This window comes from Melospiza melodia, chromosome 6 (genome assembly GCF_035770615.1).
Source record: "Melospiza melodia melodia isolate bMelMel2 chromosome 6, bMelMel2.pri, whole genome shotgun sequence".
NCBI lineage: Eukaryota > Metazoa > Chordata > Aves > Passeriformes > Passerellidae > Melospiza > Melospiza melodia.
Genome location: NC_086199.1, coordinates 51276180 through 51564537, shown reverse-complemented (window position 1 = coordinate 51564537; position 288358 = coordinate 51276180). Strand labels below are relative to the sequence as shown.

General features: G+C 43.5%; 2 protein-coding genes across 2 annotated transcripts; both read right to left on the bottom strand.

The window, feature by feature from the left end:
- Positions 1-78999: 78999 nt before the first annotated feature.
- RASSF10 (Ras association domain family member 10) lies at positions 79000-82013 on the bottom strand. The gene has a single exon (XM_063159399.1). It carries the CDS (start codon positions 81991-81993, stop codon positions 80659-80661), a length of 1335 nt encoding a protein of 444 aa, XP_063015469.1. The 5' UTR covers positions 81994-82013; the 3' UTR covers positions 79000-80658.
- Positions 82014-122465: 40452 nt separating this feature from the next.
- TEAD1 (TEA domain transcription factor 1) lies at positions 122466-272943 on the bottom strand. Its single transcript, XM_063158126.1, has 12 exons — positions 272761-272943; positions 222808-223061; positions 167075-167139; positions 164226-164288; positions 154003-154137; positions 153776-153822; positions 153273-153334; positions 151145-151269; positions 141924-142097; positions 130580-130720; positions 129308-129460; positions 122466-128259 (listed from the first exon to the last, which is right to left on the bottom strand). Exons 2-12 carry the CDS (start codon positions 222953-222955, stop codon positions 128146-128148), a joined length of 1227 nt encoding a protein of 408 aa, XP_063014196.1. The 5' UTR covers positions 222956-223061; positions 272761-272943; the 3' UTR covers positions 122466-128145.
- Positions 272944-288358: the final 15415 nt, after the last annotated feature.

Genomic DNA, 288358 nt, shown 5'->3' with positions numbered 1-288358 from the left:
TTGGTATTTCTCATGAGTATTGAGCTCCCAAACATGACTAAAAAAAGAAATCACACTTATTGGAAATATGATGGGTAGCCAAGCTTCTCTTGGCACACTCAAAATGCTTTCTGCGTATCTCATGTAACCCTGTGGGATCCATTTGGATTTTGTGATAATCTGTGGGTTTGTGTAATGAATGTACCCTAACTCAGCATATCTGCAAAGGTAGCTCCAAAAATGAAAGTACAAATAAAATGACCAAAAAATTGCAAGAAAATGTTGTCCAGATGGTATCTTCATTTTTCATGGCATTGACCTGATCCTGAAATTTAAATTTAGTTTTAAAAATTGAATTTAAAATTTAGTGAAGACCTGAAAAACAATTGTGGCAAATGGGGAAAACAGATGGTGGCATGATGAACAAATCATAGCTGTGAGAGACAGTAAGTGTGTAATTCATTCAGCTAAATGGACCCAGAATGTCTCACTTTTGACCTACAATTAGTGCTGGAAGGCAGTTCTGATTCTTTAGATATCAGAGTCATGATAAAGAGAAGAAGTGAGCTAAAGAAAAGAAAGATAATGTTTCACATTACTTTTTGTTTATGATTTTAGTTACTAGCTTGAGTTCAGAGGGTAAAAGGCCAAAACACCACAAATAACAATGTAAGTTAATCAGTAATTAAAGGAAAGGAAAAGGAAAGGAAAATGAAAAGGAAAAGGAAAAGGAAAAGGAAAAGGAAAAGGAAAAGGAAAAGGAAAAGGAAAAGAAAGGAAAAGTAGTCACACAGTGAGGTCTGAGCAGCTTGTCTGATGGTGCCAAAGCTACAGGAGTGAGACAGTGTCTGTCTGATTGTGCTGGCAAATTTTGACTCTTTGAGTACATCTGGGTAATGCACACAGTGTGCACACAGGTTGTAGAGTTTTTTCCTATTACATTCATTATTTAAGTGATTTTTTTTCCTGTTGTTGGTCCTGTTTGCTGATTGCCTCAAGGAAAGCCTGTGTTTTCCTTTTTTACCCAAGGGTGTCTCGCTCTGTGTTTGGGGACTGCCCCTGTGCTTGGTTAAGCAGTGTTTTGTGGCTTGTCCCAGGCAAGGCAGTTAAATATGCACATGCCTGATTATTATAGGGCAGATGGGTCAGTAAAGCACCAGGTGTTGGCTTGTGTGAGGTGTTTGAGTGTGTGTTACACTGGGGCTGCCAGCAGAGGATGAGCAAACACCTGTGATGGTGCTGGTCCAGACTAACTCAGGTGTCACTGGCCATGGCTTGCATAATCTCCACAACTGCAATCCATGAAAACCCTGCTTCTCCAAAGGGGCCTTTTCCAGTCTTTTCACGAATACTGTTGCTCTTGCTATTCGCATAGTAACCATTTTTACCTCTTGTCTCTGCTTTTAAACTGGTTCAGAGCGCTCGGTTCTTGAGAAACAAACCTTTAAAGGTCTTTCCCTTCATTTGCTGTGAGAAGCCATGGTAAATGCCATGTGCTTTTAAGCAATTAAAAGGCTTTCTGACTTTGTTTTTTGTGTTGTTAATGCAGGTGGTACAGATTCAATGGGCTTTCATGTGTAGCAAATTCTTCATATATCTATTTTCTGTCTCCCAGCACCTCTGAGTTTGATATTGGGCTCTGAGTAGCTCTTCATATTTCCATGGTTACAAGTAGTCACAGGGGTTCTGTTAACCCCCAAAGGCAGAGTGATTATGTCTCTTTTTTTTTTTGTCATAAGCATAAAATGAACAAATTAGACTGTAGCTATGAAAAGATTGTTTAAGACACTTCAATAAAAACTTTTAATTTTCACTCGCTCCAGAAGTGTTGGAGCCTTTTGCCACAATTAAGGCTACGTCACACTTTTTGTAAAGATGAGTTTTTACGTGAAAACCTGAAGGCTCTTTTTTCTTTCCCTTTTAATTCTGGTTGGGTTTACAGCCCATTTTGAAGGCAGTGGGTTTAGAGCAAACAATGCAGGTTCAGAGCTATGCTGTGATTAAATAATCAGCAGTGACCACTAGCCATCACTGTGTGTGCTATTGCTTATTGTTAAAAGCAGAACAAGTAGAGGGAAGCAGCACTTCAGCTTGCTGAAGAGCACAGATGCAGCCACATCCACATCAGAATTTCAGATCTCAGATTGCTGCATTTCTTTCTAACAAAAGACTGGCAGAAAATCCCTTCTGACTTTCAGACCTCACCTCTTGTTAAAGCCCACGTCCTTCCCAGAAAATCAAGTGCAGAGAGCTGCACCTTCTGTGAGGGGAAAAGAGCTGTGTCCATCCACAAACAACTTCAGAAACTGAGATCTGACAAATCAAATTAAAACAAATGATGGATCATGGTTAGATGGCTTGTTTGAAGGATGGAGCTTTGCAAAGTAGGTTTATATGCATTGATAGTTATCGTGGCATTGTTAGTGATAGTGCCTCGTGTGCTTCTCTGTGCACAGGGAATGATGAATAAAGCCATCAAAGAAGGTTTTTCAGTTCAAGAGAGAGGGGGAAATGTGGGAAAAGGATTTGTAGAGAATTCTCAAAGCCTGACAAAAGGCTCACACAGTATGCATCCATGTGCAAATTTTGAGACAAGAAATTCTGACTTAGAAATGCCATGGAATAGAACAGATATTGTTGAGAGAGAAATGGAGATAGAAACAAGTTTCAGAAGATGGCCTTGCAAACAAGACTGGATACTTTGGAGAGATAGAACTGTGAAATATGCATTGTAGTGGGACCCACGAGGGGTAATTTTAGATGATTGGCTTTAAGGCATTTACAGCATGGTGTGACAAGAAGCTGACAGGCCCAGAAACACTTCTAGTGCATTGTTATTAGGAAATAATTGGCTTCTGATTGTGATGGCATGAATTATAACATCTGTATTGTCTCACCCTTCTCATGAGAGTGAAAATGGAATAAAAGTTTTTAAAATGCCTCTCAGTTGCCCCAGCTCTGGGTCAGGAAAAGAGCATTATCCAAGAGATGCAGCCACATCCACATCAGCATTTCGGATCTCAAATTGCTGCATTTCTTTCTAACAAAAGACTGGCAGAAAGTCCCTTCTGACTTTCAGATCTCACCTCTTGTTAAAGCCTAGATCCTTCCCAGAAAATGAAGTGCAGAGAGCTGCACCTTCTGTGAGTGGAAAAGAGCTGTTAGAAACCCTTAACAGGAGCAGGCAGCTGCCAGGAGCAGTGTTTTCCTGAGAGGCTTTCCCAGACTGAAGCTGTAGCAGGTTTTTCTCTGTGGAATAGACTCAGGGAGCTGTGATTTGTTATGGTATCCTGTGCTGAAGGGCTTCAGATCAAAGGGAGATTTCTGCACCTTCCCCAGACAGAACGGGCAGTGAGGGCAGGGAAGTGAGAGGGAGTGATAAAGGAAAGCTGGAGAAAAGTCTCTAATGGGCAGAGAATATCTTGTCTACTGAAAAGGTTTTGTACAGTGATAGAAGCACTGGCTGGAACTGGAGAAAGGGTGAAAGAAAGCTCTGAGACTCTCTTACCATCTTTACAGAGGTACTGCTTCAATGCACGCAGCAAAAGAATCTTCCTAATTGAAGAGGAGAAAATGCCTCCTTTTCCTTTCTTTTTGGCAGGTTTCTTTTCAGCTGGAGTTGCTACATTTGCCAAGTGTCCAAGCCAGTAGAGGCATAAGCTGTTCTGTGGTAAAGGAGCAGGTAACAGAGTAAAATTATATTTTAATAGTACAGCACATTTCAGACCCACCTGTGACTTTTCCAGGGGGATCAGGTGCCAGGACATGGCAGCTCTTGGACCTCAGGATTTTCTTTCTGGCAGGTTTAAAATTCTTAGGAGCTTGCTTGCTCCCAAGGTATGTTTGGGCCTTTTTCAAGTAATAATTCAATTTAAATTTCCAATTTAAAGTTGGTGGCTGCTGCTCCCTTCATCACAGAGTTTCCTCCTAGCAGTGCAGTCACAAAGCAATGAGAATGTCCTCTCACGTTTTCTGTGCCTGTGTTTCTATTGAAACAGAGTGGTTTGCTCCAAACTCTTGGGGAGTTTGTAAGAGCAGCAGAGCAGGATACTCAGAGTGTTCCAGGCAGTCATTGCCAAGGTGGCAAAGGTAGAAAAGGAAAATATTAGGTAGATGCATAATTAGTGTGGAATTGTTCTGGGTTCCTGTAAAATGGCATGATAAATGCAAATTACATGTCAAACCAATTCTTCTGTCTCCAGAATAAGAAAACCACCCTTTTGGAATTTCAATGGGAAATGAAATCGTTATAAACTTAGTATCAGGAAACCAGAATATCCTCATGTTTGGTTACAGCATTCTGGTACTTTATTTTATTTTATATATAATATAATATAATATAATATAATATAATATAATATAATATAATATAATATAATATAATATAATATAATATAATATAATATAATATAATATAATATAATATAATATAATATAATATAATATAATATAATATAATATAATATAATATAATATAATATAATATTTTTATATTTATATATATTTATATACAAATATATATAAATATAAAAATAAATAAATATATATTTGTATATAGATTATATATTTTTGTTTATTTTATTTTATTTTATTTCATTTCATTTTATTTCATTTTATTTTATTTCATTTTATTTTATTCTGGTATTTCCACATTGTTACAACTGTGCTTCCAAAACTTACTGACTGCAGTAGAACTTGTGTGCAGCTTGTGGATGTGTATGTATAAATACACATTTTCCTCTCAGAGCAGTAGTTTTGCTATTTGCCTGGGAAGCATCCTTGACCCTTCTGTATGGCAAAAATTGGTTTTAAGAAAATACTCCTTTCTAGACTATGCTAGCATAGTGCTGGCAAGGATAAGACAAAAAGAATTTTATAGAAACACAAAGATAGTCCTATTAGGGATGGGAGATTAGAGCTGATCCTTCCCTGGGCTCTACAGACTTGCAGTTTTTGATTCTACCAACACTTGGGGCCAAGTCCCTCCGTGAGGAGCTGTTTAGTTGTTTATAAGCCTTTTTCTGGAGTACCTGCATTACAAATTGGAAGAAATTTGTTCTTTGGTGCCCACAAGAACATTTGTCTGTTCTAATCTCTCTTCACTTTTCCAGCTATTATTGTTTGGGAAGCAAACTTTTTAGGGGGGGTCAGATGTGTATTTTGTTGTAAAATCTTGTTAAGGTTCTAAATTCAGCTGCAGCCTTTGGAGCACTGTGAGAGGCCAAGGCCCAGAAATGATCCCTGTGCAGGGTTACTTTCGGGGAAGCAGGAACAGAAAATAAGGAATTATTTTCTTACAAAAAAAAAAAATTAAAAAGATAAGCTTTCTTGTTATTCTGCAATGTTTTGGCAAGTTTCCCTTATCATTGTTCACTCTGCACAAATGTCCTAAAAATGCCTGAAGTGCTTACCAAGAGTTCCATTTCTGGTGCTGAAGGTGGAAAAGCCATCACAGAAGCCACAAGGGAGGTTTCTGGCAAATTTTTAAGATTTTTAACTCATGAGGAATGTTTTTATGTTTGAATGTTTGCACTTTTGGGTAGCAAGGCTAGAGTTTGTCAAGGGTGTACCAGAAGTGTGTTAAAAGAAAGAACACGACAAGGCAGTATCATAGTGCTGGGATAAAAGAAAATATCAAATTAAATGGAACTTCAGATTTTTAACTCACCCAATCAGGAGACACCACTCAGACCTGAGCATGTCTCTCAAAACTATCTCATTATCTAAATATTTATAGCTGTTAACACAGAGAAACTTAGTTTGGTTCAAGAGCAAAAATACTTAGCAATTCTAAAGTAAAGCATTCATTGAGATCTTTCTGCAGATGAAGTGAGAGCAAAGCCAAATTTGCATTATATTGTATTGTGTAAATAAGTTATTTAGTTTCTCCTGTGTTGGAAAAGATCCTTTTCTATCCATAAACACTTAAGGAGTGATGGATGAGAGCCCAGGCGGGGATTGTAGGACAGTTCAGTGCAGGTGACCCCTCCTGGGCTCATTCTGACTGCCTCGGTGCTGCTGCCCAATAATTTATCTTTTCTGTGTGTTTGCAGTGTTTGCTGCATGGGCTGGGTGCACCAGGAGAGGGCAGAACTGCACAGGGGTTTGGGTAAAGGAGAAATGGAAATCGGTCTGTGAACAGCTTTGCAGGCAGTTGTTATTTAATGTTCACCTAAAATCAATTACTGGGATATTCAGAAATTGTGTGTTTTCTGCACAAGTGCTTCATTGCTGCTCTGATGCCAAGGAATGTTTCTGAAGGAAAACATTTCTGGGATGAACAGCACTGTGAGGGGAGCTGCAGCATTTGACTGGGTTATTCAGAGTCCACTTGAAACAGAGTTATCATTTTCCCTATTGTTACTGTAAATACAGTTTATTTTGCTTTTTCCCCCCCTTTCCCCCCCCCCCCTAACTATAGTCTGGTTTATCATTTGATTATATTTTTTCCTTTCTTCAAGTTTAGAATAAAATGTTCTAACCCAAAGTGCCTATTTTTAATATCTACTGTAAAATATTAGCCACATTAGGTGTAAAACAGATTAAAACCAATGTTTCTCTTGAAAACCTGAATGGAATGAGAGAATTAATTCTGTTTTCTGTAGAGAACCTGATTTAAAGTCCACTCAGTCGGAGCGATTTAAATCAATCAATGAACTTTGGATAAGCTGGGCTGTGGATAAAGTGCTTTTTTCAGAACAAAAGCCAACTTTCTTCCCCAGTATTTTGCAGGTGAGTAAAGAGAAGGGACAGAACCAGAGCAGGACTTGGGGAAGAGGACAATGAGGGGGCAAAGGACAACTGAGGTGACAGGGACTCTCACTGTTTGTTTGGATACAGTTTTTGCTTTATTATTGTAGGGACTTTTGCTAGCTTTTCTGTGGTTTTTTTTTCTCCCCATGATATAATTAAAGAGTCAAAGATATAATAAAAGATAATAATATTATATTTTAATAATAATATTATCTATTAATATCCACAATACTAATATATAAATATCATTATTATTAAATTTTATATACTTAAGAATTAATATTTTAACGATTTAATAAAAATATATTTACTATATTAAATAATTATTAATATTTGTAATATTAGTATATAAATATTATATATTTAAATACTATTACTATGTAATATTAATAATATTATATGTTAATATTATTTAAGGTAATAATATTAATATTTGTGCTGCAATAAAAATTATTCATGCTAATGGTAAGTAGCTGTAATAAACCTTATTTTATAATTAATCTGGGTAATAATTAAAAATTATTTAATTTAATAATTAATTTGGGTTTGAGTCTTCTTTTGTTTATTTAAAAGGTGACAGGAGTGTGCTTAAGCAGGTTCTTGAGATTTATAACGTGTAATTGGCTCAGTATGTCATCAAAATGAAATGGCTAAAATGGTGTCATCATAGTCTGGGGGTAAGCAGGCAGAAGGATTTGGGGGATGTTAAATCATTCACAGTAAAAGCAAAACTATTTTTTTGCAGGCAAAAAATACCAATATTATTGCAGAAGGGCTGTTTTAGGAACTATAATCAATATTGGCCTCTGTCTGCACTAAGAGAGGGTTGAGGTTTGTTTAAAGCTGTGGCTCACAATGCAATATTTGACATGAAGCACACTTTGCAGATCACAGGGGGCTGTCTCCGCCCATGAGCTGTCTCCTCAACCAGGTGCAAGGAAGTTTGGTCTCCCAGAATCTCTCAAAGTGTTCTCAGTTCAGACCCCGTCATCTGGGCTCTTGGACCAGTGCTGTGCCATCTGTATGAGCAATATGAGCAATTCTGACTGCCTTGCTCTTTTATAAGATGCCATCTGATAATTTGGAGTTAGAGGAGTGCCGTAATTCCCACGTATAAAATGATTGCTAGCATTGTGACTTACATCCTCCTGATATAAATTGATTTTTTATGAGTGATGTGACCTCTGTTGTTGGAATTCAGGTGATAAACTCGCATAGTTGTGCAGTGTTTTTGTACCAGCCCCATTACAGAACATGTGTGGCTATGAAGCACAAACCCAGCACTTGTGTGATGTGGAACAATTCAGATATTTCATGTATTGCAGGCACAGAATGCCCATTTTCCTGTGCCTCAGGATCCAGCTGCTCAGTCCAACAGTGTTCCTATGTGGGAGACAAATCTTGAAAACCTGAGTGTGAGCTGATGCAATTTGTGTTTCTGCATCTGCAAGCCAAACATTTTGAAAGGACATCCTCCCCTGGTTCTCAGCAGGAGAACTTGGCATCCCAAACCTCACTATTCCTGTGCCCACACTCATTTTCACTTAACTCACTTGGACAGAAACAGCGAGCTGAAGTCTAAAAGTGCTTCTAATATTAACTCTGTTCCTTGGCAAATTCATCTGACACAACTTCCAACTTCCTGTGTAACATTTTCAGCAGGGAGTTGTGCTCTGAAGGCCAAAATAGCCCTGTACTAAAATCTGCATGTAAGGATCCAGATAAATAGAGCATCTTGAGCTAATTTTTAGCTGTTTGAAATGCAAATAAATACAAGCTTTACTTGTCAGGATGAACTTCCTGGATGATTCGGATCAACAGATGAAGCCAAGGCTGTAATTGCCTAAAAATATTTGTTTGAGAATTGAATCTGATTAATTTTTTAGAGTCTTATCTTCTACATTCTGCTACACTTTATTTAGAGAAAAAACACAAGATAGAAGTTTCTCTTGGCTTTTTAGTCTCCTTCAGTCTGACTATAATTTTAGTAGCATACAAGTAAAGATATCCCTATGTAAATCTTTTCATTCATGACTCTCATTCAAAATGCTCTTCTACTATTAACAGTTAGTGAATGAACAATGTTTGAAGTCATTAAGAATTGTGGTAGATTATTCCATTTACGTTCACCTGTAATCTGGGACATTTTACATTACCTGCTTGGAATTTTGCTATTTTATGAACTGCCTCAAGCATTTCTTCTCATACTGTCCATTGTCAGGTAAATTGCCATGTAAACTAATAAAGTTTAGAGAAATTAACTTGCTGAGAACATGTTTCTTTCAAAGTTCTCAAGATTTGTACTACAATGAATTATAAAACTCATTGGTCTCTCCACTAGGGTAAAAACTTCATTACTAGTGACTATGAATTCCCAATTTTCAGTCACTTCTTCCAAAACAGCCCGGAAATGCTTCTTGACTGAGTGGAAATTGCAGGGTTTGTTCTCAAATACAGCAATCACATTGAATACTGCTTCAAACCTAATGCAGATTATATTTAGAGTGGATTTTTCTTTCTGAATCAGTAGCTCAAGAGCTGGTTCAAATAAGTAGTTAATAGACAGTAGCTGGTGTTGTCTGTTGTCACATGAAAATATAAATTGTTTTCTTATTAAGAGTTTTTTTTGTTGTTCTGAAAATCCCCATGAGCCAGTATTTGAAGAATTGATAGTTTCATAAAGTGCCTTCAAGTTGTTCTTGTCTGAATTTTGGGGTAACTTTCTTCAGCCAGTTCTTCCTCTTTGAAAGTGCAGGCATTCAAACTAGGGTAAAATAGTAGAACCAAATTGTGTTTTCATCTGATTGGGGATGGCCAAACCTTAGAAATAGTTATGCAATATTTTTAAATTATTTCAATAACTCCCTATGAATCATACAGTTTGTATTTACTGTAATGTTGAAGCATTTTTTAAAGGCTATGAATAAAATAAAAACTGAAACTCAGTTATATAGTATGTACACTATTTAATATCCAAACCACTTTTCTGAGCTTGATGTTTCTTTAAAGATAAATAATTCCATTACTTTTTTATAATTAAATTTTCATCTGGATTCTCAAGCATTTTTACACCAAGTGTTATCTACTTTAAAAAAGCCAAATGTAATCATTGCTGTAAGGTTGGATTATGTATTTTATGGATGCTGGATGCCAAACTGCTGAAGTTGTTCCCTTGTCTCTGCTTTTCATTCTTATTCAAATATGATTTTAAAATTAATGACCTTAATTTTGCTTTTTGATGATCTTTATTTTAAAAGTTGAATGAGTATTATTTACATTGTAATTTTTAAAGATTGTATCTGTGATAATCAGAATAATGTGAAATCTTTTAACTCCTTGGGAATCTTTTCTGGTCTAGTAACTGGAGGGAAGTATTGAATTGCTTCTAATGTAAGCATTTTATATGAAACTTTGTTATGCTGAAGGCTCTATGTTTGCATTTTTTAAATATCTGATTTTATCTTGAGATATGTGGACAGCAGCATTCCTCATTGGATTTGTGAAATCAGAAGTTTCGTAGTCAGGCTCTACATCTGATTTTACTGCCAGATGCAAATCTTGAATATTGGCACGCATATTCCTGATTAGTAATATTTACTGAAAAACAGTTCTGTGGCAATATTTTAAAACATTTAAAAGGGTATTATTCCAGCTCTTTTTTTTTTTTACATAAAGTTAAAAATATTAATCATAATAAAATTATTTAGGTTTTGCCATAATAATTATCTATATGTCTCATGCTTGAAGTCTGTTCATATCTTATGTTCCTTGGTTGACTATTTTCAGTATTTCCAATTTGAAATCTGAATATTTTTTATTCAGATTGCCTTCTTGTCAGGACCCAGGACATTCCTGTGGGTACCCTGGGAGATTCCAGACCCTGGCAGGGGCTCAGAGACCTTGGCACAGAGTCACAAACACCTGTGCCTTTGGTTTTAGCCCATGGAAACAATTACCAACCTCGTGTGAGGAGTTACAAGCCGCAAGGGTTTGAGTAGAATGACAGTGAATTTGTTTCAGGGTGAAAAAGTAGAATTTTGGGGTTTTAGAATGGGGGTTCAAAAGCCAAGACAGAGGAATCTGGGCATGTCCTGTTCTTCTTCTTCTCCTTCTTGTCCTCCATCTTCTGCTGTGATGGTGACACTTCTGGGTTGGTTTAGGGTACAGACAGACTGTCTGACATAGGCGATGGGTATTGGAAAATTATTGTAAATAAAGCACATGTAGTTCTTAGTATAAAAAGCCAACACCACCCCAAGGGCAGGGACTGTGCCACTGACTGACCTGCTGGACAGATCTCAGCAGGTCAGAGAAGGAACGGGATAGATAAGAGAAAATAAACAGCCTTGAAAAGCAGAACTGAGGAATCCTGACTTCTTCTTTGGTTGCAGGGCTGGGAAAAATGAGACTTTTTAATACCTTGGGAGCCATTTCAGGGACAGAAACCTGAGACTTTCTCATCTGAACATATTTATCAGGGACTAACATGGTTACTGCCAATGGGCAGAGCTGGCATCACGAGTGTGTGTCAGGAACTGTGCTGACAGAACCAGGGGAAATGGCTTCAAACAGAAAGAAATGGGTTTAGATGAGGCATTAGGAAGGAATTCTCCCCTGGGAGGGAGGGCAGGCCCTGGCACAGGTGCCCAGGGATGCTGTGGCTGCCCCTGGATCCCTGGAATTGCCCAAGGCCGGGCTGGATGGGGCTCGGAGCAGCCTGGGACAGTGAAAAGTGTCTCTCTTCCTTTTCCTGTGTCTGCAAGCCCAGGAAAGTCACCAAGGCTTTCCAGGTACCAGGCATGGCTCAGTGCCACCCATCACTATGCAAATCTGGGGCTTAGAGCAGCCTTGATAAATGGGGTGCTAGGTACAAAGAAAGAATTAACATTTCTGTTTCCTCTTTCTGGTTTTATAGAACTCCTTACAAGTGCCCCAGAAATGGCACCAATACCTTCAAGCAACATTTTGTCTCCACTAAATTATATCCCTAATTTAATGGCTCCTCACAATAAGGTATTTTTGACCCCTTTTGGACCCCTTTTGGACTCCTTTTCCTAATGGGTAGATATCAGTGCTGGTTTTAAAAGTGTTCGGCTGTGGGCTGTGCCAAGAAATTCCCTGGCAAACAGCTAATTATGTCCACAGACAAAAGTCTGACAAAGAAATCGCTTCAAGCCACAAGCCAGAGGCTTAACCATTGTTCATGAGAGGTTCCTTTGCATCTGGGGATTGGGGTGTGTTGGGAGGGAGCGTGGCTGGCACTTGGAGCCCTTTGTGGGGACACAGACCCCAGGGATGGAGCTGAGAGTGCAGAGCCCTCTCTGCTGTCCCTGGGCAGGATGGAAATCACCTTTCTGCTCTGCTGAGCACCATTGTGGGGACACAGACCCGGGGATGGAGCCTGGGCAGGATGGAGCTCACCTTTCTGCTCTGCTCTGCTCCATTGTGGGGACACAGACCCCAGGGATGGAGCTGAGGGTGCAGAGCCCTCTCTGCTTGCCCTGGGCAGGATGGAAATCACCTTTCTGCTCTGCTGAGCACCAGCTCATGACTGCACAGCCCAGGAATGAAACCCCGCTGCACAAAGGCAGCTTTAGCAGCAATTGTCAGCAGATTAGATGGAATGCCTGCCCTGTGCAGGGTATCTGAATTGTACCAGACACGCTCCTGGCTTTGCAGGCTCGTTCCTGCCAAATGTGGCAGTCCTTGGGAGCCTGTCCCCCCAAATGCTGGGGATTTTGTGTGTTCAACGTGATGTCAGTTCTATTGTGTTCCATAATGAAAAAAAAGAGCTCAGTCTGCTAGCAAAGCACCAGAGTGTCTTAGTGCTGCTGCCAGCAGCTCAATTTGATGCTTTGACTTCTGAATTCCCTTTGTCGTAGTGTTTGGCAGGTTGAAAATTTGATTTTATTTTTGTTCAAAATTTTGAGCCATCAACAAATGTAGCCACATTTCTCTTCACAGAGAAAAAGCAAGGCACAACTCTACCCAAGAATATTTCTGAGATTCACATTCTCTGAACCTCATAGAAAGGGGAAAAACAATTCTTATCTCACTGGCTGTGCCTGTGTTTGTGCCACAGCAGAATGCAACGTGGAGATTGTTCACCCACAGTGAGGGTGTTCTGTTCCCTTGGCCTGTCAGGGCCAGGTGTGTGACAGCCACAAGATTCTGGGCACTGTGAGCACAGTGAGTGCTTGGCAGATTCACTTTAGATGAAATGTAATGTAACATAGTATAGAATAATATAGTATAATAAAGTAATTAATCAGCCTTCTGATAAGATGGAGTCAGATGCATCATTTTCTCCCCTTGTCGGGGGTTGCCTGCAAATACTATAAACAAAACTCAGATTTTTTTTTTATTAGATACATTTGTGTAAAATAATCCTGGCTAGTTTAAATTATGCCTTTTCCCTTTCACTTTTGTATATTATATTTTTACAAGTGGGGACTATAAAGCTATAAATTTCAGGAAGAAAACTTTTTAACACAACAAAATTAAAGAGCCAGTCAGTTTCTGCTGAAGTGGATTTACAAATTTCTTTCTTCTATTTTTATTTTCTCTTGACTGTTTACTGTATAACAAAATTGTGCAACTGCTCCATAAATTCTTGACTCAGAATGTGCTGCAACCTGCTTTTTGCTTAAAAAAAAAAAATTATCTCACCACTGCCTGTCCAGCTGGTGTGGCTGATGAATAACAGTTTGGAGCTCACCATCCCTTTTAAAATTTCACAGCCTCTAATTCCTCATTAACAAAAAAGCTTCGTGGTTGCCAAGCTTATCCCACCAATCTTTCAAAGACCAGGACACTGTCACATAAGCCAATATAATCCTTGCACAGTTTCTGTAGGAATGTTATATGTGAAACTCATCTCAAAACACGAGTTTAGAGTCACCAGCAGTGAAGAGGCAAAGAAAACAGGGATGCAGAGAAACAAAGAAATGTACCTTCCCATTCCTCAATGCAGGAGAATCTGGGGAAAAGCTGATCCTAATGCACTCAGCCTCAGTCAGATTTTACAAATGACCCTGAACTGATTTTATGTTTGGGGTTTTTTTAAATGAGAAATGGCAAAGATCTCTCCCTTCAGAAGAATGGTGTTGCCTTCAATGACAAATTGCCTTTGGAGTGACTGTTTTTTACCATGAAGGTTTTCATTCTTCCAAGTTTTAACATGTTCTTATGAATCCAAGGGACAACACTGAGTCATTTAAGAGTGGGTCAAGAATTAAAGTGCTGTTTTGAACTGCACACAGTTTTCTAGTCAGAAAAGAAGAAAGAATAGATTTCTGAAAATTAAATGCAGGTTAATTGTCTTCTAGAAATAATTTCTTTTTTAAAATAAAAGTATTAAGCTTTGTTTAGTTCTATAAAATTATTTGCTAAAGGAAAAAGAAAATGGCCTCAATTTTTTTTTTAACTGGTTGAAAAGATTTAATGCACATCATAGCAGGAATGGTCTAGAGAAAAATTGCAGTAAAGCACTGGAAGTGCTTTATTTCCATCCCATGGTGGTGGATGTACTTTAGTCAGGAATGTGGGAAGGACAGAAAGGAAAGGGGAGTGTGGAGAGTGCCTTTCTAGCAGGACTGTGGCATCAAGGGCTTCCCTGGGGAACGCTGCAGGAGCTGTCTCGTGCCTGCAGCCAGCTCACCTTGATTCTCACCTGCCTTTGCCACAGGGCTCTGCTCGGGAGGCTGAAGGTACCAGTGCAGTGAGGGCTGGATCTGGAATGTTCTTACCTGGAACGCCACGGTCCCAGGGCAGCGTGTGCACGACCAGACACGTTATCCCACACCAGGCCTCACTGCCTGCTCGTTTTTCTTTCTTTTCGTCCTTTCTGCTCGGTCTCAGTCTGATTCAGCCTTTGTTTTCCATTCACATGACCAGAGCTCTCTCTCGGGCCCTTATCATTTCATGTCCTGACAGCTCCACTCACCTCCCTTCCAGTCTCAACAAATACTGCCTTGCAACATGTGTATCTCTGAAAATATTTTTCATCTTGTTATGCTGATGTTCCATTGTTCCCTCTCTTGTGCTGTGGGATTATTTTCTTCAACTTCCCAGACCACACCTTATTTGCTTATTTGCTTGCACTGCTGACTATCTGGCATCTGCAGTGCCAATCTTTGTTGCCCTTTCAAGTGTCTCCAGCGAGCAGCTTTACATTTCCCCCTGTGCTATGTAATGTGTGGTATCAACTGAAAATCCCCAGTGCTGCTTCATTGTCCTCTCACTGCTCCTTAACTGAGACCTCTGAATTAATTCTGCTGCAGTTTGGATATGTGTAATAATAATAATAATAATAATAATAATAATAGTAATAACAAGAAGAAGAAGGAGGAGGACAAGGAGGAGAAGGAGAAGAAGAAGAAGAAGAAGAAGAAGAAGAAGAAGAAGAAGAAGAAGAAGAAGAAGAAGAAGAAGAAGAAAAAGAAGAAGAAGAAGGAGGAGGAGGAGGAGGAGGAGGAGGAGGAGGAGGAGAAGAAGAAGAAGGAGAAGAAGAAGAAGGAGGAGGAAGAGGAGGAGAAGAAGAAGAAGGAGAAGAAGAAGAAGGAGGAGGAGGAGGAGGAGAAGAAGGAGAAGGAGAAGGAGAAGAAGAAGAAGAAGAAGAAGAAGAATGATTAAGATAGGCAACCAATAGTATTTCCAAAGAAGTTTGGGCAGCCTATATAATTTTTAATATAATATGCAGATTTCACTCATTTCCAGGTCTGTCTCCTCATTTTCTGCTTGCCTGTGAAATCCCTCAATTTTGTAAGAGGCAAAATATTTGGGTGATGAGCAAGTGGAAGGGAAACTGATCTAATTATCTGCTTATGTATCACAGGGGCTTTGGGCTACTTCATTAGGTGTCCATTAGTTCATGTTACAGTTGATACCCAGTCAATCCTATTAGAATTTAGCATGTTACACAGCTCTGGAAGTGATCATGTGGGAGGCTTCTGGAAGGAATAGTTTGTAGCCCCTGATTGCTGTGAAAGATTTAATTATTATCTTCATTGCAAGCTGGGAGAAGGAAACCATGTTGTGCTAGGGATCATAAGGAAATGACATTATGACAGAAAATAGCAGTATTTTTGTTAGAAGCACAGATACTACCACAAAATAGCAATGTATTGGGGTAAATTTTCCAAACAGGGTAAAGGCAATGTCCTAGATTCTCTTTGGGTTAGTTTTTGCCCTGCTTGAGCAGGGAAATTGGACCAGATGCCCCACAGTGGTTCCTTCCAATCTCACCCATCCTGTGATTCTGTGATTCCTATGTACATATTTATTTTTCCAACCAATGACCACATAATCCAAGAAATTAATTCCCATAAGCAGTAAACCTAACCTTCCCCTTCTGATTTAATTTTGAAGAGGGAATTGCATTGAACTTCTCTTTAGCAATTTAGTTGAGATTCCTCTGTAATCTGGACAAAATGATCATAGAAACTGATTTTGTTTAATCACTAATAAGGCAAAGCAAATTTTGATGTATTTAATTTGCATCTGTATAACTACTACATGTCAGTGATTTGTGATAACTTGTAATTGTGAAAAGGCCTAGAAAAAATTAATTTAAAATTTAAATTTGCAGGTAAGTACTGGGTGAAGAGTTAGTATGAAAAGTAGAAATTAAAGAAACCTTTGCGATAAAAATGGTGGGATAAAGACTGTGTATAAACATTCCCAGGTGTTTGATCACTAAATCAAATCACAAATGCAGTCTGTTTATAGTCTGCAAAGATTTAATTGCATTCTGAGAGTATGCAAGACTGCATTGGAAAGCGTTTGGATATAAATTTAGCATGTTGAAAGAAACATTCCAGGAAGAATATTCAGGATTGAAAACAAAATTTGTAGACAAAGTGATAACAGTAAGAAGGATGTCTTGTGAAATGGACCTTTATTAAGCTTGATCACCACAAAGTAAAGATCCAATTAAGGCATTGAAAAGATAAAGAAGGACCATCTGTGAGGGAATTTGCCACAGATCTAATGATAAGCTAATTTTTCAGATAAAGTGAGCACTGTGCTTTGCAGGGGGTGGAGCAGAGAAGTTAGAAATCATTTTAGATTGCCTTTTTGCCAGGAACATGAGCAAACTGGACAAAAGCAGCAGAAGCAGTGCTTGTGGGTCAGTTAAACACCAAGTTATAAACTCATTCTTTCTCTCTGGACAGTGGCATTGCGCTGCTCCTTGTTTCTGGCACTGCCTGAAGGCATGCTGTGGGAAATGGCTCTGGTGTTTTACCTGATTTAACAGCCAGAACTGCCCTAAACCACATGCCCTAAACCATTTTGTGCCAGAGGTTATTTTAGTGTGCATGGCGCAGAGTTTGGTGTGCTGGAGCACAGGAGGCTATTTTAGTGTGCATAGCACAGAGTTTGGTGTGCTGGAGCACAGCAGGTTATTTTAGTGTGTGTGGCACAGAGTTTGGTGTGCTGGAGCACAGGAGGTTATTTTAGTGTGTGTGGCACAGAGTTTGGTGTGCTGGAGCACAGCAGGTTATTTTAGTGTGTGTGGCACAGAGTTTGGTGTGCTGGAGCACAGGGAGGTTATTTCAGTGTGCATGGCACAGAGTTTGGTGTGCTGGAGCACAGGGAGGTTATTTCAGTGTGCATGGCACAGAGTTTGGTGTGCTGGAGCACAGGGAGGTTATTTCAGTGTGCATGGCACAGAGCTTGGTGTGCTGGAGCACAGGGAGGTTATTTTAGTGTGTGTGGCACAGAGTTTGGTGTGCTGGAGCACAGGAGGTTATTTTAGTGTGCATAGCACAGAGTTTGGTGTGCTGGAGCACAGGAGGTTATTTTAGTGTGCGTGGCACAGAGCTTGGTGTGCTGGAGCACAGCAGGTTATTTTAGTGTGCATGGCACAGAGTTTGGTGTGCTGGAGCACAGGGAGGTTATTTCAGTGTGCATGGCACAGAGTTTGGTGTGCTGGAGCACAGGAGGTTATTTTAGTGTGTGTGGCACAGAGTTTGGTGTGCTGGAGCACAGCAGGTTATTTTAGTGTGCGTGGCACAGAGCTTGGTGTGCTGGAGCACAGGAGGTTATTTTAGTGTGCGTGGCACAGAGTTTGGTGTGCTGGAGCACAGCAGGTTATTTTAGTGTGCATGGCACAGAGCTTGGTGTGCTGGAGCACAGGAGGTTATTTTAGTGTGCATGGCACAGAGCTTGGTGTGCTGGAGCACAGGTACCTCTGGCAGTGCTTAGCTGGACTCTGCTTCCCACTAAAACCCTCTGGGTTAATTCTGCACTAGCACAGGAAGAAGATTTACTCACAGTTTGTTTCATCGTTTTGTTTTGCAGGGAGGTTCTCAGATTCCTGTTCACAATTCCTTGCCCAGGAAAAGCAGGCTGTGTGTGCATGCCTTCAGAGAGAAGTGATGGGGAGCAGGGCTGGGTGGTGGTTGGGGGTTTCAGGTGCCTGGTCAAGGTCAGCACCACAGGATTTCCTCGTGGCCCACCCTGTTTCTGTTTCTAACAAATGAGGCTGCTGACAGAACCAGACATTTGTTCAGAGCTCAGCCCAGCTGAGGTGAAGATGACAATTTGTTGCTTTCTTAGCTGCTGAGCTTGGCCTGTGCAGGTTGGTGAATCATGTGAGGAACTCTCGGATTTTTAGATGAAAAGGTTCCAAAACTGCCCCATTAGTAAAGTGTGAGATTTTCTCATGACACAAATCTTTGATCCCGTGTCTTTTGCATGGGCAGCTGTGTCCAGCATGAGCAGGAACAATGACTCTCCTGAATGTTATTTAGATCTTGTCAGTCTGAAGCTGATCAGGAAAATTAAAGGTATTAGGACTATGTGTGTCATTGAAGAATTTTAAATCCCACCTTTTGCCTTGTATCTCCTTCTCTTCAGTGAGCTTTACTAAAGAATTTTGACTTCTTTAACACATTAAAATTTGTGTATTTCTGGAGCAAAGTGCTTGCTTTGTGGTTCTATATTCTGTAATCAAGATAAAAGGACTTCAAAAGCATAAGTAGAAAAACCCTGCTATGGGATAGAGGATGATAAAATATATTCTAAAAAGAACTTACCTTTAATAATAAACATTGAGATATTTAATCTCTGTATATAAAATCAACATTGAGATATTTCATCTCTGTATATAAAATCAATACCTTTCTGATCAAATCATTCTAATTTTTAATAATCTTAAGCCTACGTGCATCCCATTTTTTAAAAAATCCTGTAGTTAAAAGTGGCTCTAAATATGTTCCAGCCTTTGTAATTGACTTTTTTATTTTATCTGAGCTTTACAGGTATAGTTAAATATATTTTCACTGCTGTAGGTTCCACCTGCCATGGCAAGACTCATAACTAATCCAGTATTTGCTCATCAAGTGAAAAAATTTAGTATTACTGTAAAGTAAGCTGCTTAAACACTTTGTTTTGTCCATCTGCTCCTTTTCTTTTCTTTTCTTTTCTTTTCTTTTCTTTTCTTTTCTTTTCTTTTCTTTTCTTTTCTTTTCTTTTCTTTTCTTTTCTTTTCTTTTCTTTTCTTTTCTTTTCTTTTCTTTTTTCTTTTCTTTTCTTTTCTTTTCTTTTCTTTTCTTTTCTTTTCTTTTCTTTTCTTTTCTTTTCTTTTCTTTTCTTTTCTTTTCTTCCTCTTCTCTTCTCTTCTCTTCTCTTCTCTTCTCTTCTCTTCTCTTCTCTTCTCTTCTCTTCTCTTCTCTTCTCTTCTCTTCTCTTCTCTTCTCTTCTCTTCTCTTCTCTCTTCTCTTTTTTCTTTTCTTTGGCACATTCAGATCACAGACACTTTTGAGCCTGTCAGTTACGGAACCACATTTAGCAGAGAGAGAGGTATGTTCATGAATAATCCCTGACCCTTGATTTCTTTGCCCAAAGTGTATCTATCTCTTTGTTTTTGTATGTTTTCCTTGCTTTCCTGTTACCTTCCTGATATCATGGGAGTATCTTTAGGACAACCCATATCTGAGTGTCTCTGCTCCAGCTGGAGAAGTGCAGGACCAATTCATTCAGGTAAAGCTTGTAAAACCTGTCTCTGAAACTTCCCACCCCCAAAATTGTTTTGCTTGCAGCTGTTTTTGGGTATAAAGCCTCAGTTCTGACCTTTGGGCGGAAATAATGAATGGTGGACAGTTAGAGGCCAAATGCCAACCATATTTGTCAGCTTTTGCAATAGTGCTTAAGTAAATTAGGGTTGTGAGAGCCCTAAAACAGTGCTTAATGCAGAGGTGGCTGCAGACAGAAATTGCACCATCTCTCAGAGCAATTTTGGTTTGTGGCTCGCCAGCTTGTGAGCCACAGTGCTCAAACTGAGCCCAAAAGTTGCTGTGGATTGGGTTAATGTCACTGAGGGCCTCAAGTGTGCCTGTGCCAGTATCTGGTGTTGATCTTTTACATGTTTTCTGTATAAAAATCCCTCCTCATGTGTTCCCCTATTTTCTGCTTTTCCAGTCCTCGTGATGGTCACAGCCATGCAGCCCTGAGCCACACTGGGCAATGCACACAATATTTGTTCTGTTCTGACCAAACCTGCTTGATTTGCACCAACCCACTGACCTCTAGCTACCAGAGCACTTGCACCAGTCTGTAATACAGAACAGTGGACACCTTGCTGGTTTTTAATTAGTGTCAGTGTTGGACTTATGGAAAATCAAACCAGCAAAAAACCCCCTCATATTTTGTGCTCTGCCCACATAGTTTTGATAGTCAAATAAATGCTTCTTTTTCTATGGAAAAATTGCCTCAGGCACAACAAATGAGATCTATTTTCCAGTTTGGACACGAGTCCTTAGTCATTGAAGAGAAAATGGAAGAGGTTTTTTGCTGATAAATGATCCTATCAAAAGACAACCCAAAATACAGGAATTATATTTCTGCTCCTGTGGAAGCTGCCATGAGGTCTGGTTTGGTTTATTATGGAAGCCACTGAAGCTTTTTGTGCTGCTCTCCAAGATGCCTAACTCAAAATTTGTCCTCAGTAAAGCAACTGGCATTTTACAAGCAAAGATGATCCCTACCAATTTCAGATAATGCGCTTAAACCTATAGACCCAAGGAAAGACTTGGTTTTTTAATAGTGGTAATCCTTTAATTGACTGGGTGTGGAAACACCACAGGGCCTCTTCTGGGCTTCCTGGGGAGAGGCTTTCTGTATAATCTGCTTTATTTTTTTTTTCAAGAAAAGCCCTGTTATAAAGCTCAGTAAGTTTTTTAATCTATTCTTTGAATATTTGTACAGCTACGCTGCTCAAGCCATGTAATGATACAAATGCACTTTATGCAGTGGATATTAAGAGCAGGTATTGGACAAAATAAGAGTCAAACAGAAGCCAGCAGAAAAGTTTGTCCATTAGGAGAGAAAAGTGTTTTAGAATGCTTTTATACATGTTCATAACACTTTTCTATTTTATATAAAGAAAATATAATTGTTTTGGAAAGGGGAATAGAAGATTAGGGTATAGATGTCTTAATTTCTGTCAACATTTGTCAGCTGAGAAGAAGTTTAAGGAAGTGTAAAGCTCCAAAGATTTGGTGTCTTTTAGTCTATTAATCCCTTTTAGTCCCTTTATTGGGCTCCAAGGTAATTCCAAGTGTCTTGCAGACAAGTGTCATGTATTTGCAATATTAAAATATTTCCTAATGATGCTCTTTGCTCTCCTGCCTTTCTGAGCACCTGAGGGCTGAATTAGACCAGGGATGACCAGCAGCATTTTGTGACACACAACAGCTTGAAGCAAAAGAGTAATGAAATTATCCTGGCTATCAGGAGCTGGAAATGTTACATGAATTTAGGAAATCTTATGCTATATCTGCCAAACATGTGAGCATATTACAACACGTAAATTGAATGTGCATTGAATTGTGCCTTATTTAGGATAAAGTACATTAATACCTTCCTTGAAACTTTTTTTTTGCAATGTGAAGAATTTACAGATAATGAAAGAGTCCTTTCTTCATATTCCTGCCATATTACAGCTAATTTCATTTAATAATTGTTTATTTCAACTGGAACTTTTATAACAAGTTTGTAGTAGGAGGGGCTGGATCTAATTTTAAAACCGAAAATAAATACTTTAAACACAGAAATGATTCTTGGTAAAATAGGGCAAACATTTAAGAAAAGCTGCCATCAAAATTTTAATTGTGACTACTTTTTCTAACTAAATTTCTGCATTTTTAGCTAATTACTGCACTGTAGAGAAGTTAAGGAAAATTGTTGGTATTTCTCCGTCGATCTTTTGAAATATATTTTAAATGAATAAAATATAGTAATTTCTCACAATGTAAATCAGGATAGAGTGTATATATTCAAAAGCATCAAACTTTTAATGCACTTTACCTCTTCTCTCTTTATTGATATTCTCTCAGGCATGTTTTTTTCTTTGCCTCATAATTCTGGATATGAATTTATTTTTTATTCTTAGTTTTTTCATTTGCCCCATTAGGAAGGTTTTTGATTAAATCCCTAAAATACCTTTTAACAATTGTAATCTTTAACAGCAAGAAAAATTTTAAACTTATTTTCCTTTTTTACTGTTATTTAATGTTCTTTTTGTCAATTGCATATGTAATTTTGCTCTAGCACTTTTTCTGGAATTAGAGATTAATCCACTGTTTACCATTCCATATCTGTTCAAGTTATTTCTGTCAAGAAGAGAAATGAGAATATTATTTGATCCTCTTCTAATCATACAGGAAGAGACATCCTGGTCTTCTGCATTGTTGTAAACAAAATGACAAATACGCAAATAGTAAATGAGCCTGGATTATTTGGTAATTTAGGTAAACGCCCATGAGAAATGCACACAGGCATAGGAAAGAAAAGCATTAAGTCCAAGGTATGTTCTGGCACAAGTTATGGGGAAAAAATGAAGTTTGATGTAGTCAGTAGCCATTCCCCTTCTGTGTAATGATATCAGAAGTGTAAGTGAGCAGAAACTACTACTTTGGATGTTTTTCATTCCTATTGACTAATTTGGGGGAAATCCCTTGTGAAGCAGCATTTTAATTACATTTTTAAGCTAAATCTTTCCATTAGAAGCATAGCTGATTTAATGTAGATGTATATCTTGTGCATGTATTCTCAGATTAATCATAAATTTGTTTTCTGAAAGTTGGAATTCTACATGTTGGAACACAAACTTTTTGCATGCCAGAAAGGTGAATTTCTGAACAGTGCTGTTGTTTGTAGCTGTAGAGAAAGACAGAAACTGTGTAGACACGTGCCTGTTTATGAATGCACACATTGCTTGAAGGAAATGCCTCAATTTGTATTAATTTGAAATTGTTTGTGAAACATGCCTGCAATTGGTGCTGTTGTCCTACCCTTAAGTACTAAATTGTGGTTGTCTTTTATGATTCAATGCTGGAACCTGCAATAATTAGCAATGTTTCATCTGTCTCTGTGTCCATCTCTCTTCCCATTATCAGGAACATATTCCTGCTGCTGGCTCCTCATCCATTGCCCAAATCTCCCTCATTTCTTCCCCAAATAAATCATTTCTGGTCAATATGCCGTGTCCAACTGCCTCCTTTCTTTCCTTATTTCACTGACCACACTGATTTATGCTTCACCTTACATTTTTGAGTTGAAAGCTGAGAAATTTGAAGCCAATATGAAACATGGTATTTGGTGACAATAAGTCGTCTGCTGTTGTGCACAGGGGCAGCTGTGTGTTGTGTTTTACTCCAAAAACACTTCTCAGCTCTGTGTTAGACTCAGGAAGGCAAGAGAGACCTCATTTGCAGTCCCACACCTTTGAGAAGGACACATCTGCTCTGGTGTTTAATAGCTTCCAACTGGCATGTAGTTTACACTCTGTAAATGTTTGCCAAGACATGAATCAATTATCTCTTCAAGGAGATATGAATGGGTTACAGGATAGGTGTTGCTGGGCATTCTTGACATTCTGGAAAAGCGTGTGCAATCAGTAAAACTGCTGTGTGCCCTTCAAAATCTTCAGGCAAAATTTATAATTCTGGTCATAAGTTTACATTGTGTTTGAAATACTCCAGAGGAAGTAGCAAATAAAGTAGTTCCATGAACACCTGCAAAAGGAACCCTGTCAATTTGTGCCCTTGGGTGTAATTATTTTTATGTTGCCCATGCAGTGGGAACAGCAGACAGCTGATATGTTGTGGCTTACTTGTATGCATAACCTTTTTTCAGTACTTGTGTGACCCATGGTCTTGTTCCTGGAGAAGTTCCCACTGAGCCATTCCTTTCCACTTTGAATATGTGTGATTCCATTTTAGAAAAGTGACTTTTTTTTTTTTTTTTTTTAAGCCCTCTGTCAATGCAGGGTGTTGCTTCCAGATTACAAATTTCACATAAAAGCTCTTTATCCACCAGCTCTGCAAACTTGTTCTGGTTACTTGGAGTCAAGGCTGGGCAGCCTTCAGTGGTAAGGAGACTTCAGGCAGGATGTAGGGACTAGTCACAAAAACTGCTTCATGCTGCTTGTAGACCTGGGACATAATTAACAGCTCTGTTAATGATCCATGAGACACAGCAGCCAGGGCACTGGATGAGGCTCAATGCACAGAGAGCAGAAGTTTGTGGCAGGAATGCTCTAATTCCACAGGAGCTCTGCTCTGACTGCACTCCCATTTTAGCCTCGCTAGTTTAATTAGGAATGACCATTTTTCCATTTTAAAATCCACCTGACAGAAAGCAAGTAGGGGTGGGAAGGAGCTCCCAGGAGAGGGCAGGGTAAAGGCAGAGCAAGGGCCTGGAAGGGTTTTTGTACACACAGCATCAGTCAGAGCCATCAGGGACCCAAAATCTCCCGAATCCCCTCACTCCTGCTAATCCCACTCCTTAAGGTGTGGGCAGCAGCCAGCAAGGGCACAATTTGCTGTTGTAAGGAGAGGGAAAATCTGCTGGGCTTTACTCAGTGCCACATGAACAGGAGGAGAGCCAGCCCCTTCATGATGTTGCTTGTCACTGTCCAAGCATGTTATCCTCTGTGTGTACTAAACCATTTGTTTTCCACAGGGCTCTGTGTCAGGGCTCTGCAGCATGGGAAACAGCATCAAAACTGGCATTGCAGCATTAATGGATGAGGAAGCTCAGCTTTTTCTGGCAGAGAGAATCAGTCCAGGGTCTCAAAGCAGTTAGGGAAAAACAGGATCACAGTTTCTTTTTCTGACAGGTTTGTAATAGGTGCTGGAGCCTACCTGCTGGTGGTACATTAGATCAGGGTGTTTTGGCAGCAGCTTTTGTGCCTTACAAGGGCTATGCCATATGGGATCCCAGCTACACTGGCTTTGCAAAATGCCCCCAAGACTGACACAGCAACAGACTATTGACACACTGCATTTTATACCTGCCAGTGTGCTCAGGAACCCGGTCTGGTTTCCGAAACATTTATGAGCTGTTGAAGCAGGATAATGCCTGTGTGAAGCAGCATTGAAGGTGTTTCAAATAGACCCACTGTTTGCATTACAGCTGCTAAGGAAAGGGTCCCTCTGCATCTGCCATCTGCCAAAGAGGATAATGTGTTTTGTAACTGGCATTTCTTATTAATATTGAAGGCAGCAAAGCTTGCAGAGAGGGCAGGAAGCAGAAATGGGACTCATGGTCTGGTCCTGGCTGCTGGGGTTCTGTGCAGCCCTGGGAAATTGGCTTGAGCTGTCTGGCCTACTGACTCTTTACATTGTGTAATCAGAATAATTTTGAACTGTTTTGTCATCTTCTGGTGGGGAAAAAAATAAAGAAAAAGCTGTATGTCTGTGTAAAATATGCTGTGATGAAAAGCTGCCTATGAACTTATTAATGTAAATAATTATTGCCCTTGTAGGAAAATTCAATTGCATCTTCGAAACTTGAAACTCAAGTGAGCCTCATTTATAAGGGAAAAGGGTTCTTGAGGATATTCCTGCTTGTGCTTAGCTCCAACCATCATTATCAGCAAAGCTGACTGTGATCCTCTGCCTGCTTTTGTGGTCAGAATATATATATATACATACATACATATACATATACATATACATATACATATATACATACATATATATATAATATATATATAGATGTATGTATATATATATTCTGAATATATATATAGATGTATATATATTATATTATCATATATAATATATAATATATAATATATAATATATAATACATAATATATAATATATAATATATAATATATATATTATAGATATATAATATAATATAATATAATATAATATAATATAATATAATATAATATAATATAATATAATATAATATAATATAATATAATATAATATAATATAATATAATATAATATAATATAATATAATATAATATGTGTTATAGATTTTAAATATAATATATATAATATATTATATACATTATATATAATATACAATGTATATTATATATTATATATATATAATATATATATTTGTGCTCTTGCCCTTTGCCGTAGTTAGTCCATCAAGAAGAGAACTAGAAATAATTAAAGCAGTAGGATTTTCCTTTTCCTGGGTGTGAGTTGCTAGTTAATGATACTTGTTAATATAACAAGTTGCTTGTTAAAGATACTTTTGGTATCCTTATGTGCTTGCCCTAGAGAAGAGCTGGAGGTTTTTGGGATCTCTGGGAGTGCTGAGGTGTTCCAGAACCAGCCCTGAGTAACTGTGTAGGAGATTTCCCTTTGCTCCATGGAAATGGCCTCCCCAGAGCTGCTCAGGTGCAAGCACAGACCTGCTCCTGTGTGAAGTGTTAATGCATGGATAGATACTCTTTGGAATAATTGCCTGCACTATATTAAACAAGGAATGGGCCACAAAGTTAAACAGCTGGTGAGAAACCAGTAGTTGATCTGTAGTAGAGCTGTGATTGTTCAGGTACACTTTAGAATAACTTCTGGGCCACAAAGAGTTCAAAACAAACTCCAAAATCTGCTGTGCAGGAAATGGCAGTGCTAAAAAGTTTGTGTGGGGTAACAAGCCCTGACTTTGTTTTGGAGAATTCTCGAGTGTTTGTCCATGAGTCACCGCAGAATAAATTTCTGAGTGCTTTACCTGCCCAGATTGTTGTACCCTCCTCATCTTTCCATGTGTGTGATAACTCAGCATTGGCATTTTTGATGTTTCTCTTTGCAGCAGCCTGGGGACATCTGTGTGCTGGAGCCACAGCCTTGCTGTGTAACCTGTGCCCTTCCTGCCTGGCTTTGTGCCCTCCTGGCTCCTGCAGGGCTCCCTCCCTTGAACCCCAAACAGATAAAGCTCTCTGCTGGATTTATTTTGCATCCTTTGGATCCAGAGACCTGGGAAGGCCTGCCTTGCTGGTTTGCTGATCTTACCCTGATGGGCAGGGACGTGCCTGGGGATCAAGGGCAGGCTCTGGGATCCATAATTGGCATCCAGAGGAAAGGTTCAGGCTCCGAGGCCTGTCTGGGTTTGTCTCCATCTGATTGAAACAATGAATGTATTTTGCTTTGTTATTACTCCTCGAGAAATCCCGTGTCCCCAAACTTATTTCAAGTTTCACAGAAAGATTCTCCAGTATGACCAAGCTCTGGAAATTTCTTTTGTGGGAGTGTTTGGTACCAGAGGTGGATTCATGGGTTACCAGTCCTCTACTAACATGATAATTATCACTTCTAATGTCACATAAATGTTGAGTTGTGCTCACAAAAGTTTGTCACCTCTCCCTCATCCTGCTTTGAGCTGGGGAGAAGCAAAGCAAATTCCACTACTGTGGAGGAGGAGGAAGAAGGTGGAATTCTGCTTTTGCAGCAGCTGCTGGCAGGAAGGAGTGAAACAAAAAGCAGCTGATGGCTCTGGGGTTGGGCTGGCTCTGCTGCTCAGGGCAGCAAAGCTTTGAGTGTCTGTGGGGACACACAAATACCACTTTATCCACTCCTCCTGGAAAAGCCTACAGAGCACCTCAAATCCATTAAAAAAACAAAAGAGGCTGCTAAGCCCATTTTCCTTGAAACTCCATCCACAGTGGCGTCACGCTTTGCTGTGTGTGGCTTTGTCAGTGGGTTTTTTTAAAGGGGCAGTAAGGCTATAAAATTTTTCTCATTTTTGTTGCGATAGGATTTAACATGAAATTCCGGTTTGTTTCACCCTTTGATAGCCCATGCGAGTGATTTACAGAAACTTTTACAGAGGCACCACCATCTCTGGTGCTTTGTTAGGGAGCCAAATCCCTCCAGGAGGCTCAGGCAGATGCTCACACCTCGGCGACGCCCTAGTTTGTATACTGCTCTAATAGTTACTAATTACCCATTCAATGTCATTACCACGCTGCTGCTCTTGGCACAGAATTACAGAGCAAGTTACAACAGTCCCACAGCAGCAGCAGCGCTGGGGATTCTGCCAGCGCCAGAAAATGAGGATTGTTAGGGTGCTTGCAAGGTATGTTGAGTGTGTGTGCTCAGAATTTGTGTTTGTTTTGGGCTTTCTGCATTCCTTGTGATTCGTTTCTTGGCTGGAATTGGAGAGTGCTTGCTTCTTTCTGAGGGCTGGAGAGCAGATCTGCTTTGGGGAAACTGCACATTTTTTATGCAGTTTGAGATTGCTCAGTGAGCAAAATGAAATCACCCTGGTGTCCTGGGGCATTCTTCAGAAATCTGTGGATTTTCAGAAGGTGTATGCTGAATATTATTCCAAGCCAAAGTTACTAGGAAATAAAACAAAAACACGCACCCCAAAACACATATAACTCCATCACTTATATTGTTAGAAAATATTTATTGTGAAAGGAAGTAGTAGCTATAAAGATATAAAGGAGAGTAAGATACTTCTCATTTATTGCCCTGATCCTGCCATGTGTGAGACCCATTTCAAATCAGGGTTTTGAACCCCTCGTTCCTGCTCCTTTCTGCAAAGGGGTTTGTGGTGAATGCCCCATGGAGGGAGGAGATTCCAACAGGACCAAATACCTGGGACAGAGCTGATTCTCCTGGGTTTGGTGCTGAACAGCCCCAAGCTGCTGTGCACAGGGTAACCACACATAAAATACTTCATCTCACAGGCTGGGCAGAGCTCCTGCTCTGATTAATTGAACCTCTGTGGCAGGAAGTTTTCCTGGCATGGGATGATTAGTGGTGCAATTTGTCTTGGGAGCATTGCTATGCTGATAACAAGACTGGTTTATTTTTTATAAAAAGCAGCAGTGTTGAACACTTAAGAGAGTTTGGCTGGCTTGGTTAAACAGAAGAAAGATTAGAGCAAGAAGTCAACCAGTCCCCCTCTAGTAAGATCTTATCTAGAGTGAAATACTTAATTTTTACATTTAAATTGCTGTTTAGTTTTCAGAGTTCACTTCCACATGAAAGATGCAATTAATAATTACCAAAGCTATTGTCTGGACTGTCTTTGGGGCCAAAAATCCTTGTGTTTGAGTTTAACTACTTGTAGAAAACTCACATTTTGAAATGCCTTTTGTGTCTGTGCCATCTAGTGACTCTGATTCCTTTGTCCTTCTTGGTTTACAAATAATCCCTGGAAGAATAAGAGTAGTGCTCAGTGTGAATGAGAGTAAAGGAATCGAGCCCATCATCTGTGAAAGAAAGAACAAATTCCAGATCACAGGGCTTGAACCCAGCCCTTGGCTGCTGCCAGCAGGGAGCCACGTGTGTCAGCCAGGACAGCCCAATGCCGTGTCTCAATCATCACATTACAGAGATTTATTTGACTTTTGGCATCTCCAGTGGTGATCCCGTGTGTGCCATCAGTGCTTCTGCAAATGTAACTCTTTTCTTTTGCACAGGAAAAATAAAAACAATCAAAGCTTCCTTATGCTGTTTGGCACACTGAGCTGTGGGGAAAGTCTGTTTCCTTGTGAGCTCATTGGGGAAATTTTGTCAGAGGTCAAGTAACAACAATGCTCAGAGTTAGGTTTTTAGTCCTTTTAAATGTGAAAGGAAGAATTTTATTTTTTTTGTTTTTGTGAGTGAGAAAGTGCAGCAGCCAAATTGGTAACTGCAGTGAGTGTCCTCAGGGTCAGCACTGCCAGGAACACTGGACACTCTTCTCTGTTGTTCTTCTTTTTGGACAGAGTCCTCTGATTTATGGACTAATATTCACTCAAGGGCTAAGTCAGAATAGAAAATTTAATTATTCTGAAGTGGGAATACATGAAATTCACCTTTCAGGCTAAAAAGCAACGCGTATTTTGTTAAAAAAAAAAACTAGAAAAAATTTTTGCTCCCTTTTAGAACAAAGCTGTTGGCCTAAAATTTCATTTTAAAGTGTTACAATTTTATAATTCCTGCCTGTTTTCTTGGCTGGGTTAGGAGCACACAGATGCAGAATGCCCCATGGCTTCAATGGGAGCAGGAACTTGCAGCACTTGGAGCCAGTCGTGTTTGTAGTTACCCAGCCGAGGAAGCTGGCAGAGGATGTTACAAATTTGGGGAGAATTGTGGTTTTGCAGACAATGGAGGCAGCAGTTGGAGTGGAGATAGCACTGCTGAGAACATAATTGCCACCAGCTCTCCTCTGCTCAGCTGATAAGTGATATCAAAACCTCAAATAAATCAGAGTTGTAGGGCCATAAAACAAACTGCCCTGAAGTCTGACATTTGCAAGATCAAAAAGGCCATCTGAGATCTTGCATATTTTTTTTATTTAAAGCAGCAGTTGCACCACACAGGAGCTGTAGGCACTGAACCATCCAGGCAAGCAAACCTTACAAAGACACTCCGGTTTTGAAGTAACACTTTGCCATACATGCTCTGAAAATCCAACAGAATTTGCTTAAAATGTTGGCATTTGCAAATTGCTTATTTCTATGGTAATATTATTGATTTTTATTTTTAACATGTACTCTATTTTTATTTTCTTTTTAAAGTTATATTTACATCACCCAGAAGACTTTCAGCTATTCTGAGTGCTGGCTGGGATGTTTTTAATGGACATGGTATGTTTTAGTGTTTTTAAAATTAAAATTTTAATGTTTTTAAAATTTAATGTTGTATAAAATTATATGCAGCAACATGGTTTCAGCTTAAAATGCTCCTTTCTAGTATAATTATTCATATAGGACTAGTTGCAATTTTTCTTGGTTTTGGCTTAAAATGTTCCTTCCTAGTATAATTATTCATATAGGGCTAGTTGCAATTTTTCTTGGTTTTGGCTTAAAATGTTCCTTTCTAGTATAATTATTCATATAGGGCTAGTTGCAATTTTTCTTGTGCAGGATTTTACTTTTGTACTTGGAAGCTGGAAGTCTTCTAAGAATTAAAGATTCTCACTGGAGAATTAGATGCCCTCAGTACTTTTGTGTGGCTCTGGCTGTTGTAGAAAAGAGTGAAAGATGGGAAAGGGGTGACAAGAGCTCTTGTGTGTCCTCACCCCAGGCAGCTTGAGAGCTGCACGTGTTCTCTTGTGCTTGGCACCTGGCATAAAAGGATTGCTTGAGAGCAGAGGGATGCCCACAGTGCCTCCAGAAAATTCAGATTATAGCAAGGATATCTGGTTTTCTGAACACTTACTGCTTTGGTGGGGAAAAGTGATTTGTTCTTACTGCCTTCTCTGTGATTAGAATGGAATTTAGTGTAGTATTCTTTAATTTAATATAGTACCATAAAGTAATAAATTAGCCTTCTGAGAACACAGAGTCAGATCCATCATTCCTGCCTTCGTTGAGACATTCCCAGCAAATACAATACAAGGATGTTCAGGAAGACTTGCAAGCTCCCACAGCAATTAATCCAGGTCAGGAGAGGATAAATTTGGAGTTTAAAACATCCTCTGGGCCCGAGGAGGGACCAGTGAAGTGTTCATGAGTGGAGTAAAAAGCTGTTTTGTAAGAGTGGGGGTTAAGTTATGGATGTGAAATCTGATTTTTTGAATTTGCAGGCTGGACTTTTACATCTCCGTCTTCTGTAGTATATCAGTAGCCTGAGTGAATATGGAGTGAAAAATATCATAGATCATCTTAGGTTAGTATAGACCATAAGAAATGTAAATTACTTGACTTTCTATATTTATTGCCAGCTCCAGAAGTTTGAGTTCTTCTGCCTTTGGTAACCAAGATTTCTTAGGTAGACCAACAGCTTGAAGAATTTTGACTCTTTTGGTATTCTTTTACAATTTCACTCTATTTTAGGTCAGAAAATAGGTTAATTTGTTTTGAAAGGAACTCTTGGGCGTTGGGGAAATTTATAATGAGCAGAATATGTTGTTCACTCTAGAGTAAATATTGGAAATTTACCTGCAAGTGTATTGGTAAATTTGCTGTAAATTTCTGAAGATTAATTTTTTTCAGGGAGTAAAACTGCAATAAGATTATTAAAACCAAAAAAGTTAATTGAGATAATAATGCACATTATAATGTCAGCCACAGTAAATGACCAGATATATGGGAGAGATTATTCTTTTTATTTGACTGATCCAAACCCAAAAATTATAGTGAGATTTTCACATTTGAGTAGGAAACTTCCTCCAGCCCTCCTGTTGTGGCTTTGCATTTTGATGGGAATATTCTGTTCTGAATTTTTGCCACTCTTTGCCTTTCCTACCATGATTTTTTGTCTTACAACAATGAAATGCCCTCTGCCTTCTTCATCCATTTCACATCTTCCCTCAACCCTTTCAAAGCCCAAAGTGAAGCTCCTAAGCAGAGGGAACTGAACCCTCTGACAGCTTCCCCCTTCAGAACAAAAGCAGCTCAATTTTTGCCCTCCACATGAAATTCTGGTGTCTTTTCCCACCTGGGTGTATCCTCTTGTGAAAGTCTTGAGCACCTTGATGAAATATTGCCTCCTTCTCTGTTAATAAAAATATGAATTTTTGCGTACTTGTCTGTAAGGCCAAGAGACTGTCGTGACAAGAGAAAATTGAGGAGAGGTGGTTGGGAGAAAACACCTGAGCTCAAACTCCTGAGCTCCAACAACACCTGAGCTCAAACACCTGAGCTCACCTTGCACAAAAGGACAGAGGTAGCTCAGAAAACTCCTCAGCCACACAGCTAAGAGCTTAAGGTGACCAAGGTCCTGGGGGAAAAAGAAATCTTACTGCCTACCACAAGCTAGAATTGCTTTTTCTTCTTTCATTTCCCTTCCTGCAGAGTAACATTTTGCTGTGGTAGACTCGGACTCGCATTTTCTTGTATGAACACCTCACAAGGGTGAAGCTAGCAGGATTTTTCCTACTCTTGCCTGAATCTTGACTCCCCATTAGGTCCATGCCATAACGTGCTCCAGAACACCCTCGAGCAGGATTTTCAGAGGTGTCCTGCTGGCCTGGAGGGCAGACGGGGGATTTGCTCAGGAGGTGGCTGTTAATCAGATTTGGGCTAGAAAAGAATATTTGGGCTAGAAAAGAGTATTTGTGCTCCCCCAGTTTGGGATGAAACTGAGGATTTTCAGGAATAAAACTGCCTTGGAGTCTTGCCCAGTCCAGAGAGCTGCTGGGTTTGGGGGCTGATGTTGCTGAGAAACATCAGAACTCTCCTGTGTGGGAATGCCCTGCTGGAGGAGAAGGAGTAAACCCTTCATGCTTCTGGCAACAACTCACACAGTTGTTATTGTTTCCCATTTTAAATATATTTTCTTTTCTAATCTGCAAGATGAGTTAAATAGAAGATTTTATGCAACTATAGCATTTTTTTATGTCAAGTGTGCGCCGAGTGATTTATCTTTATTACCTACTAAAGCCTGAAAATTTGCACTTACTTTTCATGTTATTTATTTTGGAAATTACACTAAATTGCTCTTCTATCACTAGTTTAAATAAAAGAGAACAATTTGGCATCTGTAATTATCAAACTGACTGACTTTGGGTGGAATAGCAATTCCTTCAGCACAAGCCTAAACCAGAGGCTTCCAGAAAAGTCAGCACCGCCATGCACTGAGAGAAGCCACACCAGTTCAGGAATGCAAATATTTTAAAAGAAATATTGGCCTGTATTGTGTATTAGCCCCTGGCTGGCTTAATTTATCTGGCACATACTCAACTCTGACACTAGCTGATTATACCAGTCAAAAATAAAAATAAAAGAGGGAGGAAGTACAAAATGTCTGCACTGTTGTTTTTATATCCATACCCCTTCTGTGTCATGGAATGAGATGCTGACAGTGGTACTGACTCACCTGTTATGTCTGTTGATTAAATGCTTTGATCTAAAATTTATTTTGCTCTATTTGGCAGCTGAGCTGCTCCTTAACCCATTGATAAAACCTGCTTAATAAGCACTTGCAAAGACACTGACATCACTGCACTGCTGAAACCATGATGTGATGCCCATAAACACTGGAGAAGCCTTGGATTCAAGGCTTCAAGCAAAATGATTTTTGGGAAGCAAGTAACAAGCAGTTTTATTCTTCCTTGGGGTAGTTTGAGTCTGATGTTTCCTTGTGTTTGTTTGAAATGTATCAGTAAGGAGAGGACAGTTCAAATTGCTGCTTTCCTGTGAAGAATTTGGATTTGCCATGCTTTTCTGTGTATTGAGATTGTCAGAAACCTTGTTTCCTCCTCCTTAATCATGTGTGTAAATACAATTTTCCTGCCATGGGACAGTTTTGAGAAAAGAGCCATTACCTTGTCCTGGGGTGACTCTCAGTGCCCAGACAGAGCTGACAGCTCACCATGAGAACATAGGGACATAAAATGTACTTTTTGGGGGTTTTTTTTACCTCTTTGGGGGGTTTTTGTTTGGTTTTGTTTGGGTTTTCTACAGAAGGTAAAGCTTTCTGGGATTTTGTTTTGAAGATCCTGCCACTCAATAAATTCATGACTAATGAGAACCAGTTAAAGTAATCCTAGTTTACAAACCTTGGCAGGGGGAGAGTTCTAATAGGAAAAGTGGCAATTTTTTTAGCATTCTCTTTGTCTGACAGCCTGCTGGGTGTCCTGTGAAGGAGCCCAGGTAATTAATTTGAGCTAGGTGGGTAAAACCAAGGGGCACAACACCAGCAGGGATTGTCTCCTCTTCAATGGCCCAGCCTCTGACAAAGTAGTGAAGTCTGCACACAAAAGGTGTTAAACTCCCATAGAGGGAAATCATGTTTATTTTAATGCAGGCAATATGAATCAGTGGTGATTATATATTAATTCTGGACAGAATTCTGGGGTATTTAATTCTGAGTCTGGCTATAACAACAGATGGAGTTGCTGCTCAGATTCTCATTGGGTTCAGAAGAGCTCTTCTGTCATCTAAGCTAAAGTGCCAAGGAAGTTACAATGTCTTTTTCTTTATTGACCCTGTGACTGTTCACTTGAAAATAAGAACAAAGTATTTTTATAGATTTTGTCCTGTATAATTATGTAAGGGACGACATTATAAGCATCTTTGTTTTTATAATCTTTTTTTTATTTTGATAAAGCTAAATCAAATAAAATTCCTGAGCAGATATTAACAACTAATAGAAATTTTACAATTTAAAAGAAAAAAAATTACTTTTTTTTTTTTTGGCAGAGGAAAGGCTGATTTAAGAATAGGCTACAGGACTGGTGGTTAAACTGTAAATTACAGAAAAGCATGTTAAGGCATGACATTGTTGCACAGCTAATGATCATTCTTTTTTGGCTTGTTGCCTCTAGAGGCATACTAAAAAAGGGGAGGAGAAGGGGGGTGAAGCAAGCAAAGCAAGCAATTTAGAGCTTATACTGAATAAATACTGATAGGTTTGAAAAAGAAAAGCAAACAAAGAAAAAAACCCCAAACACAAAAGCCAACAAACAGCCCTGCAGAGACTCCGCAGCCCCTGGAAACCCAGGAGAGAAACAGAAAATGCTGTTCCCCATCAGAGAGCTGTGCCTGCCAGGCCTGGGGACATGTGAGGTGCCAGACATGCCATCTGTCACACAGCCCTGGCACAAGGGGACACAAGGGCTGGCAGGGAGAGTGCTCACCTGACACTTGCTGCTTCTGAGGGAAGGAAAAGGAATTGTCACGCATGTGTTAGGGGGGAAGGTAATGGGCTTTATCTCAGGAAGTTCTCAGCTGAAGAGAGAGACTGTGAGTTTTTTCTTGCTTTCTTCTTGGGTAGGCTTTGGGCTTCCGTGTGAGATGCGTATGATGTGATAGAGAAAAGAAATCCAACCCACTGTTCAAACATACACTTCATGTATTTTTAAAAATCAGTTGCAATAAATGTTCATCTTCCTTACTGTAAATGTTCATTACTATGAATTACTCTGATCTTTAAGTTCTGGATAAGAATATACACCTTTAAGTGGTATAAGAAAGTTAATTAATTGGGGAAGCACTTCATAGTTTCAGAATTGTTCTTTCTCTGCTTGCTTTAGTTATGATAGTAACCCATGAAATAGTGAGCCAGGGGAAGAGAGATTTCCTTCCTCCCTGTCTAGCACTCCTTGCACCAACCTCCCAGCTCTTCTTTCTGACTCCTTGGTGTGAGGAATCCCTTCCTGCTGTCCCCCAGCTGCCCTTCCACACCTGGATCTGCAGCCAGGTCTGTCCTAGCTCTCCTGCCCAGCTGCTGCTCCTCTCTTCCCCACACATCCCCAGAAATCCCTTGGGATTTCTTTCCCTCTCTGCTCCCCAGCATCTCTCCCTCATCCTGTGGCACTGCCAGGGCAGCACTGAATCCTGCCAGGAAAATCTAAATTTATCCAGGAGTCAGTTCCAGGTGGAGCTGCAGGGACCTCAACTCCCCTTTGGTACTGATGCAGTTCAGTGCCTGTCACAGACATCTTTTAGAGAAAATCCTTTCCTTAGGATTTTTCCTCCTGAGAAGCTGGAGGCCTCAGGAACACAATGTAAACAATGATTATCTGCTGCTGTGGAACACAACAGGTGCATCTGTGATTGGTCTCATGTGGCTGTTTCTAATTAATGGCCAATCACAGCCCACAAACCTTTGTTATCATTCCTTCTTTTTCTATTCTTAGCTAGCCTTCTGATGAAATCCTTTCTTCTATTATTTTAGTATAGTTTTAATGTAATATATATAATAAAATAATAAATCAAGCCTTCTGAAACATGGAGTCGTCATCCTCATCTCTTCCCCAATCCAAGAACCCCTGTGAACACTGTCACAGTGCCCACAAATTCAACATCCTTATTTTAAAGCTGCAGTGGAAAGAGACCCCACTGAGCCAGTCCCCAGTTCACACGCAAGGAATTACAGATTTTCAGGGCTTTGGATGAGGCCAGCTATGTAGTTACATATGAAAGACCTTAATGAGAAGATGAAGTGGTAAATAAGCAATTGATGCTGTAATTCTGTATCATCTAATTTTATTTTTTTTCTTGACGATGTTCCCACATGTAGGGAGATGTAAAAGTTTTAACTTTAACATTTTCTAAATAAGAAGCTGTCATGATTGATGTTTTAAGCGTCTAAAAAAAAGATGGAAAAAATTGAGATGGTGGTATAAACCAGATTCTTAGCTAAAAGTTGTTGTGAGCAATTTTACACTTTGACACTGGAGCTGTCATCTTGGATTGCACCACTGGCAGTGCTCTCAGATGATTGAGCCAATTCACTTTCCCAGAGTGTCTTAAAAATAGAATATCTTGTCTACCACCATCTTCTGATTAGAAAGTATTGTTTTACAGCTGTAAAAAAAAGAGAAAGGAAACGTTTCAAGCTCAGATTGAAAACACGTGTTCAGCTGGAGAGACTGCAGGGATAAATTCAACAGCTGTGGATTTGCCATATATCTAGGGCTATGGCCATGAAAACTTGAAGTAGTGTTTTTGGTTTGGGTTTTGTTGGTGGTGCTTGTTTTTGTCTTATTCCTTTTAGATAAGCAGATCTTATAAAAACTTCTGGTTTTTCCCTTTCCTTACAACATTAATGATGAATGTGACACAGCAACAGGCAAACTGCTTGCAATGCACATGGTGAGGAAGGAGGCCTCAGCCAGGAGTCAAACATTCCACATCAGCCTGCAAGATTAAATTGTTTGTAGTTTAGCATTTTACAGTTTTGATTGGAGTCTATCCAGATATTTGCATGCAGAGAATTATTGCTCAATGACAAATTGTGTTGATACAATCTCGTGTGTCGGGAAATTTCCACTCTAGCATGGTCGCGTGCCAAGTATGATACCTCTTGGGAATGGTACAATAAATGATGTATTTGGGCCTTGGAAGATCACTGGACAGCAAAAGCAATTTTCTATCATTTGGAAGAATCACAGTTTCTGCATCTCTAATCAGAGGTGATCGTCATTTTTGCAAGTTTGTGCTAAGATTTTAATACAAAAAGGTGAAACCCTGAAGCCTCCTGCAGGGTTTGTGGAATACTCCTGCCCTTAGGAAGAAGGGTCTGTGCAAAGAGCATTACTTGGGTTGTTGTGCTCCAAAGTGTCATTCTGCAAATGTGGTGCTGAATAGCATCTTCTTCCTGGAAAGATCAGATACTACCGAGAAATTTTCTGCTATTTAACAATTCCATTTAAAACCTGATCTTTTCCCCTTTATCCAGTATTTATCCTACCTGAAACCAACACTGATTTCTACTCTGTACATTCTATTGTGGAGTTTGTTTGTTCTCAGCCTCCCTCACCTCCCAGAGCTCTGCTTCTCATCATGACTTAAATCTTAAAAAAACTCACTTATTCTCAAACTGTGACAATGACAAAGCTCCTGCAGCCTTTGGGTGACAATTCCCTGCTCTTCAAGGGAATGCAGCACCTCTGGGAGCACAGAGAGGTTGTTTCACACAGTTCAGGATAAACCCTGGGGAAGATTCAATACTTGTGAGGAGCATTCTGATGCTGAAGTGCCTCTGTGGGAACACTCTGCTTTAGGCAGCCTGAGCTTACTGGGTGATGTGTTTTTGACAAAAGTTATTTGAAGGAGTGCAGATCTGGGTTTTAGCAGCAGCTACTGAGAATAAGTGAGACAAGATCAGGAAGCTTTGGTATGAAGTCTTTAAGAGCTCCTCAGTGAACCAGACTTAGAGCCAGCAGGGATAAGTTTCCTACAGTTTTCCTTTCTCCTCTTTCCTTTGCAGCAGAATCTGGATGGAGGAAATTAAGCCTGAAAGAGAGATGTGAAAATTAAGTGTATATTTGTTGTATATAACATTGGCATCCTCCTGCCTTTTTGAGAAAGGAAACGTCAATTACATAAAATGCTAGTTCTTAAGCTGACTGGCTAGAAAAGTAGGCACCTCACACTTTTCAAATCGAGTTTTGAGTCTGAAAATTCATTTTTCTTAACTAGACAGGTGATACCTGGAATTTCAGCACTAACTACAGTGAGAATCTTTCAGATTATTTCATTCACTTGTACTCTTTGCAAAGGTTTTTTATTTGGCAGTAAACCAATGGCAGGAACAAGGATTACGTTGTGTGTTTTGTGATGAGATTAAACTTAACATTTATGGCATTTCATGTTCCTGTTGGAATATCACTGACATCATGAAGTAAGTTGAAAAGGCTTAACTTTTAACATGACAGCTGAAGCCTTAACACCAAAATCTCCCTGATGATTAGCTGAAACGTTCTCTGTTGAGAAAGAGCGATATGGGAAAGGAGAAAGGTGCTAGGGGGATTTAGGTCTCTGTCAACATTTTAATTGCTCAGCTCATGGGTTTTAGTCACTCTCCCTGATCCTGCTTTGTGCACAGCTTCTCTCTGCTCCCGTTACATCCTCGGGTGCTGCTGCCTGCTGATCTCTGGGCAGGTCACACAATGCAGGGAACAGCAGGGTTAGCACTGCTTTAAACAGAGCTGGGCTTCATTTTGGCCTTGGTTTGGTGTTTTGGGGGCTTTGTTCTTTCTCAGGCACAGGGAAGGGAGAAGTTTTCAAAGTAACTTCTTAGCAGCTGGCAGGCAGAGGATTATAAATGTTTTGTCAAGTCCTGTGTAAACTCCCACTTTGTGGTCTGTTGCTGTGTTTTGAGCTTTATTTTGTTGGCCAGTCGGGATGGTGATAGCTCTTATGTGGTGTGTCCCATGGTTGCATTTGTTTCTTAAAATACTTTTCCTTGTGGGAAAAAGAAGTGTCTTTGGTTTCAAGGGCTAGTTTTGTCTGTACAGAGACAGTGATGTTAACCTGTCCATTTTAACCTGTTCAATCCCTTCCTCAAAACAACCGGTCAGCTCTCTGCCTGTCATGAAGCACTTTGGCTGTGCTAAGAACACAGAAACAGCTAATAAATCTGTCAGGCTCTTAGGACACTGTTTTTAAGCAGGGATAATAAATATAAGCATAAATATGCACAATCCTGTGTCCCTTGTCTTGCAATCCTGAAAGGCTGGAAATACCCACATTTAAACTCAGTAAATACACCACATGTATAAGTGGAAATACAGTTTTAGTCGCTCTCCAACAGTTCAAGGGAGTTTATTTACACACTGAACTCCACAAACAATTTCATCTACTCATAAACAGGATGTAAAGAGAGCAGAAATCTCTCTGAGAGTGATGGAAACTGGTTAAAACAGAAGAAAATTAGAACAATGGGAGTTTACTGTGTTCAGTGGCTTAGAGTCAGTCAATTTCATCATTGTGATGATGTGAGCACAGCAACTTGTATTTTCACAGACTAGGCTGAGCTTCCTTGTAACACAATGCATTTTTCTTTTTGTGTTGTGCTTTGAAATGTGAATCTTTTTTTCTACATTTATATTGCTTTTTTACTCTGTTTTCTTAATTTTTGATGTCTTGCCTCTAAAATCTTTATGCCCCGTTCTTTTCCCCCAACTCTTGTCATTCCTCTGTGTCTACCGAGAAGATTTTGCTGTGTGCTGGCTCAGAGGTTCCTGTGAAACGAGTTCCTGGCTTTTCTGCTTCCTCCAAGGCAGTGGTCCCTTCCCAGCTGCCATGAACTGTGTAAATACAATGGCTGGGAGCTCTAGGAGCAGAGGGAGGAAGGAGGGAAACTCCACGAGCTTGTGGATCAGCCCAGGGCAATGCAGCCAGTGTAGGAACAGGGTTTTTTTTGTCTTTTCCTCTCCTTCAGGATTTGGGGTGAGCAGCCTCGTGCCTTGCTCTCCAGAGCATGCAGGCAGTGAGAAAATCCAATATCCCACCTCCTTGGTCTCTATAGATGGCATCATAAAGTGCTGGCACCACCAGGGATATCCCCACGTGGTGTTATTTCATAGACTTTGCTGCAGGATATTTCAATAAGAGGGATAATAACTGGTTTGGGCTGACTGGTTTAATACCTGGTTTTGTTATGGGCTGAATGACCAGTTGCAATTTTCTGTAATTGCCTGTAGTTTTCCTTGGACTTATGCAAGCTCTTTTCAATTAGCCTGCTTTCTGAAGACTTTTCAGGAAACAAATCTCTTTACGTGCAAGAAGAACAAGAAGTCAGATCTGTGAGGAACTGAGAAACAAAAACCAGTAATAAACCAGCAATAACCCAACATTCTGTGCTATGCAAAACTCTGCTGCTGCCATTTTTGCTGAATATCATGGAAGGATGTGACAGGGATACATAAACCAAAGCAGCTTATTTTTCAATAGTAGATCTCACAGTGTTTTTCTTGGAGATTGTACTCCTCCTCCTCTTACAGATAATATTTTTAGACAAATACGTTTGCTCCTTCAGGATACAATTTCTTCTTTAGTGGGCTCTCCTAACATGACCTAGCATTTCTTGCTGCAGAAGTTGGTAACACTATCAGAACCTCCCTCAGTTACTCACCCTCATGAAAAAGTGTTGCTCTGGTTTTTCTTCCTGCTGTGGGGTTTTTCAGTGATTCATTTCTCCTTGCAAGTATTATTGGGCTTGATCTCATCCTTAATTTGCTCTGCATTTCTCATAAGCTCACAGCCTGTTGGTTTCAGAGAGGTGCCAGTGTTCATTTTTCATTTGAATTGGTTGCTGTTTACAAGCCAAGTGCTGACAGATGTGGTTATGAGAGCCTGCCTCTTTTCTTTCTGCAAAGAATGTTGATTATTTCTTTTTTGGGGTGATGTTTATGGGTATATTGATACCAGGCCTGCTGGTGAGCACAGCAGAGCCTGCACAAGGGATGCAGGACAAGACCTCCATGGAGTTCCAAGACCTTCTGAGGAAAGTTCCAGCTCCTTGACGAGGGCTTGGGCGAAGCTGCTCCCTGGTAAAACTTCCACAAGTGGAAACTTGTTGGGAGGAAAGCAGATCCAGGTGGCTGTTGTGTAAATGTGGGGAGACCTTGTCTGAAAGGTTGTTAAACAGAGGGAAAATTAGAAGAGGGTAAGTAGATGTTTTAGCTTGTCCTCAGTTCCAGGTGCTCGTACATAGGGAGAGCTGTCGGTGGGAAATTGGGCACGGAGATAATTTTGCGCTTGAGACTGAATAAATTTAATTAAAGTGATTTATTCCTTCTTCTCCCACAAACCTTTAGTATCTTTATGTGCCTGTAGAAGAGAGTAGCAGCATATGATTTATTCCCCCTTTCTCTTTTACTATAATTAATACAAATGCCAGATTTCAGATGTGCTCCAAAACACTGGGGACATGTGAGTGACCACTGATGGGGAAGTGGCTTCCACTTGTAACTGGCTGTTGGATGGACCAGCTTTTCAGCCCATTTTGATCAGAGATGCTGTAAAGAAATTTTTCTTATTACTGCATTTTTTTAGGATTAGTTGGAGACATCATACTCTTTTTAGGTTTTTTTTTATTTTAAGAACTACTCAGCTTTATCCCTCAGTGAGATTCTTTTCCACCTGGGTGGTTGTAGTTTCATTTTGTGCAAAATATGGATTTTTACTTTGTCACCTCACACAAAAATACCCACATCAGCCCTAAGGCAAAATATCACTTTGCTTTCCAGAATCTTAGAGTCAGAAGATGATGCTCCTCCAGCCCCACTCACAAAGCTGTAAAGATTTCAGAATTTTCATCTCTGTTGTTGACAATTATTTTCCTTCCTACAGCATGGAGAATTTGGATATGAAAAGTTTTCATCCCTAAAAGAATTTTTGGTGAATTTTGTATTGATTTGATTTTGGGGACATAAAAATTCATGAGTAAATGAAAAAGGCACCTGAAATACTATAATAGCTTTCTGAATATATTCAAAAGTATTAACAAGTTGACTTAACTTTAGCTTCAGACAATGGACTAACAGTGAGAAAATGTCTGAATGTTGCCCTTGTTCATTTTTAAAACATTCTGATAGCACAGTTTAGTCCATGACATTTAGTAGCAAAGAAGCTTTGCCTTTTCTACACGTCTTTTTGGATTGTGGAGTATAATTTCAGGGACATTACCTTCAGAGAGCTGTGGGCTGTAAATGCCAGGTTACCACTCTCTGCTCTGAGTTTATCAACACAATTTCACTTTTTGCTCCTGTATATCCTGCAGGAGGGTGGAAAAAGGAGGAATGGTTCAAGGTGGGCTCAGTTCCTGCTGAATTAAAGGAATGAATGGTTCAAGGTGGGCTCAGTTCCTGCTGAATTAAAGGAGGAATGGTCCATGGTGGGCTCAGTTCCTGCTGAATTAAAGGAGGAATGGTTCATGGTGGGCTCAGTTCCTGCTGAATTAAAGGAGGAATGGTCCATGGTGGGCTCAGTTCCTGCTGAATTAAAGGAGGAATGGTTCATGGTGGGCTCAGTTCCTGCTGAATTAAGGGAATGGTTCAAGGTGGGCTCAGTTCCTGCTGAATTAAAGGAGGAATGGTTCAAGGTGGGCTCAGTTCCTGCTGAATTAAAGGAGGAACAACTCAAGGTGTGCTCAGTACCTGCTGAATTAAAAGAAACCCCCTATTATCACTGAGATGAGTACAAACAAAGCACAGAATGTGCTCAGGTGTCCCTGGTGCAGTGTGTGGCTGCCTGAGTGCTGAGCAGCAGCTGTGCCATGCCCTGGAGCCCCAGTTTCAGGTGAATAACCCAGGCTCTGCACAGCACACAGGAATTCCAGAGCATGCCCTCCCATCAGCTGAAATCAATATGGGCTCTGGCACTTTTCAGCAATATACTGAATAAGGAGCCCTGCAAGGCAATCCCCTGGTGGGGTTGTGCTTGGTTATCACTCCAACCATTTGTAACAAGAACCACAGGGAAAACCCCAGCTCTTCAAAGAGCATATTCACTGCTCTCCTCGCTGGGTTTCAGCATTGCCCTGAAGGACAGGGTGAAAATTACCTGAAAAGTGCAGGGGGAAGAGGGAGGCACACAGAAGCTGATTGTACCCAGCCACCTGAGACAAGTGCCAACAGCTCCAGCTACCTGAGCCACGTATTTCTGTGGTGATCCTTACATCAGGGAAAAATAAGTGTTTTCTTTCAGGGTGGTGTATACAAGGTATGGAAAGATTAAATCACTGGCTACAATTGCTGTTAAAAAATAAATACAAGTGCAGCAAGACAAAGGATTACTGCATTATCTTATTGCTCACATCCCACAGACAAAATTCTTTTATCTGTTGGTGCCAAAGGTTGGGCTCGCTGATCTTGGAGGTCTTTTCTAAAGTTCTGTGTTAAAAGGGGTTGTGTAATTCGATTTATAGCAACAAAGTGAATTTAAACAAAAAGCACCTGCTGTTTATCAAATGCTTCCAAAACTGGTGTTTTGAGGAGGTTCAGAGCAGTTAACAGCAAGTAGAAAAGAGTGGTCTTGCATCTAATAGTGCCATTTGAGCCCTGTGCTAGCAAACTTGGGCACTCTCACTTGAGCAGAGATGCAGAATGCAGGTTTTTATAGGGTGAAAGGGTGTTTTACTATCACAACAACTACTGCAACATGTAATTGTTATTTATTTTTATGAGGGTGATTTTGAATCCTTTTTGTTTGTTGTATTTCCAGCTGTACTCGTGCTCTGCCCTTCAGATAGCTGCTCCCCAACAGAAGAACACATGGCTTGCACATCTGAATCAACTGAATTTTTTGGCAGCAAAGCTGTTCTCTTGCATCAGGAGAACTAGTTACATTCAAACAAATTCTATTCAGGAAAATGGCCCAGCCTTACAGACAGGTGGTGTGGCTCTAAATTCACATTTCTGGCTACCTGGTGACTTCCCACTGGATACAAGATGTGGAATTGTGAGACACTGTCTCCATTTAGAAAATGCTTTTCCAGAGCTGATGTATGGCAAGACATTTTCTTCCAGTCAGTAAAAAGTCACTGGATATTTCAAAACTTGTTCTGGGGACCTGGGGAATAAAAAAATTTCATTTGAATGCACTAATTTTCTTTTGTGAAGTATGGGAAGGCCATGTGTGGAATCTGGTGGTGTTCTCATTGGAAGAACCCTGTGAGTTTTCTATGCTAGGACTTTGGCTTGCTTCCAAAAATGGTTTTCTATTTCTCATATATGGAAATATTTTAATCTGTTTTTTAATATCTTTTTAAAATTATGTTGGTTCACTATTGTCTTTTTCCCTGGAGGTCACATATTTTAGCTCTTCTCAGAGAGTAAATTATATCTGCATAGACATTCAGATCATGCTTTCTAGTGCTTGTCACTGTATGAGAAAGTGTGGGGTCCATAAGTTGATAACTGAGAAAATTTACCACAGCTTTGATTTTGCAAAGTGGAGAATGAATTGCTTCATTTCTCTTGTGAAACTTCTCAGTTTTGTGGTGCAAATGCTTTCCCGAAGTTATTCATACTTCTTTGAGAAGAAGGATAAATATAAAAACAAAAAAAATTAAGGACTTGAAAGATTGGGACTTCAGTGACAGAAGCACTGCCATCAAAAATAAACTGGTAATGAGATAATCAATGTGACAACCAAATGCAATTAATTGCAAAAGAAACTATTCATAAAATACAACCTTAAGTCAAATAATTTCTATTCAGGTTCATGAATAGCTTATAAAAATACAGAAGGGCTTTGTGATGTTTAGGTTATTTCAGTTGTGAAAGTGAGATGAGTGAGCTCTTAATGGGTTCTTTAGGAGAGAGAATTTTTTTTTATTATAATGCAAATATCAGTGGTTTGAAAGGAACCAAGAATGTGTTTCTCACATCATGAGAAACTCTTCCTCTGTGTATGTTTTTGAGATTAGATTTTCTCACTATTTCCTCTGTTTAGTATTTACAGATATTAAGTGTTTTTATCACAAATTGCTTGCTGTAATGCAATTGGAAATATGTATTCTATTATTGGTGTTATTGGAATAATAGAAAATTGGAATAGCATAAAATAGCATAAATATGTTTTGCAAGTGCCTTAAATGAAGTTCCCCCTTTCATCATGCTCAGCAAACACCAGAATGGTTTTTCCCAGCAGTCTTGAACACAAATCTATAAAATCATGAATTCTCATAGGCATTTACTGTTAATAATCTTCAATACAGCTATATCAGGAAAAAAACTCAAACTATTAGGTGATAATAGCAGAAAATAACCTAACAAGTCCAAAATCAGCTGAAGTGTATTTAGCTATAAGTTAATGTTTAGGGAAAAAAGATACACTTTAGTCAGGTTGGAAAATTAAAGTCAGTGTTTGTGCATGGTGCATCTTTTGGGGTTTGCTTGGCTTTTTTTCTCTCATTCATCCCAGTCTCTGGATCTGAGCATTAGTTATGTTTATCCTTTAATCCTGCTGTCTGGGTTTGTTTATGTAAGATTTATTATATAGCCAGGGTGGGCAGTTAAATGAAAAACCAAACCTGACCCTCAGTCAGTGCAAGAATACCTAGAGATTACTTTGCTTTACACAGACAAGTTAAATCTATTCTCAATCCATTATGTAAGAGTGAGGCTCCACATTTCCTGAGCCACCAAGAGGCTGAAATTGCTGCCAGTGGCAGCTTTTTGCACTTCATTCTCCAAAACAGGGAGGAAAAGAAGCTGGGTGCATTTTCTACAAGTATTTCCTTGAGACAGAGCCCCACTTCATGGTCCTGTTTCATTGTGCAGTTAAATAAACACTGTCATAATTGAATGTGCTTGCTGCTGGCTCTGTGCAAATTCACCCAGCAGGAGTTTTTTTTGGTCCCTGGTAAACTTTACAGAAAATAGTTGATAGATACCAGTAGCACAGGACTTGGGTGAATGAATAGAAAATTCACCACATTGTGAGTGCTCCCACATTTTTTTGGAATACACGAACCCACTTTCAGTATGTAGGAATACATTCAGCCCCTAATATAATTTATTTTAAAATACTTGTTGATGTTACAGCTTGTTGTGCTAGGGCACTGTGGTTGGAGGGTGGCTTCCTGGTGCTTTCCATTGTTTTTTCCCTTTATGTGATGAATGTGCTGAAGCAGACTGGAAATAACTGGATTCCCTGGTTGTCTGGACAGTGTGCCTGAATTAACAGTTGTGGGAATCACAGATGTTTTCCTCCCTGCTTGTTGAATTCTCTACTCCCAGGGCAAATACAGACAAACTGCAGTGAGCTTGTCCTGATGTGCTGCTGGGAATTGCAGATTAAATTCATCCTGCTTTAAAAGACCTACATGAGGTTTATTAATCTTTAAAATCCCACTTAAATCCTGTTTTAATGTCTTAAGTAGGATTTAAATGATGTCTAGTACAGGCCCTTTGTAAAAGGGGAAAGAAGTGACCCTGCAGGTTACTAGAAACATAATATTTTGCAATTTCATCAAGCCATATTTAACAGGATTCCAGGGCTATTGATGGACTGACCTTTTGTGAAACCCAAATTGCATATTTTATGAGGAAATACATAATTTCTGCCTCAAAAAAAATCTTAAAGTAATTCCAATGATTAAATGACCAAGCTTAAGCTCTTAAACAATGCTTATTGCCAGCTCCAGATATTTGGCTACTCCCTGTGGCTCCCTGTGCATTTATTTAATTTTAAAATGTTTCAGTTTAGTTTCAAATAATGCTTTGGTAGGTTTCTTGTTCCTGGAAGTTTTTTATTGCTGCTTGTGAAACATCTCTGCAAGCAAAAGAAAAAGTACATTATTCCAGCCTTTCTCCTACAGTTTTGGGTTTTTTTTTTAAAGCTGTATGAAGTTACTTGTGTAAAAGAACAAACTGAGGAATTCTCTTTTCCCCCAGCTCACTTGCTTTCATGCCTCTATCACTGATTATTTATATAGTTCATGGAAAATCCAATTTTCATTGGTGGAAATGCCAATTTTCAGTTGTGGCACCATGAACTGGGACACCAAGAGGTTAAAAATTCCAGAGAACACTGCAAACCTGACAGCAAATATTCATTTATAGAGCTGGGGTTGGCTGCACAGGAGAGGGGTAACAAAAGCTTTACTGGAAATGGGTTTTCAGTGCAGGTTTGTGGGTGATGTGGGTTCAGCCACTCTGAATTTTCCTGCTGTACCAAGAGCAGGTAGTTTTGGCTGTCAAAAGCCAGAGTAGTGTTTGAGTTGCAGTTCTGAGGAATTAAATACTATAAGTCCCCCATCGTTGCACGGTAATATTACTATTGCAAAAAATATTTAGGTTCATATGGAGTGCTTTTTGTCAGCTCATGGTTCATTACAAAGTAGGTCTAATTAATTACTGTCACACTCTTTAAGGTGCAGATGAGTGCAGGTTTAATTAATTTCCCCCCACAGGCAAAATATTTTTACCTAATTATGTGTAATTTTCTACATTTTTCTCACCATCTTGTACTAACAAACAAATCAGGACATATGTTTGTCAGCAGGAGCATGAACTGACAGAAGAATGACGAATCAGTGGAGGGGGGGGAAGTGTGGAAAATGGGTTTTTTGAGGCTTTTTAGGCAGATAGATTTGAATTCTGAGACTGACTACTAATAATGATCCAGCAGATACTAATAATTTGAAATCCAAACTAATAATTGGAAACCAGCTTGACATTCTCTGGGGAAATGTAGGGGTGACATGGAGAGCAGAGCTCCCCTCAATACCAGGGAAGGTTTTTTACTCTGCCTTGCATCCTTATCAGGCACCATCTCATTTGTCACCTGGACTTGCTGAGGTGACTCTGAAATGCACATCCTGCTTGGCTGGCAAAGCATGGTCAAGAGTTTGCTGTCAGTGATCCTTTGCCAAATGAGAAAGTTGTTTTAATGGCAGTTCTGCAGGATTTCCCTTTTGGTTCTTGCACAATTCCATTATTTCCTTGGTGATAGGGATGGTAGCATATTAAATTTACAGGGGACACTATGCTACAAGCAATTGGAAGAACAGGAACAGCTTGGAAAACTGTGTTGTAAAATAACATTGAGAAAAAGAAAATTATTAAGAAAACAGGTTATGCCCTTAGGACCAGCTAGATGGTTGTTTTGAAGAAAAAAGCATTAAAAATTGCTAGAGCTTCTGGTTGATTGTGATGCAAACAGTGTTTAACATATTTTTTTGTAAAAATTACGAGCAGGGATTTTTAAGTAAACTACTCATTTGTAGCAGATGTCAAATAATCTTCCCCTCCATTTATTGCTCTTACATTTTCATCTGAGGTGCTGTTTGCTGATGTTAGCCCCAGGTGGCTAAGCCAGGAGGAGGTTAAACATGAGGAGAGGTTTCTGTTGATGCTGGGAGCAGTGTGCTGCTGTTGTGATTGCCAGGCTGTGCAGCTTCCCCTGCAGAGATCCATAACGTGTTGGGTTTTCTCTAGCCAGGTGTGAGCTGTCTGCACCTGAAAAGAAAGGGTGGGGGCAGCCCAATTGAAGATTTAAGCCTCCTTCATCCCTGTCTTCTGTGATTCTGGGTATCATTCACACACAGGTATGGAAACCCTGCTGTGGAGCTCCCTTTTAATCCACTGTGTGTGCTCAGCCTGGTGATTTGTGATTTCAGCAGGAGGCACAGTGGGAATGCTGCCTGCATTGCCAGAAGGCACTGCTATTCTGACACTTCCATTCAGTAACACTGCCTGGGAACATTTCTGAGGAATGACAGGCCTGCACACCTTGGATTGCATATATATATATATGTATATATATATGTACTAACTCTGCACTGTACAAGCTGGGTGTATTTTGTTCATGGCTCAGTTCATTATGGTACAAAAGTTCTTTTATAGGTCCTGTGAATTCTGTGAACCTGCCAAGGGGATCCTCCATGGCTCCACCAACAATCACATTTTTTCTGGGGCGTGATGTTTGTTTTGGGTAAAGTTGGAAGTAAAACAAAATCAGGTCTGAAGTGGGGATTTTCTTAACACAGTGGAATATATTCCAGATAACTGAGGTTTACTACATTCTGAGAAAGGTGTGATTCTGTGTCTAGTTCCTGTGGGAAAGGAAAGGAAATTTTCTTATATTTTTGCTATCTCAAGTGTAAATTCTCAGGTGTTTCAACAGAGCAGCACTGAAGTTGTGTCAGGGGAGGTTTAGGTTGGGTATCAGGCACAGGTTCTTCCCCCAGAGGATGGCTGGGCAGTGGTCACAGCACCAAGCCTGACAGAGCTCAGGAGAGGTTTGGACAATGCTCTCAGGCACAGGGTGTGACTCCTGTGCTGTCCTGTGCAGGGCTAAGGGTTGGACTTTGATGGTCCTTGGGGATCCCTTCCAACTCAGGCTATTCTGTGACTGAAGGTCTCTTCCAGCATCGACAGTTCTGTGAAATACCATCAAATAAATTGTAGCTTTAAACTGTAATTTCATGCCTGCTGGATAATGCAGGGGAAAATGTCCTTTCAAAGGGCTAATTAAACAGTGAGGACCTTCTGAGATGTTTTCATATCTCTAATATCAACCAAGAAACTCAAGCAAAGATCCTTGTAAAGAAAGAATACGAGGAAGGCCAAGATGTGAAAATCTGGCTGGGTGGGAGCTGACATGTCAGAGCTGTCTCTGGAGCTCTGTCTTGTGCCTGGGAAGGGTAACTGCTAGCAAATTGTATTTAACAAGGTTTGACAGAGTTGTGTTTAATAAAGTTTAACAAAAACTCTTCCCTGGCTGTGTGTCAGATTTTTAGGTGGAGTTGCACGAGCTCGTTTGCCATTGTGTCCCTACTGCACTCTCCCAACCTTCCCCACAACCCAGGCCATGAATTATGGATTATTTTATAGACATTGTTTCAAAGAACTCCTAATCCCCTAATAATTACCTGCGGACATGCTGATACACATTGAGTTCTAAAAACCAAATAAAACAACCCATGGGTATGACCTGGAGAAAGCAGACCTTTGGACTGCTTCCATCCAGGTTACATCAGGTAATACTTTGCTGCATTATGTCAGTTGTTAGGAAGTTTAGGATGACACCATTTCCTAGGGTTTAAATGATTAATTAGAAGCCTGGGTTGAGATGTAAAATTAAATACTTGTACCAGTACAATCAGCTTTACTTTCTGTGCACTGGAACTGTAATGAACTACTTTGTAAGGCCAGACATTTCCTCTAGCAAAAGTGGAAATTCAGCTGGTATGCAACGCTTTGGCAAGAGATTAAACAAAATTAAATTGCTTAAGTCATATTTGCAAAATAATTCTAAACCACAGGACTGTTTCCCTTTTCATTTTTGCTACAAAATTTAAAGGTCTTTCAGTGGTTTTTTGTTCTTCTTATCCCTGTACTTTTATAGTATCTGATACATATTTAAAATGTCAAATTTCATCATCTTTATCACCATTGAGGTAGCCTTGATTTACAGTATAAAAAACCTAAGGAAAGCAAACCGGGGAAAATTCATGAAGAAATTTCTTATAGTTTATTGACCCTTATGGTTAATTTCTAATGGGAAAAACCCAATGGGAGCTGACAGTCATGGGATTTGAGGTTTCGTTTCTTTCCTTTATTTCATTCATTCAGAAAAACTTCTAGATCAAGCAGTGTAACTTTCAAAGCAAGTATTTTATTTATTTAATTTTAAGGGGTTTTTTGTTGGTTTTTTTTTTTTTTTTTTTTTTTTTTTTTTTTAATGTACACAATGTGATAGTGCTGGCCATGGGTTTTAGGGGTGGCTTATCCAAGCAACACCTTGGACATGTGAATAAGCACATTTCATGAGTATGTCCATGGAGATCAGCAGCGAGGAGCTGGATTAAAAGAGGCAGTTTTGAGAATAAGCATACCTGAAGCCACAGAGATTCTTGCAGCTCTGGTGGGATGTGGTTGATGGTGGGAATATTCCAAGCAGCTTTCTAGGACACAAACAGGCTCCTTTTCCTGCCCAGTGTTTAAAGTGGAACACAACACTCGATGGGGACAGACAGGTATTGCTGTCATGCTGAGGAAGGGCAGCATGACAAAACCAAAGCCCATCATGGTTTAGTCTCTTCCCAACATCCCCTCAGCAGTAAAGGAACCTAGCCAAAGGTTTTTTTTACAATTACCGGCTTTTTTCAATGCTGAAAGCTACCTTGAGATTCCAGGCAAGTCGCACTCAGTTTTAAAGATGCAATTTTAAACCACAACAGAATGTCTGTTCCAGTTTAGAGAACCACAGAGGCAGCACACCAGAAGGTCTACATTGCAGAAATGGTGATTTTTGGAACAAGTAGTAGTTCATTCAGATGAATCGTTTTTACCAAACTGCCCCAGAGAAATTATCACTAACAATTAAATATACTTCATGTTAGTGAATGCATTTTCAAATATCAAAACGTTACTTACTATCAGTTATGCTTAATTTAGTGGTTCTTGATTAATTCATCAGCTAAATTAAGCTTCATTAACTGATTCTTGCAGTGTCATTCAGAAATGTTATAATTATTTCTCTTTTAAATAGAGGGAAACCAAGATCAACAATTCAGGTGGTTTGCTGATGGCCATGTTCAGAATGTACTCTATAAATCAAATTGAAGGTTATGTTCCCACAGCTTCTCCTCTGGTATGAAAACCACTAGCCCTGATTTGATGCATATTTTTAAAAAAGACCAAAAACCAACAAAGAAAAACACCACTGCCAAGACACGCCACAACAAACAGACAAAACCCAAACATACTCCACAGAAAAACCCCAACCAAACCAACCAGCCTTCAATCTTGCTTTACAAAATCATCAATTTCTGGCTTTACAAAATCATCAATCTTGATTTACAAAACCATCAAGTACTGTCTACTCTAACAATATCTGAAAATTATTACAATTAAACGTATTTTAGAAAAGTCTTTGAAACCCAATAGAAATTGAACCAATAAGCATTTTGGTTTTCAGATTTATTTTTATTAGTTCATGGTCTTCCCATCTGTTGTGTTTTACACCTGGTTTTTAGGCTGGAAATGTAACATCTTTTCTGTCAGGAATATTTCTCTGAAGTCTGCATTTTAACCTTTCCCAAGTCATTATAGTGAGTGAATCCAATTTATTTCCAGATTTTAGAGATCCCTGTGGCAGGATAAAAGCTCCCACCACAGAAGTCACCTCCACCTCAGCGGAATGACCTGCAGAACTGGTAGCACTGAAGAGCTGAGAAACTTTCTCCAGTTTGATTTCCCCTGCCACCCCTTTCAGATTTCCAGCTTGCTGTAAAACGACAGCAGGACCGAACTTGTGCAGGCAGGCTGGTGCCTTTGAATGGGGCAGAGGAGCACGATGGGGGAAGAGAAGGATGAATGGAATTTCTCTGGCTCTTGCATAAGCGCATCCTGACCCGCTGGGATGGGCTCCCCCATCCCTGGCAAACCCAGCCAGAGCAGCAGGGCAGCAATGCTCCCCCTGCTCCACACCACTACCTCCTGCTCCTGACTCTCTCTTCAACGCGAGGAAATCCACTCCTTGTTGAGGTCATGCTGAAAAGCAGAATTTAAACCACAAATCAAGGCCGATTCTCTCCTTATTTAGTGACTAATATTGTTGTTTTCTAGAGCAGGGGAGGCAGCAGCCTTTGAAAGCCGAGTCGTTTGACCCCAAACTCAAATCAAAGTGAGTGGGAATCAGACTCTTACTCTCATCTATGAAAGTAACATAACTTCAAGTCATGTCTTGGAGGACACCACAACTGCAAGTTGTTGGTGGTTTCATTGCTGCTGCTCAGTGAAGCTGCTGAGAGTACAGAGCACCAGTACTCAGTACATATAACAAATTGTTATACATACAATTCATATTTTACAAGACAGATATTGAATGCTGCATGGAAAATAATAACCCTTTCTTCTCCTGGCCAGTGCTGCCAGCTGGATACTGCCCATGTTGCCTGAAGCTGTTCTTGCTCCAGCTGTTTACATGTAAGTAATTTATCTGCTTTGTTATTAGTGGAGTTGGAATGGTGGGAGGGGACAGGCAAAGCAGACACAAAACTTGTTTTCTTCTAAGTGGGAAGGAATTTTTCTGTTCTTGGAGCCCTGGGGTTTGATACTTTACAGTGTTGACATCTCCAGGTTTCGACACTGCCCTTCTTATCAGGATGTTTTGCCTCAACGCTGATGAGGGCCAATATCTGGAAAAGTCTATCACTTTGTAAAAAGCCATCTGAAAGAAACTTAAATATTGAAAGGCTTTCCAGGTAGATTGGTGAAACACACCTGGTTCTAGTAGAGGTGCTTCTCACTCCATCATATCTTTGCCAGTGCTTGTTTCCAAAGACGGGAAGGAAAATTTAAGTACCTCAGAAAAGCACATAAATTACTGATGTATTTTTGTGTGGAGTTATTCCAGAAGTAATGCTTATATATATTAATATGGTCTCCTTAAACCTTCTAAAAAGGCTCTTAGCAGACCTCAGGTCCTCTGACTTGTACAGCTAAGCACGAAAAATGAGAATACCAAAGATCTGAAGGGCTTCCTCACACATGATATCATGATTAGAGACATTCTAATTGTTACTAGCGACATTACAATCATTACTGCAGCCAAGATGGATGCAGCATTCCTAATCAAAAGGAGCTGAGTGTTTTCAGACACAAGTGGCAAGGTTTACACTTCCTTTAGTGTTATTTATGTGTTAGGAGTCATGATGTGCAGAGTTCAGCAACAGAGCTGTCTGGACCAAGGCAGGAATATTGAAATCTATAGGGATGTCAATGTTCTGGAGAAAAAAAAGCAGCAAAGTGCACTTGTTCAGCCCCACTGCTGCTTCAGCTGCCTGATATTCTGAAGCAGCCTGGAAAATTGCAGGTTACTAATTATATTTTTGTTCCCTTGATCTTCAAGGCTCTGGGTGTCAGGTGCTCTGGTGTTGGGTGCAGTCACTGCTTCCCTCTCCTCTTGCTGCCACCATGAGAGGGATCCCCCTTGCATGGCAGCATGGTTGGAATGCTTCACCCAGAAGCTGTGGAAGATGTTTCCCAAGCTTCAAGAAGAGGGAGCTTTGCCCCCAAGAATGGTTTGCTGCCCTTTCCTTGTTACCAGCAATGTTAGAAAGTTAAAATGATGTTTCCTTTGCATCCTTACTCCGGGTCAGTGATGGACCCAATCAATGATGTTGGGCTGAATTGCCGTGAATAAATAATGTGCTGTAGGATTGGGGACAGAACCTGGCAGAGGTTCTAGTCTCATTCCATTCTCTTTCTATTTGAGAAGGAATTAAGCAGCTGGTGTTTTCCATCTGTCTGGAACTAGGCTTTTGCACATGCTTTTACAGTGCAATTTTGACTTTATGAAAAAGGAATAAATTATTGTCGTCATGATTCTAGTTTCTGCTGCTAAAGCCAGGCTTGCAGTACCCAACCAACTCAAAACAACTTTTCTTTTAAGTAGCTGCTTGAAAAATCTAGATTGTGAAGTGATATGTGGTAGTAAGTGTCTTACAAACTCCCGGAGATACTGCAAGAGATGGTTCAGGTGCTCTTAAATCTGACAAGCTGAATTTGCTCTGCTGAAGGCCTTAAAGAGCTGTCAGTCCTTGAAGTCTTACTGGATTGACTTGGAAGGCCCTCTTAAAAGGCAAATAAGAAAAAGTATATTGTTGTTGAACTCTAGGGAAGAATTGCTTCAACAGATCCAGTTAAAAATGCAGGTTCCTTCTACCCGCATTATTTTTGAAGATTGGAGATGTCAGCAGTTGGAGGCCAAAACCAAAGCCTATATTTTAATTTTGAGTGGCTGAGGGCATTTCTTTAAATGGCTCATGTATTACAGCCAAGCTGTATTTCTTGATAATTTGAGAGCAAGTTTGGAGGATGCCTCTTGCAGGGGAACTGTAATTTACCCAGCCATCATAAATGCTTATGGACAGGAATCCTTTCAATGCTTTGATTGCTGCAGAGCAGTGAGGACGAGGGAATAAATGCCGTTTGCCTAAAGTTTCCTTTTGCCTGAATGTTTATTGGAAGGAGGGAGCTGCAGGGGGATTATCAGGCGCTCCATTGATCTGCTCCTGTGAGAGCAGGAGCCTGGCAGGGAGAGCAGCAGGGCTTTGCAGCTGCCTCACAGTGGGGAGCTGCTCTGGGCCTCTATTTAAGCTCCTTAGGTGGCCACTTACAAAATAATGTCACTATAAGGAAAGGGTTAATATTGCTGGTTTATTGTATTTTAATATTATTTATATATAATAGAGTATTTTTATATTATCTATATATCAAGCTATACTGTTTTATTGTTATTTAAATTTTATTATATTTATTCTATATATTATATTTATTATGTTTAAATATTATATTTTATTATATTTATCACAAAATCACTGAAGTTGGAAAAGACCTCCAAGATCATTGAGTCCAGCCTGTGATTGATCCCCACATTGTCACCCAGCCCAGAGCACTGAGTGCCATATCTGTTTATTATTATTATTATTAGCACTAGCATTAGCATTATTAGCATTAGCACTTTTAGCGTTATTAATATTATTTCTATTAACACTATTATTATTTTATACCAGGAGTCGGACTCCATGATCCTGGTGGGTCCTTTCCAACTCATCAAAGCTATTTTGCAGATTTGGGACGGAGTGTGTTGATTTGTTATTTGCTCTCCTAGTGCTGGTAATGTTTTTCAAAAGTTTTTAGTGAAGGCAGAAAAGTTTTGGTGTCTGTAAAATATCTCTAAAAAGCTGTAAAATATCTCAAAATCTCAAGGCATTTTGTATCCTTGGTCTAGGAGGTGGGAGCAGGAAAACACTTGTCTTGTTGTCTTAACAGAATAAAGTACAAAAATAATGAATGAACATGGGAAATGGGAGTGTTTTTTCAGCATTTTAGTTTTAATAAACCCATGCTAGTGGTATTAGAAAATATTATTATACAGCTAAGATTCTGATTTGATTTCATTCACAAGAATATGATGTTCAAAGTGAGAAGACTTGGAATTTTCATCTCCTTGCTTGCTTCTGTGTCTTGGGGAAAAAAAAGCCATTAATTTTAGGGAAGAATTACCAACTTCAGTTTGTTCTTTCTCACATAAAAATAAATGTAGTGATTGTTCTGTGGAAAATATGTCTCTGGCCAGATGCTGTGTTTCCAGTTCAAGATTTTGTAGGCAGTCTTGCCAGCATAAGGTCTGGAGACTTTTGATTGGTGTTTAAAGCATGGATATATATATATATGTATATAAATAAATTGTCCTGCTTGCATGCAAAGCTTAGGATTGATTTGTTGTCTTTGCTCCAAGAAGTTCATCTGTTTAAATATCTCTCCAGAAATGGAGCTCTTTGATATTTAATATATTATTCATAATTCTTCTCCAAGAGCAAATACTTCATTTACATAACCCATGAAAAAAGAAAGAAAATAGGTGGTGATTCTTCTTTCCAAGTGTTTTGAGTTAATTCCAGTGAAGATAAAATCATAACAACATAATTCTGGAGTGTTTTAAATTAAGATATGAAAACCAGACCGTGGCCTTAATTTTAAAGAGAAATAAACATGAACACTAATTATGGAGTGTCTATAAGGACTCCATCTCTTTATATCAAGAAATCCTCTCTGTCCACAGCAGTCCCATTCTGCACCTAATTAGATCAAGTACTCAAATCATTATGCTGTGAGTTTTATCTGATTAGAGATCTGATGTGTGACCTCTGACACCACTCCAGTTATTTCCAAAATTATAGCAGAGAAGACCCAATGTGAGCTGAAAAACTTTGTAAATTGGACAGTCCTTCTCTGTTTCAGTCACATGAATTAAATTAATATTTAAATTAATATATGCCCCACATTCTAAGGGATGAGTCAATTTTAAAATAGTTCTCTTGTTCATTTAAATGTTGGCTATTACTGTGGTTTCTAGTCTGGATTTTTAGCAGAGTTAGTATCCCACTGTTGAACTCAGGCTGTTGTTTGCTGCAAAGGAGCACCAGGAAGGATCAGCAGGAGCTGGAGCAGCTCTGGCAGCCCAGCAAACAAATGTGGCTGCAATTCTTGTTTGTCCTGCAGAGAAAGGAGCAGGGCTCGTTGGCTGGGTGCTGCTCAGTGCCCCAGGAGCGTCAGACACAGGCTCTGCAGGTCTCAATGCAATCTCCTGCAGGGGCTGTTGGTTCATCACCACCCTGGCACTCCTGCACTGACAGGGAGATAAAAGCTCAACCCATCCCCACTCCCACGTGTGCCTGCAGAGGGGTTTGTTCTGCAGATCCTCACAAGTTGTGACGGTGCTCACAGGGGTCCGAGGATGAGAGAAGAGATGAGGATCTGACTCCATGTTTCAGAAGGCTTGATTTATTATTTTGTTATATATATTACATTAAAACTATACTAAAAGAATAGAAGAAAGGATTTCATCAGAAGGCTGGCTAAGAATGGAAAAAGAAGGAATGAATAACAGAGGTTTGTGGCTCAGACAGAGAGTCCAAGCCAGCTGACTGTGATTGGCCATTAATTAGAAACAACCACATGAGCCAATCCCAGATGCACCTGTTGCATTCCACAGCAGCAGATAACCATTGTGTACATTGTGTTCCTGAGGAAAAATCCTAAGGAAAGGATTTTTCATGAAAGATGTCTGCAACAGAAGTTGTTGTAGGAAGATGCATCTGGGGGAAGGCTCACCAGAGGAAACCCATCCTGGGCATTTTCTGGCTCTCACTGGGGTCTCTGCAGGAGGCAAGAGGGGTCTGTCCCTTCTGGGGCAGCTGTGGCCATGGCAGCCTGGGGTGCTGGGCAGAGAGTGACCCTGGGCACCTCTCTGTGCCACTCTGCCAGTGACAGACAGGAGAGGGGGAATCTGACCCTGCCAGAATCTGCTGGATGTGCAGAGGAGAGCTGAGAACAGCTGATGCTGATGTCAGTGCAGCTTTCCCCCCACAAGCACGCCCAGCAGTGGTGGTGGGACTGACTTCACAGGTTAGCAGGGCTGGACAGAGGCAGGTTTCAGGTAGAAACACTAGAAAACAATGCAAATCTGCTTTTCTCCATTACCAAATCCTGCTCTGAAGTTCATTCTCCTGGGTCTCCCTCAGTGGCAGTGCAGAACCATAGGTAGGACATTGCACAGCTGCTGTTTGCAGGGCTACCAAGAAAACACTCTAAAATGTGAAAGACTGAAAAGAGCTGCATGAAATGTTATCTGTTTGTCATCACTCTGTCACTCAAAAGGCCTGGGTGTGACACTGGTCTCTTCCACAAACTACACCAGGAAAGATGAATCCTCTAAGACCTATTGCTTTATCTTAGTTCATAATTTTGGCCTGATTTTGAAGTATTTGTGGCAGAGATTTTCCTTCCTATCTCTTGCAATCCCTGCTGCTAAGTGATGAGGGCTGCTGGCAGTGATCTTTTTGTTACAATGGGCAGAATTTCTGTGCCAGTTCACTGCTGATCTGCATGCAAAGATGTGTCACAACCTCCCTTTAGCACTAGATTGCCTGAATTACACAACCTGAAACCCACAGGGTTGAAGAGAATATACTGTTCTGCTAGGGAAGTGCTGACTGGAGTCTGAAGGATGTTTTTAGACTAATCTTGGCTGTTGGGTGATCAGTTGTGACAAAGCACTGGCCTTCCTGAGGTAGCCAACCAGCAGCTCCTACTGCTGTTCATTAAATCCTTGCTGCTCTACAACAAGCATGACATTCACTCTGCTTGGTTAGTCGTGGTTCCCCTGACAGTGCAGGGCTTTCACTCCTCTCTGAGTGGCCATCCCTTCTCTACAGCTGCTAAAAAATGGGGCACCAACTGCTGGAAATTATCTACAGACTCAGACACCACAGCTCCACCAATTTTAGCAAATATTGCAATTAAAATGCCATTCAATGTGCTAATGAACTCATAACCTACTAGTGAAGTTGCTGCAAGCACCATTCTTATATTGAGCTTCATGCATTAAAAAAGGTTCTTTAGTGTGTAAAAATGATGCATAAATTATACAGTCAATGTTGTGTCTATAATTCAAAATTTCCTGTTTCATGCTGAGCTTTTGTTGCATCTTTGTGTTCATGTGTGCCATTTAATGCTCTATTGAGCAATATTAAAATGCCAGAACCATCCAACAATACAAGTCATTCAGCAGAGACAGCCAGAGCCTGTTCACATTTCACTGAAACCCAGCATTTCCCAGCTTGCTCATTACCAGTTGTTTGTGGTGCTTTCAGCTCCTGCACTGCACCTATTGCTATTTCTTTTTGAGTGATATACCAGAGAACACCAAATTTAGCAAATGTAGATGAAAAGTTTCAGACCAAAGTAGAAAAGACTGTTTGCATTCTCTCATTTTCTGTTCCTGAGGTGTTTAAACATGTTTCTTGGTGTTCTTGCTTATTGCCCTTTTCCATTTCCTCCAGATTCACAGGCTTTGTTTCACACAGAATCAGCAAGATTCAAATATCAAAATCAGCCCCTACTTCTAGTTTTGTCACTATTTTTCAGGAGCTGATCAACAAAGAAATGAAAGCTTATCAATCTTTACAGCTGTTGTAATCCAAAGAATATTTATACTTATGGAAAACATTAATTCTTGCAGGGTTTAAGCAAAATGCTGTGTGAAAACATCTCACAACAACTGAAATTAATGAATTGATTTCCTACTTCATTTCCTACAGCCATGAGCCTTGTCACACCCCTGACTGTGACATCTCCATTGCTGTTTCCATTTAAGCTCAGCCAAGGGTTTGGCACAAGCTGGAGCAGAATTTCCCTACGTGATGCTGGCCACCACCAAGGCCACCAGAGCCACGTTCCCCTCCCTGATGTGAAGTGCACCCTTTGTAACAACCAGGGCAGCAGAAGAACAATGTACAAAGACCTCCTTCATCAGACTGCAATGTAGTGCATTTCACTGTGCTGAAAGGGTTAAAAGTAGCTGTTTTCTGCTGGAAAAATAAATCAGAAGTTTCTTGCTCTTTTAAAAAAATCCCCTCCCAAAAAATCCCTTTGCACTTGGCCAAGCTGGGTTCTTTTTTTTTTGTTTTGTATTTCAAATGGAATATTTTTGTCAGAATTGGCAAAATTGGCAGAATTAATATTTCAGAATTTGCAGTTGTGTTCTGCATATAACAGGACTTTTATTTCCTTTGCATGTTACTTGGCATTCTCATTTATTCATCTCTTTTGTTTTTTCCCAGTTTCTTTCATTGCAGGTACAGCCATTTGTCTCCTGTTTATTTCCAGAATCTGCAGAAATTCCAAGCCAAAATGTTATCAATTGCTTTTTTCCTAACATCAGTGCACAAGAAGTTATTCCAATATATCAATTTTTCCTTACACTCAAGGTGAAAAGGAGATTTTTGCTGTCTGCTGGATGCTACAGCACCAAAGATCTGAGCAGCACTGAATGAATTCATCTCAGGAGGTTTTAGGGGTCTTGTCCTGAAATCTGGGCCTGCCCTTGGAGAAGGTTTTCCTGGATTCCCTGGATTCTGACTAGCATTTTTTTTCCTTTTTGGGGGGCTGACACATGACAAGTGATGCCTGAAGAGTGTCACTTTATTTGTCTGAGACTGTACCATGCATCTGATATTTTTATTCCAATTTTGAAACTCCCCCACTACAGAGTGCTTTAATTTAACATGGGTTTCACATACCTGCTAGTGCTGCAAATGAAAACACCCACAAGAAAGGTGTTTTTTTTTTTTAAAGAAAGGCTTGGAAACGATTTTGTGGGAAGATATCCAGTTCCAGGGTGTGAAGGGGTTCATTCAGTGCAAAGAAATAATTTCTGTTGTATTTTTTAATAGCCATACAAAGACTGAGTAATGAGGGAAAACATAACGATCCAGTAAGGAATCTGGGACACTGTCTGCTGCTCTTAAATTAGCTCAGCAGCCACTCATCTCTGCTCTTGATTCTGTTTTTCCTGATTTTCCATTTTACAATGCCTTGCTCATTCAAGGAACTCAATTATGATTGCATTGCTTCAGCTTCTTGTACCCACTGCTTCTCTTTACCAGGTTTGTCTTGTCCATGCAAGCATCTTAAATAGATGAAAAATGAGACTATATGGTTTGAAATGTTCTGATTCAAATGGATTTTAAATACTGCACATCAGTGTATTTGTGTCAGTGACTTTTGAAGCATAGCAAACAAGCACTTTTGTGACAATGATGTAAATTCAAATAAATGCATCCTCCAGGTTCAGAAGAGAGAAGGCTTTAGTTTTGCCTAGGACTGATTTGAAAGATTTCTCCTATATTTTGGAAGCCCTCACGTAGAATTTGTTCTGATCTGGAAAAGTACATGCATGAAATCTGGGTGTGTAAGATCCAAAATACTTTGTGATTAATACTCAACGATATAATCAATCAAAGCAGTCTGAAAGCAAGATAAAATCAGGCACACTATGGCAAAACATTGATCTCTGGATGAGAGCTGTTTCAAGCTCAGTTTTGTAAGGTTTTAAACTGGAGATGGGGGAGGGAATATGTTGTCAGTTCTTTGGATCTCTTCTGGAGGTAATTTTTTCAAGCAGGTCTCTACTACTCTGTTTGTGAATTCTCACTGCTGGAAGCTGATCTTCATTACCCTGCTGCTTTATTCTCCAGATTGCTCTGGGATCTGAATGTCAGCTCAGTGTCCTGTGCAGGACGTTTCTGCCTCTGAGCCTGCCCCATTGTAGCTGCTGAAAGGGTGGTTGTCTGCTTAAAACCCTTTCCCTTGCTCCTCTATTCAGAACCATCTTGTCCTTCTGCCATGTCAGATGGTAAGATTTCAGCTCCTGGCCATTACCAAAGGAGAGGTATTCAGACAAGTTGTGGACAGTTACCAAGCAGAGGAACAATGGAATATCTGTTCTCTGGGTGGGAGGGAAGGGATTCATCCTCTTCCCTTTGTCAGCTGCAGAAACGCACTAAGCTCCTGCAATTCAAATTTTGTGTTTTCTCCTTTGTCACTAATCTTTTAAGTACAGCAAGAAAGAAGCTTGCTAGAGAGTTCATCTACATGGCTGTGTCATTCAGACTGAGTAATAAATCTTTGAGCCTTTTAACATATTTGTTAATGGGCATTAACAACAGAGTACTACAAAGGAATAAAACCTACCTTTTGATTTCCAATACACAAATCCTTGAGAGGAAAAGTACTGAATCTACTGCGAGAAATTGGGAGAAACATCTTATTCAAAATGTCTTTTGGGTTTGTTTTTTGGGTTTTTTGGGATTTTTTTTTTTTTTTTGTGGTAGCTTTTTATATCCACGTGGGCCTGAACTCACTAACAATAATTTTGCCATTGATTTCAGTGGGAACAGATTAGTACCAGTAACTATTAGAGCAGATAAGTAGATTTGATGGTTTTACTAAACTAGGAGAAGTTCAATGAGTGAAATATATTCCTGAAGTTTTCAAAAGATTTTAAAAATAGAAAGTAATATCTCATAATACCTGTATTTTATTATGATTGTATTTATTATTATTTTATTATGCTAAGCAGAGCTAAAGGATAAGCACTGAGCCATTAGTGGTACTTAACCCTTAACCAGACTTTTTCAAAACAAATTGGAGAAATGTAATATATCCAAAGGAAAGCTCTTCTGTTTTCTTGTCCCAAACATTTTGTGGGCTTCCTTGTTGCAATCATATCACTTAAATAGACTGTGGCTAATGTAAACTGAACTTATACTAATCAGCTGCCTTAATTTTGCATTCAGCAAAGCATATTGCACAGAGAATAACCAGCCTGTGCAATTCAATGCCCTCAGAGCACCCTGCCTGTAACCTGAGAGTTGCTTTTCTCTTCCCCCATAAGACTGGATGCAATTAACTCTGTGAGCTGGGATCCCTGCAAGGATGGCAGCTCCAAGGAAGGTTCCCTGTAGCCTGTGGCAGATCTCTTCTGGCACTTCTGCTCAGAGCCAGGCTGGGTTGGAGGTGCCATGTGGGGCACTCTTGCTTCTCTCAATCCAGCAGCCCTGGCAATATTTGTCTGTTTTCAGGCTCTGACAGGCCTTAAGGTATTTTATCTTCAGAAAACCTTGCTGGTTCAGCGAAGGAAGGGCCATTTCCCTTTGTCAGCAGTGTAATGAGGCCCTGCAGAATCCAGGGTCTGGAGGGGGGTTGTGAGGGCACCTGGGGACATCTTGGGGACAGAGCCACCCCAGGGATGATCAGTCCTGTGCACAGCCCTTAGGAAGAGCCATCAGAAGGCCCTGTGGTAGGGGGTGTGGGTAAAACCAAGCCAGGTTCAGTGAAGGAAGGCTGTTTCCCTTGCACAGAAAGCACCATTGAGGTGACCTACAGAATCCAGGGGGGTGTGAGGGCACCTGGGGACATCTTGGGGACAGAGCCACCCCAGGGATGATCAGCCCCATGCACAGCCCTTAGGAAGAGCCATCAGGAGGCCTGTGTGAGGGGTGTGGGTAAAACCAAGCAAGGTTCAGTGAAGGAAGGGCCATTTCCCTTCATAGAAAGGGCCTTGGGGTGAGCTGCAGGATGCAGGGCTCTGGAGCAGGGATGTGAGGGGCACCTGGGACATCTTGGGGGCAGAGCCACCCCATGAATGATCAGTGCTGTGCACAGCCCTTATGAAGAGCCATCAGAAGGCCCTGTGTGAGGGGTGTGGGTAAAACCACACCTCAGGGCGTGTGAGTGGGAGAGCAGGAGCAGTCCCAGCTTTGAAGTCTCATCCAGAAGCAGGTTACCCAGGTTTAGGGCCCTCCTGTGCCTGAGGGGATCCAAACCCACTGCTCCCACCTCCCTGTGGAGCTCCCTGATCTCTGTGCTCTTGGGTGGCAGTCACCTCCACCCTTCCTGCTGAGGCTGTGCCCACACCAGCTCCTCCAGGAACCACCCTGGCCTTCCCTCCTCCCAGGCCTCCCAGAAGCTGCCCTGTGCTTCTGCTCCTTGGGGCAGGCTGAGCATGTCCCAGAGTCCTGGAGGAGGTGGCTGGGGCTGGCCTGGCCAAGCAGGATGCCAGCCTGGCAGCTGGGCATGGACAAGTTGGGAAAAATAAATTTCATTGCTGTCAGCACAGTATTAAAGCACCCTTCAAGCATCCTCTTCTGCAGTGACAAAGATGTGAGACAAGCAGAACTTCTCCGCTTCCCAAGGTCTCAGAAGAATGAGCATTTCTTGTGAAGCACCTACGCAAACAAAGCATTTTGACTTTTTGGCATATTTTGTCCACACAGAGATGTGGATTTGAGTACCTTGTTGTTTCAAGTGGAACCCACAATCTCAGGCTGCTAATGCCCCATGCAAAGGAAATGCAGCCAGGCCTTTGCTCTGAGCACAGAGTTAATGTAGGTCTGAATACAGAATGCTTTGGATGGGGCACTGGGTGAAAACTTATGCCACTAAAATTGGCTAAACCATGACATTTAACTCATGGCACAGCTGTTCTAGCAGATATTTTGCACCTTTTAGGCTTTTCATATGAATACCTAAGAGTGATGTACATACAGTAGTTTGTTTGAACTTTTCTATGGCCTAAGAAATTTCAAATTGCAGCTTTTTAAGAAATAAAAGCAGTAAGGTATATATTTCTCTAGCAAGTAGTTCAAATATATAACCTTAATTACACCACAGCAAGGCTCTATTTTTATTCTTATGAAAAGAAGTACATAGGAGGAAAAGAGATTTTTTTTTTCCCTTCACACCCATCCTCCTAAAATCAGAAGTCAGCGGTTAATTGTGGAACATTCTGTCTGATTTCTATTGTCAAGAGCCACACAGTTATTGTACAAGTTGCATATAATTCACTGCTGGGCCTCTGAACAGTTTTCCAGCCTTTTCCCTAGGTAGGAGCAGACAGTAACACAATAAACTGCTTAATAAAAGGAGTTGTTGTTCCTCCTTGAGCTTTTCTTGCTGTTACTTCTCTCAAGTCCTGGAAACTCCTGTATAATCCTCGGGGATGTTTTGCATAGTCCTGCAAGCACAGCCCTTTTGCATGGCTAGAGCTCACCTGGGCATGGCAGGGATGCAAATGCTCCAAATGAGAGCGTGTTTTGATCATAACATCAAAGTATGTCTGGGGGCAGAGCAGCCACAGCCGTGCACAGCCAGTGTCACACAGATCCCACCCAAAGGCCAGGCACTGATTCCCTGCCCTGCTCAGGGAGGGATTGCTGTACAGCAAGCTAGGGAGAGGCTGATTCCTCCTTCTTCTCCTTGGAGTTCTGTTTGTTGATGGTCTCCAGTGTGAAAAAAAACTTCTTGGCATTAATGTACCCAGACTGTTGTGAAAGCCAATATAACTGGCTTGCACATCCACCTCTTTTCATCTCTCTGCTTTTCATGGCTTGCAAAATAGCACGCCCCAAAAATACCAATCCAAGCTGTGCAGGGAAAGGGGAAGGAAATTTGAAGGAAAGGAAATTTCAAGGAAAGGAAAGGAAAGGAAATGGAAAGGAAAGGAAATTTGAAGGAAAGGAAATTTCAAGGAAAGGAAAGGAAATGGAAAGGAAAGGAAAGGAAAGGAAAGGAAAGGAAAAGGAAAGGAAAGGGAAAGGAAAGGAAAGAAGAAAGGAAAGGAAAGGAAAGGAAAGGAAAGGAAAGGAAAGGAAAGGAAAGGAAAGGAAAGGAAAGGAAAGGAAAGGAAAGGAAAGGAAAGGAAAGGAAAGAAAGGAAAGGAAAGGAAAGGAAAGGAAAGGAAAGGGGAAGAGAAGGAAAGGGAAAGGGAAGGAAAGGGGAAGGGAAGGCACTACCAGAGTCCAGGATATATCTAGCCACTTGCCACTTTCATTTAATCTACATAAATATTTAAGCTGCTGTGCTGGAATAAAACCAAGTTAGAATTATGGATTGGTTTATGGACCATAAATTGCACCTCAGATATATCCTCGAGATTGATTGGGAGTAGTGCCAGTGACAGCACTTTGCTACTGAGTTCCTTTTTCTAGCTGAACCTTTGTGATTGGTTTAAGAGCTTTGTATTATTATGTAGTTAGCAACCATTGTTCATCCTGTGAAAGAAAGGGTCATAACTTTTTGGTGAAGGAGAGAGAAGAAAAAAGGAATTTTGGCTAAAGCCATAAGCTGAATCATTAGAAGATTCAATAATACTCCTAAGGCTTGCTTTTCCTGAGGTGGTGTATTTGAAAAACGCTCACCAAGACATGTTATATCATCTTTGTAGTTTCCTGTGGTTTCTCTCTCAGCCCTTGCAGGAATTAAGTCATGAGACTGAGCTGCAGACAGGACTGCTCCAGGTCTGGAGCTCAATTAAGTGCCTGGTAAATTGCTCAGTTATGTGGTTCTGTTCCTGGTTTAACAGCAACAAAGTGGAGCTAAAAGCATCTGAATGAATAATTTACATGCTCCCATAAAGGTGGAATCTCCTAGGGGGAAGTCTCTATTCAGAAGAAGAAATATTGCTCTGGCACTTGCACTGTGCTGTTCCAAGGCCCTTGAATTCCTGAAGAAACCCAGAATTCTGGCAGAAGGATTTCCTCCTCCTGCTGCTCACCTTCCACAGGTTTCCTGCCTCTTTCTCCTTGCTCCCAGCCCCCCAGGGCCACTGGCACCCCGAGACATGCTGGGGGAACTGGAGAAGGGCTGGAAAAGCAGGGGCCAAAGGCAGAAAGGTAATCAATGTAGGAGGGAGAGACCTGCAGAGGAATGCAGCTGCAAGGAGAAGATGCAGCCATGTGAAGGCAGCAGATGTTATCCCTATGGCAGGGTGCTGGATGAGCAGATTCCATTGCTCAGTGGAGATCATATCTTGTAGGGAACCATCACAGCCCCCAAACCCATGTCAGAGTTGCCTGCACCACAGTGGATGTTTTACATAAAAGGTTAATATCAGGTTTTTTTTGCCTAATAAGGGCCTTTGCCAAGATGCTGCAGCTCCTTCATACCTTGCCTTGGCTTCCCTGCAGAAAGGAGATGAGGAGGAGGAGGGCAGCTGTCAATGTAACACACTCATGATGGAACAGTTGGCCTGCTGGCTGCTCCGTGCTGGGCAGGAGGAGGAAAACCTTGGGCAGGCTGCTTGGGGTGCTGGTTACAGCAGTTCCCTCTTGTCAGAAAAGCCAGGACATTTCCAGGCACTGGAACAATTAGCTGATGAGACTCCTAATGAGGAAGGAATCATTTGGAACACATCAGAACTGCCTGCTGCAAACCCTGCTCCGCGATGCTCCATCTCCACATTGCCGTGGCGCAGTTGCACAGGAAGAGAGCAGCAAGTGCCACTGTACCTGCTGGCTGTGTGCCTTTTGTACCCTTGTACCCTTTGCTTTGCTGCTATGAAGCTCCATTTCTCCCCTTGTGGCTTTTCCTAGGGCAATGCATTTTCTGCAGGCTCCCCAGATCTTCTGCACTCAGCCTCAGTTCTCCTCTCAGCCCAAGGGAATGAAGCACAGCCTGGGTTTGGGCAGGTTTGCAGGGCAGCTTCACCTGAAGTGTTTGCTGTTGAGAAAGGCCAGGCTGGACACTCCCTGTGTGACCATGTTCACAGGGGTTTCAGATGAGGAAGAGATGAGGAGCTGACTCCATGTTTCAGAAGGCTTGATTTATTATGTTATGATATATATTACATTAAAACTATCCTAAAAGAATAGAAGAAAAAGTTCTCATCAGAAGGCTTGCTAAGAATAGAAAAGAATTAATAACAAATGTAGCTGTCCCAGACTCTCTGTCTGAGCCAGCTGACTGTGATTGGCCATTAATTAGAAACAACCACATGAGACCAATCACAGATGCACCTGTTGCATCCACAGCAGCAGATAACCATTGCTTACATTTTGTTCCTGAGGCCTCTCTCAGCTTCTCAGGAGGAAAAATCCTAAGGACAGGATTTTCATGAAAAGAGGTCTGCGACACTCCCTGAATGTTTGTTTTCAGGCTATAAATGTTTGCTGATCGTGCTGAAGATGAGGATATACGAGTTGTCAGTATACATAAAATTGAACATTTTTTAATATATGAATTAGTGGTGATATGGTCTTGCCTCTTTAAACTTGCTGACATAAACTTTTGCAGTGTTTTTTCTTCTGTGACATTTTTTTCTGAGCTAAGAGGGATTTTTTTAATGTTTCCAGCAATCAGTTTTGGCTAGAAGTCCACCCAGCAGTAATGACTAAGATTCTCCGCTTCCTTTTGTCAAATGATACAAGAAAAAGAAAACAAAAAGGAGATTGAAATCAATGCCTTACATCTGAGTGCAATTTCTTCCCTCTAGCATAATTTACCAGCATAAGATTAATGTCAAGGCTTACTATAAACATTTAACACCATAAGCATCTCCAAACTATCAATGTAGCACATCTTAGAGATCTCTGTGTGCATTTCTACTATGCAGATTTTATGCAGTGCAGTAAAGTCAGGACAAAAATGATGACCAAGATAAAAGCGGCACACCACATAGCATGATTCTACAAAGCCAGGTTGCTCTGGCAGGGATGTGTGGCTGTCCTGGGGATCCATTCCTGATCTCACTCCGTCAGGGAGGATGGATCTTCCTACACCACAGCAGCAATTCTGTTATCAGCACCAGCACTGAGGGATGCTAATTGCAACAGGTTAAAACCAGAGCAAGCCTGAATGCAAGATTGCAGACCTGAGGTTTCTTCCTTGATCCAAGGCAGTGATAGGTTTCCAAAGCTGGGGAAGCAGCAGCTGAGGGCTCCTGTGCAGTGCTGCTGCCTCCAGCCACCTTTGGGGATGTCTCATGCTCATTCTATTGGAGCATTGGAGATGCCCTCAGTTAGTCTTGGCAGCTCTTGACTTGGTTTCATTCTGTGGAAGTAAATTGGATGCAGAAGCACTTCCTAGAAGGAGGTCAGCAGCTGTGACAATTGCTGGGTTTTTTTCCTTCCTGCAAATTTCACATCAGCTGAGCAACAGCTAGGTCAGGTAGCTGGGTTTGTGGAAATTTAGGCTTTCACAATAAGCCTTTAAAATTGTCTTGCTCAATTAGTGGAGCAGCTCAGATCTGACATGAGATGTGGATGCTCAGCCAGGAGAATGCTACAGTGTCATGGATGTGAGCTTTGAACAGACAGTTCAATAGGACGGTGTCAGTGTCATGGATGTGAGCCTGGGACAGAGAGTTCAGTGGGACAGTGTCAGTGTCATGGATGTGAGCCTGGGACAGTGTCAGTGTCATGGATGTGAGCCTTGAACAGACAGTTCAATGGGACAGTGCTGGGTTAATTCACTTTCTACCCATGTATTGCTATGACCTAGAAAAAGCTGGGCCTAAGGAAAGAGCCCTTCTTTGACTGCACCAGTGGTAACTCTGGGCAGGTTTCAGTGCATGAAATTGCAAAAGTTTTGTCCTGGTATAAACCCATATGCTTCCCTTCTTATTAGTTTACAGCTTTAAGTATCAAAGACATAACATTTGAATTCTGTACAATTTCCAAGAAGAGTCTAAGTGATTTTTTGGCCCGTGTCCATGTGTGATTTTCAAAAGCAGCAGCCTTTTGGGGGACAGTTCTGACTGGAAGCCACAGACACTTAAAGCTGTGCCCCTTCTGCCAGCAGGACTTGGGCTCCCGAACACGAGGTGGCTCTCGGTGCCTCACCCACGCCCTCTCTCCCTCACAAATGCTGCAGAGGAAGCCCCTGCGGGCACGTTCTGGGGTGGAGGAGATGTTTGATGAGAAGGCAATGTCTCTCAGTGCTGCCAGACTGGTTGGCTGGTGCTGGTGCTGTTCCAGAAGCAGGGCCAAGCCGAGGCAGGACGGCGCGAGTGACGATGTTTGCTCAGCGCCGCGGCCGAACGTGCTCTCAGGGATTGCCGTGTGTTGTTTCCTTCCAGCAATAATAATGAGTAATTGCCTCCGAGTGGGGGGTACGGAGGATCATGCTGCTTGCTGAAAAGAAAATTGGGCATGGGTGTGCCCAAGTGACAAGTGAGCAGCGGGCTCCTCCACAGAGCATCGCAGAACGTGGCCTTGCAGGCTTGTGTTTGCTCATGGATACACCGTGCTCAAACACCAACCCATGACACTCATCAGTGTCATCAGCATTTCAAGTTTGTACCTTGGGCTCAAGTTTGACCCTCCTTACACCTAGGGAAACATGCAGTGGGTTGTTCAGCTGCGTTTCATGCCAACAGGGGTTTTTAAAAATATAAAACAACTCCCCCCCAAAAGCTCCCCCAGAAATAAAATATGTCTGGCCAGTGTTACTGTACTAAAAGTTCTTTGCAATTGAATGCTGACTGGAGCTGGATCTTTTAGCTTTTGCACTTGTACATGTTTAGGCTCGATTTCCCAGTGCACATAATAATAGATTATTTAATTAAGAGTCATTTAAACTGAAGACTGATTACACACTACTTACAAACGTTCCACTCTGAAATTAAGTTAATTTTGCTCCTTAGTAATTTGAATTTTTGCTTGTCCTTCATTGACATACTTTTTATCTACTGATGTCTAAATGATATTCATACTTTAATTATGACATCAGGAAGAAAAATCAAATTAACCTTAGTCATCTTGTGTTTTCCTGAGTAGATTATGAGCATGTGTTCTGATTTTTTGCAAACATTACACTGTTGAAAGAATTTGTTAAGAATTGTGAGGTGCTTTAGCAAAGAAATTCTTGACTTCTAAAGAAATATTTGACGACCTGTCAAATTTAAAGGAAAGGATAAAAAGAAGATATTCTTTTCATTGCATCTCAACTCATGATTGAGCATGATTTTAGTTCTTTTGCTCGAGCTCTTTTGCTCATAATTGACTACATCATGATTAATATGAATAGCTATATTAATGATCATGTTCTGTTAATCGAGATTCAGATACATTTCTTGTATTTGAGACTAATTATTAATAAAGATTTTGCAAGGCCCTAATCTGTTTTAGGCCGTGTCTATGCTGTAAGAGGAGACACAAAGCAGTAGGAGAAGGGCATATGCATGTCAGGTGCTAAATATTTATAAAGTCATGTGAAATGTTGAAAGCAAGTTCCAATTGCACCATTTTCCCATGACTTCCATTATTTCTGCTTTTCCATCCAGTCAGTAACTATTCAGGGCCTGCTCCTATTAAAGCTCATAATTCAATATCTAAAATACTTTCAGACTTAGACACCAGGTTTTTTACTTTCCATTCTTCTTGTGTCTGATGTTATTTTGCTCATTAGCAATTTGAATGAAATGTAAATTTCTCAGGTTAATTACATACTTTGTATCACAGCTACCTTCCCACATACAAGCTTTTGATGAGGGACCAAACTTTTTGGAACTTGTGGAGCACTAATCACAATGGGATTCTAGACAACAGAACCAGGCCTAATGTTCACTTGTGCTCCATAATGGTTAGGGCTTTCATCTAGGCAGATCAAAAAATGCATGATAAAATGTCTTTGGAGCCGTTCCTTTTGAGCCCTAATGAAAGATACATTCTTTCTCAGCATGAAATATTTGTGTAATAAAGCTTTTTGTGGCAATACAGATCTCCATAGCATTTTCCTTCAGTAATCTAAACCACTCTGTTTATATGGCTTTTTTGAAGTAAAGATTAAAACCTCAGGACTGAGCTCAGGTCAAAATGCTCTACTGGCAATAATCTAAATAAAAAGGGAAATAAAATATCTAAACAAAACAAAGAAATAATCTAAAGTGCCCTAGACCTCCTCACCTGAAATTGCCAGGTATGGCACATGGAAAAGCAGAATCTTTTCATGCTGGCAGAGTGTCCCAGGCAGGCAGCAGTGGCTGGAGAGCTCACCTGTGAGGAAGCCAGGCAGGTTTTGGAGCAGTACCTGCCCATGGGTGAAGCATCTTTGTCAGAGCCACTTTTCACAAAGTGTTTCACTTTTGTCAAATAGGAAAATTAAAATACACCTAACAGTAATAGGAAAAAAAAATGTTGGAAAATTTTGCTTGTGGACAGATCTTTACACTATGTGTGGTTTTCTTTACTGCAGAAAGAAATGCAGATGTCCAGGAAAAGGAGAATGAAACCTGTTTATAGATACAGCAGCGATTTATGCCACTAACATGCAAATGAATCAAAAATCTTTGTTAATTGCAATGATGAAGCCAAATTGCTGATCACTGCAGGAGAAGAGAAAGGCTTGAAAATTCTGGGGGGAAAGGTATTGGAGGGAAGGGAAATGAAAGAGAAGTTAATACTGAAATATACATTCTATAAAAGTAAACTGTTCCTTTAGGCATACTAAAGCTACAGGAGCTGCTAATTATGGAGGTGGTTATGAAGGTAAAATACAGAAAGGAGTATTAATTATTAATTAATATTGTCAAAAATGGTAATTGTGTTCATTCACTAGATTAAGTGGTCTACATGTGAATCACCCTGGTGACACATGATGAGAGACTTTAAACAACTGAAATTTCAGTCTCACTCAGCTGGTTTGTTGCACACAAACTGGTTTACAAAACATACTTGCAAACCACGTGCAATGGTTTCTAATCTGGCTTGTGTAAACTGGAGTAATGATCTGGATTTGACGTTTCCTTAAGCTTGCCTATTAAATTAAGGTAAAATCACCCATTTTCTTTGTGCCACAGTTTTTTGACAAATCATGTAGAGAAGCAGAGCAACACAACATCCCAGGTTACAAAAGCAGCAGCTCTAGGAAAGGAGTGTATTGCAGAGAAACTGATGATATAAACTATGCACCATCTAGGGAAACATTCATTCCTCCACATTTACCAAGTATAACTTGAAAGAAAAAAAAATTGAGAATGACATCCTCAAATTCTCAGCACACTTGTGTGTTGCAAAATCTGTAGCCCCTGGCCTTTACAACTGGGCGAAGAGAACCTCAGGAAGACACAGGAGTAGTTGCCCTGATTTTTAAAGTTTTTCTAAGCCTTTTGATGTTTACAATCTTGTAACAAACTCTCCACACTCCGGTGTCTGTCCATCTCCTCTTCACTCAGACAGTGCAGAGGCAGAAAAGCTTTCACTCCCCACCAGAACAGAAAGCAGCAAGGCCCATGCTCATTACTACACTGACTGTTCATAAATCCCTCTAAGCCAGAATGCCATTTTCTTTTCTAAGTGTACACCTGACAGGTAGGGAGCAGGGATGCTGTTATTAAAAATCCACACGGTGAAATCAGAAACTCTGTCACAATTAGTTCCAAATATTCAGATGGTTAGGTTACTTTATTTCACATTGGAATCACCTGCTGAAGAGCCTTAACCATCCCTGCTGGGGCTAAGAGTGAGCAATTTACAATACAGTGATTTCAAACCTGTCTTTTGCTGTATGAGCTGAGAAAAGGCATTTCTGGTCAGCTCAATCCTGTGGATGAGCACAGCTGTATGGAGCATTCAGGACACCTGAAGCTCCCTGTGCTGCATCTTCCTGTGGAGGATGGCAAAATCTGAGTGCCTGACTCTATTTCCTGGCCAGGGTAATGCTTTTTGAAATGAAGGACAGAAAGTAGGGGACACAGAAAATGTGCAGGAACTGAATTATAGAAAAAGATGACAACCTGGTTTGAAACTTTTAACTGGCTGGTGACTCGTGATTCCTGTCATTGGTCACTCCAAAAGGAAACCAGTAACAGAATTACAAAGAAACCCTTCAGTGTGAAAGAAAGAGAAACAGAAATACCAGATATCTATCATTAAAACCAAATAATTTTCTTCTATGCTTGTGGTAGGAATATAGGCACCAATGTTTTCAGAAGGTGATCCATGTCTCTTAATTTCCAAAGTTACTTTTCATCTGTTCTTAAGATATGTCTGTCAAGGGGAGATTCGGTGGAAGGCAGAAAATAACCATATAAGGCTACCCTGATAATTAAATGCATAAACTAATAGCCTGCTTACATGTAAAAAACGACACTGTAAGAGATTAAAACAAGGGGATTACATTAAATTGAAACAAGGATTAAATACTTTTCCTAGAGGCTTTTAACACATTATCCAAAGACCTGCTCATGAGCACAATTTGACTGATGAAAATAAGTTCTTTTGGAGATAATAGACTAAATAATCACATAATTAAGCCATGTGAAGTGCAGCACTAGTAAGCTGATGATAGTATGTTTCAGACACGTAAGTGCTCTTTCCATGAGTCACAGATTTTTGTTTAGGTTTTTTGTTATTTTCTTTTTCAAGTCTATAAAATCCTGAGACTGCCTTAGCAGGATGTGCTCTGAGATCACTCTGCAGCGCTTCCACTCAGCGAATAAATGGGAAAGGCTGCTTGTAAGCGCTCAGAGAAGGGGAGGAGAGCACACACTGCAGTGAGGCACAGCAGATTGACATTGTTCAGTGTTTTTATTACAGAAAGTAGCCAGGAGGCCTTGGGCAGGCGAGGCCTCCTCCTGCCAGGTGGTGCACGATCCCACAGGAAATACCTGCATCAAAAGCTCACTCTGCCAGGGAAATCGGACACCACCCCTGCTCAGGTTATTCCTCAATAGAAACTGGATCTTCCCAGCCCAAAGCTCCGCAGCAGCGTCACCCACAGGGTCACCTGTGGTGCTCCCCTCCTCTGTGCTTGCCTCCAAGGAGGAGAAGGGCGAAATTCCAAAGGGAGCTTGGAAACAAGTTAAAAGGAGATAAAATAAAAGGTGGGGGGAGAGGGGACAAGGAAGTTGAGCAAGAGCAAGCACCAAAGAGCTGGTGGGAGGGTGTCCTTAATCCATATGGCAACTACAAAAACACTGCTGAGCTTGCCAAGTACTACACAAATACAGAGCTTTTGCCAAGACACAGAAAAACTTCTCTCTCTCTCTTTCTCTTTCTTTCTTTCTTTCTTTCTTTCTTTCTTTCTTTCTTTCTTTCTTTCTTTCTTTCTTTCTTTCTTTCTTTCTTTCTTTCTTTCTTTCTTTCTTTCTTTCTTTCTTTCTTTCTTTCTTTCTTTCTTTCTTTCTTTCTTTCTTTCTTTCTTTCTTTCTTCTCTCTCTCTCTCTCTCTCTCTCTCTCTCTCTTTTTCTCTCTCTCTCTCTCTTTCTCTCTTTCTTTCCCTTCCTTCCTTCCTTCCTTCCTTCCTTCCTTCCTTCCTTCCTTCCTTCCTTCCTTCCTTCCTTCCTTCCTTCCTTCCTTCCTTCCTTCCTTCCTTCCTTCCTTCCTTCCTTCCTTCCTTCCTTCCTTCCTTCCTTCCTTCCTTCCTTCCTTCCTTCCTTCCTTCCTTCCTTCCTTCCTTTCTTCTTCTGAGCCTGTGGAGTCCCAGCAATTTGAACAAAGCTATTCATGAAATTCAGAGCAGGTGCTGATGAACAGGGGAGGAGCAGGTTGGCAGGAAGGAGGAAAGAAGTTATTGGAAGTGGAAACTGTTTTTCCATGGAACATCAATGACTTTCTGGAACATTTTTGACACTGAAGAAAGGGGATGGTAATAAAACTTTCTAAATAAAGCTTGAAGTGTAACCAAGCTGAAATGAAGGGAGTGTGTAAAGGCTGCACAAGTTGTATTTTAAGGGTACACTGTACTGCCCCAGCAGAATTAGAGCTGTGACACTCTAAGGAATCAGTGGCCAGCTCTGTGTGTCATTCAGCATGTGACAGCGTGTGACAATCCACCCTGCATGGAAGGCTCTGCTCTGGTGCATTTACAAAAGTGATGTAGTAAATTATGTGAACAGTGTTTCTCAGAATACCATTTGACAATTCTGCTTGAAGATAGTTGGCTAATTTGCACGCAGAGCCAAGATTTGCTTTGAGTTTAATAATTTTTTCCTTTCTGTTAGGCTTCCAAGTTCATTTAGCAATGAGAGTTTATAGAAAAGGAGTGTAAGGCTCCCTGCACTTTGCCTTGCTCATTTCTCTAAACTTTGTGTGCCAGCTCAGGAGCAATAATATCAAGTGACTTCAAAGGACAACTGCTCCCAACAATCCACAATGGCTTGTATTTCAACTTGCTAACCAGCACAGCTCACCAGACCTGTTATTTCAAGGCCTCTGCTGCTCTTTTCATGCATCAAGCTACATTCCCAGCTCAGTGAAAATTAAAGAGGGGAGAAAAAATCCTGAAGTTGTGTAGAACTTGGGAGGGAGGCTGATTTCTGCACATGTGTCTCCAAACATAGGAACACAGATTATTTTTAAAGTAATCCTGGAACGTATATTTCATGCAAAGAGTTAATAATAAAGTTTAATGACATGTTTTCCTTTCCTCACACCCACCTACCTGCTTCCCTCCTCTGACTGTATCTTGTCTGAAACCTGGACCATAGGTTCTTTGGAAAAGGATCTGTCACCATAAAACAACCAGGCTGTGATTTGGCTGCCTACATGCTGCTTTGGAATCTATGGCAATAATTAATAGGTCATTCATTTTGCATGTCAGTGGTGTTCATTACAGTAAATGTATTTTCCTCCCCTCCTGAAGGCATCAAATGATATTCCCACAAAGTGCTTATTCAAACTGGCAGATCTCTTACACAGGCTAAGAACTAGAAATATATCAAATTCGACATGGAGTTTTCATTCTGATAATATTGCTTGATAGTGGATTTTTGAAACAAGGTCAAGGCTAAGAGCTGTGCTGTTTGGCTTATTTTGAGTTTAATATAGGTGAGTGTAATTGATGTCAAAGAAGTTTCAGCTCCAGCCTCAGTTTTCTAATTTCCACTTTCCAAACCTTCACTTAGACTGTGAGTGGGGCATATTTACAGCCTGAAGGAAGATTTGCCAGCATGCAAGTCAGCATAAAACAGTGCCCATTGCTGAAAGGATCAGCTCCACCTTTCCAAGGGCCTTCAATTTCTCATTTTTACCACCCTACCTTGTCGTTGCCAAAAACATTTGTGTGACTGTGCATTGAGCCCCATCAGAGCCTCACCTCAATTAAAGTTCATCTTTTTTTTTCACTACCTGGTCCCACGAACTCCTGTATAGGCACAACAGAAAGTGCCATGTAGGGTCAGAAAAAACGTGGCCAAGGGCAGCAAACACACGGGACCTGTGTAGGAGTGCTTTGTAATTCTTGGTAAAAGGGTGTCTGGAACTAAGGCCTGATGGTGCTGTGATTTATATCTCCTGGACAAAAGTTTTGATTTCTGGAGCTTTTGTCTGAGAAAAGCCTGGTGGCCTCAGTCCACGATGATTCCTTTGAGAAGCAGGCTGTTGAATAGATAGGGCAACCTGATACCATCCACCATTTGTAGTGCTGTTAGGTTTTTATTTAATTCATGGCTATCTATATCTGTCTTAGGAACAGAGAAAGATTAGGTTGGAATCAACTCTGAAAGACAGAAGAGAATGGTATTCAAATATCCCCAAGCCTGTGTTTGTTGGATCTCTCTTGGTGGTGCTGGAACGTAGATTTCCCCCATGGTGTTGGTCAGGGGTTTTTTCTGCTGCTATCTCCCTCTCCCATTCTGTCTGAACTGCAAAGGAGATAAAAATTCTGCCCTTCTACCTGTGATTCTGAATCAGCTCTCCTAACCCTTGGCTATGTGCCCAGTAAAACCCTAGAGCCAAATTCCCCGACAAGCATCCTGTGGTTTGTCTCTATTATCTGAGTGAGGATATACAAGCCCAGATGAAGGGAAGGGAGAAGTGCCTGGTCCAAGGCAAACAGTGATTTCCTCCTCTACACTAATGTTTTAATAATGGTTTGAGAGTGATGGGGAATTGTGAGAATGCTGGAGCTCAATCTGTGAGCATCTTGCACTTGCAACTGTTTGAACATGAAATAAATTTACCAGATTTCACCTGCAAGAACACAGTCCAAGAGGTGCCCCTAAGAATTCACTGTAGCTCCCACCCAGCCCCTGAGACTGCAGTGCCACCTGCAGTGTCCTCAGCCCTGTCCTCACAGTGGGGCAGGGCCGGCAGCTCTGCAGGGCCATCATCTTACCTGGGCTAAGGAGAAGCCAAGAGCAAGCACCACACGGTGCCCACAAGCCTGGCCCTCAGCAGCCTAAGGCAAACCTGGGTTTGTCCTGATTTGGTGGGTTTTCCCAGCTGAGGATGAGTAGGCAGACGCTGCTTTACAACTTTGATTCCCTGCCTGCCTTCCCCTCGTGCTGCACAGAGGTGCTGCCTGCTGCCTCCTCTAGCAGCAGCTCAGTGATGTGCAGCCTCGTGCAGCTCATTTCTACAGCTGCTCACTTTTTATGGGCTCAGTGTGGCAATGGAGGACTTGCACAAAGCCAGCCGGGGTTTATTGCTCACATCAGAGCCTGGGGAAGCTGTGGTCCTTGCACCACCCACCCAGCCCTTACAGCAGTGGGGCCCCCCTGCCCCCAGTTGTTCTTTGGCTCTGCTTCCACAAAAACCCAAATTCCTCACTCTGGACGTGTGCTTATGCTTCCAAATGCCACTGCACTGCCTCTGCAGTGGCCAGAGCTGAGGACAGTGCACTGCTGCTTGTGCCTGAGGGAGCCCCTTGTGCCATCAGAAAGTGAAGGGACGATGCCATCATCCCTTTCTACTCTCTTTGCACACAGGGTAACACCACAGAATCTGTCCTGGCACAATTTTTAAATCACACTCAACTGAGAACACTTGTTTAGCCTTATTAAGAGTTTTATTAGCTCTAAAAATAGGTTCTTAAATATTTTCCAAGGTTGACTAAATATGAAAAACAATTATATAGTCAGTGTTTAAAATAAACCACAGTTTGTTACAACTGAGACCCATTCAGTGGAACAACATTTATCAAGAGTCATAGCATATAGAAAATTGAACAGCCTCTGCAAATCCACAGACAGTATTTCTCTGCTTGCTTTCAAACTGAGCAGTTCCTGAACCTAATTTTTTGATGTCCATCAGAATTCTTACCAACAAGAACACTGCAAGCATGGAACACAGTCTTTGGGTGAGAAGGCTGCGAGGTTTTTAATGAAAATAAAGAACTGGTCTATTGGTGTACCTCTTTTTTATACCATTTCTTATTGTTAAATGAAAACTTTTATAAATAATCTTACATAAATAATAATCTCAGAAGTTTTAAAAAGTTCACACCATCAGTGAGACCTGACTCAACATTCTCTGGTCTCTCACCGCTTAAAGTAATTCTGCAATTATTCTGGAATACAAGAATCCTGAATGTCTCTTATTGCAAGAGCAGACCATATATTTTGGGCAAGAGTTAAGCTGCAGAGGAAGATCTGGCAGTTAAGTGAAATGCATGTTACAGCTGATGGCTGCTTCTTTGTTTTATTGGACTAACTGAAAAGATGAAGCTGTAGTGCAGGTAGGGCTTGAGTCATGCTTTTATCGTTGCATCTCTTGGCCTGATATGAACTATGTTATTAAAAACGGTAGCTCAACCTGATTCTGTACTTTGTTTATCTACAACCAAGCTCAGCCAAAGATCAGCTAGCCTAGTGAAAAAATGTAGTTGAAGGCTGTGTACATACAGGCACTGCTAATTGCCTTCCATGACTGTCAAACGACTACAGATACTAACAGATTTCTTAGTATGCCTTTAAACAAAGCACTCTTATCTATGCATAAGGAAAAGCACTACGCGGAGCAGAGTTAATACATGTTAACCTATATCTTGATTTAGTCTGTTGTTCAGAAAAAGAAAAAAAGGAAGTGATTTATCACCCCTTTTCGTTGCCAAAAGGAATTGCAGTACCATCCAAAAGCTGGCGCCCTGGGAGATCCCAGTGTCAGAAGAACCGACACCTCTTTCCCTCCGTAGCGTTTAAATGATCGGCAGCTTTGGTGTAGCGACTTTTTGCCTGTAGAGGAGCCGGATGGATTTGTGACGGCCGGTAGAGCCCAGTACAACCCACCCCAAGGCTCCATGTGTCCCTGCAATGCCGAGAACCCGTCCGGGAGATGCTGATCCCCGCTCGGGAGCGTGTCCCGGCCCTTGGCTCGGGAAGGGCTGACCCGCAGCAGCGCAGGGCTACGGCGGGCAGATCGCGGGCAGCCGGAGGATTAAAGGGCCCGGCAAGAGAAGCTTCGGAGGGAAGCAAGCGGCAGGGTTTAAGGAACGAGCAATCCCAGACGTGAATGAAACACAAACACGCTGTGGGTTTTCTCTTCCTTAGATAAAAGTACCGGCGAGCCAGCCTCAGTGCTGCCCGCGGACGACTAGTCAGAACAAGTTCAAACTGCAGAGCTCAAATTAAAATGTTTCCTCTGTGTGACTGCCTCCCGCGCCGGGAGGTTCCGCAGCTGCCCCACACCTGCTCCGCCGCCCTGTGCCCGGCACCCCGCCCGGGGTGGCTGCGGCGGGGCGGGCGCTACACCAGCGACTCGCACACGGGCAGCGAGTCCGAGTCCTGGCTGTGCATGGAGCTCAGCCCCGTGTCCGAGTCCTCGTCGTTGTCGGCGCGGTCCTTGCGCAGCGCCCGCGCCTGCTCCACCCAGCCGCCCCCCGCCGCCGCCGGCCGCCCCCCGCCCGCCGCCCCGCGCGGCTCCGCCGCCGCCGCCTCCGCCACGTCCAGCGTGCCCAGCGTCTCCAGCAGCCGCTGCAGCTCCCGCTCCTTGTCCTCCCACGCCCGCTGCGTGCAGTCCAGGTCGCTCTTGACGGCCTCCAGGTCCGTGCTCAGCTTGAGGCCGATGTAGAGGCTGGTGCTCAGCTGGGTCTTGACCCGCTCGTGCTCCAGGTGCAGCTCGCCCTCGCCGCCGCTCAGCTCCGTGGTGTCGCAGTCCGTGTCGGCCAGCCCGGGCCCCGCCGCCAGCTCCAGCTCCTCCCGCCGCCGCTTCATCCAGCGCTCGTTGAGCTCCTCCTGGATCTCGGCGGCCAGGTGCTCCAGCAGCTCCTCCTGCTGCGCCCGCTGCTCCTGCAGCTGCAGCACCTCCTCGCACTTCCTGGCGTAGTCCTCCTCGGGGCGGCCGGCGGCGGGCTGGCCCGGCTCACGGCCCGGCTCGGGCTCGCCCGTGCCCACCAGGTAGGTGTCCTGCACGTAGTTGACGCCGTGCCGCTTCATGCGGTCCAGGTGGATCTTGGCCTCGTACCTGTCGATCTCGCGGTCCAGCTCGCGGAGCCGCTGGATCTGCTGTCGGATGGTGTGGTCCTGCGAGAGCACCAGGTGCACCAGCGTCTCCATCCTCTCCGCCGACGAGGCCTCCCGGGCCAGCGGCTGCTGCCGCTTCTTGTTGATCTTGGCCAGCTTGCGGAAGGCTTTCCGCACCACCCGCCGCTGCCGCTCCTGCGTGAGCGCCAGGCTGGCGCGGGCCGCCCCCAGGCCGCGGCCGGGGCGCTCCTTGCTCAGCACCACCCGCGCCTCGGCGCTGCGCGGCCCGGCGTTGGGCAGCGAAGCCTCGCTGCGCACCAGCACGAAGCGCACGTTCTCCTGCTCGTCCCCCCACGCCACCCAGAGCCGCAGGATCTTCGTCTTGTTGGGCAGGATCCTCTCGAAGCCGCGCCACTTCTCCACGATGCAGTAGGAGTGCGGCGGCCCCGACAGCATCCCGCCGGCGGGCTCGGGCGGCGCGGGGCGCTGCCGCCGGTGGTGGCTGTCCTCCAGCAGCACCCGCACCACGTCCGAGCAGGTGGTCCGCCGGGAGAGCCCGGAGATCAGCTTCTCCTCCTGGCAGATCCACACCGAGATCTTCCTCTCCTCGGGCTCCATCGGGGGCGGCTGCGGGCGGGCGGCCGGGGCCGCGGGCTCAGCGCTGGCCGGGCAGCCGCTCCATGGGGCGCGCTCGGCGGAGGCGCGGCGCTGCCCGTGCGCCCGGCTCGCAGCGGCCGGGATGCCTTGCCGTCCCCTCCCCGCCCGCGGCACCCCGCCCGTGCGCTCCGCCGGCCGCTCCACCCCTTCCTGCCCGGTGCGGCGGGGCCGCCGGGGGCGGGGGGGCCGCCGGGGGCGGGGGGGCCGGCCCGGTGCTCCGGGAGCCGCCGCGGTGCCCCCGGGATTCGCGGTCCCCGCGTGGGCGCCCCGCGGCTCACGGCCCGCGGCCCGCGCAGAGATCCGCCGGTACGGACACTTCGGGGCAGGTTCCGTGTCCTCCGTGCTTCTCCGTGCCCTCCCTCCTTCTCCCTGCCCTCACTCCTTCTCCGTGCCCTGCCTGTGCCGAGAACGAGCGAGCGAACGAGCGAGAGGCATCGGGGACCTTCCAAAGTGCCGAGGGACAAGAGCGAATCCTGGAGCTTCAAAGGGAAAGCCAGAACTAGTGAGGAATTTCCAGTTTTAGTAAATCATCCGCCTGTAATTAGGAAATTCATGTTTGTGAAGCACTTTGCAGATGAAATATGCAAAGGACGGGAATGTCTGTTATTAAAATACTAGCTGAGCCAGATTTTAATGGGAGCTTGCTGTGTACTTTGATGGGAACGGGATCGCTCTCGGAGTGCCGATTAAAATTAGAAGATGGGAAAAGTAGTAATAAAACACAGGGTTTTGGCACTGATTTTCACTGATTGCATCACAGGGTTCACGGACTTAGGCTTTTCTAAGTGATTAGAAAAGTACTGCAATGGGCAAAGAAAGAGAACTGTCTCAGACCTGAAGGCTGATCTCTACCTTCGGAAGGAGTTTCAGAGCCAATAAAATCGGTGGAGGTTTTTGCCTGGACAAGGTTTGTGCTCCAGTCAGTGGAACAGAATGGAGTCCTGGCATTGCAGCCTAACTCCTGTCATTCTGCTGTAGGAAACAGCGGAGCTGGGGCACCCCAAACAGCGAGGCAGCAGTTATGTAGCCTAATGCCCTCTTTTTCCCTAAAGTAACAGGCTCACTGTGGGCAGTGCCACGGAAGGACCAGTCCTGGGGAAGGAATCCTGCCCTGCTCTGGCTGTGTCATCCAGCTAATTGCGGTGCTGGTGTGTGACGTGCAGCCTCCTGTCCCCAAGGAAGTGGGCTGAGGGACCACCGACCGCCAGCATTCCTGCAGCTGCAATCACAGGGATCCTGCTGCCAGCATCCCTTTCCTGCGTTGCTGCAGGTCAGAGGATCCCAAACCCAGCTGGCCACTGCGTGTTGCAATGAGGGCACGTGAGATAGGGGTGATGGCAACAGGCTGGATTTGCTTCCTGACCACAGCCACCTTGCCTTACAGCTGCATATTCCTGTCCCACGGCAGAGCCTGGCACTGCCAGTTCCAAGGGCAAGGTGTTTTGCTGTCAGGATGTGTCAGAAGTGCTGGATGGCTGTGCTTTGTGCAGAGGAGTGTTTGCTGATGGCAGGGTATTCCCAAGGTGTGCAGGTTCTGTGTTCAGTGGGGTGGTTATGGCTAAAAGCATCATCCCCTCTGGCTCACAGGAGGTGGGTCCAGCAGTGGCAGTGCTGTAAGAGAAGAAAATGACCTTAACAAAGGGGGTGGTCAGGACTCTGGGACACCCCTGACAGCTCACACTGCCCCAGAATAATAGAGTGTTAAGCAGGAAGGGGATGTGAAACAGGACACTGTCATTCAGCTTTGACTCTGGGAGGTTCAAAATTTTTTAAAACCCTTCAGGAGAGTAGGAGAAGAAGCCTTGTTGCTTTCATCAGGCTGGTAGAAAGTTGGAAGAACAGACCATGCCTTGTTGTCTTCTGAAGATTCAGGTGCAGCAAAGGGATTCACGAGGCAGTGAGAAACTGTCCAACTCCTTCACCAGCTGTTCCTTGCCTTTCTCATTTAGTTTTGATCTTGTTTTACATGTGTTTTCTATGAGAATGTCTTTGTACCTATTTTCTTTTGGCAAAGAACAGTACAGGAAGAGCAGGTTGTGATGTGAAGAGGCATCTTATGCTCCCCACAGGTCAAGCTGCTCCAACTAGTCTGACTGCCTGTATCTATCCGGTATCCAAGCCTGGCTTTGTGCAATGAAATTGCAAGATGATCATTCCATCTTTCCATGACCACATTTCTATGGATGGAAAGCTGGCTCTGCCTCCCCACTGAAGCCCCCAAGGCAGCATTGCCAGAGAGAGGATGAAGATGTTGGCAGCACAGTACAATTAAGATTTAAGGAGGCAAACACTTGATTTTGGTTAGATTTGTGTGTGTATGGTCCATGGTTAAAAAGATGGCATTCAAAATTCACGTTGCTGCACCTCAAGTTTGACCCTCAGGAATTTGGGTTTAGTCTGTCTGCAAACTCAGGGAACTGCTGGCAGAGCTTCAAAAGTTTGTAGTGCTGTATCTGAAGCAAAGTTTGGGCCCTGCTGTGCTGAATCCCAAAAGGCAGCTGAAGGCAGGCAACCTTTTGCCTTTCCTCCCAGGATCTCAAATCATCCTGCAGAGGAAGGTGCAGCTCTTATCTCATTTTAAATATAAGAATGTTCTGGCATGAAGGACTCGAGAGCCTTGCCTGAGGTTGTACAGCAAGGCAGTGGCAGTGCTGTGAAGCAAATCAGGTTCCTTCACTCTGCACCATTAGGCACTGAACTCCATCCTCTTCTCCTCCATTAGAAAGGGAGGTGTGGAGGATTGTATTAGTTCAACAGCTGCAGATGGTGACAGAACCAAAGTGCAAGCTCAGCAGACAGTATTTCCCTCTGGTGAAGCAATGGGAGAAGGTGGCACACGGGCTCCTTCCAACATCTCCTCCCTGGTGGAGGCAAATCTCCTCCAGCTGGCTGTGCCTGCAGACCAGCACCACTCAACAGCACCACTGGAATAGCAAATTGGAGAGAGAGAAGGACTGCTGTTCCCCTCTCCACTCCCTTCCCCACTGAGCAGTGATGCACGAGGTCTTCTATAGCTTCTGCAACAAGCATATCACATAATTAAAATTTAAAATGTAGTAGCTGTGGTCTCCTGAAATGCAGAGGTTGTTTCTGTGCTGCCCTATCAATGCACAGCTGACAGCTCTTTTTCAGAAGCACAAACTTCCTTGGCAGAATGCTATCCAGAACTTCCTTCATGGCCTGTATGTTTTTGGTTTGTTTTATAAATTGCAAAAAATCAAAGTTGATGATACTCTTAAGAGCTGCCTAAGCCCAAAAAGGAGATTTTTGAGCTTAATACTTTAGGCTGTATTGAAAAGTTCAAGTCCAGGTATAGACTAGTTTATTTTTATGAACTACAGGAGAATTCCAAGGCCAAGGGATGAGAAATCAGATATATTTTGGCATTTCACGTGACATTCTTTCTATTCTTTCCTTTTCATTGAGGTGTGCAATTAACTTACCAAGTATTTTATGACAAGAACAGCATTCCTGTTAGGGGGCTGGATGGTGAGGTGTCTGTTTCTGGTTTGTTGGCTTTTTTTTTTTTTAATTTGAGCTGAACTATCACAATGAAATTGCAGCCCTGATTTTTTTTAATAAACAAAATTATACAAGACCTCATCTTTAATTCTTTGCAACTAAACTAAATAAATACAAATGTACTTTCTTCTTCCATAATTCATATAGCAGGAATGAGGAGGAAGTCTTAGAACCCTCTGTTTGAGACACAGAATTAATATTTTTTTAATGCATTTAAATGGAGAAAGGCTACGGAGTCACATTCAGGGTATTTTTCTTTTTTTCCACAGTGAAGTTGCTTTTACTTTTTAGATCAGTCTCAGGACAATTTACTTATTTTTCCTGAGGTTACAGTTCAAAAGAATACAGCCTAGGTGGATGAGCAAAGGCAGGCTGGAACTGGTAATCTTTTGAGCCATCACTGTCTGGAGAAGCTGCTCTTTGTTGTGATGCTGAGCAGCCACACTGCTTTCCCAGCTCCTCTTCCTCTGTTCCTGCTCATCTCATTTTGGGAGGTTTACCTCTCAGTCTCTTTTATTTGTTGCTTTCTAACATTTTGCCCCAATAAACATGGATGAAGTCCTGGGACAGAATCTGACTGGGAGTGTTGCAAGGTTCTGCAGTGGCTGCTAACCTTTACAGATGGATGAACAGGGAAGGGGCTGCTTCAGCTTGCAGGTCACTCTCTCACAGCTGCTTTTCTCTTTTGCACCCAGTTTTTCCTTGTGGTATAAAGCTGAATAACCAAATCATACTGTGAATAACCAAATCATCCCTAGTTAGCATGCACAGAATGAAACACTTGAAAAACTGCCCCTGTGTTAGCAGCAGTATGCAGACTCCAGTCAAAGCAGTTGGTAATCTTAGACTTTGACTTGGGAGAACATTGTTCAGTTTGTATCTGAGCAGCTTTAGACTGGAGAGGGCTTTTTACTTTCAGGTAAAAGTGGCACTTTTGTTAAAGATGACTTGTGTAATGAACAGCTGAAGAGCTTCTGTAAGCAATAAGCTCTGTGACCTCCTGACCTGTTTCCTTCAGTTCCTGGCGGCTGATGTGTGCTGTCCTGCTTCTGAATTCTACCCGTGCAACCAGTACAGGTGACATATCTGGAAATCTGGAGTCATTCCTTGCCTCACATGGCTGGTGGTACCTCCATCCTTTTGGGAAGACTGTGGTGTGGCCCTTTTGCATAATGGCAGCTGATACTGGGTTATATTGCTTTGACTGTTTCGTCCAACATCTTCTGTTTTCATGTGCACACACCCAGAGTACAAACAGGTATGTCAGAAGGAAACTATCTCCAGTGAAATCAGTGGGGGCTGGCTGCATGGGTAAATCCCTCTGCAGTGCTTTCAAAGGGCAGGTATGTCTATAGACTGCCATTAAAGAAAATTGTCAAGACATATATTTATAATAAAGTGCAGCCTGGCAATCTTGATGGGCTAGATGTGATGTAAATGCATGGGAGGAGACTATCCCTGCCTTGAAGGCTCAGCCAATGTCCTGCAGCAGGGTGGGGGCACAGCAGAGATCAGTGCTATGAATCCAGATTTCCAGCTTCTCATCTTTGAACAGAATCTTTGGCAACTTGTGTTTGTTTCTTTGTTATATATACTCTTGGGACAGAAAAGAATCCTTCTCCCTTCACACCTTCTGTTTCAGATTTTCTTTTGATATAAATGAAGAGGACAGAAATAGTTAAACGGAGCAGAAAACTTTTTCCTTCTCATGTGCATAATAGGTACACAAAGCTTTGATCCTAAGAAAGTCAGCAGAGCTGCACTAGTAAGCTTTGGGGGAAAATACAAGAAAGATCCTGCCCCTGTGCTCTGCTGAGATCCCAGCTGGAACACTGCCCCAGCTCTGGGGTCTCAAACACAAGGACATGGACCTGTTGGAGCAAGTCCAGAGGAGGGTGATGATGGTGCTCAGAGGGCTGGAGCACCTCTGCTGTGGAGACAGGTTGGGAGAGCTGGGGCTCTTCATCCTGGAGAAGACAAGACTCCAGGGAGAACTTATAGCACTTTCCAGGCCTAAAAAGCTACAAGAGAGCTGGAGAGGGACTTCTTACAAGGTCATGCAGGACATGGAGTAATGGCTTTAAACAGAAAGAGAGTAGTTTTAGATGTACAGAAGAGGCTCTGCACTCTGACAGTGGTGCAGCACTGGCACAGATTGCCCAGAGAAGCTGTGGTTGCATCTCCCTGGAAGTGTTCATAGCCAGCTTGGGTGAAGTTTGGAGCAACCTGGTCTAGAGGTCTTCTACTCATGGCAGAAGTGTTGGAATTAGATGGTCTATAAGGTCCTTTCCCACCCAAAACAGTCTACAATTCTGAAATACTCAGTGCAAATATGGTAATTATTTAGCACTTGTAACTTCTTTGCTTTAACGTTAAAAGGTTCTCTAATCCCTTGAGAACACATTCAAGTGTCTCACTTCTCAAGTGCTTCTTTCTTTGGTTTTGACCATGAAGCTCAAAAGAGATGAACTAGGTCATTCATTGTCTTCTTGAGATTTATCATGAAGGCTTTTAACTACTCCAAATACTCTTGTGGATTCTCCCCAAGCCAACTTGTGAATTTCCTTTGGAGTCCACCTTGTCTTCTGAGTAAGGAAACTCTGTGTTCCCAGCAGCACAGAGGATACAGAGTTTCCCATGCTCAGATGAACTCTTTTTCAGATCACTTTTACATTTGTGGAAGGGACTGGAGCTTTCTGGCCTTAATGGGGGTGATGGTTAGTGAAGAGTTCTCCTGTTTTTTCTGTAGAGGCTGGCTAGAGGAGCTGCTCTCTGTAGGGATCAATGACAAAGCTCTTCACCTTTGGCTTTAGGCTTTGCTGGGAGCTGGCCCTGGAGTGCTGGGGGTTGGAACCATCAGTTAGGCATGAGCAAATATCTCTTTTCATGCTGGCAGTGTGAGTGATGTGGTTCCTGAGCATCCCTGCCACGGAGGAAGAGATCAGCCTTGGCATCAGGTCTTGGCAAACGTGTCCAGTTCGCGTGTGCTCACAGGCAGGCTCTGTGCACTGCCTTCTGTGAGGCAATTCCTGCAGGCACAAAGAGAGGGTTTGTGTTTAATGACGTATTATTTGAGCTGGAGAACAGTCAGTGACGTGGCTATGGAATGGGTATGCTCATCCTATCACCCCACAAACATGTTCACCTGGAAATCTATAAGAATCAAAAGCTCTGTCAGCAAATGGGGCCCTATTTCTCTATCAGCTGGGGACCTCCCTTGTGTTTAGATTAGCGACATCTTTTTCTCCAGAGAAATATCTCACCATAATATATTTTTAGAAATATTTTCTAGAAGTTCAGACACCTCCCTGAAGTGAGTTATGGTACAAGCAGGATGCATTATTGCAGTAGGATGTTTTGGCCGATTGGAATGAGGACACATGAATTCTCAGTGCTTGAATGAACAGAACTTTCAGTATTGCCAGTATTGCCACAAAATTGTTTGAAGTCTGTCCTATAAATGTACTGAGCAGGCAATCTGTTTTACCTGTTCTGCTTTTATGATCAGTAGTTGATTTCAGCTTTTGTAGCACAGAGCTGTATTTAGATAAGGTCAGCTATGAATCCACAGGTAAGAGGTGTAATTTACTTTTCAGTTATAATGAAATCCTTACTGGATTAAGACTGTGTAGTTATTATCTTCTCCAGCCTCATTCTCTCCAGTTGTGATCTTCTAACTCTTTGCAGAAAACATTCCCAAAGCCTTTCTTCTGAACTTCTGTATTATTTCTTCATGACATTTGTATCTTTGACCCATTTCTAAACACTTTTCTTTTGTATTCATGGTAGATCACCATGCTGCCCTTGAATCAAACCTCTATGGGGAGTTCAAATGAGTAAATGAAATGTATAGGTTAATAAATACATATGCTGTAAAAAAATTTCAACAAAACATAATGCAAAAGGATTTAAAGAGAGTGTGAACTGGATATAGACAGTGTATATTCACTGACCCCATTCTGACACTGGCAGTGGCAACAGAATTAGGTCCAGAGACCAGAAGTCTTTTTAGAAAGCAAGATTTCTATGGTGCCTTTCTTTCCCTTGAGCAAATATGTCCTGAATGGCAGAAAATAAAATGAGGGGCAGCTCAAGGTTGTGAAAAAACATGAGTGGTAATATGGAATGCGAGAAAGGAACCTAAGTTAAAGTCATATGGGAAAAGCCCTGGAGTTGGGTGCATGCAGCAGGGAAAATGGTCTGTGTTATTCCTTGGAGCCTGGCTTTCCTGAGAGCCCTGAGAGGATGGTGAGATCTCAGGAAATTATGGATTTCCCTCAAGATGGCCCAGCACAGGTCTGAACGGGAACATTGGAGGGGACACCTGAATTGTTTAGAACCTGTTGCATTGTTATTTAGAATTAAAAATATTTTGCTTTCTCCTTTTCCTTCAGCTTAGTAAGACAGTGTGAACCCCAGCTAAGGTGTATGTATGAAATTGCAGTGGAAGTGAGGGAGAAATGACATCAAATGCAATGCAAGGAAAATACGAAAAGAGAGATTCAGGGGATGTCAAGAAAATCAGTCTGCTCTGACACTTTCTAGAGCTTTGTTTTAAAGAAAGTGACAGCAACATTGACAGGAAAAAGAATTGACACAGCACTGTAGAATATAGTGAATGATCTTGGCAGCAATGGGGACCAGATCAAGAGCCTGAGTGTCTGCAATGGCAAATCCTCATAAAAAAATGCAGATATTACCTGCAACGAGTGAAGAAGAGACTGATTATCACTGTGCCTGCCTTTCTGTGCAATGCTGGGCTTTTTGCACAAGGGTCTTTTCAGCTGAGCTTATGGATTGACAATGGCATCAAAGGTAAGGTTGTGTCTAGCTCATTCCCTTGTCACTGGGGAAAGAACGATGCTCCATCCATCAGCAGCTCCTTGGTCTCTGCATTGTCCTTCCCTTGTTACTGTGAGGAGCCTCCAGCCTCAGCCTTTACTTTACAAACAATTCCAGGGAGTCCCGTGGGGCTGCTGAGGTGGGTGCAGGTTCTGCTGGCAGCTGATTGCTCTGCATGCCTTGCATGCATTTCTCCTCAGTGCTTAGAAAGCCACTTGTCAAAAGCTGACTCTTCAGTGGGAAAAATAGCACCAGAAGGCCACATTTATGGTGTTTCCTGGCCATTAATGACTGAAGAGCGGTAATTTTGTAATGATTTAATATGTGCCATCTGCAAAGGCTGCTGTTGTAATGGCCTGTATATATATTTTACATCCAGTGTGGACTTGAGACTGATGTGTCACTAATGAGTGCATGAAATAATAAATAAAGTTAATTTGGGTGTGTTTTATATGCAGAAAACAAATGAGTCTGCTACTTCTACTAGGAATATTCATCATAAATCAGATTTTTAGTAGCTTAAAGTCAATTAACTTCTTAAAGCTGTGATGGCTTACATCAGCCTAAGCTTTGGTTCAGGCATCTTTTTGAAGCTGTACTGCCTTCAGTTTTTTGTTGTAATTCATGGCAACTTTTGAATCCCATAGACTTTGTTTTAGCAAGGAAATTTAATTCTATCATGAGAAAATGTAATTTTCACTCCAAAACTTGATCAGCTCATTGTTTTTAAGTAAGGGGCACTGTCTAAACTGAGACTAAAAAATTCTTGACTTCAAAACTTAAATCCCTCATTGTTATGACAAGTTCTCTATTCTTTTCAGCCTTTCATACCTGCATTTCATCTCTATCCTCCTTGTGCCAACATCAGTCATTGGTTTTGGCAGTGTTTCTTAACCTTTGAGCAGGAAAATTAAGTGATTTTTCTCCATCTTAGTGTTTTAGCACTCTTGACAGCTCAAGGCCTGTTTTTCCTAAGGAACTTGTCAGTGTTCAGTGTTCTGCTCAGAGGCACAACCTCAGCCTTGTGGAGTTGTTTATGGCCTCAGAGCTCTGCTTTGGGTGTCCAGTCTCAGAACATGCTGTGCAGCCACTGCTGTGCATCATCCAGCTCCCCCAACTCTCCCCTCCTGGGGACTGGGGAAGGTGCAATGCAAAATCAACAAAGCAAACCAATCCATTAAAAAAGAGAAAAGAAAAAAAGGGAAAACTGAAGCCTTCACTGTGAGGTTTGGGTTTTTTGAAAGGAAAAGGAGGATAAAAAGAAAGAAGCCACAAATATTTGGCAGAAACTCTGACATTAGTAGCATAGAAGCAGTGTCAGGAGTGAAAAATAGACCTTACTGAAAATCCTGGGAGAATTACACTCTGAATAAGTGAAGACTTGATCCTGGGTTTCTGCCACAGGTGTCAAGGAAAGCTGGAGGTTCTCAGAGCTGGAGGGTACAATCCTGGAATCTTCTCATCCCAGGACAGTTCCAGTCCCATCTTTGCCTTGTTAGAATGCTCAGAGCTGTAGGGCACAATCCTGGAATCTTCTCAGGACAGTTCCAGTCCCATCTTTGCCTTGTTAGAATGCTCAGAGCCGTGGGGCACAATCCTGGGATCTTCTCAGCCCAGGACAGTTCCAGCTCCATCTTTCCCTTGTTAAATCCCTGCTTACTCATCCTGCAGCCCGAGTCAGTGATATGGAGCTTCTTGGCTGGAAGCTGAAATCCTAGATCAGCATGTTTGACAGGCAGGGCCCTGAAGTACAGCAGACTAAATCCTGGGGAGTGGAGCAGCTGGTTGGTGTGGTAGAAATATCTGGATGTCCACAAAGCTCCCACCATCTTTAATTAGAGTGGATTTGGATGAAAACTTTTAATCTGAGGATTGATATGAAACCTGAGTGCAGGATTTGCTCAATTCTTAAACACTCTGTTAGATTTAGTTCTCTTTATTCACTAATAGGGCTAATCATTGTTTCCAAATGGGGGGTTGGAGGTCTTCAGGTAAGCAGAGCTCTGGGCTGGGGTCCTGTCAGGCTGTGTAGGCAGAAAATTGACTTGAATTCTCTCTAGCATGATTTGGCTCTCACCTCCCTTCTCCTTTTCAATCAGCACAGTAGAAAGTTTGTTTGAAGGGAGATAATTTTACAAAGTGCTGAGTTCAGTGTTCCAGAGCCTCTGGCATTCAGCAGGAGTCCTGCATGCTTTTAATCTATCTCCTGTGTTCCTATATTAAAGGAAATGTTTTCAAAGTGATTTGAGCAAGTTACCTGTGTGAAACCTGCTAACAAATAATAGGATATATGTGTGTAACAGTTACTTCACTTTCAAAGTGTGCCCTTAGGAGCAGAAAAGATGGCTAGAAATACTTCCCTTTTCTTAAAAAAAGGAAGAGAAGAAAAGAAAGGCTCTTGAATGTGATTTTTCATTGCTGTCTCTCTTCTGCTGGCTTTAATCATGTAAGCCTCCCACCAAGGTCAAGGGGAGTTCTGGCTGATTTACAGGCGACAGGAACTGGGAGCTGATGCAGATTTAGTGACTGTTTCCATAGGACCAAAGGAAACAGTGGAGGCAAGAAGCAAATCCCAAACCCAGGAACCTCCTCAGCCATTTCCTCTTCACCAACATTTCACTCCTTGAGACAGAAGATCCCCACGGATTTGAAGGGTGAATTCTTTGAGAGATCCTGCCCCTGACTGCAGCATTATCCTGTCAAAGTGCAGATCCTGCAATCCTGTGTTTGGGCTGGTGAACGCTCCCATTTCCCAGGGGCTTGGAGATTGCTGAAGAGATTCAGGCAGCTGCAGCTCTGAGCAGGGTCTCATTTATTCTGCATGGTGCACACCTGCAGAGCTGTGGCCAGTCTTGGAGCACGGTGATTCTGAGTCCCCATACATTTCCCCCTTCAGCTGGTGCAATCCTCTATAGGGATGCAGCAGCAGGGAGCAGCAGTGGGGCACAGAGCAGTTTGCTGCGCAGCCTGGTGCTTCTGTTCTCCCTCTGCTGCCCTCACCAGCCTGTGCTCAGCGCTGGGCTCCCCTCTGGGCTTGTCTCACACTCCAGCAGGAAGGCTGAGCTCAGGTTTGGCTCTGGGAAAAGCAACGTGCCAGAGCCCAGGAGAGCTTTGTGAGTGAAAGAGATGGCCAGCCAGGGAATGAGCAGCCTGTCTAGCACAGTGTGATCCTGTCTCTGAGATCTTGTAAGGATAATCCTAAGATTATTTGAGGTTTTGTAAGAGATAATCGTAAGAGAAAAGTGAAGAGTCCACAGAGAAAGAGAAAAAATGGGAGAGAAAGAGATATTGCTGCTTGGGAATTTGGACTATGATCTTCTGCTGAGCAGTGTGTATGCACTGTTGGTTAACTATTTTTGCATGAGTTATTTGATCTTTCCAGTTAGTTTTGCTCAAGTGTATTTGTAGTGACAAAACGTGGCAATGTAACTCAACAGTCCTTCCTCCTGGAAAGCTGATTTCCTTATTCCACTTTCCATCAGTACCTCTGCTACCACTGTTTCCATCAAAGTAATTTTTCTGCAAGTCTCTTCCATCATTAGAGCTCCTTCTAATTTGAACAGCTGCCTGCACTGGTTGGGCTAAGATTTAGGCCCACAGTAATAGGATCTCCTTCCTAACAGGTACTGGGGGAGCATTTCCCTCATCTTCCCTTCCATTTTGGCACCTTCATCCCACCTTGCTCTGCTCCATAGTGTTTAGCTCTTTCTTCAACCTACCACTGCAGCTCCTGTTGCCTTACAGATGTTTTTTCACTTTGGTTTAGTGTGAGTTAAAAATTGGCACAATCTGTTCCATTTCAGGTGTCAGAACAAGTGGAGGGAGTGGTGTCACTCCATGGCTCCCAGAGGGTATTGACCTCTCCCCAAGCCTGCTCCAAAGCCCAGTGTGGTCACTGCAAGTCTGGGGATGCTTGGATCCACAATCCCCCTGTTGCTGTGGAATTAATGCATCAGTTCTGAGGTTTGTGTTTCAAAGTACATGAAATGCTTGTAATTGCTTATGAACTACACTGGGATGACTCCAGTGTACCTCACTCCCACAAATTTTCCTGTTGTGTCCCCCCAGCCAGCTGTAGGGCACCACAGCAGTGTGGGTGGCACTGGCGTGTCTCCCTCCCAGGACAGGAGGCAGCAGTGTCACCCTGATTTTTTAAGATTTTCTAAGCCTTCTGAGGTTTACATTCTTGTAATGAACTTTCTCACACACTTTCTGTAAATAACTTATTATTCTGCATTCTTTTATGGAAGAAGAGAAATTTGATCGACTGTTGGTTTGTCCAGTGTCATTGGAGAGGTGGTACTGTCACCCTCCAATCCACTGTCACTTTTGGAAATCTATATTTCCAAAAAAATCTATATTTTTATGTTGGAGTCAGAACATAAACTTCCCTTTTTTACCTTGAGAACAGCAGTGTGTGTGTGTGGTGTTATTTCGTGTCCTGCAGTGACACATCAGCTCTGGCTGCTGCTGTTCTCCAGCCCCTTCTAACACCATCAGCCAACAGGTTGCTCTGCGCCTCTGCTCAGAGGGATTTTTGCCAGTTTGGTGAAATACATTCCACACAGGTGTGTGTGGGAGCTGCCCTCCCAGGAGTGGTGTCCCACCAAACCTTAACTGGCTCAGTGTCCTTTTGACACTGCTGTTGGCTGGATCACTGCACCTCCGATTTCAGAGCTTTGTGTCTCCTGCCTGCAGCTCCTTAGAGTCACTAACCCTGTACACATGTAATTCCCTACACACATAGGTGTCTAACATAAGTGATAGGTACTGGGAAGTAATTGTAAATAATGTACATGTAATTTTTAGTATAAAAAGATAACACCTGTGAAAAATGTGTATTTTATGGTTGGCTTTTCGCAAATAATAAAATGAATATTATATGTGTTGTGTTAGAAAGTGATGCTGTATTAATTGCCTTAAGTAGTGTGTTAAATATAGTTTTAGGCTATAATGTAATGTTAAAATAGAAACTGTGCTATGTAAGATACCTTTTTTAAAGAGAGGACTCGCAGTGAGATAACAGCCACAGGACACCTGAATCTTTCAGAGAAAGAGAATTTATTGCTCCATTAGCAGAAGAAATGAACTTCTTCCTGCCTCACTCAGCTATAATGACGCCGTCAGGATTCAGAGGAAGAAATTGGCGATGACCAGACAGAATCCTGTGTTTGAATGGAATTTATGCATCATGTAGGAGGTGTATGAATATGCAACAGGCTGTTGCCGTTAAGGGTTAATCCTCTGTTAACTTGGGTCCTTTTACGGGCTTGTGCTGCCCAGAAAAGGTACCCAGACTGTCTGTAACTCTTTGTTTCTATTGTCTCGTATTGTCCTAATCCAAATTGTCCAAATTATTATTACTCTTATTACGATTTTTATAACCATTTGATTACTATTAAACTTTTAGAATTTTAAAAACAAGTGATTGGCGTTTTTCACAACACCGCCCTGACGGCGTCAGTGTGCCACTGTCTGACCTGCTGAACGGACCGCGGCAGGCCAGAGAAAGAATTTTTTAGATAAGAAACAATAAACAACCTTGAGGATGAGAAATGAAGAGCTCTGGCTCGTTCTTCGACTGCCGGGCTGGGAAAAGAGACTTTCTAACTTATCTGGGGTCACTGTGAGCAGCAGCAGTGCCCAGACCCAGAGCAGCTGTGGCTGCCCCAAGGAGTGCCCAGGCCCAGGCTGGACGCTGGGGCTCTGAGCAGCCCGGGATAGCAGGAGCTGTCCCTGTCCTTGCAGAGGGACACATCGGAGTGATGTCCCTTCCAGCCCGGACTAGCCATGTCCCTGGTGCTGCGGGTGCTGCATGCCCTGCCTGAGCTGGCAGTGCCCGCCTGTCGCGACAGCAGCATCGCGACTCCGCCGCCGCCCGGGCCCTGCGGCCTCTGCCGGTCCCCACCGGGCCCTGCGGTCTCTGTCGGCCCCTGCCGGGCACTGCAGGCTCCGCTGCCGCCTGGTTGTGCCTCCTCGGCTCCCCCACGAGGGTACAAAGCGGGCAATCCCTGCCCAGCGGCAGGAAAACCAAATCTCCTGCCCGCCGTGCCCCCGTTGTACCCGGGGCTGCGCCCTGCCCGCTCCGCCCGCCCGGCGCCGGGGCTGGTCCGCACCCGCCCGGGCCTCCATAGCGCTCACAGCCGGGCAACAGCGGCAGGAAAAGTCGCCTCCTGATGGCACAGGAAGGGTTTTTCCTAGCAGGGTCCCCAGAGTTCAGAATGCTGCTTCCTTGGTGTCTTTTTCCAGGCTGAGAAAGGCAGGGGATGAGCCGATGGCCAAGGGAAGAGCTGACCTGACAAGGACAGCTCCTGCTTGTGCTGGGAGAGTTCCAAACTGAGCCCCATCACAGGACCCCAAAGGGTTCGTGTTGGCTTGGGAGGCTTTCTGCCATGCTAGAGTTTCCCCCTGTAACCCAGCCTGGAGAAAGCTCTGGAAGTGTTTTGTCTTCAGTTTATCTTCATGTCACTGAGAATTAACTCTGAGCATGAACCACATCATGGTTCATGTCACCTTCTGGCACCAGGTAGCAGCTGCGAGTGCCACAAGGCTTAACTAAAGAGCTCAGCCTGCACATTTTGATCCAAACTCTTGCCTCTTCACCAAAGGAGTTTATTCTGAGACCTTGCAAGGATGGGTAACAGGCTGCAGGTGACAAGGGAGGGCCAAGAGAGTTATTAGGGCACATCCCAGCCCTGCCTGATCCCAGAACCTGGATCAGCAGCAAATCACCTGCAGGTCCCCACAGCTCCATCAGAAACAGCTGGCAGCAGGGAGATTTGCATAAATTTTACTGGTAATGAAGTGAAATGAAATAGGATGTACAAACAGGAAAAGAAGTTAAGGGTGGTAAATATGATTGCAAGAGAGAATTTATTCATGAAAGTAGAGAAGTGAAGCAAATCCATTTCTCATTTAGTTTTCCTTGTGTTTTGCTCTGAGGATGGTCAGCTCAGTTGCATGCTGCTTTGACAGTAAGCTGCTTCTTACTTTACAATGTGTCACCTGCAAATCAAAGCAGGCTTTTGAAATTTGTGAATTGCATATATAAGGTTAAGGATTTGGTCAATTGTTTTGACAGGCAGCCAGTTTTTGTGGTTTTCTGTTCAGCATCAGTGGGTATTTTCTATGTGTTGGAAGTGAACTCTGTGCTTCTTAGAGCTCATGATGGTTAAAGGAAGTGCTTTTACTCTCCTAATCATATCTCTCACTCATTCTTCTTATCCTCTCTGACCTATAGCAGATGGACAATAATTTTTATGTAGCTCCAAGCTTTTTGTCTCTAGGGAGTCCTATATGGTAGGAGTCAAAAGAATTTTGAGAAATATCTCTGTGTAAAAGCTGGGTACAACAAAGTGATGACAGGATGCTTCTTGGAACTGCTAAATGGAGAAGGATCATAAAAATCTTTATTTTGTTACGGAATATGTTTCCTATTCCTTCTTCAAATCAAACACAACATTCTAAGAAACTCTGTTTAGGATCTTAACTAGGAAAAGGACAGGAATTGATGCCTGCAAGGATGTATGAAGTGACTTTCTGTCTGCAGTTAAAGATTTATACTCTGGTACCTCTCCCAGATAGTGGAATATTTCTCTCACAGTCATTATCTATGGTGTAGATAATTTCCTTTGTGCACAGAGACTTTCATCTGCTTCCAAACCCATCTTATTTTGTGGCAGTTTGTAACACTTGACAGTGGACTCGTTGTCACACAAAATTAACCTCTCCTGTGTCACCATGATATTTTCTGAAAAATCCTCTTTGCCCAGGATTTTCTCCTGGGAAGATGAGAGACCTCAGAGAGGAATGAAAACAATAATTATCTGATTGCTGCTCCTGTGTTTGCTGCTTTGGAATGTGGCTTGGGCATTGTTTACCAACAGGTGAATGTTTGATTGGTTCCATGTGAATTGTTTTTAATTAATGACCAATCATGGTCCAGCTGTGTCAGACTCTGAGTCTGTCATGAGTTTTTATTATTCATTCTTGTGAAGCCTTCTGATGTGTCCTTCTCTTTCTTTAGTATAGTTTTAGTATCGCATTCTATAAAATAATATCATCAAATAATAAATCAGCCTTCTGAGAACATGGAGTCAAATTCTAATCGCTCACCTTGTCCTGGGGACCTCATAAACACCACACTCCTGTTCCATATGTCCATATGGAGAAACACAGAACTGAGCAAATTTTGTGGTAACTATTTAGATGTAGCACTCCACGTGGCCAGGGAGTGCCCCTTCCTTTAGCTGGCCCTTTCCCTGCTTTGTACCTCTATTAATTTTATTTAGGTTTCCTAACTGAGACAGGCGCTAGCAGTCCCTGCTGGGCTGCATTAGACTCTCACCTCCTCTAACACTTCCCTGCTGATCATTATCCTTTGTTTATGGAGCTTCTGCCAATTTTCCATCCTCTGGCTGCTTGTGTCTGAGGCAGTTTGAGCTGAGTACAGCAGGGAGTTGCTGCAGGAAATGCCTCAATAAAACCCCAGCTCATGAGCCTGTCCTTTTCTCTGCGCCCACTGATTCTGCAGTTCCAGTAGAACTGAAGTTTGTGCAACAGAATTTCTCCACAAGTGCACACTGTCCATTGCTCAGAGCAGTCTCTGCTGGAGGATTTGTAAATTTTGGCTCTCGGTTTTGCTGATGTTTTGCAGCTGTCTGGAGTAACTCTGGGGGCTGCTGGTGCTGCCCTGGCTTTGTTCCTCTGTGGCTCATCCTGCACTGAAGGGAATTTCACTGCAGTGTGAGAATCCAATGAGACTCACAGTGATGCACTTCAAGGCTGATGGAGTTTTTAGGAACTGACATTGGTGTCAGGTCAGAATTTAATCCCCTGGTGCACAAGTGTTTATTTCCTGTGAATTTTACAGTATCTTTGACCTGAAACAGCTTTGGACGTGAGGCGGTGCTCCCACACTTGTGCCTACAGCCTTTTCAAGAGTTCTTATTCTCTGCTTTTGTTGGTTACTCTGTTGAGTGGTTTTTCATGACTATCTCACAAGTGTTCAGACACAAGCAAAACAGGCTTAATAGTCAGACACACAGACAACAAAAATCCCTGTCTCATTCCATGATCTGCCCCACTTCTAGAGTTTCAATTATTTGATGCTATTTAGGCTCATGTAATTCTTCTCATCTGAAAGCGCTTTATAAACATTGTTAATTCCTATTGCTGGTAACCAATCCATTCTTTTTCTATTTCCAACCCCTTCTTTTCTCCTCCCACCAAGACATGGGCATCAGTTGCTAGACACTTCACCAGAATAGGAGCTGCAGTCAAAATATTTGCATGACAGGTTTACCAATCTGCTCTGCCAAAAAAACTCCCACGCTTGTCTTGGTATTCAAGGCACAAAGGTGACAAAACTGAGGGTAAGTTGCTTTGGTTTGGTGTCACCAGAGAAAAGTCTAATAAACACACTCTTCGAGGGCTGCCTTGTAATTACCATGGGAGCAAATTGTTATACCTTAAGGCAGATACAATTTCATTGTGGCTGTTACTGCTGCACGTTCATATAAAACTCCTTTTCTGTTTTGTTCGTTGGGGGTTTTTGAAGCAGAAATTGGGCATTGTGAAATTAAACTTACTAAATAACATAATCTTTCTTTAAAAGGGGAAAAAAAAGTTAAATTTGCCATAAAAGACCTAAATATCTTAAAGGAAAGAATACTTCCTATGTGTTTGTTCTGACACTGCACCTCATCAGAGCCCAGTATCTTTTTATTTTTCTTTTTACTATCCCATCTCTATTAGAAAATGGGGCCTATTTTTAATTTATTGTTTGTAACGAGATTAAGTCATAAATGCTGGTGTGCTTTTCCAAAGGTTTATACTTTCTGAAGAAAGCTGTAATGTATTTCTAATGTGGAAGAAATACGTAACAGCCTGTATTTAGCTAATTACCCATCACAGCCCAAGTGATTTTCAATTTCACTGCTTCTTGAGATGAAATCTACTGTCTGTAATACTTGGACTCAACCAGTAAAACTCCTGGGTGGTACAACCATGTTCCAGCACCTAATATTAAGTTAGATTTAACTATGAGCCAAATCCTTCTCTGTAACACCTCGGGCATGCTGGCTGTGAAGTTTTTGGGAGCTGTGGGTACGACACCTCTGCAGCCTCATGGTTTGTGAGCAGGCCAGCTGTGCAGAGCTGTGCAGAGGAGCCAAAAGGCCAAGACATGCACCTGAGCAGTCTGTTTGTGCTGTGTCCCTGCAGCTGTGAGTTTGCAGAGGTGCCGGGCACACCAGGAAAGTGAGCATCCAGATCAGCAGGCAATTGCTGTGGCAAAAGAAGAATGGTGCATCCCATTTGGCATTTCAGGTCAGATTTGGGATTTCACATCACAGTCAGAGAAGGCAATGCCATGTGAGATGTCTGACAATCCCCACTGTCACTTTGGAGTGAGGGCTCAGAGTGCAGGAGTGTGCATGTTGTGCTCATTGCTTCGTGCTACTGTCAGCACCACCTCAGAGGGAAACTGCTCTGCAGCGCAGGGCTCCTGGTGTGGTTTTCCCATTCATTCCCAGAACACAGCAAGGACTGGCTAGAGATTCTTTCAACACCCACACTTGACAAGCAGATGTGATTTCCCTCCTGGGAACAAAGGCACTGAGGGAGACAGGCAGGCTTCAGCACCTCAGAGGATGCTGCCCACTGGAAACCTGCAGCATCTCAGGCTTAGGAGCCAGGAATGTGCTTCTAACCCTTCTCTGGGTGCTCACCCAGACAGTCTGCAGAAGGGACAGTGTGCTTTAGCAAGAGGATTTAATTGCTCCTAAGCAGAGCCCTGGAATGAACAGGCTGAAGTGTGCTGCTGCCAGGTCTGAGGGGGCAGTGCTGGGAGCAGCCTCAGTCACACAGGGCTGGACACAGCATTCTGCAGGGCTTCCATGGTATTTTTTGTTTCTGTTCCCTGCTTGGTTGATGCCTGTGCGCATAAACAGTGGGAGGACAGACAGACCTCAGGCCTTTGGGGAGTTCAGTACAGTAAGTTCTTCATTTTGTGTTTTTTGTTTTTTTTTTTTTTTTTTATTTTTGAATATTAGGTGTATCTCTGTGTGGGTGTTGGGAGCTTTTCACAGCTTCCTGACTCCACTGAAGTCTGCTGTGTTGGTGCATTTTGGTCAGCTCAGAGAACTTCCCATCTTTCAGCACAGAGAAAAAGGTGGAAAACCTTTCTCTGCAGAAACATTAAAACACCGTCTTTGCTGGTTCCTCCATCAAGCCCTGCAGTAACCACAGGGCTCACTCCAGCCCCCTCACTGTCCTCCCCTGCATGCTTCAGGGCTCTTCACAGCCTCAGCTCTATCAGAAAAGTTGCTGGGGGTGGGAGGGAAGAACTCCCAGTCCGTACACTTCGACTGAAGAGCCTCCAAAGAGTTTGGAGAGGCTGAGAGCTCACAGGCCAAAGCTGGAACCCAAATGCAGACGTTTTCCACACGGCTCCTGCTGAGGACAGACTCTGGAATTTGGCACTGCTGCCTCGGGCTCTCCAGGATTTCAACAGATGTAGTGCATTGATTTAATGTTTAAAAGGGAACCCTGCTGTGGCTTCCACAGCTTGTTTCATCGCTTTAGAAATCAAGCAGCAACATACAAACAATACAAGCAATTTTGTGTTATAAACAACAGCCAATGTTTAGGGAATTGGGATTAAAATAAAATGTCTTCAAGACTTTTGGCATTCCCCTCTCCTCCATCTGGAGATCGTTCTCTTTTTTCCAGATTCTTCCCGCTTTTGCCTCTTTGTGAATTTTCAGTATTTTCCTTGCAGCTTGGAAATACCTCCAATTTGCTTTTTTTATGCCACACAACAACCTTGATAGGGGTTGTTTGTTGCCCCAAGTAATTCAGAGCTAATAAAAACTCTGACTTCCCACCTCTGAGAGAGCAGGGCTTGTGCAATGTGCACTCCACAGTGCTCCCTGCATTGGACAGTGTTCATAAGCCATAAGGCAGCCCATAATAAGGCCATTTCTGGGTTGACATCCGTGCTTTTGTTTGTATATTCCAGAACCTGATGCTTATCCTAGGCTCTCACTTTGTATGTGGGATGGGGAGGAGGTCACTGTGCTTCTGAAAACACTTCCAGAAACATAAAAGTGTGGTGATTTGCTAAATCTTCTGCTATTTGGTTTCAAGGAACTGCTTTTCAGAAGCATTCAAAGGAATGTGAGGAAATAAATTGAGGTTCCTTTATTGCTGTGTTATTGACATGATTACACCTCCAAAGAAAGATTGTAGAGCTAGAAAAGAGACAGGCAGATGGAGTAGTAAAAGATTTCCCCCCTTTTCTGGGCTGACCATGACATGAAGTTTTACCTTAGGAAAAAACCAACTGAATGGGCATGAGATAAAATAGTATAAAAATCATGAATGGACCAGAGAATGTGATTAGCAAAACATCATTTAGGATTTCTCATATTTCAAGAAATATGTGGCAAACCTGAAAGAAATTCAGACATGCTTTTTCAAAAGCAGCATGGGTACACTTGTGAGCATTCCTGCCAGAGGGTGTTGTCAATGCTAAAAGTGTACCTGGATTCAGACTAGACCTGTTTACAGAAGCAAACTCCGCCAAAAGCTGTGAAATATGCTTGTTACCATCTCTGGCCTGGAGGTTATTATCCTGTGTATCTTAAAGCAGAAAGATTTTGTCGGGGAAAAGTGTATGAACTTCTGTTTTCTTACTCTTCCATCCATTCAGCCCTGCTGAGACAGGATACTGCGCTGTACCTGCTGTAAAGCCCAGCAATTCTTATGTTTCTAGTCTAAAGCTTCACTTCCTTCAAGTCAGCTTCTTTTCTCTATGTCTCATGTTTTTTCTATCACTCTCCTTGGTTTTTCCACCTATCAGGCTGTGTTCCCTGCCATCCTGCCTACCTCTGCTATTTTCTACTTCTTTAGGTCCTCCTCAGAGATTAATTTTTTGGCCTGCAGTAAATCCTTACTGTGAGACCTCGAAAAGACCTGGAGAAGATTTTATCAGCTTGACACCCTTCTACATTTTCTAGTTACCAGTGATTTGGGGGTTAAGAATGAGGCACCTTAAAGAGCAATTGGAGCATTCCCTCCCTGACAAAGTAGGTTTGTTTAAGGAGTTTCCAACCACTTACTAAGTGCCATTGCTATAATGGTAAATAATATGCAAGAATTTTGTTGCTGCCACTATTTCACTTGTTCAAGTGCTTGTTGCATTTTATGCCTTTGGCTGAGTGGTGGTTTTTAAAAAGCGAGGTGTTGTGACTGCAATATTTGGCACAGTGGGGATCATGAAAAATGCCAGATGGAACAAAATTATTCTGATTTTTGATCCACAAAGAGCCTAGCTGTCAGTCATGCTGGGCATCCAGCAGCTCCCATTGAAATCAGTGGCCCCAGGCCAATCCTGCAAGAAGTGCTTGGTTCAGTTCACAGGATTGGCAGTGCTGCAGGACCTGCCTCACACCACAGCTGAGCTTTAAGAACACAGAGGGAGATGATAGTGTCAATAAAATCAGGACATGCAAAGAAACCCTGGGGAAAGGCAAGGGATTGATGCCCTACTGTTCCCTCCTTTTTCTTTTGAAGCTTCTTTTTTGCATTTTTCATTCAAGTGCTGAGTGTCTTCTCTGTTAACCACAGCTCCACTCTCTTAGCTCTATTTTGATTTAGTAGCTCCTAGCAGGAAACTGATTTGGAAATATAAATTTACATCTCGTGTCTCAGTCTGAAGTCATACTTGCTGAATCTTTTCTCTATTTTGTAGCAAATTCTTATGGGGGAAAAAATGCTCTTGATCATTCTTACTTGTGGTACACTGAAGGGCATGGCTACCAGCAGTGGAACAGCTCCTAAAAATATACTTAGGATTCACTCATGAAGTTTATTCAGGGGATTGTTTAGTCTTCTGGTTTGGCTTAGAGTGTCTTTCAGCCAGCGGTTCATTTTATTCTGAAGCACATAAAAATTCAAATCAAAACACCTGAAATTAAAATAGCAAACTTCAAACTCAAAAGTGAGATTATTTGGATGTTTGTGTCCATGTGTGGATTTACCCACCCTTGAGAACAGCAGACCTGTGATGCACATTTGAAGCCCAAACCTAATGATTTTATTTTCATCTCTCTCTGCATTAAGATATTAAACCAGTTACTGACACGTTTAGAAGAAGAAGTGTGCATTCTCAGTTGAGGGTGGTCTGCTGCTCTCTCTGCAGGAAAATAAATTGTTTGCAGAACAGGAAGATCCCTCCAAAAGATTCACAAGCAACAGAGGATAGATAAACTTCAAAGAATGAGGCTATAATAATAAAGAAGAAGGAAAAAATGAAAATAGCCAGAAACCTGAAAACTTTAGTCACTGCAGCTTCTGGGTGTAATTCTCCTTCACAGATGCACTCCAGAGCATTGACAGGTTCAGATCCTTGTTAACAGAAATGTAATCCCATGCTCCCCTGTGAGCAGGGAAGGACATAAATCCCCAACTCAGTGAACAGAATGCTTTCTTTCAGTACCAGCTGCCTTGAATTCTGCAATCCACGTGGTGAGACCCTTACCTGGGATGATACCACCATCCCATGGAACTCCTGCAAAAGCAGGAAAGTGGTAGATCAATGTCCCAGGACGTTAGAGTTTCCATTGCTTACAAACACACAGTTTAGGTTCTGCCTTTCAGCCTGGACCACATGCACTCAGGTTGGTGGTGCAGGTGTCTCCTGCTTTGTGCTGCTGGGTGGAGCTGTCGGGAGGGTGGCACAGGTGCTGCCAGCCCAGGTGTGTGCTCTGTGTGTGCTGCCAGCCCAGGTGTGTGCTCTGTGTGTGCTGCAGGCCACCGTGGCAGGGGGAGGCTGCCACCCGAGCCAGCAGATGGGATTTGTGTCCCCAGAGCCCCAAAGCCAGGTGGCTGAGAGCTCCCTGCTGGCCACCTGGAGCTGGGGATGGCCTGGCTGGAGGAGCCAAACCTGCTGCTTTATCCCAACGTTTTTTGGAGGCTCACATGCAGCTCCACAAAAGGGAAGACAAGTGGGAATTAGCACGATAGCAGGTTTGTATTTTGCCAGGCCGTTTGCTTTATTTTTTGATGTCATAGAACATTATGAACAATTTCTCCAGATGGTCAGGCCTCCTTCCAACTGTCCTTTGAAGGTGAACTGTGGGAGAATGGGATCTTCTGGCAAGTAGTTGGCACACAGGGAGCCTATACTGGAATCTCCTAACTGTCCATTTGCAGTTTTCAGCTGTCAAGCTCGGACAGGACACTTTGGGTGTGCTGGTGCCAATTTGCAGCTTGATGTCAAAACTCAGCTTGTTTTGCCCTTCAGCCTTCCTCCAGCCTTGCTCCCACCTGGAAAGGTGGTCTGTGCAAACTGCTGTTGTCACAGTGTTGCTAATGAGCTTTTACTCCCATGGGAGGCACTGAAAGGGCCTGGCTTTTTTCACCTGGCTTTAATAAGTGTGTCTACAGATGAAACACAGATGAGAGGTGTGATGGCTGAAGCCAATTTACAATATTGATAGTTGGCAGCAGATAAAGAGGTGATGTGTTCAGAACTAGGCTTTGAATTACACCAGTTTGGATTTTATTTTTCTACAGCAAATAAGCAATTTATGCTACTAGGCAAGGTTGGGTTTTTTCCTTTTGTGGGGACACGATGCAGCCTTTTCACTTTGTGGGCAGTGTTTTGAACCTTCAGAACCATTACTCAGGTTTTCTTCTGACTCTTAGCTAGCTAAAGTTTCCTGTGTATAATAACTATCCATCCATTCATCCAGCTGCCATGAGTGGCTGTTGAAATATCCAGACACAAATCCTGAAGAGAGCAAACAGAGAAAAACATGCTTTTATTTCAGGAATAGATGAGCCCCGAACTCTTCAGGCAGCCAAGTAAATGTGGCATCTCCTTCTAAGTGCTCTAGCTGTCCTGCTTGCACTGACACATTGTACTCTGACTATTGCTCTGGGCTGATGGATTTTTGGGCTCTCAACACTGAGTCTAGAGCTTGGAAGAGGCACTCACCAATGGACTGGCTGCTGCCCAGCAAAGAAAGGGGCTTGTTTGTGTCTGCCTGCATGGGGCTATTTGTCTCCATAAATGTTCACTCTATTCAGTGCTGCCAATTCCCACAGTTTTATGATATGGCTCAATATTTAGCACTGGCCTAAGAGCCAGGCCTGGGATGCTGTGTGGGATGGGTAGAAGTTATTTGGATATAAATGTAAAATGGGATGTTTTCCATTATGGGGTACAGTGGTTTGGAAGCACCAAAAAGGTAACAGCAAAGTTTTCCTTGAATTTTTTCTTTTGAAAAATTCCAACACATGTTTTTTGGGGTGCATGAGATGGTTTGTGGCGGGTTGAAGTTGACAAAACTTCACTCATCTGTTTCCAGTGAAACTGTGGCAAAGGCAGAGCCCGCCTTGGCAGTGCCTGCAGCTGTGAGCTCCACTGTGCTGTGTTCAGATCACAGACCCAGCAGCTCAGGGCTCCTCCGTGCTGCTCTGGGCTCACTGGCTTTCTGGGTTGACCATTACATAAAGCTTTTACCTTAGGAAAAAACCAACTGAATGGGCATGAGATAAAATAGTATAAAAATCATGAATGGACCAGAGAATGTGATTAGAAAAACATCATTTAGGATTTCTCATATTTCAAGAAATATGTGGCAAACCTGAAAGAAATTCAGACATTCTTTTTCAAAAGCAGCATGGGTACACTTGTGAGCATTCCTGCCAGAGGGTATTGTCAATGCTAAAAGTACTGGCCCCATCCCACGGCAGCTGCAGCTTCTGCTCAGCACAAACTGTGGGGGCTGCTGGATGTGAGGGCTTTGGGGGCAGAGGGGACACGGGGAGAAGTGTCCTGCCCGCTGGTCTGGTGTGGAAAGCACTGCCACAGCCGGAGGGAATTTGTTAACTCCTCACCCCGCAGTGCGTGCCAGGGGGATAAGGACTGAGCAGGGTGGCCAGCAGTAGGCGCAAGGTGTGATAAAGAAAGTGAGCCCCTAAAACAGGTCCGTGGGGCACGCAGCGAGGGTTCCACTCTCAGGAAAGGAGGTGCAGGAGCTATAAACCTGCCAGTCGATTCACAGCTCTGAGCCCTGTAGCATCTCAGCGATAATCTGATTTCCCTGTAGTACAGACTGTGCAGTTTCCATGGTTTAACCCCTGTCCCGTGCTCTCCCTCGATGCCAGCGAGAGCACGCCCGTGAGATGGGTCCGGTGCAATTCCCACACTTCCAGCGGCGGCGGCTCCCCCGTGGGTCCCGTCGGTCGCGGACAGCGCGGGGGTGCGGGACTGTCCCCGTGCGGTGTCACTGCGGGGCCGCCGAGCTGCGGGACAGGAGGGACATGGGGGATATGCGGGACATGGGGGATATGCGGGACATGGAGGAGCTGTGGGACATGCGGGACATGGAGGATATGAGGGACATGAGGGACATGCGGGAGCTGCGGGAAATGCAGGAGATGCGGGACACGAGGGAGATCAGGAACACGAGGGACATGCAGGAGATGCGGACATGGGGGGCATGCGGGACAGGAGGGAGATGAGGAACGTGCGGGACATGAAGGACATGAGGATCATGCGGGAGATGCAGGACATGCAGGAGCTGCGGGATATGCGGGAGCTGTGGGAGCTGCGAGAGATGCGGGACATGAGGGAGCTGCGGAAGATGCAGGACATGCGGGAGCTGCGGGACATACGGGATATGCAGGAGATGCGGGACATGAGAGACATGCGGGATATGAGGGAGCTGCGGGAAATGCAGGAGATGCGGGACATGAGGGACATGCGGGATATGAAGGAGCTGCGGGACATGCGGGAGATGCAGGACATGCGGGACATGAAGGACATGAGGGACATGCGGACATGCAGGAGCGGCGGGACATGAGGGAGCTGCGGGAGATGCGGGACATGCAGGATATGAGGGACATGCGGGACATGCAGGAGCGGCGGGACATGCGGGAGATGCAGGACATGCGGGACATGAGGGAATTGCAGGATCTGCGGCACTTGAGGGACATGCAGGACATGCGGGAGCTGTGGCAAATGCGCTCGGCCGCGCTCCGCTCTGCCACTCCCGCTCCGCCGTTCCCGCTCCGCCGTTCCCGCTGTGGACAAGCGCCCTGCAGGAAGGTTTTGAAGAACTGGGAAGCGCTTCAAAGGTTTTGGACGGTCTGTTTGGTAAAGATCTGTCTGCTCTCCGTTATTCCAGGACACTCAGAAATTGCTTCTTTTTTTACCACCTGCTCAGGAGATTTTGGTGCGGCTTTTTTTCCAGTGACGTGACTTTAATTTGAAAGTCCGCCTGCTTTTTCACTGGGGTAGTTTATCCATCATCCCTGTGATATTGTCAAGCATAAGACGAGCTAATGACCTGATGGGGAGCACGGATTTCCCATGCTTAGTCCATTCATTCCCAGGTTTACCCACTGTGAGTAGCCGTGAAACAAGTGTCTAAAAAGACATGCCATATTCGGGATGCTGAGATCCGGCTGCAGAGGGAGCCAGTCTCCAGGTAAAGCTCTTCCTCCTTTCCCTGGCTGGTTGTTCTCAATGCCACAGAAACTACTGAAAATCTAGTTTCCCCTGAAACTGTGTGTCTTTTTCCCCACCCAACTGTTTTGCAGGCCGAATTTGGAGGCTGAGGCTGTTTGTGTGGGATTTTGCAGTGAAGGAGGGGGTGAAACAGCAGTTTTGAGTGATGAGCCAGTCAGCCAGACGTATTGGCTGAGCTCTGCAATGTAAGCACCAGCACACAGTGCAGGTCCAGAGGGCCTGGAGCAGCTTTGGCTGGGTTCGACAGTTGCTGCACAGATGGCTGGAGCTGGCCCAGCACGATGGAGTCAGAGCTACTCAGACCTACCGCGTGTGCTCGACCCTCCGAGGGCAAATGCAGCAACTCAGAGACCCACGAGGGCCACAGTGGCTGGTTAGTTTGGGATCCCAGAGCCAGCACAGCTCAGCCCTCTGGGCAGCCCCATGGTTTCTGCTTTGCTTCTTCCTCTACAACATGGTGGCAGCAACTTGCTTTGTGTCCCTTGACTTCGGGCTGGCTGCTCCACAGCCCCAGTCTGGGGCAATGTGTTTGCTTTGCTAGCTCTAAAAGAGCAAAAGGAGCAGTGTCCTGGTTTATGGCAAATTTGGTAGAGAATTTCCAAAGGAGGGCCCTTCCAGAAAGCAAACCCACACGGCCCCTTCCCCCAACCGGTTCAGGAAGAATTCCTCAGAGAGAAGTGGAAAGAACCTGTTTGTTTAACAGGCACAGCACCCCCAGCACACAGAATGAACAATACCAGGTGACACCACTCTGTCACCGCCCTGAAAAAGATGACAAATTCAGAAAGTCTCTCTTGGGGATGGTTGCTCTGTTATCAGTTTGTCTGGCACTGGGGCGGCTGCTGCCCAGAGTAGGCCCCACTAGGCCACACGGTGCAAACTCTCGGTGTTCCCAGGGCCCAGTCCGGAGCAGGCTCGAGATGGTCGAAAAAAAGAAAGGAGAAAGAGTCCAGGAAGAATTTGGACTGTTTAGCTAAACTAGCTAATAAGCAGAAGCAAAAGCAAGCAGAAGCAGAGTAGAAGTGAGAGCAAGAGAGCAAAGCAAAAAGCAAAAGCAGCGAAAGCAAAAGCTGCAGTCTCTGTGTCCCAGCCAGGCTGATAAGAAAACCAAAACAAAACTTTCACTCTTCAGATCCAGTCTTAAAGGTACAGAACATAATATCCAACATTAACAGAACACATGAATGGAGATACAAGCATCATAACGCCACCCTAGGACAAGCAGAAAGCAGAGAAAACTGCTCTCAGCTGGGCTGCTCTCAAGCTGCTCTCCTGAGGGTGGTGGTGGCTGCCAGCTCCATGTCCCAGTTCTGCATCATGGGCTCTGCTCAAGCAGAAACCTGTGCAGGGCAAGAGTCTGTACCAGGTCCCAGCCCATGGCACAAAGCAGAGCTTAGTTTTCCTCTGGCTTTGGCTGCTTGGCCCCTGGCTGTGTGTCTGTGTGCAAAGTGTTTTCAGTCCATGTGGGCTCAGATTCCTCTTCACCATGGAAACACATAAAATGACAAGTGAGCAAAGACTGATAGTGAGCAAAGACTGATAGTGCCAGCAAGAGGGAATAAAATGCAAAGATTTTGTCCTCAGCTTGGAGGATGCTGTTCCTGTTTGGTGAGGCTCCTGTGGCCCACGTGGAAGGAGTCAGTGTTGTAAGGTCATGGTCTGCCCCACAGCCAGCAGCCCTTTGCAAACTGTGCACATGTCTTTATTTCATGTTGTGCTGAAGGGATTTCTGTGGCAGAGATAAGAGCAGATCTCTGTATCTCAGCCCCAGCCCTGTGCTGGAGTTCCCAGAGTGTGTTTTTCTCATGGCTCTGCACAGGTGAGCGTAGCTGCGACCCATGCTGGCATTTCAAAACCTTCCCTCATGTTTTTCCTGCACAAGCAAGCTGATAGAACCTATTTTCCATTTTGTCTTAGTCCCACGGCCAGGAAATCATAATTTTGTGTTGCTCTTTTTAACCTCAGCTTAAACTTTTGCTTAAAAGGGTTGAGAAAATAATATACATGTTACTATTTATCACCATCTAGTTTTCTCTTTATATCATTAATAGCAAGAAACTATTGACAACAAAGCTTTTAATGGAAAAGCAAACATTTTAGGAGTAGTTTGTTTCAAGCTGTGGTATTTTATATATATGTGTTGCTCTAGAGCATGACACGGCACAAAGCACCAAGACTCCATCAGAAAGGTGCATAAGAGAGATTTATTATAGCAACATGTTGCCTTTATAGTTTTTGAAGATGTTTACATTTACTTAACAGACATGCTCACTGCCCCATTGGTCATAAGAAAGAAACAAGGTTTTCAATAGGTGGACAAGGAGCCATGTCACTCTGTAAGCCAGATAAACTCCATATCTTTTAACTTGCTCTCTTCCATCACATTGTCCTGGGGATAGCCTTGGTGTCTTCCTCGATAGAGATCTGGGGCTTCCCTTATCTTTAGGAAGCCTTCCCTGGCTCACAGGAACAGCACAAAATGCCTTTCCTACATATATGTGAATAGAAAACCAAATGCAAAGGAGTTGAAACAGGAGTGCACCTTGGGCTCATTGCTAAATGTTTCATTTTCCCTGTGTGTTTCCTTTTTACTTAGAGTTGCAGTTTAGTTAATAAAGTGTTGGGTTTTTTTCTTTATTTCTGAGTGGGAGTCTGCTTTGCTTATTCCTGGTCACATCTCACAGCAGACACCAGGGAGAAGGTATTTTCATGGAGCCACTGGCATTACTCCAGCGCCAAACCATGCCAAACACCAATCACTTGTTTTTAAAATTTTAAAAGTTTAATAGTAATAAAATGGTTATAAGAATAGTAATACAATTACAGTAATCAAAATTTGGACAATTTGGATTAGGACAAAATGAGACAATAGAAACAAAGAGTTATTGATGATCCAGGTACATTTTTCTGGGCAAAATAAGTCCAAAAAAGGACCCACGTTAACAGAGGATTAACCATTAAAAGCAACAGCCTGTTGCATATTCATACACCTCATACATGATGCATAAATTCCATTCAAACACAGGATTCTGTCTGGCCAGTGCCAGCTTCTTCCTCATAATCCTGATGGTGTCTTCAGGGCTGAGTGAGGCAGGAAGAAGTTAATTTCTTCTGATAATGGAGCAAGACATTCTCTTTCTCTGAAAGATTCAGGTGTCCTGTGGCTGCTATCTCAGTGTGAATCCTTTCTTTAAAAAAAAAAAAAAAAGTATTTTACATAGCACAGTTTCTATTTTAACATTATGTTATAGCCTAAAACTATATTTAACACACTACTTAAGGCAATTAATACAGCATCACTTTCTAACACAACACATATAATACTCATTTCAACATTTGCTAACAGCCAATCATAGAACGCGCATTTTTCCCACTAAATGAAGCCCATTTCTCGGTTCCGAGGACAGCAGCGGCTCCCGGGGCCGGGTGGGGAGCGCTGCTGGCAGCCGCGCCGCTGGACCCGCTCCGGGCCAGACAAAGCGCCCCGGCATCTGCGCCGGGCGGGCAGTCACCAATTGCCATATGTCGCTGCGCTCCGCACATGTTCGGGGGCGCGGCGCTCCCTGCGGCTCGCTGTCCCGCACAAAGGCTGCGCTCCGCCAGCCCCCAGCCCAGCCCTGAGCAGCTCGGCACGGCCCGGCCCGGATTGCGCAGCCCCGAAAGGACCGGGAGGGACCGGGACCGCGCTCAGAGCGAGCAAACTGCGCGCTACAGCCTCAGCCCGCGGGAAAAATGCCTATTTTATGATTGGCTTTTCGCAAATATTAAAATGAATATTTTATGTGTTGTGTTAGAAAGTGATGCTGTATTAATTTTCTTAAATAATGTTCCAATATAGTTTTAGGTTATAACAAAATGTTAAAATAGAATCTATGCTATGTAAGATACTTTTTATAAAGAGAGGACTCGCAGTGAGGTAGCAGCCACAGGACACCTGAATCTTTCAGAGAAAGAGAATGTCTTGCTCCATTATCAGAAGAAATGAACTTCTTCCTGCCTCACTCAGTCCTGAAGATGCTGTGAGGATTTAGAGGAAGAAGCTGGCACTGGCCAGACAGAATCCTGTGTTTGAATGGAATTTATGCATCATGTATGAGGTGTATGAATATGCAACAGGCTGTTGCTTTTAATGGTTAATCCTCTGTTAACGTGGGTCCTTTTTCAGACTAATTTTGCCCAGAAAAAGGTACCCGAACTGTCCGTAACTCTTTGTTTCTAATGTCTCATATTGTCCTAATCCAAATTGTCCAAAATTTTTATTACTCTAATTATATTGCTGTTTTATAACCATTTTATTACTATTAAACTTTTAAAATTTTCAAAACAAGTGATTGGCGTTTTTCACAGCCCATCACTAATCCTGCCATGGCCTCGAGGAGCTCTGCCTGTGTTTGCTTTGTGCATCACCAGCTGAGAGTCACTCAGACTTCCAAAATGGGAAGGAATGGGGTATTGCCTTAAGTCACGTGAATCACATCCTATGCAAACAGCTGATATAGGTGAGGTGAAGAGTGGTGCAATATTTTTCCCAAAAATAGGGCTCACTGCAAGATTTCCTTTAGAAATCCTTCAGTTCAAGCCTAGGAGGCATTGAAATTGCCTGCACTGTGAATTTCTTTCCTGCAAGCCTTGGAGTGGCACTTGCCACTTGGTGGACAGGCCACCAAGCCCTGCTGGGGATTGCTGCTGCTCAGAGGAGCCCCAGGAAAATAAACACCTGCTCCTGAAGGACTCACATCCCACAAAGGCCTGCTCAGGATACAGTAAAGGGCACCAGGGCCACCTGCTGAGCAGTGAGGATGTGATGAAGTACTGAAGAACTGAAGTTCTGTGCCTTCAGATGCCACCAACCCCACCAGCATCCCTTGGGAAACTGTAGAACAGTGTGTGTGCACATGGAACTGAAATTAAATGAGGGTAGGGAGTTTTATTTTAGTATTTATTTAATTCTTTATTTACTTTTTTTAATATAGGTAAAACTGGGTGCTGGTTTCACAGGCTGTAATTCCTTATGCTAACTTCTCTCAATGCAAAGCACTTGGCCCTCTGGCCTGAAGTGTCTTTTGACATACAACTTGTATAAAGCCATAAAAAACCCTGATGTAGCAGCTTAATTTTATAACATTCACACATCTGTTTCCAGTGATGGCTTTGAAGCCCAATAAAATGGCTTAGTTAGAAAAGAAAAGAGGGAAAAAAACCTCCACCATGTTTGTAGAAATATGACTAATGCCCAGACCTGCCTGTACTTGTTAAAATGTGCTAGAATGACAATGTTAACAGCTTGGCCCAACATCAGAAAATCACTGCTTCATCTGATGCTATTAGCTGAGTTGTTCAGTAAAGGCGGAGCTGGAAAAACAGTGATGCTTCCCTGGGCCTCAGGGTGGAGTGGCAGAGATCTCCCACTGGTGACAGAGATGTGGCAGGAGCCTGACCCTGCACAGGCTGCCCATGCTGCTGCCCCCTGCTCTGAGTGGCCTGCAAGGCTTCCTGCCCCACTGAGTCAGGAATTTGGGAGATGTGCACATGAGGGGCCCTTCCTGGATGGCACCCCAAAAAGAGCCAAAATGACAAAAACTTTATATTTTGCTGTGAGGCCATCATGGGGCTGCACGAGCTATGCCCAGTGTGAGTTGCCAGCTGCTGCAAATGAGCTGCATGCCTGATAATCTTCAAATCTTTCAATCTTATAATGCCTGATAATCTTTCATTCTTTCCAATGCCCCACTTCCCTGAGGGTGGGATTGTTTTCGTAAGTCCCCATAAGATTCTGTGGTTTAACCTGGACAGTTTTATTTCTGCAGCATTGACACCAACAGTGGGATCTGTCTCTTTGGTGTTTATCTTTGCACACCTTTGGGAGCTGAAGGAATTGATATTTGGATTTGTGTCTCACAGTTGTGCTCTGCCTTCAGGTGACAGGCTCTGCCATGCTGTCTTCCAGTGAGACACAACTCCCAGTGCCTGGCTGAGAGAAGGGACATCCACTGGGCTGTGCTCATGGTAAATCCTGCCCACCCAAGTGTCATCTCCTGAGCAAAAAGTGGCACAGCAGAGGGGATCTGTGGTAAAACCAGAGGTGCTCTGCACTGCAGTTTCACCTGCCCTGGAAATAGCTCTAGGAATAAAGGACACTGCTTCAAACAGCCCTTGCTGCAGGCATGTAATTCATTATGCTCTTCATGCAAGGACACATTGAAACTGAGTTCAAAGAGAAAGCAAAACCCTTCTGCACGAAGCAGAGATCAGATTATTTGGTAAGCACAAAAACCTTTTGAGTAATAACATTTCTGTGGAGAGTGAGATGGTTTCTGTATGCTTGGCAGTCCTGGTTTCCCTTGAACTGTGTAATTCAACTGAGGTGCCTCACTCAGCTGTTAAACCATCTCATGCACAGCTGTATTCCCAGGCTGGCAAAGCCACTGAAGCATGTCTTGCAGAGCCAGTGTCTGTGGCACTTGGCCTTGATCTTGGAGGGGTACAAGGGCAGTCTGGCTCAAATTGGGGTCAGTCTCCTGCAGTGACCTGCCTTCACCAGCAGCTGGGAGTAAAACTGGCGCTTTAAATTTCTTTCTATTCATAGAGGTCTCCAGGAGAGGCAGAGCCTCTGTCATTTTATGTGCACAGGGTATCACACAGGCCAGGTGGCAGAGGACTCAGATTGCTGTACTGGCAGTGAAGAAACACAAAGAGAAAAGCAACTGACCTGAAATAGAATCAGGAGAAGTCAAGATGTTATGGTAACTGGTACAGTTTTCCCTCTTTTCAGCAGAGCTGAATGTTTCATTGATTTAGCAACTGAAAGTGACAGGGAGGGTGCTGATGGTGCAGAGGAGAGTTTTGCAAGAGGATGGAAAAGACAATGTATTGCATTTACTTATATTGGTATCTTCCTAAAAATATATATAGACTGGGATACCAGATACAAGCTGTTCCCAAGTACCAAACTGAGTTTCTGAGCCAGATGACAGCAAGAAAGGGGAGTACAAACAGGCTTTTTTGTACTTTTTGTTTAGGTGAATCAAATCATTCCAATCTTGGGGATTGGAATGGATGGATGAATTTCTACTTTATGTATTCAGACTGTGCACCAGAGAAGACTGAGAAGTCCAAAAATCTTAAAAAAAATTGTACCAAATCCTTTTTGTCCAGAGTCCTGCTTGATATTCTCTTAATTAGGCAGGGAGGAGTAAGTCCCTCTCCAAAGGAGACCCAGCAGGGGCTGCTGTGCACAGTTATCCATGATGAATGCTGCAGCTCTTCTTCCTGAGCACAGATCTGAGAGGAGAAGGGAGACAAACGTCCAGGTTTACAGCAGATCAAAGGGAGGTCAGTGGGTGGCAGGAGTGTGGGAGGGGGGAAGAAAGGTGAGAATTTTGGAATCTCTTAAAAACCAGTGACTGCCTCTGCCTACCAGTCACAAGCATCTCTAAATTAGTAGTTCTTTTCTCTTCTGCTAATTACTAGTGGCTACAGTGGAAGTGCATATTCTGTCAGCCTGAATTTATATAGCTGAGAAGGTAGACTGTGCCTTTTAGGTATTCTTTTTAGGGTAAACTCTTCCTATTGGACATGCTTTATTGTCTTGGGACCCAATGACTTTGATATTGTGGCAAATTTCCTGTGTCCCTGCTGAGATCACAAGTGTGACCAGAAAAGCCTATTGCTTTCCAGGATATCCCAGCACTGAGGGCACGCTGAACAGATGGGTCATGACTTGTTTGTACAATTTATATGTCCTATATATCTCTATGCCTCTTATTTATCTTTATATATATTTATTAATTCAAAGACCATTTACAACGATTCCCTTTATTTAAGCCTCCTCTGGATTCTATCTGCTTGTTTGTGCCTCCAGGAAAATTGATCTGTGTGGGGTGGTGAGCACAGCTGCAATAAAGGAGAAAGAAATAAAGCAGACAGTGAAATACGACGTGTTCTCTCCAGAAGGGAAGGAGAAGCCTCAAGCCAAAGTCCAAAGGTTACACATGGTGGTAATGCTCCAGTCTAACCTGGTTATACCTGCTGCTTGCAGGTAAATGGATTGAGCCATTCTGAAATGAGCACAGCAGGGCCTGATGAGCCTCAGTGCCACCCCGTGCCCCCCCTGACACAGAGCACACAGCACAGTCCTTGGGGCACAGCTGCTCATCCTGTCCTTGGGCATCCCCAAATATCTGCGCTTCTTCAGTGGAAGGGCTGAGGAGAAAATGTGGAGCCTTCTGGGCTCCTCAGATGTTCAGATCACAAGCTGGTGTGTGACGCTGTTCACAGGGGTCTGAGGATGAGGGAAGAGATGAGGATCTGACTCCATGTTTCAGAAGGCTGATTTATTATTTTATTATATATATTATATTAAAACTATACTAAAAGAATAGAAGAAATGATTTCATTAGAAGGCTAGCTAAGAATAGAAAAGGAATGATAACAAAGGCTCTGTCTCGGACAGAGAGCCCGAGCCAGCTGACTGTGATTGGCCATTAATTACAAACAACCCCATGAGACCAATCCCAGGTGCACCTGTTGCATTCCACAGCAGCAGATAATCAATGTTTACATTCTGTTCCTGAGGCCTCTCATCTTCTCAGCAGGAAAAATCCTAAGGAAAGGATTTTTCATAAAATATGTCTGTGGTACTGGTACTTCATAAAAACACAAACCTTGACTTGGTTATCACATGGAGAGACAGATCCAGGTGTTACAGAGATTGATACAATCTTGAAATGGAAGGATGGAAGAATGGATGTTTCTTTTAAAGACATTTTGGCTTGTTTCTTGGTCTGACTTTCAAGCTTTTTCATTCACTTGCTGGCAGAGAAGTTTCTACTCCTTCGGCTCTTGCCAAGGCCTCTCTATGCTTAGTATTTCCTATACTATATTTTCTTACATATTTCCCATATTTTCCCTGGTGTGGGGCTGTGCACTCTCTCAACACCAGGGCTGTTTCCTAGTTTTCAGCAGAGCTGAGCAGCACATGCTCAGAGTCCAGAGTTCCAGCTTCTCCTTGGGTACTTTTCTAATGGCTGAACAGCACCTTTGTGTTTCACCTTTGAACAAAAAAAGCTTAAATATTATACAGAATTCCTCTATTTCTATTTGTTAAAGAAGCTGGGCACATCCACCCCCGCCCAGACCTCTCTTATCTGTACATCTGTCTACTGCTGCATCCACAGCTTTCCCATGCACAGACACACCCACCAAAGCCCAATTTGTGCAGAGAGTTGTGGTGTTGACAGTGGTCACTTGCAAGGATCCACCTGCCCACACCCAGAGAGCTCTGCACCTGTTCTCTCAGCATTTCAGGTGTTCTCTGATGTTCTTCTCCCCTTGCACCACTCAGTGGTTGCCTAACAGCTCCTTGGCCATACACATGTTAATTCATAACAATGAGCACCCTTGTACTCTTTCCTCTGGGTTCATTCCTCTTTCTCAGATACATTTCCAGCTGACCAATACTGACTTTGGCTCTGCCTTTTCATGCCTCTGACCAGAAGTGGTGGAAAACACTTCTCTGCAGCTCCCTGGAACAGCCTTTACCCTATCTCCTGCTTCATCAGCTTCATCTTCAGAGCATGGCTAATCCCTATGGCTAATTCTTCCTTCCCATTACTGCTCCAGTACCTTTAAGCCAATTTCCTCCATTGTGCTTGCACTTATTCCCTGGATGCTGCAGGTTGCAGGGGTAGAGGGCTCTCCCTCCACCTCCTCCCCAGCTGAGAAACCACACTGGCCCAGAGCAGGACACATGGGGAGCCTTCCTGGCCACCTGTGTGGCTCCTCCTGAGCCCTTAGCCTTGCTCTCTTGGAGTTCCTGTCACCTTTGGACCATTTCCAGCACTGATGTTCTTCATGGGAAGTTGTTTTGTTTGCAGGGGATAAAAGAAATGCTGAGCTGATGGCACAGCTCTGTCTGAGTGCTCTGCAAGCACTGCAGTGCAGAGGAACTGTGGAGCCTGGTGCTCAAGGAACAGCCTTGCAGAGAAGGGCCCAGCTGCAGAGGAAGATTCTGCAAGAATGAGGTGGGGCTGTCTAAGGTCTCAAGACACCCCTCTCATGTAATTCCTGCTCACAGGACACTGTGTCCTTTGTCATCTGGGAAATGTGTGAAAGCAGGCCAGGAAAACAAGGGTTTGGAGGAAGTTTGGTGATCATTCCTGCCCCACCATTTCCCCCCTTACCCAGAGCCTGTGCCTGGGAGTCTGGGGCACCTCCCAGGTGTTGCTCAGCACCTCCTCCCTCCAGCAGGAGATCACTGCAGGAGATAGGCAGAGTGAGCCCTGCTGAGACTGCTGCTCTGTCTCCCAGCTTACTGCTGGGAGAAGTTTCCACCCACCGTGGTGTTCTGGCAATAAACCCTTTTGATATTAATAAAAAATATCGTGTAATCATAGTAAAACCAATACAGATATTTCACAAAGAAGCCATCAGGTTCTCTGTGCTGTGGAATGCTGTGATGTGTGTGCAGTGTCTGAGTTTTTAGTGTGGGTTCATGTTAGACCTAATGGAAGGGCCAAACAATAAGAAGATCATATTCCTCTCCTCATCTCCTCCAGTCAACATAAAGCTGTGTCAAAAAGGAAGTGGTTATAACCTGGATGCTGTTCTTGTCCATTTTGCCAAGTAGGAACATTTGCACACTAGAAAGTCCAACATCACAGGTGAAAGGATTAGAAAAGACAAGTATCCTGGAAAAAAAAATTACATCTCTGATAACCCTGCAGAGAATATATGATTCAAGCTGAAAGGAATTTTTAGAAGCCGAGAAAAAAACCCACCTTATTCTTTGGTCTCTGCCAACAGAAAAAAAATGGAGAAGTACCTTTAAATGTGGCTAATAAATTTAGTGCTTGGGGCAGGAAAAAGAATCAGTTTGCAGTTTGTCAGGCCCCTGCACAGTCAGCTGCTCATGCAGCTCAGAGCTCTGGTTTGAAGCTGCTGCCAGAGCCTGTCTGCTCTGCACTGAGGGGCACTGCAAGGCAAGGACTAATCCTCTCACTGACCTGTACAAGTAAGAGCAATCAAAAGTGACTCACATATCAATCACAGCTCCTGCACCTTTTTCTTTGATGGCCCCAACCACTATCCATAGTGGGACACTGCCTTTAACAGAGCTGGGAGAGAGCCATGATGCCAAACCAGTGTCTGTGGACACCTTTTAAAGCTGATAAAGAGGTTTAAAGGCAGATTTATGAAAAAAAACATTTGTTTTTTGGCTTACTGCTTCCATTTGATAACATCAAAGTTACACTTTTATGCTCAGCTCTAGGATAGTGAGGGGGATGGAAAACAGTATTTTTGAAATTCATCAACCTAAACCTGTAATGGGCTCTGTGCATGCACCCAAATCCACACATCTGTGGGAAGAAGGTGGCTTGAGAAATCCCCAGTGATGGGTAAATTGGGAGTACCCACTTTCACTCGTGTCTTTGTTTCAGATACTCTTCTGGCCATTGCTCATTTTGCTCTTTCTCTCTCCCCACAATGGAGATGACAGCTGTTTGTCTGTCAGGGAGGCTACAGGGTACCTTGCAGAGCTTTTTGGGCTTTATTGAATCTCTCCAGTGAAGCACACACAAATGGAGTCTCCAGCACCCCTTTCCCTTAAGCTTAAAGAGGACATGTCCCAAATTAGAAAAGGCTGATAATAAAAAGTAACACAGGAGGGGAGGGGAACCCAAACCAAAAAGCAGCAAATTATTTTTACCTAGGTGGATGTTTATCTGTTTTATTGTAGCTTTTATTTTACTCTGGTTCTCCTGCCTTCTTCTGATGGACAGTGGTAGTCTCTAAATTATCCTTTTCCTCCTATTTTGTGCTGTCTTCAGCTTTGCATTTTCTTTGAAAAGCAATGCCCTGCTATTCATTTTCTCACAGTCACTTGCACTCTGGTTTTGTATAATTTTCCTTTTCCTGCCTTTCCCACCTTCCAGTGTCCCCAGCGGAGCTCCAGCTCTGAGGGAACCTCAGAAATCACAGGACAATAATTCACAGCCATTAACCAGTTCAGTGCCACACCTCCCTACAAGGCAGGGAATTATTTATGAGCATTTTGGAGCTGCCTCTGCTCGGGGTAACAGATTGTTCAGCTGCTCCTGCTCAAGGGGCCCCCCACAACAATAGTAAGGCTGCAAAAGGTCAGGGCTGGGATGAACAGCCAGAGCTGGGAGTGGGGACTGCAGACATCTGCTAACACATTGCTGAGCTCTGAGCCCTCCTTTTAGGGTCTGTCAGCATGAAATGCCTCCTGGATCTGCGGGGTCAAACAGGCTGGATGTTCAAGAAAAACTAAAACCCACAGGAAAGTCCACGGAGCACACATGGATTCTGTGCTCCATAAAAAGGCACAGGGTGACTGGCCTGGCCTCCTTGTTCCCTGCCCAAGCAAACCAGCCCAGCCCCACGCTCTGCCAGGGAGGGGCCATGGCTCCCACTGACACCAGCCCTTCAGTAAACTGATGGGGACACTGCTGGGGACACCCAGCCCGAAATGCGCGTGGCATCTTCCCAAAGGTGCAAGATTTATGGGCTCAAGCTAAATTAATTAAGAAGCAGAACCTTAATTAAGAAGCAGGTTGCTTCTGAAACAGCCAGCACACTTCAAAGGGCTGAAGCCATACACGTAATGGGAACAAAGAAGAGAAAACAGGGTCAAAACAGACCATATCTGAGCCTTGTTCTCACCCCATTCATCTTGCACACAGGGGGTGCTCTGCTGACATTTTAAAAAGAGCAGTGGAACATCTGCCACCCAAAGGAGAATTGGAGAGTGTGGGAGGGGCATATGTTCATTCAAAAAATAAATTCTGCTCCCCCATGGAAGCAGAAGATGAGCCAGATGTACTTTTTTTCCCTCTACTAAGTCCTGGTCTTTTCCCCATTGATTTCATTTATCCAGGATATCCCTTTTATTTTTTTTTTCCCTAGCTAGGTGGTTTCAGTTTGTGAATGCCAGAGGCAAATTGATCCTGTTCCACCCTCCCACCATACCAGGTACAGCTGTCAGCTGAGGGGCAGGTGGTTTAAGAAAAACAAGAAGTGAGTCTTTTGAAAACATGGCACAGTTTTAGGACCTCAGTTCCCCCAGAGCTCAGTGTCCTGGAATAAACAACCTCAGCTGACTCCCATGTTCATCACTCAGTTAATGATGTCTTTGTACCATTTATTCTGTCACATTTTGAACAGGTCATTCCTGCTTCTGCAATTCAGAGATGGGTGGCTTTTCCTATTGTCATGGTGTGGTTTAAAGGGTGTTTCACAAAAATCCACCACCTTTTTTTTAGGAAGACACACAGGCAAGGATTAGGATGATGGAACACCAGATGTGTTCTTCCAGATGTGCCAGCCTCGAATGCCAGCCCTCCAGGCCTCTGCAGATCCTGCTGGAGCTCCCTCACTCCTTGAGGAAGGTGCACAGGCATCTCTGCAAGCCTGGCCTTGTGCTATTTTGGAAAAAGGTTCTGAAAGCTACACCCAACATTAAGAAGAGACTGAGGTAAGAGATTACGACAAATGCACAAAACACTTTCATTTTCTTTATTTTCAATTGATACTGTATGAATACAAAGTTTCTAGAAAGCTACAAAAATTCTACCACTTTATCAAGAAGGCATCAAAATGTGTCACTTTGCAAAGACATGAAAACACCTGCAGTAACCGACACAAAAATAGCATTTTTAGAGTGATGAAATAATTGCACTTAACTGTCATGGATATTAAAGTTATCACACATATGTACCGCGAAAGCTAGAATACATTTTTTTTTTTTTACAAAGCACTTTATAAAAAAATTCTCTGCACACAAAACCTATAATTTTCATATTACTATCATACTAAAGATAAATTCACTTTAAAGCCAACACTTAAAACATTTTAAACAAAAAAAAAAGGTACCAGTACCTACACACAGACAATAACAAATACAAGAATACTGTACTGCCAAGAGGTTTGACTGAAACTCCTTTTGAAAGCTTCTGCAAATATGTTAAGAAAACATTGGAGAACATTCAGTTTTTTCCAAGAGCCTTCCCTCACTGTCTAACCTAGAGGTACTTTATCATCAAAAGGCAAGTTCTACATCAAAAGTTACCAGCAGCAGTACAATATTAAAGTAACCACTGACCATATATGAATATGCTTAAGTCACAAACCCATTTTATACACATTACACAAATAAACATAAAGTGAGAATTCCATTAAGTCATTTACAAATGTGAACAAATGCACATGGCAAAAAAACCCCAAAACAAAACAAAAACCCAACCTGTTTTACATAAAATGTACTGAAGAATTAAAGGCTATTCAGGTTTTCAATGTTATAAAATTCTTTTGTCTTTTTTTTTTTCAGGCACATATTGTATTTTTTGTCTGCAGTCATGAGCCTGAATCAGAGGCCCATAAAAAAAAACAAAACAAAAACAAAAACACATATTCTGTAAGGAGGTAACAGGGATCCATCTCCTTTTAGTCAACTGAGTGCATTTAAGATTTAATTCATACACTAAAACTAATTACATGACCTCAGCAAGAATGACCTGAAAAGTTAAAAGATGAAGATGTCCAGAGTGTTTCTTGTACTTTGACTTATCCAGCCTCAATCTTTCTTGGGGGGGGGGGGGGGGGGGGGGGGCTAAACATCTGGTTATGAAAGATAAGAGGGGAAAGGAGATCATCCTGAGCAAAGGACCAAGCCGGGCTCCGCTCCTCACGCCCGCCTGTGCCCGGGCACACGTATCCTCACGGGAAAGGAAAGGGGGGACAGCCCCAGGGCTCTCAGTGGGACTGACTGAGGCCTCCAGGAAACCCCCAGGGCTGCTGCTTCGGGCTGCAGGCATGCCCCGGGACTCGCAGTGGGAAAATAAATAGCTATGGGTTAGCACATCAAACGTCCTATCTGCCTTGGACTGGCCGGTTCCTTACATTCAACAGTAATGTACACCCTTCATTAGGCCCAGGAGCCCATCCCGTGGGGGCCCCGTGGGACAAGCCACTGCCACGCTGAGCTGCAGCTGTGGTGGAGAGGGAAAGAGAGAAACGGGCATTGGATTTGCGATTCCTTCAAAATAGTGGTGCAGTACCTAAACAAAATCAGTTTGGAATTCAAGTAAGTAAAACTACATTTGTTAGTAGCAATTTTTAACAGCCCCTAATGGTACCATTATGCTTGTTTGAGTGAGACAGAGGAGTAGCTTGTCACAAACATTGACTAGTAGAGCCAAAATGTTTGGCAATGACTGAAAAAGTATGTTCTGCTTGTCTCTGTTCTTTGCCCCACCTCAGCCTCATTGAGTTCAACAGGATTATTTGTCTTATAGAGGTAAGTGAGATTTAGACCTTGAAGGAATAACAAAAATAATATTTTAGAGAAAGGGAATTTGAATTATCACAATATTTACCACACAGTGTCACAATATTTCTCTATATAAAAAGTTAATCTTAGTTTTCATCAAATACTTTAAAAATCAAGTTAACAATGTATTCACAACTATATAATCCCTCTGACAGCTTTTGGTTTTGCTGATATTTGTTCTTTCTAAAATGTTGCTCCTCTTCCCATTGATTTCAGTTGTGGTGGAGATATGGCCCCCGTTCACAGAAGGTATCAAAAACAGACACATTATTAAGAGGAGCTAATTTTTCTTTTCCCCCCAAGACATCAACTGGGAGGAAAACAAAACAAAACAACCCTGTGTTTGAGTCGTGCTGGCCAGAGTTTCCCCAGCAGCACCTTCATGCACAATGCTCACCCTCAACATTCCAATGCTTGAACCCACACCATCGCATTCACCCTCGCTTGCTCAGCTCTCCCGCTCCTCTTGTTCTGTGCATCTGACCTCCAGCATGCACAACTTTGTAAACAAAATCTGCTGTCTGAGCAAAGCATCTCCACAGATACCAAAATATTGTTAGAGGAGGTCAACGAAGCCATGCTTGTCCACTGGAATTCTGTAGGATATGGATCTCTCATTATGCAGATGCGTGACTGGATGAAGAGAATATAAATGGGAATATTTTCATTTTTATATCACAGACGAATCAGTTGCTGGTTTGCAATGCTGTCAGAAATGGCAAACAGTAGATTTTTCTTCAGCAGGCTGATCATTAGCAAAATCCCTTTGCTATGAATGGTGCTCTTTTGTGAATGGAGGCCTGTAGATTGAACTTATTCCAATAAACCAAAGGCATTACGGTGATAACTAAATATTTTTGGTCTCTCTACAAATTGTCATTATTATGGCAGCACTTTTCTAAGCTGGAATTTCAAACCAAAGGCACTTTCATGCTAGAGTGCAGAAGAGTCACAATTAATTATTTGGTCATGAAATTTAAAAAGGCAGCATTCATTAATACAATTCACTTTTCACGGAGAACCAGGGATCTGTAACCTTTCCTTTTGGTATAGGCATCTCACTGCAATGGGACTGACTTGTACAGACAGCTGGTTCACACCAAGCAGTCAAAGAGCATTTTCTGCAGGGAAAAATACGGATATTTTAAAAATGGAACCAATTAAGAAAACAATGTATAAAATTTAATGTTAAGAGGCTAAAAGTTACTTCTAATATAATGCTAAGGCACTGCATATTGTAATGCTTTGGCAGCTCTCAATTAAAAGGTTCCTACAAAAAAGTAACAGTAACAAGATAAGTACTTCCAGCTTACAAAAGAGCTCACAGTTTACAGGCAGCCTGTTGGACTACACACCCCACACTCAACAGTTGAAGGATTAAGGCTTTTAAGAATTAACATATACAGGGTATGGATCATTTACAGAATTGTAAAGAAAAGACGATGGAAGTAGTTTCCCTAACGTTACATATGTGAACACCAATAAACATTGTGACTGTTTATACCCTATAGTTATGGCATATGTAGTGTGCCAGATCCTACTAAAAAAAAAAAAAACTGTACCTGGATTTGCAAATTGACTTACATACTTTATATGCCTTAAAGAGTTTGCTTGTTATTAAAAAAAAAATAAAAATCACCAAACCCACAATTCAAACCCTAAATAAAAGACAACTTTAGAAAAAAAACCAAAAAGTAGTTTTTGACTTGTAACACCAAGTGCTTAGAATAAAGGGCTACCGTTAGGCTGTTACAATGCAGTGCTTTTCCTGATGTGATTGTTAGTGTTAAAAATGAGCGTTAAAAGAGACCTTGCCATGGACACGTTCCTCTGTTCACTTCACAGAGTATCAACTGAAAGATCATCAGCCCTAATATCCACAAGCAGGTGACAGCTAGGCATCACAGCAACCATCCAAAGTGTGCACCTCATGCAGCCAGACCAGGCTGAGGGGTTGAAGCAGTCTCCCTTCCCCTGGGTGATGTTGAAGCCTCAGAGCTCCCCAGCCTTAGGGATGGTCCTGCTCTGACCTCACCTAGGCTCCAGTCTAGTCCAGACATTCCAGCAGTGGGCCATTCTAACAGAATGGACTATGCAGGAATATATAATTTAAAGAAAAGGAATAGAGTTGCTTGTTTGCTGGGCCTGGGAGTGAATCTGATGCTTAGACTGTGCATGAGAACTGTGCTGGTTACAGGAACAAATACCAAGGGGTAGGGAGGAGGGCCTGCTAAGCCTGACCTTTGAGTCAGGACTGCAGAAAACTCCCCCAAGAACCCTCTTTGCTGATAACTCATCACTGCTCCCTAAGGTGGCTTGTGCTTGGCCAGGCAGCCCTCAGCCTTTCAGACAGATGTTCTGCCTGAGAAGCCTCTGCTGGCCCAGCACCTGCCCAAACAACTCCGGCTTGGGCAGCGAGGGGCAGCAGGAGGAGAGGAGCTGAGCAACACGCCCTGTCCTGAGCGGGAGGGCTGAGGCTGCTGCTCTCACCTGTGCACACCCCAGACAAACTCAGGCCTTACAGCGTTAAATATCTCCAGCTGTGCTTCACTGCCTGGAGTCTTCCCTGAATTTGTCAGAAGGATGAACGCTACCACCTGGGTGAACGCATTCCAAGAGGACAGCAGACCCCACGTGGTAGATGCATGCTTGTTTCAGATAAGGTCTTTGCCAGACCTGGAGACACAACTGGGAGAGGTGTAAGAGCACCATGATTAAGAGGAAAAGGAGGAAAAAAATTAAATTCTCCACTTTCCAACCTTCTTTGCCTGATGCTGGTTGTGATTCTCTAGCGTCTCACAGATATTAAAGCTGCTGATCCTTTCAGAGGTGTACACACTCTTCTTTCAAACACATCAGTGTTTTGCTCTCTGTTTTGAGTGACTCGATGCTGTTGCAATGTCAGCTGTTTCCATTCATCTCTTGATTTCAGAGTTGCAAGTTTTTTGCTCAACTTATTAGAAAACATAGTTGTCCATATAAAATATAACCACACACACAAGACTACATATAATGCAAGTCTAAATCTTCAGTATTTACCTACTTATTGCAAAATGAGCCATCTTTTTCATTAAATAATCAAATTTTCATATTAGTACAATACAACTTTATACTCTTTTAAAATACACTAGATATGTTAAGGGTAAGGGGTGATGTTTTCTTTCTCTGCAATACCTGTTTGAAAGTTTAATGGATTAGAAGATTAGTTTTAGCGTTGAGAAAAAAATACAAAATTTGCCTAATTTTAGGACCTGTCTGTTTCTATCAGGCATTTCTTAAGGCTATATTTTTCATTTGGTTTCAAACAGAAAAATGTTTCATTTTAAAAAATAATTTAGTGAATTACATTCGTCCATATCTTCCACCCTAATTAGTTACAAAGATAATTCTATAAAGATTATTAACTTTGTGTACTCATTTACAGTTATAGCTAAAGATTTGTTTCAATTTCACTTGCATTGTAAAACAAGTATTTCATGTTGGAAAAAAACCCAAAATAAATTCTTATAAATGCTGTCAGTTTTTCCCCATGGCAAATGCTCTGTCATACATTTTTCTATCAAAATTAAAAATAGGCCTCCACAGACAGAGGCATTAGGTTCTTAAATACAGTCTTCCCAAAGAACTGTGGTTTACAAATTTGAAGAACACTTAGTTTTAGAAATAATTTTTACAACTGTACCAGAATTTCACAGCTACAATTATATATGAACACATTAAAAATGACTTCACTAAAACAGGATTTAGAAAAATGTGGGTGAAAGTTGGGCCAGAGGCACTGCCACTTAGTGTTGAGGTTTACAGTCTGTGTTTTGATAAAGAAGTGAAATGAAGTGTATATATAAATAACTGCTCAGTCCTTTACAAGCCTGTAGATGTGATGCTGTGCTCCATGTTCGCTGTTCGACACCTCGAATACACAAGCCATGCAGAGCAGGGTTTCTTGTGTATCCCTGTTTGTTACCACCTGTGTGGGGAAAGGAGAGGCAGACAGAACATCACACACCTGAAAACTGCAGGGCTGTATTGTATTTGCAGGGTGCCCCGTGGCAGGCAGGAATGATGAATCTGATCCCATGTTCTCAGAAGGCTAATTTCTTATTTTATGATACTATATTATGTTAAATAATACTACACTATACTAAAGAATACAGAAAGGATACTTACAGAAGGCTAAAAAGATAATAATGAAAACTCCTGACTCTTTCCAGAGTCCCGACACAGCTTGGCATTGATTGGCCAAAGAGTCAAAACAACTCATGTGAAACCAATGAAACAATCTCCAAACACATTCCATATAAGCAAAACACAGGAGAAGCAAATGAGATAAGAATTGTTTTCATTTCTCTGAGGCTCCTCAGCTTCCCAGGAGAAAAATCCTGGGCAAAGGGATTTTTTAAGAAAACATGAGTGCCACAGGTCTGAAGCAAGGAGTGACCCGTGTCACCTCGGTCCTGCCCAAATCCCCTGGCGGCAGCAGCACGTGGCTCTGAGAGCTTGGCTGGGGTGACACCACAGAGCCACAGGGAAAGCAAGCTGGGGCACTGGGTGAAACTGGCTCAAAGGCCACCACGTGGCCCATCCTCTGTGCTTTAGGTCACCTGTCGGGCGTTTGCTGCCTGTTTTCCCTGCCCAAGAACTAATTAATGCCACTAACCCCTGCAGCACTGTAACCCAGCCCCGTACAGACACATCGGATGAACGCAGAGGTTCAAAGTTACTGCCTCGGGCTCTCTGCAAACCCCAGACTCGACTGGAAAAAACAGAAGTAAGCTGAAATTTGTGGAGAATAACAAAGATGTTTGTTCACACTCACAGCCAGCTGAGCCTTTTCATCCTGAGCGTCTTTAGCGCCCAGTTCCAGGAGAATTATTCTGAAGTCAGTGGGATGGTTGCTTTGGTAAGCAGCAATGACTAAGGGATTTGGAAACTGGTTCCCAACACTACCAGCTGAGCAAGCCATACAAAGCCTGAGAGTATCTTAGAAGTGGAAAAATAAAACAGGTAGTCCATACCAATAAAATTGTGAAGTTTTCCAAGACGCTGTTCATCATGTATTTCTCTGGTAAATGCTTCAGCTTGTGTATGAAGTTGATCATGTATTCACACATGGGAGAGCGGTTTATCCTGTACACAAACCGGCCATTCTCAAACCTTGCATATTCAGTCTAAAAAACAGAAAAACCATTTAGAATGTGATCATTCAGAGACAGGAAAAACGTGATGGTAAATCTGTTTTTCTTTTTTTTTTTTCTTTTTTGTGTAGACAGGAAAAAGACAAGAGGCTCTGACACACTCACATGCCTTACCTGTGCTATGCCTTGCTAAAAATGCAAGGCATCTTAATTATCAATAATTATAATATCACTACTTGTTCTCTAAACTGCAAAACAGCAAACTGAATAGATGAGGATTATAAAGTCCCAAACTGACTAGAAATTAATTAAGAACTGAGATAATTCCAGATTTTACAGGAATTTTGAGGCACCTGTCTGCAAAGGGAACAGCAAAATTAAGCAAATATATTTGCACTTAAGTGTGCACATATGTCCTGGGTTTCTCTGCACAGGTTTTGTTTGTCATCTCTTTTGGAGCAGCAAGAGGTTTTATTGTTTAATATTGTTTAGGTTTTATTGTTTAATAAACAGGTTTCTCCCACTTTTCTCCAAGGAGGTATTTTTCCCGCACCAGTTGGGAGGAGGGGCCAAATGAATCTGCTTTCCTAGAGGAGCCCCTTTGGGGGTTCTCTCCCAAATTTTCCCTGAACCAGGACAACATACAAACATAGATATATTATTGCATGACTTAATAGGCAATTTACGAACTAGAGAAAGATGTAGGACTACAGCTGGAAGAAAAGCAGACAGACTTAGACTGCTGAGGGAGGGTAAGACTGTGACTCTCAGACTTGTGCTGTCCAGCTACCAATCGCTCACATGGTGGTTTCTGAGGATTTTTGGCTTTCTCTAAGCTTGGAACAATAGAAATTATTAAAACCTTTTTTGTTATGGTCAGAAAACATATTTAGTTTAAGAAGGACATAAACAGTGACCAGGACAGAAGGACATAAACAGTGACCAGGACACCTGTAAAAGCTCAACCTTCAGCTCTAGGCTAAAATTCCCCCCCCAAACTGTTTTGTACATGACAGATGTGGGTCTGGGGCTTAGCCCTGAGCTGCAACATCACTGTGCACCAAACCAACCACAGACTGAACACATCCCACAGATCTGTGCATGGGAAAGGCAAGAAATGACTAAAGGCACACATCCCATCTCGACACCCACCTCTACTTTTTCTACTACTTGCTTTCCAAAGGAGCAGACTTTGGTGGAGCAGGTGATTGTCATGTTTTCCGAGCTCTCGTACTGACTGGTGACTCCGTAAAACGCCCCTGTATCATCTTGGATGTTGCAGTTTAAGTCAGCCTGTGGGGAAAAAGGTGAAAATTTGATTTTTTATTTGACAATGTGAATAGCATAAGCTGTCACTAGCTCACCATTCTTCTCAGAAATAACAGGGGGAGCTCAATGGTGATGACAGTGACAGTGGAAAAAGTCTGTCAGGGAAGTAGCTGCCTAACTGTTGCAGTAAAAAACTTAGGAAATCAACAATTTATTCAAATTTTAGACAATAAAAGATGTCCCAGTATTTCTGTGAGCTACAGGTGACATTCTGGCAGATGGCTGATGAAATCCCTGGAGCAGAGGAATGATCACCTGAGAGGAGCCTGGCTCCAGAGCCAGCCCCTCTGAAGTGAACCTGCCTTCTGATTCAAATTCAGCCCAGTCACCCCACTCCAGAGAGGCCACAGCTCACTTTCTCTTGTCTTAAAGCAATGAAATCCTCATGGCAGAGGAGACAGCTGGGCAATAGAGGGTGTGTCTCTGATAAGGCTCTGCCAGGCCATATGGCACTGGTTCAGCAGAGCACTGGGCTCCAGCGAGAGGCTGACACAAGCCCCAGGTTTTCTGTGTGCCATGCCCAGCAAACACTGCTGCAAGGCTCTGCTGGCTCCCAGCATTTCCCTGCAGCCTCAGAAACCATCCAGCTGCCTTTGATAGGCAGCATCAGAGACCAAGGCTCACAGGATCAAGTGAGGAGCAGCTCTACCTTGAATTATTCATTATCCAAGCCCTGTGCACAGCAGGATTAATTTGGCTACAAAGCAAGCACACAGGTCACCTGCTGAATCCAGCCTCCCTGGGCTGGAGCTGTTCTGCCACTCTGCTCTTTGACATCACAGACCCATTCCTGCTCATTTCAGAGCCCTCCACTTGAAAGCACACTGATATGGGTACAGGCAGACCCTAGGGGTGTGCACAGCTGGATTTGTTGATTCAGGCAATAGCTCCACTGACATCTTTGATGCCCAGGGAGAGAGTGGGCAGGGTTTTCCTTTTATGTGGAAACAGCTGATCAGCTACTGCAGCATGACAGCAAAGAATCACCTGAACTGGAAAGTTAGGCCAAGGTGAGCATTTCAGCAGGGAAATGCACTTCTGCAGCTGCTTCACTTGCAAGTCTAGCTCTGCTTGGTTCTATTCCTATTATAGAAATAATACTTGACAGGTACCTTCATGTTTACCCTCAGACTTTTTAAAAACCTTATTTACAGGTGTGCTTACCTGTGCCCCATCCCTGGAAGTGTTCAAGGCCAGAGGGAATGGGGCTTCGAGTAACCAGGTCTGGTGGAAGGTGTTGGATTTTGGTGACCTCTAAGGTTCCTTATGACCAAACCATTCCACAATTCAAGTGTGGAGTACTCACCACAGTTCAGGTCATTTGTAACTGCTACTCAATTTTTAACTTGGCAACAACTCATTAATCCTCCTTAGTGTCTGCAATCCTCATTTGTGGTGCGGCCTTGTGAGGCAATATTCTGATAACAGCACACACTGAGCTAATCTGTGGTACACAGAAGACACAGGGCTAGGATTACTTGGGGCTGGCTCTGTAAATTAACCAGTGGAGCAACCTCCTGAGGTTTACACACAAGTGGCCCCACAGTCAGGTATTTTGTACAGGAAGAAGAAATCCTATTGCTGTTCCACCTTGCTCCTTGCTCCTGCCTCGTGCCAGGCCAGCAGTTAATGTTTAATGTGCATCTAATGCACAGGGAGCTGAGAGGAACTTGTCACATTTACCATAGCAAATTAGCAATTTGCCATCACAGCTGGCCTGCAATCAAAGCATGGCAAACATCTCAACGTGGAGAAGTGCAGCAGCCACCGCTGCTCCGCCAGAATTCCTGAAGGAGAGGGACTGCTCCTGAAACAGTTGCACTGCTGCAATTATCATTATCATCACCATCATCATCATTATTGTTATTAATAATAATAATCATAGCAGTAGTAGTAGTAGAAGTAATCTCTTAGCATGCACTTATTCCTGCTGCTACCACAATTGCATTTTTACTAGCAATGCCTTTTCTTTCTTTTCAGATATGAGCAAAATATTTGAGAAATCATAACTAAACCACCCCTCACAGTTGTCAAAAACCAACTGCACAGACCTTGCATTTCGAGCTGCACTAGCAAATGTTTACAGTTAAAACAGGATAACATTTGATCTGCTACCTTCTTTTGATTTTGAAGCCTGCTGAAAAAAACACCGAATTGTTCTATTTACATGCTGACATTTAACCTGGGGAAGTAACACATGTGGCCATCTGTCACCCTGTTGTTCACTCCCACAGCTCCTCCAGCCCTTGCTGAGATCACTGGGAGTTCTGTGTACACAGCACATCCAGGCTGGGGCCTGATGTTGCAGTGAGGAACACTTGAAGCTCTCACTCAGTTTTCCTGATTTACCCTTATGCAATCACAACATGGTAGCCAAAGTCCCATGATGATGATCATTTAGATGAGAATTACCTTTATTTACTTGTTTGCTCTAGGATTTTTTTTTTTTCAGTCTAGCACACAGTAAAGGTGTTTTCAAGGAAGGAAAGAATTCTCTTTGTAAACAGTTTTCATATTAATCTAATTGCTGAGATTGCTGAGAGCTGAACACTCTTCAAAACAGTCTAATACCAGCATTAAAAAATCATAGGAGTTGGCAAGAAAATGCTTTTAAATGAAGGCTTCACCAAAACCTCTTTTAGTACTATAACAACTTTAAGGACTTAAGAATATTATTATGGCTTAAATAGCAAGGGATTTGTCTAAACATATACATCTGAAAGCTAAATTGTATTTTTAAAACTGATGAAATTAAAGTAAATTTTTTGCTGGTTTTTTTCCCTTCTCCAAAAGGTTATGAGTACCCATGTGGCTGTGAGAGTTGTAGATGTGAGAAAAAGGTGATGTGTCATAAATGAATGCCCTGGTATTCAGCTTTAGCTCCTAACTACAGCATTGATTCCAGGCCTCGTGTCTACATTTTAAAAGGGATGTTGGAAAATTGGAAAGTGTTCAGCAAAGAGCTACAAGAATGATTTCAGGTCTGGAAAACATCCTTTGTAGTGAATGACTAGTGAAACTCCATCTACTTACTTTTTCCAAGGGAAGTTTTTCCACAACCTTGTCATAGCCTACAAGTTGCTACATGGGGAAGAGCCTTCTCCTAGATTAAATCTTGCAGAAAAGAGCATTAAAAGGCAGAAAGCTAAGCTAAGCAAAAGCAAAATGAGAAACAAGGCAGGGGCTGATAACCCTGATGGCCATGGAATGCTGGAATGATTCTCAGATGAGGAGAAATCGCCTTGGGGTCTTTTTTCACCAGCTGAGGATCTGACAGGGATGCTCTGGTTTGAGTAGCTTGGTACTGTCCAAAGGCAAACATTACTTAGAGAGGTTCACTGCTTGAGCCACCTATGGCAGGTAGGGCTACATAAATATAATAACAAAATTGAAATACAGAAGTTTATCTTATTAGTCTTCTCCTTATAATTTCCTGTTTCAATGATCCTTGTGAAAAAGGTGACAACAGCCAAGCCTCTGGAGTGCTGTGAATTCAAATATATTGGTGTGAGTTCAAATACTATGGCATGTCAAACGTTATGGGATGATCACATTAATGAGCAGGAGTCCATTTACTCATTGAGTTTTAAAGATCAATACAGTTTAGGGAGGAAAAAGCCCAAAACCACAAATGGAATTTCTAATTTTTTTCCCCTTTCAAGAGTAAAACTCTAATTCAGATTTATTTCTGGGCAGTGAGTTTTATATGAATACACTTGGAGGTGGAAGAGGCACTCAGATTTCTGGCACCCTATCTCCAGTGCAAGAGCATGATTAATTCATTAATAAAGCACAGCTTGTCAATGGGTAGCACTGGAAATATTGCATATTAAGAGCACCAAGCGTTCAATACACTGAATGGAGAAGTCTCTGCCAGTGTGCTGGAGATTGCACCCAAAGAGAGATGGCTGCAACCAAAATAAAGAGTAAAAGTAAATTTAAAATAAATTAAAAAACCCATTCCTTTCCCCAGAGCTCTCAGGCTCTGTGCTACAGGCAGAGTGCTTGTGGAATAATAACTGGTTTGGCTAACACAAAAGCAACTCCAGCAAAAATTGCTGAGAAGAGCCTAACTCCATCCTGCTGAGTAGAAGGAAACCAGCACCTACTGGAAGCAGTGGGAGCTGAGGAGGGCCAGGGCAGTTTGCAGTGGCACTCAGCACTCACATGGGGCACATTAATAAGGGCACTAATTACAGCACCTAGGGCTGAGCAGCTGCTCCAAGCGGGCAGGTGGGTTACCCAGCACCCTCCTCCTCTCCAGAGCTCCACCAAAGAGCAGCCATTCCAAACTGTGAAGCAATTTTTTCCAGAGGGAGCATCTGGGCCGTTGGCACACTGCTGTACAGCTCAGGAATGGTGTCCAGGGCTGGGTTTGTGACGGACAAACCGAGCTCCTCTGATCCTGCCCCTTGTCCAGGGCTGCCCCAGGGCTGGGTTTGTGACGGACAAACCGAGCTGCTCTGACCCTGCCCCTTGTCCAGGGCTGCCCCAGGGCTGGGTTTGTGACGGACAAACCGAGCTGCTCTGACCCTGCCCCTTGTCTAGGGCTGCCCCAGGGCTGGGTTTGTGATGGACAAACCGAGCTGCTCTGACCCTGCCCCTTGTCCAGGGCTGCCCCAGGGCTGGGTTTGTGATGGACAAACAAACTGAGCTGCTCTGATCCTGCCCCTTCCGCTGCCACCCTGCTCGGGGTCCTCCTCCCTGTGCCAGGGCCGCTTTCTTCCATATCTTGTTTGTTTTGCATGCATTTGCATGCTGGCCTTGGAGCCATTCTTGTTACAGGCCCCAGTTGTGAGTGCAGATCATTTGGCAGTCATGCTGTGTGTGTGTGTGTGTGTGTGTGTGTGGAGGGAAGTTCCAGATTCTGGATTATGCAATATAAATTACAAGAAAGAAAGGAAAGAAAAGAAGAGAGAAAGAAAAGGAAAGAAAGAAAGCAAGAAAGCAAGCAAGAAAGAAAGGATGAGAGAAAGAAAGAGCAAAAAGAAAGAAAGAAAGAGCAAAAAGAAAGAAAGAAAGAAAGAAAGAAAGAAAGAAAGAAAGAAAGAAAGAAAGAAAGAAAGAAAGAAAGAAAGAGAAAAGAAAAGAAAAGAAAAGAAAAGAAAAGAAAAGAAAAGAAAAGAAAAGAAAAGAAAAGAAAAGAAAAGAAAAGAAAAGAAAAGAAAAGAAAAGAGAAAAAGAGCCCTGATTGTGTGTGTGAATGAAGGGCACAAAGAATCTCTGCACCTTTTAAGATGGCTGGAGGCACATGGGGATAAATTCAGAGGGGTGGGAGGAGACCACAGGCACAAGCCATTTCTGAACACTGATTACATGGGTAAATTGTTTGTTCCAGTGTATCACAAAGAGAAGGAGCATTATTTTTCATGGCACAGCTGTTTTGAATAAGAATAGGAATAAACTTAACTATCCTCCTCATGTTACTTACCACTAATTATGGCATATATTTACATCTATAAAACAGTGAAATTTTGGGAGACATAATTTAATGCCTCTTTATTGTGTAGATTCCTTTATTTCCATCCCACATTTGAATTTCAAAAATGTTTAGGACTTCAAAGCATCTTTAAAAGCTTGCCCTAATTATAATATGCATTACTTTCTAAAACTCCTAGTTTGCATTGCAGATTCCTGCAAATAGAGGCATTCATTTTAAACATCAATTAATATCATCCACGCATCTTCAGATGAGTTTGGGTCTTGGTTTCAGAGTTGCAGTGAGCTCCGGCTAAGCTTTCCTCAGTTAGAAGAATAGTTCAAGCTACTGCAAACACAAAATTAAGTCAGTGGATGAGATCCACAGAAAGCCTGACAGGCCAACATTAATTTATATCAGTTGTTTTTTTCCTATGTCACCAATGAGAGAACAACCATTCTCCTTTCAGACACATTTGCTTCCCAAGCCTGTCCCTGTAGCTGCAGAAATCAGAGTTCAGGCTGGCACAGAGCATTTGGCAGAGTGAGAGACACAAAATCCCAGCACTTTATTGCAAGGTGTGCTTACACCAGCACTGAGGATCCCTGTGGAGGCAGGACGCACTGCACAATGCTGCAGGTTACATGGAAAAGTCATGCAAAATTTGCCTCAAAATTTGCACTTGGGGTTGAGGCAAAACCTGAGAGAGAAATAACAAAGTTACAGCAGCACAATTTAGTCTAGGAGGCCTAAGTGTATTGCTTACAATTAGAGAATTTAGGGATAGTAGTGAGCAATCAGTGGGGCTAGCACTAATATGAACATGGATAGAACCAATAAAAGAAACTAGCACAGGCACCCTGTGCTGACTGAGCTTTTAGACAGGCTGACTGGAACTTCAAAGAGCAGAAAACTCTGGGGCTATTCCCAAGTCACAAAAGCAGTTTAAATACAAACTGACCACCAGGAACATTGACCACACTCAGATTAAGGTTAGATGGCACAAATCATTCCTGGTTGTTTTGCACAGATTGGGCTTAGTCCCCTAAGGTGAGAGAAGCAGGATTGTGCAATTAACCTGCACCCAGGGAAGGGTTTCCTCCACAGATACTCTTCAGCCTTCTCTGAATTCTGCATCAGTGTTCTAGGACAGCTTTTACATTTGTTCAGTCACCTTTATTTTTGTTTTAATTCTATAACCCAGTAATCTCCAGTCTCATACCCCTGTCACACAAACTTCCTGTGCCACACCATCAGGACATTGCTCCTTATTTACAGCACGCCAAGTGAAACTCCCTCATTAGTGTAAAAATCTGTCTCTGTGGCAATTGCCCTGAACTCTGGGGTTCCAGTGGCTCTCTGGGATAAAGCAGAGGAAGAAAGTCACTGCATTCCAGGAGCAAGGTAAGGACCAGGGCATTGCACTGCAGGTTGTTTGAGGTGGTGTAGGAGGAAGAGTCTCTTCCTTTTGTACCTCCTGCACTGCTATGTAGAAAGAGACCCAAAAGTGTGACATCCAGATGTGTCACCAGGGCCAGGAGCTCATCCATTCCCAGCATCAGGCTGTGTTTCCCATGAGATACAATTTGCACTAACCAATAAAGCTCTGCAAAGCAAAGCAAACTTTGCTTTGTACTCCATCCCAGTGCTGCCTGGGTAGGTCAAATCCACAACTGGCAGATGTCTTCTTGCAGGATCTCAGACCTTTCCCTCCCACCTTTTTAGCAGTCAAACCTTATTACTGAAATCAGGACAGCAGGGAAAGCTGTGCTGGTGAGCAGCCTGAAGCAGAACTAAAGGGGAAAGAGCCAGAGGAGTTTTCTTTCCAGCTACCAGAGCTCAGCTGCTTTCTGCCTTAGTCCTCCTCAGCACAAGTACTCATCTGTGGTCTTCCTGCTTCCCCTATTCCCATTCCACAGCACGATTAATGTATAACAAAACACCCTTTGTGCTGCCTCCAGTGGCATGCTGACTCCCCTTAAATCCATTTGCAGGGTCACCATTCCTCCTGGCACCCAATCCTCACCTTCACTTTCAACCTTCTCACTCTCCAGCTCCCCTTCTCTGGTTTGCTTTGACTTCTTTCACTCAGACCCTGCCTTTTGTTCACTGACTCTCCTCAGAGTGCTTTCACACCTGTAATTATGTGCCCAACCAAAATTCACCTTCCTCTTTTGCCCACCCAAACAAGGGGTGCCACGATCACCTGGGATGCAGCAGCTTACAGTGCTGAGCAAATGATTGATGGCTACATGGGAATGAGGGAGGGAGACCGCACAAAGGATGGGAAATGGGAAATAAATGGTGAGACAGAGTATTGGGACTAGGAAATAACCACACATCGTGAACTGAAGCGGGGAGGAGCTGAACTTACAGAGTAGGAGGAGTAGCAGATGATGAGAGAGTAGATACTAATTCAGAACCAGATACTTAATTCAGCCAAAATTAATCTCTCTCCATATGATTATATTTGAGATTACTTATAGGGTCAAAAACCACTGTCAGCAACCTGTGCCAGCTTTTTCCTGGTAATATTATGACTGGTTAAAAGAGTTTTTTAACACTCCCCATAAAAAAGGGAACAGCATCCTTTTTTCCTGAAGAAACGCCCTGTTGGGGTGAGAGTAATAAAGGACAGTGAGCTGACAGCTTAGGATCTAATTCTCATTACTAGCTATCTTCTGGTTTTCCTGGACATATTCCTACACATGTTTAGGACTGGGGGCCACTGGTGTGAAGTTTTTGCTAGAAGAGCATTCCTTGTGACTCTTGCAACACTCAAACACCACCCCAGGCACCTTCTCTCTGCCTCACTCACTTGATGAGAGAGAAAATCCACTGGTTTATTTTAAGATCATGGCTCAGGAAAGTGTTCTCACCACGTTTTTAATGCATAACTCAGAAGGATGTTAGCACTGTATGTTTTTTAATCTCTAAGTTAATACAGCACAAAATTGTGTTAAAAGGCCATTATGTTGGAAGGCACGGTGAGGTTAGGAAATGTTGGATTGAAGTTGCCTGCACATCCTGACTGCTGAACTGTGTCATGTCACAGGCTTTAGCTACACAGCTGCACAGCCACCCTGGGAACATCCTCACAACCTTTCTTTGTCTCTGCTGTTCCCTGTGCTGCTTCCTGAGCTCCTCAGGACCCGTGCTGAGCACAGAATTGCACATTCCACAGAGGTTTATTTCACAGCATCACCTCGAGGCCTCACAGCAGCCTGAGTCTGATGTGTCAGTGAGCACTTGGGGAGCAGGGGGGGTGTCAGCCCCCCAGACGTGTCACAGATGTGGGGCTGGGACAGGAGTGTTCAAGGGGAGCACTGCTGGGAGCAGACAGAGCACAGAAGGCTGGCACTGGGATTTCCAAAGTCAGGAGAGCACCACAGACCCCAATGACCCAAAGAAGGTCTCTACTGGCTTTAGGTACACCTTTGAGCATTCAGTGTGCCTGAAAAATCAATTTCCACTTGGAGAAAAAGCAGAACATATAATTCCTCAGTTACCATATCATAAATCTCTGCTGCATCCACATCTAGTATAAAGTCTGAGGCTTATCATCCTCTGTGGGAAATGAGAACAGGCATGTGAAGTGACATTCATTTTTGCCAGTGTGCTCTGCAAATATTTATTACATAGAGTGGATTGGTGAGATGATGGCCTCAGCTCAAGCCAGATTTCTCAAGGAAATGTATTTAGTGGTCACAGACCCTTAACTCCCAGCTCTGCTCCACTGCAGCCAGATTTCTCCTGCTGTTATGTTTGTCCTTTTCTCACCTCCCAGAAACTTTCTTTGCTGTTCTTCGTCCCTGTGTTTCCTTATCCCAAATGCTCCCTCTTCCCACTGCCTCCCTCTTTTTGACCCCACATTCTCACCTGCCTGTTCCAGACCACTGGTATCACTGTGTTTCAGCTCCCTCTGCTCTGTTCTTTGCTCTTTCTGGCCTCTTTGCTCAGCCACCCCTTAAACACTCGGTCTACAGCTCACAGGCCCAGTTTTAAGCCCTGTGAATTTCTCAATGGGTTTCTTCTGCAGTCCAACACAGCTTCTGCTCAGTGGCTTAGTCCTTCTACATCCAGATTTGAGTAAAAAAAGAGTTTCCCTCATTCCAGTTTCCACTCCTAAATCTGGTGCCACAGAAGCTCTTGGAAAGATATGAAGTCTGGGGCATTTATGAGGTGTAGAGTATTTCAAATCCCATAGATAAGCTCAAGGAAATCTGATCATAAGCAGTGGTTCCAGATCAACCTCTTCTGGTTTCAGCCTCAACCTGTCCACCCTGTAATTAAACCCTAAATATGCCCCTTTTAGTGAAGTTCTAAAAGAAAAAATGTAAATGCTTAGATGCTAACTGCTGCTAGGAAAATGAGCATGCCACAAAAAATACCCCAACAAATTAGTGAGCATAAAAAGCTTTAGTATAAGCATGAGGCTCAGCCTGCAGATTTGCTGATCCTTTTGGATGAACCTTTTAGTAGTTTAGTGGTGGACTTGGCTGATGGTTGAACTCAATGATCTGGGACCTTTTCCAGCCTAAATTATTTTATGATTATGTCACTAACATGATCATTTGCAAATACAATAAGAAAAACCTGGCTTATCAATGAAATTCATCACTACTCGATCAATATGCAGCATCCCAGCCCTCCATTCCAATTATTCTTTCACCCTTGCTCTGAACATGACAAGCTATGGAGCAGAATCCTGTGGTTGACTAACAAAAAGGCAAGGAGAAGCAGATGTGCTTCAAGAAAGCAGCTCTGAGAGCCTCCCAGGCTCAGAGCTGCCTCAGCTTGGATGCCTCTGCACAAGCAGGGGCTGATGGCAGGGCTGACCCTCACACCCTGCACCTGGCAGCAGCTGCACCTCGGAAATACCCAAAGCAGCCTCCATTCCCTGCCTTTCCCTGAACCACTAGATGGCAGTTCCCATCTCCAAACGGGCTCTGGGTACCGGCTGGCTGCTGCCCAGCAGTGCAGGGCCAGGCACAGCTGGGGCACATCTGCCCTGGCTGCTGGGAGCTGCCAGCTCTGTGCCAGGGAAGGGAAAACAGCTCTGCATGGCAACAGAGGGGGAAACACCTCCCACAGCCCTGCTGGGCAGCAGGGTCCTTCCCTCCACGCCTTATGTGAAAAATGGATGTATTTTATGATTGGCTTTTTGCAAATATTGAAATGAATATTATATGTGTTGTGTTAGGAAGTAATGCTGTATTAAGGCTCTTAAGTAGTGTGTTAAATATAGTTTTAGGTTATAACAAAATGTTAAAATAGAAACTGTGCTATGGAAGATACTTTTTTTAAAGAAAGGACTTGCAGTGAGATAGCAGCCACAGGACACCTGAATCTTTCAGAGAAAAAGAATTTATTGCTCCATAATCAGAGGAAATTAACTTCTTCCTGCCTCGAAGATGCTGTGAGGATTCAGAGGAAGAAGCTGACACTGCCCAGACAGAATCCTGTGTTTGAATGGAATTTATGCATCATGGATGAGGTGTATGAATATGCAACAGGCTGCTGCTTTTAAGGGTTAATCCTCTGTTAATGTGGGTCCTTTTTTGGGCTTATTGTGCCCAGAAAAGGTACCTGGACCATCTATAACTCTTTGTCTCTATTGTCTCATATTGTCCTAATTCAAATTGTCCAAATTATTATTACCCTAATTGTATTACTATTTTTATAACCATTTTATTACTATTAAAACTTTTCAAAACAAGCGCTTGGCGTTTTTCCCTGTGGACTCACCCAGAATTTGACGAGGAAGAAAGCGTTCTGCGGCCCCTTCCCAAAGAGCTCCTTCAGGCCGCCCTTCTTCTCGGGGAATTTGTCGTAGATCTGGCGGATGTCCACCGACTCCAGCAAGGGGTCGCTGTAAGAATGGTTGGCATGTCCGATGTGCACGAAGAGGTGTTTGTTGTACTGCAGGGGAGAAACAGGGAAATCAGCCAGAGGAACAGAGCTGTGCTCCCATGGACTGCATCACTCCCTCCTGGCACTGGGATTTTCTGCAGCATGGTTGGCAGGAACAGCTTCACTGATTGTGGCACACACCCTTGTGAACAAGGGTCAACATCAATAAAAACCCCTGTGTCCCCACTGCAAGCCCCAAAGCCTCTGCAAGGGGGTCATTTACACTGCAAGGCCCAGCGGCAGCACGGTGATAAAGAGCCCTTCACTGAGCATAAAAAGATGAATTGCTCAGGAGGAAAGTTTATTTTTGCTCCTTTAAACAGTGAGTTTTAATGGCCTGTGTCCTCAGAGCCTGAATTTCTGCTGGTGCCACAGAGCCCACTTCTGCACATTGCAAACCTCTATCTCAACTAAAAAGAGATGGAGGGAATTTCCTTTTGACTGCAGGATGACAAGAAGGCCAGTTTCTCTGCACTGCCGTTCCTACAGACATTGTCCGCGTGTATTTCAACCCATGTAATATTCAAGAGCCCAACTTTTCCCCCTTCCCTCGGGAGCCAGCTCTGTAGAGGACCATCCCTGCCAAAACACATTCGGCCTCAATTTCCCATTTCTTAACTTCATCCCATCACACCTCACTATAACCACAGCAATCACCTTGGCAGTGCCTCTCCTGCCTGGGGGACACCCTTGGACCAGTGAGGTCCACCCCAAAGGAGCACAACATGATATTTTAGGGGCTGCCATTCCCCCAAGAGAACCTTTCAGCACCCAAAATGATACTGGAGGGATGAACACCAGGAAAGACCCTCCAGCAGTCAGTCAGCACCTCCCAGGGCCACCAGAGCAGAGTGAAGGAGCTCCACAATGGCAAGTTTAAACACTGGGGCTTTCCCCATGCAGATCACAAAACATTTTGCTAACTCAGTTAAAGGAAAGCTGACATGCAGTCAATGAACACTAGAGAACCCTGTCACACTGAACAGATGCTGTACATAAGGGGCAATTCCCAAAAGCTAGGCACAAATAAAATATTTAAAGCCCCAAAGCAAACCTCATTTAAGCTATTTTGTTTACAATGTACCTGCTGAATGAACAAATTGAAGTGACAAATCTAAATGAATTGGGCAACCACTCAGAGCCTTCCTTCGGTGTGAGCAAAGTCTTCCCTAGCAGATGTCCAAAACTCTGGGGAAAAGGAAATGGACTGGCTGGATTTCTGCACTTAGGAAATGAAATTGAAATCTATTAAAAATCATCTAGCACAGTGAAATCTGTGAATTTAGAACCAGAGAACACTCATCTGGGTATGGGGCCAAAAATGAGATACAGCCTGTGTTTTCTTGCAGGGTTGTATTTCTTTCTAAATTTTGTAGAAGGAAAAAGGAAAACATAACATCTCATTAAGGCATTTCCACAAGCAAAAAAACCCTGGGGATTGTTTCCTCTCCGTCTTCTCTGCTGGAGTTGTTCCAGGTTGTATAAATGACCACATTTTTATGGAAACAGAATCAAGGGCTCAGATTCTCCTGTAAATTGTCCTCCTCCCCAAAAGGGTGTCTCTCTCCCAGCCCAAAGATGGCTGGGGAGGCAAGGGGGAAGGGAGAGCTGCATTTTACCGTTTGGCCACTGCAAACCCCCAAGACAATTCACACACTGTGCCTTATTCTGCAAGCCAGGCAAATATACAAATTGCTCAGGATCCAAACTTCAGTAAAAGCAAACACATTTATAGGGGCATGGAGCATGAAGTCTTAATACTCTTTAAATATAAAAGCAGAGTTGGAGGCAGCTGCAAAGCTGCCACAGTTGTCTGCAGAGCTCGCCAAAGCACCAGATGCTGCTGCAGCAAAATTTCTGAGCGGGTACAGTAGGACAGATGGTATGACATCACCTGACAACATTCTTAGGACAGAAATGTTTATTTTGATATTGCAATGTGTGATTATTTTCTCCTTATGTTGCTGCAATTCCTATGCTAAGTACAATCATTACTAAGCTAATTAGACACGGCATATTTCTGCAAACTAACAAATGATAATGCAGTACTGGAACAGGGTAAATGGGTACTGAAATGATCCCTATTGCTTTTAGACAAACATGACAGCAACTGAGGCATGGATAAAGGCAAAGGAGCAAAGTTTTCTGCCTATATTTTTGAGCCCATTAGTGTCTGAAAAGCTTAAAAACATCCTCGTTATATTGATAATTCACTGTTGATTTAGACTGAGTATTCCAGAGTCATTGAAGTGCATTAGTTGCTGAGGAATTTACTCACACTGAAGCATTTAAAGGATTTGCATTGGGCATAGAGGCAATAATGTGCTTTAGATGCCATAAACCAGCACAAGTCAAATCTCGTATTTTCTAAGTACACAAGAATAGGAAGAACATTTGCAGCTCTGTCTCCTGTGTCTGCATTACACGACATGCCCTGGAGATGGCCGCCTCTTAAAGCTGAGCTCCTTCCCTTAGAAAAATTCCAACTATCCAAAGAATGCAGTAAAGCCATGAAATATGACTGTTGTCAAATAATACCACGAGAAAAATTATAATCCACTTAGGAATTTAAAAGAACCAAGACAAATTGCCAATGGCAGGGGATGCAAGCATTTAAGCTGGTGCAGAACAAAGACAAACCACCTACACCTGCTCTATCAGCCAGCACGTGTACTTGCAAAAGCTCCTCACCAGTTTTGCCCTTATATCCTGGCACAAGCACACAGATCAGCACATGGGGGGATGAATGGCTCCCCATGCACAGGGTGATGTAGATGCTGAGCAGGGAGGAAGGCAGGGGGCAGCTGTTTCTGTGGGGATGACCTTGCTGATGGGCACAGCAGCTGAGTGCAAGGGTGCTTTAATGCTTCCAAATCCCACTGGCACACCTGCCCTGGCAGGGACTGTGCTCCTGGGGGGAGCCAGGCACTGGGGTATCAGCAGCCTGTGTGCAGCTCTAACCCAAACCCTGCCCAGCCTCTGCTCTGCTGCTGTATCTCATAAATCTGAAATGCTTTAATTTCCTGCTGATGTAAGAAAATCACTTGGTCTGCCAACAAGTTTTCTTATTTCTACCAAAACACACTAGTAACTGAATATTTAATTCCTGCTGCTGTTGTCCTCCACTGAAGCAGATTGGGAGTTATAAACATGACATTTTAATGCTGTAACTGGAGTTTGTACCAAGTCCCGTTAAGGTTTTTAACACATTCCTGTGAAATGCTAACTGAACTTTCTGTGATGTATGCTACCACACAGCTGCATGGGCAACCTGGTTTTTCATGCACCTCCCTGCATTCAGACTCCTGCCTGGACCTGCTCAGGGATTGAATCAGAAATGTGAAGTAAAAGGGGGTTTTGGGTGACTTTATGGTTGCAGAAGTGGAGAGGTAGGTGATGAGGGAAGGCAGTTCCCTGACACCTCAATGTTGCCCAGCACTTCCCAGTGTGAAATTGGGACTGCCTGCTTGGGCAAGATGCTTACACAACGTTTCCATCAGCTTTTCTGCAACAGGGAAGATGCATCTTTCAGCTCTGGCCTGCCTGATTTAAGACCCTGCAGCCCCAGTTCCAGAAGTGCTGAGTGCTCAGATGGGAAAATTATGCCTGACTATAGGAAGCTCTCAATAATGTTAAGTATTCTGCAAAATCAAGCTCATGACAAATCAAAGGGGACCCTCAAAATCAGTGGCCCATTCATTCTTTTGCACCTGAACTTCTTGGTTTGTCAATTGTGAGTAATAATGCTCCTTCATCCAAAAAGACTGCACTAGCACATCTGTGAAATGCAAATGGAGGGAGTTATTAATTCCATTTGGAAGGGAGGTTAGACAGTGCACAGCGAGCAGGGCACGGGGCCACGCATTTCAACAGCAGAAGAAAACAAACTACTGAATAGTTGCTTATCAGAGAAGGGCCATCTACATCTCCCCTGAATGCAGCAGAGGAACAAATGAGCACGTGAGCATGTCATTATCTGCTCTCTGCAGAGCAGAGCAGAGCAGAGCAGGGGATATTGCCCAACTGGTGGGAGCCAGTTTTGGGGTGGGTGCAGGGGAAGCTGTAGGACGAGTTGGGGACATGCAGGGCAGAGGCACAGGCAGCTGCAAAGCCCTCGGGGTGAGCCAGGACAGCTGCTGGGGGCAGGCAGAGTGGGGAATTCACAGCCACAGCCCACCCCACGTGTCCCCTGCAGTTCCAGTTTTGCTGGGAGATCTCCCTGGAAAGGAGGAGAGGCCCATGGAGGCAGCAGGGAAGCAGAGCCAGGTGCCACCAGCCTTTCCAGCTGAGGGCTGGCTTTGGGGATGAATGGTGCTGGGCTCCCAGCACCCCTGACCCCACCCTGGCCCCAGGACCCTCCCTGGAGAGCCCATGTCCTGCCACAGCCGGGCTGGGGAGGCTGCCCTGGCATTCCAACAGGCATCCACGGGGTGCCCCAGGAATCTTGCTGGATGGGAAATCTCCTGCCATGCCACAGCTTCACAACTGTGCCATGTGTCAACACTGGACCTCTTCAAAGTGCTTTCTTGGGACTTCTAGCTATGGAGACCCAAAAATGAGCATTTCACAGAGATGAACACTTGCATCCCACGGCCAACGAGCAGCTCTCCAGCACAGCAAAATAAATGAGCCTTGTGCTCAGCAAAACTTTCTGATTCCAGATTAAAATGACCTCCAATGCAGAGTCTGCAGCTCTGAGACATTCATCCTAATGTGAGTTTGCTTTCTTGTCCTTTCACATCACAAAGACACTAAACCAAGGACTTCCTTGTGACTGAAATGCTGGACTGCTTTTTCTACTGTTCACAGGGAGTACAGAAAGGATAAACAATCCTTGCAACAATGGATATTGTTCAAGGATGGAGGGCTTCTTTTGAAAAGATCTCATTTATTTTTCATCACTTAGGTGGTTTGATTAACTTTGGTGAGTTTTACTGCATTTGGCTAATGATGGCAGGCTGTTTTTATGGCCCTTGAGCAATTGCTTTCCCTTTCTGGTTCTCAGGCACAATTCTCCCCGGGCTCACAAAGTCTTTTTACAACAACAATAAAACCTGAATTAAAACATAAAGAATGTTTTATTTCTTCACCACTTTTTAAAATACATTTTGAAATTTGGACCTAACACAATCTGACAGTTTGGATGGGTGGACATATACTGAAAATGTCCATCAGCCATGTTCTGTATAGCCCTATATAGATATTTTAAATATAAAGTTGTCTGAAGTGCTCACAATTTAAATAAATGTGACAGCAAGAGCAAGAAGCCTCAAAAAAGAAGAAAGGGCTTTTTTTGTTGGGTGGTGATACGGCTTTTTTCTCTGATTGAAAATCAAGCTTGACTATGTGTGCATATGTATATATATAGAGAGATATAAAGATTTTGAATTATTTTCATTTCAGTTATAGTCTTTGAATTTTATATCTACTTGTGTAGCAGTCAGTTGCTTAGATCCTTTCTAACTTGCCTGCATGCTCAGTTTATATTTGTTAGGAAACATGGGATTGCTAGGTTTAAGCATTTGTCCTGAACTTTCACAGAACCACTGGAATAAAAATGGAAAGCCCCCATTAAGGAAAACCTGTCTTGGAAGCAACAGATGGGCACAAGAACTGCTCCATCTGCTGAGAACAGAGTTATACAGGACAGGGAATAATCACAGGTGGCTGAAATGCTGCTGCTTGGGCCTGCAAGGGAAACTCCTATGCACCATTTAGGAATTGTACTTAAGCACAAAATGCCACAAAAACAAAATACAGCTTGACATTTGTAAACAGCATTGATTTTCATGGAAAAGGTGGAGCAATTTTACCCATCCTCACTGCAGAGTCAGTGTTCCAATATTTTGCCATCTTGTGTTTCCCAGACTATCTTCTGCCATGCAGAGTTACAGTGAGCGGTCCTTATTGTTTCCTTTCTATATTTTTCTCTTTTGCAAATGGAATAATTTTGTGTCTAAACAAGGAAAAAGATTGACAGATCAACAGCTGTCCACAAGTGAGAGGACTCTATGGAGCTGATTTCCAACCCTTCAGAATGCCCAATCTAAACTAACCTCTGAAAGTGCCTGGCATTGAGCTTATTAGAAAGCTTTTAAACAGCATTTGCCATTGGAAGAGCCACAGAAATGCTGCAGGCCCCACTCCCACCAGGAATTATTCCCTGTGGTTGGACCTTCGTGCCCATGCACAGCCCCACTGCAGGCTGTGGGAGCCACCACAGCTGACAAACCCAAATTTCTCATTTCTGGCCAGGAATAGGGACTGCAAGGGGTCTGCCAGGATCAAGTCCTGATCCCAATAAACCAAATAAAATGAACAATAGAAGTTCAATAAACTTCCAGGCTACAGTTTGAGGTGGAATTGGTCTATTTGCCTCTAGCGCTATGAGACTTTCTGGCCTGATTTTGGGTTGGGGGAGAGAGGGAGGAAGGGTCACCTTTGTTTAATGAAATGTTGGAAGCACATTTGATGAAGATGCTAATTTATGTAATTTTCTGTGAGAAGTCAGCAATGCAATGAATCTCTAAGTGTCCTTTTTCAGAAGATAGAGGAGAACTCCCTCACATGTCTCCTGTAGCAGCACACAAACACATTCATTTCTGAGGCCAGCAGAGGCACAAAGGAGATGCTGCAATCACAGCACATGCCTGCAGGACTTCACGAGCACAATGTGGAAACACACTCAGGTCACCTGCCTCGCTGATTCCACGTGAAAAGTAATAAACCTCCATTTTTCCTCTGCTGTGCAAACTGTACCTGCAGTAAAACAGCCCCACAAAGAAAGGTGTGTAAAGCTGCAGGAGGAATTCACATTTCTGCAGTGGCACCACAGGAGGCTGGGGTTGCTCTCACCTCCAAGGAGAGCTCTTGGTGCTTGTTGGAGAGCTCTGAGCACTGGAGACAGGGCAGGCTGGCAGCAGCACAGAGCTGCCCCTGCACACCAGAGCCTCTCCAGCAAACACCCTGGGAGCTGCCCACACTGCCCTGGGGGCTCTTCCCAATGCCCTTTCAATGCCAAATAACCACATTTACTGAATTCAGTGTAAGGAACCCTTCTCCTGCTGCTGACTGCCCTTTCCCAGGCAGTGATGCTCACTCAGTGCCACAGGGGCTCATCCTTTGGGTGCCCATGGATGCTGCAGGCTGTCCCCATGCAGAGCCCTGCCCCACCTTGATGAGCTAAACTGGGAATTGACTTTGCCTAGAGTCTCATTTTTACAGTGTTACAGCACACAAGTAACTGCTTTTTTTAAAACAAGTCTGGGTAGTTTGATGCTCCTGCTTGTCCTGTAAACCCTCCTGCATAAATGCATTTGAAGGGTGCATTTCTCAGCAGGCTTCTTGCAAGCTGGGACAAGACCCACTGGGCCTCTGCACCCTCAGGAATTTCAAATAATATCAGTTTGCTCCAAAGAAGGCTTCACAGTGCTTGTGGGGCCATCCTGGGTAACCATGCTTCTGTTCACAACTCCACTGTCTCAGCTGCCCAGCCCTGTTTGCTCCCTCTGACACAAACACCCAGATACAGAGGCACCCCACCACATCAGCACAGGAGCTTTGTATATAGATTTATGTTATAGAAACCTCCAGAAAAGGGATAACTGTGGCAAAAGAGCCAATGAGACTGCACAGAAGGAAGATTTCATTCACACACAGACAGCAAGGCTGAGTGTCACATGGCCACATCATGTTTTCCCAGTAACCTGGAGCACACACACACACACACACACACACATATGGTGTGGGGCAGGCTGGGGATGGCAGAGCCCAGAAATCAGCAGGTCACTTTCCATGGGGTCAGCAAGGGCTGGGGAATCCATGCATGGATAAGGGTGACTGCTGGGGAGACCTGGATGTGGTACCCAGAAATCCAAACCTCTGCCCAGAGGGACTCAGGGCTGGGGTGGAGGGGGTGCTCCAGAGGGGCCTGGAGCACTCTGAGGTGAAGCCCACCAGAGGCAGGGCTGCCATGAGACCATGGGAAGGCAAAGGGATTCCAGGGAAACCCTGGAAATTCAGGTGAGCACTGAGAGAACTGTACCTGCTGCCAAACATTTGCTGCCCTCAAAGCCCATGCAGGCTGGCAAAGCTGCCACTCAGCAAAGCAGCACCCTGCCACGTGGTGGGTGCATGGACAGCTGAGATAGGGTGTGTTTTCACAGGGATCTGGCCCTGCCAGCAGCATTCCTCTGTTGTAAGGTTTCTGGGCTATGTCTCCAATCCCCACAGCGCAGGGTAAACACTCCTTGGATAACACCAGAGCCCATTAATGCTATGGTTTCCAGTGCTGGATTATAAAAGCAAAACGATAGCTTGTCTCTTCTCCAGGCTACTGTATTTTGCCAGGAATCTGAACAAAAATGGCCTGTCCATATCACCCATTCAGGACAGTATTTGCTTTTCAGAAATTATCACGAAAAACTTCTCAGGTTCCAGCTGAAAGAAGTTCTTTCCATTTATTTGCAATGCAGTAGAATCAGTGCTAGGCTACCTAGCTCTTGGTAAATATATGGGGATTAATGTCAAGGTTCAAGGCTTACTGGAGTAATGACACATTACAGCCAACTTCAGAAACTACCCTTAATATACCCTACAGTATACAGACTAAAAATTAAAAGAAAATTTAAAACTTCATTAAAAAAAAATGCGATATGCACGCTTTGTGGGCAAGTCCTTAATTTTGTTTTGGTTAGGAAACAGATTAGGCTTTAACTTAGAGTTCAAGCACTGAATTCTTGCCAAGAACACAATGCAATTTGGTACACCTGCTAAACTAGGTCAGCAGCGAGACAGGCGCCAGAGCAAACCCTGGCTGCTTTCACAGAGGGCCCTGGCTGCTGCAAATGGGGAAAAGGAGGGCAAGAGAGGAAAACACAGTCCTGGGGTGAGAGGAATACTGCACAGAGCAGCAGTGAGCACAGAGATACCGGAGTATTCCACCATACATGATGGAAGGCGTGCCCAGAGGGTGGGGAGCAAAGGAGAAAAGCTGGAGATCAGGAGTAGAGGAGCAAAGCTGAGGATCAGTGGACACAAGGGCAATAAATACTCACTGATTCAGGGTCCCTCTGCTGCTCAAGGAAAGCTGAAAACTCCACCAGCCTGAGCTTGGTCGTACCGATGGATCGGCCCTGCCACGCAGGCACGGAGGGCGCTGGAGCTGATGTGGGCTCAAAGCCTGCAACACAGGAAACATCTGCATCAGGAAGCTGACACTTCCTCAGCTCATATCTGCTCAATTAAAAATAATTGGGAATTATGCATGGGGCCCTTGGATATTTATATTAATTTTAGCAAGTAATTAATTCAGGATGAGTTAAAATTGGAAAAACTCAGGGTAATGTGTAGAAAAAGAGGTGGCAGCCCAGCAATCTAATAGTGGCAGAAAGAAAACTACTACTACTACTTTGCTTCCTTGGGGCTGTAACTCACTGTAGAATTTTTGTTTAAATTATATATTAGATTACAGAGATTTATAGAGACTTCACCTGGACCTACAGCTGCATCCTTCTTTGGAAGGCTCACAGGAGACATTCCTGCCTTGGGAGGCAAGAGAACAGACTCCATTTCTGGCTCCTAATGTGCCACATGGTACAGGTAAATCACCCCTCTTTTTGCCTGTTTCTGCTGCCACTCTCAATTCCCCTCTCCTATTTAGAGCACAAGCTCTCCAAGGCAGGGACTGTCTCTTACTACGTATTTGCACATTGGGTCTTGACTTCTTTTGGAGCTTTTAGGCATCATTATGATACAGCTAATAATAAATAATTACTGTAGAGAGCTGAATCATACCCTAAAAAGAAAAAAATATGTTTCAAATTGATAATAAAGAGAGAATGACATGATCTAGATAGAGAAGGGATGTTAACCACCCTCTCTAATTCACCTCAAGAGAAGGAATAATTGCTCTCTCTTGGTCCTCATTGTAGAAAATTGGACAAGAAGGAAAGAAAACTGTAAAGGAAGAGGAAAAGGCAGCAGCTCACAGGCAAAACTCATCTTGGAGACACACAGGCACAAGAAAGGCAGGGGAGAGGCACCAGAAGTATGAGAATAAAGATTATCCTGGACTAGGCTGAGAAGCAGGGAGAGGTCAGAGGCAGTGTGTGAACACATCCCATAAAGGGAATGTGGTACCTGACCCCAACCCTCAAATTCAGGCAATGAAGGTGTGAGGCTTGTGCAAAACAGGGAATTACAAAAGTCACTGGCTAGACATGAACAGGAATTCTAACGGAGCAAAAACTCACGCACGAGTTTTGTTTGATTTAGAAATACTGATGCTCCTAATTCTGAGAGAAAACATGGATGGCTAAATGAAGACAACAGAAAATACCTGTCTTAGAAAATAATGTTATAAATTAGGGATGTCAAGAAAAGAGCATTCTCACGAATGCAGAAAAATAGCTTTAGTTCAAAGCATTAAATAGCAGCAAGTTAGAAAATCATAAAGAATTGGGTAAGAGTCAAAAACTTGCTACACAGAGTCAGAAGCATTGGGGTCATTTGGCAAGGGAGACATAACATGAGAAATCATCTGCAAAGAAATAATGAGCTTTCATGAAGTCAGGCATGGAAAGAACCCGGGAAAAGTAGCAGGGAAGTAGCCATGGGAAAGGCTTGATCAATTTGAGCAATGAAATTCAGAATAAAATTAGGTACTTATCAAAGTGGTACCAGGCAAAGCAGGACCTCCAGGAGGGGATGAGTTATAAACAACCTGATACATAGAGAAGTTTTACACTTATGGCTAAGTGTATATGATATTGGGAGGGGTTTTAGGCTCAGTTTAAAATAAATTAAGGTGTATTCTTGTTACAGAGCTATTCTAAAGGAAACATTCATCCTATTACTCATTTTTTACAGTAATTCCTACAATACAGAGCGCTGACTGGAAATCACACATCACAACTCCTTGCATAGGCATTAGTGCTTCCTACCTAAAAAAAGCCCAAACACAATGATTTCCCCTAAGATATAATATAGGACACTATATATATATATATATATATATATATATATATATATATATAAAATAATAGGACACTGGGATTGATGCTTCCTTTGGCTGGAGGACACATGAGATCCTGAGCAGTGGCTCTGCCCAGGGCAGAAGTTAATAAATCACATTCAGTACAAAATTCAAGTATTTTTAAGGCAGAGGATAAATGGGAGGATTACCTGAGATGGGAGCTGTGACTGATGGCTGTATAGGATAGGCCTGCTGAACGAATGGCTTGACACTGCAAAAAAGAGATGCACAAAAATCACACACTGTGCCACGCACAGGAAATTCCATCAGAGACACACAGTATAGGAGAATAGGTGCCTGATGACCTTACCCACAAACATATCTCTTCCTTGCAGAGCACATTTAACAGACAGACAGCACAGAGGGAATAGAGGGAGTGAGAATTACAGCCAGGGGTGGGCACTGCTGGGACTCCCAGAGGACACAAAGCAGGGTGCCCATCTGGCATTCAGCCTCAGTTTTGAGGTTTGGGATCCCTTATAACTTTTTGAAAGTGAGTTCACATCACTATAAAGGCTCTTTCTTTCCCTGAAACTGTTTTCACCTCCTTTTCGGAAAAATTTGCAAGTTCTTGCTTTGCTGATCTCCCAGAGTGCACAAGCCACCCTTCACACTGCACAGAGAAAAAGCACTTTGGAATTTTCAGACTTACTCTTGCGAGGATCCAGGCTGCCCCGTTTGGATCATGCCGGGCCAGAACTGAAAGAGGAAAAACAAACAAACAGGGCCACAGTTGTTCTCTTTGTTGGAAGGACTTGGGGTATTTTTGAACAAGCACGATTCCTTCTGCAAACTCAAGTCAAAGCATTAATCCACTCATTCCATCTTAGTGTTCTACTGAACATTGTTAGGGAATACAGGGATTTTTTTGGGACTTACCCCAGGTGCCCCAGGAAATGTAGGACGGGGAATTCCTGGCAGGCCCAGCTTGTTGTGAATAGCAGTAGCTGAGACTATCTGAGCTGATGACATTGCTGCCATGTGCTGGAGTGCTTTGTCCTTTGCTGTCTGATCCTTTAATATGACAATTACACGGAGTCTTAAAACGTTTGGCACAACAAATGGCATTAAATAACTGCAGCTACAAGCACGAAACTAAAAACTTAAAAAGCCACACAGAAAATGCAAAAATAGCAAACCATGCAGGAAAAAAAAAAAAAATACAGCACGGAGGCTAACACTCAAACTACCTCAAGGCAAAACCTCCTCTCAGACATGCAGGATAGACCTGAATTCTCACAGTCTGCTCTGCCAACACACAGGAAGCTCTGGCACAGCAAACTACTGCCCAGTTGTTTATCTGGGCAAATTCTGATTTTAAATCAGGCTGGGCTAAGCAGGGCGTGCTCCTGAGGCTCAGCTCTGCCTGCAGGACAGGGAGCACTGAGATTTGAGCTCTGTCATTTCCATCTAAGAGAAGTCTGCCTTTTGTATTGTCCTGTAAGAGGAGAACACAGAACTGCGGCTGACTCGCAAACAAGGACAGCTTTCTTCATGCTTAGGGACATTTTGGATTCAGCTTTACAACAAGCATTTCCAAAGTTAGGTCACAAACATGTAAATGACATCTTAAATGTTGAGTTGTGGTGTTTTACTGATTTACAGTGTTGCCACAGAGAGCTACCAGCCATAAAATTCCTGCTTTTTTGCAGCACACAGGAAGGAGTTTAGGAAAAGGTGGGCTGTTATCAGCTACTTGTGTTAGAGCAGCACTTGGAGTCCAGCCACTGCCAGTCAGGGATGGTCACAGGACAGAAAGGGATGGCCTCTTAATGCAACAGAGTTAACCAGGGGGATGCCTTAGCTCAGGGGAGATGAGCAAACAACAGACTGCTACACCTGGTACAGCAGGGTTCCTCATCCAGAAGTACTGGATTAATAACCACCAATATTTAGGTGTGTCACTTGGAATGAAGGAACACAAGCAGTATTAGGCAAGGATGTTTTGGGTTGGTTTTTTTTTTTTCTGCTTTTATTTTACAAGCAAAGTAGCAAGCATGCTGGCAAGAGGTGCATGCTCTTATGTATGATCTATGACTTTGTACATATGCTCCCTCCAAAGCTTGTATGTAGTAGTACTATAGGTGAGCAGTTTCTTCCTTTGAATAGCTCCTTTAGAAACAGCACAGGCTCAAAGTACAGGAAAAGCTAGCCAAAAAATTCTGCCAAGCACAGCTAAGGTACATAATACTTGGTTTAGTCAAAATACTTACCATGCTTGTTACCTGGATACAACAACAAACAGTTTATTAAAATGCTTGTGTAGAATAGCAGACTCTTAGCAAAATATGAACAAAATAGTAAGAGACAAAGGAAGAGCAGTTTGCTCAACATTAAATATCAGCTTTAAACAAATGCATTATTTTCACCCAGGGTCTGATTCATTAAAAGGGGGGAAAAATGGTTTAAAAAGAAAAAAAAACAGCAAAGCCCTGGGGAGAAACAACCCCCAGCTGCCTGTGTGAAAGCTGTGGATACTGGAGGAGAGGGATTGTTGCTGAGTGTGTTTCCCTGAGCTGTGCAAGGAGCCCCTGTGGGACACAGACTGGAGAGCAGCAGGTGGAGCAGGGCAGGAGCTGCTCCAGCATCATTCCCTGTGCATCCTGCAGGGTGTGAGCCCTGTGCCCAGCACCATTCCCTGTGCTCAGCACCATTCCCTGTGCCCAGCACCATTCCCTGTGCCCAGCACCATTCCCTGTGCCCAGCACCATTCCCTGTGCTCAGCACCATTCCCTGTGCCCAGCACCATTCCCTGTGCCCAGCACGTTCCCTGTGCTCAGCACCATTCCCTGTGCATCCTGCAGGGTGTGAGCCCTGTGCCCAGCACCATTCCCTGTTCTCTCTGCAGGACAGCCCTGTGCTCAGCACCATTCCCTGTGCCCAGCACCATTCCCTGTGCTCCCTGCAGGACAGCCCTGTGCTCAGCACCATTCCCTGTGCATCCTGCAGGGTGTAAGCCCTGTGCCCAGCACATTCCCTGTGCTCAGCATCATTCCCTGTGCCCAGCACCATTCCCTGTGCTCAGCATCATTCCCTGTGCACCCTGCAGGGTGTGAGCCTGCAGGACAGCCCTGTGCTCAGCTGCCTGAGCAGCTCTGACCCCTGGGCTCACCTGTGCTCAGGGACCCATCTCTCAGTGCAGGGACCAACTCAGTCCTTTCACAAAGCTTGCAGCTTTCCAATAGAAGCACAGGAAGCAGCCCTCTGGCTAAGAGCTGGAGGTCAGCCCTGGCTCTCAGCCCTGCCTGCCCCAGGTGGGAAGGTGTGCACAGGAGGTTTATGCATGGCATGTTTTACTGGCTGCCTTTGGATGTCTGCAGGCTAAAGAGATGTTAGCTGGGTGCTAAGAAGTGGCAGAATCCTGAGGTTCACGTAGCTCCCCAGACCCCTCTACACTCTTGCACAGCAAGAAGGACCCTCCATCATGAAAAGATGGAAGGGAGATTTCCTGAAGCAATATGGAGATCTAGCCCTACCAGATTTCTCTGTTCCACCCTTTTTGTGTAAGCAGAGCTGGCTTGGAAATGCCAAACCATGAGAGTCTCACACAGCCTGCTGAATCCTACCAAAAACCAACATTTAGGGGATCTGTGTCCTGTGTGTAAAATAAATGACACAGGAGAACTGTGCTTCTGGCTCCTAGCAATCTCCAACACCATGTGAAGCTGCTTTTGTCCCTACCTTGCTGTTCTCCAGACCTGCTGGGGCACTGCAGGCTCCCCTCCTGCTCTGCCTCCTGCCTGCCTCAGCCATGCCTGTGCCACCACATCAGGATGTGCCTGTGCTTTGCCAAGGGGACAGACTCTTCTGGATCCACTAGCAGATGGAGCTAAAGGAGAATTTAAAAGTAAAAGCTTTGTCAGGCTGTTAAAGTCCATTCCTGGGAGTTGAGGTAGGTTATGTCTATGAAATTGTTCTTCTTGCCTTGCTTTATCCCTCCAAAGTCTCTGGCTATTTCTCTGCTGGTGTTAGTGCAGTCCAGAAGGAGCTGCATTTGTTTCTGCCTTGTGAGGCACTGAAACCAGCTAAAGTGCATTACCTTCTGCAATGTTATTGCCATGCAAGGACTAGAACGGGAGCCTGGCCACTCAGCAACAGTTACAGCAGGCAAATCCCACCCTAACAGGTGAACTAAGAAAAATTACTGAAGATTTACACTTCCTTCAAAATCTTCTGGGGAGCTCTTAGTCACCATTACAGTGAACCTGCTGATCCTGAATTTTAGGGACAGTGACAGGGATTTTTGGAGGGAGAAAACATTTTTTTCTTTTGTGACACAAAATGGTACGCGCCTTCCTTCTTACCAATTGCTGCTTTTCACCCTAGAATGATCTGTGTTTTGTGGGGCCATTCCTCTCATCCTCTTTGGCTGATTACATTTTCAGGAGGGTGGAGAGATAGGGAAAAACCTTTAGAATGACAGCTCAGAAAGGCAATCCTTGCAACAGGGCTGGTTTTGAGGTGTTTCAACAACCCCCACAGAGTTTCCCACTGGTGACAAATCTGATCTGGTACATCAGGCCAGTACACTCCAATGGGAAGTTTCACCTTTTGTAGGCTTAGGAATCTTTGCACAGTGGAAAGATCAGCTTTTCCCAAAGAAACTTTACATTCAAACATGACAGAAATCAAATTCAAAGTCAAATACAGACACTTTTGAGGTCCTGAGTTGCACTGGCAAAAAAGCACCTTCAGCTCCAGGTTCACTTGGAGAGCTGCAAGCTGCCTGTGCTTGCATAATCAAGCAGACTTCATGGTCTTCAAAAATAAATGGGATAGCCACATTTTAAAACTGATTATTTAGATTGCAACATCAGCTTGTCTGCCACTTAAAAACAAGTGTATGTTGGGGATTTTCGTGCTGTAATAGAGAGCGCTCGTAACCAGGAGGGAATGAGGCTCTCTACCCGTCACTTCTGGGATGAAAGCTGGTAACTGATTAATAACACACAATGGTATTACATCACACTTCAGGCAGCAAGAGAAGGAATATATCCAATTAAAACGGCAGGGGTAATTTACACAGGCAGATTACAGTAATTACCCAGGTTGGAATTTGGCCAGGACAACTGGGTTAACACCCCTACTCTAAAACAGGAACGTTGTGGGATTTTTAATGACTGCAAATAGTTAAGATTTTGATTTCCCATCTTGTCCAAAAAGGAGTTTGTTTTGCTGTCACTTGTGCTGGTTTGTAAAGCTGGAATAATTTCTTTCAGCCCAATGTGGTTTACACTGATGTAGTAAAATAAAAGTTTGGCCCAGCAAGCTGCAGTCCCGTGCTGAGATTCAGCAGAGGCTTGGGCGGACAGCATCTCCTACTGGATCATTAAATCCTGCTGGAGCTTAAGGTATTCCTTGGATAGGTCCCATCTGGCCCTGACCTGGTTTGACCCTACCTAATTGATGGGCTCAGATGGGATTGCTGCTGCCCAGGAATGACAGTGGAGTGAGCAACAGGCTGCACTCACACCCTGCCTTGCCCTCCTCTTGTAAAAGTCTTCTGCACTGTGGTACATAATGAGTAATGAATGTTACCAGGGTGGGTTTAGAGTCCAGTCAGTGGAAAACTGGTCTAGTTCCACTAAATCCCTAAAATATCATCTCTGCAGGGGAGACCAGGATGTGCCTCGTGGTTTAGCTGACTGCTTCTGGCTGCAGTTGCACACACTTTGCTTTTGGAAGATGCAAGCTCTAAGCATATAATGCAAGAAGACTACAACTTTTAATGAATCAGGCCCTTGAGGTTTGCTTTTCACAATTCATTTTGGAATGCAAAATACATAGTTAAATTAGATAATAATAATTCCCCAGTATAATTAATTTATAAATCTTAATATCTACAAAAGCCCTGCATGAAACAAGAGTTTTACATAACAAGCACAAAAGGATTTGTGCTTGACTTTCTTTTAATCCAACATAAACAGAAGAATAATTCAATCAATCAGTTCAAACAAGTTCTTAAACAAAAAAATAAAAACTATTATCCTAGAATGATACATGGGGCTTTGAATACCATGTTATCTATGACTTTGGCAGTAAAAAAAATCTAAGACAGTATGAGGAAAAGTAAGCACAACAGAGCAGTATTAATTCAAGAAGCCCTAAAACCTGTACCAGTATTTAAAATGCAAAACTTTTCATGTAAGAAAGAAAAAAAGACATAAGAAACAACAATTTGTTCACAAAATGGATGTTACAGTAACACTAGCATAAAATAGCTTCCTAATAAGCAATTTTGCAGATGTTATTTCTGCTCAGATCTCGTATTGATTCAAATAACCTTTACAATAATTAGCTGTAGCTCAAAAAAGATAAACAAATCATGACAATATACAATTGTTCTGGACAAAAGATAGAGAGCACTTCAGTGTTTCTAGCCCTGATCTCCAATTTGCTTATTATTAGAGAAGACAGGAGTAAATACAAAAGCTGGCTATTTCAGCCAGGCAATAGCTAATGCCAAGAAGAGAATGCGCATTCAAAGCTGTCCCAACTTGCTGCCTAATGAGTAGCAATTAATCCATCTTATTGTATTTCAAAATGCTGAAGACTCCATTCACATCAAAGGGAATTTTTCAAGGCTTTTATCATTGTTCATTTAAAAAAGTATAGAGCTATCTTTAGCATTTTATAATTGACAATATTTTCTTTTTATCCCTAAATGTGGAACGTAGAATAATAGATTTAAAAACATGTAATAGATGTGAACTGTAGGCATGTTAATGTGTCATTTTAATTTTTTGTCTCTGTCTAATTAATCTTGCACTATGAAGAAAATCTGATATGAAAGCCTAAGACAGATGCACATCCTGCTGTGAACACCTTTACTCTCTGTTTATGTTCAACTTCCAATCCATCTTTTGTCCTGAGTGGACAGAGGTGACTTTGGCTCCCTGTCAGTGCAAAGGTGGGAATGCTGTGAGCTGACGCTGTGGACTGGTGTATTTGACACAGAAACACAGCACTGGAGTGTGAAACCTCTGCTTTGCCTGCTGCAGCCTCTGCCTGAGAGGAAATGCCATGAAGAGGAGCTGCCTTTCAGATCTGCCTCCAAGGACAACTTTATCTCTGCCTCTCTTCCCGTTTTCATGAGATTAAATTTCTGTAACTTCAGGAAGATTCTAATGACCTCAGTATATTAGGATTAAAATCTCTAAAATAGGTGTGTTTTCAAGCCGCAAAGAGAATTAAAATGTGTGACATCCCTGGAAGGGCTGGGGGACATTCTTTACTGGTGGTCTTGAAAAGCAGCAATAGCATTTATGGGTGAAACTTCACTTCCTTGCAGGCTAAGGATCCATCCTTCCATCCTTCCTCAGTGATTGCAGGCACTTCTCATTGAAGAAAAGGGACTTTTTGCTGGACCAAGCAGAGTTGATGGCATGCAGGTGAGATTGCTGCCTCTCAGGACAGCTTCCAATGCCATGTGTGCAGATACCTCTGAGATCCTTCCATCCTTGTGGATTTTTGCAGAAGATTAACACAAGAAGATTTGCCTGAATCCTCTCCTCTCCAAGAGCAGGTTTCAGACCCAGGCAGGACAGTAAGGTCTCTTGGTACAAAATAAACTCAGCAGCTACTTGGGGAAAAGGGTTATTTGTATAAACACTGTCAAACTGAGAGGACAGGAGCAGGGGCCAATGGGACAGATTGGATCAGACACATCCCAAAAGAAAGCTGACACCAGATCCATAGGGGATTTTTTTTTAAAGTAGTAACTGCTTCCCTGGATGCCACCAATCACAGAATTTAAAAGTGGCAGCTCACTGTTAAAAGGGTGAGTTGGCCTGGGTGGGAAGCATAGGATCATAGAGTGGTTTGGGTTGGAAGGGACCTGAAAAATCATCTAGTTCCAAGCCCACTGCTAGTGGGACTTTTTTAAAAGGTCATCTCCCACTAGACCAGTGGCTTCAAGCACCACCCAGCCCAGCCTTGAAGACTGCCAGGGCTGAGGCAACCACAGCTTCTCTGGGCAACCTCTTCCAGAGCCTCACCACCCTCACAGTAATTTTTTTCTCCTAATATCTAATGTAAACCTATTCTCTTTCAGTTTGAAGCCATTCCTCCTTGTCCTGTCAGTACATGCTTGCATAAAAAATCACAACTGTAAAAAACTGTGCATTTAATCTTCTCCTTGGTCACCTCTTCACCAGGGAATGCAGACAGCACCCACTCCAGGACAGCAAGAGCCCATCATCTTTCCAAGGACATTGATGGGGCTCTTCAGGCTGCTGCCAAAATTGGTCCCTGTTGAAACACTGAGCACTCAGAGGTGCTGGAATGCGTCCACCTTGCCTTCCTTTTGCACCAGTGATGTCCTTCTCAGGCAGCTTTTGAAGTCCTCTGCAAACTGCTTTGGCAGAGGGGAGTTGGGCTAAATGATCTCCAGAGGTGCTTTCAATCCTAAATAGCCCATGATTCCAGGTGATTCTCAGTGACAGTGGGGCATGCAGGTGGTTCAACACAGAAATAGTAAGCAAAAGGGGCAGTAGCACAAACAAAATGTCTGAAGAAGCGAGGTTCCATCTCAGGTTCAAAACCAGCGGCTTCTGCCACCTCCAGGGAGCAATTGCAGCCGGCAAAGGGAAGGAGAGCTCTCTTCTTCCTAAGGCAGCTCCCTTATGGCACCTTCCTTCATCAAAGTTTCACCTCTTCCGTGTGCGAGGACAAGGCCTGTTGGATGCTGTCCCTTCTCCAAGAGGGCCCAGAGCAGGGGACTGGGGCCATGCCATGGCTCCTGTTCACTGGGACCAGCACTGGCAAGGCTGAGAAGAGGCGGGTGGGGAGGGCCTGGCTCCTTCACCCTTGCTGGGCACTCCTCAGCTGGGCTGGGGCTGTGCAGGAGTATCTGGGGAGGTGTCAGGGCTCTGAGGGAGCTCATGGACACTCGGCTAGGACAGACAGCTCAGCACCCACGGGCCCACCAGCCCCACCAGGGAGGCCTGGAGTGGCTTTTGTCAGCAAGGACAGGGGCCAGCAAAGCTCTGTCACCTGTGTGCAGTCTGTCCCCACCGTGGTGTGGCAGAGAGGTGAAGCAAATGGCCCTGCAGAGCGTCGGGGCCTGGAGCTGGGGATCTTCCTGAGGCCATCAGTCCCAGCAGTGACACGGCAGCTGCTCCGCTTTCCACTCAGCAGCCCATGGGCAGGTGGGAAAAGGGCAACCAGGTATGAAGCCCTTACAAAATATCTTGTTGTCCAAACAGATCTTCCCTTCTTCAGGCGACTCCTTAAAATGAAAATTCCTCCCAGATCTCTATTTACTGAAAATGCCACCTAGACTAGATGAAATGTTCTTAAGAGTTGGCTACCTCTCTGTTCTTTGGAAAGCTTCAATAAAACTACAGCAGGTGCAGTATTTAAAATGTTTTTTAATGCTTTGTAAGTGTCTTCACATTTTAAGGTATTTTGGGCATTCAGAAAGGGAAACATTTTAGAGCAGTAAATCCAATAATTGTGTTTGACTCCTAGGCCTGTATTTGGTACCTACGTGGGCTTCCTGATTTTTGCAGCCCTGAGCTCTCGCCAGTCCTCTAAAACTCCAGGAGCTGCTGGTGCTGAGCACCTCTGAAAGTAGGACCACCTACTTACATACTTAATTTTAGGCATCAAGGCTTGACAATTTGAGCTTAAAATGCTACATATCTCTGTATTATTGCACCCTGGGTTAAGAAGCAGTACGTTTAAGTTGTCTTAGTCGTTCTTTACGAAACCCAACTGCTCAGCCAGTGCAGCTAAAAAGCCAGCCACCAACAGCCAGACAAGCTTGCCAGCATGCTGCCCATGAAAAACCCAGTGCTTCTGTCAGGGAGGCCTGTTACAAAGGCAGGCTGTTATTCCTACTCTGCGCTTCCAGGATGGGGGTGAGCATCCGCAGCGCTCACCGCTCAGGGCCTGGAAAGCACAGCCCGAAACGTTCTGCTTTCCAGCCAGAACAAAAACGTGATTTGTTCTCATATCTGGGTGAAGAAAAAAAAAAAAAATCCACTCACACTAAAAGGAGGAAAAAAAAAAAAAAAGGGAGGGAAGTAAGAGATTTATAAGCTCTTTCACTTTTTATTTAAAAAAATTGACAGCAAAAAAACTGCAAAACTCCCTCTTCCTCTTTTAAATGGTGTGGGAAGAAAACCCAAAAAAATCTCAAGATCTCTGCTGAAAAACTTGAAAAAACAAGCAATCCAAGAAACCCCTATTAAGCATTTCCAAGAGGTTCTTTTTAGCCTTAGAATATATTTTATGGAAGGCAGAGAAAACGGGGACATGTACAATTCATCATGTCAGATTACGCAAACATACTTAATATTCCCTGAACAGGACTGACTGAGGCTCTCCAAAGATTAAATGTCAATAATTTACTTTAAAAAAAAAATTAAATTTCAGGGAATCTTGTAAATAGTGTGTAACTTGAGGTGATACTAGTTTGTAGTCTAGAAACACCATAGAGCAATCTGGATAAGCTGTGCTCTCTGGCACTTGGAATAAATGATCTGGTTTAAGTATTCCTGATATCAGTTCAGAAGCACAGACAAAAAACATTTGGGAATGGAAAACAATTACCCCAATTATTCCTCTGGAAAAAGCAAAAAAAAAAAAAAAAAAAAAAAAAAAGCTAAAAAGCATCTACACAGCTATGCAAAACTCCTGTGTACTTAAATACACTGCTAGGACCGTTAAAAAGCAAAACAAAAAAAGGGACTAAGGGGTTAAAAATGAGGTTTAGGTGCTGAGCTGTTACAAAGAGGAGTTCACTCGGCATTTGGACAGTGTTAAAACAACGTTTTTAATGTGGATGCTAGTGCAGAACCCCGGGGTTAAACACAAAGAGACACAGAGAGCTCCCACAAGCAGGAGAAGGAGGTTACGCACAGCAGCCCCAGCTCGCCCATCACCGCGGGAGGAGGAGGAGGGACAGGCATAGCAACCACAAGCCCAAAAGCAGAAAAGCGCATACCTTCAGCTTGGAATGAAAATCACGAGATTTCCTTCTGGCAAGAACCTGAATGTGACTAGACACCTGCAGGGTAGGGGAAGGGAGGAAACAAAGGAAAAGCCTGTAACCATGGAGATGAAAAGCCCCCTACAACTGGGCAAGCCAAACGTACCTTAATGGCGGCTTGAATTTCTCGAACTTTCTTTCTTGCTAAGACCTGTATGTGACTAGACACCTACATTGTTCAGGTTTATAGGGGGGGAAAAAAAACAACAAACAAAAGAAAAACAAAAAAGCAAATCAAATTTTAAATGTCTATTTCTTTTCTTTAAAAAAAAAAAAGAAAAAAAAAAAAAAAAAGAAACTTTTCTGAGGGGAGGAAGTTATTTGCACCTTCAGTAAGCTCTGCTGTTAAAGATACCACATTCCCAGCCAGATACCAAGCTCTTAGCACCAAGGCTTAATACAGGTCAAGTCAGTGCAGTGACTTGATTAAGCAAATTTAAAAAAAAAAAAAGAGAAAGGAAAAAAAAGAAATGTAACCCACCAGGTTGTGCATTCAGCTACAAGACAGAAGACACAGCTCACAGCTGGACAGCAGCCCATGTGCTTTGGTACTGATCCCATCCATGCCCAGGCCCTGAGCTCTCATGTGGGGAGCCCATAGGATTTCCACCCCATCTGCTGGGGATGCAGAAGCCCACTCTGACCATTTGCCACTAGGCTTGAGATGTAACTTGGCACCAAGAAATTTTATCCATTATTTATTGTGCTCTGCAGCTCCAGTGAGGAGATTCGGGCTGCATTTTGAGCCCACTGAAACGTTTTAAATTCTGGCACAAATTACAAAATACTGGCACAACACAGGTCCCTGAAACCCTGCTGGTTTCCTTGGTAATCTCAGCATTAAGTCTGCCCACAAAACATTTGTGTAACTGGGGACCAGCAACTTGACATCAGCTTGAGTGATGCCCAGGCCTGGCCCATGGCTGTGTTGCTCAGAAATTTGTGCAAACCCAGTTCTACCCTACACCAGTTACTGGTCAGATGTTGCTGCCTGTGCTGTGAAGGGCCTGGGCCCAAATTTGCATTCCTGTTTACCCAGGGACATACTCAAATCCATGCTGCTCTTGCTGAGGGTTTAATGATGCTGCCCAGCAACACCTGGGAGCACTCAGCATCCTTCATCCTTCTGTGTGAAGGTTTAAAACCTGTAGTGATGGCAAAAACCACTAAAGGGAAATCTCTGATTTTCCTCTGACCCCGGACATACCATATCAGGTGGTGCACATTTTTCCTACATTAGTTACAATTCCTGTCTGGGAAAGAACAAAGCAAAAGAAAAGGAGAAACAATGATTTCCTCCTCTGTAAGACTATTGTGTGACAATAGTACCAAAAAGCCTATATTTTAGTAGGGAAGCAAACCACGATGCATCAATGAGCACAGTCCCTGAAGGCCACCTTCGAGAAGCAGCTCAGGAACCAGCTTGCAGCAATTCAGAGTTATACTGCTGCTTACTGAGCAATTTTGCAGCCAAACACCTTGACTGAGTATTCACACAGGTTCATTTGTTCTGCTTTCAGTGGAATATTAGTGGTGTTAAAGATTATACAAGAAGAACAATCATTAACATTTAATCACTCTGTTAAAACTCCAGAGCAGCCACAAACCAACTTTTGTAAGCAGTCAGTTTAAAGTGATTTACGCCTCACTACAGAGGGATGTACAAGCATGGAGGCAGACACTGCACACATCACAGCCCTCCTGCTTTCTTGGTACATGCTGGCCAAGGATCTAACCCCAAGCTCTGCATTTTGACTCCTGAGGCAACTTTGTGATCCCAGAATAACTTACAGCTCCTGGAGCTTGCACGGGCAAGGCAGGGCAGAAGTGGGGACTCTGCCTTTAGTCTGTGATTTCTGTGCCAGCCTTTGGTTTGCTCCTTTTCCACGTGCTGCAGTTCTCCTCCTTTCTGATGCTTTTTCCCATCCCTTGCACACATGCTTTCCTCCTGGCTGACAAGAGACACCCCCCAGGGCAAAGCAGCACCCAAAGTGCTTCAAACCCGAGTGCTGGCAGCTCTGTGTGACCCAGTGCCACCTTCCTCTGCCCTGCAGGACATGCACAGCGTGCCATGGGCCAGCCTCTGCCTGCCCTTTGTCACACACCACAAGGGGAATCCCACACCTGACCCTAAAGCCAGGGACCTCTGCCATTTGTGGAGTAACCACTGCACAAACTGCACACAAACTGTGCTCTCTGCAAGGCTGCTGATTGCTGTGAGTATTATTAATTAAAGGATTTAGTAATAGGAGATAAATTAATGGTTATGTGGTAGTCATGTAAAACAAACTTAAGGTAGTTTTAAGGTTTATTCAGACTCTTACATGAATGAAATCTTACCATGGTCAAAGACCAGGAGCCTGAGGGCTCTTAGGGAAATTTTAAAATTATTTATTTGATTATTATTTTATATTTTTATTTATTTTAAATTATTTATTTTTTATTATTTTATATCTTAAATTATTTTAATTATTATTTCATTTATTTATTTTATGGCAACTACAGGCCATAACCTGAGAGCATGATTATGATTCATTAATTTTTATATATTTACCTCTCATATCCAAGAATCATAATCTCTATTGTACAGCCAAATTCTCTTAACTTTTAAGAAGTTCCATTATTTACATCTCAAAATAATCATTAGATTATAATATTATATAGAAGAAATAAGGCACAATGCTTTATGGTTTTGCTTCAACTTTTGAAATTTTCTTTATGAAATATTGGGGGATAATAGCTTCATTTACAGACAGATTAATAAAAAATGAATCCTCACACCGTCACAACATAAACCCCAGAGTGTTAAATATTCTTTAAGCAGCATGTGTTTAATCTGAATAGTGAAGTCAATACATCATCCCATCAGAGCTGAAGCACAGACAGCCACTGCAGCCAAAAATGCCAGGTTTTGTCATTCATTGACATGCATACTTCCCCACTGGGTTATTTTACCTGCTTCCTGGTCCGTGTCTTCCCTGTCCTAAGTTTGATGTATCTGGCTATCAATTCATTCCTACCTGAAACAAAGAGAAATTCATGGTAAGGGACAAGCAGCATCACAGCCACCAAAAACCACATCTGAACACACGAGCTCCATGCACATCAGGTTTGTTGTCTTACATGTACTCCACTTTTCTGTGCAAACAATTTGCCAGTATTTCTCATTGTTCACCAGTATTTCTCTCCCATCTCCTTCTCCTTCCATCTCCTTTCTCTCCCTTACATTTGCAGTATTTCTCATTGTTCACCAGTATTTCCCTTCCATCTCTCCCCGTGCCACAGGAACCGTGCAGAGCACCACGAGTTCAGTGCCTGCCCACCCAAGCCCTGCAGCCCTTTACAGGCAGAGGCACCTCCTTGGCCAGCAGCAGTGCCCAGCACGATCTCTCACTGGAGAACTCCCATCCTGCGGCTGACACAAAGTCTGGGCTCCTCCAGGTGTTTTTTGTCCCTGTGGGGAGGAGAGGCCGCTCCTGAGAAGGTCGTGTGCTACCTGAGCCTGTGCCAATCACCCAGATGTGCCAGCTCCTCTCCAAGTTCTAATTCTGCAAGGAGGACAGCAAAACCTGTCCTTCCTGCCAGAAGGGCTCCTCCAGAGATGGAAATCACTGTCCCAGTCGAGCAGTTATCAATCAATAACTCACAGAGTGGCTGCCCTGCAGTGCTGATGCTCCTGTGGGAGCAGGGCCCATGAACACGGTGGTTTGTTATTCAGAGCTCTGTTTCTCTTAGAAATGTGAAATACTTCCAAGTCTCTAAAATGGCTATTTGACTCTTCTTCAGTCACACATTATGCTACCTAATGCAAACTAACATTTTCTATCCAAATAATTTCCTTCCCAAGTATTGCTGACATGGAAGATAACATGAGTTTTATGTGGTGTCCTGTTTATTTTCACTGCATATTATGTTTCTTCTCTATGGGTTGTAATAACTTAAATATACTTGTTCAACAAGTTCTAAGTTACAGAGCTATTTGCATTCAGCACAGGGGAAAAGCAGCCCGTGTGTAGAAAATGAGAAAACTGATTTAGCAGTGAGCTGAAAATGGGGAGGTTAAGAAAATAACTTGTCACCCACCAAGCTATTTTGAAGTGGATGAGTACACAGCTGGGGAATGCAGAAAATTATTTTATCAGCCAGGGCTTCAAACCTTTACAGCTTTAATGTTGTGGGGGAGAGACGGGGACGTTTTGAAGTAGCCTGAATATGTTTGAAGTGTATTTTGTCGACTGAAAGACTGAACACATTTAATCAGACAATACTTTTTCTTCTGTCTCCCCCTGTAAGCCTTATTGTATCAAATGCCTCATGGCTCCTGTCTCTTTCATGTTTGCCAAATGGGTACCAGAACATGAAATAGCAGCTCAGAGCAGAGCTGCGTTTTTCTTTTGGTCTGGACTGTGTGCCATGTTTCCCACAACATGCCACTGGTTTGGAGCTCTACAGCAGGTCTCTTCAGGACAAACTTCAGGAGGTAAATTTTGCGTGAGCAAACAGTTACACAAACCAGCCACATTTCTGCACACAAATGAGGGATTTCCGTATGGAAACAGACGAGCAGGTAGTTACCTAATTTCATGCAAAGGCCTTGTCTTTAGGCTGAACACGAGTTCTGCAGCCTATTGTGCTCACAAAATCCTTGCCATTTGTAGTGAGCACATGCCTTTGTGTTCATGGGGTGAAACCAGGGCAAGCTCCACCTCTGTATCTCCCTGGTCTCGTGCTCTTTCCCATAACCCAAACAGAAGCCTGCTTGCAAGGGCAGCCCTCTGTGGCCTGCTGAGATGCAGAGATCACCACATTCCTGCAATCACCAGTGTGATAGGTGATATGGGCATTTTCCTATTTCTAAATGCACATTTTGATTTAATTGGGGAACGCCTCCCATCCAGAAAGTACCTGCTTTGCACATGTTTAAGTATGTACACACATTAATACCCAGAATGGGCTTTTTTTGCTGCAACAATATTGTCAGGCTGTTCTGATCAGCAGCCAGGTGTGCCAGGTCAGTGACTGTGCCAGGTCTGTGATGCTGTAAGGTGATGTAAAGGATGCAATGCCATCTCCTGTCCCTCTGCCTGTGCTGCAGATGTTTCAGATACCTGGGCACAGCACAGGTCACTCCAGCCACCCCGTGCCCATTAAGGCAGCCCTATGCAATCCCTGGCCACAGCTGAGCTGTTTCACAGCCCTTCTCCCAGACAAGAGAGCTAAAAAGCTGCTTTTAAAGGAAAGCTCAGGTTCCCAGGCAGCCGTTTGACAGGAAAAGCATCTTTATTAAAAACACCAAGCGCTGAAAATCCAGACTGTATTATTTGAGTGCTGTCTCTGGTTGAGCCCCAGTCCACCTATGAAATATTCACAGGGGGTTTCTGTAGCCATTGTCTGGCTGGCCAGGGCTGTGACTAACAAGCCTGCAGCTTTGGCAAGTGCCTGCTTCCCTTGAGCTGAAGGCTACCCAGAGCCTAACTCCACAAGAGTCAACAGGGTGGAATAATTTGCCTTAACTTGCAGGAGGGGGGAACTCCACCAGGAGCCATAGAGAGTGGCAGAGGTAAAGCCCAAGCTATGTTTTCCTTACCATCATGTTTTCAACACAGCAAAGACACAAGCATCAGGTTTAGCCAGAGCAGGAGATACTGAAGGCTCACTAAATACCTTCTCCCTGGCCACAGCAATCTGAAAAGACACAAATTCCTTCTTGGGCTACCAAAAGCCATAAACACAAACAGAAGCACTGCCTGATATAAACAAGATAGATGCCCTCAACTAAAAGTTTACAGCCTTAATGTTATCTACCAAACAGTGGTGCTCTTCTTTAGCAGCTCTGACAGATAGGGACAGAAATGATCTTATCTCCAGATCAACTGAAGTCCAAAGAGGATTTTAAAGAAAGGAAAGCTTAATAATCCTAAAAACATCCTTTCCTGTTCTTGGGAATGAGAAGAGTCTGAAACAAAAGGAGACTCATGGAACTTCTTTAACTGGCCATTAGAAACCTTAGGGTGAAAAATGCTCATTAATAAATAGATCTATTTCCTCTAGAAGAGCTCAGCTGTGGAAATACTTTCCATACACACCCTCCCTCTGTCTCCTTGTCATATAGACCTGGGAAATTGCCTGGCAGAAGAGAAGAGGTCAGATTTATGAACTGTACATTTTCAGCTCTTTTTTCCTGTCCTTTGCTGTGACAGTCTCCTGCTTTGAATGTTTTGGTTCAGGTATCAAAGAGAGGCATGCGGAGGTGCCTGGTTAGATAAAACATCTTCACAGCCAAGGAATCTTTTCCAAGGATCTTGAAAAGATCAAGAGAGGACCACAACAGAGTTTGCTTTTTTCCCTGTTAATTCAGGCTTTATCCATCATGTCTTTCTGTGTCATCAGCGCATTGCAAACAATAATTCTCCCTGGACTGATGCAGTGGAAGAGGCATTTTGTCCAAAGGAACATCTTTTTTAATCATGGCATGGAGTAAAAAGCGAGTTCAGCTAGAAAACAACGCAGATGCTAAAAACTTGCGAGGCTTTGTGGACAGCCAAAGCTCTCAGAGCTCCACTGTGGCCCCTCCAAGGGCGCAGCCCTGCTCCAGCCAAGCCTTGGCACACAGGCTCCCTCCACCTTCCCAATCCCCTGCCCCATCCCTGAGCACCCTCAGCAGGGCAGCATGTGGAGATCCTGGACACCTCCCAGGCAGCAGGGAGCTGACATTCTGCTCCTCTTGCTCTGAACAAGTGGGAGCAGCTGCAGAGTGGGGCAGCTCCCCTCCCGCTGTCTCTGCCCGGGGGAGGCAGTTGTTGCTCTAACAGAGGGCCCTTGTGCAGGGAGCCTCCCCCAGCAAGGCTGTCTCCAAGAACAGCCCAAAGCAGCCAAGCATCAGCCCCCACAGAGGTCTGTGTCAGGCTCCTGGCCTTGCCGTTGATGCCAATGGTGTGTTTGTCCCGCTCACCCAGCACCAGCAAGGCCCTGAAGGTGAAAATCCACCCCTGCCTGAGGAAGGCATAGCTGGCTGCTTCATGGGCCAGAAACAGCACCAGCACCAGAGCACCACAGGCAGCTCTACCAGCACCTGCACAGCTGTGACATGCTCCTGGCCACACTGTGTCCCTCCTGTCTGACCATCAGTACTCAAAGCCAGGCAACAGGGCAGGGAGCTGGTGCATCACGTCCCTGAGCAGCCGTGAGGCCGGCGGGCGTCTTTATTTAGAACATTAATGGCACAAATTAAACCTCTGCCCTCCCAGCTCCCAGTAATAGGCACTATCCAAATGGGATAAAAATAGGCAAGTGTGGGAAATAAAGCCAGCTAGCAACTTGAAAATGAACGGCTAATTTTAAAAAGTTTTCATACTCAGCCGCATAATTCAAGTTACGACCAAGTAGAAAAGCTTACTTTTTTTCAGATAATGAAACAGTATTAATCTCTTAAATTTGACAAGACCGTGGCTCAGAACAGGTATCTCCCATGCTGACTGAGAATTCTGGGGACAGACCTGCACAACTTCATCTCCCAGTCATTCTCACAGCCATGTTTACACCATAACACAGGTTTGTTCAGCCAGTTTTGGTCAGCTCCACTTCTGCTTGGCCTGCTGAATGCACAGTGCTGCCCATGTGCCTGGGGGTCAAATTTGGAGAGCTGGTGGGACTTTTGCTCCATGAGGAAGCAGCTGTGAGTGCTCTCCTGGGAGCAGCACCCAGCTCTTTGTCTAGGTACCGAGCAGGAGCTGGATGCAGATCCCAGCCTGGGCATGGACACCGTCAATGGGGATGTGTTGCTTTGAACCCTCTCCGCATCAGAAAGTGGGCACAGAGCCCTTGGGCAGCAGAGCTCACAGCCTGTGTGGGGAAAGCTGCTCTTCATGGTGCTCAGCCCCAGCAGTTTTCCACTGTGTTTTGCCAGAGAAATATCCAGATTTGGGAGACCTTGCCTCAAATTCGGCAGCGCCGCTTCCCGAAGGCGCCTCACGGCTAAACGGGCTAACAAAAAGCCTCTTGTAGATAAAAGAGTTCTGCGAGTCAACAACTGGCTAAGCAGTTTAAACCTCTAAGTAAGGCATCCTCTATTTAAACGTTATAGGCAAATCTAATTTAAGCTTTTAAAAATATTATGGGCAGGTGTTTAAGTGGTGGGCACAGGGCTGGGCCGGGCGCCGCTTCCCAGGCGGGCAGCATTTTGTTCAGCCAGGCTTTCTGCAGAAGGGCCACGTGACAGAGGCCAAATAAACAGCATCTGGGGATTTTCAATTACAGACCTTCACCCAGCATGCCTGCACTGTAATCTCTACCAGATGAGGCTCAGGCCTCACTATTTTCAATAATTCACACACTGTGTACACATAACATGACAATAAGGGCATTCATGCAACCGCCTGATTCGCACATCAAAGCTCCCAAATGGCCAGCTGTAAGCATGCTTACTGCTGAATAATTCATTCTTTTCACAGGCTTGAAAAAACGCTCAGCGGGAGTTGGCAAGCTTGTGTTCTTTCCTGTGTGGTATGCTAAACTCAAATTTTGAAAGAGGTACAGCCCCACTAAAAAGAGTCAGAGATACAACTATTTAAATGTGCATATGCGAGCTTTCGGATGGCTGCTCACAGAAAAAAAAAGGGAGAAAAAAAACCAGCTCTACATTTCTAAGTGGATAGCAGAGATAAGAGAAAATAACCTCCAGCTCCTCTGAGGCAGGTGGTTAATAGAAATAAAATTATAAAGCTGTTTTCTGGCTGGTAAAGTATTTTTACACCTATTATTCCTGGCTAAAAATCTTGGATATACCAGGCACATAATAGTCAACAAGTTCAGCAGACTTGAAATTTCCTCATACTTAGCATAAATTTTCTAGTAGATGGCAAAAGCAGTTTTGTTAAGACTGACACATGTGGAAAAGGCAAACACAGAAACACCAGAGCTAATTCTGTAACTTCTATTTACTATTCTCACCGATATGGGTTGAATACTAATTCCTACACGATATTTTAACAACTTCAAACTTGCAGCTGAATCTCTGAACATTTAGCTTGCAACAAGTGAGTGTTCCAGATTTTGTAATACTTTGACTTAACACAACAGAAACATCTTTTCTTTAGGAGATTAAAAAAAAAGGGGGAGAAAACAGAAGGGTCTGCTTCATAATATCAAGTTTTCTTGACTGTCAATCAGTGCCTGAACCAGCAGGATCAACTAGTCATGACCTCTCCTTATAGCAAACACATGCTGCTTACCAGCTGTGGACTGTGTTTTTTACATCCTTTTCTCTATCATTCAGAATGGCTTCCTCCTAATCACAATAATCCCAAAAGTGCTAAAACATATCAATCGTCCTCTAAGCCCTGCCTACAAAAGGCCAGCCGTCCGACCTTTATGGGCTTGTCCAACAGCAGCTGATACTTCATTCAACTACAAATCCAATTTAGCAGTTACAAGAGGTTTAGCATCACTGGAAAAATATTGGTGTTGATCCTGCACTCTTAAGTCAGCAAATATTCCTTTGCCATATTGTTTAGCTTTTTCTGCCATATTTACACTTCTGCTGGATTTCCCTGAGTGACTTTAACAACAGCATTTAACCTCTGAACTGGTAATATTTATAGCTGATCAAACAGCGATTTTTAAAATGTGTTTACCACAAATACAGAAACATAAGCCTATTTGAATTCCAACTGTTATAATTCTGAAAAATCCCCAGCCGACAACCCTAAAAACAAACACAGTCATTTCACTCAAAACCATTGAACACCCTTTATGTACCAGTTAGGCAGGATGTTATGTATTATAGCCCTTCGGGCAAGTTCATGGCAATTCTCTCACTTATGTATTTTTAATTGCCAAATGAGCCGAGGCAAACACTTCCTTGATCTCTCCCCCTACACCTTTGCTTTTACTTTTATTTTTCCCTCTATTTTTCTGGGGGTTTTTTTGTTTGTTTGTTTGTCTGTTTGTTGTTGTTGTTTTTTTCCTCATTTTTTTTCTCCTCTTTTAGCAGCAGTGTCAGAGGGCTGGGGCCCAGGACACAGGCAGCTCTCACAGTCCCCAGGGAACGGGATAGGAGCAAAAAACAATTAACTGTGTGTCTTTGACTTGTTGGAGCTTGCTGGTGCTCTGGATCATTTGGGAGCCCAGGGTCTGGCTCAGAATTTGGGTAAGGATCATGTACAGAAGTGGCTGCACAAGGACAGGACCAGAAGGGGACAAAGGGTTCCTAAAACAGGTTTTAAAGGCTGCCCCAGTGTAAGGGCTGTGTGCATGCACACACACACAAAACTACAACAACCCACTTAAATATTATTATACACAAATTAACTGCTTGCCAGGAACACCCTAACTGGGCTGCCCAGGAGGAGAGGGGAAAGAAAAGATCCCAGACACATAATAACCGAAATAATCCCTTCAGATGCTAATGAGTGAACAATTACAATGACTCATTTAAGTTATATCATAATCATACTTCCAAAGAAAAGAACTTTTTGTGCATTGTATTAGAACCAACAACAATAAAATGATCCCAGATTGAATCAAGACCACAATTTAATTTACACAGCAAAAGGGAAATGACCTAATAGTAGCACAGAAAGATATTCTCCTCATGTCAAGTCTTAATCTTTGGGTTTTTTCCCAGCTTCAGTTTTAGAGAAAACAATGAAAAAGACCCACAGACACATCTGGTTCAAAAGTGTTCATTGACATTAATGCAATGCATTAGATTCTGTTTGGCAGGTCTTCATACTGGGAAATATTCCACACAAGCAATGTTTATTAATTTTCTTCTGATTTTTTAAAAACGAGGCAGAACATATTTCAAAAAGAGAGGAGTGATCCAGAGAGCTCTCTGAATATTCATTAATTAATATTTTGTCAGTGTCAGTTGTCTCAACAAAAGAAGGTTTTAAAATTTACTCTAAGACCCATTTAATTAAAATTTAAATGCTACAAAAATACATGGCTTTTTTTTTTTTTTTGCCCCTAGTAATAATTTTCCACTTACAATAAACTGTATTTTACTGCAACCAAAAATGCATTTCAAAACAAACAGCAATTTTTAAGCTTCAGAATATACAAAGAAATCCCCACAGGAGAAAAAAAAAATCCCCAAACTTTGACCTTTGCCATATCTCTGGATCAGCTACAGATGTTTAGCAGATTATACAAAAACCTAGATGCCCTTAATCTGACATTGTGGGGTTTTTTTCCCCTGCTCTGATAGGAATTGTCAGTAAAACCTCTGCAAAAACCCTGTGTGAATTCCACGTGCAGTTCCCGGGCTGTTTTCCGAGGTGGCTGCAGGGACATTCAGATTTCTCAGGGACAGGAGCAGCCCGAGAAAGGAGCAGACTCTTGCCCAGCAGAAAGTCTGATTTGGACAGGAATCCTTCAAACACACAGACAATGGGGCTGGCTGACCTGTCATGCATGATGGATGAGTTAAGGGGATTAAAACCACTATTTGCATTCAAATAGATAAAAATTAGCAAAATAGAATTTCTCAGTAGGTGGCTTCAGTTCTGTTTGCTCTCATAGGCAAAATGAAGTTCATTTTTAAAAGGAATTACGGCTGTTTAAGTAACGCTTGTTTGCAGAGAAGAAATTCTGGGTGCTGGTTTGCTTCCTATTGTTTATTCTTTAAGAAAGACACTTTAACTATCACAAAAGTATCCTTTTCTCCCCGTATTTATTATTAGAGCATTACACGACCACAGTGTTCTAACCACTTTAAATTCTATATATTCCTTAATGCTTACACGCTTCTAAGCTGCATATACCCCAAAAAAAGTGGTTTGAGTTCAGGGAGAGATAATCAAAAAGACCAAAAAATTACATTAAATTGTGTACTGATGCTTCAGTGAGGTCCTGAGTACGAGGATGTGACTCAGGAACCGTAAAAGGCAGATGCTTGAATCACTGCATCACAAAAATTCCTTTTGACCAGATTCATATTGCACACAGTGATGGTACTTAAAAGACTCAGAGATGGCTGCACAAAGAGGCCTAATGAAAGGCTGGCCTGGCAGAACAGCATGATATTGTTTATACAACATATCCACCAGAGAAATCCATACGGACAAACGGGCGCACACAGGCAGGCAAGCGGGTGCAGGAACTGCAGAAACACCCATGGACCATCTGGGAGCAACCAAGCCCTGTCTGTCTGTCTGTCAGACCACAGCTGTGGAGGTCCTGCTCCTTGCAAGGCTCTCAGAGCCAGGAGCCCCCAGAAAATCCAGCACTTTCTAAAACACACATCTGTGCAGTGCCAGATACGCTGCTGAGCTCTGCCTGCTGCACCGTGAGCTGCAGCCAGACCATGAGATCCTGCACCCTGCCCCACAGCAGCACCAACAGACAGCAAAGCTGAGCACCAAGGAGGCACATCTATGTCACAAAAGAATGGATTATTCAGCACGTTTCTTCCCGAGATGGCAGCAACCAACAGCAAAAGCTGTGACACGATTTCTCAGCTCAGCACTGGCTGTAAGGAGATTTTAAGAGAGCAGGGCACTCCTCCCGCTCAGTGATGGGGTTCTGGCCACATCCAGAGGCTGTCTAAAACAGGGCAGTGTCAGAGCCTGCAGCCACACAGCTCCATGCATCCACAGGCAAGAGAACACCCGGAGAGCTGCCTTCATTTTCAGCCCTGCACTGGGATTTCATGCAACTCTTTGCAAAATTGTGTTTGTTTAAGTCACGACTTACGTGGTGTCTGCGTCTCACACAGTTAAGATGCTTTATTTTCACAGCAGGTGCAAAGAGGTATTTAAATTTTCATTATGTCCAGGGTATTTGGCCTTGGTTTCTGTTAGATGACAGCTTCTGACACCAGATGGGCCAAGTGGAGAAACGGCATATGAAAGAGCTTGGGACACATCCAACACCAACCTTGGTTTCCAAGTTATTTCACAGGCACAAAGTAGCATTTTGTGGAGATTTTACAGCTAGCACTGTACAACAAACATTTTGCACCAATTACAAACCCACAAGAGAGACCTACAACATACTTAAGTTACAGGGTAAGCCATTTCTTACAAACTCAGTCTCAAAACATGTTTAAAACTGAGACTCCTTTAACTCCTTTTTTTTTCAGCCAAAAGAAAGACCTGTCCACAGCTCCTTTCCATTGGATCAGCTGCCCATTCCTGCCTTCCTGCAGAACCCAACTGGGTCACTGATGTTCCAGCTAAAGTGAAGGAGAGCAACATTGCTGCACTTCTGAAGGATTCCCAAGACACCAGTCTAAGGGGAGAAAAAGAAACCTTAATGTCATCATAAACTTGGGTATCAGAACACCACAAGCTGTCAGAGAACAGAAGACATCACTGCTTATTTTGAAGCCCAGCTAAGAGATACAATAATGAAAAGCTGAGTAATCAAATAATCCTGCACCATAATGCATTTTGTTTGGAAGTGTTCCTCATAACCTACCCATTTGTCAGAGATAAAAATGCCTGCCTGGCTCTCCCTGCCTCTCTGCCCCAGGCTCCAGCATCCCACTGCACATCCCAAGCAGGGTAAATACCATGATGCTGATTTCATTATCACTGAAAACCCCCATTCATGCCTTTCAAAATCTGCAGGGTTATCTTGGAGAATCGTAAGAAAATTTTGCTTTGTGTAGCCACCAAATGTTTTAGAACCCTAATATTTGTAATCTTTGTGACCATTTTGCTTTTAGTCAAAGTGGATGCTTTGGTTGATGGGAGGGCTCTTTAAAGAAAAATAATTTAAGAGGTAGGACATGCCAGAAAACAGAAAGAAAATCACAGTTACTTATAATCTTTTTACCATTTGTTTGTTTCTATGGTAAATGCTTTCTTTTGCTTCTCAGCTCATGGCTTAACTTTACATAACATTTATTCAAAACATGTACATTTGGAAACCTTTTCTTTGTTTGTTTTGGATAAATGAGTAATGAAGCGCAAACACAGTTCCACACGTAATTCTTAATTCCTAATCCGACTTTCTTTAGGCCTGATGCAGAGGGAGAGAAACTTTACAGCTTGTTTTGTGCCATGGACATGGGGCTGGTAGAGGAGACTGCAGCTCTGCCCAGTGCCTGTGCTCCCCTCAGTTTTGTGTGTTATAGATGGAACTGTGTGCTCCCCTCTCAGTTTTGTGTGTTACAGATGCAACTGTGTGCTGCCATCACAGTTTTTCCTGTTACAGATGTAACTGTTGCTCCCCTCTCAGTTTTGTGTGTCACAGTTGTAACTGTGTGCTCCCATCACAGTTTTTCCTGTTACAGATGTAACTGTGTGCTCCCCTCACAGTTTTGTGTTACAGATGGAACTGTGTGCTCCCCTCTCAGTTTTGGGTGTTACAGATGTTACTGTGTGCTTCCATCACAGTTTTGGGTGTTACAAATGTTACTGTGTGCTTCCATCACAGTTTTGGGTGTTACAGGTGTAACTGTGTGTTCCCCTCACAGTTTTACCAGTTATAGATATAACTGTGTGCTCCCGTCACAGTTTTTTTGCCTGTTACAGACTTTAGCTCTCCACATAGGCTGGTGAAAAGGTCCCTGGGAGCTGCCTGCCCTCCACCCACACCCATCGCTCTCCTATGGAGCAGCCCCACTGGTTTCTAATCCTGACAGCAGCAATGGACATTTCACAAGGAGCAGAAGGATTTTGCTTCTCAATTCCATCACAAAGTCACAGATTCATTAAGGCTGGAAAAGATCTCTGAGACCCCTGAGCCCAGTGCTGCTGTGCTCACCACCAAATCTTGTCCCCAAATGCTACATCCACGTGCCTTTAGAACACTTCCAGGACCTCAGGGCTGGATTGGGGCACATGCCCCAGCCCAGCCTCACTGCTGGCATCTCCAGTCACACTGGCAGGAGCCATGAGCAGGGGCAGCTTCACACAGCAGAGGAGCAATGTTTAAATACACACACACACACACACACACATCTGGAACTGAAGTCAGCATCTATTAATGTAGCTTAGAGATTTCTGCCCCTACCAAGCTCCCAGTTTGCTCATAAGACTTTATCATCTGTTTAGTCTAACCTGCTGGTATGGTAATCAGCAATCTCCGGTGCATAAAATTATTTCATTTCTCTTCTAATTGTTGGCACTTTATGTATTCTTCCCTCCCCCTTTCAATGTGCTGCTGTCTCTCCTACTGTGTCCCTCCCTCCTTCTCCTCCCCCAGCCCTTCTTCAATGGTAAGGACAAGTAACACCAATCCTTCCCCTTTCCTGGCTCTTTCCAGGATAACCCTCCATTCCATATGGGTTCACCATGGAAGAGCCCTTCCCTTCTGCCTGGCCCATGGTGTGCAGTCTCCACACCACAGCAAGGTTTGGGGGTGTTACTGTCTGCTGGGCAAAGCCCTGCCCAAGACTCCTGCCTTGGGCAAGGCTGGCTGGATGCATCCTGACACATGGAGAACAGTTTCCAGTGAGGAAAAGGGCCTGAGCTTCACCACAGCTGAGAGCAACAAATGAAAAAGGGTTTTAAAGTGTTAAATACTCCACATTTGGATTCAGCCAAATATTGCCAAAACACAGGCACTGTACAGACCACTACACTGTACCTAAACTTCTGCCAACTCCACATGGCACCAAATTTCTTAGTTTTACAAACTCCGAAGCACTGCACTGTATTTTAAACTTTATATGTTTTGGTTGTAAAGGCATTTTCGCTGAGGCAGCTGGCAAATCCATTCCAAACCTGGCTATGACACCAGTATCAACATTTTAGCACCCACGAGGTTCTTGCTACTAAAAGACAAAGGAATGGGCATTGGGTCAGCCAAAGGAACTCCATCTGACACCAGGCTGAGCTATCACATGTGCACAAAGAGAATAAATTAGTGCTGCAGAGACTTATCAAGAGCGTTTGCCAGAGTGACACCCTTTCATCTTTGTGAGATGCATATGAATATGTCAGGACTCACCACTCCAGACACTAAATTGAGCTATAGACTGATTTTCCATAAGGACTGGTGGACATGGCAGTGTTAGGTTAACAGCTGGACTCCATGCCCTTAGCGATCTTTTCTAACCTAATTGATTCAGTGAGTCTATGACATAAGAACAAGAAGTAAAAATACACTTACTTACCTCAGAGGCTCACAAACGTTTATATGAAGCTATTAAAAAGCTGAGATTTAAAAAAAAACACATCCATTTAAAAGAAAATGAAAGGTTGTTTCTGGTACAGCTGATGCAGTTACATGTTTTCTGCTGGGGGAAATTTACAGCCACATTATTGCTGTCAAGGAGGGTAGTGAGCCACAAGGATTTCCAGATGCCATGTGTGAAGTTTCTCATTTCCCCTACCATACTGAAGTACATTATCACCCAAACACAAACAAGCTTTAAAAAGTGTCTGTCACTAAAACATGTGTGGCCTTTCCTGGACTTCAGAGATTTTGGGTTTTTTCTTCTCCTTTGCTTTCTTTTTAAGCCAGATGGGAGAGGGCAGTGCAGCAGTGCCAGGGGCCCAGTTCTGACCACACAGATGCTGTGTCATGGTTTGACTCCCAAAAAACTCACTTCCTTTTCAAACCAGGACATGCTGACAGCAACACTTTGGGCTGCACCCAGAGTGAGAGGCACTCTGTCACAGAGAAAGCTGCTTCTGCTAAACACCAACATTTCACTTGCTGAAAGTCAGGCAAAGGAGGGGCAGAAATTTTAGAGCCTGTTTTGCCCATGACAGAAACTGGGGAGCAATCCCTCCCAGTCCTTATGTCAACTCATTAACCCTTTGTTATATTTTCTCTCCCCTGTCCAGCTGCAGAGGTGGGTGATAGACTTTGGTAGGTGCCTGGAATCCAGCCAGGTTCAACCGACCACAAGAAGATAAAAGGAAAAACACGTTCAAGTTTCTCCTGTGCCTATAAACCAAACTTGCCACAGCAGCAGGCAGCTGAGGGACCTGTCCCATTGTAGGCAATTATTTCAGGAAACTTAGGACAATCCAATTGTATGGACACCAGTGAGCAGCTGGGACAGGTGCCTGCACAGCAGACCACTCTCACACCTACAGAGAAGGGAATCCCCTGCCAAAAGGACTTTCAGATGCTTCTGCAAACCTGGACAGAAGGATCTCTCCCAGGGCTGTCTGGGACTGCAGCACACAAACGTGAGGCTTTCAAGGGGCAATAAATGCAAACAAATGCCTTGCAATCAATCACCTTCCCAGCTCTTAGCAGAATGGTAAGAGAATTAAAGGTAGAAAATCTTGTCAGTGACGTTTTGCTGCCAACTGGAATTGTTTTTAAAAAAGGAACCACAGAATTCATGCGACGGTCCAGCACAACGGTGCTGAAAAGAGGATGGAGGTGGAAATATCAGAAGGCTGATGCCATACAGTTCCCACTGATTTCTTCTTTATTACATGATGTTAACTGGAATCTTTTGCTGAAAATGAAAAGTAAACAGGAGATATTGAATTCAAAGCAGAGCCGACCCTTCTGTCATATCTGGGAACACACCAGCAACAAGAGGGGAGCACGGTTTGGAACGGTTTTGCTCAAAACAATGAATCAAGAAAGTTAGAAAGAAATGTGTGTGCTAAAGCATGAACCAAAGTTAAGGAAAGAGGGCATGCTGGAATCCCTCACTGCAGCTGGAGAACTTCCCCTGTCCCACAGGCCATGGGCACCAAGTGGCACCTGATTCTGACACAGAACAGCCCCGTGCCAGTGCCAACCAGACTGATTGGAAGCCTCTTTTATGACACAGCCTTTCATCCATCACTGCCAGAACCATCTCCCATGCCTTCACAATCCTTTCTTATGGTCCTCCCAAAGAGGGTATTTACAACATAAGGCTCAGCTATCAAAAGGGCACTCTTAGAAACACTAAACAAGTCCCTGAAGCCACACCAATCACATCAGATGCTTGGCTTGAAGTTATAACACAGCATTTTCTGAAAGAAATATAGATCTGAGTAACAAAAAGAGAGTTCCCTCAGGAACTCACACTCTCCACATTAATACTGCAGAAAAACTGAATTTCTGCAATAGCAACTGCTGCTGAAGGCTCCAGTGCAAGGTGTGCATGTGATGGAACAGAAACAGCCAACACAATTATTTCAGGAAACTTAGGACAATCCAATATGGACAAATCCCTTTTCAAACCTGCACAGGGTGAATCACTGCCTTGCTGATCTGCCTGAGACTTCATGGCACTCACTCACACAGGAAAAAACTCATCCACAGTGTCTTCTGCACCTGTCAGTGCTTGATACTCTGACTGTGTTAAAAAAAACAAGTTCGTAGATTGAAAACAAAAGTGTATTACAGTGCTTTTGAAACAATCACCCTGGCTTCTCCTTCATCTTTTCATTTCCACTAGATTAATGAAAGACTTCAATTAATATGTAAGCCAATTTATAAAAGATTTTAAAATTCAGTAACTCAGATCTAGCACTTATTTTCTATTGTAACATCTGCCATTCCAGCAGGCTTTTGTTTGCATCTTGTCCTATTCTTACCTGGACAAAAGGCTCCTTTTTATTCTCCAGAATAATAAAAAAAAAATAAGTGAAGATGACAGACATTTCTGTGTGCATAAGTAAGCTCATTCAAGAGTGAATATGAGCTAAATACTCTTAGCAGCTATAAAGTAAAGACCACAAACTTTTATGCCTGAATTACTTGCTGATTCTCCGAGCACTGGAAACACTTTGACTCGTGCACCTGAGCGAGTGAATCTCCACAGAAATCAGATCTCAGTCATTTTTCTTTCTGTATATTCTTAAGCAAGACCCCCAGAAGAAGACCTCTGGGTCAACTCCTTGTTGGGTTTCTCCCCCATCTGCCTGCCTGCTTTCAAGAAGTCTCTAAAGGTGTTTCCTAAAGCACATCACCCCTCCAGTCAATGTTTGAAAGGGATTTGCAGAAGTGACTGGGGGGAACAGGCAGGCAGACACTTGTGGACACTTTGGAGCTGTAAGCAGGAAAGGAAAATCCAAGCAAGGGAGTCTTGTTTCACTGCTGCATTCAAATTTGAATCTGAAGCCCAGCTGCTCGTGGCATTTGAACGTGAATGCAAACAGCGGGCTCAGAAAATTAATCTCAGCCCTCTAGATCCTCTGTCCCTGTGGCAAGCAGTAAAGATCACAGGAAAAGAACAACAGGGACCAAAGTGGATCAAGAAGTTTTCCTCTTCTAAGCTTGTAGTTTCATGGTTGTGCTTGAACAGAGGAGGCAACAGAAACCTGCAATAAAGCTCTTTATGCTGGAGACATTAGAGGGCAAAAATAAAAAATTCTGTCCTACTTCCTACCTCTATTCTTCTATATAGCTGATGGCTCATACTCAATCCATTCATTTTACTAAACTTAGGTTTAAAATAGTTTGGGATTAAGCAGAAATTATTAATATTTTACCATGGCAAAATCTTTATGGGTTAAAAGATTTGAGTTGGTAAAATTGTTGACTTTTGAGGTTAAATAAATATTTACCTGGCTTTAGGAATTAGTAAATTGCATTAAGCTAAATTAGTAAATTGCATTAACTATTACAACTTATTCTAATTTGAGAAGCTTTAAACCAGTGCAAATTATATAAATTAGGCAAACTTAATCCCTGTTCTTAAGCTTCCTTAAAGTCAATTGCATTCCTTAGTATTTGAAAAGCTAAACTGAAGTTGTCATCAGTGACATCTTAAGGTGTATGTAAAATAAAAACCTTGATTTTAGATGTAGGTTAATTTTCACTGCTGTATGAAATAAAGTATGCTTTTTAAAAAGTTCTGTTTTCTTTCACATAAATGTCTTGTTTTTTTCCTAAAATGTGGGAAATAAAACCAGCTAGCATTCAATACTGGGCTCAGCAGAAATCATTGGCCTGAAAGTTCAGCATTGCTTTCTTCAACATAAAATCCAATACCTCCAATAGCAGATCACATTAAATTTGACCTAACCTGTGGGCAGGGTTCTTTACCCAGAAATAACATCCCTTTGCACAAAATCAGTGCTCTGAAGGATCATAATCGTAATGTGACCTGTGGGAAATACACCTCCTGTCTGCCCAAGAAGATCTCCCTTCCAAAGGATGCTCACATCCAACAGGGCAGACACACCCTCTGAGCCATGCAGGACCATAAACACCCAGGGTTTTTTTCAGGAACAAAGAAACCACGCCACTTCATCTAGGAACAGCCTCATCTGAATGTAGCTTAGTCTGTAAAAACAGAGAAATGGGCCCATTTCACAAGAAAAAGGATCAATTCCCAGAAGACTTTCTTCAGTCAAGATTTTTCCACTTTTCCTGTACCAACCCACTAAACCTGCAACACAAATGCAGGTATCAATTCCAAAAATAAAAAAAAAAAAAAAAAACACATCAGCACGCTGAAGGCATCTGGGAGAGCAGTAAATTACTAGCAGATTGGAAAGATTGATTTGTGAAGAAGTTACAAGGAAGTGCAGACATTGCAATCAGCATGTACATGGTGCAAAGGCCGAGTTTCCCAGCAATCCCTGAATGCCCTCAATTCCCACCAGAAGGCTGAAATCAGTGGGAGCTCAGGACATTCAACAATTCATAAAAATTAAAGCAGGGCAACGACTGGTTTTATTGTTTGTTCTTGGCAGTCCCCACCACGAGCGCGACGCCGGAGGAATGCATGATGGATGTTGTGACAACTTTGCAATTTGGAAAGATTTAAGCAAAAGGGATAGGGCAGTGAAAAGGGGTTGTAGCAGGGAATGAAGTGATCCAAGCTGATGGTGGCTGGCATTCTTTATTAACCCAGCAATCTCTGCCTTTTGGGTAGAGACTGTTCCCAGGGCAGCTCAGCCCACCTGTTATGGGCATCCTCAACCCCTACAAATCCCCAGAGACGCCTCTCCTGTGCTGCAGAGAGCTGTAACCCACAGGGGGATGTGGGGAGGCCTGTGGGGCAGCTCTGGCAGGGCACTGCACTCATGCACACGCTGCAGGTGGAATGAAAGGGGCTGATAAATGGGCTGGGAGAGCAGCACAGGGGGGCAGGGCTGCCTCGTGGGCACAGGGAAAAGTGCTGCAGCCTGCAGGGGCAGGAAAGACATCTGATCTGCATAAAGACAGGAGAGGAACTGATTTTAAACTGTTTTTTTGGTTGGTGGGGTTTTTTTGTTTTTTTTTTTTGTTTTTTTTTTTTTTTTGTGAGAATAAACACAGAGGAATGATCTTAACAAAACGAAATTTAAACTTTAAGCAAGAAAATACCTTCCAGATTTAAAACAAGCTCCAAAGAACATCCCATGCTAAGGCACTAAAAACTAAATTGGCAATATACTGATAGAAATAGAAAATACACTGATAGAAGGAATGTTTGACCAATTCTTTTTTCCCCCACTAGATGTAAGTTTGGTATTTTCTTTCTGTATGAGCTAAACACCTGCAAGCACAGCCCCAGGTGATAGGCGCACCATGAACTGTGTGACAAATACCCCTGAACCACTCCAAACAGAGCCCCCAGGACACCAGCACTGTTCTTTGCCTCAGCTCAGGTGGTTCAGTTTGGGTCATGCTGTGATGAGCAGGGAGTTCAGCTCCACCATCCTTATGGGTCCATTGAACTCAGGACATTCCCTGACTCTGTCTCTTTTCAGTCACATTCCTCTAAACCTGAGCCATGCCCTGCAGACCCTCCCGGCTTATCTTTATGGTTTTCTTACACAAAACAGAGAGTTAGAAAAGCAGCTGATAAATCACTGAATGATTGCTCTTCAAGAGGAGCTGTGGCTAGCTAGTATTGTTTTGAGTCACTTTTCTTGTTTATCTCACTTTTTCTAACAAACTACACTTTTTATTTGAGCACAGGCTTTGCATTTCTTGAACACCTAGAATATGTAAAAATAATCCCACAAGTTATCTCCTTTTCAGGGAGGGAAAAATAAAATAAAATAAGAGCTTTCTGTAAATGCAACCTTTAACTTCCTTCGAACACTTAACACCAGGCTTAAAATTGTACCATATAAGCACAGAGAAGCTGAAATACCACGAGCAGCCCTTCCACCTACTTTGCTTTACACCTTAAACCACGATTCAAGCAGAGCCCATTAAGGCATCTAAATGTGACTTACCACATGTGTTAATTGGGTGGGGAGGAAAAAAAAGAAAACACAACCCTTGAATGTGGACATTTATGTATTCTCATTATTCAGACCCTCCTGATGCCACAATCTCCCACTTCTATAGTTTATAAATGTTTGATTTAAAATATAGCCATTTTATCATTTGTACCACATTTACCTCATCTTACCACTGCTCTGACTGGATGAGAAGCTAATGTAGCCTACACTGTCTGGTCAATTATTGCATGGACACCAGGGACCAATTAATGCCATCCATAAAAGCCTGAATCATTCTGTCAATTAACTAGAACTAACTATGTCATCAGATATATTACTGGTGAGCAAGTCTATTTGGTTGCAATATGTCTTGAAGGAGAGCAGTATCAAATGAATCACAATTGACTTGGACAACTGCTAGCATAATTTCAGAAGATGAAAAGACAAATGTGGTAGTTATTAGTGGTCCCCTGAGGAATTACGGCCAAGCAATTGTAATGTGCTAAGACTGTACTAGCAGGTGCCCACAGCACAAACCAGGCAGAGGGTTAAATCAATATTTTCAATTTCTTGGGATCAATTCAGTGTTTGAACAAGATGGAAACTTGTTAGCAATTGGCAGAATGTGTAAATGAAAAGCCAAACTTCTTATTATTTGTTAAAAAGGAATCAGTGCTCTGCATCATGCCCTTGGCACAAGGTAATGCTTTCATGATCCAGTTGCTTGGGCATTCACTAAAAATCTAGCAGTTCTTAAATTTTAATAGAGTGCAAAAGGTTACTTTAATACATGCTGAACATTCAGGATCTTTAAAAATGATTGAAGTGTCAATAGGAAAGTTTTTGAGCTGTGACAACAGCATAGCTATTAACGATTAGTGCAAGAAGCAGAAGAAACCTTGATTGCTTTAGAAAAGTCTCACCAGGAATGCAGCTTGACACCCTTGGTACAACTTCACATTTATTCTGTTTCATGCAGGAGAACATTTGGATCATCAAGCCATCCTTTACCAATTAAAGAAAAAGAAAAAGCCACCTTACACAAATTGATTTCATTTATCACTGCTGGGCTTAAGGATGCCTGTAGCAGGACCTAAAGTATTGGCATCATATTCTTTATTTTTAACACAAAGGTGTAAAAACGAACTGCTACATCTTAGCATTGGTTTACAAAAAGGCACCTCCAGCCACCCTGACAATCAGGGTTTGAAAAATACACCTTATTTTGAGTGAGGGAGACACACCCTTAAAATGACACCTTGGACAGGGCAGAGTAAAATCTCTGGGATGTGGAAGCAGAAAACTGGCAAGTAATGCTATTGTACCTGGGGAAAACACATGTGATCTCAGGGAAAGCTATTTCCATGGTGCTCACCCAGTGTAAGTCAATTATTTCAAACAGATCAAAAACATGAACCATTTTTCATGCTACAAAACTACAGCATTATTTATTAGGAAAACAAAAAGAAAGCCCTGATGGTTAATTAGAAAGAGGAAACTTGACAAAACACTTCTGAAAGATGCCTGAAGAAGGCACCTATGCTTCAAACATGAGTACATTTCTCTCTGTGTTGGGCTGGCATAGGAATTCTTTGAACTGTCTCCAGTGTTGGACTTCCCCTCATGGGCACAGACAAGTGAAGAGGTAGGTGAAGCTCCTCTTTCACAATTGCTTGGCATAGAGACATTCCTTTTAATATACTTTGTTCTTTAATTGTGGAGATAACAATGTTTACAACACTGGAGAGATGGTTCAACTGTCTGAAGCATCTTCATCCAAAGGACCTCGAAGCACTCTGAACACAAAGCAGGGAAATGCCCCCTTGCCCAGCATATGGTCAGCCTGGGGACTCACTGTGACACAAAGTTATTACCAGCAACTCTCTAGCTGCTGTTTTTAAATAACAGGAGCAGTCTTCACTGATACAAGCCAAAATAAAGAGCACTCAAACTTCAAGAAACTGCAAACCCTCTTAAATCTTTACATTAGGTGCTGCAGATGAAGTAGGAGGTATTTCTCATTTCTCAGCCTTTTCACAGGAAAAGAATGATGCCAAGTCAAGTGAAATAATGAAAATAATAAAATCAAAATGGATTTCCCAGTTTCAGGGTTGGCCCAGATAATCTATTGTCAGTGTCTAACTCACTGCAGCTTTGTCTGATTTGTGCAATACATTTGTCAAGAAGACCTTTCTCTTGAAATGCATTTAGCACAACATGGGGGACATGCTCCACACCACGGGAGAGCAGGTCCAGAGCAGGCAGACCCAGCATCAGTGCCAGGCCAGAGAACACAGGGAGCACAAAGCATCCTACAGAATTGGCACACATTAATTGCAAAAATAAATAAGAGAAAGAACACATTGGAGTAATGTTACAGTGAATTTTTTGAAGAGTAACCCAGGAAAAATAAACCTTTTCATCCAAGACACACAGCCAATAGATTTTCCCTTGCCCAGCCCCTCTACCTATGCACTGTGTGAGGGACACACAGCCCCGCTGACCATGCTGACACTCTGCTGTGTGACACCAAGGACACACTGACGGCAGGGAGGACAGAGGGACACACAGCCCTGCTGACAGACTCTGCTGTGTGACAGCAAGGACACACTGACGGGCAGGGAGGACAGAGGGACACACAGCCCTGCTGACAGACTCTGCTGTGTGACAGCAAGGACACACTGACGGGCAGGGAGGACAGAGGGACACACAGCCCCGCTGACAGTGCTGACACTCTGCTGTGTGACAGCAAGGACAAACTGACAGGCAGGGAGGACAGAGGGACACACAGCCCCGCTGACAGTGCTGACAGACAGACAGACAGGCTCTGCTGTCTCACAGCGTGCTGGGCGCGGAACAAGCGCCGCGATTGTTCCTGCCAGACGCCACGGGACCCACGATGCATAATTGCAGTGGCTGCATGTCCAAGTGCAGGACGTGCTGGCAGCAGGACAGCAAACTGGATGTCAGTGCTGGTAACATTTTTCTCTGCCGGAGCTGCTGAGACAGTGCAGAAGTGGGGCTGGTTCACCTCTGCCACCAGCTCGCACACCTGCCCGAACGTCTCCCCTCCCTGCACACTAAAACAGATTTTCCTCTTCACAAAGTGGCTTTTTTTTATTCCCCATCTAGGAATTATCTTCATTAACTTCCTCTGTAACAGCCCCTGAGTTGTGGTTTCCACAGAACCAGAGTAAACAAAGGCAGTCTTTGCAGACTGAAACCGATATGCCGCTTTTACAGCGTGATTTATCTCAGAGTCTTTCTGGTTCTGACTCAGTAAATCTCACCAGCCTGGAGGAAACTCTGGTGCTGGGTCTGTCTGAAAGCTCCTGGTGAGTCCTGTGCCAGAGGAACACCAGGAGAACACCTCTGCAGTGGTGATGGATGCAGGGGCTTTCCCATTTCATCTCTTCTGAGCCATGTGCTTACAGGCAAAATGGCATGACATGCACTTCAAGCAGAGCAAGAAATGTGCTGTCTTTGTATCCACGTGGCAATATTTCTGCTAAGCAAAGACATCAATCAATTCCACTAATGATAAAAGGGAGAAATTTTATGTCAGAGCCCATTCTGCAAACATGGAATTCAAACATTGCTCTTGGATCTCAAACACAACAGAAGTCACTGTTAATTAAGAATAAACTATATAAAGCTGTGTACTAAATAAGCCTAAAAACACAAGGCTCATGATACCTTTGAAATGTTTTTTTTCCTCCAGAAATAATAATACAAAAAAAAAATATGTGGTGTGTATTTATTCTGTGTACAAAAAATCCATATTTAAAATTCTGAAGATCTTAAGCAAAAACCATACAGCAGGAAAATAACTCCAAGCCACTTCACACACAGTCATTGAGCTGCTCATATGATTATTTCTGATTTAAATATGGAGCAATTTCATCAAACACTGTAACAAAGTCATACTGATGTAAAACTGCAGTCTGTCTGTATTTATCTATCAGTATTTAACAGATCTCACAGTATTTATAGATTTCACAGATTTTGGACACATAATTTATAAACCCCACGAATACAATTTAGTAGGGAATCAGCAGTTCTCTAGCAGATAAATATGAGCTAAGGTTTTGGTCAAGCTAGAATTGAATTTTCAGGTCTTGGCTGAATAAACTGAGCAAATCCTAAAGACAACAGTAGCCCATGAATGTCACAGCCAACAAGAAGCAATATCTGGCCAGAAGTCCCCATGGACTTCATGAGAGGATTTTGGCTCTGGCTCTCAGTTATCCCTGTCCCAGAAATGAGTGACTTCTCCTCAAGTCAGCAGCAATGTAACAATCTGATTCACTGAGTTCTGGCATACAGTTAAAATCAGACAAATTCTGCAATAAAGGCAGGGCTTGAGGGTCACACCACAGGCAGAAATACCTACATGTTGCACCTGATCTCACGCTGCTTTGAGCTCACTGAATTCAAAGGACTTGGTGACAGTTTGATGACAAAAGAGGGAACCTGTGTTTTCCCCTCTCTTGCCTCTTTGCTCAAGCCCCTACAGCAGCAAAGGGCTCCCCTTATAACAACAACCAGCAAATAGGTCTCCACATCCACACCCAAAGGAACATCAGCAAAGAAAATAAAGGCAACATTCTCAAGCTTGCTGCTGCACATAATCCATTACTTCTCATATCTACTGTTATTATTACTATAGTTTTCATTGTGTTACAAACATATTTCTGCCATGTAAAGAAATACACTCAAGTAAAAGGATTTAAATATTTTGTTTCTAACATTACTTGTTTGAAAAGCAGAATCTCAACTCTGTACACTTGCCTTCAACTAGAATTTCCCTCCCATAGTGCTGCAAAGCAGAAACTGGCATTTCATCACGATCTCTTAATTTTGCTTGGATGTGGAGCTGCTGTTATCTAAAATGAAGCACCTCAGTGGCCCTGATCACTCAGAAAAGACACCAGAACCAGGAAAACCATTGTAGCCATACAGCAATAAAAAACTAAACATAACCATCTTGTGATCAATTTTATCTCTAACATTTAATTAGAAGAGTCACAAAAATGTATCTGATTATTTACAATTAAAACCTAGCATGCAAGGTAAAAGTGGAACCTCCTGTGTCCAAAATGCTGTAGCTTTGAAATCAGTTGGGAAGTTGCTCCTGCTCCTACATGACTGATCCTGAACCCTCTCTACTTTAGATCATGCACTCAGTCTACAAACGCTGGTTAATCCTTATTTTATTCACAAGGCAGTGCCAGATTTAAACAAACAAGTTGCAAATGATTTTGGATGTTGAATTGCTGCACCATGTTTATGATGTACTGCAAGACAGTTGTGTACAGCCCCAGTGATTTAGGCTTAGCATAATAAATATTTTATTCCTATGTTAGATAGGAGTACCTCAGTGAAACCTATGGTAATTCTATCTAAGGCAATGAAATCATCTGCCTGGGTTATTCATGGAAATATGAGTCCAGCCACTTTTGGACTCATGTAGATTTTATGCTTATGCAGAAGAGGTGACTTCCATAATCCATAATTATAGGTGCAATACCATTTGCTGAGCAACACAGCTTTTCAAATTTAATTATAAACCCCAAACGTACTTGGCTAATCGGATCAATTGCAAGTCACAGCAAAGCACATTCTAATTTTCAAGACAGATGAAATTTTGCCACCTCTCAGCTGCTGTGAGAGCCAATGTCAGGTGAAAAGTAAGAGAAAACAGACAAGCATGTTTTCCAAGAACCATTACAGCAAATTTTATGACTGTGTTTGCAGACATGTTCCCTGCAGATCTTTGATTTGCTAAGGCTGCTTTTATCTTGCTGAGCCTCTGCTGAGCAGCAACCACCATTTCGAGGAGGCAACAATGCCTTTTTTGACAGGTCCCATTATCCTTTCCTGCCACACAAATGCAACAGGCCAGCCCTTAAAAGCTCCTTTATGAATTTATGGGGATGAAATGAAAATTCTACATGGAAAAATATAGGTTCAATCCCAAAATAGTCCCTGAAAGGCCACAATTGCTGCTCTTACTCTGACAGACCTGCAGCAGAGACTGAAGTCAGGGACTTGCTCCAGCACCCTGACTTTGCCCCTGTTCTCCCCATGCTGCCAGTCCAGCCCGGTGGGATCTCTGCTGGGTTCAGGTGTTGCGACTCCACATCATCCAACCCTTCTGCCTTCCCTTGTTTTTCTGTCATACAAACCCTCTCTGTTCTTTGCAGCAGTGAGTTCTTTCAATGAGCACCATCTCCTCCCTGTGAGGTGCAGTGATCAGTATAATGAAAAATAGGGCTTAGACTACAGCAAAACAGTCACATTTTCTGTGCTCCAGCTACCTGAGGAGCCAGCAGAACGTGGGATACACAGCACCTCCCTTCAGAGGCCTTTGGTTGCACATACTGTGATTCACATGAATGGTCTTGAGAGTACTCTGAGCAAAAAAGGCAAATTCCAGCCCAAAACAACAGGTTTGGAAAGGCTCAGATCAATACTGCAGTCAGTACACTGGAAATAGAAGGCATAAATTAGAATATACAATAATCACCAGTTTGTTCTAGGGTTGGGTTTCCCTTTGCTGTAAACATAATCACAAAAGCTCCTGATGACACAGCAGCTGCAAAATGAACTGCTCGGGTCACAGGCACAGCACATTCTCCGGCTGACCCTTATAAGGAATTAAGTATCATGTTATAATTGCACAGCTATAACATTATTTATTATTTGCAACATTTGCAGTTACTTTGAAGTGTCAGTTCCACGGTACAAGCTGTTTAAAACACAGTTTCTCAAAGAGCTGGCTTAGCACAGAAAATCAGAGACTACAGGTAGGTGTAATGGGCTGGTGAAAGGCACAGCAGAGAGGAAAGAGCAACCCAGCAGCTGTGCCACATAAAGTAACTGGTATTTCCCTCTCTTCAAATAAATTTTGGCACACGTAGGGGCAGGCAAATCAAAGCAATTCAAACACTGCCAGAGCCCTATTGACATCTATACAGTGTGCAGCTTCTCCGTGAAAAAACTGAATTTCCTCTGAAACACTCCACAGCCTCCAAGGACAGGGAACGTGTCCTGCCACCTCCTCTCCTCATCTCTGACAAAGAGGATGGGAGAAAGGAACTAGGAAAGGAGAGGATCCTGAGGGAAGACAGGTGGATGATCAGGAGCAGAACAGCAAGGAGACCCCTGATGTAGAGAAGAGCAAAATGGTCCCAGAGAGAGGAGGTGCCAGGCCTGAGCAAAGCCCAGCAAGGGCAGCATCTCAGCCCACACCAAAGCAGGGTAAATGCAGGGGCAGCTCAAGAAAGTTCTCCTGAGTTCAAATAAGTTGCAGCTCAACTGTGTCCTGAGTCAGAAACCTCTGGATGTAACAGGGAGTTTTTGCTTTCTACATAAATATACAGCTTCCACTGTATTTTTCAAAGGGATTCACAGCTGCACCAGAGCTTGTCCCCAGAGCTCGTGCCTTTTGTTTGCTTTGAGCCTCTCACCTAAACCTCAAACTTGCTGCAGAAGAAGCAGTGAGCAGCTGCTCCTCATTCACCTTCTCTGCGCAACTCAGCTCTACAGATTTCAGCCCTGCCTGCCCTGAGTCACCATCCTGGACAAAGAGCTGCAGTCCACTGAGTCACTGCTTGGGCTGAAGCTGTTCTCAGGCAAATTCTTTGATCCTCCTTGTTACACTCTTTGAATCTCATCCAGGTCTGCTGCTCTCCTTCTTGAGGGAAGGAACTGAAGTGCACAGAGCATGCAGGGCTGCCCTGGCTCCCACACAGCACCATTCCTCACTCCTGCAGCACCAAGGAAAAGCCAGGCTTCTCAAAAAGAAATTCTGCAGTCCTGCCACAAAGATTCTAATTTCTATCACCTAATAAAACTTAAGGCTACAAATCAAATCATCACTTGCCACTTTTATTTCTTCACTTTTTTTTTTCTTTATTTACTTGCAAGTATGGGAGCATTAGCATGGACTGGCGCGTTTCAGGTTTTGAAACGTGAAGTCCTCTCACAAGATCTTTTGAAGTTTTATGGACTGCCAGACATGCACAGACCACATGCTGAGTGACACTGCTGCTCAGTGCTGCAGCAAACAGCCAAACAGGAGCCGGGGGGACAACACAAGTTTGACTCAAAGTGCCCTCCTCAGTGCGAGCGACTGCTCAGGAATTCCCTGTGCACATCCAAACCCACCTGCACAGCAGCTGACGATGCTCACTGCCCATGCTGCAGCTCACATGTGTGTGCCCAGGAGGGGTTCAGTGCCCCAGACCTTGCAGGGGATGGGGGGCAAACCCCACAGCCATGGGGTTTGGGCTGAACTGGCTCTGACCCCCAGACACAGCATGAGGGACACAGCCAAGCCCCTGAGACACCTCGTGCCTGGGCTTCCAGGGCAAATTCCAACAAACAGCAATGATTTTCTCACAGTAGCTGACCTATGTGCAGTATTTTATGACTCATGGAAAACTTGGAACAGCTGTAAGGAACAGCCAGTAAATTTAAGCAAGACCAGAGTGGGTCAGCAATTGTACTGAAACAAAAAGCTGCAAACCTGGGTGATAAATGGCATGGCATGCCCATAATGGAGGGCTTGAGGCTGCTGCTGCAAAAGATCACCCATGAAGACAGAACCACTGGACAAGAGACAAAGCCAATATATTCCAATGGATTTAACTATTTTACTGCTTCTAACTAGTCCTGCCTAACTTTCTGTATCATAAACTGCAACCACTTCAGTTGCATCTTCTTTATGACTGAAAGAATGAAAATTGAGCATTTGCTTGAATTTATTACTAACTGACATCACAATCTCAGCAATTCATAAATTTCCACAATGGTCAGCAAACTGTGACCCACAGAGAAAATGTCATGCTGACCTCACTGCAACAGCAACGCTAAAACTAAAAGACACAGAGTTATCAGTATTTTAGCAAAGGCTTTTAGATGGATTCTACTAGTTGAAAAGCTAGTATGATACCCATAAGTAAATGCTGAGGCTATGAAAATATTGAAAAAATTAAGATTGAGTCTCCACATTGTGGACAAATACACAGGATACCAGCTCCTTGGGAGAAAGGCTGCAGAGACTAAATAAGACACAGTCTATGTATCTAGAGTTTATAAATATTCATTTTACATTATTTAGACTGTTTGTAGATCTAAGGAAGCTGCAGAAAATAAATTTATACTGAGAGAAAGTTGGGTGAAGGAAAACAATCCAAACAAAGTCCCCAAACTCTACAATGGAGGAACATGGTAAGACTTTTAGCATTTGTTTTCACCAGTACCTTGAAAGCACTGAGTTTTCCCCTTTCTTTCCTTGTTTTAGTTAGCAATACTTAATGCTCCATAAGTGATTAGATGCAATTTGTCCCAGCTGTAGCTGCAAGGTTCTGCAGGCCCACTTTGGGTGAAGAGGCAGTGAAATCAGAAATGCTCAGCCCACCAGAGCAATTCAGTGAACACAGCTGCCAAGAAGGAACCAAAGAATGAATGCACTGGAGACTAACCTTTCAGGAACAGGGCAGGTTTACTCTGAGCATTAATTCTGAAAGTAATGAGGTTGTGGTTTTTGGTTCAGTCTTTAATAGTCCTCATCATAAAAGCACTACAGTTAATATCCCATAATCAGTGCTTTCTGATCAGGAGAGTCCAATAAGCAATTTTCCATCACATACTGGAACTCAGCTACTGCTGCAATCTGAACAAAACAAACAAAACGATGCTCCAGTCTACATCTAGCAACGGGAAACACAAAGCAATTTAAATGTTTCGGCTGTGGAGCAATTTGAGGGTCTAGCCACATCTTCCATTAAATTTCGCAGCCAAAAACTCCAGTTCTGCTTGGGAGTCTTCCTCATTTAGAGTTTTTAGTGTGCACAAAAGTTATCTTTTATTGTTGCTTAGCAGTGGTGACTCCCTCGCCACCACTCTTGGTTCAGAAAAGTAAAAGTATTCCAATTTAACACAAATTAGTTTTTTATCTGTTTTCCTGGAAAAACTGTTGGGAAAAAAAAAACAGTTTGAATTAAAATCAGTTCAGCAGGAAAACTCAATTTTATGTCCCCTCTTTAAAATTAGTGTATATGGTTATTATTAATTTCTGAATCACACCATGTGCTCCTTCCTACAGTAATTGCTAACTGAAGTCAACAGCAGTACTGTCATCCATTTTAATGGGCTGGGATCACGCCACAAGACACAAAATAAAGACACTTCTTGTTTCAAAATGCTCAGGATCAAAACAAGAAAAACACAAGAGACACGCTGGGAAACCCAAAGGGATGAATTACTAGGAATTTAATTTCTCATTTATTGCTAATATTATTGTTGACTCGCTTGTTAATGTAATGTAGCACTTACATTAAGGGATCTGTGTCAGAGTGACCCACTAATGATGATTTGTATCTGCTGCCGGGGTAGGCAGACACAGAATTCGGTGGTGTTCAGGGGCTATTTCCCTGTCATTTAGGGGATTTAAGGCTCTTAAGCAGTTACAGGCTTGTTTATTTTTTAATAATTAGAGCTGGTTGAATTGTAAGTCAAAGAAGACAGGCAGGAAAAGGGGCCTCTGCTCTCTGTAGTGCAATTGCTGCACAAAAGAGGAGGCAGGAGGCACAGGGCTGGTTTTCCTGCCCTGCTCACCAGCTGGGGAGGCTGGAAGAGCCTCCCAAGCCCTTTGCACAATGCCCCAGGCAGCCCAGCTCCATCCCTCTGCAGGTACAGCAGCCCCTCACCACCAAAGCACCACGAAAACCAGGATTTCCTGAGCCTCAGCTCTCTCAGGGTGTGTGGCACTGGTATTTTGTCCTCACCCAGGGGCCACCAGAGCTCCCTGCTGCACGTTCCTGCTGTGCTCTGTCACCAGCCATGCTCTTGGCCCTGTGCTCACAGAGCTGCTGGAGCTGGGCTGCCACAGGAGCACACCCCAGAGCAAGGAGCTCCCTGCTTGCAGATTTCATACCTTTTGTATGAAAGGTATGAAACATCTGGATGGATGCTGACACATCCTCCCAGCTTCCAGGGTAGCTGGGCCAGCCACTGGGAAGCCCTGGCAGAGGATCAAGGACGACTGGGGAAGGGACCACGGGGGGAGAGGGAGAAACCTCAACTTTGCATAACTGAGCTAGACTCAAAATGGGATCTCATGAGCCACAAATACTGGCAAAAAGGGACTTAAAAAAAATAAAAAAGCCCTACAGCAGATCTATCTTTCCTGAAGTAGAAGCATCAGGAGCATCAGGTTCAAGGAAACGCCCTGCTGTGCCAGAACAAGCTGCATTCCCTGTGAGGGCTTACCAGCGCGGTGTCCCAGCAGAGCTCTCCTCGTGTGCATGGACTGAGAGAGCCACGGGGATGCTCCTCCAGCCAGGCTGCTCAACACCTCTTCCACCACCTTTATTCTGTGTTAGGGGTCAGTGATCCTGACTGCACAACAAAGAGCACACATTTAGAAACACCAGTTTGTAAGATGAGGCAAAAACAGCTGCTTGTAATGGCAGGCATGGCTGGATGCACAGGGAACACAGTCCTAATTCCAGTTTGGATTGGTTTTGTCTGGTTGCTTTTCCAAACAGTTTCCACCAAGGAAACTGGAATTGCATCCTGATGGCATCTGTAACCCTTTCCTGCACCCAGCATTGGTGGACACCAGCCTCCAAGCAGAGCAGGCTGATCAAAATAGGCACAACTAAAAATATTGGAGCGGCAAATAAACAACTGCTGCTTTTAATCATGGGTGATGTTTCTATCTCTGCAAGTGGGAGTAAAATTCTTCTGTTATTAAGGCAAAGCAGTGAGGAACCAAGTCTGTGGCTCACTCTTGTTATCCTGTCTCCCATCCCTGGCCTCTGCTACGTCTGTGAGAGCCAAGACCAGCAACACATCAATAACTCCCTACCCTCCCATCTGGGTGTTTGTTTGTTTGTTTCCCAGTCAGGATCGCACAGAAGCCCTCACATTATCTATAGCAAACCCTGGAAGGAGAACTGGGCAAGAGATACTATCCAGGCCCTCGCAGGGCAGATGCAAAGCCACAGCATTTCTTGCTGCTCTCTCCTCGGCTGGGCTGGGGCTTTATCCTCTCCATCTCTGACTATTTAGACTGCAGGGCCAGGGACCACCTACTGCGTGCATGTTTCTGCAGCCTCCAGAACAACACTTCCATTTTTGCTGCTTCTCCCTAGGCTAGACCATAATAAATATGATTGCTTTAACAATAACACACATTAATAATCGTTAATGCACTGCTTGGATTTTCCTTTGAAATGCAATCTGTGCTCTCCTCCCTCTCAGCAGCCTAATCGCTGGCTGAACTTTCTGAGCTAACTGAAAGTGCCATAGGTAAGATATTTTTCCCACTATCAGCACTTTCAATCTTTGTGCAATTTAAAGCAAATACATCTTTCTTTGTGAATGCAAATGAGCCCAACTGTTGGGGGTTTTCTTTGTGGCTTCTGTTTTTGTTTTGGGGTTTGGGGTTTTTTTTTTTAACTTTTCTGAACTTTTAAGTTATTTTCTAACAGCAACCTGGCCTGGCAGCAGTAAGGCAGACATGACATAATGCTGGCTGTGAATGGCTTCCTCACCCTGGCTGTCAGCTCTCCCAGTCAGTGAGAGCTCTCAGAGCCTCTCGTGCCTCCCGAACTCACTGTGCTCCTGTGCTGGGCCTGAATCCCAGCTCTGCACAACAACCAGAGAGGGGTTTAGACTAGAGAGCACCTTCAGAGCCCATCTAGTCAGACCCCTCTGCAATAAGGGATTCTTAAACTGGATTAGATTGCTCTGTCCAACCTGGCCTTCAAGGTATGGAGCATCTACAGCTTCTCTAGGCAATCTGTTCCAGAGTTTTGCCACTTGTCCTGGTTTGAGAGGAAGTGAGTTTTTTGGGATGCTGTGGTCAAACCAATGGGTGCTCAGATTTGAATACTGGCACCTGGTGTGGCCAGATTGCCACGATATTCTGGGCAGTGTGAGCACAGTGAGTGCTTGGCAGATTCAGTTTAGATGTAGTGTAACATAGTGTAATATAGTACAGAATAATATAGTAATTAGTTAGCCTTCTGATAAATTGACTATTTAGCCTTCAGTGTGGTGCAGTGCAGCTGTGAGCAGGGTTGAGCGCTTGGCAGATTCAGTTTAGGTGTAATGTAATATAGTGTAATATAGTATAGTATAATATATTATATTATATTATATATAGTGTGATATAGTATAGTATAATATAGTATATTATATTATATATAGTGTAATATAGTATAGTATAATAGTGTATAGTATAGTATAGTATAGTATAGTATAGTATAGTATAATAAAGTAATTAATTAGCCTTCTGATAAGATGGAGTCCTCCTCATCGTTCCTCTCTGCCATGGGAGTCATCCTGTTTTGATAGGACACCAGCAGGGAAAACAGCCAGGCCCCTCCAGGAGGAAAATCCCAGATTGGAGCTGCCTGTCTGGCCTTCAGAGAATGAGCTACCTCACACAAAGCACTCCCCTCACCTTGCCTCACATCACTGTGATTGTTTCTCAGATGGGATGGAGAGGAGGGAGCAGAGCCCCACTGTGCCAGCACAAAGCACAGAGATGATCCTCTCCCCAAAGAGCTTACAACTAAGCATAACACCGAAAAAATCTCATTATTGACAGATTAATGGCAATCTGTCAGGGCATCCGCTCCTATTAGCAGTTTCTTGAGCACAAAAGAATTACAGGGCCCTTATAATTAGCTAAGGATACCTAAACTGATCCAAACATTGAACAGTTAAAATTAAGGACTCACCTCCACAGAAATAGTACATTAAAATTGTGAGTGTGGGATGAGTACACGGGGGGAACATTTTAAACAGAACACACAGATGGGTAACCCCCAGGGATGAGGTCAATGCATAGATTTCTTTTGTGGACTTCATAAAAAAATGCAGCATCTATGATCTTAGAATGGGTGTTTTTAAATAACATCTGGGGATGTTCCTCTTTCAACCCAGTTCACAGAGCTAGTTTCAATACTAATGCTAGAAAAACGATTAAATCACTGACAGGCTGTGAGCTGGGTTTGGGTTTATTTTTTCATATTAATACCACCTTACATACATTTGTGAAAAGAAGTTTTTCCTCAAATTAATTCCACTTTTGCTTGATCATCTATAATTCATTCATAATTATTAAATATTGGCCATCCAGACTGCTTAACTTCCTGAGTCAGAGAGCTTTCCTAATTGCAAGAAGTTAGCACAGGAAAGGTCACAAGTATTTGCTCTGCACGTACAAATCACATCCACACATGGGTCTCACCACAGCCCAACCAGCCTGGTGCACTCTGCCAGCTGCCACCTGAGATGGAGGAGCCTTTTGACATGCAATACAATTTCTGGCAGGGCCAGCACTTAGATGGTATCTCAGTACACGTCAAGAAACACAACCAGAGGGAGCTTCAGAAAAAAAAAAAAAATTAAAACCAACAGCTTCCATCCTCCTGCGGTGTAAATGGCCATGCACTCATGCATGCCAGTGAAAATCACACTGATTTACATGAGGCGAGCACCTGGCTCTTTTCCAAGGGTAAGGACTTGGTGCCCAAGGGCAAGAAGCAGCCCATAACATGACATTATTCCACATGGGCAGATGATTTCCCCTGCATTATTACTGTGCAGCTCCCACGTGCCTTCTCCCACCCTCAGGAAGGAATGATTCTGATCTCAGCTTCAAATGGAATTATTCAGATCAAAGTGAGCTTGTCCATGAAATGTTCAGGCCCCCAGCCAGGGCCCAGAGAGCTACAGTTGTACCATCAATTCTTGCCTTTAAGCATTAAGATTCTGAATTGTCACACATTTATTTATTGTGACCAGATTTGCTCCTTGTCCTGTTACACAAACACCAGGATATACAGGGTATTTAGGCCTAATGCTGCAGCCCTGACATAAAAAAAACCTACCCCAACCTACCTCAAAATTCTATTTCAGTGCTGCATTTAGCCATCCACTACACACTTGGGAAAAGTGGCCAAAACCAAACACAGAGTCAAGAAAACTCTTTTGGACAGAAATGCAAAATAAATGCAATTTCCATAGTTTAATAAAACCAAGACAATCATTACAAACTTCTTCCTGGCCAATAGGGTGAAATCAGGTTTTTAATATGAGAAGAAGCTTGGAATTGACTGAAAGCATACAAGGGAACACAAATGGAGCAAATTCTACTTCTGAAAACATTAAGATCTGTAAATTCTGGAAATTACAGCCATTGGTACTTATAGAAATCTACTTATGGCTTATGCACTGCTTGAAGAAACTCCCAAAGCTGGATAAACTGTTCCAGATTTCATAGAGTTAATGTATTCCACCAGAAAATGTCTATTTCTGATGTTTTTCATTGACACACACTGATATACATTATGCCATTTGAAAAAATGGCATCTTTGTCTGAACTTAATAACTACAAGGCGTGGGTACAAAACAACTAAAGCACAAAACCCTAAGGACAAGGCTTCATTGTAAGCATTAAATAATTATTACAATGCAAAATTAGTCAGAGTAATATCTCTGTTTTACTTCGAGCCATATGAAGTCCAATCCAGAGCTGAATTTACTGTCAGCTCCTGTCACAATGGCATTTCACACTGTACTTTTTGCTTATCATTTAAGGGACAAAATCCATTTTGATTTTTAACCATCCCTCTTCACTTACTAAATCCAGTTTCTGATGTATTTTTAGACTTCAGACTTACCATGGCATTATTTGTAAGTGTATTCAAATTTGTTTCTTCTTATGTGAAAAGCTCTTTACCATAAGAAATTGACTGCACAGGGGAGAAACTGTGGGGTTTCTGTCTGACTTCCCCCAAGAGTGACAAATAAATACTATTAGGAGTTATAAAATTAATAATTTTGAGAGGAAAATAATGTTCTTTTAACTACACATTTATAATTCTTACACAATAGGGTCTTGCAGCTGGCACTGTACTTTCAAATAATGCCTACATTTAAATTCAGTCAGCCAAAAGAAAACCTGCTACATAAATTCTCCTTGGCAGAGGAGCTGTGGAAATTATTAATAAAAGATGCTGCATTAAGCTGAATGTTAGCACTGAGAAACCTGTTACATACCTATCTGATTATTATTTACATTAAATAGCACCCCCATTCCAAACCCAAGAGCAGAACCTCGCTGTGCTATTTTAAAAAAATGAATAAATAAATGAATAAATACACCAATTGTCAGGGCCTCCTACTCCTGCCACAGCGCTATAGAATAGAAAAGCCCACAGTGAAAACAAGGCAGAAAAATCCTGCCAGGATCTGCCATGAGTGGCCCAGCACCCAAACCCTACAGTGGAGGGTCTTGCCATCCTGCAGCCTTTTTCCTGGAGTGCACAGATCCAAAGGGGTGACAGCTGACATGTGTGTCATTCTAATGGGTTCTGCCAGAGCTGGGCACAACACAGCAGTGTTAGAAAGCATTTATCAAACATATGACAGGGCTTCCCAATGATGCTGCCTTTCAACCCACTGCTTAATAAAAATGTGCAAAGTGATAGAACACTTTAGCTCACCAACATCACTGCCAGCAGCAGACTTTCTTCAGGGAGCAACTATTCAAAAGTAGTCCCACTGAACTTCAGAGCCACAATTACAGAAAGTACAGGGATTCAAAGAGAAACTCACCTGTGCAACAAAATAATTCTGTAATTTGCTTTAATTTGTCCTTAAAGCAAACATTGCGGCTCTAATGAAGTTGCTTGCTTTCCTTCCCAAGAGGGGCAGGTTTGTGTCAGTCTGTGTCAGTCCTCCTGCAGCTCCCAGGCAGGAAAGGGGAGCCTGGCCTGGGCAGGGCTGGAGCAAGGCAATTCAGGTGGATTTCCCACCCACACCTGGATGGCAAACCCTGCCGAGCTTTCAGCTCCACTCAGTGTTTCTTTTCTTCTGAAAACGTACAGAAATGTATTCCCAAATGTAGAGAATACATTTCTGTACGTTTTCAGAAGCTTGCCATGAAAAGCACACCCTTCAGAGCAGTTCTTGCACTGATTTGAGCAGGGTCAGGAGGAGCTGCAGAAACTCATGTGCCACCACAGACACTGCCAAATTTCCACTGAACTCAGCTGCAGAACAAGCCCCCACCTTGAGCCATCCTCCAAGCACACACCAAACATCACTCAGCTTCCTCACACACACAAGAAATCTCCTCCAAAGCTGCAGATTTCAGTGAAACCAGGAGCTCAACAACAGTGCTTTGTTTTGATAGACTGCAGGTCAGCAAAGTATGCAAGAACATGTCCAGCATTAGTTGCTTGGAGGTTTTCTGGCTGGCTTTTGGGATGTGGAATGACCTCAGCTACAACCTTCTATGAGGCAGCTGTTTGTAAAGCTCAGGTTGCTGAGGTGGCACAGCAATGTGCTGTGAGCATCTTTGTCAGGCAGGTCCTTTTTCCTCCTTGCCTGTTAATGGATTTAGAGGTCTGAATTTAAGCAATTTTGTATAGATATTTTGCCTTTTGGGTCTGAATCTAGCTGTTACTGCAAATATTCACTGTGATTTAAAGGGTTAAGGAATACAGCTCATGAAAAATCTGATTATTACCTTATTTTTTATAGAAGAACTCCACTGCTTACAAATACTCATATGCTTCCTTACCTAGCAACTCTGTGTGTTATGGACATCTTCCTCTGTCTGTTTAGTATCAGCCTGGATAACCAAACACCAAATTTCCATTGCTTAAGCTCCAAATGCTTTACATTTCCCTCATGACCATTCCACGCTCTCTCTTCTACTTACAGCACAAAAATAAAGTCAAAATCCATGAAATTTCCTCCTCCATCCTCTATTTTTTTATTTCTCTGTTACTACACACAGAGTTGCATTAAAATAAATTCACCAGCCATGTGTCTCGTCCTGGCTGATTCCTCCCAGAGCTCCCAATGAATGTTCAAACACACACAGAGTGCTCAGGCACACACCCCTCTTCATTAGGCACAGTGCCTTTGTTTTTAAGGCAGCATCTCAGAGCCCTGCACGGAATTTTGAACTCCTGCATCAAACAGTTACTTCTTTGGCAAGAAAAATGGATTTGAGCCTCCCTTTTCAACAGGTTGTTGATTTTGTGTGGGTTTTCCAGGGGTATTTCAGCTAAACCATGTGTGGCAGAGGTTCAGTCCCAGCTGCCTGAAGGGAACTCCAGCAGAGCAGCAGCTACCCAGACACAGGATCACTGTGTCAAAAATCAAATTCAAACTCTGATTTGAATTGCACAGAGCGGGCTCATGCATGCAGCACCCTCATACCCACCAACCTGATTTGGATGGAATGCCATTGCAAATAACCCATCACCTCGGTTCTGCCTTCCATGGCCACACAGCCCTGCCTCAGAGTGGTTTTTTTCTAATATTCTACATGTGAAATAAAATAAACCACCCTCACAGTTTTCAGGACAAGGTGAAATCCTGGCTTGTGACTTGCCAAAACAGAACAGGAAGAATATATGCAAAAAATCCTTGTCAGCACTCTCCTGAGTGCAGTGGCTACAAGCCAGATTTTTCATGATGCAATTCCCCAGAGGAGCTGCTTTTCTGGCCAGAGCCTCACCTCATCTGTGCTGAAGAAACTCTGGGGAGCCGCACAGGTGAATCTGGCTTTTCATGTGTAACCTGCTATTACGTTTTTGTCCAGAGAATTTTGTTCTGTATTTCAGCGCCATTCTTCTTAACAGCCTGTAAGGACAATTTTCTACAAGGAAAGCTCTTATTAGGCTTTATATCGATGACCTTGGGTTATCTTTTATAGTTTAATCTACACAACCTCAGAAATCAAGCTTTGCCTGTGGTAGCCAGCCCATCAAGTCATTCGATTGTCCGGCACAACTTTCAATTCTCACAAGCAATTTGACAATTGCAAGTATTTTGCAGTGCATATTATGAAGTCTAGTGCTGCAAAAATAATAAGACCTGAAATTACACACAGCACCAAAAGTCTACTCATTTAACCATGAATTCTCAGGTCATTTAGATGTTTCAATAACAGACATGCTATAGGCCAAGCTGTCATATTACTCTTATCACAGAAATGTTCCCTGGCTTGCACACATGCCAGCTCTCAGGCTCCCATCAAACCTTTCCTAATTCCGAGGACACACGAGCAAAATACATTATTTTAATGGATGGTTTCATAAACAGCAGAGCCCTAGAGCCACTAAATAGTGCTCTCAAGTCATTTGCTATGGTTTGTAATTTATTAATAGGGATATATGAATCTTCCTTGAGGGGAAAAATGGAAGGAGCCAGCTCAGCCTGCTGGAGGCACAGGGCTGGATTCTGCTCCTGCTGGCTTCTGCCTCCAGCAGATGAGAAGAGAGTGCCTCACCTTTTCCCCCCACGTCCCCTTGCTGGGCTGTCCTGGGGTGAAATGTTCCAAAGTTCCCACTGTGCTCATCCATGTCAGCCCCCTGCCCCAGGTTTGGACACTTGTCACAGTGAGAGATGTCACTGCTGGTGATCAGACTGGCCACAGCACACCTCGTGTACTGCTGAGGAAATAATGACTTAAAGGTGACCCAGGAGGGGACAGGAATGGCTGGGGCCTCAGTCACCACTGCAGGGCAGCAAGGCCCCGCTGATGCAGGGACCAGGGCAGGAGGTGGCAGGATGGGACCAGGGCAAGAGGAGGTGGCAGGAGAGGACCAGGGCAGGAGGAGGAGGCAGGATTGGACATGGGGAAGTGGCGGGATGGGACAGAGCAGGAGAGGACCAGGGCAGGAGGAAGAGGAGGCAGGATGGGACCAGGACAGGAGACGGCAGGATGGGCCAGGGCAGGAGGAGGTGGCAGGATGGGACCAGGGCAGGAGGAGGTGGCAGGATGGGACCAGGGCAGGAGGAGGTGGCAGGATGGGGTGCCCAGGTGCCCCTGGTGAGACCCAGGCTCCCAGCAGCAACCACAGCTGCAGGTAGCAGCATCACAAGGAACAGAAAGTGTAACTGACCGTAAATCACACGATTTATGGCATGCGAAGAATTCGTGAAATGTCACGTGGCTATAGGAAATCATAAAATAAATCCCAACTAAATAGAAAACAATGAAGAAGGCAGCCCTGGCCACAGCCAGGCAGGGGTGCTGGCTGTGCCCCACCAGCAGCCACAATTCCTCTCCCACTTTCTCCTCCTTCAGCCTGTGCCCCAGTCACCACGTGCCCCGTGGGTGGGAGCAGGACAGGCTGGCTCAGCAGAGCTCCAGAAATGGGACTTCACAACAGTCTGCAGAGCCCACGTTTAGCAGCCTGTAACAATATCTCAAATCCCTCTCACTGCTGTATTTAAAGTCAGCTTTCCTTCTTGCTGCTTTTATTTCTGCACCTAATCTGCAGCTTGGAGCCTCACAGTATTCTATGGTATGGGGTTAACCTGCAGCAGCTCCTTAAATTACACAGATGGTTTAATACAAAGAAAAGTGAGCAGGTACATAAAAGCCAGCCTGAAAGCAGATTGTGAACATTGCACTGCTTTCAGCAAGTTCAGTTCACTTCCAATTCTGACCTGATTCTTTCATAGATTTAATGAATCTGTCAGGTTGATACCATGAAATGGGACAAGTGAGCAGTCAGCTTTGTTGTAAGGCTTTGTTTTCATGTTTCCAATTAAAAACAAAACAAAACAGAATACAAGCAATTAATGGGAAACATTAGGATGTAAGAATGCAACAGCTTTTAAACATATGGGAGATTTCATCTGAGCAAGAATTTTTGCTGGAAAAGACTGAGGTGAGCTCACAACTTTCAATCAAAGTTCTGTGCATTGAAAAAACTTAGTTGAAGTTGGACAGGGTTGTCACGTAAGAGACAAATTTACACAACTCTAGAGACTGGCTTTACTAGAATGAATTATTGATGTCTCACTTTCATAAGTGAATGACTTGCAGAAACCAGCACAGAGTACGTCACACCGCTGCAAGATCTGCAGACTTAATGCAGCTGTGGCAAAGCCAGCCAAGTTCTTTCTCTGAATGGCACATCAACAAATACAAGACTGTAAAAGACAGAGTTGCTTTGGAAGTGGATCAGCCTTTAAAGCACTAAAAACAACTCTGTACCTGAAGCCCACTGATATATCTGTGGTCTTAGAGCTGTTTTTCCTGTTTTCAGAAGTTTTTCTCTTCCCTGCTAATTGCCAGAAGCTGAACATCTATTTCAGTGGAGCTCTGCCAGTTTATACAAGCTGAGGATGTGGCCCATATTTTTATAAAGGGAGGTCCTTTCCACTGTTTTGCCATCTGCCAAGCTCTACTTTCAGCTAATTAAATAACGTCAAGTTCTAGCAGGCTTTTTCAGGCCATTAGAGTTTTCCATTTCTGGACCCCTAAGGGTACCCAGCAAGTCTGGCTTCAGGAGAACTGAGATGTGGATGCAAAGGTGCTGACAGTGCTAAGAGCAGTTCTAAAAGCTGGAAAACACCCTGACAGTTTGGACACTCTTTGTGGTTTGCACACAAAGAGAGTTTGTGGAGGATCTGTGAATGTGAGCAAACAACCTTACACACTCAGAGGAAGTGGGGATTGACTCCAAGCATCTGCTGTTTCACCATGCCACTGACCAGGAGGGCTCAGCAGAGCCTGTGTGGCAGCCTGGACGTGCAGGCACAAACACTGAGGCCATTTATCACAGGGCATTTCTATCCCCACTTCAGCAGCCCTTTTGTGGCCAGCCTCACCCACCCTTTGGCCTGGCACCTCCTCAGGTCCTCTGCCCACCCCCCTGCCCATCCCAAGCCCTCCTGCTGCCCCACAGTGCCCTGTGGCCACGGTGCTGCCTGTGGGGAGGAGCAGCAAAAAATAAAAGCATTTCATTTATCTTCAACTCTACAGCTACAAGTGTAACAGACACCCTCCAAAGTCCCTGAGATACAAAAACGAGCAGTTCCAAAAACGTGACCAAGGCTGTCCTGTGCTTTGTAGCATTTTCTCTCCCTCTCTGCTACGCCTATGCTAAACATGACTGGTCTTAAAACAGATTGTCACCAGCCAGAGCAGAGATTGTCTCTTCTTGTGAGCACAAGACCTGCCACAATGGAGCCTTTATCCTGCCTGCAACCCCCAGCACTGCTATAATTCAAACACCACTAGTAACTATGGGGAATGTGCAACAGCATGAGCAGGACATGAACACAAGCAGGGAATAAACCTCTATCAACCAGAAGCTCCACAGGATTATTGGACTGTTATTATTATTATTATTAGTAGTAGTAGTAGTAGTAGTAGTAATAGTAATAATAATAGTATTTTTATTATATATAATATTTAAACATTTGGAGGTGCCTGGTGTGGCCCAAGCACAGTGTGTGTGAGCTCTTGCCCACCCCACAAGCTGAGCAGGAACACACTCTGTGAGCTAGAGATAAGAAATTGAAATTATCATTATTAGTATTATTATTATTAGTATTATTATTAGTATTAGTATTATTAACAATAATAACAATAACATTAACAATAACAACAATAATACTAATACTAATAATAATATTAATAAATTATTAAGGATTACTGCTGGACTACACCAGCAGTACTGGCAGCCTTTGCAATCTTCCTGCTTTTTATCCCTAGAGAGCCCAAAATACCTTCTCATGTCTGTGGAGAGACTGTTTCAGACAGGGAAAGGGAAGGGAAGGGAGGCCGTGCATGGTGGTGTGGCTGAAGGACAAGTTCTGATTTCTGCTCTGCTTAGGATAAAATGAGAATTACCTCAGTCTAGATCAGCCTCTCATCCACCCCACTGCCAACTTAGGGAAAAAAAAAAAAAAAAAAGACAACAAACAAACCACAACAAATCAAGGATTAATGAGCAAGAAAACAGTTCTTCTCACATGGCCTCTCGTGCAGCACCATCCTGGTGTGAGGCCAGACACAAATACTGGATTGAGACACCAGTTAAATTGCACTGCCATTTCAATGACACATCACACCTCCCAGGCAGCCTCTTGAGAGGGGTGTGAATATGTGGGCACACCTCTGTCTAAAGTTCAAACACGATTTAAACACGTCATCCTACACCAACAAAGTGGTGTTAGTACAAATCTGAGCCTATTGTAGCTGCCTGAGTCACAGGAGTACACAGCAGGTATTTTAACACCACTGAGATGGCTGGCATGAATAAATCTCAATCTCCAGCATGTTATATGACCACAATAGATCTTCCCTTCCTAACTAATTTATCATGTGGAACCAGCACTCACAGATTTCCCTTGAATTGTTACTAATATAAAGGAAAACGGATGGACACAGCTGACCAGGGTACAGCAGCATCCTCCTAAAGAACAAGCTGGAGCAGCCTGGAAGGGCCCAGGTTTGGAGTGAGACAAGTTTCCTGATGGCCCTGATGAAGGGCTGTGCCTCTGAGGGTTTGAGAGGATGTTACACCCTGTAGGGCAGTCTGTGAAACAGGCCCACAGGTACAGCAGTATCTCAAAATGCACTGTATTTATTCCTGGCAAGTCACGTGCCTTAAAACTGGACACAAATCATTGCAAACTTCAACTCTTGTTTCCACAGAACTTATTCAATGTTTTTGGTTCCACACAGAGGGCCCTGTTCAGCATCTTGCTGCCATGGTGTTTTTCTATCTTGACAATTCACTTCCACGAGCAGGCACGTAGCCAACTCAAATGAGACTGAACGCAGTGAAAAGCCCTTCAGGTAAACAGTGTGATAAGCTAAACTGCAAAAACGAGACAATGTTTTTGTACTATGAGGCAGTTGCTATGGAGACTGTTGCTAATTAACTGCATTCAGCCAAGAGAACAAAGGGTTTAAGGGCAGGCAGGACTCTGTATCTTAGAGAGAGCAATGCATAATGTCTTATGCAATCTGCACATCTATCATATCTGGAATACCTGAGCCTGTGCTTAGGCTGCAAAATACCTCAGTGACAACGAGGGGGGTTTATTCCTTTAAATTTCAACTCATTTTTAGCTAGTTAATGACTTGCCACTATTTAAAAAAACAAACAAAACCCATACTTAAAAGTAACAGGTATCATGAATCAACGCATCAAGTCAGGACTGCACTAAACACTGAACTGTTTTATGTTCATTCAGAGCTACTGTTTTCACAGGGTCTGCGTGGCCAGATTGGGCACTGAGGGGCTGCAGGGGTGGCTGCTGTGGGAAGCTGCCAGGAGCTGCCCTCAAACCTCACAGAGCCAATTCCAGCTGTGAGACTGGCACTGCTGCACCCCAGTGACAGTGCTGCTGCTCCTGAGAGAACAGATTTGGGAGGGAGAGCACAGGGATGCAGAGATTGCCCTGGAGCCCTGGGGGAGCACAGGGAGGGCACAGGGATGCAGAGATTGCCCTGCAGCCCTGGGGGAGCACAGGGAGGGCACAGGGATGCAGAGATTGCCCTGCAGCCCTGGGGGAGCACAGGGAGGGCACAGGGATGCAGAGATTGCCCTGCAGCCCTGGGGGAGCACAGGGAGGGCACAGGGATGCTGAGACCCACCATGAGGATGGACACTGAGCAGGTGGATGCCTGAAGGAGGCTGTGACCCCAGGAGAAGCCCATGCTGGAGCAGGTTTGTGGGCAGGACTTGTGACCCCCCCATGCTGGAGCAGCCCATCCTGAAGGACTGAACTCTTCCCAGCCTATCCTCCAGGGATAGGCTGGGGAAGTTCAGGAAGAACTGCTGCCCGTGGGAAGGAATCCCTGTGGAGAAGCTGTGTCCCATGGAGCAGGGGCAGAGTATAAGGAGCCTCCCCCTGAGGTGGAGGGAGCAAAAGCAAAGGTGTGTGATGAACTGATCACAACCCTCATGCCCCATCCCACTGCACCACTGAGGAAGAGGAAGTGGAGAAACTGGGGGCAGAGTTACAATAATTAACTCTTCAATCCATTCCTAAATAAAGCTCCTAAAAATGTACCTTGGACCTAAATACTGTGTTTAAATTAAGACTGGCAATTCTGAACAGATGCTGAACAACATCATTTTCAAGGGATCATATTCTGGTTTAGTTTTCTATTATAGCTCCTTTTGATGCCTACAATGCACTACAGCCCTCTAGAAAAAGCATAAGCTCATCAGAAGTGCTGTAAATCCCAGAGCAGCAGAGCTGCAGCTCCAGAATGTGTTTCTGGGGAAGCTGCCCCTGCTCTCAGCATCCCCTGCAGCCCCCAGCAGGGACCAGGGCCCCCTGAGCTGCTCAGCCTGTGGGGTGGGAGAGGGTTTGCTCACACACTGTGCCAGAGCAGGCACCTCCAAACAGGACACAGCACAGCCCAACTCACCCCTGAAATCCTCCACAGCTCAGCTCTTCTCCTAAGGGGAAGCTGAGGAAAACAATCAAGAGCCCATTAGAAAGACCCTTCCTTTTAGAGATGACAAGCCAGTGGATAAAACAGATCTGCTCTAACACTAGATTTCTTTAGGTCTGGATAAATAAGGCAGTATTTTTCCTTTTTAAGTCATTATACACATGATTTAAACAAAACCAAAACTGGGATTTTATTTTTTTAACAGGATTTAGATGCTGTCAGGCTGTAAAGAGTCACATTCAATTTTGAATTTAAGTCCTTACTAAAGGGAATGGGATGAGTTCACACCTCATATGAGGGTATTACTTCAGCAAAGCCTGCTGCACACTGAACACACAGTATATTAATTTACTACATGAAGGCCTAAGATTTGGGGTTTTTTTGACATTTTGAATTATGAGGCATCTGCAAACAGATCCTAAATCTGAATTGCACATGGATTTTCCACACCAGCCAACTCGGATTGCCCCTAGACATCCCCTCCAGCATTAATCACTCACCCACACTACTGTAGTTCATATTTCTTTTACAGAAACAGAGGTCTGCAAAATTCTTAAACTCTTGCCTAGAAAACAGGAATTATTACTTCTGTGGCAAACTAAGTTTCAAACATAAGGGACCCAATTCTGCCTTCAGTTATACTGCCATAAATCTTTAACAATTCCATTAGATTTATAACAGTGCAACTGAGGAGGAAATTGAGCCTAAGATATTTTCTAAATCGGTAATTAAATAGCAGAATTTTAGTTTGGCACAGAGTAAAGACCTCTTAGGTTACTTCTTTGGATAAGACTACATACTTTTTTGTTCCTTGAATAATCATGTTATGAACAAATTAAATCATCCTATTTTCAGCAGCCTCTCTCTTATTCTGTACAAGGACCACATCATCTCAGGGAGCATCAATATGGGGCTAAATATTGCCTCAGTTTCCCATCCACTTTCTCTCCCTCTTCTCCATATTTAGACTCCTTGTGGCTCTCCTTTATTTGAACATAGCATACAGCACCTCAAGGACCTTTTCTTGTTTGGTTTCAAAGAACTACTGTATTAAGCAAATGTCTAATAATAATAAAAATGGCATTTAGTCATGTCCCTTATTCCAGGGGCAAGGCATCCTGTGGTCACATAATGCAGAGGTTGCACTCTCAGGAAATGCAGCTCTCTCCCCACACAGGATGTGGAGCAGGAACATGGATTGGCCACAGTTGCCCTAAATCCCCCAAGGGTCACTGGATAAGCTGTGAAAGGACCCCCTTCAGCATTAAAGCTTAGATGGCACTGGGGGAAAGAGGGCTCAATTCCCAGCTCTGCTATAAAACCCCTGATGACATCAGACAAGTTATTCAGTCCCTCTAGGCTGCTTTCCTTCATTGGGCAAGGGCACTTGTACAATTTCCTGTCTCGGGATTTTAACAGAAGTGGGTTGTTAATGGCTATTTCACCTCATTTTAATTTTTGCTCAGCATTTCCAGCCCTAATGCATCTCCCCCATTATTGCCCACTTTGCTGACCCCCCGTGCCAGGCTCAGGCCGTGCCCTGCGTGTGCCGGCTCAGGGGGAGGTGGCACCTGGGACAACTGCTCCCACATGGGAGATCAAGAGCCAGGCCAGAGGGCTTTCTGAGCTGTCCCACCTGTCAATGGCACTCCTCTGGCCACCCAGCTATGCAGCTCCGGTGGCCTGTGCTCGCTGCCTGGCAGGATGGAAAATTCTGCGGGTGGCTCCCGCGAGCGCGATCCCTTACAGCAATTCTCCTCAGCACGCTGCTGATTGGGCCTCCTGCAGCTAAAAATACCCCTGCAGCCTAAATATGCATCACACAATGTATGCCTGCATACCTCACCTATCTAAATATATGCCCACACGCCTACCTAATAACAGCTACAAATGTGAATCACACTATTTCTTCGCAGAGCGCTCTCGGGGGAGGCTGCTTTCAGTTGCCAAAGCAAAGGAAGGTCCCAGCTGAGAGGTAGACAATTCCTTGTGTATACACCTCCTGCTTGAGGACTCCTAAATACATTTTAATTGGCTGGAACACTTTTTATTCACATACACAAACCTATTTGCACATATAGGTATGTGCATATATTTATATACAGCTATTAGGAAACGCTTCTTTCACCATAAATTGTACTGAAAGGTTTATTGTTGACAGCCCATCCAAGGAAGAACTAAAGAAATGAAAATGCAATTCTTGTTCAAAGAATTAAATGCTGAAGTTACCAGGCCACATGAAGGCACCTGCTAAAATGATCCAAAGACTACTTTCACTGTGGAAAATTATTAGTTGTCGACTGTATCCAGCCTGCTGTCCCCAAGTCCCTGAAATTGGGACCCAGCTGGACTAACATTTTCCTGTTCTCAATGTCTACGAGAGCAGCGTTACCTGCTAGTTTAGGAGTAAAACTGCTGCTGAAACCAAACAGCTGAAGATGAGTTTCTCATCTGTGTTCCCTACTCACTTGCATTGCTAGCATGACAAAAAACACAATTTAAACTGTGATTTTTATTTCATTAATCCTTTTCTTTTCCATGTTAACCAAAGACCAGTTTATATTAAGGTAGAAGTAAGAAAAAGCAAAGCAGCTTCAGGCAAGTAAGCTTCAGATGTTTTAGCTCTGCTGCAATGATCAGGCAAACTGAAAAAGCATTTTCTTTGTTATATGCAAACTCAGCATACTCTACCTCACCTACTTCCACTCAGATTACTGGAATATGCTCCCTCACACCTCCAGGCATGTTGTTTGTGCTGCTGTTCCCAAAACTGTCAGGCATCAAGGCTGATGTGGTTGCCTACAGAGAAACCAAGACCCAACCCAAGCCAAATCCATCCCTGCCTGTTGGGTCCCTTCCTCCAAGGAGGGCAACCAAACAAGGACTTGGATTGATGACCTGATCTTCCTTGAAGGCCCAAACACCTGGAAACCTCTGGCAAGCTGCCTGCCCCCTTCAAGGCAGAAAGGAGATCTCAATAAAAGCATGAAATGCTTGGGAGGCCTGGTCCAGCTGGGATGGCTGCTGGGGGAGGCTGGAATTGTGCAGTTGCAGTAGTGACACCAGACAAGGTGTGTGTTGGTCACAGTTCCCACTCACAGTGCCTGAGCACCCTGCAGGTAAAACTGTGCTGGTGTTTGGCTGACATCCCAGCAACTCCCACAGTGGGCAGTGCCCTCTCAGGGCTCCAATTCCCTCCTGAATTTGGGATGTGTTGCTGTCCCTTTTACATTAGCTTTAACAAGCCATCCCACTTCTGTGTGTTTAAAAGAGCATTCATGAAGTAGAATTATCACATTCATATCCCAAATTTGTATTATTTTTGCTTACAAAAACATGTTCCTTAGTCAAACAATGTAAAAACTTTTTATGCCTAGAACAAAACCAGAAAAATTGCTGAGGAGCCTTTTTCTACTAACTAAACCATTACTTCTACTGAAAGTCTGTAAACTCTTAATCCATTAGTGTCTAATTTCTTAGACTCAAATTCCAGACTTAAATCATCTGGAAGCCCAGAGCCTGAAGTGTTTCTGTCTGATGTTCCAGACCAAGTGCCCCACATGAAATTGTTTGTAGGATAGGAAAATATTCATACAATGGTATTAATGCAACTTCTCAAGGGCACCACAAAAAAAAGGAAGAAAATCCTTCATGCATCTGTTAGGAAATCCCCATAAGACCCAGATAAGATACATATAAATTTTGAATAGCAGGCCCTTGGGGAATTGTGTAAGACTCATGTCACAACTACCACAGCATTTACTCTCCAAGAATTAGCCCAGGATCCCCCTCTGTGGGGTGTGGGGTGGGATACAAACCCACTTCTCAGGAGACTGCATGTCCCCAGAAAACCAAAGATGCAGTGAAATTTCTTTGTGTCCCCACTGCTCCTTGTTCCCCACAGTGTTATTTGTTATCACACCAGGAGCAAAGCCCCTGAGGGAACAGTGGGAACATTAGGATGGAATTTCCCTTCCAGCATGGCTCAGATGTCTGGTTTTCACCACTCATCTCCCTGGCCCCTAGTCCATCCTGAACAGCCATCTAGGACTGCCCAAATCCAGCACTCTTAGGTGCAGGTGCAAACCACGGTGATGGTGCTGGCAGCTAAGGAGTCAAATTTTGATCAATATTTTTTTCTCTTGCTGGTTATGTGAAATGCTCCCTGCACTGTCCAAGTCTCTCTCTTCACTAAAAACCCCAATATTTAAGTTTTTCACGTCTTCTGCTTCCACAAGAGGGCCCAGAACAAGAGTGTCAGCATGGACATAACTTACCCTCCCCATGCCCATGTCAGGTGTTGGAGAAGATGAAACAGGAAAGCCTTATAAATATGATTGTCTGGCAAAAGATTTTGAGAATATGGAAACTATAAGTGAGATTGAAATGAAAGCAAGCTTTGAGATGCCTCAGTTACTGAACAACTGAAAAACAATGGTGTGGCTGGCTGAAGGTAATCCCTTTTTGATGGAACAACACCCTCTGCTTGCAGACAGGCCCAAGGGTCAGAGCAGACCCTACAGCTTGGCAGAAGGGGTCCAAAGAGGAGTTTTAAGGGTTTAAAATGTAACACAGTATGGTAATGTAATGATTATTATAGGCTGTGTGTAAATGCTATAGGATTTGAATATAGTACTAGATTGGTTAGTGAGAATTAGAATATTCAACACAGAAGATGATTTATGGTATTATAAAGGGGACCTCGCTCTCTTACGCTCTTACTCTCCTATCCTCCCATCCTCTCTTTCTCTCTCATCCTCTTTACCACTGTCCTCTGTTCTCTGGGGCCTGCTCTGAGCTGTGGCTGGCAGCTCCCAGCAGGACCCGGCCCCCAGGCCCTTGGCAATAAACCCCAAGTTCCAGAGCTGGCTGCAGAGATCTCTCATCTCTGTCCATCTGACCATCCTACCCTCATCGCTCCCACAGTCAGGCCTTGCTGGGGATGTGGGTCACTCACTGCTCTGCTCCAGGACTGAGTGACATAACTCAGCTGGTGTTTGAAGTGCAGACACTTCTACCACAGTCTCATACTAGCCCCACGAAGAGGAATTCAAACCTTACAGCCCATCATTAATGCCCAAGTGGGCCTTACTTGTCCAACTCAAGCTGTCCCCAGATTTCCTCAATGAGAAGGTGTTTGCCCCAGGAGCAAACCCAGTTCTACAAGGAATGAGATCAAATCAACAAGTCAATTTTCTTTCATGCTATCTACATGCAGGCTTTTCAATTATCTTGATCTCTCAGTACTGTGCAACCAACTAACATACTCCATCAGCCTGATCAAGGCTGTTTGAACTACCTCCTAGCACGACAGCTATTTCTTAAAGCTGCAAAACTCTGCCTTCTGCAATGGCAGCATCACAAGTTCACCTTGAGAAACCACTGCTGGGAGAAAAACAAGCTAATACAAATGACACTAGACAACCACCTAAATGTATCCCGGATGTTCCAGTGAGGTTGCATCACTTCAGTGCTCTCATGTTAACGTGTGTCAGTTCTAAACAAGGATATTACCAAAGGAACAACGTCATAAAGGAAAGGCACAGCCTTACGCTGCTTTGTATGGCTGTTTAAATAGGATTAGCCACGAAATTACTCTGAAGTGGACAAATGCCTGATCTGAACCTGCCCTGGTAGCTTCTACTCAGTTTCAGGAGGTCCATGCAGTGCCCACTGAGCACTGGCAGGCTGGGGCAGCAGCCACACTTCTGTCTTTCCCATGAACAGGCTACACACAACTTTCTGCCATTAAGTTTCCTCTAAAATATGTGACTGAAGTGAACATGGTTAGCAGAGAGAGGACAAAGCCCAAGTGCTAAAAATCACTTTCAAAGGATGTCCTGCTCTTTCTGATGCGTAATTTTTCTGCAAAACTTTTTAGTACACTTCCCCATTTCCTTTGGAATACATCATCCTCCCAACCCAACACAGCCAATGGAATACTCAATCCATGGCTGTGCCATGTACCTTCCACAACATTACTGACACTTTCAGCTGTGCTGCTTACACAGCCTGCTCCCCAGGTAGGAGTTGAGACCCTCATCACACACAGCTCTCACTGTCCCACCTCGATTTTCTCCTTTGGATAGCAGGTTATGGCAGAGAGGGAAGAAAAAAAAAAGAAAAAAATATTCTCTGTCTTATGAAGACTCTGCCTCTTTATCTCAAAGCACCGACAATTTACTCTTGAAAGCCCACGGAGAAAGATTAAACCCTGTTCCCCCACATTTCAGAAATCCTTGAGATCGAGCAACAACCTCTCCTTTGCACGGGCTGGGCTCACAAAACCAGATCCTGCACGGCCTGCTGATGTTGCAAGAACATCAGCATGTTGCAGAAATGATCTGAGGCAGATTTGCTCCCAACCCAAGCAATTTCAGTGGTGACTTCTCCAGCAGACACCTCTCTGTGGCCCTTCCTGCCCTTCCCTGCTCAGCACGGGCACCGAGCAAGCCCAGAGTGCTTTGGACACTTTTGTTTACAACCTGAAACACCCAAAAAATGGCTTTCAGAAAAGGAGTCCCATCTCCATTGCGTTCATTGGGTGCATGTTGCTGAGAAAACAAAAAAGGAAGGGGAAAAAAAAATAAATACAAGAGCGTATCTTTGTACAATGATTGCAGGAACAGATGAATAAACATGAAACCTGATACTTCACATCTGGTATTTCATCACTCCAAATACCTTATTCACATTCAAATATATTTAACACTGTGGAAACTTTATAAGGTAACAATGTCTTTATGGAGGCAGCAACTTGCATGGAACTTTAAAATTAAAGTTTTAAAATTAAAAGTAACAGTAAAAATAATTTGTAACATGTTACTGTACTCTTCATAAAGCTATTTACCTCACAGTTTCCTAACAGAAACTCAGAAAAACACCAAATAACGGCAGTTAGATAGAGAATCAGGCAAGCCCACAGAATAGGATTTCTTTTGTCAATGTTCTAGTTCAAAGTTCAATTTTAATACCCAATTTGCACAAGGTGCTTTGGAAATGAAGACTATTATTACTCATCATACAAAAATTCTATTATCTGAGCAGAAATTTTTATGAAAGTATCCTTTTCCCTTAACAGTGCATGCCAAGAGATTTTATATATAACCTAATAAACATACAGAGTCCTGAAAGGCTGCTGTGCAATTTCTCACATTAATTAGTACTCATTCTTTTCTGTAAAACTACTAAACATGCTAAAAAAACTTCCTTTTAATAATCACTACATACTCATAAGCACTTTTGTTGTAGAGATGAATACCTTCAATGGAAATTTGCAACTGAAAGGCAGTTTACAGGTCTCAAATTTTTTTATGAAATTATTTTCTTGTCTTAAAGGCAAAAGCCACCTTTACTACATTGAGGCTAATTTAGCAGTGCTGATAACAAGATGTCTGGGGGCATATTCCACTTGTTAGCACTTATGGCACTTTGGCATTGTCCCTAGAGCTGCGCTAAAGCCACATCTTGCTCTATCTAAATTAAAAAAAAAAAAAAAGAAAAAATAAAGAAAAATGCAGACAGAGCCAAATCCCAAATCCAACCCCGTGGTAACTCCAGTGACTTCAGTGTTACACCAGGGATAAAAGTAGGGCTGCATTTCACAGCAGCTTTCATTCCTGTAATCTTTTCCAAAACACTCTCAGGAGCAAAGACAAGCACAGGCAAATACCTTGCCAATAAGTGAGTTCACAGGGATTGCTACAGGTTACTAAACTGTCAGCAGTAACAGACCAACAGCGGGAACCAAGCACAAACACAGGACAGCCAATGCCCTCTAATGGGCTGGAGTTTCACCATGAGCTGCATAAACAAGGACGTGGAAATTCACTGGAAGGGATCTCTGAGGCACAAGGCAAAGCACAGGGTGCCCTACTTGCACCAGAGGATGATATTTGTGTTTGATCAATACTTCTCTTGAGACAGTGCAGATGAAAAAAACCTTGCCAATGCCTTGGCAAGGCAGATGAAAATGTGTCTAAGGACTCAATCTTTCCTCCTCCACTGGACTGCTTCCACAAAGAGTGTGAGCCTCAATTTATAGATGTGTTCCTCTATCCTCCTTCAAGCCTCCACATTTATACCTCCTCACCATTTTTTAATTGTACTTACTTTTAGTCAATACTGCACCAGGAGCAAAACCAACACTATAAGACCTTCACAACCTCCCTCTCAAAGGAAAAGGGTAAAGGAGTGATGGATAGAGCTTTCCTGCAGGAAACTTATCACATGTCCTTGGCTTTACCATGTACTCCATTTCTCCCTCAAGAATTTATAAACTAGTTTCTGGAATTTGTCCATCCAAACCAAAAGAAGTGTCTTTGCTTCTTACCCAATCATTTCCTACAAATTTAAAACCAAGAGTTTCCTTAAGCTTTCATTTTGTTTTGAGGGTTCCTTCAAGGAGCCATAACCCTGGGCCAGCCTGAAATGCTCCTGGTCTTGCAGAGGTCACAGCTTTGTCTTTGCAGCCTGAGGATGCCCCAAGGCAAGAACTAAAATGTTAGGACATCCCCTTTTCTCTCCCCAGCCAGGGGCCCCTGCAACCCTTTCCTGTGGGGATAGGATCGAAAGTCTTTTGTTCTTGTCATCCTCTTGTGTCTTAAGTTACATTTTCGGGAAGGCACGGGGAGAGGGAAGCATCCTTCCCTCCTTCATCCGAGGTCTCAGCTGCAGAGGAGCAGTGAAGTGACTCAGGCTGCCTGGAGGAGGCACAGATGTCCCCAGTGCCACTGGGGCAGCTCTCCCATCCCATCCCTGCTCTCACCCAGGGCAGAGAGCCCCTTGGCCACCCCTCACCCACAGATCCCAGTGCTCCCAGACCTCCTTGAGCAATCCCCTGGGTGCCCTGCAGCCAGCTGGACACAAACCTCTTAGAAACGCCAATTTAAGGACGATTTTTAGACCACCACAAAGAACAGTGAAGAAACTCTGGCTGCTTGCTTACATGAATGTCGCAAAGCCCTCATTAAATCAAAGGCAGAGACTTAAAATATTTCTTCAAGCAAAATCTCTGCCCTTCTCAAAGTCCCCCTCCAAAGATCAAAAACTACAATTGCTTAACCTAATCCTCACAGAGTGATCATTATATTTGCTTCCATAAAGATCAGATTTGTTCTGGTGCCCATATCTAAAGGTAATTTCAGTTAGAAAATGAAATGGTGCTCTCTTGACCTTCTGTCTTACGTGGCCCATGAATTACTGACACATTACAGTATCCCCCAACACTATGGAAGCTTGGCCATATTGCAGTGTCTCTCTTGTAAGTGAAATAAACTTGGTATGCCACTAAAAGGCATTAAATTATTTTCATTATGCCACACAGAATGTAAAACACTTACACTGTTTTGATTTCAAAATCCTTGGAGAACAATTATGTTCTCAGGGCCATAAGACTCTATTAGGAAGTCCTCAGAAACCTAGCATGGTTTCAATAAATCCTGAAACACTACAAAGCAGTCACTCAGTTTGAAGAATGAAAACATGAGTTCATCCACTGCAAAGTCAGGATGTAAATTCTGCTCATACAGTACCCCTGCACTTCCTGACACATTTCTTCCTGCTCAGTCAGGGCAACACTTTAAGTGAAGTTTTCAGCATCAAGCAAGCCTTGCTCCTTTTTTGATTGAAAATTAACTATATTTGATTTAGGATTAGCATAAATAGGAGATATGCCCATGTTCATGGTGTTACTAGCCACCAGTATTAATCAGCAATTAGATATGCACAAATAGTTTTATATATATAATTCAACAAATGTTAACATTCATGGATTAGGAACGATTAAATGAAACCAGAGATTGTTGCAATGAATGGATAAATATGTTAATTTCTTTAATGTATACAATGGCACCAAAAAATGCTTCAAATCACCAAAATGTAGATTTCAGGGGTGACTAGTGTGGTTGTAGGGATCCTGATTAAAAAAAAACAATACAACTACCCTTACTTTGGCTGATGGGTTGTTCCAGCCTACGTAAGGCTTTAGAGCATAAATACACAATGAGCCTGTTTGTGTATACATGCTCATGCACTCCTAGAAGGAGCACAACCTCCTAATTAGGCAAATCATCTGCCCTTTCCATAGGAGAATAGCCCAAAAATAGCAGCTTTTCCATAGGAAACACCGAGAAGCAATCCCAACGGGGGGGAGAGGGGCGGGCAGGGAGCACGGCAGCGATTCCATCCCCCGGGCCAGGGGGCAAGGGGAGAGCGGGAGGAGGAGGAGGGTGAAGGCGAGCAGCCAGCAGGAATCCCGGCCCGGGAACTTTCTGCCGAGGGCAGCTGAGAGCTTCATCCCGACCCTTTTTTGCCCGGACAGGACGCCAGTGTGGCCGTGGGGGTGACACGGCAGCTGCGGAGGGACCGAGCGGGGCACCCGCCAGTGGCTGGGCACAGCTGGGGGCAGCTGCGGCAACATCCGGCAGGGGCCGGGGCCATCTGCCCCACCAGGTAGCGGTGAGTGACGGGGGTATATCCTTGGGGCATTGCCACCCACCCCCAGGGCATGGCCACCTACCCCCAGGGCACGGCCACCCATCCTTGGGGCACTGCCACCCACCCCCAGGGTGCTGCCATCCACCTCTGGGGCACGGTCACCCACCTCCAGAGCATGCCCACCCATCCTCGGGGCACTGCAACCCACCCCTGGGGCACTGCCACCCACCCCTGGGGCACTGCCACCCATTCCCAGCCATGGGCACACGGGCAAGGGCCCTGCCGGCCCCAAGGAGGAGTTTGGAAAATGGAAACGAGGGAGGGACGGGTGAGAGAGAGCTCGGAGCAGCGGTGGGGAGATGTCACACAGAGATGTCACACAAGAGCTGTCACACTGAGATGTCAGCACCCCTCCGCTATTTACCGAATGTTGGCATCTGATTGAGAGCAGTTTGCACGCAGGGAAGGGGGGAAAAACCGGTGAGAAAAGACACAAAAGCACCCCTAACTTGCCTCATTGATAGGGAGGCTCCTGAACGCAACAAGAACTTCATTACTTTGCAGTTCAGGACTGCATAATCTGCCACACCACCACACAGGCTGCACTTCCCACTTCCCTGTCTTCACTATTCAGTGAAAAATAGAGAAAAATGCCTGATTTTTTTTGTGCACCCGAGGAGCGACACAATTAAATGCCTCTTTTAAATATTCACATTTGGCCACGCCGCTATATGAGGTAAATAGGTCAATTCTGTATCAATGCTGCTTTCCTAGTGCCAGCGGAGAGGAAATGTCTTGGACAGTCCTGAACACAGCACCAGCTCAGCTGAGCTCTCTCAGCTTCACAGATTTACTTCAAAAGCACCAAAACCAGAACCAGGAACACTGTGTAGAAACAAGCTGGGCTTTACAGTTCTCACGTGGGAACAATTATTTCCAAAGGCTAAATGTGCACCACTTACCATACATTTTGCCTTCATCTGATAAGATGATTTTCCTCCTCCCACACGGTGGATAGATAGCTAGAGCCTCCTGGAAGCTCTGTTCAATGTCAGGGCTCCAGACACCTTCTGCATCGTTGTCAATAGGTTTATCTGCAGAATCACTCATTCTTTCAATGTCCTCGGCAGGGCTCTCGCTGCCGCTCCAGCTGCTGGGCTCAATGGTGATGGCTGGGGTCTCCAAGCCTAAGCCTGGAGTCTTCAAGGGAATAAACCTGCAACACAAACAACCAACCCAGAGAGGCATTAAAGGCATGGAACTGCAGGCAAACATTCCTGCCTGCTTCTGATGCTAACAGTGAGCAGCAGCTGAGCAGTAACGGCAGCAGGGCGAGCACGGGATGCACCCAGGAGAAGTGAAAAATTAATAACCATGCTACCTCAAACGAGCTGAGGTGGAGCAATAATGCTGTCAGAAGGGCAGCTCTACTGCATTTTCTGTTGTAATTACACGAGGGCATAGAGAATCAGATTATTTTTCACAAATAGTTGAAGTGGGGGGAAACTCTACAGCCACATTGCATCTGGCTGAAGACTGGCACCCTTAAAATAAAAATTTTCCCCTGCCAGATCCTCAGGCAGGGGGAAATCAGAATACTGCCACTGCTGGAAGGGGAGCACACTGGTTTATGCCAGAGTGACCATCAGAGCTTAAAACCATTTGAACCTAAAAACAAAAGCAAAAACTATTGTTCACATTCATCCGGATGTCAGTGGATTAAATGGAATTATAGCAGTGATACCACAGCTCAATGCAATTAACTGGAAAAAGCCTTAATTTTCAGATGTTACCCAAATAAATAATACAATCAGAATCCAAGCTACATACAAAAAGAAACCTTTAAAATGATAATACCAGAGCAAGGAACTACAAGAGAAGATATACGCTTTGCCTGATTTAAAAGGTCCCTGTCACAGAACCATAGCAGAACAAAAATTACAAGCTTCAAGTTGCTGAATCAATTTAATAAGAAATAATTTAATATAGCTGCACCTGCTCACACCAGCAGAGCTGCAGATCTGTCAGTGTTCCTTTTATATTTTTGAGAGAAATACAACTCTGCTGTAAAGACTTGCTCCAGGCAAAAAAGCTGCTATACCAGACCACGTTCACCTCTGGTGTAATTCTTCGGGAAGTCAGTGAAATAACACCAGGAACAGATTTGGCTCAACATGTCTAGGCATAATGCAGTTTTATTGTGAAAAAAAGAAGTTTGGTGACTCTAACTGATCTAAATGGATGGGAGTGTTCAAACATGCATGCACGAGCTACAAACACAGTTAAAAATCCAGTTCCCTGACTAAACACCCAAAACCCCTAAACCATAAGATTTTTATTCTGCTAGGGCAGAAGAGAGGGGCTTTCCCTTGCACAGACCTCCATCCTCCACGCCTCTCACTGGGGTCTCAGCACAGGTGAAAACAGCACTCACCCCACGGAGGAAGAAGGGGAAGGTGCACGTGGAAGGCCATGACACCTCTGACTAAACACCTTTGGGCTAGAGAACTGCCTGAAAGGGGAAATATTTACAGCAGCCCTCAGCAGGCAGCCAATCACTGGAGATAACCAAAACCTGATGGTCCGGTCCCTTGGAGGCCAAGGTGTCTTGCAAAAAAACAGAGCTGCAGCTGGGGAACCTGGGAGCAGGCTCTCACAAACCAACAGGACCAGTTTGACATCCAGAGCACAGGGAATTTCCACTTCTCCAGGCTCTACTCGGAGCTCAGAGGGATCAGTAGGTGTGAAATGGGCTCCCATTAACTCCATTTTCCCTGCTTGCCTGTCTCTACAGAGAGGAATCGCTTGACTTTGCATTGGTTTGAACATTTCAGCACAGCTCAGGAAAATGTTAGTGCCTTCCCACCCTAATAGCCAGGCTAATCATTGTCTCAAATGCCTTTTAATAACTGATAATGAGGGAGCAGATGGATTCACAGGGAACCACACACATGTAATGGGTGAGAACTCTGGCCAAATGCACCACTTACTGTCCAGGAAATCCAAAGGACACAAAATTTTTGAGTTGTTATCACTCAAAGGGAGATGTAAACCTTGGTAAAATAGTGAAACCCCGTCCTTCATAATCCTCAGAAGGCTGAAGGGTTGATTCAAGCCCTGGAAGAGTTGAATTTTGTATGCAAGACTTACCCAAGCATGAGCACAGCGATACTGGGAAACAACTGACAAAAACAATCACATCCACTTAAGCCTTCACAGAGAAGGGGAATCTTTGGTAAATGAGGGGTAATTGAATGTTGATGGGGATAATTAGGGGGAGGGGTCAGTTTTGTTGCAATAGTGCAGGGGAAAATGGCTGCTGGAGGATTCATTGGCCTCACATGACCCAACCACAAGGAGCACTTCAGCAGAAGACAGCAGAGGGTGGGACACATCACTGGCTCCGCTTTCCAAAGGTGACTCCTGCAGGAAATCCTTCTCCTCCCTGAGCCCTGCATTGCACAGCACAGCCACGGGCAGCTTCTGCCCAGCTCAGGCACCTCTGCTTACAAAACCTGCCACAGTCATAGCCTCAAGTCCCATTATCATCTCACAAACCAGCCCTTGTTATTACATTATGCTGAAATAATAATTAAAATGCACAAGGAACACAGTGAGGCTCTAAAGTAATTAATGTTACTTGATAGTCATGTCATATCTTGCGTGGTGTTTACGGGTGAATTTTCACTTAGGTGCTATCTCCCTTCCCATTCCTCTTTACCTACTTGGATATCATCTTGAGGCACTCATAGCTATTATTCCAGCCTCTAAAATATAAGATAACCAAGTGTTCCTTGCAGAACATCTCTACAATAGGGGCGTGGAAGAAAACCTCTCATATTAAAGGTTATTTGGAGCAATTTCCATTTTGGTGAATGCTGACACTGCAGATCAAGCCAGAGGGCCAAGGAGGAAAAAAGCTTGTATTACAACTGCTAAATGGCTCCCTCTTAATTCAGGAAAAAAATGAGCTAACTCAGTTAATAATTTCCAGCTCAGTTCTATGTATCAAAAGGCAATTCCACCTCCTCCTCAGCTTGAATTCTGAGGACTCAACTGTGATGAAAAACTTCAGACCTGCTATGCTGGAGTTCAACACGATTATCAAAAATAATACAAGCTGTCAACAGATGAGCTCTTTTTGCACATTTCTAATGAGCTCTAAATCTCACATGAAAAATGTCAATTTACAATCCAATTTAAAACTATAAAATACTTTTAAAAGTGAGCCTACTTTGTATTAGCAAACTCCAACTCTTGCAATGCCAGCCTTCAGCAGAGAAAGAGCTGAGCTCCTGGGGCCAATTAGCCCCACCTCCCCTGGCCAAAATCAGAGATTGTACACATGACTGATCAAGTTGAAGAGATCTGTATTGGCTTTTTATCATGTTAACTTTCAGAGATCCAATTCCCCGTTTGCACTTTCTGTTAACAAAATTAAAACACATCAACACTACCTAGAAAACCAACCAAAAAAAAAAAAAATTCCCAAACCCACAAAAAATAGAGAAAAAAAAAAAAAAAAACAAACCCACAAAAACAAACAACAACCCAAACCCAAAAGATTTTGGCTCACCTTTTTGTACATTCTAAGATTAAAGCACACTGGTGCAGTTTTGGTGGTCTCTCTTCAGAGTTTTTCTTTTAACACCAGCTTTACACATTTCAAGACAGCTTCCCCTGTGCATAAAACTCTTTGAGCCGCACATCAAATGCATCTGTCTTGCAGTTGCTTTCTACTCTGTGCAGTTAAGTCAGTTCTAAATATATTTGCTTTCCTCATGCAGTCATCAAGACACTTTTTCTCTGTGTGATGGAGGTATGTCTCCCTGTCAAACAGCACAATATCACAGAGAAACCATTAGGGGCAACAGAGGATTTTATAAACATGTTTTATAGCCAGGCCATCCAAGATAGCTTGGTGAGCTGTAAGATATGACTTACTGTCATTGTGTTCACTCACTGCAGAAACTTGAGAAATTACTTTAAAATCTCAGAGAAACCAGCCTAGCTGTTGTCAGAGCCCATCAAACCAAAGTGTTTAACTCAAACCAGCTGCAACTGCTTCTCAAGGGAATGGCTTCTTTACCTACACAAAACATTCTCTTATGCCTTTCACTTTATGAGCAATGCAAACCTGGACTTGCCCAGAAAGCTGCTGCTCACACAGCAACACCTGAGATCAGTGGCTCCTCACAGGAGCGTACAACAAGTGCAGATCCACGGCCTTGATACTCTCGTATCCTCCAATATCTGCACAATGAACTAACATGGAAATGCTCTCTTTCAAAAGTCACTAGAGCTGGGTCTTATTTTACAGTGTCTTCCAAAAGTTAATTTGTTTTCTCTGTTTGATTAATTTACTTCCTTGAATTTCAGTGTGCAGGTGCCTTCTCTGTACCATCAGACAACTCCAGCCTGGAAAACGATGAATGCTCTGCAGATACTGCAGCAGGAACTCAAGAATGACTGAAAACATGCCTTGATTCTGTGAGCTGTCTGAGGAAAAAGTCCATCATGTCTCCCAAGTCCTCTAAACTGTGTGTGCTTAAAGGGGATCAAGTTCAGGTGTTTCTGACACTGAACACCAGTGTTGTTATCCACACTGATCTTCTCACTATAAATAGATGCAGATTGCTACCAAATCATTCTTACAGCCAGATCTATCCTTCTAAAACCTGTCTTTCAGGAAAAAAATCTTAATTCTCGAGGTAGAGATTGTGAGTGTTGAAGGGGTAAATTACATTTTTAAGAATACATTATATTTTTAGTTCATGAACAACCTCCTCTTAGCCTCAGTTATGTAAAAACAATGGAACGAGGAATCCAACAAGCTTTTTATAAACATTAAGATGGCAATGAGCAGATGAGTGCAAACCAACTAATTCTAAATTTGCAGACGACAGATTTTCTCTGAAGGGCTGAAAAGTTGCAGGCCCATGGGATTTTCCTTCTGCTTTGTTCAGCAGTGCAAATCCACAGCTGGAGCGCCAAAGCTCTGGAGAGGATCCAGAGGAAGAAAGTTATCAGATCTAGAAAACATGACCTACCAGGAAAGGAATTGGGTCTGTTTAAATTTAGAGAAGACTGATGTGAGAAGATAACCACTTTCAAATAAGGAGAAGGTAAGAGCAAAGCAGAGAAGCAGCTCTTAGCCATTCCTACCAAGGACAGGACATGAAGCAAAGAACTTGAGCTGCAGCAAGGTTGGGCATTTGGGGGATTGTTCTGACCCCCCAACAGTCACACACCTTACTTTTTTATTTACAAACAAATTCAGAGTGGATTTTGTAGCTGTGTAACTGTGTATGGATTTTTATGATTCTCTAAGGCATTCAAATGGCATTACTTTTAGGAAAACACTATATTTAAGACAGTTTATATCAAATTTCTTCTTATGAGGAATGGATATAGCACAGTACAAAGAATAAAAATGTAAATAATTTACAGAGCATCCAATGGTGAAATAATTAGATTAAAATTACTTCATATTGTATTTTTGTTACAAGTTCCACTTATCAGCAATTATTCCCTTTAGGAAGAAAGAGCACAGCAGAGAGAAGCAGCCCATTTCTAGGATAAAGTATTCCTTTAAAACTCAGTCAGACTAATTCAGCCATTCGCATTTGCCACTGAAATGAAAAAAAAGAGGTTTTCTCTGACTGTGAGAACCCTTCAGGAAGAAATTCTGATGCTTTGCTTTTCTGGTGATCAAATACTTGCATGCAGTGGTGCTTCCACATCCTTCCTAACATTCATATAAACTATGTTGTCCTAAGACTGAATTTACCATTTCTTGCTTGGGATTCAAGCTGTTTATTAACTGCCAGCTGCCTATTTCAGATTCGTCTTTGGGATCTGTGTGGGAATAACATGATCAGTCCAACTACAGCCACAGAGCACCTGTGAAAGGCACATGATGGTTTTTCCTGAGGTGAGTGCATTATGCAGTGAATTTGGATGCCCTTCCTTCTCCTCAACTACCACACTCAGGGTACAAACAAAAGTAGTAGAGAGGACAGTGCCATGGTAGTGTGTAAAATAACAAAAACATGCAACTTAACATCAGTAAAGTGATGGTTTTCTTTCAGCAGAAGTCAGCAGCCTGCTCATCTGAGAAGATTTACACATGTACTTTCACAAATCATGAGGAAACTTACTGAACAAAGGGTGACTTAGACCAGCAAGAGTAGGCAGCATATAGGCCTAAATGTGAAATTAGGATTTTAGGGACTATTTATAAAGAGAAACAATGCACTCTGCTTGAATTGCCTTCTTTTTTTTTTTTTTTTTTTTTTTGCTTATAGAAACAGATTACTCAGCAAAGAGTGGGTTGATGCTAATACATGGGAATTTTTCCCTTTGGAAACAGCTTTCATCTCTGCACTCTTTATGCAAGTGAAAAGTCTATTTGGTACCACTCTGAGAGCTTCATTTATTTATTTTTCCAAAGGCCGCTTTTGTTGATAGATATAATTATTGTCATAAGGATGTTGAGTCATTAGCTCCAACCCAGTTTTCTTGTCCATTAGTTTTAATTTCATACCATTAATAAAATGGTTCATCTCCTCAGTGGGGAAATGACAGGATTCTGACTGTGCCTACACCACACTCACGGGCTCGGGAGGCTTTGTGCTCTGCATTCTGCAGGCAGCTCCAGCTTCAAACCATGTGTTATTGGGCTAGTGACCAGCAATCCAGCATGCCAAGGTGCTTCCTAAGTGGCTGCACATCTCTTGTGGTCCATGGTCCTTGCTGATTGCCACGTTATCAGCGGGGAGGTGAATCTCAGCATACCACTGGTGAATCCCCATCTCATTAGGGTCACAGCTGCTCCTTGCCCATGTGACACTGGGGCAGCCACACTGATCCTGGGTGCTAGTGCTCATTTACACCCAGCTGGTGTCAATTATCCGGGGTGTTCCTGGGATTTAACCCAGCTCCAACACCGCACTGTGGTCCCAACCAACAAAGATTATTCTGAGCGCTCAGTGGAACGCAGAGCGGTGAGCAGCACCACGTCTGCCTTGCTTCTGCTAATTGCCAGCACAAAGCAAAGGAAAGGATAAAACATTCAGCAGCTCTCAGAAGGAGAAGCCATTCTCCCTGCACTAACCCAGCTGCTGTGCAGCTCCTGTCACCACGCTCTCTGTCACCCAGTAGGTTGGCTCGAGAGCAGCAACATCCACGGCCAGTGCAACACCATGGGCTGCTCAGCCCAGCTGTGCTCCAGCTGGGCCTTCCTCATGGCAAAAGGTGCCAGACTGTGCAGTGGGGATTACCAAGATTTCACTCATGCACCAGTGATCCAGCTCTGAGGAGAATGGTCCATGACCGAGGTGGGTCTGTCCGTGTGGGGCAGGGGGCTCTGCTCCCAGAGCAAGTGAAACAAGCTTGGGCTGGCCAAGGGCTGTCCTCTGGTCTGTAAGAAACATTCCCAGCCCCAAAACTCAAAGGTAGAGGTGACAGAAGGTCCCTCAGGGCAAGGTCTGCAGCCACAGCTTTGCTTGGGTCATGCACATGGAGTGTGTGTTTGTCAGGGCACTGTGATCCATCCCGCTGCCATAAAAACTGGTATGTGTGACTGTCAGGACAATAAGGTTTTTTGGTGTACAATAACTGGGAAATGGGACAGAAAAATAGGTGCAATAACTCTATTTTCTATTGCTTACATGCAATAATTCTATTTCTTGGACGCCTTAAGTTCAGTCAGCCCGTGGAGGTTGAGGCAGGGTTCAGAGTGCACAGAGGCTCTGTGCCTGCCCAGTGGCTCCACAAATGGCCAATCACAGCATAAAAGCCCAAAGAAAAGAGACACTGGCCCTTCTTCAGCTCCAGTCCTGTCTACCTCTCCATACACACAGCTTTGGGATCCAGACCTGGATCCAGGCACAAACACACTCAACACCATTGGAACTACCCATCTCCTGCATCTACTGGTGCTTTTCCCATCTACCTGGGAGTAGATGAATGATGCAAATACAGTCCATGGCTTTCACATGGGCAAACAGAGGATCTCTTCTTTGTAGTTTGCTGTAACTGCCTTCCTACAGGCATCACAGAGCAATTATTTTCATTTTGTACCCCAAAAGGCAAACTGGAACTATTAACACCACCTACCAAGTGTTATAAACACCAGAAAGAGGTACACCCTTGATCTCTGGTGTGTTACTAGCTTCCTTTTGGGGCCACGTATGAACCATGGCTCACAGAAACGACGGACTTGGCAGCAAGTTGCTCTGTCTAGATGTAGCTCTGAAACTCAATTTTTCCCCCTTACTCCCTGAGCCTCACTAGTTTTGCTGGAGTTCCCATGTCACACATTTGCAAAACCAGGTGGAATCCTTCACATTCATAGCTCTCTTTCTCTATTTCTGGCATATGACTAACTGGGTTTGTGTTCCAGCTTTAGATTTTTCTCTTTTCTTTCTTTTTTTTTTTTTTTTTTTTTAATGACTTGTTTTCAGGATGAAAGGCTTTTTTCCACAATGGCTGCAAAAACATGAGAGTTCACTCTAACAGCTCTGAGTGAGGTGGGGAAAGGGACAGAAAACCACCTGCTTGAACAACTTTATCTAAGTTCAGTCAGGAAAGGGAAAACCAATGCTATTTGAAGGGTGGTCCAACATCTGACTGGTGCATATGTAACATAAAACTGTCACCTATATAAAAAATATTTTATATAATGATTTAAGTATTCTGTTAAACAGGTACAAAAAAAGGCACAGTAAAGTAAAAGGTTCATTCATTTACTCAGGTGCATTTGTTTAAACAAGAAACAGCCACAAAATTAACCCTTTCCCTATTCCAAGCTGAAGAAGGTCCCTTCTCCCTTTATGAAGGAGGAGAAAAGCAAATTTTGGACAAACTGCAACCTCCAATTGGCCAAAGCCACCCCTGGAATCCATTGCTGGCACCTTTTACCCCTCAAGCCCACTTGTTCTCTGCTTTGCAGATGTTATACAAACACTCCTCTGTGTAAGTGCAAACACACACACGCACATACAGACCTTCTCAAACATTTGTTGGAAGAGCTAAATTGCCACTGAAATTCATTTTACAAGCTTAGAAACTCTACCAAGCACTCTCTGTGAGCTCTATCCCTCTAAAGCTCCTGCAGAGCCTGTGAATGTCTCATGCTTACCTGATTGTGCTGGTTTTGTACCAGGCAACACCAGGAGAAAACCATTTTATTCTGCTTTGGTGTTACTGCTTGAGCTACAGCCCCGGGCTCTGATTCTGACAACACAGAGCCATTTTATACATATGAATAATCACTCCAAGTTTAATGAAGCTCCTCACATCTCCATTAGCAATTGTTTTGGCTGCAAAAAGGCCCTGCCTATCAGCCCTGGAGGAAACAGAGGAGGGATAATACTGGGAGGCTCACTTTGGGAAAGGCTGTGGTTTTCTGGTGATGGGGGACAGAACGGCAAGACAAAAAAAAACCAACAAAAAATCCTGAAGGGGTGAAATCTCAGTGCCACAGCCCTCCACAAGGCTAAGATTTAATCCCAGTTTTCTGGCCTTGTCCTCACCAATTCTAAACAGAAAGGGATTTCAGAAACCAGCATGTGAGATCAGATAGGATTGGGGTCCGCGTCAGCCAGTCACAACACGTCTACAGCATTCATCACACGCCAGCACTGCAAAACCCACCTCGGGTTTTTGTGTATACAGAAAAATCAAAGCAACAATTTTGTTTGCAAGTGCAATAACTGTCAAATAAAAGTATTTTAACTCATTTTGTTTTCCCAACTGCTAGCAGTGGTGTTTTGGGCAAATTACCCACCAAATTTAATTTTAAGTCTGAGTTGTTTGTCTGTCTATTACAGAGGAAGCCTTCTCTGCAAGGAAATGAGCATTACTAATAGAGCACTTCTACACTGCAGCTTCTTTCTTCCATCTCACTCTTGCCTCCACCACCTGTCCTCCCACAGGTGGGGAATGCATTGGCTCACTAATGCCCATATGACTCTTTCACAGAGATAATGACAGATCTGTGGAATGCACTTTGCCCATAATGGAAAATTTATTTCTAGCATCTCATTTGAGATGAGAATTTAGGATGCTGTTATGCAGCAGAACTTGCATCTTCTGCAAGGGAGTAGCAGAAAACACTTTCCTGCTGAGATCCTGAAACCATCCCAAACTGTGGCAATCTTTAATTGCTGGACATAAGCAAAACCTGCAATAACAGGCTATAGCCTTTTCAAAACTCAGTACAATAGTTATGCAGTTATTCTGTACTTCTCTTGTAGTTATTGCCTGTTGAGGAAGCAATTTCTGTCTTAAGCTCTGACTTAATATTTCCAGTCTATTTCAACTCCTTGTTCACTGTAGTTTAATCCTGCTTCAGGGGGTGTCAGTCTTCCACAAAAATAACTTTGCTGGCAACCACCAGAATCGTGAATTCACTAGACGCCAGTGGAGCTAAAGAAGAAAACAGGCAGCAGAAAACAGACCATCACCAAACAAAAAGCACAAGCCTAGGAACTAATCCTGAAGAGAATTACCTCCTGGACTTTAAAAATCTCAAATTTAACAGACGCAGTGATTTCTCAGCACACTCATTTCTGCCACAGCACCCCTTCCTCCCCTGCGCTCAGCATTCCCATTTCCATGGGCAATCATCACCTGCCTCAGGAGCAGACCCTGCTCCTGGCTCCCAGCTCTGACTCCAGCCCTGGGTGTCCCATGAAGTATCTGAAGGTTACTATCAAAATCTGTTTAGGAAGAACAGTTAATGCTCATGCATGCACACAGTTGTATTCAAAATGTTTAGTCAAGCTCAGAAAAAGACCAACTCAATTATTTATACATTTAAATTATGTTCAATCACACTAGCTCTTCAAAATTACCTCTGTTTTTCCTAAAATCTATACACAAGTGTTGATTTAAGGCCACTTATTGTAGTGAAAGCTGAGCACCTGTAGCATGGCTTCTCCAGTATGTTTGGAATTATAGGTTCTGCGTGGCTTCATGTTGACAGCTGAGACTTCAAATTACACTATTTAATTCACCACCACCAAACACCACTAAAACCCTGCACTTTTTTTTTCTTTTTAAATTTCAGGCTGCAATCTTTTCAGTTCCTTGCAGGGCTGGCTCTCTTCAAGCCACAACACTTTCTGAACTTGGAGGGCAAGCAAATGTCAGCATGGGAGATCTGACCATCAGCCCTAAACTGTGAATCCAACACTTCAGGAAAAGCATTAGAGTGCTCCTGGTTCTTCTGCTCAGCCATCGATTTGCTGTGTGGTTCTTTAAACCTTTCTGTGCTTTACCATTTGTCGCATCCTCTTCACTGAGAAGCTCAGTCAGGCTGTGATCCAGTAGCCTCAAACCTTACTGCTAGTTAAATCCTTGGAAATCTTGGGCAAATATATTTCATTTGACTATTCTTGCTATTATTAATATTAAATGAATACAAATAAGAAGGGGAGAATGATCCAGGCAAAAAAGGATGACCCAGAAAGGGAATGAGCCAGCAAATGACCCAGAGAAAAGAAATTATTTTGGCTTTCTTCCTGACAATAGCTGTTTTTTTCCTCAAATGACATTTTTTAAATTTTATTTGAAAGCATTAAAAAATGCTGATGAATATTACAGTAGAAGCAAGCTTGGCTCTTGCTAGAGAAACATTATGACTTAGATCCAAGGACTTTTTTTTCACATGTGAATTATTTTTTGAACAGCATTTCCTGGCTCAATGTCACTGCACCACAGATAGATATGACAGCAAATAAGTGTATGAGATTTTAGATCAACAAGAGTGTTACTTTTACAATGAATACATTTGTAGTCAGAGCTCAAAAATGGATTTATTTCTCCTGCGCATGAAACATGTATTGCACACTGTTTTATTAATACACTTTTCTTTTTAAAATGGAATGTAATTCAAATTTTCTGACACTGCAGCTGCAATTTGATGGTTGGGTTTCCTAACCATGTGGATTTACAGCAACAAACTCTTCAATTTTCTTTCCCCCTCTAGCTCACCTTTCTGCCACCTTGATTTATTTCTGTTTCACAGCTGTGCCTACCAAATTATTCTTGCTCTCACTCCACACTTTTCCTTCTCTTCCTGCAGCTGATCCAAACTAAAACACAAATTTTCTGGGAATGTGAAATTAAAGAGCACTCAGAGCAAGAATACAATGTCCAGAATTGAAGGGAACAATTTACCAGAGGGTGGGGGGAACAGCCTGAACGCTAGAGGTTCAAACTAAGAAAAATTTTAAAACTCTCAGTTCTGATTCCACCATCAGTAGTCACTACAGCACACCAGGAACTCTTCTTTTCCATGAGATTTACCCACCTCTGGGATTTACAGCACTAACTACCATCAGCAGCAATTGCTTGAGTTACATAAATAAAGCCCCAAATACTCTCAAAATCAGTACTACTGCTTTTAAAACTGGCACCAGAGAACCTCAGTAGCACAAACATTATCCAAAAGGCAAACCAATCCAAATAAACAATGAAAACCAGACCGAAGCAGAGAACAAGGACACACACCAAGGACTAGCAAAATGAAATGAATGGGTAAAATAATGCAGAAAACCCAGGGAGCCTGCCCTCACTCAGCTCCTTCCCCTCTCCAGAGCAGCAGAGATGTGAAGGAGGGCTGGGTGCTGTGCCCCATCCAGCAGAGCTTCCCTTTCCTAGTGCTCCACAGGGATCCAAAGCACGAAACCATAGCCCTGTGTTTATGTATTAATTACTGAAAAGTTACTTAACCTTCAGCCATATCCCCCTGTAACGAGCTAAATTCTCTCAGAAAGGGGGCTGAAGCAAAGCCTGTGGCTGGTCTGTGCTCAGGAGCACCCATGCCCTGGGTGCTGGTGGGGCTCTCTGGGCACTGGGGGAGCAGCAGGGTGTGCACACTCCAATTACAGGGATGCTGCACTTCCAGGGCAGCCCAGCTGCCAACCCCACAGAGATCTGCAGCGATAACAATGGTACTTAAAAGCCTCACTACACGTCTGAATGCATTTACACATTCTCCTTTTACTCTCTATTTATTATTAATGGCAGCTCAGCTAATATCAAGATCCCAGTGTGTTTGGCACTGTAGGTGCACAGAAGAGCAGCAAATTCTTGCTCTGAGGAGTTTGCAGCCTAATTATAAATGACAGCAGATGGAGGGTAAACATTGCGAGCCCTTCTGCTTTTCATTAGGAAACTTAACTCAGGTAACAATTTCTAACCAGGCAGAAACAATTGCACCTTCAGCCATGTGCCACAGGCCAGGCTGCAGCATATCCCAGCCAGTCTCACACACTGGGTGACAGTGGCCACTCCCAGGACAGAAAACCGGGTCCCAGGAGACTGGGGGCTTCACAGACCACCACCTGTAAGGAGATTTTGCAGGAAGCAAACAGGAAAGCACACATTTAAATCCACATCTGTTCACCAAAGGACTTCATGTGTAAGCCCAGGACATGCCTCTGATGGCATTTTACCCTCTTGATCAGAACCTCCTGTGAAGCAGAACCTCCTGAGCAGAACCTCGTGTAAAGCAGAACCCCATGCTCACCCTTGCCCACAAACCACAGACCCTCAGGCACAGGAAGGGCCAGGCCCCACACATTCCCCTGGAGCCCCCCAGTGCCACAGGGGACTCACAGCCCCAAAATTCAGAACAAGAAGTGGATTTGCTGACAGGAGGTACAGAATCCCTTCCCAGATCTGACAGAAAATGGGCATGGAAAGCCCAGATTCCCACAAGGGCACACAGCTGTTTTAGGAAGGCAGAAGTACCTAGCAAGCTACTGATTATCAGCCTCTTCCATGTGGAAGAAAGGTTATTTATTGCACCACACTGTGGGGATGACTGCATCAGCAGAGTCCTGGGCTTCAAAATCATTTTGTTCCCGTTAGTAAATTCACAAACAACTCACAGAACAGGAGCAAAGGTCTGATATCACCAGAACCAAACCCGTTCTGGTCATTCTCTATTCTCAAACAGATGAGGGCTCACACAGGAAGATGGGCAGCTCTCCCCAGGGAGCAGATGCAGGCACAGGGGAGCTCAGTGTGTGTGGAGGGTTGGCTCTCACACACAGCCTTCTTCTTGTGGAGCCCAAACAGGCAGCCCAGCTATTGTTCTGGAGTAAAAGTACAAATTGGGGATACATTTCACAGCACAAAAGGGTGAGAAAACCATTTTGCTACTGCAAAAAATTAAAAAGTTTACTTAGAATTGCACAATTAATCTTCTCTGATTTGGTCTTGTCAAACATAGCCTCTGTGTTTTATGGAGATTCTGCAAACTTCTTTATGCCACAGCCACTTGAAATATGAGGAAAAAAAGGAAGACAAGTCAGCAATAAATACTCTGTATTTCAGACTTCTCCTTCCTAATGAGCAAAATCCTTGAGCCAGGCTACAAGAATGATGTACAGGGCCTGCAGAAACTCTGAATGCCTCTTGAAGATCCTGATGATTCTCCCTCAGAGAAACCACCATGGATCAGCTAAAGAAGAAATCTGAGGAGGAAACTGCTTCATGTCCAGATTACACTCCTTTCTAGATATTGTGCAGAGGGGGAATAAAAGGTTTACACCCTTGGAGGACAGAACAATAATTTGAATTATAGGTCTCTCTTCCCAGGCAGCATCAGGATTGATGTAAAAAGCAAAAGATTTGAGGATGGTTTGAGACTTTACCACAGCAAATCTATAGCAAATTTTGAAAAAAATCCTCAAGTCATTCTTGTATCTTCTGCTCCTTTCTTCAAATAATTTCAGATATTCCAGCAGGCCAGGGGGGAAAGCAATGAGTACATGGGCACTTGTGGCTTCAAGCTTGAAAGTACCAGAAAAAGAGGGTGAAATCTCAGAGGCAAGGACGGTGCTTTCTATCTGCCACACTTAATGTAATTTAAACCAGATTTTCAGGGGCTCCTGTCTCTGCTGTAACACCCACAGCAGCTGGTGGCAGCCCAGGAGGGATCCAGAGGCAGAGAAGCTCCACTCCAGCAGCTGAAGGTGAGAAGGATTTCTCTCCAGAGCTCAGAGCAGAGCTCCACAGCAGCACTGGGGGATGCAGACGAAGGAAGCCACAAGTGGTTTCTTGTTGCCCTGCACCCTCCACTGCATCAGTCAGGAGCTGGCAAAAAACCTTCCCCTCTGGCTTTCTCGGGCTTTCAGCATATTCCAAGCAGGGGAAGGGCACCTTGGCTTGCAGCCTGGCCTCCTCTCAGGTAATGGAGCTCCTGCAGGATGCTGGGCTCAGGGCATCAGCCACGCAGCTCTGGGACAGCTGCACAGGACATGGCTGTCCCTGGGCTGCTGGGGCATGGAGAGCTGGTCCTCAGGGGCTCCTTCCCATCCCAGAGTGAACTCTGCAGCTGACAGGACACTGTTGGCAAGCAGCTCCCAGAGACACAGCACTCCACAGGGACGGTCTCAGTGCTGGGGACTCCACAGCCTCACCCAACCTGGGAGATCTCTAGGGAGGCACATGGCCCTGGCAGCACACAAAAGCTCTCTTTAACATGTGCTGTGATTTCGTGGGAAACAAAGGAAAAAACCAAATCCATGGACACATTCATGCACAGCTGGAAAAGATGAGTTTAATCTTGCAAAGTGAAGAAAGTGTCAGATCTTGTCAGTGACTTCATACTCGTTGTGAAGCACAGAAGGTTCAATTTCTACATCCCATTCCAACAAAGTTGCTCTGATTTTCAGGGAGCTTGGCTTGTACAATTGGACCAACGTGATTATGAATGATTTGCATGAGGGACTTTCCCAGGCATGCTTTATAAGCTCAGTCAGACTGCAGAAATGGTGTCAGTCTTTTCTGCCTCACAGTAAAACTTCAAAATTTCTTTCCCAGGCACTTGAAACTGTGTGCACGGTATTTTGCTATTTAGTGAAAACCTTTCCTAAAAAAAAAAAATCAGAGCATCTGGATTGCTGTATCTTCCACATCTTCCTAGAATCTTTCTCCCACCATGTTAATGTTGTATGTTCTGCAAACAACAGTTCTTTGGGCAAAAAATTAGGAAATGTTCTTTCCAGGCATTTAGCACTGAATTGTTATCTATGTCTATGAGCCCTCTGAGAGTTTCACATAAATTCCAATTGCTTTTCCACTTCATTCTTTTTTCCATTCTTGAAGATGGTTGTTGCATAAAGGTCTTCAGGATTCTATTTTTTATTATTATTTTTGAATTTTTTTCTGTTCTATAAATTATCTATCTGGTAGACTTTTCCTTTCAATTATTTACTTTCCTGTGAAGAGGAAGAAGGAAAGAGCAAGTCTCAAATATGCAAGTAAATGCCTAGATAACTGCAGAAATAGTCCAGTAACTACATGCTGTGAGATGGAAATCAGAAATAAAATAAGAAGAATTATGTAGATAATAAAAACTGTCACTTGTTAGACACATCAGGAAACTGCTGTGACCTCAGGCCTGTGGTCACAGAAGCCAAAATCAGTAAAAACCTGCAGAGAGCATTGCAGATTTTATTCAAGATTTCCACTGAGAACTCCACATTAGAAACTCTGCTATTATTTTAATTCTTGATTGATGATTGAATGTTTAACTTCATTTTGGCTTTTGCTGTTTTGAAAATGAAACCTAACTAATGGTTTCACTGCAGTCTTAAGGAAGGCTTTGTTCCACGTGCAAAGCAAACAGCAAAGGGTACGATTAAAGCCAGACAAGTAAATCAAGTAAATGTTTTACAGAGATAGTTTAGAAGCTACAGCACAGTAAAGTGTGTATTTAGTTCAATGCTGAAAATCTGACCTGTGTGCATAGATGTTGCTTTTGTCCCTGCATCTTCTTTTTTTTTGGGGTGGGAGGTTTTGTTTTGGGCTTTTTTATTCTGTTCTTTTGTTTTGGATTTTATTCAAAACCACAAAGATATTCTCTACAGCCCCAAAACAAGTTCTGGTGCCCAGTTTTTTAAGAGGATGTTGCCAGTAGTGAGCAGGCTAAACACAGTTTACTGAAACTGCCTTCAGCAAGTATGGCCAAGTGCAAAAGGGCACCAAGGGGAAAAATCTGCTGTCCCCTCTGCAACTGCTGGGACAGCAGAGGGGACAGCAGAGCATCATTTTACCTCAAGTGCTCACCCAATAACTCTGCAGGAAGCAAACAGGCCTCTCAGATGGGCACTCATGCCCAGACATCAGATTAGCAGAGGGCATTTGGGGAGGAGCTCACAGCCATTGCTCCAGGTGCAGACACACAGAGCCAGGACATGGAGAGATGCAGTGTTAAAAATAGGTTAGAAACTGTTGTAAAATAGCTGATAGATCGTTAGTATGGTTATTATATTGTAAAAGGGTTAAAAGGGTAGTTACAAGAAACAGGGTACTCAATATACCATATTACAACTAAGTAAAGTGCACCACCCCCAATGAAATGAGCCAGCCTGGACAGAACTGTAATGGGCCAATCCAGCGCCTTAAACCTTCATGCAAATGAAGGATCCAAACAGAAACCAATCCAAAGGGACAAAAAACAGGATAAAAAGGGGCTTCTGACCCACTGAATGTGTGCTGCTCCATCGGAGACATGGCTCCATTGCTGCTGGAAAGAGCGATGGCATTGCAGCATCCTCGAAGGGAATGCTCCTGCTCAGCCCAGCCCCCCTGCTTTAGGCCTTTCTTTTTCTTATAATAAAAGCTGAAATCCCTTTAGTACCGGGAGCCTGCTCTCGTTTTTATCACGCAGCACACCCGGACCTTTCCCTGTGGGTTTTGCCCTTCCCCGGAGCATGATCCCTCTCCTGCGTGATCCTTCTCCGCTACATTTGTGTATGATGTTATACAAAGCAAAGAGGCAAAGGGACAAGGAGGTGACAAGAGCAGGGCAGAGGTAGGGACACGCAGCTCAAGAGCATTAAATTGGCATTCGAATAAACTTCGGGACGCTTGGCAGCAGCGATCCCTGAGCGCTGGCACTCGGGGCTGAGCTGGGGCAGTCTCAGCCCAGGCTGGGCCATCTGTGCCTGCAGAGCCCCCTTTGTGTGGGAGCAGCGACCCAGGCACGATCCTTCTGCAGGAAAGGCTGGATTCCCGCTATTAACGGGGGAAGCAGCGCTCGGGAGCAGCCTGTGCAAAGCCACTTGCTGCACTTTTACATCTGAGGGGCTCTCCACTCTCCTCAGAAGAAAAAAAGTTTCTGAGAAATGCTCGCTGCTGCTGTCTGTAAATGGTGGTTTATGGAGAGGAGGGGAAACGCAGGACGGGCAGTAAATCAGGCACTAAGCAATCCAGAGTCCATCACCAAATTTTTTTCATTACATGTATGGCTTCACTAATTTCTGCAATGCGTTGTAGGCTATTTCTGGAAGCTTTAAAAATGCATGATGCTTCTGCATTTTAATACTTAACAGTATGGCTATTTCGGTTTAATAAGCAAAAAAAAAAAGAAAGAAAGGGGGAATCTGCTTAACTGCAATTGGCTTTCATGCCACAAAAGGACTAAGCCAGTGCAAAAGCGTCCAAGCAGGAACCCTACTTAAGTCCAGCATAAAGAAAACCTTTCCAGCCTCTTACACCAATTAGGATAATCTGGGTCTTTTGATGTTAAAATCCCCAAGAATCATATGGAAATCATAAAAAGCACAGTACTTAAAACAGACTCAGAATGCAGATAAAATCATTTTTCCTCCTTAACATTTGGGTTTGCTCTCGGACAGGGACGGTGAGGGAGGCTGTCCCTAAAAGCAGCCAATCCTAAAAGAACGGAGCACCTGGGAGGCGAGGCTGGGATGCAGCTGGAGCTGGGCCACGCAGGCTCAGCCCCAGGCCCTGGCTGGGAACTGCTCCCACCCAGGGAAAGGAGGCTGAGCAAGGACACCACGAGATCCAGAGGACAGCCTCTGGAATCCCAGCCCCTGGATGCCTCGGTGGGCTCGTACAGCCTTCCCTGGGGGAATGGCATCCTCCATGGCCATAAACCAGGCCGAGGGAATCGGAATAACATGCTTGAATCTGTGCAATCAATTATCTTTAGGTGAAAAGTACTTCAGCCTAGCATTGCTGCTTTATACTGGACTATTTCTGTGCATCCAAATTTCACCAAGTGTCTTGCTTCCAAGGAATCTCAGGGCAAGAATTCTGTTTGCCTTGACAATTTTAAAAGAGACCACGGGCAGGAAAACAAGGGATGTTTTGCTGGATGCAATTTTGCAACGCTGATGTTTTATTCTCTTCAAATCAAATCCTGATCAACATATTTTGCTGTGAAATCTGACATACGACAACGAACCTTTATCAAAGGCATGTGCATATTGAGAGAGACAGAGAAGGTGATTTTACAATATTCTCTCAGACCATAACATTGTACTGTCTGGAGCTGGTTACGTACCACTGCTACATTTGTGTATGATGTTGTACAAAGCAAAGAGGCAAAGGGACAAGGAGGTGACAAGAGCAGGGCAGAGGTGGGGACACCCAGCTTAAATTGAGCCTTAAATTGGCATTCGAATAAACTGAAAAGTAAGCAAAACTGTCCATGTTTATACAAGCAACTTGACTGTACTCTAAGAGAGGACAAGGGTATGAAACTATGTCCTTATAAAGTAACGCTCATCTTTTACTTATCTAACAAAAAGAAACACAGGAGAGAGGTCAGAGGCTGCTGAAGGAAAAAAAAAAACCCAAAGTGTTAAGGCCAGAGAAATGGAAAACAAAGTTTCACAAATATAGGAATATTTGTGGATGGAGCAGACAGAAAACCCCTTTAAACACAGCTTGTTTTTCTATTAAAATAACCATGGAATATTGTTGTCAGTGGCATGCACACCTATGTGAGAACCTGATATTGAAATTGCCAGTTTGACAACAAATAAACAGTAAAAAAAAAGAGTAGCATTACAGTTCTCATACATCTATAAAAAGGAAATTGGTATTAGTGTTAAATATGAATGTGAAATCAGCCTTCTAGCTAATCATCACAAATTTGAGTTGTGTTACAAAATTCTCATACAGATTTTGAATTTACTTTAATATCTTAGAGTAATACCAGAACCGCGATTACTATTAATTACAACTTCCACAATATCACCATGCCTGAATTGCTTGCTATTCCTAGTATTTGTAGGAAACAAGCCACGCAATTCCTGGCACAAATATTATTCCTTATTAGTTTTGCAGCTGAATAATATTCAGCCTGTAACAGAATCCTCCTAGGACTGAAAAGTACTCTTGTGCACACGGATACACGCACAAAAACAACAACCGAAAGCTAAAAGCAAACTTGCCCAGAACTTCTGGGTCAGCTTTTGACATCACCCATAGGAATGAAATCAGACACCGACCAATCCGGCACCATGAGGCTGGCAGCACAAAATAAACAAAAGCCGGGCCCAGGGCTCCACAATGAGGAAGGGAAGTGGAAGAGACCATTGTTCCCAAAGCTTTCAAACGATGCTGCTTTGTTTATTTCTTTGGACAATGCCTGAACTGAATCTTTAAAAAGGGAAAGGAGCCTGGCCGCCCTGACCCCCGGGGTCTGTTCCAGCGGAGCCTGGGGGTTCTTTCCTTGTTGGGGGTTTTTTTCCCCCCATTGTGGGGTTTTTCCTCTGTTGTGGGGTTCTTTCCTTGCCATGGGGTGTTCTTTCCCTGTTGTGGGGTATTTTCCCTGTTGTGGGGTTCTTTCCCTGCCATGGGGAGGTTTCTTTCCTTGTTGTAGGGTTCTTTCCCTGTTGTGGGTTTCTTTCCCTGCCATGGGGGGTTCTTTCCCTGTTGTGGGGTTTTTCTCCTGCTGTGAGGTTCTTTCCCTGTTGTGGGGTGTTTTTCTCCTGTCGTGGGGGGTTTTTCTCCTGTCGTGGGGGGTTTTTCTCCTGTCGTGGGGGGTTTTTCTCCTGTCGTGGGGGGTTTTTCTCCTGTCGTGGGGGCTTAATTCCCTGCCGTGGGGGGTTCTTTCCCTATCATGGGGGGTTCTTTCCCTGTCCTGTGTTTTCCCCTGGGCCGTGCTATGAGGGCGAGCCCCGCAAGGCATATGGTGCAGGCCCGGCATGAGGGAAGGCCGCGCTCCTCCAGCATCCCCAGCGAGCCCCAGCTCTGACACTCGCTGCCAGACTCTCTGAAAAGCTGCCCAGGCTGGGTGCTAAGCTCTTTTCAAAACCTGACCCTTATTTAGGTGCCTTCCAGGAAGCGGAGGTCTGTAGAAATCTGGCAGCGAGCGCAGATCGAGAGCGTGTCGGGAAGCTGGGCTGGTGAAACCGCTGGGCCTGGGTGATCCTCCCGGGAAAAAGTGACACTAAAAGGCTCTGCTGGTCCCTGGGCTCCAGAAAGTGACACAAAAAGGCTCTGCTGGTCCCTGGGCTCCGTGCAGAGCTGGCCCTGCCTGAGCTGAGCCCCCTGCGTGAGCCCATGGGTAATTATTGACACGAGTGGGCCGAGGAGACAATGCCCCGTGACACGGCCCGTGGATGATTCACTCCTTGGGCACTGGAACCTGTCACTGAACTCCAAAGATTCAGCGTTCGGCCCAGAGGTCACTAAAAGCACACATGGCGTGGGTTTTTTTTTTTCAAAGTTCAGCTCAGCTAAACAAAGTTGGCTGAATAACTTCAATCCTCTCAGTGCTTCTCCAAAGGAAAAAGGGAAAAAAAACCAACATGTGTCTGTAGCTCGGAGTGAGCCTGCTGCCCCTCTCCCATCCCTCACCACCCTGCACAGACAAGTGCACAGGGACAAGTACATGCATTCCAGAGGGAAAAGATAAACCTGGAGTTGTACAGCTAAAGGATATCAGTCATTCTTACATCTTTAATAAAGTAGACCTTTTTCTACTCTTGCCAAGAAAATTAGTCCTAAGGTGCACGCAAATAATTACATATTGTGGAACAGTAAATTATTACAAATGCCACAGAATTCAAGCAGCCCCAAGTCTGGGCCAGATTTTCAAATGTTTTGCAGATGTTTATGGTTTGCTGCAAAACTTTTGTCAAGTTACCCACACAACACAGCATTTACTGAAGGATTTTGGCACGTGGTAATTCATTTTCTTTGCACAGGTGTTGCATTCCAGAAATATTTTGTCTGGTGGAATTCTACTTTAAAAAAACTCATTATGAAAGAAACCAGATCCTCTCATCTGGGAGAGGAAAAAAAAGCCCCCCAAAATTGGTTCATTTCCCTTTTCTTTCTTTTCAGGTAAAGAAAACCTCTGTAACAGGTAAAAATACATTTAAAATATGTTGCAGAGGCCTGGTATTTCTGCAAAACCCACAAACTGGGAGAGCACAGGGTGATTAAGAGATATTGGAGTACCAGTAGAGTCCCAGGGGTTAATTCCATTCCCTGGAGCTCAGAGCTGGGATTGCTGGGGTTTGCCATCACTGGAGCTCAGCAGAGAGCCAGGGAAGGAGGCTGTGCCCAGCCAGGCACAGGGGCACAGTGCAGGGTGGGCAGCACAGCAGCAGCACCATCCCCACTGCCTCCATCACCTCTCCCCCTCTGTCCCCCCCACCAAGGCACCACCCACACCCTTTTGTCCCCAGCTTTTATTCCACACCGCGTGGGGCAGGAAGCAAAACACAAAAAAAGGGGCTCTGCAGCACTTTTGGACCTTGCCTGGACTGAAAGGTTGCCTGGAGGCGAAGTGAAATGAAACCCTTGGGATTGGACAACTTTCCCTTTTAAGCATATGGAAATTAAACATTAAGCCTAAAAAATTTTCCAGGAGCAGATATGAATCCAGATATAATATTGCTTTGTAGATATGGAAAAATACAACCAGCTATCTTCAACTTCCTAGGCGTGCAAGCCACTAAGTTTTCCTTCAGGGTAGGAAAGCAAAGATGAAAATGCCAAAGGACTGTTAACCTTTAGAGACACATTTTAAGAGATAACATGACTGAACACAGATAAATGGGAATTAAATTTAATCAACCTCCCACTCCTTAGCTACACTATCAGAAGAGAAAAATCTACAATTAGGGAAGAAACAGAAGGAAATTCAGACATCTTAAACTGAGCAAGCTTCCATCTCTGCTGTGCAACTTCCTGATGATACTAAATACTGCAATTCCCATGTGCAGTATTACAGACTTGCTGTCTTAACAGTCCTCTTATGAGTAATCAGTGGAAGGGAACATTTAAATAATGTTTTGGAGTGCATATTATCTAGATTTGGTTGTTGTTCTCTCATTTAGAGCAAAATGAGTCTAAATTTACAATTTAAATACTTTGCGTCAAATCCTTAAACCAGCCTTCTCTCCTTCTGTGAATGGAGCTGTTAACATTTTTATGCTCCACGACAGCACCTAGGAGTAGATAATCCTTTAATCTTTTGCTCTCTGACTCCACCCCCAAGTCCCTGGCAGTAATTTCAGAGTACAGACTGGGATGTTTCTAATGAGCTGAGCATTAGGGCAAGATGGACTGTCACAGCCAGGAACGTGTGGCCAAAAGTGCTGCCATGAAATTAGGTGTGAAGATACCTACAACAGGAATCTTGGTTTCTAAGGGATGGATGAGGAGTGTTCCAGCATGAACATTAAAGCCTGTATTAAAAGAAGTGTAAAAGAAGTTTAAATATATATTATTAAAATACCGACCCTCCTATCCACTGCACTTTTTTGTTTTTCCAAATTAAACTATTAAGTTATGATAACCTAAACCACTTCTATCTTATCCTAAACTTGTTTTTTAAAAAAAATCACATGATTTCATGCATGTGTCACTGCTCACTCTTAATTTCTCTGGAGAAAGCCAGGCCACTGAGTGGACACCTTTCACTGCCTAGGCATCTAAAACAGCTTACTGAAGCTTTGCCCTGGGGTTTTTTTTCAACAGTATTTTTTCCTGCAAGTTACAGCAACAGCTCTCCTAATTTTCAGGTAGTTCAGTTTATAAGTAGTTCACTGTAACTTAGGAAAACAATTAGAAAAGCAGGAACGTTTGTTTTCCTCTTTGCATTCATGAATAAAATGGAGATGAGCAATTATACACTACATAAGTGGCTCACAAATTTTGAGGCACTTGGTGTTCAGAACCAATGGGCCCAATGCCATAGCTGTAGATATTAGCTTGATGTAACAGATCAGCTTTAAAAGCACAACATATTTCAGGAAAAATGTTCACCTTGTATTCTGAAACATCAAACATAGACCACTAAAGCAGTCTTGAAACATCACTCTTGAGTATTTTAATTTAATTCAAATTACTATGAATGAATCACATGAGACTAAAAAGATCTATTGTTTCTACTAAGAAATGTGAATCACTGTTTTCTAGCAAAAGGAGAGTGTAAAAATGTAGAACGTAAATGTCCACACGTGTGCCTAGAGAAACCCAACTGTGAATAACAAGCAGCTCTGACTAGCAAATTATATTGACCAATAAAACTGAGCCTTTGTTTAGGAAAGTAACTGGAAAGCAAAAATGCAAAACAAGACTACACTTAATTATTTAAATCAAAGTGCTCTGCTTGTTGGTTTAAATTGTGATTAAAATCAGGGATTTAAATTAATCCACTCTGGATTGCATAAGCACCACCTTAATAAGAGAGAGCAGTAGCTACATCACCCAAGTCATTCAGGAAGAGAACTGTGATGAAGCACAAAGGAGACTGAAGAAGTTCATTCACGGACATCCCTGTGCTGCCCAAACTCTCCCATTTTGCCCAAAGAGAGAGAGAGAGCAAATGTGTGAGTGGGAGAAGTGTGGACAGGAGTGTGCATGTGGAAAAACATGCACAGGTACTGTGAGGTAAAAGAATGGTGGTAATTTTGCATTAAAAGTAGGATTTCTCTCTCACACACAAAATAAAGCAATTACCCATGCATTCCAATTACTCTTCCTTGGTTTAGCACTGAGATCCCTTGGTCAGTCCATGCTCACATTTGTCCATCAGCAGGAAGATGAAGCACACTCTGTCTGCCTGATAGTGACATTTAGTCAGTGTCACTCCACCAGCAGTACTAAATGTATAAATAGTATATAATGTATACTAAACCAGTACTAAATGCTGTACTGAAAGGATTTAGCTCTGCACTCAGATACCCACACCCAACCTCTCTTCCAGCTTCTACCAAACCCTGGACTCAACATTTCTTCCTAGAGAGCAGGGAGGTGAATAGCACAAACCAACAGTACAACTTACTGACAAGGACTGCAATTTCACTAAACATCCAGTGCATTGCCAGCATGACCAAAACACCAAAACAACAAAGCAGCATGAACTCAGGTACTTGACAATGCAACCTACAGCACATTTACTCCAAGGACGCTTTAATATCTTATATGAGAACATCCTCCCAAATAATATGATTTAATTTTCAGCAGAGGTCCAATTACAACTAAATAAAAAGCAGCTAAGCCTTTCTCCTTTCTGCTTCGCAACTCCATTTTGAAGGACAAACTACTCTGGTTGAGCCTACTTCTAAGGAACTACTTTTCTTCTTTGATTTTACAAGAAAGTGTTTTACAATCCAGAGAGGATGAGTCATCAGAAAATCCTTGTCTCGTTGCCAAAAACCTGCCCCTCTTCATTATGAACATAAAGATAAAAGCTCTTACAGTACATTAGCTGGCATACGCCTACACAGACAGTACAAATAAATTAATTGTGCCTAGCCTCAAACATCCAGAGAGGTGTAGTAGGAGCTCAGTCCATCTTGTTTCATTAACAAATTAAACTGTAATAGAGCATCAACAAGTTCTCTTATGTACATAAGCTTGGCTGTTGTATAGAAAGGTTTTGCAGGTATCATGAATCCTTACAAATGTACATGGCAAGTCTTCAGCTATTCACATTAGCTTGCACAGACTACAGAAACACCAACAAAAATTGTATATGCTGGAAAAAACTCATTAAAGTTGGAGTAAGGGTATGGGATGTTGGTCTATTCAGAGACTGCACAGGAATTTGGAACCCAAGAGTGAGGTAGCAGTGTTTATTAAAAAGAGAATTTTGAATATGACGCTATTGCACATAGGAAAAATGTACAAATTGTCCTGCATCTGACAAGAGTGGCAAGTGTATTTGGAAGTGTGAGCTGGACTGTGTCCACTCTGCTACATTCAGGTTTATAATTCAGAATATGAAAATCTGCACTACCTGCAAACATCAGGGTTATTTCATAAAAATACTCACACAGGTGTATTGTGCAACTCAGACAATGAGAAAACAGATCAAAAGGGAAGCCACTGAGTAAAGCACTGTACATGGACCAGGGGCCAGAATTACTGGATAATCAACATTTACCATCAAACTTCTGCTACAGATGAACTGTTTTCCTTCTGGAATGCTCACAATCTTTAGCATGAGAAAGTTATACACAACCAACTTGAAAAACAAGTTTAACTCTACTTAGCCACAAGCTAAGATTACACCCTCAAACACACCTTTCTAAGATTTCTTATGAGAGGTTTGTTTGTGCAATACAGTTAAGGGCAATTTGTTAAAATTGCTCTGTGATTTTCTTTATCCTTTAACTGCATAATTTAAGCAACCTGCATTTTATAAGTTCAAAGAATTTTTTTTTTGTAATTATGTATTCCTGCTTTTACCTCCTGAAAATAGAAAAGCTGTAGAGAGAAAATGCAGAAAAAAGAACAGATGAGAGAAGCTGAGCTCAATCTAGCACAGAAAATTACTTTTTAATTAATGAGAGCAGAGAGTTAACATAAAGCACGAGGATTCAAAAATACCTGCAGTGTGTGCTACTGCTGCTCTGCCTCTCTGGCCTCTGTCCCCAGGGCTGGGAAAAGCCAGAGCGAAAGGCAAGGCACAGCACCTGCCTGAAGCCCCAGTGACCCCTCCACAGAGGATTTCAGCCCCTGTGCCTTGGCCAGGCAGTTGTTATGGTCCTAGGCAGGGTCCAGCAGGGCATGGCCATGTGGCTGGGACACTCTGGACAGCTCTAAGCTAGGGAGAGCTGAGAGAGATTTCAGCTCCATCCCTCCTGGAGCTCCATTTCAGCCAGGGACATTTAAATTTCCCTTCTCCTCCTGGCTGAGAGAAGCACACTGCTGCTACCTGATGTTAGAAGCTCTAACGTGGCATTGCACACACGGACACAGCTCCCAAACAAGCTGCAAACCCCCTTTGCAGAGGCCAGTGCTTTTCCTGAGGTGTGACCAGAGGCACGGATGCACACCTTGGAGCAGGCTGGGGCTCCCTGCTCCCACTGCACATGCACTTTGGTTTTTTCCAGAGATCAGTTTTGACAGTGCAGACACACTGGCCCAGACTCGTGACATCACCTGATTAATAAATCCAAGGAAGGTTTGGCAGCTCTGGCTACGGGCAGCCAGCCCGTGGGAGAGCAGCAGCCACACATCAGATAATGCAGAGCTAACTACTGCCCTGTGCACCGCTTCCCTCAATAAACAACTTTCTCACCAGCCCCCTGCAACCACCTCCTTACAGGGCCTCTTCTGCAAGCCCCAAGGGCCCCTCAAGCAGCCACCAAACCTTGCTGTCAGAGCTCCAACCCCTGGCCCCGGCCAGGGGGACACAGGGGCTGCTGAGGATGTCATCCTGACCTGGCCACGGCAGTGCCACAAGAGGGAGGTGACACAGAGTCTGTGACAGTCACTGCACAGAGCCCAGCCCCTGCCCAGCACCACAGCCTTCATGAGCACCCTGCACCCCACAGAGCACAGCCAGGCTCGTGGCCCTCAAAAATGAGGCCACTGTGAGTCCTTTTCTTTCCCCGCTCCTTTATGAACAACACCTCATTACTGCAGAGTGATAGGAGCACCTAATTACTGCTATGGGTTAATCACCCTGCCCAAGGAGTTCCCTCTGCCCCATGAATAAAGGAAGCCAGGCCAGGTTCCCGTTACCCAGCTCTAGGAAAGCTCCATCCCCAGCCAAAGCCAACCACAGCCATCACACAGATACACCATGACTGATGCATAACTGGTGATATCCTCTCTTTTATGGGGTTAATACTTGCCCTTGGGGATAATTGTGCAGGACTTGAGATGAGAGATTCCCATAAAAGGCAGTAAGAGTCACCCAGCTCAAACCACACATAACTCAAGCTAGTTTACCCCTTTGCATTATTTAAATGTCTCTCTTTAATGTGAATGCATCAATTTAAAGGCACAGTGCTGCTCCAGGCAGGCAGTTCTATTCTGGCCACCAAATGTGTCTGTTCAGAATGCGCATTTGCATGCATGTCAGAAATGTGCCTATCCTTAGGCCTCCTGGCTGCCAGGGAGGCTCCTGCCATTCCCCCTCTCTCAGGGAGAGCCAGGGGTTGGGTTTGCTGTGCCTGGGTGCCAGGCAGGTGGGGCTGAGCCCCGGTGGCTGCTGCAGACACTGAAACCCAACACGGGCTGGCAGCTCAATCACTGGTGCTGGCAGCTCCCCTGACTCCAGGAGAGCACCTGGACACCTCCAAGAGCACCCAGAAAAGGAGCTCCTGGCCCTCCCACCCTCCTTTCCTGTTCCTGGCTCATCCTTGCAAGAGCTTCTGCTGAATCAAAACTTGCACCAGTCCATGCAGGTAACCAGAGACTTGTCCCAGTCACAGCTTGGCCTTCCATCCTAAGATTATAATTCTTTTTTCCCCACAGGTTTCTATTTACCACAAGGTTCAAGTTACAGCAATTAATGAAATTTAACTACATTAATAGGGAGAGAGCCTTTTTAAGAACAATTTTGGTTTTAATGATAAAAAAATGCAGTAATAAGAGTGAGGGAGAATATTTTAAATTGATTGCCTGCTTCTTTCTCTGACTACATGGATGAACTTGTTTCCTGGTCAAGGGGAATTTTTGCAGGTAGAAAAAATTATTCTGTCATCCACTCAGTCCTTGAGTGCCTTGTTTTTACAAGACAGAAAGGTTTTGTCAGCCAGGTTACCTAGGAGTGAAAGTTATGTCTCATAATCCATAATTCTATTGCCCATTACACACCATCTGGTGACACAGTCAAAGATAATCTGATTCTTGTCTTTCAAAAACATCACATAGCTCTATTGTATGGTACATGCAACATGATAAATGACTTATTTAAATGTGCTATTTCTATGCAGTTTACAATTTCATGGTCACTCTCAGCTAATGTGAAAGGAGCTTTGAACAGGGTTTTTATTGATTGGCATTTCAAATATCTGAATCCTTAACTGAGGTTTTTTACCTGCTTACCATTACACCTAAAATTGTATGATTAAACAGCTAACACCTAGCCAACCTTTAAAAAGCTTTGATTGGAATTGAAAGTTTTGCATCTGTGATGGAACAAACATCATGACTTAGCTGTTCCATGTCCCAAAAGCAGCAATGCCTTTTCACAGTGTCCTTACCAGGAAGGGCCTGATATAATTTAACTCCAGACTACTCAGCCTGATGCAGGAGTTCTCAAGTATTTCCACAGATTCTGCGAGTCTACCCAGAAAAAGCTCCTTGTAAGGTAATTGTCCATCAATACATCTGTGGGTTTGCAGCAGGTTTGCTTTTGTCACTTTATTTTCAGTCTCCAAAATAGTCAAGTGAGCTGCCAAAAGTTGAATCCTCACAAAATAAATCAAAAAAAGAGAATCAATCATGCTGGGCAGAAGAAAGCTCTTACACAACTAACCTGGTGAAAGGAAATAGGCCATTTGCTGTTGCTCAACTCCTCTGCCAAACTATTTCAGTGGCCCTTGCATTCTCCAAGGCCAAACCTTCAAACAACAATCTCATCCCCTTCTGATGCACAAGACACACCCAAGACATTTTCAGGAGGGGTGGAAAGTAGTAAAAGAAGATTTCTGTGATTTGCAGTCAGGTTCTTCTGGGAAGATTACATATTTCTAGGAGACTGTGATGTACACATGCATCTGTGCCTCTGATACAATCACATAATCACCATTCAGATCTAAAGAGCTATTTTTCCATGCAGATTTTTATTACTTTCTCTTCCTGGAATAATTAAGCACTTTCAGATTTTTTTTAACATAGGAGAAGACTTCATTTCCAACTGACTCTTCAATTACAACTCTGAATAATTCCCATTTTCCTTGCAGACTGTCAGGCTGCTGTGCCTTTTGCACCAGTGGGTTTTATTCACAGCAGAGCCTCTGGGCAGAGCACAAGCCTACAATAATCTCATTTATTGATCCACCTGCACCACTCACTAGGATTTTCCAGTCCCAGGCTTCTTTTGGAAAAGAGGAAGGTAGCATTCCCCAAACCTGGCAGGATGGGGTGGCACAGGAGCCCCAGGTGTGAGGTCACAGCTGCTCCACTGCACTGCTCCTCTCCCCCAAAGCAGAGCCCTGAAAGCACCAGAGCTCACCCACAGAGCCCAGGAAGCTCATCCCATTTCCTCTGCCCCCAAACCCCATCCCTGCTCCCTGTGAGCAGGCTGCCCTTGCCTGTCAGGTACATTCTGCTGCTAGGAGGGATTTGGGTAAAGCACTGAAGTATCTGGCAAGCGTTTTCTTCAATGAAGACATGCTAGGAGCTAGGCAATCATATTTTTAACTGTGCTGCCTGCCAGAAAAGTGCACAAACTTCCAATAGCAAAGAAATGAGGTCATTTTGGTCATCTGCCAAAATCAGCACATTTCCTCTTTTGGTTCTGGATGCTGTACTTCCATACTCCACAGCGTGTGACAAGTCCTGAGCAGGAGGTGTAGCCTCTCAGGAAAAAAAAAATCAAAGTAAATTGGTGGATCTTAGGGTTTTTTCTCTAAAAAAAAGGAAAAAAAAGGGAGGGGGGGAAGGAAAAAAGAGGGGAAAAAAATCCATGAAGAGTCCTGATGTCACATGACTTCCTCCTGAAGATCTATTTAATTGGAATCTGGTATAACCTTCCTAAGAAGATGTCAATACCTTGTCCTGATGTTGCAGCAGTGTAAAGCCTCATCCTGTTAAGGAATTTGAAAGGCTTACAGCAGGGATGCAGCTTTTGGTTACAAGGCTGGGCTGATATTGAGCAGATCAGGATTAAACCCTGATTTTGCCACAAGTTCCTGTGGGGCTTTCAGCAAGACTCCTAAATTGCTTTGCCTTGAGACCCTATCTTGATCCTGGTCTTTGTCTTTAAAAACTAAGTTTTCCTGAGCTGGGAATATCTCCTTGCAGCAGGGCAGATTCTGGAACAGTAGATTTTGGATGCTCATTTGAGCCTCTTAATGCTAATGCAGCACAAACCCAAATGACAGCAGTAGTAGTAGTAATAATAATAATTATCTTTCGGTCTTTATTTTCAAGTTAATGTCTGCCAAAAATGTTAGAGAAGTTTCTCATTGTGGCAACTACTGTATTTATGAGCATAATTTACAAGCAGCTCATCTGAATAATTTGAATTTTTTATTAAGATTATTTTCTCATTTTCCATTGAGAAGCCTTCTTAGATACTGACTCACTTTCAGCCTTGCAGGGAAAAGTGCCAAGCATTTGTTTTTCTTCTGTCTGCAGCAGTTATTTGACTCCTGCATTAAACTCAGCAAAGCCAAAACTGAATAGGAACAATCTTAATTTAATTATTAAATATATTTCAAGCTTCGCTGTGATTTTAAAAAGCACTTTCATGTGGGGTAGTGGAAATGTGCCAGGGAAATCTAAAAGAACTATGTAATCCTCTGTCCCTACCCCTCCTTTCTCGCAGCCTCTCTCAGAGGAGGATAGGTGAACCCAAACCAAGCAGAGTCAGGGTGAGACAGTTTCACTTTAGGTTTGCTTGGCAAAAAGTTACCAGGGCATCCTGCCAAGGCTGCCACTTTTGAGATAAATATGACTTTCTTTCAGGGCAGTTTTATGAGGGGCACACCAAGAGGCTCATCTACTCTGGCAATTCACTTGCAGATGGAGCTATGCAGCAGCTGCTGCTGCTCCATTATAAACAACAGCTCGCTCTGGAGTTCTGTTCACAAGTTTACAAAAGGGACAGTGTATTTATCTGAGTCTGTTACAGTGCTGGGCAGATCCACAGATGGCCTTTGACTCTCACCTTCTACATCACACCCAGCCAAAGCCCAGCCCACAGAAAGGGTTAGGCTGTACATTTCCCTGCTCTTTTCCCTTCATCTGCCTCACAATCAGAGCCAGCTTACTTTCCTTGGGAGGGTCAGATTGGCAGATGAACTGCAGGGAAGAGAGGAAACATGTTAAGTATGAAAACATTCTCCTAAGCTCTCACAGGAAAAGGATGTAGCTAACAATAAAGGAGAACCACGCATTTCTCTGCCAAACTTCATCCTACAAGATTATGCATTTCCAAAACTTACATTTATGCTACTCACATTTCAGTCATGCTGCATCCCAAAGGAGGAGGCACATCCCAAAGTGCCCTTCCTATGCTGCCCATGGTCAGTTCTGGAGGTTCCTTTGGAATTCAGCAGCAGGCACATGGATCACCCCAGGACAGACAGTCCCATGGAGGGTAACTGGAGTGTGACTCACAGCAGAGTGCTGCAGAGCTCCTGCACTGAGCAGGGCCATGAGTGATCCCTCAGGGAATCCTCCAGGAGCACAGGGCTCTCAGCGAGAGCTGGAAGCAAGCTCCCTTCCCCAGGTGCTCACCCCTGTGCTGATGGCTCGGCCTCATGCTGGGCACAAACACCCTTTGCTGTGCAGTTGGGAGGATAATTACTCAAAGTTTGTCCTTCCTGCTCAGGAGTGCCCTGCACTTCTTCAGTTTTGCACAGCTGGAGCAGCAAAGCCAAGGAGCTGATAGAAGTATGGCTTGGGCATGGCTTTGGACAGCTTGCCTTTTCCTGGCTCAGCAACCACATCCTCTGCAGTTTTACTGAAAATCCCCAGTTCTGCCTGTCCTGGCCAACTGTCATGGCTTTTTGTACCTTTTCAGGGAGCAGCCAGAATGAGCTTTTTGGTGGCCCATCCCTAGTCCAAGCATTACTCCCAGAAACACAGCATTCAGCACAGACCCCCTGACCTTTGCTTGGTTTCCCCAGCCCCACCTGGGCAGCTGACTTTGCTTGCTCCTCACTTTGTTCACCTGTGGACAAGTCTGCCCAACAGGCAGCACGAGTGGGTTTTGCTGCACACAGGCTGCTGGACAGACTTTTGCAAGCAGCCCTTGGTTCACATTCAGAGTATGACCAGTGGGTGAATTGCCAGGCCAACACCTGCACTCAATTCTACCAACACAAAACAAGAAAGAAAAGTTGCTGGTGTTGGTCATTCTCAGAAGGGATCCAGGGCTCTGTAAGCTGCCTTCTTCTCATGGATCTGGAATCACTGCATATGATGAAAGCAGTCTATTAACAGTTCATCATAAAACAGTCTCTGAGATTTTATGTCCTGAATTATGTGTATGATTGTTTGGCCTGTTTGGTGACTTAGTGCGGTGGGAAATCTAAATCGTTGTTGTTACACCTCTAACCAAGGATTTTTAAACCATTATTTTAATTAAAGAGGGGAAAAAATTAAAAAGACAAGTTCTCAGAAAAAAAAACATACTTCAAAAAAGCTGTGGTCATTCTTTGAGCAGCCTTAAATATGGGCATGATATATTTTCTGGTCCTGGGACACACCAGTATCAGTATGTTACTTCAGAGGAGAATCAGCTTGTCTGCAAGGACTGAGACCTATGCAGTCATTTCTGCACTTAAAAATGGTTCTTCACATGCATTTCCATAATAAAGCAGTTTATAACTGTTACCCAATTATTGCTTGGAGCATTAAGTAACAAGGTATTATTACTCCAATTTCACAGAAGGGAACAAATCATGGAATCCGAAAAACTTATTCTGCTTTTGCGTAGGCTTGCTCATATTAATTAATTATGAGACTTAATTACATTCAATCTCACCACTCCAAGCCAATTATGGAAAATTGGGTAAAGTACAGAAGCAGGGAAATCTGTCTTGGAGACAATCACTTACACTGACAACATTTCCACACAGGTATGTAAGACAACTTAGCAAATATTGACTTGAAGCATCAGGATGGATTTTTCTCTGATTTTTCCCAACTGTCCCTGCACCAGTAATCTGAGCTGGGATCACTTCTCCCAGCTTCCTCTCTCAACTCTGCCCCAGAAACCAAGTGCAAATCTCCGCTCCCTGACTTGGGCCTTAATCACATGATCACCTTCCTTCCCAGAAGCAGTAAAATAAAATCTCCAGGCACGTTAAAATCACCAGATTAGAAGAGCTCTAATCCAATGATTTTAAGGGTTGGTCAAAATTGGTATATTAGATAGATAGATCAAAATTGATATATTAGATAAATAGAGATAAATATATAGATACTACAAACTATTTACAGCTTTCTATTTATTTTGAATCTACAGCAATTTTATTCACTGAAGCTTTTCCCACAAGGGCAATGGTAAATCCTCTAAAGCATCACTTTAAAAGTTTTTCTTACATTGAAGTATCTGTGAACACCCTGTGCTGAAACATTAATTCACTATTTCCCACAGCACTCAGCCACAGGGACTCACAACACATTTCAATGCCTTCAACACGGCAGAATTCCACAGGGAACCATTCTCCAATTTCCAAGTGAAGGCTCTTACAAAGATGGACTAAGCCAAGGCAAACTGGCCTTTTTATATTACTACCAACTGATCCTCCCATAAAATGTGCACATTTGAAACCAGAGCAACTATCTTTTGCAGTTTGTCTGAAGAGGGCTATGAGTTCAAGTGAGTCTACCTAATTAAAATTGGGGAGAGATATTGAACAGACTGGATTTTTCCCTAATTTTTTACCCTGTTTACCAGCAAGTAAAGTCTTCTACAAAAGAATAAATGTGGAAATGCAAGTGGAGGAGACTCCGTGCATTTATGACTTTGACTCCTCTGGAGCCAAGATCTCACCCAGCCTTCACAGTTGTGACATTTTGTGCTCAGTGTGGCCTATTCCAGAAGAACATGCAGTCTGTGCTTGTGGTAATTATGCCTTGTTTGCATCACACCCTGACACGCGTGTTTCACACGCTGTAATGCACCACAGTTTATTTTAAATACTCTCCACTTCCCCAAGTGAGCCTCATGGCATGGCAGCAGAACCCAATACAATGGGATCTGGCAGGCTGCATTCACAGGACTACCTTGTAAAATAAATAAATAAATTAAAGGCAAATAAACATTAGCGTTTTGACTGTTTCTTGTAGTTTTTCTAAACATTTTAAAGTAAAACAGAAAATACTTTGCTGAGCCTGAAAGACCACAGGATTTGCAGATGCAGTCAAATGAGGCAGTTCTCAAACATCCATTCTTCCTTACGCAGCAAAGCATTCCCCCTGCTTTGCCCAGGGATATTTCCACTGGGCTGGCAGAGGGCAGCCACAGGGTAAAACATTCACAGATAGCCTGGCCACTTAGAAGGCTGAGACATTCAAACCCTCACCTGAATGAGTCCTCGCCCCTAATGACAGCTTTACCCTCTCCCAGGTAACCTTCTGCATCAGGATTTGCCTCTGGAAGCCTTCAAAGGCACACAGCTCTCTCCTCTGAATATACTGACAATTAGAGACTCTCCTGGCTAAGACTGGCTTGCCGTGCACCAAAATATTCTGCAATAATTTCAGCACACAGTCCTCTTAATTTGGTTCCATCTTCCAAGCTTAAGAACAGACACGTCCCTCCAGTATGGAAGCTACAAATTGAATTGTTAAAACAAATATCAGCACAAATTCCGTGTTAATGAGAATCATGTCTCTTCCATGCTTTTAATACTAACCCACGAGATTAATTATTATATTTAGTGTCTAGGACAGCAACACTTCCTACTCAGCACCTGTCATGGGTCCAGCAATTAATTGCATACCACTGACCTTCACAGAACACCATGGAAATTTTATTACTGTACAACTCAATTTGAGTCATACAACACTGCCACAGAACTATGTCTTATTACCAAAAAAATCATGTGCTTACAAAAGGGATAGTTGAGCCAACTGAACTATTTATAATTTGCAGAATAAAAAACATTTCACAAGGTTTACAACATACACAAAAAAAATATTTGCAGCCTTAATACAAGACAAATGTTACCAAGATTCACGTTATAGACAAAAGCAGAATGGAAAATATTCCCCGAAGCCATAATGGCAGGGTTATGTAGTATGCTATTTAAAAGCTATTCACCAATGTCTTCTTCCTATTAGCCAGAACTCCATGGTAGAGAATAAATTGAAGAAAACCTATTAATTCAAATTGTGGTTCTACAACAGAGGGATTGGATGTGCAAGACAAAGCAGAGGAAGGACAGGACCACGCTGGCACACCTGACTCAGTGCTAGGCCCAGGTTTGCCACCTTGGAGTTCCCTCTCTGCCAGTTTGCTGCTTTGAGGGGGCTACATCCTGCTTATGGCATGTTGCTGTGGCTCAGCCCCAGCTGACAAACCCAAAACAGACCCCCCCAACATGATCAAGAGAATTAACTCCATCCCAGCCGAGAGCAGCACATCTGCTTTACTCTCTTCTAAGAAAACGCTGCAGCTCAGCACATTTCTTCAAAGCTTAGGAGTCTCCTTGCTCCTTTCCAAACCAAAGGGTTCACTAAATAAATAACTGTTGCATGACTACTCTAATTTCAAACTGGCATGCTAATGTAAGACCTGGTGGAAGTCAGGACTTTCTCCCTGGTTTCAAGGGCTGTGTCCAGGATGAAATAACTCGTCACGCCCAGAATTCCAGCAATGCCTTCCAAGTTCCCAGGCTGGAGTGACCCAGCCAGAAACCTCCACTCTCACACATCTGCACCTGCTGCACGCTCAGGGAGGGAAAGGGATGGTGCAGGCAGGGTTTCAGGCTTTGTCAAAGGTGCACAGTGCACATGTGCAAGAGCTGCTGGTTTCATAGCTGGCACTGTTCCTGTGCACTTCCAAGTGTTATCCAAATTTCCTACCGGAGTGATTGATGGGCAGCAGTGCACAGTGAGGCAAAGCACCCATCCCCTAAAGTCAAACCCCAGAGAGTACCAAGAGATAACCATGGAGCAAACTGGAGGCCACTGCCAAGACCTCATGCAGTATTTTATGGAAGTGTGATATTTACTGAATACCTTGTTTGATTTTCCACAAGCAATGAAAAATGCTTCCTGCCATGACAAATTCCTCACATCTCAGGCAATGCAGTTCATTTCACCAAAATGCAGCTACACCTGGGTTTGCCACATCAATCCAGTTTCACATCTTTTTTGGTTGAAGATTTGTAATCTCTGTGGCCAGGGACAGTAAGATTACCTAGCAAACAAAGCTCACCAACACTGGTTTGCTTTGAAGGATCACCTACACATGGAATGGATGATATCTGCAAGGCAATTCAGGGCTCTGTGAAGGTTGAGATTTTGTTGTGAGGGTTTTGTTTTTTTCCTAAAAAGTTCATTAAAATTTTTCAGTTGATATGATAGATTCTTCCATTTCTTCAATACAGCAGAGGAAATGAAGTGAAACTAGCTTCATTGTAATGAAAAAGTGATCTCAAAATTTAATTCACTTTGCTTCCTAATCACAAATGTTCAGAGAGCACAAGCTAAGGAAGGAAGGTGTAAAGTGATGCTGCAACCTAGCTCCCACAATTAAAAATCTCCTTTCCTGAAGGAGTCTGGGTTGCAAACCAGAATGAGGCACACATGGTACCGAGATTACAGAAAAGTTGTGGGCAAGGCAATGGTTCAGAGGCAACAACCCTGCTCTATTTGAAACCAAATCCAAAATTCCCGTTGGTTTTGCTGATACCTTGGCTTAGATATCCTTGAGGCCTGATCCCAGAGCACATTAATGCACACAGAGGTGCCTGCAATGACTTGTTCTACAGCCCGATGTAAAGAAGAAGTCACAAAATGAGCACAAAGATGACAGACAAGCCCCCCTCTCCCACCAGGAAAGCTTCTGCTGCCACCTCTCCAACACTTTCACTTCTGCCAGAAGTGCCCTCTGCCCGCCTGCCCCTCCAGCTGTCCAAAGTGTCCCCTGCAGACAGCACTGCTGAGCAGGCAGAGCACGGATTAAACAGCATTACATGCTCTTTCTGTCAGTTTGTTCCCACTAATCTAGAAAATCATTTTTCTCCTTGTGGATATTTTTCAATAAGACAAGGGAGATGTTACAGAAAAAAAATAAAAATCTCCAAGATCAGAATATATCAGAAACTTGAGAATACTTAATGTGTCATTGTGACCATGAATATGTACACAAACACACACACAATTAAAGTCAAGTATTTCAGAGGAGGTCTAAAAAAATAAAATATGTTCAACAGGAAGAGTACGTTTAATGTAGGATTTAAGCAAGGCTCTTCCATTTGCATAGATCACTTACAGCAGCAGCAATTCATTACATTCTCCCATAAAATCATGCTATATTTTGTCTAAAGCGACAGATTCCTTGCAGATCACAGTGCCTTTCTCATGCTGCTAATAAGATAATCTGTTACATGAGGCTTACAAATCCATTTAAATTGATTTTAATTAATGAATCAATCACTAGCCACTGATGACTTGGTCTAGAGACAGCAAGCAATTCAAAGCCCCAGGCTTCTAATCCAAAACCAAAATCCACATTAGAGCAACAGGACATCTCTCTGATCGATGGCAGCACAAAGATGTTCAGTTCATACACATTTAAAGTGTATGAACCTGATCAAAATGTATCTCTAGATCTTATGCATTACAATTCCCAAATTCAGGACTGTTCAACTAGAAAAGCAATATTAAATCATTTACATTTCTTTGCAAAGGGAAAAAATTAAATCAAGCACAACTATAACCTGATTCTAAACTTTAGATGCTAATTCCACTTGAAGGTTCCTCCCTTTGTTCTCCTTCCCTGTGTTAAACAATCTGTTGTTTAACATTAATTAATAGAAAATTGCACTTCTTACGATCACAAACACGAACAATTCTTTTTACATTTGCTTTGATGCTGTGCAAAGCCACTGCTGTTCTCCACTGCTCAAGCGCTTACAGTTTCCCTCAAACAGAAAACAGGGAAGAAGTGAGATTTCTGTCCCAAAATCAGCAAGCAGGAGCAGCGGGAAGAACATCCTTGTTATTGTAGTAAGTTAATTATTATAATTATTGTTATTACAAGGAGTTAATTACAATGCAGCAAGCTAAACCCACAATGGGCTGTGTGATGCCCAGCACTGCAATCCCTGGAGCACCAGCATCTGCCTCCATGGCACAGGGGACACACCTGAGGGAGCTTCTCCTCCCGTGAGCAGCAACAGCTGGGGCTCCAGCACCCCCTGAACCAGCCCAGAGCAGGGAAGGAATGCTGCCTTTGTCAAAAATCCCAGTTCTGCCTTCTTTTAAAAGAGTTCTGCATTTGTTTTTGACCAATTCTGCATATACAGTTTAACTAACCCTGTCAAAAGTAGACTTTCTTTTTTTAATGTAGTACCTACTAATCTGTTGCTCTCAATACTTTTATTCTTCCTGGTTTTTTAAAAACAAATGGTATTTTGGAGGGAAGAATAAAAAGAATAATTAAAGAAGGTGGGTTTGGCCTTTATGTGCTGCTAATTAATTTGAGTTTAATTAACCAAATAATAAGTACAAGATACCAAACTATCTTTCATAATATTTAAGAAAAGCATAAAGGGTTGAACACTTTCCAGGTGTAAACACATTAGGACCAACGTTGTACCAAGCCTGAATCTGGCCCCATTAGCTCCAAAAGGTAAATAGTTCATCCCCTTGCACAGATGTCAGAGCATACAGGCACTCCAAGTTTAAAGGACAGACTCTGCAGCCAACAATGCTCCACTGACACAGAGACAATCAATGTGTCCTTGATTATGAGGAGGCAAACAGTTTTCACCAAAAAAAAAAAAAAAGAAAAAAGAAAAAAAAAGAGACTGAGAACAAATCATGTGTTTTTATTTTATAGGTTCCAAGTTGGGGTTGGGTTTTTTTCAAGCCCTTTTGGAGCGCTGAAACAGAATAAAAATAGCTTGTTGCACAAGCATAAAACAAAGTAACTGCTAAATAAACATTTTGAATTTACTCCTATGTGCTCAGTTCTCACTCCCATTAGTCTTCAGGAGTTGGATGATTTCACAAAAACATCTTCCCGTTTTCTGGAAAACTGATTAGATGGGTTTTGTCCAGGAATTGTCCCATAATGTGTTCCCTTTATTTCACACGCTGAATATGACTGCTGGAAAATGTACTGCAGCACAGAAGGCAGTATATGCCAGTGCATCCTGACATTCAAATCAAGACCACAAATTATAAACAGTTTCAGCAAATTGACTCGAGAGCCTTTGTTCCTCAGACATACATCTTCCTATTGCTTACAAAAGCAGCATATACTAACCACGAAGGCTGCTATAGCCAGTACTGGGAAAGGAAGTTATTGAAGCCTGGATTTCCTGCTTTCAGCCCAAGCCAAGAACTGCAAGGCTTGTAGTGGTTTCAGGAACTGACTCATCTAATGATTCATGGATAAGATACTGGTTTTAATATATTTCTGATCATAAGACTCAAACTTCAAAAACAGGGATGCTTAGTTTTTATTTTAAAGTAAAAAAAAAAAAAAAAAGGTACATCAATCAAGGAAACAAATGTTGTCATGGGACAAATAAGCTAATAATTATTAATGTGTTTTACAGCTTTTTTAAAACGGTGTGTTAAACATCCTGGAAATTCATTTAAAGAGAATGTTGACAATTGAATTAAAAATCCACTGTCAAAAACTTGAGTATTTTCATTGCAGTCCTGACAGAGCTGAAATCCAAGTGGAGGGCAGCTGGGATATCAGTGCATTTTTAGAGATACCCTTAGGTACAGGTATGGCTGCTACACCCTAATCAATGACTAGAGCTAGTCTAATCAATGATTAGAGCTAGAGCTGCCATTGTTAATGCACCTGGTGTCTTCAGCTGTGGACACAGAGTACCGTCAGAGACTGGCTGGTAACAAACAGCCAGGGAAGTTTTGTTCCAGGAGTGACTGAAACTGCTGAGGTCAATGCTACAGCAATGACTAACACTGGATTTTAAGTGCTCTCACACACACCCCCCTGCATTTTGTGCTAATTCAGAATTCAAGCCCAGTTTTTATGCACTGAGCTCTTCCAGAGGAAAGCACGCCTTCCAGAGCATCAAAACCCTTTTTGCCCACAACACAAATCTCATCAGTATGCTGTAACTTGAACTGCCAGGCTCTTGCACCTAAAAAATAGCTGGTGATGGAAGCTGAATTCTGCCAGGCTCATGTATGGAAAAGTACTGGTTTACTTTTTAATTTTTGAGCTGCAAGCTGCAGCCACTCGCAGCATGCTGGGGACGGAGGGGGATGTTGGCATTTCTGCATTTCACCTCTGTGCACAACCAGCAAAGGGGAAAAAAAAAAAAACCCCAAACCAAAATGCGTCTTGCTCAGAGGAAAATAAAAAAGCAAAGCAAAGAAAAAAGCAGCAGTTAAAACACTTGACAAGAAAAGGCCAAAGTGCGCTCGGTGGCTGGCAGTCATTTTATGGCTATAGTCCTACAGCAGATTTACTCAGATGACGTCAGTGGCTCCAATCCAGCTTTTCTTTGGTAGCATTTACCACTTGCCTCTTGAAGCCTCCACTATGCTACAGAGCAGTAGACCATAATCAAAATTCCCTTTGTGAAATAGAGTTTACCTCAGGGCACAGAGGCATTGCAAGCTGAATTGCAGGCTCTTCACCCTGTACTGCATGCCCAGAAATAAATAACCTACAATACTGTACTCTCCTTAATACAGAAGAACCATTAAAAGCAGCCTGCTACCTAAAAAAAAAAGGGTTCTTTAATTTGTTTCCAAAATCTCAGAAGCCAGAATATTAGTTAATTTTCCAAGCAACCAAGAACTATAATAATTCTGCTACCCTTTGGACTTCTTCATATTGTTTTTAGAGATTTTGGATGATGAAGTTATTTATGGGTCACTGTTTCACCAGCAAAACATTACTAATGCTAGAGGCTAAAGTGAATCTGTATAGGAAGCTGCATATTTTATACTGTCTTCCAAATGTGCCCCTTCAACTGCTTATCTAAAGCTGCTCAGTAAGCATACAGAAAATATGCCAAGAAACAGAGCAAGAAATTACTGTGCATAAGTAATAGTCAATTTAATGAGCAAAATACACATTATTTGGAGCTCTGTTTCCTATCACAAAGCAGTGGCTGAAACCAAGGGAACACCAGTAAAGCCACGTTGAGGAGATACCAAATAAACTAAAACTTCACAGGCTCCGGAGTTTAATCAAAATAACCCCCACAAAGATGAGTCCTATGGTACTAAATAAACATAGATTTGTTATGTTTTCACGGAGCCAGCACTCCAAAGACAGCCATACCCATTATGGGTGGTAACTGGATATATCAGCGAACTGAAAATTGCCTCTCACAGTTAGGCACTCAGAAATAACTCCCAGGGAAGATGCACACATGCCTCAGGGAGCTGAAAGGCTCAGCAGCCCTCCTTGCCCAGGCCCTTTGCTTACCTGGCCCTCAGTCACAACAGGATGAGAGATCACAGCTCTAACCTGCAATGCCCAGAAGCCAAAAAACACTGCTGCCACCAGACTACACGAGCTACACCATGGACCTCAGCTCCAAATCTGAATTCAAAATAGATTTAAAGTTTGGGGGCAAGCCCAAACCAGCCCAAAGTGGACAGACACATTTCATGTCCCTGCAGAGAAAACAGAAGCCCTGCAGCAGCCCCAGATGCCAAGCCAAGCGCAGGGAGGCAGAGCAGCAAGGTGGGAGCATCACCTCTCATTTCCCTGCCCACCCAGCTGGCCCCGGGGTCAGCTCCTGCCTTTTTCCAGGCAGTTCAGCTGGGTGGACTTCAGTGAAATGGTAAAGAGTGGCCCACTGCTCAAATTGCTCACATTTCACACAAATGGAGACTAATGGGGCCAGATTCAGGTTTGGTACAATGTTGGTCCCAATGTGTTTACACCTGGAAAGTGTTCAACCCTTTATGCTTTTCTTAAATATTCACACTCCATTGCACACAAATGGAGAAAAATTTACTTTTCTTTGCCACAAAAAATGTGGTGTCAGCAAACAGGTTCAGAAGATGATTGTGAATTTCTTTGAGAGAGAATATAAGTCCTTTTCTTGGTCATTAAGGACCTGGACATGAACGGCATGGCAAGCACAAGTGGCCCTTTCTTTCCAATCTCCAGGGCAAGGATGGGCTGGGAGCAACAGCAGAGGGCAGAGGCAAGGAGCACCTGGCAAACCTGACTGCAACAGGAGAGACACAAAAAATCACAGGGATCCAAGGGCAGGAGAGCTGAACCAGGAGCAAGAATGTGTTCCCAAGGGAAGAGGAGGGTCCAGGGACAGCTGGGGTGCCCTGCAAGGAACAGGCAGGAGACAGGAATGTGCTGCAAGGTCAGAGAGCAGCACAGGCACATCCAGCCCTAAGGACAGCACAGAGAACTGAATGGAAGACTCTATTTATGGCTGGAAACTCCTCCTGCTACAAAATAATTACTCCCAAAGAAAGGCAGGGCTAGGGGCAAGATGAAGGAGCTTCCAGTGGCTCTTCCAGTCTTCTTGTCTTTCAGTTGATTGTGGAAAAAGCAGGGGGAAAAAAAAATCTTCAAAGATCAGCTGGCAGCAGATATAGGGACATGACTGGTTTTAAAGGTTAATTTTTTTTGAAAGAATGAAGGTAAAACCAGGGATGTGGAAACTGTTTACAGAGTTTTGTTTTTCTATTTTAAGCTGTAAACCACCTTTAGGACAAGAAAAAAAAGTATGCACTGATATTGGTGATAGATTAGGTGTGAATAAAATTTCCTTTTTCCCATTAACTATTGTCCCAGATCATCATATTTTTTTTCTATTGATATACACATAACAGAAGCTTTAATCCCATAAACCTCTATGAATTTACCTTTTCTTCCAAAAGCTATTCTGACATTTTCTCCCCTCAAAGCCAAAATGTCATTCCTGAATTATAATCTCCCAATAAGAAAGACAACCATGTAAAAAAAAAAAAAACAAAAAAAAACAAAAAAAAAAACAAAAGCAAAAACCCCCAAACAAACCATGCCAACTAATTCCAAAAATAAGCATTGCTGTTCACAGCACCGTGAGGTGAATGAATGGTGAGAGATTCCACCAAGGGAATAATTGTGATGTCTATAATGTTAAGGAATAATTTGGCACCAAAAGTACCCAAGGCCATACTGGTTGGCGATTCAAACACGAAGCATATCAAACCACCACTGATAAGCTAAATTAACAGATAGCTTATCTGAAGCATATACTGGCCATATGGTGCCACAACTTCTGTTGCCTGTTGCTGGCATAACAATAGGCTACTGCAGTCTTAGACTGGAAGCACTATTTGACAAACTGTCAACAGCATTTTTATTTTTTTTGCAGAGCTCTAGGGCAATGGCACACTCGCCTATTTGCATTTTTTTTTTTTTAAACAGGTGAACAAAGAGTAAACCAGATGTCGACTTTAGAAATCGAGCTGTCTGGATCGGGAGATTTAACAGAGGCAGGCATACTGCTACAGCTCAAATCTAGACAATGAGCTTTTCTAAAAACACTCTGGCCTAGGGGAGTGGCTATTTAAAACACTTGGCTTCTTTTATTTCAGCACTATGGAAGTGAATTCTACTCTTAAGTGCCAGCTCAAATGAAGTCATTTTGTTTCACTGGGGCTTTCTTTGCATTTCAGAAATGTAGCATGTACTGTAGTAACGGAAAAGACCAAAAAATGGTGGGGAGCGTGTGATGTGGAAAACAGCAATTTGATCACATTCAAAAAAAAAATTGAAAGGACAATCAAGGCGCAAGTTACATGAAATTTACTTTTCCTTCTCAAAAAAAAAAAAAAAAAACAAACAAGCCAACACAACCAAAACAAAACTAACAACAAAAAATAAAACCCAAACCACTTCTGAGTGCTTTAGGAAAACCTGATATTTACAACCCCCTCAAGTTCCACAAAGACAAGCAAAACTGACCAGTAACAACCATTTGCAAGGGGACTTGAATATGTTACAGAAACACATTATTACCAAATGTATCATGAAAGTTGTCTTCCTGATTCATCTAAAAAAATAAATCTTGGTATTTGAGGAGAAATAATCTTTTCATAGGAACACAGCAATCTACTCAATCATTATAAAAATTGACAAAATAAAAACGACTGTCAATCAATATATAGTAGGTCTGTCTATGATATTCAATTATGAAAATGTGCTTTTAGCTGTGTTCTGTAGGAGTGTGAAAGACATAATGAGAAAAATAGATAACTTTCTGTTCTAATAATCTGTTCTGCTTTGATAGGCAGTTATGGGAACATATTTATTTTCTGACTTATACCCAGCTAAGTATGTAGCATTTTTAGATTATCTTTTCAAATTGTTCTTGAACATTCTGCGTTAAAAAAAAAAAACTCCTTTCATGTTAAGTTGAGATTGCACTTGAACTCTTTCCAAAAGCCAGAGCTGTACTGAATTATGATAATTAGAAAGCTGTGCGCATAAAAGGCAGCACAGTTGATGCATTTAAAAAAGTTCATGCCAGAGAATATAAGTTCAATATGTTCTCACATAATTAACATTTCCCATCATTAGCAGCAGTTTTCAGTTCATGTATCTGTAAAAACAACAGCACTCGTCATTGTTTTAGATTCCCAGTCAATAGCATTTTAATAGTTTTACACATAATCCCAAACTTTGGTCCCTTCCCCCTCCCCACACATGGAGATTTCACATTCTACCTCCCGACCTGCTAGCAAACACACTTGGATTCTGTGCTCGTGTGCTCCTGCAGCCACCCAGAGGGGCTCTGAGCCCCGGGTTCAGGGAAAGCCCAAGAAGAGCTGGAAACGCCAGCCAAGGTCCGGCAGGATGCAGGGCAATAATCACGCCGCTCCAGTAAACAACGAGCAGGAGACAAAGAACAAAAAGTTGTAGGTGATACCTCGCACTGGACAGGAGCCAGACTAACACAGGCTGCCTCTGACAAGGCAGGCACAGGCTGGAGGGACCAGGAAATGGGGTCAGAGCCCTGCGCCAGCCGGGCAAGCAACGCACACCCTTCCCACACTCGCGGATTTCCACCGCGTCCCGGCCCCGCGCACCAAAATCCACCCCAGCAACCAGGGCACGGAGCTGTGGTGGGTTACTCTTTGAGAACTTCCTGGGTGGAATAACTCCAGTTAGTTGTTAGGAGCCAGGTTTTGACTTTCAATCCCTGTGTTTCGAAATTAATGTAATTCTGGTTGAATATTAATAACCTGATCCAGTATAAAAGTTGCTGAATCTGCATCAGCACAGACAGAAATTTTGGCTTTTCAAATGACAAGATGAAACTCACAGTGACTGCAGTGGGATCACAAAAACGAGAGGTTTGTTGTATTAAATCAGAAAACACTTAGCTGAATTTTATGTGACAGATCTGAGGAGCAAATTTGAAGTTGCTGCCTCAAAGGACTTAAGTCTGCAACTTTTCACTCTCTTCTGTTTTGGAAATGAGCAACCATTTAAACCAAACACAAAATTATTCCAGGAAATATTATTCCATCCTTGTTCCACTTGCAAAAGTCAAAAGGAGTTTTGTCCAAGAACAGAGAGCAAGATATGATCATAAAGTGGGAACTTATTGCAGAGATTTTTTTTCCTAAAACTGTGTCTTCAGCACAGCTTAGAGTCAGTTGGCTTTACAATTAATTATGCCATTCATCTGTTCATACATCACAGGATGCAATCTAAATTACAGAGCACTTGCACAAACTGCCACAAAACCTGTAACAGCCCTTGCTTGCAGGGAGATGATTTACCTCCTGAAAGTTCTAAAATTTTGTTGAGATTCAAACAATTCTTTAACAGAAAAGGGCTGCAGTTTAGGAATATAAACCATCCCCACTCGCGGCAAGCGCTAATGGCAGAGCGCAACACAGCACCACAGCAGAAATCAAACCTCAGGTCCCAGAAAAAGGGATTATTTCTCTCATGAAAAGGTAGGGCCCTCTGATGAGCTGGAGACTTCAAAATCATTTTTAAAGGGCCAATTTGCACCCTCATTACAGCCAATGTAATCCAGCAACAGGCCGTATGAAGTTGATGGAATTAGCCTGAATTTAGACCAGATTTCTCAGAAGTCAGCCCTCGCCTCATATTTGCACATGCTATGAGTAAGAGCCCAAATGGAATGAATGATCAGCTGTTAATAGAAATTTGCCTTCCAGTCTTAGGCAGATTACAAGTTAAGCAGAACATAAGCCCCGAGCAGAAATTTGAAAAAGTATGTGTGTCAAATCAATATTCTTTTAAATCAAAGATGTCCTTCTTTAGACATCAAACATCACACCAACCATGGACATAAAGCACATGCTGTAAATATCTCAGTATTTGATCCAGCAAATGTTTATTCCTATGAGTCATCCTGGTCACTTTAACCTGAGCAAGGACTGGATCCAGCCAATACTTTATTTTTAAATAAATGGAATCACTACAGAAAGACAGTTTTAAAACCATCTCCAGAGGGGTACAGGGTTAATATTAATGACATGAAGAAATACCAGCTAGAATGAGTGATGTGCATATTTTAATATTTATATATATATGGTGTGTACCCAGTAAGAAAGCAAGTGCTCATAACAAGTTTGAAGGTAACCTTCTCCCAAACACACACATCCAGAACTGCACAGTAAATCTCCATGTTTTGGGAACAATCTTAGGCACCTCCTAATAAAATGAGATTACTCCTGGTGACATTCTTCCAGCAGTGTAACCATCCTACTTTACAGACTGAAAACTGACAGCTGTATCATAATACACAACTGCATGTTTTTACCTTTCACTTTTTTTTAAAGAAAGTTGCCAGTATTTCTCTATAACTCTGAAGCTGTTATTCCTGTATTGCCTGTACTGTACCTTGAAAGTTTGCTTACAACATTATCACAAAGGCAGCTTAAACAGAAAGAAGGAAGAAATGGATTTTTTTTTCCCTCAGCATGTGACTCAACTGAACTTAACTTTTTCAGGCATGGACAAATAAAGCCCAGAAACCGCTTTAACAATATCCAAAACCACTACAGCATCCAGCAGCAGCAACAACAACAAAAACCCAGTGGTTCCAAGGGACACCAAACACAGCACACACATGCTCACACATCCCCACGCGCTATCACTGCCCAGCTGGACACTCACGGCCGGGGCTGCTTCGTAATTAAGTTTCTGCTGTTCTTTTCTCCTGTTTAATTAAAACTCCTTTAAGCACACTCTGTCTTTACTAAGACTCCTGTCAAATCAACATTTCTCCTTGGCTTCAGTGCTCCTGTACACCCCACTCAGCACAGAGTAAGAAACTGTGGAGAATATAAAACCACAATTTGAACCTCAAGAGCTGCTGCTCCACTCTCCTGGCTGAAAGGGCCAATAATATTTACTTCACCAAAGCTTTGTAAGCAGGATGGATGCTCAAAATACATTGAATGTGTTTAGCAATAAAGAATTTCCCAAAGGTATTTCTAGATTGCTAAGAAGAAAAATGGAAAGAATTTTGCATCTAAAATTTCTGCTTGGTCAGCTGATAAAAACCTGGAGCAAACAAAATGCAGAAATATCCCTACTGGTATAGAAAACACTTTATGATATAATTAAACACCAGGGCAGCGTGAAAAGATGTGTTTTCCCACAAAGGTGAAAAAATAAATGCACCTCTAAAATGTTTACCCTTTGTGAAAATAATTTCAAAAAGTGGATTTTAAAAACTTGCGACTTCAGAACGAGACTCAAATATAAAATCTTCAGTTTTGTGTTTCAAGAACATCTGCTGTATTAATTCCTGTATTTCTATTCCCAAATAAAGCATGTGTGTGTATACGTGTGTATATAAAAATACATATGTTCCCATACAAACAAATGCAAGCTTCCCTCCCACCCCCAGAAGTAATTCAATATCCAGGTCTGTGTCATTTTTAACAGCACCATCTTACCATCAGTACAATCTAATATTCTGTAATGGTATTCCCCAACTATTTATAGAGGTAGAATACATCATACGTTACAGACACACATTCCCAATCTAGGGTTGTAAGAAGAACCCTACATAATTTTAAATTAAGTCCTAATGTAATTATAATCATTTTTGTTTTCATATTCAATTGCAGGTAGCACGTAGTTATTTACATGAATTTTCCTGTTAGAGGCATTCCCACAGAGATTTCCATATTAGATGTGCTGCAGAATAACTGAGCATGCAGCCAGGCATGTTATCCACACACAGCTCCCAAGTCAGCCCTTACCCAGCCCTGCAGAACCGCTAACCTGCACGATTGCATTTCCAAACTTTATCAGCACGAAGAGAAAGCAAATATGCTCCTGCTAATACAGGAATACAGCTGCACATGGACTTTTTCTCCCTGAGGCTCTGCCATTTCAGCTTACACTTCTTATACACGCTATTTTAAGTCAGAAAACACCGGTACAATCGGATGTTTCTTGCACTTTCTTGCTTAGAAAGGAGCAGTTTAAAAAAATCCTGGGAGCCATTTCCATTGAGGGAGCGCAGGGCAGAGCTGCTCCCTAACTTTCCAGCACTTCTGGAGGTCACTTTTCGTTTCTCCATATCAAAGGCAGGCACTTGTTTCTAATAAGTTAACAACTCTCCTGAGAAACGTGGGTGGCTGGTATTTCATTGTTTCATAAATATTTTTATACTGGTAACACCGTTCAACTTAAAACAGATTTCAAGAGGAGAAAAATCTCGACTAGGACCGTGCTCGACACAGAGGCAGGAGCGCAAACTTTTTTCCTTGGTGAAAACAGAGATATTTCCCCCCTCGTCTCGCTTTATTTCGCCTCGCTGTTTTTGTTTGGTTGTGTGGAGGGGGCCGCTTTGTTTTAATTTGGGTACAAAAGGCGCACTGTATAAGTTTTCCCTCCCCCTTGGAAGTGTACTTCCTTTGAAAGCGCTCCTCCGCGAACAAAGGCTGCCACCGGCCCTCCGCACCAGCTGGGCGATGGAGCTCTTCAAAACCTCGCCGAGAAATTAACAAAAAAAAAACACCAAAAAAAACACCAAAAAAAACCTCGCGGTTCCTACCGAAAGGAAGTTTTCCAGGGACAATCTCCTCGGCGTTGCTGTAACTGCGACTTTGTCTTTTTTGGATACAACGTTTCTGCTGACTCCCGAAAATTTTCCACTTGAATGTGCAATTAACCAGCAGCGGCGGCGGCAGCGGCAGCAGCTCTGGAGAAGGAGAAGCAGCAGCGAAAAAGGACATTCCTTCTTTCATCTTTTGGAGGAAAACAAGCGCGGGGAGGGAGGGAGGCAGCGCCGGGAGCTCCGCGCCAGGCCGGGGATGGCTGCTGAGCGCTGCGAGCCTCCGCGCCCGGCCCGGGGCTGCTCCCGGCGTGCGTGCTTCCCCGCGGGAAAAAAAACCAACAAAATATGTGAAAAATGCCAAGGATCGGTGCGCGCGTGTGCGAGGGGGAGAGCCTGTGTGTGTGTGAGAGAGAGTGAGAGAGTGCGAGCGGCGTGCGAGCGCGCCCGGTGCCGGGCGGTGACTCAGGCCACGGAGTGCGAGCGGGGGAGCGCAGCGGAGCGGGGCGGGCGGCAGCGCCTGTTGCAGCTCCGGCCGCGGCCCCGCAGCGCCGCAACTCCGCGCCGAGCAACTTCTGCCCCCGCCGCGGCCCCCGGCCCGGCCCGCCCCGGCACCTGCGGGGGCTCCGGGCCCCGCTCGGGCCGCCCCCGGCCGGGACGGGCCCCCCGCCCCGCCGCACAAAGCGCCCGCGGCCCCGCTTACCTCCGCGCCGCGGCCCCTGCGCGCACCGCCAGCGCGCCGCGCTCCGACGGCAAAACTTCGCCCGCCGCCCCCGGGCCGCCCCGGCTATTTGTGGCCCCGCGCCTATTTTTAATCCGCCGCCCGGCTATTTATACCGCGGCCGTAGGTTGCCGCGGGCCGGCGGACGGAGCCCTCGGAGGATGAGTTGCTGCCCGGCCGGCGGCGGGGCGGGCCGGGCTCCCGGCCGGGCTGCGCGGCGCCAGCGATGCGAGGAATGCGCGGAATGAGGGGAGGAATGAAATGAACGCGGGAGCGGGGCGGCCGCGGGGCGGAGCGCGGCCCGCCGCCCCCTGCGGCCGCGGGCGGGCGGGCGGGGCCGCGGGCGGGGCCTCCGCGCCGCGCTGACCTCATAGGGGAGCCCGCGGGAGGGGGCCCGGCCGGGGTTCCGCGGCTCCACCGGGGCTCGGGGGCACCGCTGGGCCGGGCCCACCCGCCCTGGAGCCCCGGCAGGGTCCGCAACGCGCGGGCGGTGCTGCGGAACGGAGTCCCGAAGGACGCGCGGGATGCGGGGAGATGCGCGGGTCCGGCCGGGGAAACAGCGGGGAGGCTCCTCGGGGATGCTCGGTGTACACACGCTCACATCCAACCCCCGGGTGCCGTGCAAAGCCGAAGGAACGCGGGTCTGTGTCCAAAAGGGCCAACAGAGCCCCACAGCATGGGATGAGAAGACATCACACCCCAAATTGACATGGACAATTTGGGTCCAGTCTTCACCCTCAATCCAAATCCTGACCTTTCTCACAAAACTGTCCCCAGATGCAGATTTCACAATGCCAGTTTTGCACCACTCCGAATGAGTGAGCCTGAGTGCCCCTGGACTATCTGCACCCCTCTTGTCTTGTGCAACCCATCCCCCAGAAACGCTCCCCAGGCAGCATCACAGGCACGTCTCCTTCACTGAACAATCCACTACCTCATGGAAATAATTGCAGGGAAGGCACAGCTGTTGTGCTTGTGACAATTCATATTTGCATAAGCAAAAGGGATAACTGGACACCTTGGTGTTTGTGAAATAAATTGCCTGCTTTGATGTGCAAACACACATTTCTACCCACCTTTGAAAGTTTGCCCAGCAGGGCTACCACGTTGGGAGCGATCACAAAAATCACATTCCAGCCTCAGAGTAGCAATGTGTCGGCATCACCAGGCAGCATTTACATGCTCACACTGCACCAAAGTCCATGACATGCTGGTGGAATCCTCAATAAATGCCCTGCATATTAATTTTTTGCAACTTTGAGAAGAGATGCCCAGCGTGTCATTCTGGGAATGCCAGGAGCATGCTTGTCCTGCTGCTTTCCCAGTCCCAATCCCATGAGACAGCCATGCTGTTAACAGACATCCTTGCAGCCTGTGGCTGACCCCAGAGCCCCTTGAAGCTCACATTGCAGTTTACAGGGAGCTGCAGCTGTTTTGTACCTCTGTAGAGCAGGCACAGAGTGTGTGACGGGCAGAAGGTGCAGGGTTCCCGCTGGTCACACACATGACACTGACTGAAACCTGCCAAAACAGCCCTGCAGAAAAGTCTGCAACAAGCAACAATACCAAACAAAGCCAAAGTCTGAGCGGGTCTTGGTCAAAGGACTGTGAGAATGCAAAATCAAATGTATTTTAGGAGAAATTTTTTCCCCCACGCCATTCCACACTGGCTGAAAAATTTCTTCCCCAAAACAGGCTGCAAGAAACCCCTTCACACATACAGAATTTCTTTTCTCTCCAACTCCTTCTTTCCAAATAACTCTGGCAATATTGTCTAATAAGCGTCTGAGTGCCTGCACAATTGGTAAAATTCAATCACTTTGCAGATGTCTGCACAAAAGCTATAGTCTCCTGAGTGCACTTAAAGATTACCAACTCTTTTCCAAAGTTGAAACAGAAAAATGGGACGAAACATTGCCCCCCAACACCTATAACACAGATTTTTTTTTTTTTTAGTCACTAGGCTTTAAACTCCCTCTGCTATGCTCACTGCAAAAACAGAAATGTCTTTAAATAAATGAGACTTTTTTCCCATAAGGCTTGCAGAGGAAGTACCAAGAATAGTGACTCTTAAATTCTATGCATGTGCAGGGCCCAAAAGGTATCACAGCTCTCTACATGTGGAGGGAGAGCAGCAAATCTTTGGACAATGGATAAATAGAGTTTGGAAACTTCTTACCCACAGCAGTTCTCACAAATGCAAGTGATGCAAATTTTGCAGGATCATGCTTTCCTCGTGGAAAAGAAAACAAAAAAGAGAATTGCTTCTGCAGCCATCATTGTGGATGAGCACAAATCTAACTCAAACAAGGCTGTAGCTGTTTGCTGTATCTGCAGACAGACAGTTCACTTTCGCAATTCAGATTTCAGAAGAATTGTGGAATAATAATTAAATTTTCCTGATGCCTCACTGCAAGCAGCAGGGAAGGCTCAGGCAATTCTATTTCCCGGGTTCTGAAGTTTTCTGTTAGTGTCCTTCAGAGGAAGAAATTCTCCTGTGGAAGAAAGGCAAAACCAGATGCTTGGGGGAGACTGGAAGCCTTGTAGAGGTTCATCCACAATGCAGTTTACAGCTCCAGGCTGGCTCCTGGCAGCATCTTGCTCCCAGGCTCTGCACATGCCAAGGAAACCACCAAAACTGAGGCCAGGAGGAACAGCAAACCAGCGTGGTGACTGAACCTCAGCCCCTGGGAAGCACAGCCGGCAAGCCCCAGACAAAACCCACGTCCTCTGAACACTGAGGGAGGGAAATTCTGTCCAGCACGGGTCTCTCTCTCACAAACCCTGGAGATTATCCTGCCAAGCCACACCACACTGGCAGTCACTTCAAGAAACACATACCTGGAATGCCCATGACTTTGTGACAGGAAAAAAAGAGGTGAACTGGGGAGAGAGAGAGATCTGTGCATTTTGACAGATGGTAGAGACAAGGTGAAACAACATCAGGATCAGGCAGCCTGATGTGAGTCCAGCCACTGTCCCCGTGCCAGGGCAGGCTTTGGATGCTCAGTGGATAGAGAAGGAAAGCACACTGGCAGCACATTCATGGACAGAAGTTTGATGAATTGCCTGCCCTCTGTTTATTGACGAATAGCTTCTTCAGGCACACAGGTGCACTGAGAATCACAAAAGCTGCAGGAAACAAAGGGACACTGGGACAAGCCCAGGCAGGGGCATTTCCTGGGGACAAATGCTTATCTCAGCTAGAAATGAGACATACAAGTGGAGAATATGGTAAAATGTGGTAAGAAGGAGAAAGAATGGGATTCAAGAGAGAGTCCAATAAAAGGACTTCAGGGAGAGAGACCGGGGGAAGAGAAAAGACAGAGAAAGTGAGAATAATTTTTGAAACTACAGACAGAAGACAGGGAAAATGAAAGTTTTAAAAGGGTGATAAAATGGAGAAAGGAAAAGTTGAAAAAGAAAAGGAATTGATGGGGCAGAAAGAAAAGCTGAAAGGAAACCAGCTGGGAGAGCAAGGGAAACTGTAGTTTAGGAGAAGAAAAAATAGGAAGGAGCAGAAACAGGAGACAACAGTGAGGAAAGGGAATTAGCTTCACCATGAAAGGAGTAAGGTAAGGGAGGACAGAAAAGGCAAGCAAAAGAATTAGAGAATAAAGGTTTGCAGCACTATCAAGTCTTGCATTTGTCAGTGGAAGACTGCTTAGAGTGCAAGTCCTATTGAGTCTGGGGCAGAGGCAAGTGTGAACATGCTTGGAGATAAGGTGAGGGCTGGACTGTGCTTCACTGTAGGAACCACTTCTGTCTTTATTAATGAGGGCACTGATAGCAGGGGGCACTGGGAACAGGGAACATGATTTATTTACACATTTCACCCTGCCACCCAGAACCAGAGGGTGTTTAGGTCTCCAGGAGAATGAAGCAGCACCCAAAGACACAGGGTGAACAGAATTCCTTGCTTACTCTAGGAATAAGTAAACTCTCATCTGCCCAGAGAGCACTGGCTGATGAAAACAAGATGGACTTTGCAAATTCTAGATCCAGAGCCCATTCTGGACTTGGAATGAACCTGAAAGCTCAACAACATTTGGGCTCAGTGTTTTTGTTACAAACAAGGCAAGAATTTTAAAACTTTGTCTTTGGATTGAAGTTCAGATTAGGAAAAATGCTAATCCCAGGAAATGCTTAAAGCACTCCATAGATTAGGATTAATCCATAGTGTGCAAAGAATTAAATATCCAAATCAATGTGCTGCTGAACATGGAGCAAAACAATGCTGTGGGGAGGCTGCAATGTAATGGAACAGAGCTCTCCACATTACAAATCTAGCTGCTGAGCTTTGTAAAGCAGCAGACAGTGTAAAGAATGAAAACAAATAACAATTTCATAATGAATTACAATAATTGAGTCGAGAGGAAGCCAGGACAAGAACCACGGTCTCAGAGCCCAACTGAGTTAAAATAGTACAGAGAGTGGAAATATATAATTTCAGACAATCCTGGGTGCTTATTTCTAAAGGTGAACTGAGAGCTTTTTAAAATGGCATGAGCAGAGTGCAGGGCTGTGTATTTGTGCCATTGATGAAATCACTAACACCAAAATGGGGTGGCTCTGGTCCTGCTTCAGAGCAAACAATGTAGGCACAGCAGCCCCTTCCTTCTCCTGACAGCAATAATTCCCAGTGCCACTGATTGAAACAAATTGCTGCCATAGCCACTTGTGTGGTTGGGCTTTTAAAAATGTATTTTGCTCTACAAATTTTGTGTTGTTACTGTGCTGGGAGAGAAAAAAACAAAACAAAACAAAACAAAACAAAACAAAACAGGGGAAAAAATTCCCATTCAAATTCCCAAAGTATCTCTTTGATTATAAAAATTTCAGGTTTATGAGCATTTCTCAGCCTGCTTAATATGCAAATGGCAAATTTTGTTCTCTCCCTTCCCTTCAGCCCAGATTTCTAATGCTGTTTAGATGTTTGATGTTAGGTGATGAAGAGGAATTTTTAATCCTCTTCAGTATCTAAGTGCCTAATTCTTTTGGTTTCAATGGGGGTTAGGTGGGAGTTCTATTCTGGGAATTCCTCATGCTTACCCAGACACTATGATAATAATAATAGTAGAAATGGCAATAAAAATAACAGTAAGAGTAATAACAAAGGTTAATGCTTACCTTAACCACTGAGGTACCCTTAGAGGCTTCCTTTGGCTCATGGTTGACACCTACATCCAGGGAATATTTCAGAACAGTTGAAAGCACCATCTGCTGTGAGATCTACTGCAAAAGATCATTCCCAAGCATCCCCTCAGCTCACCAAAGTAACTCCACAGGTGCCTTCTGCAGGCAGGGGCATTCTGCCACCCCAACACAAGAAATGGAAGATGTTTCACTGCAGGAACAGCCAGGCAGCTTCCCCAGGTAGCATAGACTGCACACTGAAGGCACAACCAGAATACTGTTGTCATCCTTATTTTACACTGGTTTCTCCATTTCTCCACTCATGCTGCAGGTAGAACCACACATGGTAAATAAAATGTTGAGGAAACAGTAGTGAGAAGGTCTGAGCCCTGCAGAGATGTTAAGGGTGATGGTGCTAAGAAGGAAGAAGCCAGAAGATAAGAAGATTTCTGTCCTCTTGTCACACAGTCTTCCATGCCATCTGCATCATGAGGCTTGCAAAGAGTACCCAAGTTTCTCACACTTCTCTTTTTTTCTCTGTGTGTTTTCTTCTGCTCTAATAAAACACAAACCTGTTCCAGACAGCTGCACAGCTCAGGGTTTGTTCAGAGCAGGGCAGGGCAGCTGAGAGCACAGCACCAGTTCCCAGGCAGCACAAAACTAGCAGGATTCAATCTTTCCACTTCCAAGGGGGAAGGAGGGAGAGGAGAGGCAAAGGAAGGGGACTCTTACAAGAATATATTCCCATTTCCTCTTAGACTCAACTTTTTAGGTGTTCAAGTGAGTATAAAAGGAAATCTAAAGAGAGGTAACCCATTCCCTACTGCAACTAATCCTTGAAGGCCAGATTTACATGGGTTTTTTGTAGGAAAATTACAAAGAGTAATTTGCAGTTGATTGGTAATGAAAGAGGAAAAAATTACCTAAAGCTGCTGGGAAACCCTGATGGTGTATGGGTATGCAGTTAGATGGGCTCACTCAGAGGGCTGAGCAGCACTGAGCCCCAATTCTGGAATGGCTGGTACAGAATCTGTGGCAGTAAATATCAGCATGTAAATCCTGACCTTTCCTCCTCCCTCCCAGGGGGAACCACAAATGCTTTTCCTCTAGCCAGTATTCAGGAAGACAGCTCAGAAACAGGGGTGGAAACAGAGTCAGCTGAAGATGCAGGAGCCACTGGGGCTGGCTGGACAGGATCATCAGAACAGGATAAATCCCACTTCAGCATCAGATGTCTCTTCTCTCACTGCTTTTCCTCTCATGTTCCTGAAATGACAAACACTAACTGGATTGACAGTGTCGCTGGAAATTAAAACAACTCTTTAATGCATTTAAAATTCCGAGTTTTGCAGCTTTGTGAGCTCCAATGGATAGAGTGGCTGCTACAAAGCCTAATTCTGAGTGCAAATGCTCTCTCTGTTCTGGCTTCTCTGCTCCTATGCCTATGATGTGCTCCATGCCATGGAGAGCCAGCCAGGACACTCTGCCAGGGCTTGGAGTGATCCATGGAGGTGAAGCAGTGCCCAAAGCAGAGTCCTGCAGGAAGAGCAGGGCCCCCAGGCTGGGGGAGAGCTGTGGATGGGCACTCTGGATGGCCACTCTGGATATCCACATTGGATGGGCACTCTGGATGGCCACACTGGATGGGCACTCTGGCCATCCCAGCCCAGGGCACAGGGTGGCACAGGGAACTGGGGCACTCTCCCTCTGGGAGCCACAGCCCTCTAGGTGCTCATTAAAGAGCTGGGCAGAGCAGTGCCAGACAATGAGGTGATGCCATGGACAAATGTTTATCATAAGCACAGAGAATCCTGACTTCATTTCACATGTGATTCCAGCTTAGGTGACCTTACAAGCCCTGTTACTGCACCACCTGCACAGCCTTGTCTGTTTTATGCTTCTTTTACCCTCTGGATCCTGAGGAAATTAATGAATTTGTTATTTTTCACAACCAGTCCCAGATGGATGATAACAGTCAGCATTTTCCAATTGCATTAACATTTATCATTTTCAAAGCACTCTATTCACACAGAGCAGTTCATCGTCACACCACCCCGATGCCCTGAGCATTAGTATTTCCATTTTACTAACTGGAAATTGGAATGGGAAGTCAGAGCAATCCTCACAGCAGCTAAGGTAACAGCAAAATTCAGCACCATGCAAATACACCTACAGCACATCACACTTTCCTAATGCAATCACACACACACCTCACTGCCCTCAAGTAGTTTTTCTTTCTTATTTACATACAAAAATCCTCTCAGCTCTGGTTGTTCTTCCAACTTTCTGTCTCTGGTAGAGTTGAAGAGCCAAGCTCCATTCCACAAATCAGGTTCCAAAACACTCTAAATGAGCACAACCTCTTTGTGCCCTAAGATATTCCACCCCAAATGTATCCCAGGTGCAACCAATAGTTTTAAAAAGCCATCTTTCTAATTTATTCACTTCCTACGAGGTCACAGAGTCATCTAAATTCCTTGTGGGCACAGAACTGAGGTTCACTGAAAATCAGGCCCCAGCTGAGCTTTGGTGAATTCTTAAAGTAAGCAATTAAATGGCTTGTAAAAGAGAGGCATTTCCAAGCTGACATCAGTAACTCTTGGAAAGAGCTGAAGCTCAGAGGAGCTGTGTTCTCAGTTGCAGTAGAGCATTCAGCAATGTGAAACTCTTTCCAAGCACATGCAATGGGGAGCAATTTGATTTATTAACAACAATGGCCTGACATACACAGCTGTAGGCAGGTGAAGGCTTTGGAGTCACTTTTAGTAGCCAAAGGCAAGTAAAGAAGAAACCCTGGCTAGTAGTTAGACATAATTTGAATCCTGTGGCCCCTTCCTTGGGAACTGTTTCCTCCTCTAATCTTGTCCATATCAGCCAAGGGCAGTGGCACCCTGCCACCCTCAGCACAAAAGGTTCTGTGACCCCCTCTGCTCCTGTGAGCCCTTCACACAAACAATTCCTTGAATAAAACCTTCACAAAAACACCTATTTTTTCATGAGAATATTGCCATCCACTCCCTTGCAGCAAGGCAGTCAAGCTGCAGTCCTCTCAGCGCTGAAGGAAAATCAGGTTTGATGTCCTCCTCTGCCTGAGGTAAATCCCCTGCTCCGAGCCCCTCGGAGGGAGCCCTGCCCACAGAGAGCAGCAGGTTCTCCTCCAGAGACACTGATGGCATTGCACTGTGCTCCTGGCAGAGGAAAGCAGTGGGTTTCTCCCAGAGTTTCTGTGCAAGGTTGCTATTATATCCAATGGTGGTTGGGATAGAATCTCCCTTTTCCATAAGACCAGAGCATTGCCACCAGTGGGGCTTTCAGAGAGGCAAGGGGGCTCCATCAGTGGTGTGGCCCCAGTGTAGCCTGGGGAAAATGTCCTTGTTGGCTTCATCTGGGCTGGAATGGGGCACTGATGCATTGTACCTCCTGCTCTCTCTGCTCCCTTTTGCAATAAAAGAATTAAGGGTTGAAAAAGGGCCAGAGGCAATGGGAAATCTAAAGACAGTTGGAAGGAACAGAAGGAGCACTCACTGACTTCACATCTCAGTCCTGTGCTGGGCTCCTGACCAGGCATTATGGCAAAACAATGGGGAAAATAAACTTGCATGGGATGGAGTTGTTTCAGTAACACACCAACATAAACATCCTACCTGTGAAACACGGCCCACTGCTCCTTTTCTCTGGGTGACTGCTCATTAACTCAGGCCAGTAGAAAACAGTGAGTAAAAACAGTTTGTTTGAGATGTGGGCTTGTTCTTCTGGCCAGGTTTGAAGGGTGTGTGGCCATTTACCAACATCTCGTGAGCACAGGCTCACAAAAGTGGCTGCTCAGTTATGTCAGAGCTTTCCACGGCATCCATGTGAATCCTGCAGACAGGGAATGAATCTGGCATCCAGGCTGCAGCACTGGGGAGGGACTTCTATTTCTGCCTAATTTTTTATCTCCAAAAGCATGAAAAGATCCATTAAGGTGTGGCAAATGGGCAATGTGTGCTGTGCTCTTCTATGGCACCACCACCACCAACTGATGCCCTGTGTTATTGGTGAGGAGGAGAGCAGAGCTGTTAAAAACCTAATTTATGTCTCTTTCCTCAGCATGTGACTCAAACCAGTTTTGCAATCAGTTACAGGTTAACTAGCCAGGGTTAGGCAGGGTGGGGCCTGCAGCAGATTGCAAAACTGGTTTATTCAATTCACAGGGCAAGAAAACATCCTCAAAAACAGGCATTCTAGAGGAGGAGCAGATACCCTGCTGTCATTTACAGCCCCAGGTGGATGTGGGGTGTACCACAGAGCTGCTGTGCCTGAAAGCTTTCCTTTGGTGTTAAACTGAGGCAGGTGCAATACAGAAAAAATAATTAAATTTTATCAAAAATCTCTTGTAAATGTGTTAAAATATGTGACAGATAGTTTCAGAATCTCACACCCTCTCTTGTTATCAAGGCAGTTCTTTTTAATATTTCCAGACAATACAAATGCAGGCATTGTACAACAATCAGAGAAAAGGTGAAGTATATGATCTACTTTTCTTTATGCAGCCAATAACATCATTGTATTTGGGAGTTTTTCCAGTCTACAGCCTTAGAGAAGTCATCATAAACCAAGAGCCCTGCTTTCACTTGCATTAGTGGGCCTTTTGTGCTGCTCCAGCCATGTAAAGAGGTCCTAAGTTTTAAGTTAAAAATGCACTTTAGCCAATTTCACAGATACCACAGAGTATTCTGGGTTAGAGAGGACTCACAAGGGTGGTTGAGCCCAAGTTTTGAGTGTAACATGGTCCCAGCAGTGAACATTTGTAGTGGTGAGACACCAGGACGGGCGGGGGGCTCAGAGGAGCTCCCTTCCCAGGGAGGTTTTGGGAAGTTGGGATGTGCACGTGCCAGGGTGGTCTGGGAGCATTTGATCCCATTTCAGTGCAGGGCTAGACTGAGTGATTTTCTGAAATCCCTCACGGTTCTGCAGTTCTAAACATTTCTGGTTCCCTATGAGACAATGTCTTTGTGTGTCAGTCAGTGTGGTCTGGTTCTATCCCCAGAACATTGCTCTGTATTTTGGTAAAGGCTATCAGCTTACCCACTGTAGTAGTGAAAATTAAAAACTGCATTCCTGAAACTGGCCCATATCCTAACAACATACCAAAGAAAATACACAGAAAAGGTATCACACATCATTTAAGTGAGATTGTTTCTTCTGTGTTTGCTACAGTGTAAACATATTTTCACTTCTTGCTCCCCTAAACTGTCCAGCCCAGCTGAGTTGTGAGCAGTGATCCTAAGGACATTCCACAATTGTGCTTTTAAAAAAATGTAATTCAAGATTCCTCCTTTCATCTATAGATCCCCCAAAACAGTTTGAAGTCCTGCTCTGTCTACATGGCAGGCTGATTTTTTACTCAGAAGATGTCAGTTTTAATCCTCAGTGCCCATGTGTGACCGTGGTCACAGGGGTTTGCAGGTGAAGGGAGACAAAAGTGTTGACTCCACGATCAGAAGGCTTGATTTATTATTTTATGATATATATATATTACATTATGACAATACTAAAAAGAATGGAGACAAAAGTTCTGAGAAGGCTAGCTAAGCTAAGAATAGAAAAGAATGAATATCAAAGGTCTGTGTCTCGGCAGAGAGCGAGAACAGCTCTGCTGTGAGTGGTCAGTAAATCCAAACATCCACCCGAGACCAATCACAGATCCAGCTGTTACATTCCACAGCAGCAGATAACCACTGCCCACATTCTCCTCCTGGGGCCTCAGCTTCCCAAAGGGAAAATCCTAAAGAAAGGATTTTTATGAAAAATATCTGTGACACCCATGCTCTGGGCTGCAATATCATCTTAGTGCCCATGCTGTGCTCTGCCTGCAATATCTCCTCAGTGACAGTGCAGCCCAGTTCCCAAATTTCCACAATGAAAAAGGAACTTCAGCTTGTGCAGACATTGCTGCCAGCATTTTGTAGTGTCCTATCCATGCTAGAGGCACTGGTCCCAAGGGAATCAGGCCAGAGCTGATTTCCCTGCTCTGGAAGGGAAGGGGAGCAGCCACTCTGGGTCACTGCAGCCCAGAACTCTGCACTGTGCGTTTCCTCCCTCAGGAGCCACAGGCTGCTTTGTTGAGATCACACTCAGTCAGGTCTCAGGGCACTTCTTGGTGGTAGCTATTGGGGAAAAAAACCTCAGATAATTGTGAAATGGTCTGGTGGGACCTGCAGAAATGTGGGCTTTATTCCTGGCCGTGGGACCTGCTGGAAGACTGACTTCAAAGGAACCTTTTAACCCCTTCGTGTCCCAGTTCCCCTGGGCTGCAGAAGAGGCACACTGACCTGCTCTGTGCTGCTGCCATGCCACATGGGCTGAGCTCCTTTGGGGAGCAAGGCTGGCCAAGCCTGGTGCCACCTCCCTCCTGTCCCTGCACAGCTGGGCAGCTGCCGGGGCAGCCAGGACAGACCTTGGCAGCACCCTCATCCACAAAACCAGCAGCAGTTTTTATTGTTGTTGTGACTGCAGCTGCTTGACAGAAATCCCATAAAGCCTGAGGTTGTAAAAACTAATAAAAACATTTAAGGTTGCAAAAAAGTTACTTGGATGCCAAGTGGGCACGGCCAGAAGGGACCCATCACAAACACCAATACTGCTCTCATAGAGAGCCCTGGGTCACCCTGCACAGAGCCCTGACACACCTCAGCTCATCCCTTCCCAGAGAAACCCTCAGAGAAACCCTCAGCCAAAGCTTCCTCCACTCCAACCAGGCTCGTCCAGCTGCTCTGCAGCTGTGCTGCCCAAATCCAATTCATCAGGCAAAAGTTCCTTTGCCAACACCTCACCCCCTGCATCCTCTGCATCCCCTGCACCCCTGCCCATGCAATGCCTGTATTTGGTTATTTCATGGAAGCCAAGCTCCTCGTTTTAACTCTGATCTGCAGTTATGTCTCATCTCGGAATGTTCTATCCCAGCCTGTGGAGCATTATGGAAGTTGGTATTTTTCTAGGGTGATAAAATCTGCCTCTCAGAAAATCTATGATGAAGATTTATGAAAAAAAAAATAATTTAGGTAAAGTTTAGTTGATTTTAATTTTTATGGCTCCTCTGGATGGCAGGACAGCTGTATTGGCTGCATAACATATTTTTTAGAGTAAGGAATATATAGCCATCTGTTCAGCTCATAACATTGCGTTAATAGGTATCTCAAATTTCAACTCAAGAAATAAACATTTTAATAAATAACATAACAGCAAGAAACTTGGATTAATTGATGGACACTTAGCTGTAGTAGTAGTGCATCTGTTTGAGTTACTCATTACAGAAATATTCAGGTACAAAGCACTTGGCTAAATGGGACCTTTAGCTAAAAAGCATTAAAAACCTGCTTTTCCTGGAAGCTTGTGACTGAGACTAAAAACAAGACCTGGCAAAAAGATTTCCAGGTTTGTGTTGACACTTGGACACATTTTAGAGAGATGAGAGACCTTCAGTAACCATTTACTCACCCAAGCTTCATAAACTTCTACAGGAGATGAGCCAGAGATGAGCCTTTAGAGAACTTCAGACCCAGCTGGATTTGGAAGTCAGACCTCTAACTCTAGAGAAAGAATAAAGACCTTGCAAAATGAGTGAGTATTTTAAATTAATTTATTTAATTAATTAATTTAATTAATCCCAAAATTGTGTAGCCCCTGTAGGACAGTATCCTGCTGAAGTGGTCTCAGTGCAGGCCACAGTCAGCTCTGAGCTTGTTGTTTCAAGCTTGCACAGGTAAGCTTGAAACAACCAAATAAAAGTGTGGTTTGGGGCTTTTTCTTCTTCAAAAGGCTCTTTTTGCTGCACAGTAAAAAGAAGTGCAAAGAGCTCTAACTCCAGGTGTGGTTGCCAAGATGAAGAAAATGTCACCCTCAAGCAGATGGTGCTGCTGATGCAGAAGGTCAGAGACTTGGAAATTCATTTAAACAACCCAAAACAAAAGCAAGGGAATGGTGGAGACAGTCCATTATTATCTTTGAATATTAAAAAGAGGGTTGAGGAAGCACAGCAGACAATGAAAGCCAGTTTATCCTTAGATTAGCTGCAGAAAATACATTTGACTTCTTTAATAAGAACTCGAGGGAGTCATAAGCCACCAGAATGAATCCTGGTGAGATCCTTGGACTCACAGGTGCAGATCTCACCTGAGTGTGAGGAACCCACGGAGGACACAGCATCAGCATCATGAACGTCTTCACACCAGGTCTCATTGCAGGGATTCCACTTGCCCACACTTTTACCTGGGTGCTGGAGGGGGCTGAGTGCCCTGGCTGGTGCTGCTCCTGGCCCAAGCTTTAATTTTAGGGCTGGGAAGAGCACAGAGCAGCTGACATCTTCTTCTGCCATCCCCAGACAGCTTCCAGCTCCAGCTCAGCAGGCTGGTGAATCCCAGCCCTTTGTGGCTGGCACAGGTCAGATGTGACACTGGAGAAGTTACAAGAATATGGCTTTGTGATTTCATAAAGTACCTTCACAGGAACTAATTAGGGGGTAAGTTATTAACGGAGAAACCACCGAGTTATGAATGAACTGCCAGTGGCTGTGCCAAGCAGCTTGCATCAGCAATTACAGCCCTAAATGTTCTGGGTAAAAGCACATTTAACAGGACCCTTTCAGGGGCTGGGCAGTCTCTGTCACAGGAACAATTTCGTGGTTCCTTTGTCTGTGCCAGCCACAGAAGGGCCTGGAAGATCTGTGATCTCTATTCAACTTCTGTGACAAGAATTTGCACCCATCTTTGCTATTCATTAACCACTTCTTTCCCCTCCTCCAGATTTTAGCTCTTATGCCTGGGGAGAAAATGTGATTCAAGCATATTTTGGAACAGCAAGATCTCCCTGAGCTTGCACAGAGCCTAATAGGAGGTTTGTGAATATAAACTGCCCTATTCACATTGATCAGTACCTTCACTGGCCTCACAACCACAGAACTGCTGATTTTTCAGCAATATACCAAAACTGATTAAATTTTTCATGTGGGCTTTCCCAGAGACACAGTGCTCTACACTTTGTTTGTGTGCTCTGCTGCAATCCCCCAGCAGCAGTTCCTATTCCAGTGGTTTTCCTGGAGGCAGGAATCTGTGGGATTGTGGTGCATCACTCCCTCCATGCAGCCTGGCAGCTGCAGAGCTCACCTGTGGCCCTGCCCCTGGTGGTGTGGCCACACAGAGGTGACGCCAGGAGCCCACAGCACCGGCCTCTGGATCTCCAAGGTTGCTCAGAAATGGGTATTCCCACATGAAAACCCGCCAGCCCATCCATCTGCAGGAGGCAAAACCAACCGGTAAGCTGTATTTTTTCCTTATCCCTAGAACAGCTTGTCAAAATCCAAGCAGCTTTTAACAGTTGCACAGTGAAACACAAGCATCGACAAGCTTCTGCAAACACACAGCTCCAAACAGAAATAATTCCCACACAAATAGCCTGCCACAGCTCAGCAGCACACACAGAGTTTGAAAACTCTTGCAAACAGAAAGAGACGCGGCATCTGACTGGAAAGAACAGCTTTCTATCTTGGTTTTAAAATGGAGTTGAAAAAAAAAATTATCTTCCATTTTCATCTGTTCTTTATTAAGAATCACATCAGAAAAAAAAAAAAGAGAGAAATCTTCATCTTGAAGTTTCCTAAGTAAGAAACTGGCTGCTGGTACAGTATTTCCTATTTGTTAGTATCCAAGTACTTCCAGATTATGATTAAAATATTATGAGCTGCTTTTATGAGAGCTAAGTCAT

Excerpts from the sequence above, each read along its gene's own strand:
- RASSF10 (XM_063159399.1), bottom strand. The coding sequence starts at position 81,993 with ATGGAGCCCGAGGAGAGGAAGATCTCGGTGTGGATCTGCCAGGAGGAG.
- TEAD1 (XM_063158126.1), bottom strand. The coding sequence starts at position 222,955 with ATGAGTGATTCTGCAGATAAACCTATTGACAACGATGCAGAAGGTGTC. Across the intron at positions 167,140-222,807 it reads AGATGAAGGCAAAATGTATG|GTAGGAATGAATTGATAGCC; the intron begins GTAAGTGGTGCA and ends TCTTTGTTTCAG. Across the intron at positions 151,270-153,272 it reads AGTCACAGCTCCCATCTCAG|GCTTTGAGCCCACATCAGCT; the intron begins GTAATCCTCCCA and ends CCTGTGTTGCAG.